The sequence below is a fragment of the Saccostrea echinata genome, unplaced genomic scaffold, assembly GCF_033153115.1.
Source record: "Saccostrea echinata isolate AGI-Se365-2 ecotype Australia unplaced genomic scaffold, CSIRO_AGI_Sech_v1 ptg000056l, whole genome shotgun sequence".
Classification (NCBI taxonomy): Eukaryota; Metazoa; Mollusca; class Bivalvia; order Ostreida; family Ostreidae; genus Saccostrea; species Saccostrea echinata.
In genome coordinates this window covers 18,633,315-18,860,000 of record NW_026889805.1, presented here as the reverse complement: position 1 = coordinate 18,860,000, position 226,686 = coordinate 18,633,315, and the positions used below count along the sequence as shown (strand labels likewise).

Below are 226,686 nucleotides of genomic sequence, written 5' to 3'. Positions count from 1 at the left end.
TATTTAAAGGTTGTTACTTTTTCGAAACAATTCATTCATTTTGTAGCCCGAATCCTCGTATGAATACATACGGCCACTGCTGCCAGTAAGAAAATCTCCAAGAGATCTAACAGGATTATCCCATCCCCACCTCCACCACCCCTGACAGGTCTTCCAGATCCATTTACACCACCAACCACCTAATCATCAAATAGGAGTGGAATACTTCCATTAGCTGCTTCGCATACATCCAATTCCCCTGTACCTGCAATGACTACCTCAACATCTTATAGTCCAGCTCTGCCACCACTCCTCATAGATAATAACCGTAATCCACTGCATTATATAACATGATGTGTTAGAATTCAAAAGATTTTTTAAAAGTTTTTAAAGTATTATAATAAGTCGCAGTAAAGGCAAATCAATACAAGCAATTTCAAAGAATTGTGGTCCCCCGCTTTCGGTGCCTTAGTGGATGGGATGCCATTATTTATGGCATATTGTAACTGTCTTGTTTGTTCATCATACAAAGACATAAATTATTAAACAGTTGTGGAAAAGATTGTAGACTCTCCAAACTACATCAAACTTCAAGGTCCTGAGGTCAAATATCAAAATACAATCCGAAAGGTCTTGTCACAAGTAATGCGCATGTGAAAAATATATAATTATATATATAAAACAGAGTACACAATCGGAAAGGTCTTGAAATAGGTTATATACATGTCAAATGTAAATGCCACATCTTCTGTCAGTCAAAAGTTATTAGCAGTGTTAAAGTTTTTGAAAATTAGGTCAAATTTGCAGGTCAAGGTCATGTATATTTGGATATGCTTGGCACAGGAAATACACGTGTCAAATATGAATGCCCTATCTTCGCTCTTTCAAAAGTTAGCAACACTGATAAAAAGTTTGAAAATTAGATCAATCTAGGTCAAACTTCAAGATCAAGGTCATGGGGTCAAAAACCATAGTATGTTTGGAAAGGTCTTGTTACAAGTGATGTATACATTTAATATGAAAGCCCTATCTTTTCGCATTCAAATTTTATGACCAATTTAAAGTAATGTTAAAATATTTGAGAACAGGGTCAAACTTCACGGTCCAATTGTCAAAAATCATAGTATATTTGGAAAGGTCATGTCACATACCTGAAATATTTCTGTGAAATATGAAAGGCTATCTCTTCCCATTCAAAAGTTATGACCAAAGTTTTTGTGACAGACAGACGAATGAGATTTAATGTCCTCTTGCTTTCGCCAAAGCGGGGGACAAAAACAGAGGTACTTTTAAAAGGTTGCTATCTCAAATTTTAAAAGGTCTTGGATCTAAAATAGTAAAAACTATTGATATTCAGTTCTTTGTAGGGGAAGGGATCACGTACTTACGTGTAGTAATAGCAATTAATACATTAGAATATCACTAGCACTGATATAAGCTGCCCCTCACTAAAGTTGAAATCTTCCATATCTTTATAGGATATAACTATATCCTTATTGTATGTGAAAACTGGAGAATTTTTTGGTAAATGAGATTGATGAACAGTCAGAGTGTATGAAGATCCGATCATGGTTTTAAACCAAAATGCTCTCATTGTATCCAATCTTTCAGTTTGCAAATAAGTTCATCATTTGAGAGAATAATCAATTTGCATACTGTGTAAAATTATTTATCATAAGTTTAGTGTAAATGTTGCATGTTTTTGTATAACAGAGTATCTGCATAGTGATTTATAATTATTGAGAAAATTATCAAGATTGATTTTTGATAATGCTATCATTATGTAGAATGTCTCTCTTTTAGAAGTTTTTTTCTTATATCTCATACAACTACATGTTTGTGCTAAATTTATTTGCTTAATACCAAAGGGCAGAGAAGAGGATTTTTAAAGAAATAAAGTATTTTTACTATTTAATTAATAGAGCCCCAACCCACCCACCAGAACACCTGACCTTGGGACTATGAATTTCGAATTTCGAAACTGTCACACTTGCTCATCATAATAACCATGCACCTAGTTTATCTGCTAAATGTATAAGGGGGGGGGGGGGATTTATTTTAATATCGCATAGTAAGTATCATACATTGAATTAAAAGTCTACTTTCATTTTCTATAAACAGCCATGAACTAGCAAAAACGTGAGTACGGTGGCCGTTTCGGTTGGCGGATCTAAGTTACAGGCAATTTTTAATGAAACTGACAACAAGCAATCGTTTAATTATTTCATAAAACGTCATCACTGAGTTATTCAATCAAAACTTGATTTAAATGATATAAAAGAATTAAGTTGTGATAACCGATTAAAAAGGAAAATGTGCAAATTATTTTCGTCATTCACCGATCTTACTATTGACGGATGCTTCTAGAACATCATATAGCATCGGACCCGATGTTAAAAAGAACCAGAAGTCTCTGATGAGACTGTAGCTCTACTGGTTGTTCTTATAAAGGAAGATAAAATTAGCACTTGGACTTCGCAACAGCAATAAATAGAATAACGATCCTTGGTTTAGTCTGTTTTTATGGCAAGATTTATTGCAATCAGAATAAAACTGTAGGAGGAGTAGCCTTTTAAAATAATTTTACAGAAATTTCGATTTAAGTAACCATGGCAACATCATTCAACAAAATCAAAAAGCAATAATGACAATTATGTATCTCGGTGTAGTCTACTTGTATGCCAAGTTATACTAAAATCAGACAAAATATGTAGGAGGAGTAGCGTTTTGAAAGTATTTCAAAAAATTTCTATTTTTAGTAACCATGGCAACACGTTCATCAAAATCCAAAACTGGTACAGAGAATTATGTATCTTAGTGTAGTCTACTTGTGTGTCAAGTTATACTAAAATCAGACCAACACTGTAGGAGGAGTAGCATTTTGAAAGTATTTCAAGGAAATTTCTATTTTTAGTTACCATTGCAACACCGTTCATCGAAATTAAAAACGGATATCTTTATGTAGTCTACTTGTGTGCCAAGTTATATTGAAATAAGATCAAAACTGTAGGAGGAGTAGCATTTTGAATGTATTTCAAGGAAATTTATATTTTTAGTAACCATGGCAACACCGTTCATCGAAATCAAAAACGGATACACAGAATTATGTATCTTAGTGTAGTCTACTTGTGTGTCAAGTTATATTGAAAAGAGATTAAAACTGTAGGAGGAGTAGCATTTTAAATGTATTTCACAGAAATTTCTATTTTTAGTAACCATGGCAACACCGTTCATTGAAATCAAAAACCAATACACAGAATTATGTATCTTACTATAGTTTACTTGTGTGCCAAGTTATAATGAAATCAGATCAAAACTGTAGGAGGAGTAGCGTTTTGAAAGTTTTTTTCAGAAATTTCTATTTTTAGTAACCATGGCAACACCGTTCATTGAAATCAAAAAATGATACATAGAATTATGTATCTTAGTGTAGTCTACTTGTGTGCCAAGTTATATTGAAATCAGATCACAACTGTAGGAGGAGTAGCGTTTTGAAAAATTGTTAACAGACGGACGGACAGACAGACGGACGGACGACGGACACCTTACTATCGCATAAGCTCTTCTGGTCTCTGACCAGTAAGAGCTAAAAACGAGGCGATTATTTACAAAAAAGCGTTTGTGTGGTCATTGAAATAAAATCATTGATGACACTATAAGTTGTGAATTTATTTATGTTAGTAGATTTTCCTACTAAATTTATCTGTAAAATTTGTATATTCCCCACTGAGAGCATCGTGGCAACGAACCCGAAGTACAGTCTGTACTCCGTAATAAACCAGAGGCACATGAAGCGTGGATGGATCAACCCCCACCCACCCCAACTAACTAATAAAATATAAGGAGTCTTTATTTTCTCGAAAACATATGCTTTCTCCGTTAAGTCTATCTGTATGTCATCATGTGCAATTGATTTGTACTTTTGCAGTTTAAGAGTTTAGGGGAATTGGCCATATACGGTCATATACGTTGTATTTTTATTATATATACCGCATATGGCCAATTTTTAAACCTTAACAAAAGTACAAACCAATTGCACAGAATGACATGCAGATAGAATTGACGGAAAAATCACATATTTTCAAGAAAAACAGAGACTCCTTATATTTTATTAGTTAGTTGGGGGTGGGAGGAGATCCATCCACGCTTCAGATGCAGGTGAATAAACTTGCTTACATGAAAAGAATAAAATAATGAATAAGGTATTGTTCAAATACAATTAAAGCTGTTAAAATTTTGTGCTTTAATCTATACATTTCAATTTCTCCTCTGAATACAGTCTTTTGTATCAAATACTTGGCCTATTCATAGGGCGTTAAAGCTAATTTTTACCCCCCCCCCTCCAAAAAAAAATCAATTTATCAGTAAAATGTGCATATTCGCTGCTTTTATCCTTGACGGAAATGAAATAAAAGCACCTGAAGTACAATATCCATAACATAGTATAACGTACAGGTTTCACAACAAACGTCAATTAATGAAATTGTTATTTTTCAAGTTTTTACAAAAGGAGGGGGGGGGGGGGGAGACGTACATCTACTTCTGCTCCAAAACTAAATGCGGGATTTTCAACAAAGTATTTCTTCCTGCTATAAGCCTGTGGGCTGTCATTAGAAACTACAATATATGTAATTGGAATTTTTCTGTCGGTAGTGGTTTAAATTCAATTCTCCGCGCTTGCGCGGGATTTCATCTAGTATTCTAGAAAAGTGCCAACCTGATCCCTAAAAAATCGATCAAAAATGCATCTTATATTATATCATGGGGATTTCAGTGAAGTATTGAAATATTTATGTCCATCCTTGAGAGACAGAACATCCAAAGGAAATTACGAACAAAATGGCACAGGAAACATAACTCTGGATATATATTTTATCTATAAGGCGTGCTCTCTTCTTGAAATCAAGATACTTTAAGTTTGTCTGTAAAAGTACAGTTACATTCTGTACATCAGCAACTCTGAGCATCACTAACAGTATCTTTATTCTCTCGAATCTATGAAGGTCAACATCTCTTTTATTAATTTTGGATAATACGATCCGGCATTACATTTAGCTTGTACCCTATTAGGTTGTAAAATCAGCAGATATCATAAAAGAGTTAACTCACCATAATAATCGTGTAACATATGCCAAGGGTTGATTCCAGGATCTGGGGATTTAGAATAATTCAACAAATCGGTAAGTGTCCTCTATTAAATACAATTAATGGAACAAAATGATTTATTACTACACAGTTTTTCTCTCTAAAATGATTTGACTATATAACAATGATCTGCAAATACATACAAATAAGACCCTTCCCTTACTGAGGGGAATCACACTTGGTCGGCCTTGTTAATTTTTGAGTTTATATAAACAGCAGCAGTTACTGTGTTAATGCCTTATTTAGGACGGACAGTGAACTGCAAACCTCTGAAGCCTTAACCTTCCCTAATCGAGGAAGAACGACAAACTGATAGGCGAACCTCCGGGAGGTCATCCTCTAAATTGCTAGTCACTTTAATGTCAGCCAAAAAAAGTATGGCCCTGTCATAGTGTGGTCAGCTAGACTGGACATTTAAACTACCAGTATAAGAAGATTTCTACAGATTCTACGCTATATACGCCCATGTTCTTTGACAAATCATCAACACAAACCACGGCCAAAATTTACGATCTTCTCCAATTCTGGCCGTAATTGAATGTGGGTCTATTTCATAGCTCAGTAAAATACTGACCAATGCGAGTAAACATAGTTAGAAATGACATATATAATGCGATCTTTCAATGCCCAATCGTAGTTTATAAGACATTTATTGTATATTGTTGAGTTCAATTGCAATAACAATTATTTTCGTTTAACATGACGTCACACATTAGAGGCGTGCTCATTTATCTCTAGATGCAGAATTTGGGCCGTGGCTTGAGACAATGTTGACAAATTAACATAAAAAAATCATAAATTAACATCAAAACACGTGAACTTAATTCACGAAGTCAGGCATATATGTATAAAATAAAATTTGCTTTCCTTACCGTATTCTGTTAGGTGCAATATAGGGATCATCAGGATATCAGTATTTCGTTTAAAAGTTTTCTGCAAATAAATACAATTTATAATCATTTGAAAAACTTTAACCTTTGCCATAAGCTGTCATACGGGGGCATCAGTGTTTCACAAACACATCTTGTTTTTCCCTACGCTTTGTAATTATATACCATTAAACTAACTGGTAATTTAAATTTGAAATTTACAGACTGATTTGTCAAATTTTTAAAAAGAGGAATAAGAGAAATAAATTATTATTTGAACATGACTTTGTAACCAAGAAAACAATCCGAGGCTCATAACTGATAGAAAAGTAGCTTGTGTCCAGAGATGAGCCTTGACCCATTTTAGATATGTTCATGGTCAAAAGGGTACAAATGTATTAAATTATTTTTCAATCACAACTCTATAATGGAAACACAGTAGACATACCTGAGACAAAATTTGCCTGTGACTCAAAGGTATATCCCAAGTCTAACATAGGGTAATTTGAACTAGATATGTTTTTAAAACAGAAAATAATCATAACTTTTATGAGGATATATACTAAATACAAAGGTTGCTTAATTATGACTAGAGGCAGTGAAACAACCCTACATGTTGGTCATTTAAGTAATGTAAGGTCACAGGAATTGAAGTTTAAATTCTTGGCCATAACATAATTATATAATTAGCAGACCTTTTTTGTATTCATATGAAGCAGAATTTGTCCAAAATCTTGTACGTGAAAAGAAGAAAACACTTGCTGTGGCCCTTGCTGTATGCCATTTCCAGAATAGAGGTCATAAGAGAAGGTCAAGGTCATAGAGTTGATAGAAGTATCTCAGAAAATACAACTTTTCATTGGAGTAGTATCTGGAGAACATACTTGGCATACAGGTGATTATGACCAAGAGGTATTAATCCTACTTAAGGGCCTAGGGTAGTCATAGTTAATTTTAAAAAAATATTGTCCATTGTGAAATTCAATAACCTCAGAGATTGTTTACTTTTGTATTTTCAGGTATAACGACAACACCCTCTCAAAAGAATCCTCAAGATAAAGAAATCTTATGTGATGAGAACCTCAATAAAGAAGATAGAAAAAGATCAATGGTTTAAGTTTTCAATGTAGAAATTAATGTCACAAATGTCTTTATTTAGTCAGGGAGTCCAGAAAACAAGTTTTGATTCTTTCAAATTCAAAGTTACTTTTTGTATAATCATGCATTACTTGTATCTGGATTAACTGACTAAGTAAGAAAAAGAGAAGATATTAAATTCGTGGTACATGTAAATGTTCAAGAAAAATTCATTTGCAAGAAGCAACAATTCTGTTTCCAAGGAAGAAGGATAAAATTAATAGATTGAGGTTTGGGTCACTCATAGATAATAGCTTGATATTAATTTCAGCGGTACAAAAAATATGTGTGTCTTCGCGTGATGTTCATATGAAACCTGGGTTCTTTTTTAACATGAATTTCGTACAAATTTCTTTTCGCATGATATTCTTGCGAATTTCAAGTGAAAATCTCATATTTTCGTGCAAATATCATGCGTGGTCCTTTTCGTCTCCTTCTCATGCGAAGAATTCGCATGATATTCGTGCGAATTTCATATGAAATTCATGCGAGCCACTTTTCCCTGTGTAAAGTACGGCAGGCTCAAAATCTGTGTTGTTCAGTTGGCATTTTGCTCCATATACCATATAAGCATGGTCTTAGACATTAGTACCCTTTATGTTACGACCCCCTGCTGTTCAGGTACAATATACTGGTTTTCCATATATCTGAGATCACGGTGTAAGAGAATCGTTGACTAGACTGATTATCTAAATAATCATAAGATGCTAGATTTTGGTTAAGAAACAAATACTAGCATTGAGAGTTTGAAAGTAAAAAAATAAATTTTTTGTCGCTTATAATTCAAATTTATCTTAATTTTCTAGTTTTTGCAATGTTTGTTTCAAAATAGAAAAAAAAATGAAATCTCATCTTGTTATATGCAAGCCTTGAAACTAAACAGAAGAAATAAATTAGATAGAAAGAAGCTGCATTTTCCAAGAGCCTCTTTAGAGCAAGTATCACGTTATATACACATTAAAAAAGATAACAATGAACAAAAGAAAATATATTCATCACATGAATTATAAATGTGCAATTATGTGCTGTTCCTTTATCAAATATTAACCAGCTTTGGTTACTTTGTTTTGAATTGTGTAACATTGGTATTTTAATGTATTTCAAATTGTTTAAGCAATTCAGAATTAAATAAACTATTTTCAAATTGCTTTTTACAGTAGCATTAATAACATTTGTCCAGAAAAAATGGGCATCTAAAACTGATTACAAAACATTTTTGTGAAGATAAGAGAAAAATTAATGTGAACATTGCAATTACTGATTTGATTTTTTTAAATGTCCTTCTGAACTATGTAAAACCCCATCCTTCCCAATCTATAACTGACGGTTTAGAATAACAGGCTAATGTACACGTTGATTATCGCTAATATGTTTTAAAAAACGTTATAATAAGTGGTATTAAGATCATTATTTCAGTGATTTGGAATATGATGCAATATGCACAATTAGGATGCCTTACATTTCATGCAGGCACTACTTAATACATACAGATCAAAACTGTTCCTCTTTCTAGAAAAATAAGCTTACTTTCAGTTGTTATCCTAATCAATTATCATCTTATTTAATCACAATTCCTTTGCCCATCTGTTGTCGAGCAACATACGTTTGAGGGTTTTATTTCTAACGAATACTTCCAGCAGAATAATCGGTACTGTATGCATTACTTGATCGACTGCAAAGAAAAACAGCCAATTTATATATCAAAGGTTCTCTTGATCGAGAATGCCATCAAATAATCGGAAACTAGTATATCTTTCGATCTCCTGACACCTTATTCCATAGAACGTTTTCTTCGTGCTTTCTTTTTTACTAACGAGGTTGATTATGTTAAAACATAAGAAAGTATAATGGCACTCTATTGCCGTCAGTCTTTCAGAGTTCGAAAAGAACCTCTTTGCTCAACTAAAGTATAATTTTCCTCAATCACTGATTAGATATATTTATTTATTTTAATGTCCCTACCTTGGGTTGAAATCAAGGAGTAAATCATAATGAAAGGAAGACTTTGGAAAAGTAAATAATATGTTTCCTTAATTAAATAGACTAGTACCAGAGACATGTCAGATCTATTCGGGTCACTATCTCCAACACTAGCTATTTTCCCTGACTTATGTTAGTGCTATATATATGGTCAGTCAAAATGGACGACCATGCCGGAAAACAGTAAGGCTAGCAAACAACCAAAACAGCTCAACTCTATTCGGGCCACTGAATCGATTGTTTAAACGTTTGTTTACACTTACTTTTCATTAGTCATCTTATCTCTTTCTTTACAAGGTTAGTTCACAAGAATGACAAAGAATTACAGCATCCCGGGTTTGTATAGATACAGAGTGTTCTAATTATAAGAGATGTCAGGTCATTCCATGTTATCATGACAAATATAGTCAAAAGTTTGATACAGTACAATAGAGTTTTCGGACCCCAAGCCCAGTTTCCCGTCAGTCGTAATCTAGACTATACAGGTTAATATAGGTTAATACTGTATATATACTGACAAAAATGTTGTTGAAATGTATTTACATGTATACGATATAATGTGAATGCTATGTATAATTTTGTTTTATTAAATATTTATTTTTGCCACTAAACTTATATGATTAGGTAGGAAAACATCTTTCAGGTAAATCTTATGTTTACTTATTTTGTTTGTTTGTTTGTATGTTGTTTAACGTCCCTCTCGAGAATTTTTCACTCATATGGAGACGCCACCACTTGCCGGTGGAGAGCTGCAAATTTTGTCCTATACTCGGCACTTACGGCCATTGAGCAGTGAGGGATCTTTTTCGTGCCAGCACCTACTGCGACACGGGACCTCGGTTTATACGGTCTCATCCGAACGACCGATCTCTACGTCCCACAGTGGGATTCGAACCCGCGACGTAATACTTATGATATAATGTACAAAATAAGTATTACGTCGCGGGTTCGAATCCTACTGTGGGACGTGGAGACCGGTCCTTCGGATGAGACCGTATAAACCGAGGTCCCATGTCGCAGTGGGTGCTGGCACGAAAAAGATCCCTCACTGCTCAATGGCCGTAAGTGCCGAGGATAGGACAAAATTTGCAGCTCTCCACCTGGCAAGTGTTGGCGTCTCCATATGAGTGAAAAATTCTCGAGAGGGACGTTAAACAACATACAAACAAAAATAAGTAAACTTAAGATTTACCTGAAAGATGTTTTCCTACCTAATTATATAAGTTTAGTGGCAAAAATAAATATTTATATAATAAACAAAATTATACATAGCATTCAAACAAACAAAACGAAAATATTTTTGCCTTGAAACACTAATGCTATTCGTACCACTGTGTATAAGTGATTTGCATTTGATAATAATAGACCGGAGAATAATAACTTTTTTTTAATGTATTGGGAAATAATAACAATTTAAATTTCAGTTTTCAGAAGCATTCGTGATACTCGTCAATAAAATTAATGTAAATTTCATGTAGCTTACAAAGGTTTTTCTTGCATAAGAAATAAAGTTTTTAATGGTCAATCGAAAAAGACAGTTGTAGCTAATCATATACCAATTACAATTTCTTTTTTACAATGCGTTTCTGGTCGCTTTGGTTCTTTTAGGTGTGTAAACAGATCAATTCAATTTTGACATTTTAAGATTTCAGTTATTTGTATTGGATGGTATTTCACTTAAGCAAAATTTGTATAACAACAGTTATAGACAGTTTCCCTTTTTATACCATTTTATTACAAGGACACGTTATTATACCAATGCTGTAGTGATCAATATAAGTTCTATGGTCGATACAATGACCTTGTCAGCAAATACAATTTATCATTGAGTCAAATGCTGACTGACGTTTTTCATACTAATTGTTAGGCCATTATTTACACACTGAATTGTCGACGGATTTTTCCGTTATTTCCCGATCATGACAAGGAGCACACGGCGGGTGTGACCGGTCGGCAGGGGATGCTCACTCCTCCATGGCACCTGATCCCACCTCTGATGTTTGGAGGTCCGTGTTTGCTCTGCTCCTATTTTGTATTGTATAATGGACTTTTGAGCTTGAATACTGTTCGTTATCTCCATATATTTCATTTTAACCACCGAACATGTATCTCTGCTGGTGGACAGTCTGTCCCCGAGGATACTTGTCGTTCGGTACCTATTCATTCATGAGTACACAGAATAACGAAATGATACTGTCAGACGCGTCGCCCAGTATAAAAAGGCGTCACTCTTTTGAGTCTATAAGGGACACAGACTCAAGGAGTTCATTCGGTGCCCCTCGGATAATCCTCAGGGATATTAAACATACATGTATGTCATATGTACAGTCTTCAGATTCCCAGTTTTGGTATAAAACCAATAGTTCATACAAACAATTGAAAGAATGTAAAGTTTCTATTAGAGATATATTCGAAGACTCCTTTTCCGATCCCATGTCTTCTATTTCAAAATTTTCTGCGAAAAACTGTAAAACCTGTGACATTTTGATAACTAACACTTCTTTCACCAGTAATCTTACTGGACAGAGCTTCTGTACCAAAACTTGGGAAAATCTGAACTGCAAATCTTCTAATGTTGTCTACGGAATAGAATGTAATCTTTGTGGACTTGTTTATGTTGGTGAAACCAAGGGATCACTCAATAAAAGAACATCAGGTCATAGATTTCAGATAAATAATGGGGGTCAGCAACTTTTATACAAACATTTTAATTTACCTGATCATTCAATTTTGTCAATGAAAGTTAGAATTCTGGAAAAGATTTACCACCACACAAACAGTCCATCACTGAGTACACCTTTCCGTAGACAACGAGAAGAATTTTGGATAAGAAAGCTAGGGACAGCCTTTCCCTATGGATGTAATGACAATGTCGATAGTGTTGGAAATCTTTCCAGTCCACAGTGTAACAATGTAAATGTGATGGGACTTTTTAACCATACACAGAGACGTAAGCGTAGTCATGGGCATCGGTCTTACAATAAACCTTTAATACACGATGTCTCTTTTAATTCATTACTACCTTACGTAAATCAACAGTTAGGGTTACATCATATTCGCACCAAACTTTACTCTGTCCCTTTGAAACTTTTAAATAGTCTTCTTGAAAAGGTCAAGGAAAGTCCATTTTTTGATTCCTCGACACCAGAATATAGGCTCGGATCTGTAGTTATGGATATTGCGAATCATAGGCTTTTTAAACCCCCGCGTTTTACTGAAGAAAATGCAGCTAAAACAATCCGTTTTTTCCTTAAACTTCAATATGCCAACAAAGGAATTGACGCGGTTAATATAAGTAATATCCTTAATCACAAAAGGGTCCAGTCTTGTATTCCACCATATTTCAAGTTAAAGACTACACCTTGTATTTCCTACAAATATACATCGACTATTGCTTCCAAACTTTTTAATTACAAGAAAACTTTACAGGGCCTGGATATCGAATATCTGAAGCATAATCCTCCATCGTGTTCATGTTCTTCTTCGCCCTATAACTATAGTCCTGCTGGACACGTTATTACTGGTGACGTTGATATAGTTAATAATGAGGATCTTAGATCACTAAATTTTAAAGGTCCTAAATTTAGGGAACCCAGATCCTTCAACTGGCGTAAGAATTTCATAAATATTATGGATTCTGTAGAGGACTACGCCAGGCGATGGGCCAGACATGAAAAAGAAGACCTTGACACTTTGTCAGAATGGATTAAATGTATCAGATGTATGTTAAAATCGCGCATTAAAAGATTGAGAGGCAATATGAAAACCATCTATCCTTCTGTTTTCAATAATCCAGAAGTGAAAAAAGAATTAGATAGATTACATGATCAGTACGTACTGGTCCCTGCTGACAAAGCAGGTAACAACATTGTCTTTGTTTGTAAGGCTCATTATATTAAATGTGTTTTAGAGGAACTTGGATTTAATTCTACAAGTGGTAATCCAACTTATACTCATAGTTCCTTTTCTAAGGAAGAAATTCTTTAAAATCATATGTCAGTTTTGAATATTTTTAATATTCCAAACAACCAAAATGAATTCGATTTACCATATTTATATTGGATTCCGAAACTTCACAAAAATCCTTACAAACAAAGATACATAGCGGGTTCCAGTAAATGTTCAACCAAGCCTCTATCTTTACTCCTCACTAAGATATTAACAGTGGTGAAGGAGAAACTTCAAGAGTACTGTGCAACAATATATTAGAGAAGTGGTGTAAATCAGATGTGGATACTTAAAAATTCCAAGGAACTTTTGGAAAATTTGAAATTACAAGATTTTACCAAAATCAACAGCTTAAAAACTTACGACTTTTCAACTTTATACACAACCATTCCCCACGATAAATTAAAGTCCAGGCTTTTTGATAACATTGACAGCTGCTTTTTCAATAAAAATGGAACTCGTAAATATACTTACCTTGTCATTGGTCATTTGCAAAATTATTTTGTTAAAAAACACTCTGATTATACACACAGGTACTCTGAAGTTGACATTAAAAAGATGCTTGAGTTTCTGATTGACAATATCTATGTGGTTTTTGGAGACCAGGTCTTCCAACAATCTATTGGAATACCTATGGGTACCAATTGCGCCCCGTTATTAGCAGACCTTTTTTTGTATTCATATGAAGCAGAATTTGTCCAAAATCTTGTACGTGAAAAGAAGAAAACACTTGTTGTGGCGTTCAACTCGACATTTAGATATATCGACGACGTATTGTCAATTAACAATGGCTATTTTCATTCTTATGTCGATACGATATATCCTGGTGAACTTGAGATAAAAGATACCACAGAGTCTGACACATCTGTTTCATATTTGGATATTTTACTTGCAAAAGACGTTAATGGTAATCTAACAACCAAGCTTTATGATAAACGTGATGACTTTAACTTTTCAATCGTCAACTTCTCTTACTTATGCAGCAATATACCTTCATCACCTGCATACGGGGTATATATCTCTCAGTTGATTCGCTACGCAAGAGCATGCTCTACGTATGTACAATTTCTAAAACGAGGTAAATTATTGACAAACAAGTTGATGAAACAAGAATATCAGCTGTCTCGTTTAAAGTGATCATTTCATAAGTTCTATGGTCGATACAATGACCTTGTCAGCAAATACAATTTATCATTGAGTCACATGCTGACTGACGTTTTTCATACTAATTGTTAGGCCATTATTTACACACTGAATTGTCGACGGATTTTTCCGTTATTTCCCGATCATGACAAGGAGCACACGGCGGGTGTGACCGGTCGGCAGGGGATGCTCACTCCTCCATGGCACCTGATCCCACCTCTGATGTTTGGAGGTCCGTGTTTGCTCTGCTCCTATTTTGTATTGTATAATGGACTTTTGAGCTTGAATACTGTTCGTTATCTCCATATATTTCATCCTAAAGCAATAGTGATAAAAATCTTTGTAATTATACAAACATTGCTCTTGTTTTACTTAAAAGCAAAGTAAACATACCTAAACTGGAAAGTGTTCAAGATCTGAAAAGTAATATTATCAAAGAGAGGAATGTTACCGTCGATGAGTAGTCGAGTAACATACTGTTTAGAACCACATCATAACGATATTGTACGGTAAACTTGTAAGTTATCTGTGGTTACGAGGGTCGTTCAATAAATAATGCAACAAACAGTATATCATAGTAAATATAGATCTATTTAATTTTATTTTTTCACAGTTGAAACGTTCAATTAAAGAGCTCCTAATCACAGAAAAGCCCATGATTTTTCCCATTGTCCTCGCAAAGAAATGCATGGTCACTACACTGAGCTGAAAACTGTTTAAAATGATCTCTGCCAAGAAGATGAAAATGAAAGCGTATGTGAAAACTGTGCTTCTTTACATAAATCGACGAAGAACTCATATTAAAGATATGATTTTTATATGTCGAAAGAGTAGTCTTTAACGCTGTATAGTTTTCAGATTGATTAAGAAATTCAAAAGTTAAAAAGGAGAGTTAAAATATAAAAGTCAAACTGGTCGATTGAAAGAAGGGACACCGAACGTTATCGATGCTACATGTATGTGCAACATGATACCGGTATCTAAAAGTGTCAGATTTACATCAAAAGACATTGCTAGAATACTAAGCATTTCATCGTCATAACATTTTATAGAATTCTGACAAAGGAAATGAATATAATAATATTTCTATCAGAAAGATGCCTTATTTTCTTAAAATTACCTAAGAGAAAAATAGCATTAAAAATGCCAAAGATCTATTACAAATATTTTGACAAAATATAAAATTTGTTAAATTTGCGTGATGGATGATTAAACATGAGTGCACTTTTTATAGCGAAAAGGAAGATCGATAATAAAATGTGGAATCAAAGAAAAACCTATCGTTCTTATTATTGTAAAGAGAAACAAGGGCTCCAAGCATGTTTTATTAGTTTTCATTTTTTTTTTCAAGAGGTCCAGTAAAACATGTACATACACCCAAAGGAAGGACCATCAATGATAACTTTTATGTTCAGATTGCACTGAGGAAAGATAAACAGCTGATTTCTTGCAAAGGAAGTCCAAATACTGCCCCAGAGTAATTTTTTTGCACCTGGCAACGCTGCTGCAAATAAGCACTTAGAAAAAAAATGAAATTCTGAAAAAAAGAAAGTTTACAGAGCTTTGCCATCCCCCATATTCGCTAGATCTCAGCCATTGTGAGATATTTTATTCCAAAAATGCATGAAAACAATCGAAGGAAGATTTACAATATTAGATATGTCATGGAAAGTGATATTCATCAGTGTCTCTGGGGCATCCTAAAAGATGGGTATGCTGAGGTTTTCTGGTCATGGGTACAAAGACTTAAGACATGTGTAAAGGATAACAGGGAATGCCTTCAGGGATTGAAAATGTTTAGAATATGTATTACGTACTTTTCTTACTTTTAGATGACCTATTGCAGTATTTATTTAACGACCCTCGTACATGTAATACCTGTCACGTGTTGCTCCAAAGAGTATATATAATCTTTTGTTATTTCGACCGATGATTTCTGTCTGCAACCATAAGACGGTGAATCGACGGAGCTTATATTGACTGCTACGCCATAGCAAAATATAACAAAATACGTTCATCAAATTGCACTTTGGATTGGTTATTATTGCAATATACATTTCAAATTAAGTACTGGAAAATTTTGTCGGCAATTTACTTGAAATAGAGTTGGTTAAATACTGTTAATGAAAAACTTAAATGATGCACGAAACAGTTGCCATACTTAAACACAAGGGGAAAACAAATTTTGTTTAATAATCAACTGTTCATGTTATCAAAAACCATATCTTTTATTCCCTTTTAAACTATCATATGGACAAAGGAAATTATTATAAACTTGCATTAAATATAACCCTATGGAGACCTTCTATTTCTGTCATTGATATTTGATGATTTCATGTTCAGAAATCTTTTCATTCTTATGTAAATAATTAAACATGCATAGCGATTAGATTTATTGCACAGAAATAATCTTCAACAAAGTTTTCAGTTTTCCGCCTCTTTGTGATGGAATGTGTACAGTGCAGCCATCTTTCTTCATTTGTCGAGTAAGATTACTTTTCTGTCAAAGTTGGTATATGGTCTTAGCATATTAAGATTGATCCAATTCTGCTTAACTATGTTTGGATTATATATGAAAAGTTAAGTTAAAAGTTATATAGTAACATAATCAGCTGGATTTATAGTACCGAGGGTAACTTCCCAACTCAAACCAATGCTGTCACGAAATGATATAACATAAACCCACTTCAAATTTTTTGCCATCCCCCTCCCCCACAAATAAAACTATCAAATTTATATCATTATGATTTTTTTCATTATTTTTTTTTTCAATTATAGTTCTGCCCTACATGAAAAACAAGAATTTTGTATCATTGCCTACTGTCTTTTTTTCTACAAAAAAATTAACATTATTTATCAAACGAAACTAAATAAACATGTTTTTTCTGGTAATACGAGGGGTGATACATATGCCCCTAAGTCACGCCACAAAAACCACGAATTAATGCCTATCCTGTTAGATACGTTCTGCTAGCAAGTCACACCTCCTCGAACTCGTTCTAGTGGCCTTGTTGATGCTTCGGTAGCTATGTGACAGTGGCGAAAGGCAAGTCTTCAGCAACTTTGAATGAATGAAACCTGTGGCTAATGGGAGGAAAACCCCAACAGAATAATCACCGCCCCTCTGGATTCAGGGGGTTGTGCTTGGGTCTTCATGAAGAGGATTAAGTAAGTAAGCGTAGCAAGTGTCGTGAACTCTCAATGCCGTGAACGAGCTGAGCTATGTTAATGTAGTCGTCTTCAATTTAACACTGCAAGATTGTAGTTTTATAACCACTATAAAAGACGTAGACCACTTCTTCGCCAGATCTAGAGGTCATTTGAATTTTATTTTAAACAGATAAATTGAAACTATACCTTGTAATTTGACAAGTATAAGAATATTAAACATGACGACACCTCTCTCGTTTTAAATTATATTACTTTATTTAAAACCTGAAAATGTATTAAAGTAAAAACAAAAACAGAAAAATTATTAGTACAATCAGATCTCAATATACAATTGTATCGTACTTGCGAACCGGGATTGAAAAAGAATTGCAAATGAATATTTAAGGACAGATGATACAAACAAACTTTAAATCAAAAATCTTGAAAATAACAACTTAATTCATGTTTTATTAAGTAAAATGATTAAGTTTAACCACCCAGATTTTAATTTTTCATTCACAGTCATGGGATTTAAAAATTATGGGATGCAAAAAGGTGGAATTTGAACACCGTAGAGAGTTTACAATTTTTAAACATTTTTTGAATTTATTATTCTAATTATATACAACCAAAAAAGGTCAAAAAATATATACCAATCCAGACATCTCTTTTTCGTTTGTATCATCTGCCATTAACAACTTTTTAAGCTTAATATACATTAAATTACATGTATTTGAAATTGCTCAAGCATGTCCATCAAAATAATTCCAAATCGAAACAATTATCAGAAAATTATCTGATTTTTATAAAGAAAAAAAGGAAAAGTTGAGCATTTACGTTAATACATAATTTTTTTTTACAAAGTGTTATCTAAAAAAAAATTCCTTATTGTGACGAAAGCAAGGGGACATTAAATCTTATTCGTATGTCAGTCTATCACAAAAATAACCTTGGTCATAACTTTTGAATGAGAAACAGAGCTTTCAAATTTAATCTTTTCGACTATGATTTTTGACCTCGTGACCTGACCTTAAAATTTCACCTGCCTTTCAATAATGTTAACATTGGTGATACCATTTGAAGAAGAGACCTTTTGAGAAGAAACGTTCATATTTTACATGTTGATAACGTGTGACAATTTTTATTTCCACGTGTGTATTACCTGTGACAAGACCTTTCGGAATGCATTACCGGTATGTTATGTAATCTCTTGATTTTGACCCTGAAGATTAATGCAAGTTTTCAGAAACTCTAATCTTGGCCGTAACTTTTTATTAATTAAAAACTTTAAATCTTATGTAGATGATTGATATATAAGACAGGGAACATAGACAAGAGAGTTACAATATGTCATAAATAAAAGCATCCCAACCTATAAGACACCGCTTTCAAGCGGGGGACCATAACTCTTCTTTTTTTTGTTTGTTTCTAATTTGGGTGGTGTTTTCTGGTACCTTAAATATTTCTGGCACTCGATCACAAAATTGTGTGAAAAGGAACGAAAGAACAAATTGTGTTTTACACCCATTTTGAAAATTGTCCACTGTTTTGAACAGAGGTGAGAGTGCTTTGAACTCCACATTCTATAGGAATAACAAATGAACTTTTTTCAAAACTAAAATGTATTATCTGTGTTAATTATTAAGTAGAATACCCAGAAACCAATATTGAACAGGATGAAAGTCAGCGGAAATAAAACCCTGGAGATTTTATCCACATGTCGTGCTCTCTTCTTAAAATCGATGTGTTTCAGAATTGGCATCATTGGTGACGGTGTCGTCTGTAGGAAAATATATTCAAAAATGTTTTATGCATTGAAAATATCTCCAATATTCTATAATTTATTATTTTGATTTAGGTTGTTAAAGGGTGTCCCAAAATACATGATACCATTTGAAATACCCGCCACAAACACATCCATTGGCTAATTTCTTTGATATATGTCTCTTAAAATGTATGATTAAGTACAATTTTTTAGCAACAAAATATTCCAAAAAAAATTCTCACACTTATGAAATTTCAATGTATTAAGGACATACGCAACATAGTTTGAACTTTATTGTCTTTTTCCCTGGAGTTGAAGAGTTCCAATACTTAAAGGAACTGTGTGCTACATTTTAATGTCTATATATACTGTTGTACACTTCTTCTAAAACAAGTTTTGATAAACAAAACATCTAGAATATATGTTTGGTAATTTTTGTATATTTTTCTTTAAATTATACAAGAATTTTCATCAATTGATATCTTTTCAAAACCCCTGGTAATGCATGCTGATTTTTTGTCTATGAACATCTGATGGCATTATAATCTTAAATTAAGAATATCTTGAAAAATTATCAGTAGGTAAGGTACGTTGCGTATGTCCTTAAGCTTGGTTTTTGATGTTTAGAAAGAATAAATCACTACGCCTACCATATGTGATACAGGGACTACTTTGGAAATGATAACAGAAGTGCAAATGAAGTTTATATAGCACACTCTCTGGCGAGAGGTTTTGCGGTTGCAAGAAGGTCATGTGCCTTTGAATACTTACGCCTCTCTTTAGGGCAATTTCACACTGTGAAGAGGTACGAATTGGCCTTGACTTCCGTCTTGAAACGACATTTATGTATGCAAATTCCAGGAGAGCCATAAACACAAATGTAAGGCAAACTGACATCCAAACATCGATGGCTTTGATGTAAGACACTCGCGGTAGCGCACTTCGTGCACCGGAACTTTGTGTTGTCATGGTGAGAACGGTGAGAACACCAAGTGACACACGTGCCGGAATAGCGTCCATATCAACCCAGAAAGACACCCATGACAGCGTTACTATCAGTATACTTGGAATGAATATTTGGGCTATGTAGTACCCAGTATTGCGCTCAAACTTAAGCTCAACAAGTAGACAGCCAAAGTCCCCAACTGCAAAAGTAAACACATTAATATCGTATTCAATTATTTATGTATTCAATTTTTTTAATCGAAATTTTGAAAACACAAAAAATTGAATTCGTCCAATTAAAAACATTGCTATTTTATTTCAATTTCGTGAAATTTGTACTTGGGTAAATCCCAGTTATACAGGTACTCCTATTACCCCTTACTATTTTAAATGCTTTTTAATGCCAACTGATAGTCTACCCGTGTTTTCAAACTTGTATGCAGGTGCCCTGTCTACGTGTGATATAAGGAAAGAAAAGGGTCTTCTCAATATCTAGAAAAGGTATTGTGTCAATATTTTTCAATAGTTGTCAAAACTTTTGAATACATGAATACTACATCCATATCGGAAAGACATGTTTACAAGGATTCTACTGTTGTGTAATCAGATTCAGAATTTTTTCTATATTTGCAAGCTTTGAGACAGAAGGAAAGAGAGAGAAAAAAAGATGGGGGATAGATTCATTGTGAATAAAATATGTTCAAATATGTTTTTTTTTTAATCAAGTATTCAAACAACACATATATACCTTCTCCGTATTCCGTCTGACATACTGTTGTTTTGATCGTATCAGGCATGTTGAACTGTGGAAGTGAGACAGGAGGAATTTGAACAGGTCTGTAGCTGACCCAGTGGTAGTCTATGTTTTCCTTCGTGTAACTATCTGAAAAAAAATTGTAGGCGACATGATGAACCTAAATGTTTAAGTCCATAGTCGAAACGGCAACCCACCCCACTCCTTCTTTTTTGAGGAAATCGGTTATGTACATTGTCTCACTTTACACATCTCAACCAATTATAAATTTTGAAATACTTACAACTTTCGATGGTAATCGGACACACTTGTCTGTCCAGAGGATAATTTTGCAAGGCCATTGCACAGGATAGTGTCATCTCTATTCTATGAGGAAAGTAATATTGTACTTAAAGTAGATGAAAGATGAGCTTATAATTTGACTAAATTCCAGTCAGTGCACCATCAAACTAATTGGCTAAATTCCTAAGAAATGTTTGCATTTATATTAACACTCAAAAGAACATGTGATATTTTCTACACCCTTCCATATTTATAAATGTAATTATTATTTTTCCGTCTTGAAAAGTTTACAATGTCAAATTAGAACTTGTATTTAAATTTCTATACGTAATACACTATTTTGAGGACTTATCCCAGGAATGTTATTTTTTTCCAAACAAATCACCAACAGGTAGTAATTTATACTGAGAAATTCTTGCCTCATACTGTAGAATACGGTTCCATTCTTGTAAATATGTAGGAGTTGGTTTGGAACCGTAACTTGGTGAATTGTTGCGCTTTTTTCTTTCGGAAAGAAAGAATCTGGGACCCAAATTTTCTCAATCATCTTTTGTGAAAGCTCCAAAGAATTGATGTTGGTATTATTGAAAACCAGACGCTTGTCTGTCCATCTCTGCCTGAATATAATATCTACTGAGAAATCCTGTGAAGAAATGCAGAGAACGTTGACAAATACTTGAAATACCGATTTTGAATTCATAAAAATAAAAGGATTGTAAAGTGATGGCCAAGCCCACTCACCATACGGAGTTCATCAAGACTGTGTATATTCTTGATAATAAGTTGGACAGATATATTTGTCGGGAAATCTACAACATTTTAGGAAACGAACTTTAATATTTTCTATATCATAAACTCAGAAATGAACATTAAAATATTATTTTGTTTTATTCCTAATTTTTATTATTATATATTTCATTATTACAAAATTTAAATTAATTTATTATTATCTGGACGAGATACAGAAAACAAATAGGTGTCTTTCGATTTTAACCACACAGAGTGTATAGAAAACACTTAAGCTTTACTGTCCAGGAATCCATTAATGTTTTTTATCTTTCGAAAACCATGCTATAGACCTTAACAGCAGCTTTTAAGACGATTGCAGTGGGATTTCATGTTGATATTGATCTTTTAATCGTGTGGTTTCGTTACGATGAAGTTATTTTGCTAAAAGCATGCAATGACATTGAGAGCGTTGGGTTTTTTTCTCTCTCTTTTTTTTAAGATATTAACTTTTGTGTTATTTAACACCTCAGTATGCTTTTTATCGTTATACAAAGAACAAAAGACATAAACGGTTATTGTCCACCTCAAAAATACTGGGTAAAAGGAGTTTATATTAGGTATCAAAATGTGCAAATACTTTTTCTGTATCGTTGTCCAGTAAGCTCTTAATCAGGTATTTATGACTAAAGAATAAATTTTGAAAGGTCAATACCTTACCATCTTCATAGTTTGGAGCAATTAGAGGATCATAGCCCGATCTATCTAGCAGATTGTGTAAAACTTCATGTCTGAAGTAGCAAAACACAACACACTATTTCATCTGATTGATATGATGAAATATTTCTAATGGCAGCAACCCTATCTCATGTGTTAAGATCAAATATTTTTTCATGACATTAAACAGGATATATTGCGTGATTATGTTACCTTGATAACTCCCCACAGCAACCATAAAACTGGAGGCATAACACTACAATTAGAATCATCTTCTAGACAGATTCTGAAAATACACAATAATAAACAGGAATCATTGAGTGTCCTAGGGAAGAGAATTATAGGTTTCATGCAGTAGAGAAGCATTGATCATTCAAAAACATTGTAGTTAGCACTCACTCTTGTGATCCATATATATATGCAACTTGGATAATTTTTTACTTGAGAAAAATGCCTGCTTTACTAGAGTATATAATACTATTTTAATTGCCTAAATATCATGATATATCTTATATGTATATATAATTACACATATTGTGATTGCTTTACTTGCATAAAAATTTCACATATTATTGACTGGATCATCGTTGAACGTTTTGAGAAATTAAGATTAAAGGCTTTTCAAGTTGAAAATTAAGACCAAAAGTCGTGAAATTTATACCCAGGTTCATTTTTCAACGACTTGATATTTTTTTTCTCGGCACTTCTGACATCAACGCGTTGAAAATTGACCCTGTTGAATACTGACCCTAACTACAGCGTTTCACCGTGTTCGATCTGGAAATTAATATACATGGTTTATATGTACATGTATTTACTAACAAATTGATCTGACAGTTTCAGAATTTTATTTTCTTCCTGAATAATGATAAGATGGAACTGAAATCAGCAAACATATAGCATCGCAAACATACTTGTAAGTTAATTGTTGTTCAGTACACGGTATATCTTATCTCATGGTCATTTATAACAAATGTTATTAAAGATGAACTACTAGAATGACCATCTAGAAAACCCCTTTATCCCCCCTCGCCCACTGTATGTGTCTGTCTATTATGATATACAGCTAACTCTATACCGGTGTCTAGGAAAGTTTTGCGTTGGTTTATTTTTTTCCAAAATTGGGACAAATTTTGATAGATAATTTTTATATGCATTGATTATACAGCTGTATATACAACAAAATTATACAGCAATAACTAGATTAAGCAGTATTTACCTGTATTTTTCTAGTACCTACATGCATAATCTGACCAATTGATTGAGAAATAAACTAGACAAACAAGTTGATGATACAAGAATATCAACAGTCTCGATAAAATCAACATTTTGCAAATCCTATGGTCGATACAATGACCGTGGTAGCAAATACAATCTATCGTTAGGTCGAATGCTTACTTACGTCTTTCATACGAATTGCTAGGTCATTATTATCACACTGAATTATCTATGGATTTTCCCGAGTATCCGATCATGACAAGGAGCACACGGCAGGTGTGAGCTTGATTACTGTTCGTTCTCTTTATATTTCATTTCTAAAACATCAGAATTCATATCAATGCATATAGCTTTGATTTATCTACACATCTCAAGGAGATGTAGTTAGCGAATTGCTAGATGATAATAGTTTTAATTCTACATCTGGAGACCCAACTTGTACTTACAGTTCACTTTCTAAATAAAAGAAAGAGAAGATACTACAGAGTTTTCACCTCTGTTTCATATTTAAATATTCACTGACTATGGACGATAAAGGCCAGTTAACAAATAAACTGTATGACAAACGAGATGACCAGCTTTTCCATCGTCAACTTTCCTTATTTAAGTGGTTATATTCCTGAATATGGTGTTTATGTCTCCCAACTTATTCGTTACTTAAGATCATGCTTTGAGTACTACCAATTTTTAAACCCAGGCAGGCTTCTCGCAAAGAATTTGACGTTACAGGGATATCAACAACCTCATTTGAAGTCAACAATTTGTAAATTCTGTGGTCTTCTTAACGAGTTATTCTCGTTCCTTTGTCGGCCGGATATATCCCACTGAACTCGAAATAAAAGACCCATAAAGTCTGACCCGCTGAGTCTGCCACACCTGTTTCATATTTGGATGTATTACTGACTATAGACGATAATGGCCAACTTACAACTAAATAAACCAGATGACTTCAACTTTTCCAAGAAATGTGAAGAAAGCGAAAAGTAATCTACTGAAAAGTCCAACAAAACAATACAAATTGTGAACCAGAGCAACATGACTTCTAAAAAATCAATATCAGAAGCGGGATTAGGTGCCATGAATGAGTAAGCATCCCATGTCGACCGGTCACACCCGCCGAGTACTCTTTTTCATGATCGGTTAATTACACGGAGAAATAGTCAATTTAGTATGAAAATAATGACCGAACAAATTTTATGAAAGATCTTAATCGGCGTTCGACAAAATGAAAGATTGTATCAAATTTGTAAACAAGGTCACTGTATCGATCATTGTTCGAAACTGTTGACTTTAAGTTCTTAAGAGCCCTCTATACACTGCACACTAGAGAGTTCTGATTTTGTGGTATTTTTATGCAGATAGAGTGATCTGCCCTTTGATCAAGAATAAAATAAATTGAAATGTACAGTTTATTACTTAATTTGTGATTAAATCAAGCATTCATAACAATTTAATAGGTCAAGAAGAACAGGTAGAATACTTCATTAGCAGTTATTTTGCCCACTTAAGTAAACAACAGTGATTTATGTTCATCAGTACTTCGTCTTCTTTGGACATTTTTCCGAAGGGGGGGGGATGCAAGGCACTCTATTTTGAAAATGTGATAGATAAGCTCAATACTTACACCTTTACACGCTTTAATTTTCTCAATGTCCAAAAAATATTTTCCTGTACTGTCCTTTTCAAGTAAAATATTCATATATCAAGGGGATGTGCAATACTCCTTGGTATATATCTTTTATTTCGAGCTCAATTGGATATATCGAATCAATGTATATGTTTTATTAATGGGTAAAGCGTCATCGATATATCTAAATGTTGAATTGAAGGCCACAGCAAGATAATTCTGCTTTTCATGTAAACATTTTAAATAAATCATGCTTCATATACGAGGGCTTATCAAAACGTTCGTGGACTGATGCGATAAAATTAATACTATGTAGTATGAATGGCCGTCGCCGTTTAGTTTCATGACGTCCGACAACGTCATTGTTTCTCAATGTCCGCTCTCTCTACCTCATACACTTATCTTGATGAGATAACCTGGAGTTAAGTAAGGACCTTAAGCCAGTCTTGTTTATATGACTTTACAATATCATGAACAGCTGCTTTCAATGCATATAATATTGTAAATGGATCTATACATAGGGAAAGATCCTCACTTGATTATGCCAGAATATTTAGCTTGTTGGAGTTCAATTTCTACCACACATGATCAACGTACGTCACTTTTCGACGTGACTAACTTTTGACACCCTGACTACAAATCTACATTAATTGTGCATCTTTCATTTCTCTGAATCTTTTTGGGCATTTAAAAACAAATACTCTCGATTCATTTTATTTTTCTGTAGCCCTTTTAAACATACTTTAAGTCTATAACAGTTTTTCCTTTAACTGAAACTGAAACTTCATAGAATGTTGGAAAAAGAAACCTCCCCCCCCCCCCTTTGACGTCATTTTCAAGCCCTTAATTGTTTGGACACCCCATATAAAGTTTACGATAAAATTTCAAAGAACTTACAGAATGGGATAAAAATTGCAAAATTTACGGAACAATTGTGTCGTACCACATGCCTGAATTAACCTGATTTTTTATGACAGATGATCATATCAAAAGAATTTTTTATCTCAGTTAAACTCAAGAAGAAAACACGTCATATTTGAGGTTGCGCCGCCTGGATATACCATTGTTTACAAAACATTAACAAATTATTAAAAAATAAAACTTATGATTTATTCTTTAGATAGAAAAGTTGATGCTAACTAAATGTGTTAGAATTCATTGATTTACCTAAAGCGGTTTTAATTTTATGGCGTTGTCCACAAACTTTTTGATAAACCCTCGTATAAACATACAAAAACAGGTCTGCTAAGAATGGGGTATAACAGTGCACATGCAAATTCCAACAGGCATGAATCTGACATTATTTCCCGTATTTGTTAAATTTTTTTTAGATTGCACCTTTACAAGTATATAAAAATATTGGTGTTGCCTGTGGCGATTATATGCTTAACGATAACTACAATGAAGAAAAATACTAATGATGGAATTTACTTTCAAAATTTGTCTGTGAGAATATAAATTGTTGATTTTTTTTTTTTTTTGTTTTAAATGAACACTCTCTGCAGGGTGGGTCAGTCATCCTGTTTTAAAATCAACCTGGAGGTAATGTGGATGGAATCTTTAGATGTTATTTTACCTCCGGTTGAATGTGAGTGTTTCTCCAATTCTATGTATTTATAAAATCATCATTATAGTTATTTTTACTGCATGTATTTATAATTGACGAATAATTTTCTATGTATTTAATATTTTTTTTTTTCAAATTTCAGTATGATCTATGTCCTCCTAAAATGTGAATTGTAAAAAGATATATGTCTGTAATATTTGCATTATTCACAATTGAAATGTTAACGATGCTTTATTTATCTATTTTTTTTTTGTTTTCAAGTATATTATGGTATGGAAATATTCAATTATTTATAATTGAAATAAATTACCAATCCAGGGAGCTCCTGGCACCCCATGTGAGGTATCTACGGAGGGCTTCTGCGTAAGTGTTGCCTCAAAAATATGTTGTATGTTATTGAAAAATAAAAATATTTAAAAATTGAAGAAAAAAAACTTCAATGATATAAACATGTATCTAGTACGATCAATAACCTAAATTATTGTCATTAACCCAATAGACATAAGTTAAAAATCTATTTTGTATTATGGATATTCATTCTTGAATTAAAAAAAAAATCATAAAGAGAGGGTTTTTTTGTAAAAATATTGGAATACAGAACAAAAGCAAATTATTATGACTTACCATGCACACGTTTACAAATTGATAAATTAGCATAAAAGGAATGCATAAAAAAAAATCGGCGTTTCTGTGATATCCTTTGAAAATATTAGAGCGCATGTCTTTATAAAGAATATCAATATCGCCATCGCAGTAAAACAATCATGCATTTTGAATATTCACATGATATATATTAAAGATATTAATTGGAGAGGGATTAAAATAAACCTCTTGACTAGTTTCCCAGTTATTCAAAAACTTCTACATGAGAAGAAGAAAACATTTTCTGTGGCATTCAGCTGGACATTCAGATATATCGACGACGTTTAATCAATTCACAATGCGTATATTGACTTGATCTATCTCAGTGAACTCGAAATAAAAGACACCACAGAGTCTGCCACGTTTGCTTCATATTTGGATGTTTTACCGAGTACAGACGACAAGGGCCAATTAACAGCTAAATTGTATGACAAACGAGATGACTTCAGCTTTTCCATCGTCAATTTTCCTTCTTTATGTAGCAATATTCCGCTATCACATGCACATGATGTTTGTCTCCCAACTTATTCGATACTCAAGAGCATGCTCTGAGTACGGTCAATTTTTAAACTGAGACAAGCTACTCATAGATAAGTTGATGTTACGGGAATTTCAAAAACCTTGTTTAAAGTCAGCATTTTGTAAATTCTGTGATCATTATAATTAACTTGCTAGCATATATAACCTTTCATTGGGTCGTACTTTGGCTGACTGTTTCATACCAGTAGTTAAGGCCTTTGTTTTTAAACTAATTTTGACTACGGAATGTTACGTCTACCTGATCATACATAGGGCTCACAGCGGGTGTGACCGTTCAACAGGGGATGCCTACTCCTAGGTATCTGATCCTAACTCTGAAATTTCCAGGGGTCCTTGCTTTTTACCCTGTTCACAGATTTGTATTGTTTGTAGATTTTTTGTTGTTGTCATCTTAACCTTTTTCATTATATTCTATTGCGCATTTATTATTGGTGTATTTGTAAATTTGTAATAAAAATATTGTTTAAACTAAACAAAATATCAGTTATAATATTAAACGGTTAACTGACCTACTCCTTTGAAGTACGTGTTGCCTTCAAACTATATGCTACAGTACATATGTACATATGCATTTATCTCGACTACAAGAATACAATTTGCTACATAGAGTTATAAGCTCATTAATGAGATTTTTTATGGAAGTTTGACCAGCATGTATACTACAGTCCTTGAGAAAGGAATGAAAGACTACATCAAGAATTAACGGCTGGAAAAAAAGGAATAATTTGCAGATGATTTAAAAAGTTGTAAAGTTGTAAAACTTTAACCTGATCTAAGTCTTGGCTGTCAGGACTGGTGTAACGAAGAATTTCGACCCGGTTTGAAAACTGATCCAGGGGTGGGGGTAACATATTTCAACGTTGATTATTGAGACTAAGGCTGTTGAATTCAGACCCTAGCCCGTTGAAAATAGAGTCGCATTGTTTAATTACATCATTTAATAGGGTCAAAATTGAACAGCATAAAAACAAATATAAATTTGAATTAATATTTTACCAGGTCCGCAGGTACCACTTGAGGAGAAGGGGGGGGGGGTTAGCTGTTTCCCTTAGTATATGGTATATGCCATCATACACTATACAATAGGAAACAAAGCTAATTTACAGTTGTCTCCTTTTTTTGTTTTGTCTATTTGTCAATGAATTTCTGATCGCCTCCCCCCAAAAAGGATGTTTCTTCATATGTAGCTGTTCACTGAAAAAATACACATTATTTTATTTCTTTTAAAACTGTGCAAAGAAAACCCTTGATATGCTATCACATTTGTACCAGTTTCACGTTATATCAGAATGCAGAAATATACATATCATAGTTGAATTTTGTTTGTAACTCTTTCTTGCTCCTCCGGGGTCACGAATTTTGTATGATAATCATACAAAATTTGTGACCCCGGAGGAGCAAGAAAGGGTTACAAACAAAATTTATGGAGAAGGATCCAAACGATAGAACAAACATGATCTTATATATAAAGAGAGCAATGCTGAATTGTATATTCATTAATAAACGCATATAATAGGGATATACATGGACTGAATAAACATATTATATATTCAAACTTGTATTTAATTAAAATTATAATTCGTCGAAATTTACTCTAAAATTGAAACTTTAACCCATCGACAATAAAATCAAGGGCTGTGCTGAGATATTATTCAAGTGGAATTCAAAGAGATTTTGATTATCTAAATTTTGTAGGGGATTTTCCAGAAAAAAAAATTGAAAAGGAAAAGTCTATGACAAGAAATGATTCAGTTCACGGTTTCAAAAACTGATTACGTGTACATTCACCATGATAGATAAACTTTATTTAAAATCAGAATGGCATTTCAAACAAAACAAAAACAACAAAATGTGTTTTAAAACACTGATGCCCCCGTATGGCAATTTATAGCGAAGGTTAAACTTTCTCAAACGCAGATCAAATATGTTGGTACCCAAAGTAAGGTCTTGTCTCGAAGAATATGCCTGTAACATATGAAAGCCCTAACAACAACCATTGAAAAGATTTGGAAATGGTTAACGTTTTTCAAAAGTAAGTCAAACATCAAGGTCAAGGTCAAAATTAATGGTGCCAAAGGAAAGGCCTTCTAACAAGAAATACACGTGTCAAACATGAGAGCCCTAGCACCAACCATCCAAAAGATATAGCCCCGGTTAAAGTTTTTCTAAAGTAGGTCAAACTTCATGGTCAAAAGGTCAAAGTTGTTGGTATCCAAAGTAAGGTATTGTCACAAGGATTACACATGTGAAATATGAAAGCCATAGTTCCAACCAATCAAAAGTTATGGGTTAAGAATTAAAGTTTTTGCGGACAAACAGACAGACAGACAGAAATACAGAGTGATGGACAGGGCAAAAACTGTATGCCCCCTAATCTTCGATTACGGGGGCATAAAAACAAAATAAGCTCTAATGAGCTTTCGACTGGTGTGATGTGTAGCTATTGATAAAACAAGTATTCATTTAATTAAATGAAAAAGATTCTATCTGTAAAAACATATACTCATCCCAAAAGATATTTTTCATTAAACACTGTGTACTAAGTATTTATTTAAGTGTCATGTGCCAAATATTACAAATAAAACAATAATAAAAGTTCAATAATTATTGCATGTACATGTAAAAGATTGGCATCCTGCAAATTAAAAAAGATATATGAGACACTAAAAAAAGTATTTATTTTATCTTTGTCCACAATTTAAAAATATTTCTAAATATGTTGACTATTATTTGATACAAGGCTTGGTTGTAATTTTGATGCCCCCATATTGAAGATTCGGGGATATATAGTTTTTGCCCTATCCGTCCGTCCATCTGTCTAGCTGTTTGTTTGTTTGTCCGCAAAAACTTTAACCTTGCCCATAACTTTTGATTGGTTAAAGCTATGGCTTTCATATTTCACATGTGTATTCCTTGTGACAAGACCTTTCTTTGGGTACCATCATATTTGACTTTGACCTTGGAGTTTGACCCAGTTTTACAACATTTTACCCAACTTTAACCTTGGTCATAACTTTTGAACAATTAGTGTTAGGGCTTTCATACTTCACATGTGTAATCCTTGTGACAAGACCTTCCTTTGAACAAATTTGACCCTTTGACCTTGATCTAGGAGTTTGACCCATATTTGGAAAACTTTAACCTTGGCCATAATTTTTGAAGTGTCGGTGCTAGGGCTTTAATTCTTCACATGTGTATTCCTTGTGACAAGACCTTCTGTGTGACCTTGGAGTTTGAACTACTTTTGGAAAACTTTAACCTTGGCCAAAACTTTTGAATGGTTGGTCCTAGAGCTTTCGTATTTCACAGGTTCATTTTTTGTTAGAAGACCTTTCCTTGGGCACCATTGATTTTGACCATGACCTTGATGTTTGACTCCCTTTTGAAAAACTTTGGGCTTTCATTTTTCACAGGTATATTCCTCGGGACCAAACCTTACTTTGGGTTCCAACATATTTGATTTGCATTTGAGAAAGTTTAACCTTCGCTATAAGTTGCCATACGGGGGCATCAGTGTTTCACAAACAAATCTTTTTTTTTAATCTTGAAAACATTGTTTGGTACAAGTATATTTCTTTCGTCATATTTCACCACTCATTTAAGCGCTGCCCATTAGTGAAAAGTGGATTATCCTACTATTTACATTTCATCATTAATACTGCACATTAAACACAACTCTTTTAATGCACTACAAAAGCTATAGATTAACAATCATTATCTGTACTGAAGAGATTATATTTACAGATACAATCAATAGCAAACACTAGGCTTCTGATAAAAAAGGCTCTTTTCAAGGCATTATGCGCTCTCATGGATTGTCAATTTGGATCGTTAGGAAACTGGAGTTTATATTTGAGATTTAGACTGAACAATAAATGCAGGAATTCTATTATAATTTACAATCTGTCAATTTTTCTCTCTATTCAGCTTTAAAAAACAATGTATTCTTTCTTTATTCTGTTACTTTCAGGAATATAAAATAGATATTTGGAGTAATTATATATAGAAAGTGAAAGTAAATAAACAAACTCAGAAATTATCATAGATTAGAGACCTGAAACAATTAAATAATCTGTGGATATACGTTCTGTACTCTACCTAAATAATGATTTATAGCATAACCAATTTTTCATTTATTTCCAAATTGGATCAACACCCCTTTAGCAATCATTGTGAACTATTTATTTAGCCATTATATCAGACTGAGATAATGCAAGGGTAAATGAACTACTAAGGAAGCAGAATTCATTAGAAAAAGAAGTGAATACGATGTCAATTGGTAATTGACAATAATAAACACGGGGCATAGCAAACACAACGTCAAGTGAACGATAATAGACGATTGATTACACGCTTACCTAAGACGATCTGGGGGAAAGGGAAAGATTCAGAGAAATAATGTTGCTTAAAAAAAACTATAAAACCCCGATATCATTAACATAGTCTATTTGAGTTCAAGACAAATCGCACATACCCCTTTATGTGTATATTTTCGAAGAAAATTCATTATCATATTTTGTTTCAATTTTACTGAGTACCTCGATTAAAAAAAAAGAGAACAAAATATTTAGTCGGTAGAGCTGACAGTTTGTTAAAAAGAAAAAGCAATGTGATAAACGGGATACCAACATACTACTTCACTAATATCAGTATATGATCTTTTGATAACATACTCTTTGATGTGGTACCGTATGCAGTATGTTTCATATGAATTTCAGCTGCATCAGCGAGAATAATCATAAGAAATTGTTTTGGCAGATTTTTTTCATGAACCCAATTTTCGTTTACCCATCGTAAAGATGTAAGTTCATACGTATGTTAATGTAATTAAGTTCTTTTTTAATGACAATTCGTCTGTTTGAGTAAGGTAAACTCTTTCAGACAACGAAGCATGTATAACTTGTGGAACTTGATGTTCAATTGCCTTTATTGAATTCAACAGAAACAAATTTTCTGCTATTGTTAAATGGGATAATCCGGGATAGATAATCAATTTGTCCTCGCCAATGGATGATATTGTGATAGATTTTATACTTTATTCTTCTGGGAGGGGGTCCAACTTTTTTTCTCACAATTTTCCCAAGCAAACTGCATATTAAATACATAGCGACGGAGCAAATTCACTATGTTGTAACAAAAAGTGGGATGGAGGGGCCAACTGGCCTTTTAGTGAACATTTCCATAATAGAAGCTTATGTTCTTTTATGAAAAGAAGGGGCAGCCCCCCACCCCTACTGCGTGTATTCAACAGAAACGATATTTTCGGCTATTGTGAAATGGCGTTACTGATATAAGACTTTGTGTCAGATAATTTGGGAAAGGTTGGAATCAGTTTGTGATTGCTAGAAAGTGGATATGATATTGTGATGGATTTCATCGTTTATTTGTCTCTCCAAATATTTAACAGACACACGATTAAAAATTCTGTAAATAATTTATTTCTGATTGAGCTGTAGACTTCAACAGGAAATAAACATATCGAGTCAATAGTTCAGTGTTTGAACACACTTGGTTTCCCACACGCGCAGAGTAACACTACATCGATACAACTATGCATGTCTCCTTCAACGTGAGAGAGCATATTTGTCTGGCACGGTTGCCTGTCCTTCTCAAATTCGTGTCTGGGCCATATATATATATATATATCTATATCTATATCTATATATATATATATATATATATATATATATATATATACCCTTCAGTATAAAGAAATTTTCGCTGAGTATATCATGTATATTAATTGTTGCCCCTGTTCTAAAGATGTGTCTTAATCTTGACTTAAGGTCATTTCTTGGAGGTCAAGGTGACTAAGCAATGCGGTAGTAGATTGGTGTCCGGATAACTACTCTGGAAGCCTTAAAGAGAATGTATTTAAACTTGGGTATCTTGTTGTGATTACCCATAATTATCATTTTGACTTAAGACCACGTTGTCGAAGTAATATTTCGAAGGTCAGTGTATAATTCGGTATGGAGGCACACATCCGCTTTTGCGAGCAAGTAAACCCCCTGGAGTTGATTGTCTGTATAATATCAACTTACCACTTCTTAGTCCTGGTGATATGATAAAGAGGGAGATCTATGGAAGGCATCTGAGACAAATTAAATATTCCGATACAAAAAGTTACCAAATATTATCAATGTTAAAATGTACATATAATACATATAGCAGGGACAGCACAAATAATTATGTATAGAAAATTCACAGTTTTATTAAGAAATCAATATATAAAATATTAAATATTAGTGTACCTTGAAATATTCATTGTACATCAAATTGAATTTTTTTCACCGTTGTTATTAAAATGCACTACTACCATCTAGTGCATGAATGCCTAATATATAATGAGGGTGTAAGACAACTCTTTTTACACACTATACCTATAGAGGTACTTACTTTTATTAGTTGTCTGCAGCAAACTATCAGCTGTTCAAACACGTCAATGTCACAAGCCATCTGCTGTCGTGCAATGTATGCCTTATAGATTGTTTTCCATAATTTGTCATTTGCACTTGTGCCCCCTCTGCTGTATTCAAGAATTACGTCCTATAATCAGTTATATCAGCCTTGTTATAAGTCAAAGTCAAAACATTATCCTGATTATGTATGAGGTGGATTCAGATGGAAATCCCAAAGGTGCCATGAATCCTACCATTTTTTTGGTCGCTTCATAAAGTATTTAGCAACAAGGCTGAATCATTCGATCTAATGATACGGTTCCTTTGAGCAATATATGATACTCGTACTTTCCTCGAAATGTACAGTTTGACGTATAATCCACGATTACCAGATATTGTAAGGGAATATCATCAAATGTTTTATAACCTTATTGGCTCACACTGGTAACACCAATAACAACCGTTGTTGGGAATTGCTTGTTTCTTGTCGCCTGAGTACGTAGAAATACAATAAACTGTCCTATACATGCATTACTTTTGTTAAATTTCGAATTATAAACGGAACTTACAGATGCAAATACTGGAATCACCTGAGCAAGGTCATCGGGTAAAGATCGAGCCGACCATTGGGGAGGAAGGTCAGATAGAGAGTGCAACACTGAAATCGCCCGAATGCTTCACAGCCATTCAACATAAGCAACGGAAAATCTATATGTAACATCTGCCTTGTAAAATAAGCATTATAAGCGCAATTAGATCATATTGCTTCAATCCACAGTGAACATATTTTTATCGTTTACTTCTAAATATTAATGATTTAGAATTATAGACGTTATTATATCTATAAACGCTTTGCTGGATGAAATACTTCGTGTACATTTTTTGCTGCTCTGATTCGTCTTTTAGAATGTAAACTTGTACTCTTAGTATATCGTGGCCTATTTCTACCATGTTATTTCGACTTCTTTTGTTAACAACTCGACTTTTTCTGTTTATGAACATTCAAATGTACAACTTGTATGCTGACCAACAAAAATCAGACTGTGTACAGGAATACGATAAAAAGATTTCACGAAATAAAATTGTGTTCAGTACTTCTAAGATGTAATGAGGAAAAACTACTAGGATAGAAATCAAACTAAAATTCAGGAATTCTTCCTCCTGCAATATTTTACATTCACTTTTAAAAGCAGCTCACATTGGTGCTGTTGTTAACTTTCTTGATATGACTGTTTACAAAGGAAAAAGATTCCCAACTTTTCGTATATTAAAACTGCTTAGAGCTTCCAGTACATGTGAACCTATACAGGCAAAGTGAGCACGAAACACAAGTTTTCAATTACCGAGATAAAGAAGAATACGTTTAGAGAAAAAATTGATGCATTCCAAATTACCGTAAAGGTCATTTCCAATAAGATGAGGACAAAATAATCCGAAATTGAAGATTTGCTTGATTCTAAACCTATGAGTAGGTCTGAGCTTCTTAGAAATAGATGAAGATGAGAAAAAAATTTAAGGTCTCACCCAACCTTATTATATTGTCACAAAATTTCATCAATGGACTGTTTCTCAGTTTAAAATTTAACTCAAAATTTGTACATACAAACTAGAAAACTGAACAGGTTGCTGTCAATCATTTCGATATATAAAATATTCAGTTTTCCCGGGTGTAAATGGGTGAAGTTTCCTTGTGAATTGGAGCTATACAGAAACAGAATTAATTTATTTATCGAAATGAAAGCAATTTCTTGAGTGTTTAAACTGTATTCTTAACGTCTGTGAAGACTCTTCTTTGATAAAACTGTGTATGTTAATGTTTCAATAGAAAAATCTTAATGAAAAAGTATAAGAAACTAGTTTCCAAAAAACGGTATTCATGGTATTAAATTACTAAATGGATTCACCATACAAGTTCTGCGATGCAAGCACACATAAAGCTCCCCTAAGATTAAGATTGTCCCAGGACAAAAAAAATTGATTATGTATCTAATATTCAGTTCAATGTTCTTTGGAGCAGCATGAAAATTAATATTTTTAAATGGTAACCCATTAATCTGAATAGAGCATAGTAAATAATGTATGTTTAAAATGAAACAATTTGTTTTTATATCGCAAAAAAAGAGATCTAAGCTGTCACTAAAAATTCAGGGCATCGTTTCAGTGTGCCAGCCTAGTTTTAAACCATAATAGTACCGTTCTCCAAAGAGAACCTATTGAGGGTTAAAACTGGATTTCATCTGATGAGCTGAAAACCAGACGATCCTTTGGATTGAATTACTATGGTTAATCATAATGTTTCTCTGTTTAAGATGTTTATTTCTGGTGATAGTCCTCTCGACTGCTATTTCCGAGAATAATTTCTGAAGATGCTTTTACTAAATAGTACCGTAACCTAATGTGGATGACAAGAACAATGTTTTTTTTCGCTTGGGTTCAATTCCCCAAAATTCCTTAGCCTTTTTTTTTTTTACCATAGGATGATTTCTGCCGGGAGAATATCTCCGCAAAATTTTTTTTCTGTCATAATTTGATACCTCCAATACTGAGTTTAAATTGTAACGGAGACCGTTACAGATGTTCCCCAAACGCACCCCCTACTCCCTTTGGGGCCTAAATGCTTCAACAAATTAAGCAAAACTTTTGTATTATAGTCTTTAACAACTCATTTTCAAAAGTAGTTTGAAGAAATAACAATGCAAATAGAGCACAGTGAGCATAAGCAAATCAGTTCTATATAAGTACACGTGCAAGCAAATGATTTCCAAAATTACCATATACACGTACAAAATCTAATAGAATGCCACAATAAAAAGCTCCAATTTAAATTTTAAAAAAACAGTAAATATAGAAAGTTACTGCAACATGAATATTAATCAGATATCAGGGCACGTGCATGCATGTCCTCATATCCATTTCTGATGATTGAATAATGTAGGAACTTGCATAATTTATATATATTCTGAATTTCATCCTTTTTTGTTAACAATTAAAAACGTTATAAATACTAACAACCTTAGCCAATCGGATTTTAATAAAAGTACTTGCGCGTATTTTCTAGATTTCTCACATATATATTCTTATAGTGCCTTATAACATATATAAATTTCAAAGAATTTTGTCAAAAATCAAGGAAGATATTGAGATTTTTGCTTAAATCTGTTAGAGAGAGGCATATGACTGTATATCCTATATGACAAAGAAATGACTGGATGTTCTGCAACAGGCAAGATATCTGGTTATCTCTCTTTGCCAATAGTTAGGACTCTAGCCCGCCACCCCAGCCCCCCTGCTGAAATAACACATCACAGACAGATGGCACACAGCAAGACAGAAAGAGGTGATTACAGTAAGGCACCAGAAAATCCTTGCAGGGACCATATAAAGGAATGGGGAAATGAAAAATTTGACCCTGATAACAACCTTACAAAAATGATACCCCCCCCCCCCCCAAACACACATACACAGGCACAGTTCAGCTTGATTTTCCAAAAGTCTTATACCTAAGTGAAATCTTACAAAATACTTAAAGCATTTTCTTTAAAAAGACAAAAGCATGAGTTCCTAGTTTATTACACCATTCATTTTACAGACTCGTCCCTAGTAATGTTCCATTGATTACATAATCATGTTCACACTTTGTACACTAAATATCCACGAACTCCCTCAAAAACAACAGTCTGCGAAAAATTACAATATTTTAAAAAGACATAAATTAATATTTAAAAATTCATCTAAAAAATACTTTTTTTTTTTTTTTACAATATTGATAGTAATGCTTAAAATCAGAGATATTCAAGTCCATCAATTAAAACTGAAATGATGTGAAAATTTACACCTCTTCTTAAACATGCTCTAAGTAAAGTAATGTATCCAAACCTTCACAGTTATTCAAACATATTAGGTGTTATAGGTACTATGAGACATCCAAATTTTAAGGCTCTAGCTAAAATTCAAAAATTACAACATCAATCACTGTTGAAGTGTATCAAGGAGTGACATACATATACACATATTCTCAAGAATAAGCATTATTTAGCCCATCAAATTGTATGTTAGTGTCTTATCTCCCCAAGAGAGTTACTTTCTAAAATAATAAATAAATGAACTATAAGCTCATAAAAACAGAAATTCATTTGGTAAATTTGCCAGGTTTGATGTAAATTCAATTTCTTTCAATATACATGTAGTTTCCATCTTAAATTTTGTACAGTCATGTACTTCACTCTGTAAGTTATCGAACAGCTCAAAACTACAGTGTATTACAATTCATGAGACTTCCCCAGATTCTCAAGCACTTTTTTAAATGATGAAGTAATTGGTACATACAACATACAGTTGTATTTAGGTGTGGTTGTATTAATGAATAATGTTAAATTCTGAGAGAGAGAGAGAGAGAGAGAGAGAGAGAGAGAGAATGGGAACATACAGAGAAAGCCAATACACAGTATAGTGTAATCCAACTACAAAGTGGCTAAAGCTCCATAAAATACATTCATCTTCTATCATTTCAACAGACTTCCAAATCATATACTTCATCTACAACAATGAAAATTAAAAATATTTCTTTACATTTTATATACCATGGAAGAGAAATATTCAAATAAAAAAAAAAAATAGATTCACAAATCACAATCAATCACTCCAAGGGTCCAAAGAAGCTAGTGCTACTGTTATTCCTGGCACTAGTGCTGAACAGTTTTCTTCTCTTTTTGACCCCTCCTTCCAGGAGGTTGGCACTGTCATTAGATTCTGCTCTTTTGGTTTTAACAGCAGATGGTACCACAAATTCATCTGAACTGCGATTTCCCTCATTGAAGCTGATTAGATCTTTTAGAGGATTCTTATGAGTGTTGTCCTTGGCACTCGTCTCTAGATTATATGTACTGTTCAGTGTAGCCTGTGGATCTCCTTCTTCATTCTACAAAACAAAATAAAACTAATTACATATTAATTTACTAATCAAAAAAAACCCCAGTATGACCATATGCCATATGGTTTGTACAAAAATCAAACTTGAGTATCATTACTCTGAAATTAAAAGAAAAAGGCAGAACATCAGCTCTACAGCAACATTTCTAAATAAAATCTTAACCATATCTCATTTCATAACCAGTATGACCATATGCCATATGGTTTGTACAAAAATCAAACTTGAGTATCATTACTCTGAAATTAAAAAAGGCAGAACATCAGCTCTACAGCAACATTTCTATTAAAATAAAATCTTAACCATATCTCAATTCATAACCTCTAAAACCCATCTTTCCTTACTACTGTATGTCACCTTAGTGTCTATTACACTTACATTTTCCTGATCAGAGGTTGTATCCCTGTTTTTACACTTGCTGACATCACACCCACATCCACTGGTACATACATTGTCCTTTTTCTTACAGGAACACATTCGACTACTGCAGTTAGTCTTACACTTACAAATCAGTGCAGACGAACTGGATTTCTGATGGCAAGAAAAAAGTTTCCAATACAAATACAAGTATTTATGCTTAATGTTTAAATATCATAGAATAAATGTCAATAATTACTTTTTTGTAATTTTTATAATATACAGTAAATGTATTATGTAAATATTTCAAAAATCGTAACATCAAATATATTATACATGCATCTATTAAGGCTATTAACCATTTATCAAGTACAGTTGACCATGGTACTACCAATATTAAGCAAAAGCTTATTAACTCTGAATTTTACTTATTTTCTTCTTAGTATAATATCCCTTTTACCTTGCTCACTTGTGAGGTCTCCATTGCTGATTTGTCATTGGTCGACTTGTCATTGATTGAAGCATTTTCTCCACCAATGGTCTTCCTGCTAGCCATTTTCCTCTTATACATTGGTGTAGCTCTCCAGTCCTCATCACTTGAGTCATCTTCCGTGAGGAAACTCTCCTCTTCTGTCTCCTCCCAATCCTCCTCAACCTCCTCCTCTTCAGACTTCTTCTTTTTCTTTATCTAAAAAGAAAGAAAACATCAAAATACATAGAAATCATTTCTTTTAACTGTCCTCTCAACAAACAATTGTTTGCGTTTTCTGAAATAGCTGTGGAGAGCTTACAGACAAAAACAGAACTGAAACAATAATGCTGAATTACTGAAATAATGTAATATCATGAATATTACTACCTTTGGTTTTGGAGTAGGTGACAGAAATGGTGATGCCTTGGGATCATCAATACTGGGCAGAAGGGCCATTCTTTTGTTCTGATACATCGCTCTGGTCATTTGCTAAATTACAAATGTCAAAAAAATTCTTTGTGAAATATACTGTAATGCAAGAGATACATGGTCTACCAGTAAATTAAAATATTAAAAACGTGAGTTCTCTACTGACCTTTTTCAGTTCCTCACACTCCTCTGATTTTTTATTTAATTCTTCCTCTAAGGAGCTCAGTCTTTCAATTTCCCCCTCCTGCAATCAAATAATGAACTCAGCATTACAAAGAGGTAAGCATTAACATCAAATGTAGCCTTCAAGGATAAGCATTTTGAGAGTATTGCATCAGTGACACTAGTCCCAGGATTTCCATTGTATATTCACACCTCCAGCACTGTAGAACATCATTCTCATTTTTCCCCCTTTACATGAAAAGGGAAGTCAAATAAAATAGCTAGACAAATCCCTGGTTTGTATTACCTGAAATTTTAGGCGTTCCTTCAGATCCTCATCTGCAGATTCAACATTAACACTTCCTTTCATCTTGTTCAACAAGAAAAGCACCTATCAAACAGCAAAATACAATTGATATATGTATATCTTTATGCTACAATAACTTTATATCTTATGCTGTTCCTCATTATATCATGTAATGTTAAATAATAGTGGCACACAATATCAATACAAAAGTTCTAACAAAATTCCGGATCTATTAATCATGTAAAGTGTGAATGCATTTAAGGGACTCGTAAGTTTGGGTAATAATTACCGAGATACTCTCTTTACATTACCTTCTCCTCTTGCTGTTTCTGTAGTGCTGTGATCTTTTTCTCGTGTTTATTTGACTGGTCAGACAGTTCCTTTTCTAACCTTTCTATCTCCTCCTTCAGGTCATTGTCATCATACTCGGAATCCTTAAGTTTCCCCTGCGTCCTTGTCAAGTCTGTTTTAGAAGACACTGCCTGTTCCATCAGCCATTTCAGAGCACATTTAGCCTCTACCATTGTGTGCAATGTGTCCCAGGATATCTTGCCCTTGATATCTACAAATATGATGTGTAAATTTAATTGGCATTCTGAGAGTGTTGCCATAGCCATAATGCCCCTACTAAAAGAACTGTTGTAAAAGCTTTCTTAATATTAATGAACATGTATTATTGAAGAAAGTTCAAGCAAAGATAACTTTTAATCTCTGCTAACAGATTACAGATCTCTGCTAAGAAAGTTCAAGCAAAGATAACTTTTAATCTCTGCTATTATGCGAGAGTCACTCTCTTTACATTTTCCAAATTCAATAGAACAAACCTTGGTCAGCATCCACAATTTTCTGTTGTAGCTCAGAAATCTGAGCATTTCTCAACACCATCTCTCCCTCCAGAACTTTCAACTCCTTGTTCATCTTATCCACTTCAAAGCTGACCTCTGTCTTGTCACCATTTTCTGCTAACCAGGCGAGTTTTTTGATTGGTGGACCATCTGTCTCATCCTCCAGCCTCTCCTTCAGCTCTTTGATTTGTTTGGCTATTTCCTTCCTGTCATTTAGTAAGCTCTCCAGATGATACTTGGCTTCTCGAATGCTGATTCTAACCTCTAATTCATGACTTAGCCAGGACTGTGCAAGAAATTCAAAAGACTCAGATTCATAAGTAACATTTTGTGTCCAAGTATATGAATTGTACATCACTGCAATACTGTAAGACAAATTTACTTCCATGGGGTCATATTTCTGTGGATTTGCATTTTCTACTTAGTCCACAGGTACAAAATTCCATGGCATTGTGTCCATCTATAAGACTGTAAAATGCAGTATGGATATCATGCCTCTAGTTAAATGTTTTATTATCTCCAACCAAATTGTTAAATGCCCTCTTAAGAAAGTTCATGGTAAGCTCACATTTTCTCAGTTTATTCATCATTCAAAAATTTTATCAATACATTTTATTGTGTGTACTTTTTTAGAAAATTATATGCACTGCCATGGCACAAGATACGCCCATCAAATATTGTTTAATTATTATAAACAGAAGAGAGTACATGGATGAAAAACATGTCAGCCTTGGTTTGAAGATTTCAATGATTTTTTTTCCAATTCCTAATGTCTGATGTGCATCTCCTATGCTGTAGTTATTCATTAGAACAAACAGTACACTATATATTTCTCAACTGGTTGTGTTACAGTTACATAAATGCCCAATCTGCAGCTTTGTTCATTGTATTTTTTTTATGAAAGATGAACAATGCCTGATAAAACATCAAAATACCGTAAGTTTTGGAAGATAGGACGATACTTTTTCCTCAGAACCGCTGGGGTCGTCCTATTTAACGAATCGACCTATCTAAGGCCCAAGTTTACGAAAAATGCCCCCAAATCAGTTAAATTTACGTCAATTTTAAAGCAAATCTGTGCCATTTTCGTATTTTTTAAAATTACTTTACCGAGAAAAAAAATAATAAACAATAAAGAATTAAATATTTATTCCATTGATTTCTTACAAAATAAGTTCCATTAAATATCCGTTGATGTACAAAAAAACTTATTTTATGATCAATAATGTCTCAAAGTATATTTACAACATGCGACTTCCATCTTCATGATCTTGTGAAGTGGAAGTCGCAATCGTTTACTAAAAATAAAACCGCAACCGTATCAAAGTTTAAAATACGGAGGAGTTTTCACAATCGCAATTGTATTTTTTTTTTTAACCATTTATTTGTAACGATTAATTGAAATAGTATACCTAAATATTTTTTCATTGTCATATGATATTTATTTAAATGTAAAATGTGTGAAATAAATTGTTGCCAGTAAATTCCTAAAATTATTTACTAAATATACCGCTAGTCATAACTATTTTGTTTTATATCCCAAGGGGTAAACCGAATTATACAAAGATTGGCTTCTAATAGAATTCTAATTGTCTGACAGATAGAGGGATATACACTGTGTACACAAAGGTGTTAACACCTGTTGGTTTAAACACCTGCGGGGCATGATTAACAAATCCACGTGCCGTTACAGGGGTATTAGTGCTATACATCACTGAACAAACAAAACTGTGAAATTTCTGATGACTGTTAAATTGCGAATGTACTCTCAATTAATTTATTTTTTACAACAATATCTCAAGCGAAATTATAGCATGTTAATATGATTAATTTCAATTGCTCACTGTTACATGTAATAGTCATTTGCGTGTTTTAGCAAATCCCTGGACAAGAACTATAAAAATGGCGGTCATCGCACTTAATATTGTACCCCGGTAAATAATGTCGGAATAAAAGAATGTGTCCACGATGTTCTAAACTGGAAATGATTATTGTTTGATTTCGGGTATTTCCCTAATTATAGCTGTTGTATACTACCGTATTTATGTGTTTGACGACAGAGTCAAACAACGACGGCGTTGAACAGGCAAGTTGGAGAAAATGCGTTATATCACAATTCAAGGAAGTTTTAACTATGTTTGTATAAAACACTTGTCTATTAAAATGCTCTACTCATAAAAATACCAGTTTATTTTCTCAATACCTTAATATCACGGGTTAAGTTAAAGACCTTTACATGTTCTGATACGTAGTATCCACGTAAGAATCTCTAGAAAGTCGATAAACAAAGCCTCGTCCTATCTTCCAAATCGTCCTATCTAAGGATTTTTTAAAAATTACGGCTGAAAATGAGCCTTTCGACCTATATACCCCATCGACATATACCCCAAAACTTACGGTACTGATAATTACATCAATTATTAGGCTATAAACTTAACTGCAACAAACTGTCATCTCCATGAGACATGGCTCTGCAATTTTTTTGCCGAGATGTAAAAATTAAATAAAAATATCATATTATACATTATCAAATTAATTTTGATAACTTTATACCACATTAGTTTTGAAAATAAAGGCTAGTCATCATCAAGAACTATTCTAATGTGACAGATGCTATTAATTGCAGTTAAGAGGCCAGATTCCTCTGCTCAATTCCCCATAGATATAGTTAACACCTGCTTGATCAGAGACACACACAGAAATGATTAAGACAGTCTTCTTACATGTTGAAACACCATGGCTTACTCCCATGGAACAAGTGGAATTTCTCTTGTTGTTGTTAGAAACAAAAGAAATATATTTTAGCATTAAATTAATAAATAAGTCATTCAAGTATCAGGGTTTTAAACTAACCTGTAATCCTTGATAGCCATGTGGGCTACTGAACCTTGCAATTCTGGGGCCCACATCAAAATTTATTCGCCCACAGTTTATCACACCTTCTACTGAATATAAAAAATACCTCCTCCCCCCCCCCATTTTTCGTTTTTTTTTTTATCATGTGCTTCATGTTTCTTTTCTATCCGTTGTAACATTATGCATGACTTATCTAAATTTGAAGTGGAACTCTTCTGTTTATGAAGATTGATATGATCATTCAATATCATATATAGAGCACATGGCATGTTTTCATTCACAAATAACAACATTACTTTTTCGTTTCTTGGGCTCATTGACCCGTCGATGCCACATTGTGCCCGACACAGTCACTTAGACACTTTATGTATAAGTACTTCTTATGGGTAATTGTATAGCACTTTACTGATTACGAAATTTTTCAAGATAAAAATACAAAACATTCGGACAAAATTGAAAAACAAATATTTATTATCGTAAATTTATCGTAAATTTTCTAATCGCCATGTGGGCAATTTGAACATAATTTTAAGTCGCCCACATGGAACATTAGTCGCAAATTGCGAGTGGCAGTTAATTTCAAACCCTGAGTATATTTATACAACCTGAACTCCCCATAAAGTATGCATATTAATCATCACATTATTAAGCAATGAAAATGTAATGCTACTAACTATAAAAATAAACTTTAAATCTGTTGAGATAAAATTTCACAGATTTTTATGACCATGAAGTTAATTAGTGTAAAAATGTCCCACATGGAAGAAAATATGTTTACAGTACACAATAATGTCTTCAAAAAAAAAAATCATAAACAGGAGGATTAAACAATGACATTTTTACATAAAAAATGTAAATGTATATACATGTACATACCCTGACTCTATTTCCTATGGAAGATGAATTGTAGGTCTCTAATTTATTTGCCCTTTCCTGTTGGATCTGCTTTTGTTTTGACAATGCCTCTTTTAACCTTCTGTTGGCTGCAGCGGCCTGAAATTTTGTTACAAGCTGGTATAAAATTCTTTTCAAGTGTTTCCTGCAATAAAACAATAATGTTCTCAAACACTGAATGCTCAAGTTTATGAATCATCCTGTTCCTCACCCTACCTCTTCACTTTTACGTTTCAGCACAGACTGTTGCCGTTCATTTTGACGCTGCAGCTTAGCAATCTCAAACTGTCTCTTCCTGTCTTTCTGCATCAGCTGAGCTACCTCCTTGTCTTTCTGTTGCTTAAACTTTCTAAAGTCATCAGATTCTTCCTTCATCCTCTTCATCAACTGCACCCGCTGATGTTTTAACCCCTGTCAAGAAAGGAAAGATTCCTAATTAATCATGAATAACGTCAGCTACTCTTAGATCTCAGCAATGAATTTTATAATTTTTATGAAATATTTTCACAATTTTATGAAATATATTTAAGCAAAGAGTCCTTTCTTTAGATATAGCCTTTCAAAGGTAGTTTTTTCTTGAATATTGCCAATTTCAGGTGTATTTTAATAACACCTGTGAAGAACATCTTATAAGTACATACATTTTTCCACATGGGATTAATGTACGCTATGTAGGCAGTCACAAATTTTCTGCTGAAATTTGTCACATCCTACTTAAAGTGGATTTAAGACAAATAATGGAAATCCAAGAAATCTACATAATTTCCTGACCACTGATTAAACAAAATTGTAGAATTATAACCCCCTGGAAAAATGCATGTTTACAGTACATTAAAAATGAAGTACATATAACCTATCTTCTTTTAAGGATTACCTTTACCTGAATTTCACCTCAAATTCTTCATCCATTTACATGTATCTCTCTGATCTCAGTCTAAGTATTTTTCTCAGATGTAAGACTACTTTGTCTGGTTTTTAAAACAATTTCTTCTTAAATCTTGATAACACTTCTACCAGTCTAGTATTTACCTGTATTTCACCCTGGAGATTGGAGACACTTTTGTCTCTCTGGTCTTTCATTTTTAACATTTTTTCCTGTTCTGTCATCTTTTTCCGTAGTTGAGAAATTTGCTGTTCCAATTCTTTTAGACGTAATCTCCTCTGCTCAGCAATTCTGACGACGTTCAAAGCAATAATTTATTTTTCTTAATTTGACAAATTGCAGCCTTTTTTTCCAAGAGCATTATTTATGATAAAACACAATTTCCTTTCCACTTAATGTGTTACATATAAAATAATAATATACAATCTTAGCCCCTCTCTTTAAACTGCATTGTCCAGGGGAGGGGCATGATTTGGACAAATCGGATATAAGATTCTTGCATAATACAAATGATAATTAAAAAAAATGGAACCCCATTTTCCTTGAGATTTTTCAAAGCTCTATTCCCAATATATTTTATGTAAACTTTGACCCCTTTCTTTCTTTCTGCTCTTGGACCATGATTAAAATAATCTTGCATCTTTTTTAATGAAACTTCAACTTAAGTTCTGTCATTTCTGGCTCAGTGGTTCTTGAGAGTAGGAATTAAGAAGACCCCAACTAATGCTCATGTTCTTAAATTTCTCCCTTTGGAAAGGGGGCATTTCCCTTACTTTGAAGAAATTGAATCCTCACATTTAAAGATGCTATGTGTCTGGTTGGTAAAAAGTCTGTTTGAAAATTACCCATTAATTATGATGAAGAAACCCAAAATTTGAAAGTTCCGATATCAAATGCCTGAATTCCGAGCATGTTTATATTTTATAATATTAATGTACCTGTTTGCATTTGCATTACTCTTAGCATCATCTAGAGCCTGTTGCATTTCTTCTTTTTGTTTTTGTGCTAAAGACAGTTGATGCTCCAGCTCTTTCATCTGGGACTGAAAAATAAATTATCACTCAGTTTTTTCAAAGTATGGTGATATTGTTATCCAGAGTAAATTTATCAAACATGTCAATATACAAATATATGGATTAAGGCAGGCTTATTTTTATGTGACTTGTACATTGTAAATGTTTTGTAAAGGAACTAATATCTATATAAAGAAATATCTTTTTTTAAAAAAAAAAATCTGTGCAAAATTGTTTTTGTGTTAATCACCAAGTTAACATTTAACACTTTATTCTCCCTCCCCCAGCTTTTCGAGACATAGTATCAATTGATTATCATCTGAAAACAATGTAACCCTTTATTTAAACAGATGTGTTTATCAAACCTACAGTACATTTACATACATGTATACATGATCTCATTTGTTTTTTTGTTTTTTTTGCATTAACTTTTACAAGACTTGGTACTGATATACATGTATTCTACACTACATATATTTTATTAACTTTCTTGTGATAACACTAAATTCAAGTCTCACTTCATGTTGTTCACGGATTGACTTCATCTGGTCATCATTTAACGTCATTTTTGTGGCCAGGGTTTCCTTTGTCTCCAATAATCTATTGAGCTCCTGAAGCTCCCTATTCATTTTCGCCTGGCGTAGAGTGAATTCTTTAGAGCGAGCTCGACTGTCTGGCGTTTCAGGAGGATTATCATTTTCATTTTCCTACAAAAAATATTCACTACTGAATTAAACTAGAAAACTGACCAGTTAGCAAGGGCCCTGCAGAGGGATAGAAATCTAAAGGTGAAGCTTAGATGAGAATTTGACTTATGTGAAAAATTTAAAAGGAAATTTAAAAATATATGAAGAATATGAGACAGCAACTGTATTCATAAAATTTGGACATATTTTCTAACAGACTGATGAGATTAGCCAACTTCCTTTGGAATTAATAATATTCTTCTACATGTATTTAATAAGGAAGTAAAAACATCATATATAATAATTCAATTAAATGTATATTCAAACCAGAATGAAGGATGCATTTCATAAAATGCCAGCCTCTGATGAATGCAAACATCACCCAGGATTGACCTTAACTTCAAAAAAGCATCACTTGCAAACAGAGTTGTTCATTAATCTTATTGTGACATATAAAGATAAGTATTCCCAGAGGATTAATTGTACTGCTGTCTCATCCTTTAATTCTAAGTTCACAACATCTTATTCTCAGTTTACAATAAGAACATATTCAGCAATGATAGAATGAGGCTATTATTACCATACCTATTATATTAATAGTTTCCTTGAATTTACACAAGGCAGCAACAAAAAACAAATATTTTTTTTACGCTACTTTTAAAAAAAAATTAATTCCCCATGAAAATTACATTTCAATAACATGTATTTTAACCATAATGAAGTATGGACATCATTAAAGCCCACCCTTCTGTGAATGCAAACATCATGCATCCATGACTGACATTATTTAACTCCAAAATACAGACTGAGGTGTTAATTAATCTTGATGTGACAGATAGAGATCAGGCTATGGATATTCTATAGCAGATGAGTTAATTAACCACAAGGGACTCATTACAGCTTTCATAGTTTACAAGAGGAACATTTTCAGAAGTTATCTCTCTTTGCCCATTCATTCTTACATAAAATTAGGAATCTACCCAACCACCCCTGCTCCAAACCAGATGATACACAGAATCAAAATTAATATCAAAATAAGTCTTACTGCCTATTCAACCAACATACCAAATTTGAACTTAATAGAACAACCATAAAGATTTTTCCTTAGTATTTCAATGTAAAACTTGGATTCCCTATTGTGGCCCCGCCCTACCCCCAGGGGTCAAGATTTGAATAGTTTAGAATTTACGCTGCCCCAGGATGCTTCTACAAAAGTCTTAGCTTTTCTGACCAAGTGGTTCTTGAGAAGAAGATTTTTTTCCTATATATTTCAATATAAACATTGGATTCCCTATTGTAGCTGCGCCCTGCCCCCAGGGGTCATGATTTTAACAATTTACAATCTACACTACCCAAAGATACTTGCGCATAAGTTTCAGCTTTTCTGGCCCAATGGTTCTTGAGAAGAAGATTTTTAAAGATTTTTTTCTATATATTTCAATGTAAAACTTGGATTCCCTATTGTGGCCCCTCCCTTCCCCCGGGGATCATGATTTTAACAATTTAGAATCTACAGTACCCCAGCATGCTTTCATAAGTTTCAGCTTTTCTGGCCAAGTGGTTCTTGAGAAAAAGATTTTTAAAGATTTTTTCTTAGTATTTCAATGTAAAACTTGGTTTTACTATTGTGGCCCCGCCCTTCCCCCGGGGGTCATGATTTTAACAATTTAGAATCTACACTACCCAAGGCTGCTTCCACATAAGTTTCAGCTTTTCTGGCAAAGTGGTTCTTGAGAAGATATCTATGTATTTCAATGTAAAACTTGGATTCCCTATTGTGGCCCAACCTATCCCCCAGGGGTTATGATTTTAACAATTTACAATCTACACTACCCCAGCATGCTTCCACATAAGTTTCAGCTTTTCTGGCCCAGTGGTTCTTGAGAAGAAGATTTTTAAAGATTTTTTCTATATATTTCAATGTAAAACTTGGATTCCCTATTGTGGCCCCGCCCTTCCCCCGGGGGTCATGATTTTAACAATTTAGAATCTACACTACCCCAGGATGCTTCCATGTAAGTTTCAGCTTTTCTGGCCCAGTGGTTCTTGAGAAGAAGATTTTTTAATGACACCACCCAATTTTTGTCTTTTCTTGATTATCTCCCCTTGTAAGGGGGTTTAACAATTTAAACTCCCCTTCACTCAAGGATGCTTTGTACCAAATTTGGTTAAAATTGGCTCAGTGGTTCTTGCGAAGAAGTTGAAAATGTGAAAAGTTTACAGACAGACGGATGGACAACAGGTGATCAGAAAAGCTCACCTGAGCTTTCAGCTCAGGTGAGCTAAACAGTTATTAGAAAAAAAAAACCCAAAAAATTTGCAGACGGAAGAATGACAGATGGACAGACAGACAGTGATTACTATAGGGCACCTGCAAATCCTTGTGGGGCCCTAATAATTTTTTACTTGTTCATCACTCAGTAAAATGCAATGACTTTTCATGCAGTTTTGAAGCTACAATGAGGCCTTAAAATCATCATTAATAAAATGTTTGAAAAAGTAAATGCAATATTTTTACATAAACATTCAACACAAATTAAATGTCTTTTAATAATGTACATATACCTCTTCCTCTTCTTCAACAATGGAAAGTGGACCCTCTTCTTGCTAAAATAAGAAAAACACAGTTAACAAAAACAGAAAAAATCCATATTTGGTTTAAAAAAAAAAACAAAAAAAAAGGAAAAATTCTGCCAAAAGAGTAGGAAATTTTTTAAAACTTTTTGTTGTTGTACATGTGCATGTGATAAAAGTTGTCAACAAATTGCAATATAAAACCAGAAATTTCTGAGAAATCCAGATGAAGTTCATGTCCGTACACAGATAAGTCATATTAATGAATCATTAATGAATCATTTGATTTTGTGCTATGTCTTGCATTGAATTAGCTTTGTAATTTTGGTGAGTGTTTCAACCTGTTTGGCCATATAAGTCTGTTGGTAAATCTAAAAGTGAAACAGGAGACATGTCTTCCAGTTCAGATTTTCATCCCCCCCCCCATGAATAACTAGTCTCCCTTGGAATTTAATTAAACAAGACATGTTTTAGAAACATATATTTGTATGTTTCTACATGTGGCAAAATTAAATAGGAGCAACTTTAATTTGGAATTGCTGTAATGATAGTGAAGAAAATGGGTTATCCTCAAAGGGCCTCATCAGGATTCTGGAAAGGGAAGTGCTTGTGAGGGTCTGGGAGGGACAACTTTCCTATGAGCCAGATTATTTTTATACATGGGTACCATTTCTGTTGGTTCTTCTACATTCTTGGTCATTTTTTTTCTCACATATTGAACAAACAAAATCTAGCTGCATTACTTTAAACTGATGAAAAATGAATTTATTTTGTTTCTAAAATATCGTTTTCTTAATTAAAAGGGGCATGATAACCCCCCTCCCACCCCTCCCCCATTATGATGGCCTTGCTTCAAGTCACAGTCAAACATAAAAACATAATAGAAAGTTTGATCTATCTCAGATCTGATATCATCTTGACCAAATAAAGTGCACTGCAACAGCACATGATACACCCATCAAATATTGTTTAATTATCATAAACAGATTAGAGTACCGGTACAAGGAAGAAAATCATGTCAATCTTGGTACAAACATTTCGATGATTTTCCATCCTAATGTTTGAAAGTGCCTTTCCTATTGTGTAGTAATTAATTAAAACAAATAATACATCATATATTTCTCAACTGGTTGTGTTAGAATTTTACATATGCCCATCTGCAGTTTTGTTCATTGTATACTTTATGAATAAGGCGATTTTTTTTTTAATTGGATTATGGATTTTTTATATTAACAAGAGGCCCAAGGGGCTTAACGGTCACCTGAGTATAATACAACAATTAAGAAGTTAAATACACTGATAGATGAAGCATTGTTGCCCTAAAGCAAGAGAAGTAGGAAGATCAGGATCAACAAAATAATTAGTCTAGTATTCAGTATCAACTCATAAATTAAGTTCTAATCTGTCCCCCACTTAACACTATCACCATGCAGACTATTAACAAACTATTAGTGCTTCTGTACTATTTTTAAACTCATATTAAGACCTCTAGTATTGACCTCTCTTATGGTCTTTGAAGAACTTTTAATAAGATAAGTTATTTTTGTCTCATTTTTATTTATCTATTACTTACAGGTCTACCTGATTAATAAAACTAAGAAAGTACTTTTTTAATTATACGATAAACATTCTTGCATAATTATCTTATTCTATTAACCTTTCAAATACGTTATTTACAGTGATTAATTATCAAAGATGAATGGAAAAGGGGAATAACTTCTCTCAGTAGAATACAAATTAATAGAGCCCTGCCCAGGACCAGAATGCTTAGACAAATGGTCCAGATGTTTAAAAATCTGGTAGAAATTACTCATATCATTTAAACTTTTACTCAGTTTGCTTCCGATATGCCCAGAAGCAGAGAAGAATTTCACAGGTACAATGCATTTTCACTACAGATTCAACAAAGCCTTACCCTAACACCAGAACCCAAGACCAAGGGTCAAGAAATTTACAAATTTGGAAGAGTTACCCTCATCATCATAACTATGGACTTCAAAGAATTAACACTTTTCCACTATATTATCAAAAGCCCCCCCCCCCCCCCTCGTTATGCCAGAACCCCTGACCCTAGGACCACAAGATTTAAAAATTCTGTATGAAGCTCCCATTTCCATCATAGCTAAGCAATTTATTTATCAGCTCAACACTAAGGAGCAGACAGGATTAATTAATGATTAATTAATAGAATTAATGCTTTTTCACTATATAATCAATAGAGCCCCCCCCCCCTCCTCAAGAACCCCAAAAACTGAGGCCATATATTTAAAAATTTTGGAAGAGGCATCCTTGTCTATCATAATCATGCACTTAGTTTGTTTAAATAATCTCCAGTAGCAGAGAAGAAGATTTTCAAAGAATCAATGCATTTTCACTATATAATCTATAGAGCCCCGCCCTAACACCAGAACCCCTGACCCTGGGGCCATGAAATTCATAATTTTTGAAAGGTCATACTTATGCATCATAACCATGCACTTAGTTTGTTTAAATAATACCCAGGAGCAGAGAAGAAGATTTTCAAAGAATTAAAGCATTTTCACTATATAATCAATAGAGCCCCACCCTAACACCAGAACCCCTGACCCAGGGGCCATGGCTTTCACAATTCTGGAAGAGGCCCACCTCCTCATCATAACTATGTACTTAGTTTATCACCTTAATGCCCAGGAGCAGAGAAGATTTTCAAAGAATTAATGCATTTTCACTATATAATCAATAGAGCCCCGTCCTAACACCAGAACCCCTGACCCTGGGGCCATGAATTTCACAATTTTGGAAAAGGCACTCTTGCTCATCATAACTATGTACTTAGTTCCTTTATTTAATACCCAGGAGCAGAGAAGAAGATTTTCAAGGAAATAATGCACTTTCACTATATGATCTATATAGCCCCACCCTGGGGCCACAACTCCTGACCCTGGGGCCATGAATTTCACAATTTTGGTAGAGGGCTCAATGCTTATTACAATGATGCCAACAGTTTGACTGCTTGATGTCCAGGAGTAAAGAAGAAGATTTTTAAAGATTGCATTATTTTTGGTGGTTTTAGCCCCACCCCTCAGGCCCCGGGGGGCAGGGACCATGAAATTCAAAATTTTTGTTCCCCTTCACCCATAGATGCTATATGCCAAATTTGGTTGAGATTGGTTGAGCGGTTCTAGAGAAAAAGTTAAAAATGTTCAAAAGTTAACGCACGACGACGGATGAAAACAGATAGCAATAGGTCACCTGAGTGACTCAGGTGACCTAAAAATTAGGTCGGTAGGTCGAAATAAAATTAAAAAAAAAACTTTCTGACATACTTTTAAAATAATCAAAAATAAAATAAGCCAATTGTTTTGTTTGATTTTCATTTAGTATTCAATGTACATATGCTTAAATTGATTCACAAACCGCCGTTAGACAAACTTTCCTGCTCAGTCATCATGGCACGTGTGACAGTGAAGTCACTCTCTACCATCGGCTCATACATTCACTGTCTGAGAGAGAAACAAATGACAACTCTCCAAGGGAGATTGCAGTGAAGTGTGTATTGCAAACCCGATCAATTTTAAAACCGAAACTACAAAAGTTAAGGTATCTTTTCGTGAATGAAACCAATTTTTGGTGTTCTTATCGATATTTTTCACAGTTTGCAGTCATCTGAATTTTTTTCTTTTGTATATCTTTTAATTTATGTCCGTCAGTAAAAAAACAAGAGGCCCATGGGCCACATAGCTCACCTGAGCACATTGGCTTGAATTTTAAACTACCTGATGATGCTTCCATGTCAATATAACAAATGGCTTTGTCGTACTTGAGAAGATTTTAAAAAAAATTTCCCATATATTCCTTTGTAAAAATTTGATCCCCCATTGTGGCTCCTCCCTACCCCCGGGGATCATGGTTTGAACAAACTTGAATCTACACTACCTGAGGATGCTTCCATATAAATATGACTCATCATGGCTTTGCTGTTCTTGAGAAGAAGATTTTTAAAGATTTTTCCTATATATTTCTATGTAAAACTTTGATCCTCCATTGTGGCCCCGCCCTACCCCCGGGGGTCATGGTTTGAACAAACTTGAATCTGCACTACCTGAGGATGCTTCCATATAAATATGACTCATCAGGGCTTTGCTGTTCTTGAGAAGAAGATTTTTAAAGATTTTTCCTATATATTTCTATGTAAAACTTTGATCCTCCATTGTGGCCCCGCCCTACCCCCGGGGGTCATGGTTTGAACAAACTTGAATCTACACTACCTGAGGATGCTTCCATATAAGTATGACTCATCAGGGCTTTGCTGTTCTTGAGAAGAAGATTTTTAAAGATTTTTCCTATATATTTCTATGTAAAACTTTGATCCTCCATTGTGGCCCCGCCCTACCCCCGGGGGTCATGGTTTGAACAAATTTGAATCTGCACTACCTGAGGATGCTTCCATATAAATATGACTCATCATGGCTTTGCTGTTCTTGAGAAGAAGATTTTTAAAGATTTTTCCTATATATTTCTATGTAAAACTTTGATCCTCCATTGTGGCCCCGCCCTACCCCTGGGGGTCATGGTTTGAACAAACTTATATCTACACTACTTGAGGATGCTTCCATATAAATATGACTCATCATGGCTTTGCTGTTCTTGAGAAGAAGATTTTTAAAGATTTTTCCTATATATTTCTATGTAAAACTTTGATCCTCCATTGTGGCCCCGCCCTACCCCCCGGGCTCATGATTTGAACAAACTTGAATCTACACTACCTAAGGATGCTTCCACATGAGTTTCATCTTTCCTGGCCCTATGGTTCTTGAGAAGAAGATTTTTAAATGATGCCATTATTTTTTCACTAATTCCTAATTATCTCCCCTTGGAAGAGGGCATGGCCCTTCATTTGAACAAACTTGAATCCCCTTTACCCAAGGATACTTTGTGGCAAGTTTGGTTGATATTGGCCCAGTGGTTCTTGAGAAGAAGTCGAAAATGTGAAAAGTTTACAGACAGACGGACAGACAGACGGACAGACAGACGGACAGACAGACGGACGCCGGACAAAATGTGATCAGAAAAGCTCACTTGAGCTTTCAGCTCAGGTGAGCTAAAAATTTGGAAAAGTGCATTTTATTTTTTTTCTACAAGTCAAAAAAATTCAGTCGGCGGATCCGTAATCCAACTAATAAAAAAACCTTTGCCTAATGAACAATGCTAGAGCCTTATAAAACATCAAAACACATACATGTATATCATTATTTTTATTCTTTGACTGTAAGACTGTCATCTTAGTGAGACATGACACTCTGCAATTTGTTGTTGGGATACAAAAATTAAAATATTATATTATACAATATCAAATTCATGTCAATATCTTTTTGCTAATAAAATTAATTTTGAAATTTTATCATGTTTATATGGCTAGCTGATTTTGAATAAGAACTACATGTATTTTAATTTGACAGATACCAACCATTGCAATTATGAGACCAGAATCCTTACCATGAATATTCTTAAAATTCAATGACAACAACATTCTTCATAACATCATGTCAAACATCTGTGTTTGTAAGCTGGGTGCTAGCTTGGATATTGTTATTAATGTTTACATTTTACCATGTGTGTTCAATCTGTTTACTCTGCACATCACTGAGCATGGACTGACAATACTGATGCGTTTGTTTTGCTTTCTTACGTTTTTATTCTGAATTTTTGGATTATAGTTTTAATATTTTTCATTAATACACCAAAAAACTTCTACTCATCTCAAGTATTAAAGATAAAATTTACTTCGAGAAAGTGAAAGGATATGTGTCACTTAAGAATTTCCAGATAAAAAAAGTTTCTATTAAACCAATTTTTTTATTATGTTTTCGTGTGAAATGCTCTAGCAAAATATAAGTTGTGATATTGTATGAAAATTTTAGATAATATTAACTTCAAATCTGTGTCCAAACCCCTTTACTTTATCTATTGAACAGTTCTTTGAAACTGAGCTAAGTGCAAAGTATGACAGACAAATGGAAGGACAGGACAGAAGAGGAACATGACAAACACTAAAAGCTTTGGTTAATATTATTCATGGCAGGGCACAGAAATATCAAATATGAAAATATTAAATAGTTTCAGATCTAACATGTCTAAACTCCAGAAAAATATGTCTACAGACAAATGGACATGGTGATTCCAATTATATTAACTTCAAATCCCCACTAAACTTTGTTTGTGGGGGTATAAAGTAAAATTCTTTTAAAATAAAAATGCAGTGTGTAAATGATATACCTCCTCTTGATGTATGCTGACTGTCAATGTTCGTATTCTCTCTATCTGTTCTTTTGCCTCTGGGTTTTGCTCTGCATTGATACTGGTACCAAGAACTTCAAGATCTATCCTGTAAAGTAACAGCTTTACATGTCAAAGAATTACTGTTGTCCAAATAAAGTCAAAAGGCTAAACTGAAGTCACATAAAAATACAAACATTTAAATAATCATTTCTTTCCTTCGACCTTGGATAAAGTGACCTCAAAATCTGTTGGTGTCTTCCTCTGCCCAACCAGTACAGTTAAAAATAATGAACACTTGCTGGTAAAATTTACTACAAAATTAGGACTTAAGAGAAAGAAGAGAGTTTGGCTTACTTTGTGTCTGACTTGAGCTTGTCTAGCTTGGTCTTTAGTTTCTCACACTTCAGCTCCAGCCTGATAGCCTTCTCACACATGTTGGTGCTTTGATCCACAGCTCTCTGCAGCTCACGAGAAAGCTTGTTGTTCTCTTCCTGGATGGAAAGGTATATACCGGTACACGTACAATATGGATGACAATAAATATTTGAATATTCGTTTGAAGATGATATTCAAACATGAATTAAAAGATTTGAATATTGATTTTTTTTTTTTTTTTTTTAGATTTTATCAAAAAGAGATAGCTATGATTAATTTCAATTCAAACAGTGCTGGAATGATTCCTATTTTATGTTACACCAATTAATTTCAATCATCTGATTTCTTACACTTCTTTCTGATCTTATAGATCTAGAAAATTTTGTTTCAAGTTGGTGTTGCAGAAGAAAAATGTTATCCCCTTGCAATCAAATCTTTGGTGATGTATTTAGAGGGTTAGTACCAGATAACTGGATACTTAGTGACGTGTACTCAGTGTTTTACAGTGTTATATCTAAGAGAGGGGTTTTCTGAGATTTTGAAGTAGGTGGTACCTGGGTAGAAGTTCCCCATCTTTAAATACAATCAGATCTAAAATCAATGACAACAAAATGAAACCCTACTTAGGCTGTCTAAAAGATGTAAAGAATGTATCTATCAAAATAAATTTCATTGATCCATAAATTACATGTATAATCGGATCAGTCTGTAATGTTGTAAGGACTCTATTTCAGAATGTGTGAATAAATTGATTATCTCAGGTCACACATGTTCCCAAGTTTGAAAATCATTGGGAAATTACTGAGTAGTTTTAACATTACTGTATGCAGGGAAATTTTCGTCCCTGCTTTATTTTCGCTCCTTTCACCCTTGTCACAAGTGGGAGAATTTAAAACGGGTCAAATTCAAGGTAATCAGCATATATTTTCTAACAAATACTGTGCCTGGGCAAATTTAAAACAGTGAAATTGTTTGAAAGTGTAAAAGGGTGAAAATAACCCTGTATACAGTAATTATAATCTTTGATACATTGTTTTGAAAATATAAACAAACTCTTCCATAGACAATTTTCTTAATTACTTAAAATTTATAATATGTTGACGGTGCGACCGTTAGGGCAAGCGCAGATACCTTTCAGTTTTAATTTAGATCGGACTCGTCAAACCGCACGTGACATTTGCTACGTCTAGACTCTGACGTCATAGACGTCGTATGTATGTTGCATTACCAAAACGAAGTCTGAACAGTGCTATTTTTAATCAAAAACTTTTAATCTACTATCTGTCTGCTATATATCCATTAAATCAAGGTGATTTTATATTTTGTTGAATTTTTGTTGCTACCGCGAGAACGTGGTTTGCGGCGAGATGCAATTCGCTAAGCATTATGGGACCACTGGTAACTGCGGAAAAAAATTCACTTGGATCAATGTGCAAAGTCCGAATTTTCTCTTCGCCCAGGCGTTGCTTTAAGAGCTCGCAGTGACGAGCGGCGCTTTGCGCCGCTCGCTGTGCTCACTATTAGGTAACTACAGTATTTATCAGTTCATTTTGGGCTAATTTTAAAATGACATTGACTAAAAATCATTACCAAAAATTCAGGTACTGTAAACGTGGTTATTTTGACGAGTTCAAAAATTGACGATTTTTTGTTTACGAAAATTGACGAGTGTTAATTTTGACGAAATATTGAATCAAGAGTTATGTGTCTTTGATTTCACAAGATTAAAACAAAAATGAATACAAAGAACTCCTAAAAAAAAAACTGGGACTCAGAGCAAGTTCGCCAGAAACTAGAGAACCAAAAACTTGATGGAAACATTGGCTTAGTTGACTTGAGAATGTCTACGATTGGGCTGCTCTATACGAAATTGGTCCTGAAAGTTCACGATGTTTTAAGCAAGGACCGCGACTTCTTTGGGAATTCATTTAAAAGCATTCTCATCAGTAGAATTTAATCTTGCTTGTAAAAACCATCTACAGTGTGTAAGATTTGATTGAGTTAATTGCTCTTTTTGTTTTCATTATACGAGACCGATTGCCTGAGGTGACAAAGTAGGTCAAACACAGCGTGATAATTACGCAGTTAGAATGTTGTGACCGTGGTTAATAATAGTATATGACATACTCAATGGTTTTTAAAACTGTGATTATATGTTTCCATAACTATTTACAAAAAAATAAACAGTAACTTTGATCTAGTTTTAATGGGGGAAGCCGAGGAAATTAAGGTCAAGATCTAGTAAATGACTATAGACCGTCTTTTCGGTGCTAGATCCATTATGACGTCATAATCAATTTAAACTTTCCTTTTCCCGTACTTCACAGCTCCAATAGAATTATGTAGAAAATAAAGTATTTTCATGGCATTCAATTTGAAATCCTGTGAAAAGTAATCCCGATACCTATATTCAATTTTACATTATTTTAAAGAAGAGGCTAAGAACATACAAATTACCGTTTTCTGAGAGACTGTAGGCAATCTGAATACATTTCCTTCGTCTGATATGGAAAAAACTCCCATATTCATGACTCGCTTTCTTAATTTTTCATTGAAAATGACTGTGTACAAGATGGTTTTTTGTCTTGTTTTCTTGCAAATTATGCCCCGATACACCTTATTTGACCGAGCTATAGTTATAAAGCATCATAAAAGGAATTTATTTCTCAAGTTTGAGAAATCTGTAGGCTCTTTTCATTTACTAGATCTTGACCTTAAGTGGTAAAGTTGTACATCGGTCAATGTCTGTTGTGACGCTATATATATTATGCGAGGTTTGACGAGTGGAAATTTTGAAGAGAAAAGAAAAATCGTCAATATAGTCAAAATTAGCACGTCAAAATTTCCACGTTTACAGTAATTGACAGTGCATTTTTTTTGTTTATTTACACTGTAAGTATTGAAAATCTTTGTTTTTTTTCATTTACTAGCAGAAAATAATATTTCTGATATATTTTTAGGTCAGCAAGTAGATTCTGTGGCAGCAATAAATTTGTGCTAGTAAATGCATTTCTCCACCGGCATTAACTTGTGTCCAAACAAGTTTCATCATAACACACACAAGTACTTAGCAAATGTTTACATAACTATCAGTCAAACTGATAATTTCTTTCAAATATTATAAAGCTTATAATACCTCCAACTGTTTGTTTTTCTCAACAATAGATTTGAGATCTTCAGATGAAGATGAGGAAGATGTTGTGTCAATACTCCTATAAAAATAAAAAAAACTCAATAAAACAACATTACAGTAAGCAATTCAAGCAAAAATGATTTAAGGCTACAGAAAGAATCACAGTTAATGTCTTTTCTTTTTTCTCTCTTTTCTTTGGGGGGGGGGGTTATTTTATGGGAATTGTTACTTCTTCTTTATTTGGAGGATGTGAATAGATGTTTTATTTATGTTTTATTCATATCACAAATAAATCAAATCTTTCCCACTTTAGTATTTAATAGAATTTATATGTAGCTCAAAACTGTCTTGGTAATGAGTAAAATCATCTGTCCTTACCATCTAGATGAGGAGAAACCCAACTATCTCCCCTTAATTAACATGATTAACCCCCATCCCAACACAAATAATTTTTAACTGGAATGGCTATATCTGTAAAAACACAAAATATTTTTTCGATTACATGTATATTTTTCATGTGAATTTAATAATTCACTGTCACTTTAAAATACATTAAGTCATTTTGGGGCAAATAATGAATTGATTTCCTTTCCTACCTCCCAGAAAACCAAAATGGTGAGTTGCCAAAAGGAAATATTTTCATTTTTTTTTAATTCAGAGCATATAATGTGAGGTTTTAAAACACTTACATTAATGATACTCCTCCACCAGTATTGACTAGTTGTACTTGGAGCTGTTGCACCTGTGAAATAAAGAGGAGATACAATTCATTTATATTTACATACAATATTTAAACACATTCTAACAAATGTTGAAAGATCCCCCCACCCATTGAATTAGGACTATCAAAGTCATTAAGGAATATGTGCATTTGTTTCAAAAACTAATAGATGTTGTCTTTCTACCAAAGATCATTTTCCAATTCCATCTACAGTTGAACTTTGGTATCTCGAACACTGATATATCAAATACCATGGATACGTTGAAGTGATTTGGAGGTCCCAACTACTTATTCTTTTAAGTTCTTTTTACCCTTGATATCTTGAATCCTCTGCTATCTCGAAATTTTATCTCAGTCCCATCGAGTTTGAGATAGCGAGGTTTGACTGTATATCAGATATATTTTGCAAATTACCATATAACTACACATAAATCTAAGATACTCACCAGCTGTTTAAGGCGATAAATTTCAGCAGCCTGGGGGTCTCTGTTAATGACAGGTTTATTCTTGATTTTCCTTGCCCGGTCAGCATACCTTAATGTATTTAAGGTCTCCTCCATGTTAGAGTCAGCAGGGCTTACACAGGCAATCATTAGTGTATAACTATTTCCTCCCAAAGAGTCTAGCAAGACAGTTATATCATAATATTTCAGATTTAAAGATATACATGTATTTTATACAGATATACATGTACTTAATACACACATAGAGTAAGATGAAAAGTGATAAGGTACATGTATGTACATGTACATTAAAAATATTGAAAAATGTTTTTGAAAAATGAATCTCTATACATCTTTGAGTAAAAACAAAAAATGTTATATTTTCACTATATTTATCACAGAGCAATTTTCATAAAAAAAATTTAATAGCTTGTATAAAACAGAAGAATTATAGTTCTTTACGTTCATCATCTTTACATATGTACACTGATTAGAAATACTATGATGCTGATATATACTAGAGGTGGGACAATATACCGACTATGTTTATTAGAGTTTTAAGATTTATCATAATATTGAGATACATGTATTATATCATATGTATTGAGATACTTATCGTATCACAAGTCCTGTGTATTGTCCCACCCCTAATATATACTTTTAATACTAATATGTATACCTTGCAGTAACCTGGTCAGTTTGCTGTCTCGGTAAGGAATGTGATTTCTGGCCTGACTCTCCTCCCCGAGAGCACTGATTACATTTCCTAGTGACAGCAATCCTTTGTTAATGTTGACACCCTCCTTAAACCTCTCCCCTACTGCCTGTGTCCTCTTGGCTCTCTCTGATCCAGCCAGATCAACTAAGTGAAACTTACACTTACAAACATCATCCCTGTAAAACAATACAGTTTTTAAAATATCACCTTCAATGTATGCATGTAAATGCAAATTTTTCATTGAGTATAAATTATCTACAAATCTAATAACAATCTAATTTTACAAATTGTATTACATGTAATGTAAATAGTGTCATCATCAAATATAATACATAATTTTGCATTGCATAAAAGATATTCAAAACAATACCAATCTTACTTACATATCTTGCTTTTTCTTCTGCTCAATTTGAATTGTGAAAATTGCATGGGAACGACTAGAATGTGTGTTCATGGCTGTTGAACCTGTTGTTCGTCCACTTGAACCACTTTGTAGACAATTCATGGTTTCTTCAAAGCTTTCCACTACCACCTCAGACAAACCTGGTAACTACCAAATAAAAATTTATTTTTCATTACATTTTGACCATTGACAGAATAACTTAAAATCCCTAGGTGTCTTGCTCTAACCAGTGTTCGACAAATGTACATACAGTGTGGTCTCGTTATTACGATGTTCATTTTGTCGCGGGAAAATATCGTAATACCGAGGGCAACGTAAAAAAGGTTCCCAATAAAATCCATTAAAACATCGTTTTGAAAGCTTGTTATTTTTGTGGAAGGTGTATTTTTGCCCTTTTGTTCCCTTCTTCTGTTCCAATGCTCAAATAAAACGCTAACAAATATATAATTTATTAACTTATTTTGAATAGATATCTTCATGATGATATTTCTTCTATTTCCTTCATTTTAAAAGAAATATGCATATTTCTTATAAAAACTTCGGCGATCTTCATTTATCTACCGCCATTTCCTTTTACTTTTGTTTCTGACTCTCTAGATAATGCGTTTGTAAAAATTTCAATAAGCCGTCTTCGTATTCAGTTTATAGTTGTTACTACATTACAACAACAATTTTTAGTCAGCTTTTCGGTGTTCAATGAGCTTAGAGCAGAAGTGAACAACTGATGAAAGAGGGCAGTGTGACTGGCATATTTATGGACGGAATTTGACAACACACAAGCTATATGTCAAAATAAATCTGATTTTTTAAATTACTGAACAGAGTTCAATTAGCAGTTCAGCAATTATTGAATTTCTGCTGACACCTGTGAGGTAGTCTAAGCCACAATCCAAGCTGTTAAAACGTAAGTGAAGTTCAAATTTGGCCCAAATTATGTTTGATACCCAAGCTGTCCATTACCGCAGTTCAGTTGCAAACGAAATTACAATACGTGTTTAACATACATGCACAAGATTAAATGTAACCTTTCATTTAATAAATTTTATTTATTAACCAAAGTATAAAAAAGATAAAATAAACCTTACAGAGATAGATAAACTAGAGACTACATTTATAGATAAACAGTTTTATTGTTTAACAATGGCTTTGACACGATGTCTGCAGTTCTGCTGACCTCGCTAGAACAGTCAAGGTATGTGCAGTCAAGCGTCACTAATCACCTAACGGGTCTGTAGATTAACACTGTCAGAGCACAGGTGTTTCAATGTTTATTTAGTGTCTCCTTAAATGTCTACCATCTATCAGCACTGAATAAACACCCAGTGAAAATTTTTTGGACAGAATTTTAACATCGTAATACCAAGTCCCGGCATTTTAGGACATCGTAATAAACAGTCCTATTTTGTATAGATTTGTTAAGAAATGGTTTTGAATTTAAAACGTAATAAGCGTTCTATCTTATAAAACCATCCCCGTAATAACGAGACCGCACTGTACCGTAAAATCTTTTCCTAAATGAAAACTTTGTAAAGTCATTTTATGATTGAAATATAAAATACCTTTATCTGTCCATTCACATCCTCCCTTATGGCTAATGGTTCACGCTTAGCAGGTGGGCACAGTAGATCATTTATATCTTCATTATGGATCTGAAAATATAAATACCAATATAGTTCATGCAATATCAATCATGCTCTCTTGTTCACCAATTCTTCCATCCAGTTAATTTAATATTTTTTTAATTTCTTAAATACATATATAAACAATTTGCACTGAATATGTTAGAAATCATACATGGTATGTTGATGAAATCCACTGATTCAAATACATATATATATATATATATATATATATATATATATATATATATATATATATATATGACTTATCAATTCAAGATATCAACTCTTGGTAACTTCTGGTGTAAAGTGCACTTTTTTTGAAAAAGATAAAAAAAAAAAAAAAAAAAAAAAAAGCCCACCTCTAGGTACGAAACTTTCACTGTAAAGTCAGAATCTGATTTGTCTGTAATGCCATTAAACAGCTCTTTTATTACTCTGGGAATAATCCCCATTTCTACTTCATCTTCATTGAGTGATGCTTCATAACATCCTCCCATAGTAAATGTCTTACCACTTCCCGTCTGTCCATAAGCTAATACAGTAGCATTATATCCTGCAAGAACAAATTTAAAAAAATTATCAGATACACCATTATAAATTCAACTGATTTTGAAAAACCACAGAGTTGGACACAGAAAAACATGTCATTTCTCCCAAAAAATTAAGAAAATATAGTTGGATATAAATATAATAAATAAACTTTCTTTTCATATTCCTCTGTATTGCAAAAATAAAATTTAGTTGATAAATAAGACCAGAAACCCAATATATCATGATTTTAACTAGGGATGACAATTGAATACAGAATTGCTAATCAGTTAACTACAAGATGTTCTGACCGATTAACCGGTTAATTGTATCAAAAATAAACACATTTTCAACTAGCCCTATTCATATACAAAGACTTAAAAGAGGATGCTAAGAGTTAGATGAAAGAATCATTCTCTTTATCTTGACCAAAAAAAGACTAATATATATTGTTTTTAATTTCAATTGACAAGATTCTTATGATAAATCTGTATACCAAATTTCATTTCAGTATGTGCAACCTCTGTGAAGAAAATGAACAGAAACTGTTGGTGGACCAACAGACAGACCGACCGATGGACAGAAGCAAAGCAGGGGCAAACTGTAATTTACACTACCTCAGGATGCTTCCATACCAATATTACTAATCATAGCTTTGTTGTTCTTAAACAGAAGAATTTTAAAGATTTATTTTCCTATGTAAAATGTAAAACTTGATCTCTAATTGTGGCCCCATTCTACTCACCCTAAAGGATGACTGCACTTTAGGACATACAATTTAGGACATGCGAAAATTGCGACAAAATAAACTTTCAAAACAATCATTTTTCTTTTAATTGCAGGAATGGTCGACATCTATAAGTATGTATTTATGAAGTACGAAGCTGTTTTCAAAGGCAGGGGGTCATCACATTTCATAAATTTCTGTATGATAATGAGGACACCCACCTTTTTACCGACTTCATACATAGTCAGTGCACGTTTATCTTTTGTTCTCCTTTCAACAGTAGTTGTATATTTGCATTAATAATGTTATGTCTAAAGGAGATTAAAAGACAAACATGAGCTCATGGTTTAAAAGAGAAAAAACTACTTCTTCTTACATTCGCTCTCTCTGTTGTAACCGAGGGCTGTGACATGTTTAATATAATAATTCACCACATGATTTCTTTTATCATGTATTTTCATACATTATTATGCTTCAAATACTTCATACTATGGTTCATTTCTATAGGCATAGTAGAAAGAAGTATTTGAAAAAGACTATTGCTGGAACTCTTCAGCGTTGGAGGTTTGAATGAATATGTCAGTGCTATGGAAAAATCAGCAACTTGATTTTGGTTGGATTAAAACCTTTAAAATGTAAGAAACAAAAGTTTGATAGTGATAGGGAGTTAAAAGGATGTCCAAAGCAAAAAGTTGAAGTGGGCAGGGAATTCATTTCAGCCCCTATTGATTGAAACAAGTGGTCGAAGTCCGGGCAACATTTCCCTAGTCACTTTGTGTGGCACTGGTCTGAGATTCGTAAGAGACGTCTGTCCAAAATTTTTAGTCTCAAAGAATCTCGCTGAAATTATGGTAGAACTGCACAGCTAGATCAAGTGACTGCAGTGCTCCTTTTAAACATACCTTTAAATATATGTTTAATAAGTGGAAATACAGATTCCTGGTATACGTATGGTTGGCTGTGTGATGGGTTGAAAACATAATCGTATGTAAAGGCTTTGTCCTTTCCAAGGATAATCTGTGGCTCATCAGGAGTAAAACCGACACAAACTTGACATCCCTCATTTGTCTCTTTTTGGATCAGTGGACGGGCACGTACAGCGACCCTTACCGGGATAACTTTTCCCTCCGACATTGTAGAAACCGCTTACCTCATCCTATAAAATATATCCCCAATCACAGCAAAATCTAGGCCTACTGCAAAAATATCAACCTATATCGATACACAGGAGTTCGCAAACTTATCAATAAAGTCAATAGAAATCACTCGATTGACCAAGCCATCAGCAGCTGATCAGCTATGTTATGAACTCCTGTGACCAACATGAATAAGAACAGCTTTTTAAATTTAAAAAAGTACAGAATTGATATCAATTACCGTTTTTTTTCACCAGCTATCCGTAAAAACAGATATAATTATTCTAAAAACTTTAAAATATTTAAAAGTTTTTGTTTTAATTCTTCGAACTTACCGCGACTCTCTGCATAAACTACCCAATGAAAAGAGGAGTTCAAAACGAGGCTCGATTTCTGAATATTTAGTTTCACGAACGCGACTTTGAAATCTGTAGTTTTTTAACATAATTATGATAATAACTTTTACAATTATCGATAATCTGACGAAAAATAAAAGTTTTGGTACCTCAGAGGTAAAATAACAATCACAATTTATATATATTTGCAGAAGGGGTCAAATTAACCAGTAACATAGTTGATATCAAAGTACTGAAAGTACTGATGGGAGTTGATTTTAATGACGGTTTCAATACAATTGACAGGCTGTAAAACGCGCGGGATGGGTGGGTGGGGTAGAGTAGGAATGCCCTTTTTTCTGAGTATAGTATTTAGCTACAGTAAATTTACCTTAGATGCATCATGCTGGTTGCACCCCCACCATTTGCAGTTATGGGGATAATTCTTTTCTTTAATCTGTTAATACATGCATTAAGTTAACTTGATCTCCATAATTTGCACAAAGATAAAAATGAATCAACACAACTTGGGAATGTTTGCAAATTCATAGCTATATTGTGGTTCTCAAGAAAATGTTTATTTTTCTTCTTATATACCGGTAGTCTTACGTAAAACTTCGATTCCCTATTGTACGTGCTCCAATCCTACTCCTGGGGCCATGATTTGAACAATATAGAATCTACCCTACCTCAGGAAGCTTTCACTTAAGGTGAAATATTCCTCTACTCCAAATTTCACCATTTTTTTTTTAAATTCCCAACATTGATTTTCATCAACATCAGCATTAGATTCAAATGGAAAATAGTTTGAAATATGCTTTGCTTACTTTTTCAGAAATGAATATTATGTCTAATCATGATATGAAGAAAAAATATGATGAATAGAAAGATCAATAATTTTTTATCTCACCATAAAATTAAAAATATGAGGTATACATGTATATGAAAAAAATATTTTATACTAGACCTATCAAATTCACATTAGAAAACATACTAGCTGAAGCATTGCTTTTTAAATCAGAATATCACATTGTATTCTGTGCTTGTAAAATAAAAATGCATCCATCAACAAGAGTTATCTTTCCATCTACAGGAGTTATTGTTTTTCAAAATATTTTTTTAGTGAAAAAAATATTAAATATTATATTTGATTATAGAAATTCTGCATCTAAAATTTCAGAAACATTTAAAAGAATTATATGTCAAGAGATAGAAATATCTCAATTTTAACAGTTTAAAGGAACTGAGTATAAATGTTTTAGGTAAACTATTATAAGTAATTAATAAAAATATTGGCAATAAAAAATAGAAATCAATATTTTAACATAGTTTTGATTTGAATGAGTTAACTATAAACTAGTCCTCATTATTAAACTCAGATAAGACAATTCATGGGATTGCTTGGGATAATATCCTCAGAAATTTATCTCTCTTATCAGAGGCATATTACACTAAAGTAACATTGTTTCTGGTCCAGTGAAAGAGATATTGAAAGATTTTTCCTATATATTTCAAAGTAAAATTTTGATCGATTTCTTATTGTGGCCCCGCTCACTTCAAGGGTCCATGATTTGAACAATTTTGAATCCAAGCTACTTCATGAGGATTTCACTTACATTTCATTGGTTTTGGTCTAGTGTGGTTCTGTAGAAGATTTTCTATATATTTTTTAATGTAAAACTATAAGCCCCTTTGGGGCCCCACCCTACCCCTTGGGGACACATGATTCGAACAACTTAGAATGTGCACTACCTCATGCTTTCAGATTAGTCCAGTGTTCTTCAAAAGAAAATATTAAAGATTTTACTTATATACAGTCAAACCTCATTATCTCATTGAACTCGATGGTACCAAGAAAAAACTTTGAGATATCTGAGGGTTCGAGATATTGAGGGTAAAATAGTTTTAAAAAGTGCTTAGGACTTCCAACTCACTTTGACATATCTAGGGTATTCGAGATATCCTTGTTCGGGATACCAAAAGTTGTACAGTACTTCAATACAAAACTTTTGATTCCCTATTGTGGCCCCACCCTACCCCAGGGGACATAATTTGTTCGATTTATCTCTTTTCTGGTATAGTGGTTAATCTTCATCAGATTTTTCCTTTATATTTCAATGTAAAATAATGATCCCCAATTATGGCCTCATACTAACCCTGGGGGTCATGATTTGAATAATTTACAATCTACATTACCTCAGGAATCTTCCACTTGTTTCATTTTTTCTGGCCCTGTGGTTCTTGAGAAGATTTTTTTAATGACCCCACACTATATTTGCCTTTTATTTACCATCTCCACTTGGAAGGAGACTTGGCCCTTCCCTTGAAGAATATTTAGAATCCCCTTTACCCAATAATGCTTTGTGCCAACTCTAGCTAAAATTGACCCTCACTTATTGAAAAGATTAGAAGTCAAAAATGTGAAAAGTTTACAGACAGACTCAGATGCCAGACAACTGGTGAATCAGAAAAGCTTGAGCTTTCAGCTCAGGTGAGCCAACAAAACAAAGGCAGTGGTATATTATCTAATCTTTTGAAGCAGAAAATAAATTACTTCTTGTTATAAAATACTTTAAATAAATTTAATACTTAATTTCTTTGTTTAATTCCCTGATACATGTATGTTGGAAATATTTCTTTTTCTTCACGAAAGTTATCAAAATGAACCATTTAAAAGCTATTAACAAAAATCGATTTGAATTTACAATTAAAAACATACGTGACTGATTTTGATCCAATGTTTCTTGAAAGCAAGAAGAAAAAGGAAAAAGTGGATTCATAATTCACATCTACATGTTTAACAACTGTGGTTGCCATACATTGTTCTATATTTCTGATGGTCATTAATAACTTTTTAACAAAAGCCTACTGCCTTTTTTTGTCATAACATGACTGTACTTTCCATGAGTTTTGCTTTGCATAAAAAGTTATCTAGGTTCATACAGAGAGATTTAATTCAATCATGGCAATTCATATAAATTATAGATATGAAATATTTGTATTGAAATACATGTATTGTCATCCAAACTCTGATGAAGACATCATTCAACTTGAGGCCATCTTTAAAAAAATGTTTTCCCTCACCTGAATGACTGGCTAAAAATGGCCCAACTTAAAACATTTTTAACCTCAAGGAAACAATTTTTTAAAAATTCATTCCACAATTTTCTTATCACAACGACAACTTTTTTAAAGTTTATACATGTAATACCTTCAATTTTAATAGATTTTGGATGTTAAAAATTTCTGGAAAGAAAATTTTCCCACCCACCTAATGATCCATTTTTTTTAATCCTGAATCGGGAGAGGGCAAATAAACACTATTTTAAAGATGGCCTAAATATATCAATTTTCCTATTCAGTACATTTTCAAGTTTTCAATCAGAAATCAACACAATGTCAAAACATTAATAATTTAATAAACATTTTCTTTTAAAAATTTAACATTCAGCAGGTTAAAACATGAACAACATCTAGCATTATAAAGCACAGAGGTTTGCATAAAATGAAATGTTTTCCTTATAGATAATATCACAGATGTTCAAGGATATTATAAGACAAGGGAAAGATGCGCCTTTAATACATGTACATATTCAACTCTCACCTGAGTATCATGCTGCAACTTTTTTTAAGAATAATTGCAACACAGTACATGTAGCTTCCATGTTTGTATCAAACTGCTTATAATTCTCTGTTTCAAATAATTGCCAATAAAAATTTTCACAATTCTCTTCCAGTGACCTTTACCTTGTCAAAGTTTACTTGAAACTGTTGTTTGACAACACACAGTGGTAAAGAGAATAATTTTTTAAGTATGAGACTTTACGGTTTCTTTATTGCACAGAAATTAAAACCCTATTCAAGTCACACACTTTCACAGAACAACTTATAAGACTGCGGAACATTAACTTGCAAAATTGGAAATATGCAGCTTACGTCATTTCCATCTGTTACAATCAAAACATTTAATGATAGACATTGGAATGGGCTGGTACAATTTGGCACGGATGTCAGAGAAAACACTGGATTGAAATTCTTGTTTGAAATTCATTTTCAATCCACCTCAGCTACGCTAGAATCATGGTGTTACTGATTGACCCAGAAGACAAATTATTTCAATTTAGGAATAGTTTGAAATTTATATAAATCAGAATTTCTGTCCAATGTTTTTAAAGAAATAAAAAGGGACAAACATTTCATTCCTGTTTGGTATGTGCATGCCTGTGTGTGTGTGTGTGTGGGGGGGGGGGGTTGTTTGATCTTGGAAATAAAAAAGAAAGTTTATTTTAGTTTTGACAACCCCTCCCTGTTTTTAACTGTCAAACATTTTTCAGTGAAAACAAAACTAAAGAAAATAGCTCTTGTCATCCTAGAAATAAATACATTTTGTCACGTGAAGGCATGATCTGACTCGACAATTTTTGACCCTCCTCCCCCTTCTACAATTAAATGGCTGTCCCCTGAAAAAATAATCTCTGTCTTCTATGACTTTTACATCCCTTACAATTACAGGCGAAAAAAACTTATATAAATTTGAATTTCAAACAACATGCATTTAGGAACTGAAATAATTATTTGTCTTCTGGATCATACACACACACTCTGCGTTTGAAAAAAAGCTCAGGTGGATTGAAAATGAATTTCAATCCAATGTTTTATCGGACGTCCATGTCGAATTGTACCCGCCCATTTCATTGTCTATCATTAAATGTTCTGACTGTAACAGGTGGAAATGACGTAAGCTGTATATTTCCAATTTTGCCAGTTAATGTTCCGTGGTCTTACACTGTGGTGCAAATACATGTATAAACATTCCAACTTACGGTAATAAATTTATTTCTTGCACATAACCTCTTTCACTTGATGACTCAAAAGCAATCTCAGTTAGGCCATTTCTCATATTAACCCATAATGAAAATATGGATATTTCATCTCAACAGACTCAAATAATTGCACAGAAAAAAATCTATATTTAGTAACAGAAGGTGCCCTTTAATTCTTGATTCTGTAACCCTTGAAGCAACTTGAGAAAGCTGCCTGTTGCCTATTGTAACCAGGTAGGCAGTTTATCAGCTTAAAGTCTAGCAGTAAAAAATTAACTAATTTGCACCACTCCTACAGCCCCAGTGGGGGGGGGGGGGGGGGGGCTTTAAAGAAGCTGAAAATGTCCAAAACATGGATGAAAGATGACAACAGATGGGAACAAATAGCAATAGGTCATTCTAGTGATTCAAATGACCTAAAAACACAAAAGATCTTTGGCTTGATTTAGATTGATATCATGAAAAGTTAAATTATAATTCTGCATGCTTTTCTGCATGATAAATCCTGGACACCTGCACCAAAAGAGGACCAGTATCAGGGTCAGACAACCACTGTTGTGCAGCCAGAGGACTGTCAAGCATCTGTAAAAATGCTGGAAAAAAAATAAAAATTTCAATTCTCTGAAAACATGTTTCTGATATTGTGATTTCTTTATTCTTACAATTTCAGAGCATAAGGTTGAGTTATTTAAATTTTATATACATCATTACTAACCATCAATGCATTTACTTTTCAAGGCATTTGTCATAAATTCAAAAATGAAACAGATAACAAAGATGTTGACAACAATTAGAGCTCATTTTTCCCTGCAAGACACAAAATCAAAATGTTGATTGTTTTCATATTTATTATCTATGTCATTGGTGAATTGTTTTAAATTGTTTTACATATTATGTAAATATTAACTAAGACTTGAGATAGCCTTATTATTTTTTGTTATTACATTTATCCCCATATTTACAACATTTAAACACTGCCAGTGCAAATTTTGAACATATATTGCTAAAGAATGAACATTCATATATCATCAAAATGTTTTAACAACATCTGTATTTATACAAGTGTAAGGGGAAAAAATGGCAAAAAGTGAGTCCATTGGTCAGTACTTGTATATTGACTGTGTATGACATATTTAATAACTTTCAAAAAAATACAGGACAGAACAATGGTTAGATTTTGAGTTTGACACAAGTTAGATAGAATGTTTTATCGTTAAAGTGATAAATGTCCTACGGACCCGGTTTAATGATAGAATGCGTTCCGTGTATTGTCTCTGTAGCAAAGAAAATACGGGAGATAACTCTAACTCAAGTGCATTTACTAATAAAATCCCGAGAGTTCCGAATGTCAACATGGTGTGTAAATTTGAAACGAGTAAAAAACATTGGTGAAAAAGTGTTGAATTCTTCCATTACATGGATTAAATTTTTAGATGAAAGGTATTCACAGTCTCAAAAAGGTTTGTTATGATTAATTTGACTGTTATTTTCAATGCAACTTCATTATGTTCTCCAAAATCGTTTTGGAGCGATTCTGCAACTTTCTGCTACATTACGGGTATATGGGAGGCATTCTAACTGTGGTGTGGGCCTGTCCCGAGACACAGTTAGATTATTCTAACTAGACACAAGTAGCATCCATACCTAATAAACACCTAGGATTGTTTAGCCCTAATTGCACTTGTGGGTTTGCCATAATGGCTTTGTAAACAGCACCATCTGTATCCAAACCTTCATCCAAGTCCTGGGGTTGTGTTTTCCTGTCACCTAATAACCACTCACACTAAAAGATATACAGAACATCAAATTCAGAATATCAAAATGAATATCTTAAACTGTAATTAAACCCACAAAATCCTTAAAAAACCGTTTTTTTTTTAATTAGTTCTTATCAGATAAAGTCTTCTGAAATCTGTTTATCCTTTCATTAACCCAAAGAAAATAAAATTACTGCATCATTTTGATTGTTTCTGCTGATACGCAGGGCATCAAAGGCATCTTTTTCATCAAATCCCATTTCAACAAGATTTTGTAGAATCTGTCAATGGAAAATAAAAATGTCTTTGAAAGCATGAGAAAAAAAATTACCGTACCTGTCAAGATGGACTGAATTAAATACATGTATGTATTCAGTACAAAAGCATTCTGATGTCTGATATTTGAATTATTTTGCACCCTTTTTTCCTTCTCATACTGAGAGTATTGTACATGAATTTTGTAAGTATCAGATCTAGAACACAACTTTTCAGCATTGGTTAATTTCTCCCAGTATACCTTGTGGTTTGGTTTGAACTCTCTCTTGCGATATTCCCTAAGTGACTGCAGTATGTTGGTGGTTTGATGTCCATTCTTTGTGACAGAAGTTTTCTCCTCTTTTCCACCAACTGCACCCTCCTCCTGTATAAGAAAATTAGTATCTCAATAATGAAGCGTTACCTTTTTTTATTTTTTTAATGCAATTGCTATCTTTCTACAATTAATAAAATGAAAGCTAATTAGTAGTAGCTGATTCCGATAAAAATAATTTGTTCCTCTTTTCTTGTACCGGTACTTCTAACAAACTGACTAAGATCTGACATGGGGTCATTTTAGATAATGCATTACGTAAAGACTGTGAATTTTCAATTTACCTTGTTAATTGAGCTTCCAGGAAGGGGTTCATCTACATCTACATCAGACTCGTGTTGGATGAGCCATTCCATTGAAGACATCACAGACATACTATAAACAAATACCCCAAAATTATTTCTTTAGTACATGTACCTGAGCTGATCCAATTCTTTTAAGGCTTCTATCAAAATTAAATCTACTGTTTATTTTATCAATAACAATTACAGAATTCCAAAAACATGTACTTACTCATTAAGAAGCAGAGCTTTCTTGGCCCTGTTTTCAGGAAATCCCATGTCACATAGCTGTTTTAATGCTGTAGCATCTATTTCCTGTTCTTGGACTGGTTCTTTCAACATTTCTGAAAAAAATTCAACATTTTGCATTCTAATGTCTAAATAGTTGTATATAAGTGAACCAAAATGTTTTATGTATCACTACAAGTAAATAGGTCAATTTTGAATTCTTTCAGGAAAGGGAAATAACATTACACGCTCAAATAATAAAAATGTCTAAGTAGGGAAAATATCATGACCAATTGCAGTAAGTTTTTTTTTTTTTTGTGGGGGAGGGGGATTCATTTATTAATACAGTATACATGTACTTAATAATGGGTATTAGAAAAACAATTTTTAATCCTGTTTTTTTTTTTTCCAGATTGTAAAAGGCAGAAATGTCAGTAAGATTCAAATAACAAAAATAACAAGATGTGTTTGTGAAACACTGATGCCCCCGTATGGCAGCTTATGGTGAAGGTTAAAGTTTCTCAAATGCAAGTCAAAATCCTGGCCAAAAGATAAAAAATGTTAGTACACAAAGAAAGGTCTTGTCTCAAGGAATATACCTGTGAAATTTGAAAGCCCTAGCTGCAACTGTTAAAAAGTTATGGCGAAGGTTAAAGTTTTTTAAAAGTAAGTAAAACGTCAAGCTCAAGGTCAAAGTTGTTGGTATCCAAAGGAAGGTCTTGTCACAATGATTACATATGTGAAGTATGAAAGCCCTAGCACCAACCATTCAAAAGTTATGGCAAAGGTTAAAGTTTTTCGAAAGTAGGTCAAACTGCTATGTCAAGGTCAAAGTGGTTGGTATCCAAAGGAAGGTGATTGCACAAGGATTACATATGTAAGGTATGAAAGCCCTAGCATCAACCATTCAAAAGTTATGGCCAAGGTTAAAGTTTTTCAAAAGTAGGTCAAACTCCTAGGTCAAGGTCAAAAGGTCAAAGTGGTTGGTATCCAAAGAAAGGTCTTGTCACAAGGATAACATATGCGAAGTATGAAAGCCCTAGCTCCAACCGTTCAAAAGTTACGGCCAAGGTTAAAGTTTTTCAAAAGTAGGTCAAACTCCTAGGTCAAGGTCAAAAGGTCAAAGTGGTTGGTATCCGAAGAAAGGTCTTGTCACAAGGATAACATATGCGAAGTATGAAAGCCCTAGCTCCAACCATTCAAAAGTTATGGCCAAGGTTAAAGTTTTTCAAAAGTAGGTCAAACTCCTAGGTCAAGGTCAAAGGGTCAAAGAGGTTGATATCCAAAGGAAGGCCTTGTCACAAAGAATACACGTATGAAGTTTGAAACCCCAAGCACCAACTGTTCAGAAGTTATGGCCAAGGTTAAAGTCTCATAAAATTTTGCAAGAGTGGGTCAAACTCCAAGGTCAAGGTCAAAAGGTCAAATTTGATGGTACCCAAAGAAAGGTCTTTTCACAAGGAATACACATGTGAAATATAAAAGTCATAGCTCCAACCAATCAAAAGTTATGGGCAAGATTAAAGTGGACAACAGACAGACAGACAAACAGATAAACAGACAAACAGATAAACAGACAAACAGACAGACAGGACAAAAACAATATACCCCCGGGATCTTTCGATCCAGGGGCATAATAAAAATGTTCATGTTACAGTAAAACTTATTTAGTATGAACACGGATATAGCAAATTTACGGATATAGTGAAGCTTTTTGGAATCCCCGGCAAATTTTCTAACAATGCCTTGTAAAACTTTACGGATATAACAAACATGGATATTATAGTGAATTTAAGGATATTACAATTGATTGTGTGTCCCCTTGAGGTTAAACCCCCCAAAATTTACATCTTTCATAACAAATTTTGAAGATCTCTATTTTAAGAATATTGAACTGACAATATTTTGTAAGTATTTATGTAAGTACAGTGTATTTATATTTGAAATTCATTTCAAAATTCATTTCATATCAAAAGTTTGAATTCAAAGGTAACCTCCGTTTTTCATACCTCCCCTAATACATTTTGTAGTCATATTGAAGAACAAAAATCTATATTGCTAATTCGCTATGTATACTTTAAGGAATTTGTTGTACCGAAATAATGAATTACGGATATAGCGAAGTAAATTCACAGGTCCCTAGTTTTACTGTACTGTAATTGATGTTAATGCCCTTGCCCAACATGTCACGGGTCTTCAGGAATTACAGTTTTGTTTTCATATTAAATTTTTGCTAGGGAGGTAGTTCAAAAGTTTCCAATTAAAGTGCACCATTTAGAAATTTCTTTTGCTTATCTTATACCTACTCTTTTGAGAGATATCTACAAAATTCACCTCCTTTTATATAAAAGAAACAAACTAACAAACCTTCAGCTTGTGTGAATATTTTGGATGCTTCTGGATTCAGACTCAAAATTTTCTGTGATGCCTCTATTAAGGAGATTAAAATTTTTCTAAGCTCTGTCTGAAACTAAAAAAAGAGATTTTTTTCTTATTTTTGAATTAAAAATGTTAAGTTCAAACAGAATAACTAATGTACTTTTAAATATCAAATAATAACACATTCAAAGCAGATTTTTTTTTTTTTTTGAGGGGATAAATTTGTCTGATTTGTGATCCACAATGATTTCATGATGACTTAATTTCATTGTTTCAATGATAACCATACAAGATATATAACCATATAATATAAAAGTTTCTTTAGGGATTTAATTTCATTGATAATTGTTATCAATGTAATAAACGAAATTTAATCCCTACCACACATTTATTTTTAACAGTATACTGTAGATTCCTAAATATATGCGAGGAATTAGTTATCACGTTATTTCACAAGAAGCACCACTCTCGAAATAATATTATTCACTTTTATTTTTATGGTACTGAAAGCCACATAAAACCTCTAGATCAACAGTACACTCAGGAATTATTATTCTTGCGATTTGACCTCTAAGGACCATTTCGAGATATACTCACGTAAAATAAGGAATCTACAGTATACACTGTATAATAAAAAACATGAGAACTTGCATACACTACACCAGTTTTACATTCTTGTACAGTGAATGTTGCTATTAGCAAGCTCTAAAGACAACTGGGCAAAGAGATAAGTTGGACAACTGAACATTGATCCAATAGAATTTTTTCTGCAGTAACCTGTGGACCTACCGTACCTTCCGTTCCAATTGCACCTCACTGCAAACTAGGTTCTCAAAGTAACAACAAAACTTCACAAATAAAATAAACTCACCTTAATTTAATGGATATTGCACATAAAGAGGAAATATTAAACATTCTTTGTTCAAAATTTGTACATTTTTAAGAGGAAGGTCTAAGTTAAAAGTGAATAATAAACAACTGTGTTATCCCCAATGGTCACACTGCCAATAATGCTAACATGCATGTATTACTTCAATAAAAAATTTCACCAAATATTTTCTAATAATCTGACAATACAGAAAATGTTTAACGATTCCTTACATCCACAGTAACTGATGATTGTTCTGGTGTTTTGACTATCTGTGACTTGGGTAATGTTGATGTCAGTTTGTTGATTATATCTTCTGTAGGAATCTTTTTAGAATCATCCTTTTGCTGCATACAAAACATAAACATAAAAATAGGTATCAAAATATTTTCTAGGGAAAAAATATTTTTCTTAAAAAAAATGTAAACACTTACATTTGATGTTCGATCTTTTGTGTCAAAGTTCATTGCTGGCAATCTTTTCTTGAGTAGTAATAGTTCATCTGAAATAGCATGTCACTATATTTCCAATTCAATTTTTAAACAGTTTTTTGCAGAAGTCCTTTATTCAGAGTGCATTAAAGTAAACAAAAAAGTAAAAATCCAGAGAAAATATATAAAAAATACTTTTCTATCAAATAATTTTTTTTTTTTTGCAAATCTAACAAAGTTTCAGTCTCTTACAGATAATATTATTGCTAGATATGATTTTACAGTCATTTTACCAGTAGCAAATCAGTTGTTATATTGTGAACTCATCCTACTTGGTCAGAGTTCCAAATCCTCTTGGTTGTTGTTTAATTTGTATTTTGATGTGTTTCATATTACCGGTACCAAAATTCCAAAAATATGAATGGCACAGGCATGCAAATGAAATTACAACAACCCCGTACTCTCCTGGTTTTGAACAAATTTTTCAGTATCAAATCTTGAGGCCTCTACTATGGCTGACCCAATGAATAGAACTGGCATATCCAAATTATTCTTAAAATATGCCTTTGAGAAAATGCTGTATGAAAAATTGTAATTTTATGATTTACTTTTACAATATGCATTATTAAAATCAAATCAACCATATCTATTTAAAGACACATTTTTAGGTGAACATCTTAGTAATTTGTCTTTGCAATATCTTCACTTTTGCCAGTTTTTCATATTTCTTGTATATTGTAAAAGGACACTTTTCAGACTTCAAAAATTCATGAATCCAAACTAGTGTCACGGTATGGGCTGAGGATATTTGCCTGGGTAGCTCAGTTGGTAGAGCAACTGATGCGGAGGTCCCGGACTCAATTCTCTGACCAACCCTACATTTTCTTCTTTCTGATTACATAATTTGTTGCTCCTGGACTTACAGGTGAAGGTCCTGCCAAGGGTAAATAGTAACTTGGGTTGTGTCTTGGTGGGTGAAGACACTTTAAAGGGTATTTATCAAAATTTTTTGATATGACAAAGTTTACATGCTATTAAAATCATATATTTAAAAATCTTTGCTAGAAAATTAATATTTTTGATGTTTCAGCGATTCAAAGTTTGAATTTCTCAATATGCATATTTTGATTGCCGATGTTACGCGCCATTGCTCTGATGTCATAGGTGTCAATCCTGGTCAAGCGAAGTACTTATTGTGTATACAAAAGGGCTCATTTGTTGTGTCTGTTAAACCTGTTAGAAAATAATTAAGTGATAATTGGATAATTGACAGCTAGTAAGGTATAATTTATGGCTTTAGGATGCATAAATGTGCACAAGAAAGGTTTTAGGAAGAATTTTTTCCCCCACATTTCCTGGACTTGGTCGAGAGATGAAACATGTGAAAGGGGGGCCTTTTTCTGCAAATGTGATGGCATTTAGCTCCATTCAGAACAATCGTTTATGCCCGATCGATCATGAATTTTTTTTCTGTCCTATAAAATATTTTAAGGAAAGATACCTTAAAAAAAAAGTAATAAATGACAAACACGCATTTTTTAATGTTGTGAACTTCGCAATGGCGTACTGCGCCATTGAAGAAGTGTCATTTCTAGTACATGATATTCACTGCTGGAACAGATAAAAGATACAGGATTCATTTATATATAATTAATTAAAATAATAATGAAGGAGAATTTAAAATTCCCATATTCATAAATGTTTACGAAGTTAAACCTTAGTAATTTGTTCTATATAGTTGAAGTCCCGAGTTGTCAACAGCTTCGTCTTCTATGACCTCTCCAATTTCGGCATATTTTCTGGTTATTTCTCTCTGCTAGACGTTCATACATATAAGACTGACCGTCAATAACCAAAGGAATATAGTCGATGTCAAAATTTCAACCGACCATCTCATGTATTCTATTTATTTAGCGTAAAAATCTATTCAATATATTTTGTTCTTACGATAAGCTTTACGAGTTCTATTGACCATTGACACCTATGACGTTTCAGTACCACATGACCCCTATCTAATTAGTGGAGAGTTTTACTTCGAGGACCCTATATTACGGGCGTTTTATCGTCTAATTACTGCCATTTTCAACATTATTTCATAATCAAACGATAATTATATGTTTCAAGAATATAATAGTGTTTCATTTTTAAGAAATTTAGATACGTGATAAAAACCCTTTAAGGAGGGAGGAATGTAATGGTTTGGGCCATGGATATTGGCTCAGTTGGTAAAGCACCTGATTAATGAAATAGGGGTCCTGGGTTTGATTCCTGGTCCAGCCATATATGTTCTCCATTCCTGTTACTCTAGGAAAACAACAAATGGTTCGTTGGGATGTCACCATTTCATACATGTATAAAAGTCAATTGTCATTAAGTTCCGTATTCAAGCTTGTTATATTTATCCCAAATATTTTAAAATTACATAGTCTGGATAGAGAACATTCTGAATTTTTTTATTTAGATGTATTTGTCTACACACTTTCATTTTCTTTGACTTGCACTTGTCATGATCTGGATCATTGTTATAAACGGTATCAGGTTCGTTCGCCCTATCTACCTGTTCGCATGAGTCCGTTCGCGCAGGGTCCGTTCGCCATTATTCTTGTTCGCCCTATATCTCGTTCGCCCTATTATATATATAGTATATAGTAAATATCAACATTCATTATTAATTTTATTCAATATTTTACGACTTGGTGTTTTTTTTTTCAAATGTTGCTACATAATTTTTTTTATTAACCGTAATCTTAATTAAATAATTCAAATTTGATATTTATGCTCTTTACATGCTTAATTGCTTTAATTATACTTAATAATGTCACTGTAATTTAGGGGATCATACAATCTGCGTTATGTTTTGAAAACAATTAAAGGACTGAGACGTTAATTTCTGTTGGTCTGCCGGGTCTTTAATAGGACAGGTATTTATTTTATAGTGTGACCACATGCATAGTTCTGTTGTCTCTCATGTGCAATTTATGTACCAATGTACATATAATTTATTTAAAAAATCCATTGCTTCATTATTCAACTTTCTGCAATATAAATAGGGCGAACGGACCCTGTGCAAACAAGTTTTAGGGCGATCGGACTCTGGGCGAACGGGAATGAGGGCGAACGGCGTCAAGGGCGAACAAGTTTTAGGGCGAACGAACATACAACCGTTATAAACTGTAGATACATTGGATAACAATCATGCCAATGTTATAAAAACACTACACATGGGAAGAACATTCATCCTTTTATTGAATTTACCTAGTAAGAATTTTTAAATCCAGAGAATCACTATTTTCTAGACCATTTGATCCAAAAATTATTCGATACTGGGCATACTGGCAAATACCCGTGACTATTACTGTTAGTAGTACAAGGACTGTATAGTAAACATTACATATATTTATACCATTATTTTGTATTCCCTCCTCAAACACCGTCTTTTCTTCTGACAAAACCTTCCCTGTACGGACTAGCAAAATTCGATGGTATAAGGATTTCTTCATACTGTCAGCAGGACTTGAAAAATGATTTAAAGATATTATCTTCAGTTCATCTATCTTCATATCCGCTTTCAATTCTGTCAAGAAATCTTGCCCACTCATACTGGTTATTCGTACTCTAAGTCCTGCTTGAGGAAATATGCTGGAATCCGACACATACATTATGAATTATGAAAAACTCCGAAACGAACAATTCCTGAGATCATTCGAACGAAAACGCAGTTTGCAATATTTTGTGTATTTTGAGCCCGATAAATAAAAGAACAGAAATATGCAGTAAAAAAGTGCCAATTTTGAAAATAAATTGCAAAAGATCTGGAGGTGGAATCTCAAATCGCCACACACAATCGATAGTTTAATGTTTGAACTTTTATTTGCATGTACTCTGGTGCATGCACTTTTCCACTAAAAGTAGGCACGGGACCTTTGAAAATTACCTGTGTTATCCTCCGAAATCCCACAATGCAATGTGATTTTCCATAAATGGGCCCAATATTCTCCGAAAACGGAGACCGCCCATACCTGATTATAAACAAGTTCAACGTATTCAACTCTGGCTGGTATGGTATAGGGCATGCTAAACCTCTTAACATATGACCGTTACAACGGGGGGGGGGGGGGGGCAGTAATGTTTACGATATACAGTATACTAAACTAAAGGAAAACATAGTTTTTTTTGGCATGCTTGTCAAGGATATTTTGCTTAATAGCCCCTCCCAAACTGAAAATGTTGAGTTGTCCCCCCACTGAACTGAAATTGATTCCGACAGGCCTGTAGGATACTATTTAATTATAAAATATCATATATCTAGAACTGATTGTATTACATAGTTATTGTACAAATGATTGTATATGATTTATGCTAATCTCGGTGGAGATTAGATTTATGCATATCCTCACATTCTAGAATATTGTATAAATATATTAACAATTTATGATTCTTATATGCTGTTTGCACCAATAAAATATTGTATATTGTGAAAAAAATGTCCTGTCACATTATGATTGTGTAATATATATGTGTATTATGTACGTTACTTAGTGAACCCAGGGCCCCAACCCTGGCACTATTATATACTTGGACATGTGATGGGGCAATAAAAAAAAAAAAAAAAAAAAAAAATATTGTATAAACAGTCGATGACGTTTGACAGCCAGAAAGCCAAAGATTTTATAGTTGGTTGATTGAAAATTTCTTCTCCTCGTGAACAGCTAAAGTGGTGTAACTTTTGAAACTTCCTGTCCAAATACGACTCGAACGATTTTGTCCAAAATGTGCATTCACATAGTAGATATAGTCATGTATAAAATATACAAAATAACGAAAATTAAACGACAGGAATTTTTTTGGGGGTGGGTGTGTTGTACATCCTTAAATACAGTGTTGCATCCGGCGCTACCCCCCCCCCCTCCTCATTTCAAATTCAAGATAAAACATGGATCCGTCTTCGAAAAGAAATAAATCATCGAATAAAGGAGTGTAAATAAAAGGATTTTGTCTGACTCTTCTTACAAACCTAGAAATATTCGATTCTCATCATTAATCATGACAACAAAAAATAGTAAAAATGCCTACTTGGCAGACTTCATACGACATTTTTGTCGTACAAAATGGGGGCTTATTGCAGTCGTCTGCATGTCAAATCTTACTATCCGGACCCCCTTCTCTGCATCTATGATCTACAATGTAGATATCACAACGATCCATTCCTCTCCATGACTGTATATTTTGTTCTTTGGTTAACAGTTTATAACATAGGTATAGCGAGAGTTATTGACTCGCTATTTTTCTTTTTTCTGAAATTCCGATTTAGATTCATATTTTTTAAATATATATATATATATATATATATATATATATATATATATATATATATATATATATATATATATATATATATATATATGTGATGTTTACATGTTTGACGTTGTATCTATCAGCACCTTGGCATACTGTATTGAAATCACACTATCGATGTCTGTATGCGAACCGAGTACATCATTCATTAGAACAAACACTGATCACAATCCAATCATTTTCTACTCTGATAAGTAAATACTGAACATTTTACTGGCAGATATCTTTCGTATTTTTAACGTAATGTTTTGCTCTCTTTACATGGGAATTTAAACTTTAAAACACCTGTATAAAGACTGTACAGTCTTTTCTTTTATGACAGATATATACTGCTTAAAATGGACCGTGGAGATGGTTTGCTTGACTAGATACAATATGGCGAACGTACAGAGATCAGATTAAAAACCGTTTTTAAATGCAGCTGTAAATAATTCGAAGCAGTGGCATAAATTTTGAAATAGGACATTTTGGGAACTAGAAATAAGGTAAGTAATTCATTTTTTCTACAAAATAAGCGAATCCAAATTCTTTTATGGTAATCCGATATTGGTTACCTATTTATATATGGTAGTGTTTGCATTTTCATGATAGTTTTTGTTCTTTTGAAATGATTCATTCGTTTCTTTCGGATGCATAAATTCTATTTTATGATTGTTGCCATACATATGATTGATATAATCGTCAATATCCAATCTCCAATGAAGAATTTCTCATCTGCGTACAAGAAAAGATACATTTCTCAACACAAAATTCATCCAAAGTTTGGGATTTAATACATGTTTATACTACTATCTTTATATATATATATATATATATATATATATATATATATATATATATATATATATATATATATATATATATATATATATATATATATATATATATAATATATATATATATATATATATATATATATATATATATATATATATATATATATAAATAACATATCACGTTATACAGTTTCGTGTTGTTTGGCAATTGTACAAAATCATAAACAAAACCAGTTGAAGTAAATTGGAGCGACCAATTAAAATCTTATCGCATATCAAAGTAACCTTAATGTGATTTCGGCCCTAGAACTGCATATCGATATTTATCAAACTAACACCATCAATGTAATTTTGACAAGTGCCTCTTAAGACGTTAAGGAATGACGTACAAAATTCATTGTAAATCATTTTATAAATTTCGAACTATAATGCATGTTTGGCTATACGCTAGAACAGTTTAAGCCTTCAATTGATGTAAAATAAACTCTTTAACATAATAGGAGCGTGTTCTCGATTTCCTCTTTTAATGAAATTCTTTCATTGCTAACGTCAATAACCTGGCGATATACCCGGGCGAAGTCCTCAAAATTAATGACTGATTGAAATATACAAGTCAGAGAGTCTCAAGAGCGTCAATATGTTCTCAAAAATAGTAGTATTTATGTTCGTTAATCAATCGAAGAGAAATTAATTTATTGCAATGTGTTTTTAAAATAAAAATTCTAATACACAAATTTTTGTCTTTATAAGTTTATTGCATCTATTGAATAAAAATTTATTTCACGAAAGCCCTTATAGATGCGTTTTTACAGAACAGTTTTTAAAAAGGCTTAAAGTGTTGCAATTTATTTTATTTAAATAACACTGTCACAGAGTATTTACCGTTTGACAAAAGGTTTTAAGCCTTTCGCGAGCAAAAATAACAAGTCAATGGTGTCAGTGTTTCTAAATAGACTGATAAAATAGAAACTACGTATTTTTATAATTTGTTGCTCAAGGAATTTATTTTAAAAATTCAAGGTTTGAAAGACATCCATATATAATGAGTTTTTTTTTTAATTTCTGACAGGATGATTCTCTAGAAACTATAGTTCATAACTGAAATATCTATTAATGCATCCATTAACTAATGCCAAGGTTCGGTTTCTTTTAAAAAACTGCGAAAAAAAGGCTGCGATTTGAAGCGAAAAAAATCACGTGCTCTTCTCGATTTGTCGGAAGACTAGCAATCTTCACGAAATAGAATGCGAATTTCTCGCGCATGTACAAATGACCAGACACTGTACATGAAATTGATATATTGAAATATTAGTATATCCCTTATAAGATACTACATTAAATTTCGGAAATATGAACTAATCTTGAAGACTTGCGTACGATTCGATAATTGTATTCCATTAACAATAAATTGAATACATGCACTTTTATTAATCATTTTCATTATAATGAAAAGGGTGTGACGTCTAAGTTCAATTCGGTCCGAGTAATTTATACCTTCGAGGGGGTAAAAGAAATTTAAAACTGTTAAGAAAATTGTAAATCTTTTTCCAGTGAACAAATTCATTAACTGTTATATACAGAATGACGCGGCAATCAAGATGGATTTTAAATTTCAAATGAAGGAAAAGTATCTTTTGATAATGCCAATCAAGCAGTTGGAATTGGGTTAGTATTAACGACAGAAGTTGCAAGGTTTTAAGGATAACATATTGCTTAATTTTTGGACGATCTCACAATCCTTCGGATATTAAAGGTTATCTCTCAATAGCCTTTAATATTGATTTTAAAAATAAACCGTATATCAATTTAATATCTTCTCTATTTTTAATGGAATCTTTCCCTGCCTTTAGGAATGTCAACTTTGGTAGAGAATCCGTTGGACAGTAATTTGTCTGGGCCTAAACCGGCAATTGACGGGTCGCTGAATGGGGGAGAAGTCATACAATTAAAAGAAGCTAAATTCAACCAAGATGGAGTCCTTCAATATAAAGATACAGTTTTAGACAAAGAAAACCTGCACTTAGTGGGATCACTCAAAAACAAGGAGAAAGACATAGTTAAACATGACATAGCAAAACGACCGAAAGACAGTACCACTAATAATGATATTGATGGAAAAACGGAAGTGACAGCATCTTCTCGGCCTGTCACTGGTGTCTCCGTGAAGCATATCGGGGACGAAAAAGCAGACAATGTACGAAATGCACAGAGCCCCTCTAAAAAGAATGGGAGACGTTCACACTCAGACTACGGCAGATCAACGAATATTACAAAACAAAATGTTTTGGCCACAGGGAAGGGCAGATTTGATCCAATCCCTATCCCTAACAGTGCAGACTACAGAAGCATGCCAAGCCCTCCTCCAAAACACATCCGAGTTCCAACCAAACTCATCCGGATAACAACGGTCACTGTATCTGCTAAGTAAGTATAGAAACTATACAAATCTCTTAAGACTTGAATACGTACATCTGGAGCATATTCATATGTATCAATATTATATGTCAAAGGAAATGTGAACAGGTATTTTTTTTAAAGAAAATGCTCGAAAACCACAAAACTCATGCAGATGTTTTACTCTTTTTCAACATTTGAAATTGCACAGAATGTACAAAACAGTCAATATCTATCTTTCCCCTAAACAAAAGTTTTACACAAAACAATAATGAACAGATTAACTTTACCCGGGAGGAAAACGTACTTTGTTTCGACAGAACATGCTTAATATAATGTATGATATTAAAGCATTGCCGTAGGAACAGGGGGGGGGGGGACGGGGGCCGTGCCCCCCACCCCCAATAATTTTGCCTATATATAGATGACTATAGAAAATTTAGCTACTTCTAGCTTGTGCCCCCCTCAATAAAAACATCTGACCTTTTTTTTTTTTTATGTTGGTTGTCAAGGAATTTTTGGTAGTTCATAGTGCCCCCAACTGAAAATGTATATATGGCTGTGCCTCCCAAACTGAAATTGCTTCCTACGGGCCTGTTTGGTAAATAGAATACATGTGTATCTTGAAAATTAATAGAAAGCTGTCAGTCCATGTCAAAAAAGTAGATCGTCGCGTAATTTACATTTGCTCAATGCCTTGGATGGAATCAACCCTGAGTGATCGGCCGAGCTGACCCCCCACCCCCCAAGAAAAATCTGCATTGTTGAAGATACATGTTCATATTATACAATATTGACCTGATGCAATTTTTTTTATAAAAGCGGAAGCAGATTTTTTTGGCCCCAAAGAGTTCAAGTTATTAGGATTTGACTGTCATTTTAAGTAAATGGTATTCCAAAAGAGTAGAGAGAGATTTTTAGAGTACACTGTATATTTTCATTTAAGACTTATGTGTTTTTTCCTGTCGCAATTTCGTCGTACGCAGGAAGCCATTGACAACTTCGATAAAATGCTTAAATTACATTGATCTCCCGATGGTGGCATCAATACTTATATACAATGACAAAGTCATAAAATTTTCACAATAGTGATTGTAACCATGTATTTCAATGAAAAATTCTCACTACGCATATATAGATTTTTTACCTGTTATAAGCTTCTGAAGAACAGGAAATTGATCTGATGTCGGCTTCATTATTGAATTATAAAAAAGAAGCAAACAAGAGGGTTTGCTCCCGTCATTAAACGTTTAACAACTGGTCATAGACGGTCGTTGAGCAATAGAAATTTTACGATCTCCCACTTGATTCTTATGATTAGATGTTCCCGCCATTACTGGGCCCTGTTAAAATCAGATGCTGGCAATATCACGGAAGGCAAGTACAATTTTTTTTTTTAAGTAATTTGTAATGAAGAGATATTTCTACAATCCAGTGAAACATAATTGTTTTTTTTTTTTTAGATTAGGAGAATATTTTCCGTTACAACTTGATATGTTTTTAGCATACATGTCCTACTTCGGTTGTAGACACAATTTACATTTGTATTTTGGTATGTCAATCAGATATTATTCCTACAACTAAAAGGAGCACTCACATACATTCACACACCTACAAGATACAACAAGGATATTACTGTTGCAGAATTAGGCTTACCGAAACATGTACATGTACATGTAGCAACAATTTCATCACAATGTTATGCACATCTTATAAATATCTTGATGCCTGCAATGAGGACGTAATGGCCAACTTTAATCATTGATTCATTAAATAAGAGGATTTTTATGAAGTTACAAAAAAGAAAATGAAAATATAATTAGTTTGATGTTCATACTTGTTCTTATGAGTCAGCAATAATAAGACCATAGACAGATAAACATAGAAAGCAAAGTTTGCATGAATTTTGAATTAATAATAAACGAATTAAAAACCTCATATCTTTATATCAATCTATCCATCTCTTCCTACAAAGACAGATTTTAATAACAGGTAAAATCCTTTTAATCTAATTTTTTGCCCATGGTTTACTTTGCAGTTTTGTGCAACAAAACATCGTTTAAACCACCTCTGAAGTTTTTGGCCTGGCTTTGTTGTTATAGTGCATAATAAACCGTATTTTTCCCATTATCAGCGACTGTCAACTCCTAAAACAATTTAGATAAACACTCTGAATGAAACCCTGCATGGATCAATACCTTTTATAATTGTATGGTAGCTTTTAAAAGTATGTGCTAAATTGAATGTTAAACACTTGAAGGTAAGAAAAACATTACTAGAAAAAAAATTAAAGGCTAGACATTAGTGATTTTTGTGAATTACCTTGAGTAATTTTAAACAATTAAAATAAAGAATCTATTGTCTGAAAGTAATATTATACGAGACACTTTCATGTTCTAATGCCCGATTGTATATAGAGGTTTATGAAGGTGACGGAGACATTTGTGCCTGGATACGATTTTTTGTAGTTTTAGATGGGTGAGTAGGTTTTGGGGTCAAACTTGACAACATATTACATTCTACATATTTTACAAACCAAAATATATGTAATGTATCATCAGTAGATGGCTTAGTCCTACAATAAACGTAACATGTTCGTGTGCAGTTAAAACGACTGATCGTTAGTTTTTGTACAAATGATACTTCATTTGTCAACAAAAGTAACTGTTTCAAGTATATTTGAAATTGCGCATACCGGTAATGTACACAAGGCTTAGGAGTTGGCTCTTCTGCGACATAGCGTCACAGTAGAATCGCCCGTCATTGTGACGTCACAATAATCAAAAAATACTTCGATGCTCAAGGTTAGTTCCTATTTTTATTTAGATATACTCAATCATGTTTGTTTAAACATACATATATAGAAGCTAAAGTAATTTCATTATTGAAAATCTTGTTGTTTTCAGGTAAGCTCGAAAATATGCATGTACTTAGTAAAATAGAAAGTACTTCAAAGTCAGATGAAAGTTAATTTGTAAAATACTATACAGTCTAATTATGTAAAACTTTCTCAATTTATTCAAATTTTCTGTCTTAAAAATATAGAAATTTCTTAGATTAAAAGATCAAGTCAAGTTTTGTTCACATAATTACATACATTTCAATTTTGTTATGGAAATTGCTCAATTTCACTGAAATTTTAAGTACATGTTAAACGGAAAACAAAATAAAATTTCAACAATGTATTTCGACCAGGTTCATTTACAAAATCAATGTAGAAATCATATATGTTTTGGGTTTATTTACATTGACTTAGACTTTGTGTGCTTCTCCTTTGTCACATGTCCTTAAAATCATCTTCCTGTGGACAACACCCCAGGACTAATTCCGAGAACCCCGCTATCCTTTACAATCAAGCATGCGACATCGAATTTTAAAAAGTTGAAATCCGATTTGCTCACTTTGACGCTGCATTAATCCCCTTGACTATTTAATAATTAAAACACACGTTTAGGTGTACCTTTAACTACAGTAAATCTCTACACAAAGTTTTCTAAAAACAAATCTCAAAATGGCGATTCAATGACGAAAGTAAAGCAACAAAACATGCACACGAACGGAACTTTTCAGGTGGTTCTTGCGAACAAATCATTTTCAGTAACTGGGATATCTTCTCTGGCGAAAAATGGCTCTAACAAATCAACCCCCAAATCAAGGTATTGTGGCAAAGCATGAATATTATGAATCCTGAGGAGGATCACACTGCTTCCTCGCGTAATGACTGCATATGATTATTTTTTGTTTATCTAGAACTTTTCTGGAATTACTACTTTGGATACTGGTGTAAGTAAGAGGAACAAAGAATCATTCTTCGTCATAAATTCGTCAGATATTCTTACTTAGAACCATGTTTACTTGCAGAACAAAACCAGCGCCACGACCACCAATGAGCAGCCTGTATTATGAAGAACCTAAGAAACCAAAGAAAGTGATTGGATGGGACGAGGCCAGCAATGCCCGACCCCCGCTGAGAATCGACATGGAGGGACCCGGGCCCTGTACTTACTCCCCACAGAATAAACCACTGTATGAAACTAACGCTCCATCCTGGTCATTTGGATCCAAAACACAACCAGATAAAGGTACCGCTCACTTTTTCCTCTGACTAGATTTTTTTTTTTTTTTGGAAAATACATACAGTGTACGTATACAACTTCATGTATAAATTTATTACATAAACGGATCCAGGAATCTGTGAAAGGAGGGGAAAGGGTTCACCACATGATTGTTTAGGCATTTTTCACAACCCACCCCAAACCCATTACAACCCTTTGTTTGTGTACGTAACATTTAAAGGAGATCTGGAGACAGTTTTAGACTTCCTATTCAGTGATATTTTTACGAACTCTTGTCTGTCACTCATGTATATTTTTTTTTGTTTCGGACCCCCTCCCCCTTTCTGGATCTGCCCTTGTAATTTTGTATTATAACGTTAAGTTGTTTCTCAACTTCACTGTACAGTCGGAGATATTCATCCTCGCAATGGGGTCCTGAGTCAAGACGTTTCCGTGTTGACTTAGGACCCCTGGCATTGCGAGGATGGAGATATACGAAATGAAAACTCACAACGTCTCATTACTGTCCAAAGCAGTTGCTTATTACATTGAAGTATGCATGTACTTGCTAAGTTATGTACATAACAAGAGATTCCTTATAAAATAGAGTGAGATGTAACATGGTCTTGAAATTGTTCTTGTGTTATAAGTCATCATGGTCTGTTTATTTTAACTTTCACTACTTCAGGTGGGGGAGGCAGAACTTCGTGGGAAAAATCCTGGTTCCAGAGTCCCCACCTCTACCAACAAAAAACAGATTTCTTCGCCGATAATGCGGTTTGTATAATTATCCACTCTTTCAACATATTAGGGTCCAGAGTTTATAATTTAAAAATACAATGATTACAATGATCACTGTAACTGTTAAGGTATAATATTTTTTTCATGGTTGTATGGTTAATATACCATTGAGAGTATCACGATACTTCACATGATAGTAAATCCGACATGAGTGATATATGCCATGATTTTGCTTAAAAGTCATATTTCAAAGGCAAGGTTTTAGTAGCCATTGACTTAAAAAAAAATTTTTGTGCATTTCAAACACCAAATATAAAAAAAGATGCATGTATTACAACTAGGCCATTCCAATTTTTTTTTTCTCTGTTTAGTGTCCACCCATCTTTCAAACACCTTCACAGAAAAAACAAACCATTATGACGTCATAATCGAATTAAACTTTCTTTTTTTCCCGTACTTTACGGCTGTAATAGAATTATGTAGAAAATAAAGTATTTTCCTGGAATTCATATTGAAATCATGTAAAAAGTAATCCCGAAGCCAATATTCAATTTAATATTATTTTAAAGAAGAGGATAAGAACATAAAAATTACCGTTTTCTGAGAGACTGTAGGCAATCTGGATACATTTAATTTGTCTGATATGGAAAAAACTCCCATATGCATGACTGGTTTTCTTAATTTTTTCAATGAAAATGACAGTTTATAATATGATTTTTCGTCTTGTTTACCTACAAATTATGCCCCGAAACACCTTATTTGACCAAGCTATGCTTATAAAGCTTCATTAAAGGAATTCATTTCTAAAATTTGAGAAATCTGTAGGCTCCTTTTATTTACTAGATCTTGACCTTAAGTACATATATATACGCAACGTAATTTGAACTATATTGTCTTTTTCCCTGGAGTTGAAGAGTTTCAATATTTATAGGAACTGAGTGCTACATTTTAATGTCTAATAATAAGATATATGCTGTTGTACACTTCTTTTAAAACAAGTTTGGATAAACGAAACATCTATAGAAAATATCTTAGTAATCTTTGTACATTTTCTTTGAATTATGCAAGAATTTTCATCAATTGATATCTGTTCAAAAGCCCCCGGTGATGCATGCTGATTTTTTTTCTACGAACATTTGATGGCACTATAACCTTAATTAAACTAAGAATACATTGTACTGAGTACATGTATCTTGAAAAATTATCAATAGGTAAGGCACGTCGCGTATGTCCTTAAAAGGATTTGATTTCATTAATCTATTTTTCTCGTAAAGAAATCTATTCCTGAGCAAAATTAAGGTACTACATGGTTAATATATATGACAAATTTTAAACAAAATAGAAAGTAATTGACAGAATTAATTCATAGGTTTCGACCAAAAGAATCAATTTCAGGACACCCGATTTTTTTCTGATCTGGGGTGTCAAAAACCAAGGCGCACGCGGACACTAAACATAGAAAAAACTTGGACTGGCCCCATTTAATCTGAAAAAAGGCTGGACGACTATCTTCTGATCCTTAATCCTAATTTTTTCAAACCAGCAAGCTATAGGTCTGCAGCTATAAATTAGTGTATCGTGTTCTAGCTGATAATGTGAACGTCATTGTAACATTAATGTTAAAATTGAATTTGATTCTGCCCAGCTTGAGGTCTTTTCTACATCGAGATTAATTACGCTTCACTGTCGTTTTCTTTTCCCTTTGATTAATAAACATCTATTTCATACAGTGGCCAACACCCAGTACCTACACACAGCGTCCCCTCCTTGGTCCTCGACAGAGAACCACCATTGAAGCCCCCTCTTTCAGTATTGGAGTAAGGAGGAAATTTGATCTTGCTAAACCTGGTATGTCAGGGTTTTTTTTTTTTTTAGCTCTACTGGTCAGAGATCAGAGGGGCCTAATGAAATAGTAAGGTGTCCGTCGTCCCTCCGTCCAGCTGCCTGTCTGTTCATCTATAAATAATTTTTCAAAACGCTACTCCTCCTACAGTTCTGATCCAATTTTAATAAAACTGTTTCACAAATATACTATACTAAGATACATAGTTTGTTTTGTCAATAGTTGATTTCGTCAAAATGTGTTGCCATGGTTACTAAAAAATAGAAATTTATGTGAAATTATTTCAAAACGCTACTCCTCCTACAGTTTTGGTCTAATTTTTGTTAGACTTGGTACACAAATACACTCTACTAAGATACATAATTCTTTTTATAGGACTTTTATTTCGACAAACGGTATTGCCATGGTTACTTTTGCTCCTACAGTTTTGGTCCAATTTCAATTAGACTTGGTACAAAATATAATTTAAACTAAGAAAATGCAAGTGCACACCAGTAGAGCCTTGGTTTCGCCAGAGACTTCTGATTTATACTACAACTACTACTACTACTGCTGCTGCTGCAGAAAATATCATTACACGAAATGAAAATATGTTGTTAATTAAAATTATTACATTTCAACGTAGTTACTATTTCAACTAGTTATTATATTGAACATTATAATCATTGATCATTCATCTGACAGAGGCATCAAAGCAGCCATCACCTGGGGACTATGAGAGAAACCAAGCGGATAAGGTGATATATAGATCCAGTCCCTCATTCTCACACCAGTTCAGACGGGAGGGTACAATCCTCTGGTCTCATAATGGTAAGTAACCCCTCAGCCCAGTTGTTTAAACAGTAGTCGATGCTATTTTAGCAACATTTGAAACAATTTTTTTGTTTGCAAAATAATGTTTAATCAAGATTATGAGCTGGCATGTAACTTGTCATTGATAGATGTGTTACTGATATATTATATCGTATTATAATCACTATTAGGATAATTAAGCTGTTTATTAAAATGAAAATACATTTTATACTCTTAAAAAGAATGCATTTCACTGGTTCCGATTTTACAGAGAAGAACCCTGGTCCAGCAGCGTACAGTCCTAGGTTAGAACAAAGCAAGTTCATGAGCCCGGCTTTTACTATTCGGAGTTTGAGGCGAGAAAAGTCACATGTCCTGGGACCTTTTTCTACCTTTTAATTTATTGTAATAATTTGTTGAACAATTTTGTACGTGCTCTGTGATCATGTGCTGGAATTATTTTCTACAATTTAACTTATTGTAATAATTTATTGAACAGTTTTTGTACGTGCACTGTGATATCAGATCCTTTTTGCTATTTTTACTTTTTATAATTTTATATATTAAAAAAGGATCCCAAGGTTTTGTTGTTTATGTATTATATTTCTATGTCCTGTTGAATTTTGCTCAAAAAGAGACAATGCAGAATTTATTTTTTCTGTAAAAATAAATAAATGAATCATTTTATTTCAGTGATTTACCGCTTGTTCTTTGTGTTTTTTTTTTTATTAAGGACAAGATAGTAATAAGCCAGTAATTATAATGAATGCAGAAAATAACAGAAAAAGACAATTTATGGCTTCTTTCCATTAAAATCAACTTTTCAAGTTACTCATTAGATGCAACGCAGATGTACTGCAGAAGTATTTGTGTATGCCACTGTGTACGTACATCTACAGTTTTGCCGTGTTCATCGATACTGCTCGGCTGTAAACCACCAGGAAAATTATATCCATAAAAAGGATTCCACCGTTGTCTATATCGATTAACCTCGAAGTATTCAATGAAATGTTGACATGGTAACTCTTTTGCTAACTATAATATACTGCAAAATGTAGACACATCAAATGTCTGACTGATTTGCTCAGATATTCGAGCGCACTTAAAATGCATAATCCATAATCTTTTCTATGTTTAAAAATCAGATGTGAACTTGGTGCATGGAAACCCAAGAAGCAATTTGTAAGATTGGCACTTGACATTGCTTCACAACAATAAAAAACAAAGTAAATAGATAAAACTTTATTGTTGAATTCTGTCTTTGTTGATTCCTACGACATATGTTTGACGGGGTGTAGAGAAAATTATATAGTCAGTATTATAGCGCCTTGGTCTTCGAATACTAAACAAATATATACTAAAAGGAAAAAGAAACACAGGTAAACTTTTGAAGTGTGTTAAAGCTTTTTGTATGAAAGTATTTTCCAGTATTGTTATCTAACATTTAAGCTCATCTTTAATCAACAAGTTACCAAAATCTCATTTGATTTTGACTGATAATTCATGAGTTATTGGAATTCATATGACGGCACCCCCAAAATTGAAAATAAAAATTCTCATTATCTCCCTTGCGCATCTCTCATAGAATCGATTCTCCTCTGCATGGAGTTCATCAGTTCATTTATCTTTTTCATAGGAATACTAATTCAATCTTCCGACAGGGCCCTTAGTTGGACGAGAATAGCTGGGGCATTCTGACCTTCAAACCCTACCGTCCAGTTAGTCTAACAGATTTTCGATTGGAGAAAGAGATCGAATTCACGGAGGCCAGTTGATTTGGTAAATGTGAATGTTTGCGAGAAAGTCTTGACAAACTCTGGCTATATTTTCCCGGGCGTGAACATGCTGAAAAATTAGGCATACGACGCAAACGCGTGCGAGTGAGAATAATACCGACGTAAAGTTGACAAGCTCACGGCCCAAAATAGAGCAGTTGCTTCTTTCTGTTTTAGGGTGAATGCAAGCCAACGATTGTGATTGCCTACTGTATTTATTGCAGTCCGGAGGACCGGGCTGATCTATACATATAAGTTTAAGTTTTGGTGTATGGGATTGAGGTGGGAGAAGTTATTCAGAATTAAGGGTTAACTATACATTAAAAAGATTATACACCAGAATGTTCTTTCCCTTTATAAATTACGAGATATACAATATATTTACTTCCATGAAGTACATCTTTAAAAATATATATGTTTTTCATATGCAATATACAAAGTTGCTTATCATTTATTACCGACAAAACAACAGGTCCTTTTTTGTTTAGAACATTAAATTTTACTTACCGCATAAAAACTTACGTTACACAGTTTGTGTTGTATATTCACTAAGTCAAACATATTTTTGGTGATAGGTGATACATGTGTTTGATTCTAATTTATATTTTTTGCAGCCAACAGTTACTTGGAGAAACGATAAAGTTTAAAACGGTATCGTTTTTGTTCGATTTTCTTCATATTACAAGTCTCGATCATTCAGAAGCATGCCTTTATCACACAAATCGAAGCGGTTTGATGATCAAGATTTTACTTCATTTATTTTCCGGGCGGCAATTGATGGCAACATCAATGTTTTCTTGTTCGGTTTTAGTGGTAATGCCGAAGCGATTAAAAGGGTGGCAGGATGAAAGGCCTCATCTTGAAATGGCGTTGTTAAGCGCAAACGTCATCGTCACGGTTGGTTGGTTGGACACCATTCCAGTTCCTAAAATCTTCCATTGTGGAAAAAAATAATTACAAAGGCCTTTTTTCTTCAATTAGGCAATTCAGTTACTTGACCGAATGGAACTCCATCAGCCGTACCATAATTGCAAGAAATTCATATTGACTGTAAATATGGAAAAAAAAATGTGTATACCTCCAGTGCATCAAGTGGTACTACAAAATGTGTTATCAAACTTGTCATCATGAATATGCACGTGTTTTTGACTTTTTACCACTTTCCCTATGTGACGTCATACATTTCAAGGTTGAATAGTTTTGAACACCGATTTTAGTACACAGTAACTAAAATATACCTCAGACCAGTTTTCATAATTTTCGGCCACGCAGTCAAAAATATTTCGCATATTATATTACCCTGCGTTTTTTTTCCCTTTAAGTATACGTACAACCCATAGTCCTCTACACAGACTACTATATACATGTACTACCCATAGTCATCTGCGTCTCTGCACACATTTGGTTTGGTACAAACGAACTCTGGTGAAAGTTTGAACAAATACAACATATACCGACTACATGCGCATATCCAGGATTTTTTTTTCGGGGGGGGGGGGGGGGGCACTCACTCGATCAAACCAAAAAATTCTACTCGGAATTTTTTTTTTTGGTCACGCAAAAAAGGAAGCAACTTGACAAAAACTTGTCCAAAACCGAAAAATCTATTGGTGGAGGATGAGGGTGTGTGTGTGTGTGGGGGGGGGGGGGTAGGACAAGTTGCTTTAAATGAAGAGGAGGAGGGGGGTCCAGACCCCCTGCTAGATCCGCACATGACCACCTCCGTTCAGCCATAAATATAAAGGAATGAGAACAAATTCATATCTAGAACAGGTGTCAATTGGCATCAATTTATTGATTTAGCGAGAGAGTTTAACTTTGCATGTATATGTGAACTGATATTTTTAGATAACTTATCATTTCTCGTAGATTTTAAGAGTTTATGCAATAAAAAATAAATGAGTAAACATACATTATTACTTTGAAGTACCACTGACTTCTACACCTAAGATACATCTCTGTTGAATGAATGGCAGCACAGAAAATTTGAGTTGTCTTTTCCTTGTACTAAGAGATAACGTCGGCAAAGGCTAAAACAGAAACATGTCTGAGAGCAAGAAAATGAAGCTCTTTACGGAAAAACCGAAATTTCCAGGAGAAGTGGACGAAGTTCATCCTGGACCGTTTATAACGATGCCCCCGCAACCCCAAAAGAAGAAACCAGGACAGCTATCGAGCAAACAAATTACACAGTTTTTTGATGAGGTAGGTCGCTTCTTACTTTTAAAGCATGTAGATGCACGCAGGGGAACTTATTTATAATTTCAGTATAATTCAGTTCACTTTGTATGATGCATTAATACTGAAAACGTGTTAATACTGGAAAATGTTTTTCCTGATGATCGTCAAGTTTGAAACAAGTTTTGTTTTCAAGGTATTGGAAATGACCCCTGGCCCGCTGTATTTTCATCAAGATCATAACTTCTGTAGATTGCCGACATTTAGGGTGTTCGTGAGATTACATTAAGTGACCTCTTTATACATTCTACAGGGTTACACGGTAGTCCAGGACTTTTTCACGCCAGAGGAGCTCCAGCCCTGTCGGGACTCTATCTCTGAAATGGTCGATAATCTGGCGGATAAACTTTTCAAGGCTGACAAGATAACAGGTGACACCGATGGTCCGCCATGAATTTCTACTCCCTCCTCTAATATATGTTTAACCTCCTCAAAATTCCCACACACATTAGCAAATAACCTGTCTCCATCCTTTGCAGCCGAAATAAAATACTAGTAAAAAGAAAGAAAGGATAAATATTTCGTACGAATTAAGGCGGATCAAGCATCTTTTTATGGGATTTAAGAAAAGTCATGTTAATTGAAAATAAAATACATGTAGGGGGGAGGGATTATCCAACTTATATCCCCATTATAAACAGTAAATGGATGGAGGTGGGGAGGGGTCATCTTCGCTAGCCAAGGGTTTCTGATACGCTACTCTTCTCATAAACCCTTGGCATACGGTGGATTGTTTTTGTCACGTGATCACGATTTATTTACAAAAATAATGTTTTTAAAGAATTATTAACAAGAAGGTATTGAGTTATGTTAATTTGTTATTTAAACATGTAAAAATGCAAATCTACATCTTCAGTATAGATTCTTAATCACATATTTTGCACGTTGCTTTAGAAATTGGATGACACCATATTGCTATTCATAGAATGGCATGTTATCTTACGGATCATTGTTTACTTGCGTTTTACATTACCGATATTAGAGAGTCAAGATATATCCCGAACGCAAATATCGTTATTTACAAAAAACAATTGCTGATTGGTCGAACGATGTCGATCAACTCCAATCACAACTTGAGAAAAAAATCCCAACTTTTTTTAACACCGTATGCCAAGGGCTTATGAGGAGAGTAGAGTACGTATCAGAAGCCCTTGGCTAGCGAAGATGGGGAGGGGTCGGATCATCTCAGTTTCATTAGGTGTCATAACATATATTTTTAGTTGATTAAAGTAGACCAGCCTGTAGTTGAGAATGCATTTAGATGTACATAGCTGATTCATAATTAAAACTTTAACAAAGGAGATACTTTTTGGGTACATACACTAACATGAGAGGAATCGACAATACTACTACTGCCAAAAAAAAGTGGGGGGGGGGGGAGCTTTAAATGAATATTTCAATAATTCATTGACAGCAAAAACACTATTTTCAGAAAAAGTGGGGTTTCAGCCCCCTTCCTTTCCTGGCACTACGGGTTTGCTTGTCATACCGATACATGTATTTATAAGGATTCAGAGATCAAATCATAAACATACTTGACACTTAGCATACTAGTATATGTTCTATAGTTTTCGGTAAGTGTATAATCGAGATGTAAAATGTCTTGCTCTAAAATTGTATATACTATAGTTTGGCCTTTTTAAAAATTGATTCTTTATTTTTTTTTTATTTTTAGAAAAGTTCTCAGAATATGGCTTGTTCCAGAGATTAACAAAACTAGAAGAAGCTTATCCGGGATCAAATATTCTTTTGTTTAAGTCTCAAAAGATGCCAAAAGTAAGATTCATTCTTTTAAAGAAAAAAGGGGAAAATCCATTCATAATTTATGGAGTTTTATTATGCATTAAGCTTAGTAAACTGAAAGCTTTCCTCCGAACAAGAGCGACAAAGCTAGGACTAAACGCGAGATTGATACTTGCTTGATTGTGATTGATACCAAACCCTTCCCTTGATCTCATGATCAGAAATTTGATTAAATCCTCGCACTGAGAGGAGAGAGATTGGAATCACGCGCATTTTGCTCTCTGGCTTTGTTGCTGCGAGTGCAATAATACACTTCATACTGTGTTGTGTTAGCGGAAATCTAAATCTCATAAATGTGAGAGGGTAAAAAATTTTCGAACTCTCACGTGAACACAAACCTTGAGCAATTACAATAAGTAATTAATGCATGACATCAACTGATTCTTTTTTTCATTCGAACATAAAAATCCTTTCTTTTTTAATAGTTTTCTTATTGATTGTAAAAGAGGAATTAGAACTTTTGTCTTGCTATAATAACATCTTTTTCTTCACGGTATAAAGTTGCAGAGAGTCCGTTCATTTCTTTTTAGTCCTTTCAAAAGTTATGGTGCAATGAAAGATTGTTAAACGTAATGGAGCAGATTCTTGGTCCGGAAGTGGCAGGACATCCTGTTTGGAACTTGCGTACAAAAACACCAAATAGTCAAGCAGTCGACATTCCTTGGCATCAAGGTGATTGAGCCATGTTTATATTCAGCTTGAAAATTGCCTAGAACTTGTTACATCTATTTTGATATCTTAAAAATAGATGCAATTATTTTCTTTTTAAAAGTAAATAATTATGTAATAAATATGTACTCCCCATAAGGGGAAAGCATTGGTTTGCTCTATGTCTCCGACTTTGTATCTGTCTGTCACAAAATCGTGTTCATACGGCCATACCTTTAGAACGCTTGGCCGGAGTTATGTCAATCTTTAGTATGTTAGTTATTCCTATATGCACTTGATGTTGCATATTTTTCTCATATAAAAAAATTACCCTCCTACTTGATAAATTTATTATTTTGTTTAGATTAAAAAAAATTGTAACGCCAATGGCTGTGGTTATTCCTGTGGGCAATCTAAAAGGTCAAGGTCATTAGAATAAGGATGAGGAAACATTCATTTTGTCAAAGTAAAAAAAAAACTTACAAAACCATTTAATGTCAATTTCAGATAGTGCTTATTTCAGCAATGAGTCTTACGATCATATGATAGCCACAGCATGGATTCCATTTCTTGATGCGACAGAGGAAAATGGCTGTATGCAGGTACCTATACATGAATTAATCTATTCACACATCTGACAACCTTGAAATGGATGAAAGATAATATAGGTGCAATCCATAACCGAATTATTCTTATTATTTTAATTTTTTGTAGGTTGCCAAAAATGGACATCGGAAGGGTAAAGACGCTACGCATCAGTGTTGTAAAGGCCCCACGTGGTACGTCATGCTAGAGGAAGAGGAGATGACGAAAACTCTGGGTAATTGTAAAGGATTACTAGTATCGCCGGAAATTCAAGATTGCGCAGGGAAGTGGACAACCAAGACATTTTTTAAAATTTATCTGCAAAATTTTAAAGACTTAAATTTTCACATTTTTCAAATTCTTCCTTTATTTACTTAACTTTTTTGACTATGTTTTCATTTGTTCAAATTCAAAGAAAGTTTGATCAGTCTCTACGAAAAAAAATATTTCTTTATGCAGATGTCGATACTGAAAAGGATATTTTGACATTACCTATCAAATATGGGGGTTTACTACTTTTTAACAACTTAACACCCCATAGAAGGTATTAATAATTTATAAATAATGTTATTTTAAATTCTGCTTGCTTTCGATTCATCGAAAGAAACCATGACAATAACTTGTTTTTAACAGCCTAATGAATTATTCCGAAGAAATTCGGTGGAGTGTTGACTTGCGTTGGCAGTCTCCGAAGCATCATTGGGGATTTTACGACATAGGAGAAGGGGTCCTTTTCCGGTCTGCCGAAAAGGAGGTCAAGGAACCGGACTGGGACAAATTCTTCTCCGTGGACAGGAAAGAAATATGGCAGAAAAAATATTTCAAACAGGTGAAAATGGTACATAAAAAGTGTCCTGTAATAAAACTTATTAATGAAAAAAAATCTTACGAAACTAATTCAATAAATATAGTAGGGTCTTCCGTTTTCCAATAGAACCCCCGTATCTTGTCTGCTATTTCCACTATTTTCCAACAATTCTAAATGACTTAAGGTCAGACGATACATTCCTCAAATATCTGTTTTGTATCTCATTGTACTATATAAAAACTAATCAAAATTTTAATTACATGTACCTTCTGATTTCTAAACTGGTTAAATTTTGATAGTGACAATAATAAATTGAAGTTATTTCCGAAAGGATTATATAGGAAACACCATTCATTTGTATCTTACACAAATGCCTGGTAATGTACCTCAATTTTTTTGTGAGGAAACATGTTAAAGTAGCAATTCTTTAATGACAAAATCGTGGGGAAAATATATATTATTGAGGAACGTATCATCTGTCCTTCATGTGATCTTTTCTGTGAACCGAAATATCGGTGTCTTTTCACAGAAGAATGACTTGGATCCTTTCGATACTACAATAACAGGTCCCTGGATTGGTCGCTGGGAAATTGTTAACCATAACAAGCATACTGATGCATTTAAGCCCGGGTAGGCGATAAAAGAACCTATTAATTACATCAAATTTTAATGTTCGTATTCACATATCTACTATATATATATCAAGCCATATATATTTACCCAAGTACTTGTATATACATAAATATCAATTTAGATAAAAAGTATCAAATCAATGAACTGTGTTTACTGTATATCCAAATGCTTCATCAAATATAAATTATTTAACAAAAGAATTCGCGTTGATCATTGATTTTATATAATTCGCGTTATTCTTGGATTACATTTTGACATTTGAAAGTGAGTGAAATGGGTTTTATTTTGTTATCTAGGCGATAAGTTATGACTAAGCTAAGGTACTCACAGTGAAAAAATTTTCTACCTATATTTTTTTATTATCAATTGTTAATAAAAAAAAAATCCTTAATAGCAACAGTTGTAATTAGCCCTAGTAGTAGTAATTAAACCTATGAAAAGCAGATTTTGAATGAACTAGTGTTGAGATCTAAAAAAAAAAATATCACATTTTCATACGAAAAACAAACAACCCGTATATTTGTTGCAAATTACATTTTTTTTTCTAGACAATCATAGACTTGTTTAAAAAGAAAAAAAAAAGTGCTTCCGACCACGACGAGACTCGAACTCGCAATCTTCCGATCCGAAGTCGGACGCCTTATCCATTAGGCCACGCGGTCTCCATTTCGGTCAGTGGTATACAAGTGTGACATTCTTTTACCTGAGATAATACACTCGTAGGCACATTCCGGATGATTTTATTAGTGCTTTGATGTTCATATAAAAATACCTTAAGATATTCATTTAACTAAATCTATGTTTTTTAACCAATAAGACCTATGAGCTTACTAAAAAAAAATTAACTCGAAGGAAAGACAACTCTAAATTATCTGTATGTCCATTTAAAACCCGCGCTTTCCTACAGCTGGGACGGAATCTGAAATAAAAGAAGAAATCTATCTTACTATCTACACTGTACTAAATATCTAAAAGAGCACTCAGAGTTGTAGTATTTTTATTGACACCATTTGGGATGGCCAGGGGAGGGAGGAGGGGTGGGTATCAAAGTTTTAGTAACAGAAAGAAGAACTGAAAATGTTCCACCCCACTTAGCCCGACACCAGAACCGGACTAAAGACTGCATGTAGTTTGGCGTCAACTGGGCACCCCTGAGATAAGACATTGAAGACATAGGTGATAATGACCAATAAGTAAATCTTTAGAGATATTTCCCTTCACATTTCTTTGCCAAACTTTGAACCCCTACTGTGAATTAAGTCAATTAACCCTCCCTATCTCCATGGGCCATGTTTTGGAGAAACTTGAAAAGTGAATAACTTGAAAGGTGAATGTCAATCCCTAGAAAACTATTAATTGCCTACCCTGACAAAACATTTCTCCTTCATAGCTCATATAATTTGGTGAGCACCGAGTAATTTAGCGACTCAATTTAATCCATTTTTTTTATTCATTAAAAGCAAGGAAAAAACCTCACATTTCTGGTAAACGGAATTAAAATTGATGTTTTCTGTATTCTTATAAAAAAAAAAGAGGGTTAAATTCTTAATGGATGCTTTTTTTGAATGTAAGCTGCTTTGTACATGTATGATGATCATCTGCAGATAATTAACATTGAACAAACAAAAACGAAAAACAACAAAATTCCACTTACTTGGGTGGAATGCATCGCAGTCTTCGTCAATACGACCATCTCCATCATTGTCTATAAATAAAAAAAATATAAGATTCTTTAGTGAGATATTATACAGGAAAAAATACAAGTTATAAACATTTAAGAGTATAACATTTTCATGAGAAAAATATTGTACATGCATTGTATAATGCAATTTAGCTAAGTCGAGTGTCTTTGCTTTTTTTGGGGTGGGGGTGGGGGTTCCCCGCTTTCATGCGCGAAAGCGCGGGGACATTAAATCTCATTCGTTTGTCTGTCTGTCTGCCCGTCACAAAAACTGTAACCTTAGTCCCATATTGTGAATGAAAGGAAGATAGGGTTTTATATTTTACATGTGTACACAAAAAACCTTTCAGACTGTATAATTATTTTTACCTTGACCTTTGAGTTTGACATACTTTTTCAAAAACCAACCGACAAATGTGGTGGTTAGAGGATCCGGAGCCACCAAACAGAAGGAATTCTCAAAGGAGAAAGGATGAATATAAAAGATTTGAACAGTGTTGTTCCATAGGAAGATCCGATGTCAAAATTTAAAACTAATTTTGTAGATCATCCCGGAGACCATAACGAAACAAACATGATTCATACTATATGATCATGCTTACATAAGAAAATTTAATGACAGTTTATATAATTTTAGTTGGTGGGAGATTACTTTGATCAATTAGAATCACCATCACCAAGGTGGCGTTCTTTTAAGTTTAGTTGAAATTGATTCTGAAGAGATGTCGGAAATGTCAAAAGTTTGGAAATAACAGACCACGACTATGACGGACAAAAACAGATAGGAACTTTCGACTCTGATGACGTTAAACTATAGTTTGAAGTTAAAACAAAAACAAACAATTAAAAAAAAAACAAATAAAAAAAAGTAAATGCCTTTTCTCAGATTTTGCTTCCAAACTCAATGTTTAGGCCATTTGCTAGATTCATTATCGCAAGTCACAAATTGAAATCAGCTTCCGTTTACTTGAAATTCCGTGGTTTGCAACCAAGCTGAGAAATCAAGTTAGATTGAAACGAAATAAAATATTCCTGGAACTATAGAATAAAACTTAAATTAAAATACAACTCAATTGAAATATAAACCCATCAAGATTCTTTAGTGATTGGCTTTTTGCCGTTAAAACAAATAAATTTAAGTTATTTCAACTCTATATTAAAAAAAATGTATGTCGGTACATCATATTTTACCTTTTCCATCTGCCCTTTCTTCGTCTATCTCGCCATCACAATCATTGTCTATTTCATCTCCGTACTGCATCTGTTTAGCACGGCAACCCTTGCAAAACAATATAAATGCAAATCGAAGAATGGATAGATGGACAAAAAAATGCTATACCTCTTTCTTGTGTTAATTTAAAACAAATTAGCAACAAAGATGTTGCAATGCGTTTAATTCCTTAAGACTGATTCAGTTTCAAAGATGGACATCAAATTCATATTTTGCTCCTCTGCGTATAAAACTGCACTACATTTTATATGATGTTATGATTGACAGCCACATAAAATTAAGTGACGAATTTTTGAAAACAAAAATATAAGAGCGAAATCTTGATTTCGGTGATACTAAGGATCTATCCAATGCAGCAATTCATTTAAAAAATCCACTTAAAATCACGTTTACATTATACATGTAGTATTCATCAATCAATTAATCAATTTCAAATTTCATTTAATTAAAGGGGACGTATTTTTGAACTTTTTAACATATAAGTAAATTTATGAAAGAATAGTGTCGTCTTTCGTGATGAAGTGGTTGTAATACACTATTGTAATACAACTGTATATATGTATGCTCATAATCATTCTTTTTGGCCAATGAAATTTATTTCATACATTGTGATATTTATTTTCTTACATTTTCATTTTATCAGTAACCTCATTTCAAATAAGGTGAGTACTTTTATATTTTGAGAAATCAATAAGAGCGCAACTCTTCAGTTTTTTTTAAACCCTTTACAACAGTGCGTACTTTTTTGTGCTAATAACGGAGGCGAAAGCGAAATGGATGAGAGGTGGTCTTAGATTTCTTTCTAACTGAAATACATGTTTTCCAAACAATATTTTCGAAGAACAATAATTTTATTTTTCTGTTGGCTTGGGTTTTTTCGTGTAGTACAGAGAGTTATGAATAGCTGAGGGGCATAACTATAGGTAATTGAAGACGTATAAGTCAAAGTTACTAAAATGCATTTGTTAGATTTTACTGTATGGAAACAGTACTACGTTTATGCAACGCCCTCTTAGAAAGAGATTAATAAAATTCTTCTTACCGTGTTGACTGGGGTGAGTAGTAAACCAATGGGGAAGGCATATGACTCAAGATTTGCTTTGCCAAAAAGAATTGCTCCGATAACAGTAGTTGGATTTGTGTGTGTGACAGAATGGGTCCCAACAGGAATCTTAACAAAGCCAGCAACTAGATTACTTCCGGGTATCGTCACATAATGTTGATTACTTGGCAAGGGCTTACCATCTAGTCGTAAGCCGTTCTTTTGGGTAGCGTCTAGTACGAACATAAAATAATTTGTATATTGTCCCTTTGAATAAGCAGGCGTGGTAAAGGTATAGTCAGCAGCGTACTGTTCTATAGGAGGTACAATCAACATGGCTGGGTCTGCCAAATCTGTTCCTCCTTTCTGAGTCAGGGAAAATTCAAACAAAGAAATTGGTTTGTCGGACGTCACATGGGAATAAAGAGCAGAACTGTATTGTTTTTTGACGTAGGTTCCCGCCTTTGGAATGACAAAATGGTCATGGAATGCTTTGCCATTGATAACGCCTGTTACATTAACATGGGTGTTGTCTTCGCTGGCAAGGAACTGGAAAAGGTCTCCCACGCTTCTCTCAGGAATAGGGACAGTAGCATAATTTTTGCCCCAAGATGATACTGGAAGCAACATCTCGACTAAATGATCACGTGAACCACCTGTGTTTCCAACCACTGCCTTTTTATTTCCACTTAGTACACCCACGGGTTTATCGGATATTATATGCGCACCACTGAGATCTGGAACAGCGTGGATTTCAAATGTACTAAATCTGTCCAATGTCACATTAATCCAATCATTTTTAAGATAAGTATGACCTTTGTATGTGACGTTGAGATGAGGCGTATTTGGTAGATGTATTGAAACATGTGTTCGGTCTTGAACCCCAATAACAGCAAAAACACAGTAAAAGTAAGATGGTATGTAGGACATAGTGTAATACTCAGTACCAAGAACATCAGTCGGCAAAGCCAAATAACCGTCGTCGGAATACACCTCTCTGTTCACTCCATAAACAACAATTTCATCGTCAGCTTGAATGAGAATGCCTTTTTTGCTAAGTTCTGTTTGGTTCAAACGATAGCTTGTATCCACTGCGACACGTTTTACGTGTCCATTTGTGATAGAAAAGGTTTCATGAAGGTGAGAATTACGTACCCCCGGAGAAGTCACAGTCACGTGTACCAGGTGGGTTTTCGCTGTTGTAATGAAAATTTCTGGCTGAATGTCCCTATTTTCTAAGATTTTGTTGTCCATGAAGGTAATAATAAATTCGGTTCCTCTGTTATCGAGAGCACCTGCAACAGCATAATAAAACAATAATTGTTCATTTTGCTACCTTTTAAAAGGTCTTGATTTGACCAATCCCTTTCCTAGACTAAGACTTCGGATAGTTAACAAAATGGGATTTTCCTAACTTGGGATTGAGGCTCAGGAGTTCATTAGAGGAAAACTAAGCATGGAGACAAAATAATTCTACAGTGCTGTGAGAAATTTTTTTTTGTCCTATATGCAAAGACATGTGCAAAATTTTTCCATTTATTGACCAAGTTTTGATAAATGCAACAGTAGCAGACATCACGATGAGAAAAGATGCAGAGTTTAGTTCTATATATCTTTTTTGTTGCAATATTTTCTGTCCTTGCAAATTGTCTATAAGGAAAGTCCTTTGATGTTTTAGAGGAAGAATTTCTACAGTATCAAATTGATTGTGATAAAGAAATCTTGGAATCAGATAGCATTGACATTGCGTGGTACTGTACATGCACTTAATTGGTAGAGTGAAATGCCATATCGCCGGGGGGGGGGGGGGGGGGTCAAGTCTCCAGTTCTTAAAAAATGATTCCAGGATTTTCACTCTAACACAGACTGTGAGAGATTATTTAACTAAAACAAATCTAGGCCTAACATGAATAACAATACTCCTGGAGGATTGGTGACCACAAAGTATGTGTAAACAGTAATTGGGGAACAAGCATTTAAGTCAAATCTATCCAGTGATTTACTCAAACAAGAGGCCCAAGGGCCTTAACTGTCATCGGAGTATAATACAACACTGTAAAGGATCCATAGAAGTATAAAGCAGAATTAACTGATAGATGAAGCTATCTTGCCCAAGAATTTCAAAATTCTAATAAAAATACCTTTGCTTATTGCAACATGCAAGACCCCAGCAATCTCCTTGGGATCGTACTCGGTTTGCCCAAGTCTTACATGGATGATAATGAATGCAAAACATACAAAAAAAAATGGACACTTGCCTAGTGTGTAAGGTATTTAATATATGCAGATATGTTTTTGTCGAATGTCTAGTGCTACAATTAAGTACACAAAGAGAAATCTCTAATGTCTGTATATTCACTAGAGGTGATGCCTCTTGGCTACACAAACAACTTAGCTGCTTGCCTTTTAGTAACACTTGGTACCAACACTTGTCTCTTGGGTATACAGACAACTTGGTAATACTTTTTACCAGAACTCGCCACTTGGCTATACAACATGGCCATTTGCCACTTGTCACAAGCTACCACACATCTCTTAGTCACCCTGGCTCTCTGTGATCACTTGGTCACTTTGATAAACTACTTAAGTATAAAACAACTTTATGCACGCTTTTACCAATTAATCCATGGTCTGCATGATTTTACCTGACAATATCTTGTCTACTGACAATCAGGATACCACGGTATACACACACACTATGTACTATTTGCTATTTTGCTACATAAATAATCTTTATGTCAATCTTTTATAATGCTTTACGGGCAAGAATCCGACTTTGGGCATACTTTGCTCAGTTAAACCAAACATTCATTTTTATTTTGTTTCTATAGTGTATATATATTTAACATTCTTTCTTGTATTATCATTCAATCAAATAACCTATTAATTAAATTATTTACAAATTTCTCTATTAATACAATTTAGCTAAGGAGGAGTAACTCTCATTTGCTTCACATATTACAATTTTGAACTCTGTTTGACGTCTAGATACCCAGGATCAGAGAGGAGATATTAATTTGTTTTATATTTATAGATTTACATTTATATTATTGCATTTAGTTTGTTTGCTTAATACTTAGGGGCAGAGGAGAAGATTTTCAAAGAATGAATGTATTATCAATATATCATTAACAGAGCCCTGCCCTAACATCAGAACCCTTGACTCAGGGGAGATGATATTCGATTTGGAAGAGGCACTCTTGCTCATCAGAACTATACATTTAGTTTGTTTGCTTAAAACCCAGGAGCAGAGGAGAAGATATTTAAATAAATAATGCATTTTCACTATATAACCAATAGTTCTCCGGCCTTACACCAGAAACAATGACCCGGGGGGGGGGGGGGGGATAAAATTCACAATTTTGGAGGAGGCATCCTTGCTCATCATAACTATGCATTTAGTTTGTTTGTTTAATACCCAGGAGGAGAGAAGATTTTCCAAAAAAAAAAATAAATAATGCACTTTTACTATGTGATCTATATAGTCCCACATTAGCAGCAGAACCCCTGACCCCGGTTTCTAATTGTTCTTTATTCCCCATGTACTTAGGTAAAAAAAAATTGTAGTATCTCAGGCCAAACATTTTAATAATACTGTTCAACTCAAGGTCCTTAGAGGTAGGGTCGGATCACAATTGGGGATCAAAGTTTCACATGAAACTACATGTATGTAAGAAAACTTTTTAAAAATCTTTTAAAAAACACATTAGAACCATTCATTTTGCAAGTTGCGTGGATTTAATTCTTTTTTTCAAATTATGGACCCCGGGTCTAAATCAAGACCATGTTAGTCATATTGATATTGAAGCATTCCAATAGCGTGTGATCTCAGAAACTCTTAGATTTAGGGTTGGAACAAAATATTGGCTCACAATTTTTTATGAGAATATAAAAATCTTTTAAAAATCTTTTGAAGAGCGGCAGACTTAAGTAATTCAGGTGAGCATTTTGACCCATGGATCTCGTGTTGGAAGCAGGTGTTATCTGTATGTGCACAATATTTTTTATTCAGTTATGTAACGACTCTTTTGAGAAACTTATTTCGATTCGAAAAAAGTTGACAACCGTTCATTGGATTTTAAACAGGTTTTCCCATCTTACATTAAGAAAAAGACTGTATGAGGAGTCAATTTTCAACGATTTCCATTGAAAGAATACTTGTTTGACTTGATTTTTTTTCTACCGAAGATCCTGGAAAATTCACGTTCAAGTTGCGACACACTTATGTGGAATACTACGTACAGGCGTGGCCATACTTAATGAGTATCGTTAACATAGTAACAGCCCCCGAGTAAATTACCTTAATGTTAGCCATTAATATTTTAAAAACAGAACTTCACATAGTAGTAAGAGCGATATGCCGAAAAACGTTTAAGAGGGGGAAATCTTCTTCAAGTTAGTTGTTTGATTTTTTTCATCGAGCGCCGACAAACAATTTTCATTAGAGCCTCATTTATTTTATATTTAAATTAATTTATGTTCATATTAAAGAGTGTCAACAAAAGTAATCCCGATTTCTTAATAATAAATCATTATATTTAGAATTACCTAATGTCAACTGAAAGAACAGGAATCCAAGGAGAGAAATAACAGTCCATGACATCTTGAAACAACGAGAGAGAGAGGAATAAACGTTTACTAGCATACTGATGTTAGCTTATCAATGGCAGGAGTGCCAACCCTGTCCTCGTTTGTTGGTAAATATCGGTCATAATTGCTTTCCAAGTTCAAATCAAGTTTTTAATGTAGGCCAAACCTTTACTTGTGAATCGAAGAATTAAAGTGAGGCGGTTTGTATAGCTCATACACTTAGTATCATTGCTGAATCACTGATGAAAGGAATATAGAAAATATGCAAATGATAGAGTCAGAAGAAAGAGAGAGAGTGAATGTGTGTGTCAAAAAAGACCGATAAGAAAAGTAAGCTATATGTTTAAAGCGTTTCACTAGATATACTGTAAACACATTTTGTCACGTGTCGTAAGTCTAAAACAACAAGCATTCTGAGAGTATTGCATTAGCAATACTAGTCCCCTACCGGCAAGTGTAATCTGGTTCCGTTCCCGTTAAGAATTGAAAATGCCATAATTCCGTCAAAAATTAATGAAGCGGGACGAAATGCAAACTTGACCTATAATTAATCAAGGTAAAGCCACATACCAAAAATCAGCTCAATATCTACAAGCGTTTAGAAGAAAATTGCGGAAAACCCTTAAAAATTGAAAAGGCCGTAATTCCGTCAAAAATCAATGAAGCGGAACGAAATGCAAACTTGATCTGTAACTCATCAAGATACACTCACATACCAAAAATCAGCTCAATATCTGCAAGCGTTTAGGAAAAAAGTGCGGAAAACCAAGTGGGACAGACTGACAGACAGACAGACGGACGGACAGACTCAGAGGAAACCTATAGTCCCCTCCGGTTTCACCGGTAGGGGACTAATAATTACTAGCGCATTCAAGTGCTATAGAAACTACATGCACGTTATTGTTTTTCTTTTTCCTAATAATAAAATGCTATATCTGGTGAAGATGGAACTCTTCATCAAATCTCCAAAACCCTTAGATAAAAAGTGGATTTTTAACTTAAACGTTTGCTCAACATTGATTATCAGCTGTTTTGTATTTGTAGCGTGTTTTAACTGTATACAAAATATATATATCATATGATATTATAATAAATATTATTGATATAAATGAAATAAAATAAGATCTTATAATTTAATAAAAATCCCAGATCCACCCGTTTATTTACTTGGTGAGCGATAGAGTTCAAAGGTTATAACGTAAGGGTTCTGAAATTTTATTGGTTGAAAGTTTGGTGGTTCTGAGTTGTTCTCAGATAGAATACTCAGAAAAGAAGATGGGTGAACAAGGCGTGCAGAATGCCTATAGCTTCAGATATTAATAAAATCATATTCAATTTGTGAATTAAGTATTTAAAATAAAGTTCTCATTATTGAAATTTATGAAATTATGATTAACAAAACTTTTCTAAGAAAAAAGATCTCGGAAAAATTATTCTTTTATTAAAAAAATAAAATGGTATTCGTGGGATTCGAACCCCTATCAATAAAAATCCGGAGTATCATATTGTTTTGAGACTAACACGCTAACCACTACGCCACGCAGCTCCTGACGAATAGTGGCATTTAAATCATGTTTGTGATATGACCCTTGACTTAATGGACTTCAAGTATTTCTCGGAAACATACGAATGCTTTGTCATAAAAGTGTACTTTTAAGGTACAGTGGGTCTTTGCTCCATGTTTTTGTAAACCAAAAAATGTATATTTTTATGCAAACTTTTAGGATCAACTTTCAAAAAAATGGAGCGAAGACCCACTCATATCGAAAAATTTTGTTAAAGGGTGAGAAAATGATCCTTATTGTCCTCTTTAGTGTGTGTATGCTATTTCGTAGGCAAATAATTTCAGTCTTTGTGAGATTTTTGTAAATTGTAGAGATTTAGCATAAAATATACTTTAATGTTAGATGAAATATCAAAGAAAATTTTTATATAATTGAGATTTTATTTTTCACTTCATGTTTGTCGCACTATAGGCACTTCGCCCGCCTTGTTCACCCATCTTCTTTGGTCAGGCTGGATGTTTATGAAATTTGAAGATATTTGACAAAGACTTTTCTTTGATACCTTTAGACCTGACAGTTTATCAATGTTCTATATCTTTATGATATTTCTATGTAGCTAATATCACTTTTTGAGAGAAATGTGAAAGTTAAAATATAAAGTAAATATAAATTTGAAAGAACTCCATCTTGATACACATTGTATGTATTTATGAGTATTTTAGTGTATATAGTACTGTAGAAATCATTTGTTACTAGATCTGTAAGACAGTGAAGCATCCAGTCAGTATTACTTTGACGTTTCATGGAATGGGCCTTGTCTCATAGACAGGTATTTTGAATATGTTACCTTTTGTATATTTTTAGTTATAATTACATACTGTTACATTAATTGAAATGTGGCTGTAAAATATTTGTGTAAAGATTATTTGCACAGTGATTTATGGATGCTAAAATATTTGAATTAAGGGAAATAACTTAACTGTAACACCTATTGCACATCTATCAGGATAAGTAATATATATTGTAGTATACATTTGTTATTTACACTATGTGATATTCATTGTTATTTTTTGATTTTATAGGGCCATTTTCTTGGTTTTACATATAGTTTGGTTATTATTACATGTCATATAAACCACCCAACAACATATGGAAAACGTATAGATTTGGAACGAAATAGGAATCGGTATCCGAACTTCTTTTACCTGCATTCGACCATTTACTTGTCATGTCATCTGTAGCTCAGGGTAATACACACAAGTTAGATGATATACATCGTCTCAAGCCACGGTTCGAGTCCGCATATAGCTCTCTCCAGAATGGGAGAGGATCGTACATTTTGGCCGTGGTTTGCGACGATGGATGATATAATGAAAAGTAAATCTTCCTCTATCAATACCTTGAATTCACATAAATCACGTTTAAATAATTAGACTAAAAACGTATGTCTTTGCATAATTTTGTTTGAAAAAACAATACAATCAGAACTGTCCTTATTTAAATTCTTTGTACAATATTTTTGCAAGTTTATAAGATATTAGATTATATATATATGAAGAATTGTTACCAAGATAAAATTGAGTCCACTCTTTAAACGGGTCTTTCCAACCAAGAGTTTTGTGATGTTAGTTTTTCAATTTTATTCAGTTTCTTTTCTCCGTCATTTAACCCTTTGATATTATTTTCATTTTCAGAATTTGGAGGGAATCCGTCCAGCTATTTTCATGTTGATACTGTTTTAGAGCTTATTTTGTATTTTTTATAGATTCAGATAAAAATTATTTGCATTTCGTTTATGACTCTGTATTTATTTCATTTTGTATAATATTGAATTTTCATAAGAATGTTAAATTATACGGCTTTTCAAATATCAAAATAAGGTGTTTGTACAAAATTAATTAAATATTTTAAGTGCATGCAAAGGGTTCTCTCAATCTTGCCCACAAGCTTTTACACTAACAGATCCACATATTTTAGCGATGCTACATGTATGTTCTGCAACTAGTTGCACGAAGAAAAAAAATATGTTGTGTATGCAAAGGCGCACTGCCCTCATTCTATATTTCTCTCTTTCCTTCTTTCTCATTTATAAATTTTAAAAATGTCACTATTAACACATTATTATGGAATCCGGATAGGGACACTTAGTTCACTTTCGCACCATCCCAATATCGATCCTTAGTCGATGTTGCGACGATAAGATGACGTAACAGCGCGATGATGATGACACCAGTGTGATGCTGCCATAGTGTCTCGCCTTATAACCATCACATAACATAGATGGCGGAATGGACCGTTAGTGAATTACGTGGCCCTCTTCGGATTCCATATCTTATGAATTTAGCCACTAAAATGTAAAAAAAAAAAATATTGTCACATTCAGAGCAATGTCAATTAATTCTTTGTTTCTTCAATCCAAGGAAGCTAATGTTTCTGTTATAAACATTACACTCAATCCATATGTGATGTAACAGGACGAGTTACTCACTGAAAAAACTATATATATATATATATATATATATATATATATATATATATATATATATATATATATATATATATATATATCACTGAAAAAAATAGAAAAAAAATTATCGTGAGCACGAGAAAGCTGTTTTACTAGTATTTTTATGCTGTTTAACCTTATTCGAACTTCATTATTAAATAAAAGGAATTATTTTGTACAATATTTACAACTTTCATTTCATTCGATACATCTATTTCAAATATCGATGTCGTTTTTCTCTTTATGTATAATAACAATGAGAAGAACTTTAGTTCTTTGAATTAATAAATAATCTTCGAGCTATGGGACTAATGAATTAATGGATGGTCCCCGACATCTAGTGTTTGATTCAGAAAAACAAAGAGCCTTAAAGTGGCATAACAGTTAAAACCTTCAACCTCTTTTTCCCATTCTGCTTTCTATAGGAAGTCTAGTTTAAATCATGACCATTTAAAACACACAAAGGATGTAGTACGGGACAGCAAAACATGTATGTACTGAAACCATACACATTGTTATTTTAAAGAATTTATATTATCATGAAAAACATGTTTTCTATGTTTGGTATAATGTTTATTTAAGAATAAGAACAACTCCTCTCATTATTAAAAGACAGGCAACAACACCATAATCTGATGAGTATAAACTGTAACAAAAATGCCATTAATTATGCAAAAGTACAAGCAAATACAAAAATAAAAAAGTCCTTCAAAACATGTCAATTTTCTATGCATTGACACGTTGGCAATGGCCGTAGAAAAGGTTTTGTCGTTCCTCCTGTACACAATCGTAACCATTCGGACATTCACAAAGGTTTGTAATGACGTAAGTTACCAGCCAAGTTTGTGGGTCTTTTACTCGCTGTATTCTTTGACACACTCCACCATCTGAACGGTTGATGTTACACTGTGGCTAAAACGCAAAATAGAATATACAAAGTAAGAGAAATTCAGTGTAATAAACTACAAGGGCAAGGTTTTCCTGTGCATAAATTATTAAATCACTTTATCATTAGTGCAGCAGCTGTAATGCATTTGAAAAAATGAATGCGTTTTAAGGCAATAGGTAAATGTTATTAAGACAGTTTTATTAGAATACATTGAACATTCCTACCATGGCACAAACAAGGTCATGGTTCAACTTCCATCCAAGATAGTAACTTTTCTGGATTTTCAAAGGTTCATCGCTAGAGCATTTACAGTTAACGGCTTTGATTTTTTCCGGAATATTTCCACCCTCCATCACCATTGCTACCTCATCATCTCCGCAGGTTCTCTCTCCTCCGATTGGATTACAGTAGTGAAGTGCAATGCCAATTCTTTTCCCTACAACAGATGTTTTTTAAGTGTATGTATTAAAACGAAGTACAATTAAATACTTTACAACATTATTTAATTTACGAAATTAAATACTGCTCGACTTAATCCCGGAAATACTCGCATCACAAAATTGTTTCCATAAATATTTATCAATTGTATGTAGTTTAACGTCCCATTCGAGAATTTTTTACTCATGCATATAGAGAGACATGGATTAAAAAAATCTGAAAAATCAAACTTGGTCCAAGTTAAACTGATTTACAGCTAGTGTTATTAGTTATACAGTCAGTTAGGGACCTAATATGGAGTCATACAGGGTGTGAAATGGAAATCCGGATTAGGCGAGGCGAAGCCGAGTCCCAATACAGATTTCCATTTCACACCCTGTATGACCCCGTATTAGGTTCCTAACTGTGTTACGAATTTTCCCGCTGAAAACCTTTTTAAACATTTTAAAAAATATGAGCATATTATCAAAATACCAAGTTTTAATCCAATAACAATCAACAATAAACATAACTAACAAGTAACAAACCATTTTTATTTACAATAACGACGCTTCGAACAGAATCGCGTGCCAGATTTTAATATTACAGGAGACGTAATACGGAAATTCAGGGCGTCATGTGACTAGCTTTTATTCAATCGGTAATCTACAAATTTGTCTGAAACGGGATAAATTTCGTTATACATTCAATAAAATCCTGAAATGTATACATGTACATTCATGCATTCAACAGGTCATGGGTTTAAGCTTCCTCTGCGAGCCTGCGACAAACCCAATTTCATAAAAATACTTAAGCAAATGTTCCCTTGCGAAGCGCTCGGCACTTTAAAGTGAAAATTTTGGGTCTTTCGGATGAGACCTTAAAAACCAAGACCCATGTCACGGCATGCGTTTGCACGAAAAACATCCCTCACTGCTCAGTGGCCCTGCGAGACAAGTCTAAATTTGAAGCCACTGACCTGTATAGATATACGAGAGTGAAATGATCTTGCAAGGGACGTTTAAATAGCAATCAATCTGTCAAATGCCTAAAATCGAATTATCTTTGAGATGGAATGTATTTTACCTTTCGATAGGATGTCTCTTGTAATGGTTTTTTCGCCACGCGTGCTCCATCCACTGGGGCATGTGTTTCCATGTGGACATGTGCATATTTCTCTGTCAGTGGAGTAAATCTCCGGAGAAGTGCGAGATTTTGAGGCATACATTTTTAAAGCCATGTCACATGGTACAGGATCGTTTGAGCAGAAAGGAAGATCCTATAAAAAAAAAAGAAGAAAAATCAAGAATAAACGCTTTTTAATAATTTATTAATTTCTAAATTTAAAATAATGTTAATTTATTAAAAATTATTATTTTTTAATAACAAATGTATAATTAAAAGAACGTGTGACAGCGATACAGAAGCTCTTTCTATTGTCATCTAGGTGGTACTTAATACAAATATACAACTCAAAACAGTCTTAAATTTATGGAATTTGCAAATATTTTTGAGATCGCCGTTAGGAAACTGTGTAACGAAATATTAAGTATGCAACGTACAATGTACTTTCCTATAGACCTGTCCCAGATTTAAGCCATAGTAGTTTTAAGATAGTCAAGTGACCACATCCGAGTTTTATGGAATCTCCGGAAAGGTAGGGGTTATAACTTTTCAACGACCACTTAATCGTGCTTGGCGCGAAATCAGGTCATAGGATTTCCGTACAGGGCCCTGGATACTTCTTCTTCCCACTCTTTTCAAGATGTGGCTTTATTATCATTATTTTTTTCGTTTTATTCCAATTTTTAAAAATTGTTATTATTAAACTATCCACTATTCATTAAAGGGGAATGGGGGGGGGGGCAGTTTACATAGAAGTTTCCGGTGTTATAACGTATCTTAGAGTACAACCAGAAAAGTTTAATTATCGCGGAGTTGTTAAAGTCAGCTGTAATATAATTCAGATTACATCAGTATAAATGGAAATTGAACTCGATTTAATTTATTTGTATATTATCCAACATCACAACAAAAATTTCGATGAGTATCCCCAATGTAATCAAAAGATTCATGAAAAGGATCATGCATGAACTGTATTGAGTAAGCCCTTGTTATGAGCAAAATAGCCAAGTAAATCTCGCTCGGTAAGCTTATTTTAAAAAAATAGTTTTAAATTTGCAAGGCGAGGCACACAGTATGCATACAATTTTAAATCTGAGAGCGGCAATTCCGACAAAGTGGTCCATCTGTCCGTACAATTTATATCAACAATGGGAAAATCCATACATCCGAAATCTCTGGATCAATAGACTTGGACGTCAGTCAAAATGTCGATCTCCAAAACAATGCCTGTTTGAAACTATAACTCAAACTATGTACATTGCAGCTCTTGGGATATTCCATTGAAATATAAAGATATAAAGATCAAGCTCAAAAGTCCATTGAAAAACTAGGGTTGGGGAAATAATACCGATATTCCGGTATATTGCGGTATGTGACAAAAATATCGTATTTCAATACGTTTTTGTAATACTGATATACCGACAAAATGCTTGGACTCATGAATTCTATCATAAAATATAAAGAAAAGTTGTCAGAAAGGTCTGCCTTCGTGCCAAACAGTATGACAACAGTTGTTGTGTGGGTGTATTTCGTTGCATAACTTCATTGCATAATTGTTGCATAATTCAATCAAAAAGATATCTTTTTATTGGTTATTTATCATAGTTATGTACATTCTGTATGTAAAAGGAAGATAATATAAAAAGAAAACACCATTTAAATTTTTTGGTGAAAATGTCGCAATACATATCACAATACAGTAAAAAATATTGCAATATATCGCATTACGAAATCTCTAGCTAATACCCAGCCCTTATTGAAACAATACAAAATTGAAGCAGAGCAAACAATGAACCTCTAGCAAGAGGCCCATGGGCCACATCGCTGACCTGAGCACATTGGCTAGGAAAAAGCACAAATCAGTTGAATATTGAAAAGTTTACATGGGGGGGGGGGGGACTTCAATTTTAAACTGCATGTATCTGAGGATGCTTCCATATCAATATGATTAACACTGCTTTTCTGTTCTTGAGAAGATTTTTTCCTACATATTCCTATGTAAAACTTGGATCCCCCATTGTGGCCCCACCCTATCCCCGGGGGTCATCATTTGAACAAACTTGAATCTACTCTACCTGAGAATGCTTCAATATCAAATGACAAAACATGGCTTTTCTGTTTTTGCGAACAAGATTTTTTCTTACATATCCCTATGAAAAACTCTGATCCCCCATCGTGGTCACACCCTACCCTTGGGGGTCATGATTTGAACAAACATGAATATACACTACCTCCGGATGCTTCCATATTAAAATAACTAATCATGGGTTTGCTGTTCCTGAGAAGATTTTTAAAAGTTTTTTTTCCTATATATTCCTATGTAAAACTTGGATCCCCATTGTGGTCCCACCCTACCCCAGAGGATCATCATTCGTACAAACTTGAATCTTCACTAACTGAGGATGCTTTAATATCAATATGACTAAACACGGCTTTTCTGTTCTTGAGAAGATTTTTTCCTACATATTCCTATGTAAAACTTGGATCCCCCATTGTGACCCCATCCTATCCCCAGGGGTCAGCATTTGAACAAACTTGAATCTACACTACCTAAGGATGCTTCCAGATCAATATGACTAAACATGGCTTTGCTTTTCTTGAGAAGAAGATTTTTAAAGTTCTTTCCTTATATTTCTATGTTAAACTTTGATCCCCTATTATGGCCACATCCTACCCCTTGGGTCATGATTTCAACAAACCAGAATCTTCACTACCTGACAATGCTTCCATATCAATATGACTAAACATGGCTTTGCTGTTCTTGAGAAGAAAATAAAGTTTCTTCCTATATATTCCTATAACTCTTTGATTCCCCCATTGTGGCCCCACCCTATCCCCAGGGGTCATCATTTGAACAAACATGAATCTACACTACCTGAGAATGCTTCGATATCAATATGACTAAACATGGCTTTTCTGTTTTTAAGAATGAGATTTTTTCCTATATATCCCTATGTAAAACTTTGATCCCCCATTGTGGCCACACCCTACCCTGGGGGGTTATGATTTGAACAAATACAAATCTACACTCCCTGAGGACGCTTCCGTATCAAAATAACTAACCATGGCTTTGCTGTTCTTGAGAAGAAGATTTTTTAAAAGTTCCCCCCCCCCTATATACTCCTAAGTAAAACTTAGTATCTCCCATTATGGTTCCACCCTACCCCAGAGGGTCATCACTTGAACAAACTTGAATCTACAATACCTGAGGACGCTTACATTTCAAATAACTTATCATGGCTTTGTTATTCTTAAGGTATGTCACTCGTCAGCTTTTTAGAAAAGTTCAGTCTGTCTGTCAGAACCTTTAATTTCAAAATTATTTATTACAATTCAAACCGTTCACGGTAGCTCAGTCGGTAGAGCGCTCGCTTCGTGATCGGGAGGTCGTGAGTTCGAATCTGCGACTGACCTAAGTCGATAAAAATGGGTAGCAACTGTTCCTTCGCCATACGCTCGGCACTTTGAAGTGAAAGTTGCGGGTCCTTCGGATGAGACCTTAAAAACCGAGGCCCCGTGTCACGCCTCACTGCTCAATGGCCCTGAGTGCCGAGTAAAGGTATTTGAAGCCATTCACCCTTATATGGTGACGTCTCTATATGAGTGAAAAATCCTCGAATGGGACGTAAAACAACATACAATCAATCAATTATTACAATTCAATTTCTGTAACATATTTAAAATGAACAATGCACATTATTCAACATTCAATTAAAAAACTGCTCACAAATTCATAAAGAAGCAAGATTTTTAAGGGACTAGTTCTTGTGGTGGAAGGATATTTAGGAGAATTCTTCAAATCTACACATTTGTTAAATTTAATCTCTTGGAACTTTAGCCCCGCATATTTTTACTTGGAGAATATTTTCCGCTATGATATACTAGGAATTTTAAATATAGGTATCAATTTATATTATTAGAACAAATTTTACACATTCATTCAACAGACATTGCCAAGAAATGAATATATATTAAAGAAGTCAAGATAAAATCTACACCGTGTTTTGCATGAAAATCGCACAGTTTGACCAATATCTTAAAATGTACATCACTGACCCCAACTTTTTCTTTCATTATTTTAAACAACACGATACTTCCAACCGATCAGCACTATTTCATAAAATGTTTGATACAAGAAAATATTTTATTGCCTATTTAGATTTTTTTTTACCTCCAATACGATACTTTTTAGTGCAAAAAGGTCACACAACAATTTATGCGCATTAATTTGCATGACTCAAAGCAAAAAAAGCAAAAGCAAAGCCATATTTGATAAATATTGTTCAATCTATTTAACATAGAATAAGACTATGATTATTTCCGTAATTACATCTGATAAAATATGATAAAGATTAAACTGATTAACCAAAGATTTACATTTTAAGTGCAAAAAGGTCAACTTAATTACACCGTAGCTCAGCAAGATGCACACTGACCCCCTATTTTCTTTGCCATTTTGAGTCATGCTATATGAGTATTTATCCAAAATATACTTCTCAAAAATCCTTAATATAACTAATTTCACGATTGACATACCTTAAGAAATTTTTTATAGTTTTTATATATATATATATTCCTATGTAAAACTTTGATCCCCCATTGTGGCCCAGCCCTACTCCCGGGGGTCATCCTTTGAACAAATTTGAATCTACACTACCAGAGAATGCTTCCATATCAATATCACTAAACAATGGTTTGCTGTTCTTGAGAAGATTTTTAAAGTTTTTACCCTATATATTTCTATGTAAAACTTAGCTTTCAGCTCAGTTGAGCTAAAAACCTTTTATCAAGGACTTTTTAAAACTTCTCCATCATTTTTCAGATTAAGACTTCATTCTAGACGTTCATGACTCCTTGTGCATGATTATGAAAATAAATGGATATTTGCACTGATAGATGGAATGTAAAAAAAAAAATCCATGTAAGCATACAATATATAATTTATGATGAATATACAAACTGTGCTCTTGGTTTTAAACATCAAATCTGATACCCCTTCAGAAGAGAGAGAACTATTAAAGGTATTTCATATTGAGAAATTAAAAAAAGAATAGACAAAGCATTTTCGCTGAGGATAACACATTTAAATTTTTATGCCCCCGTAGTTGAATATTCGGGGGCATATAGTTTTTGCCCTGTCCGTCTATCTGTCTGTTTTTTTTGTCCACAAAAGCTTTAACCTTCCCCATAACTTTTGATTGGTTAGACCTAAGGCTGTTATATTTCACATGTGTATTCCTTGTGACAAGACCATTCTTTGGGTTCCATCATATTTGACCTTTTGACCTTGGAGTTTGACCAAGTTTTCAAAATTTTACCCAACTTTTACCTTGGCCATAACTTTTGAACAGTTGGTGCCAGGGCTATGATACTTCACACGTGTAATCCTTGTTACAAAACCTTCTTTTGGATACCAACAACTTTGACCCTTTGACCTTGACCTAGGAGTTTGATCTACTTTTGAAAAACTTTAACTTTGGCCAGAAATTTTGAACGGTTAGGTTAGTGCTTTCATATTTCACCAGTGTATTTCTTTTGAGAAGGCCTTTTCTTGGGCACCATTAATTTTGACCATTTGACCTTGATGTTTGACTTACTTTTGAAAAACTTTCTTTTCCACATCTTTTCAATGGTTGCTTCTAGGGCTTTCATATTTCACAAGTATATTCCTCGAGACAGTTTAACCTTCGCTATAAGTTGCCATACGGGGGCATCAGTGTTTCACAAATACATCTTGTACTTAAATTTGTAGTGTGAGATGAAGCCTAGTTTAAGTAACAAAATTCAGTTTGACCAACAGTCAGAGGGTTATTGATGAGCGTCACTTTCTGTTGCATGGTACTCCATGTTCAAATCTTGGATTTTTTAAAAATAGTGTTGGATTAAGGACACTTGGTACAAACAATTTTTTTAAATCATGAAAATAACAACCAGTTATTTATAAGTTAAATGGATAATTAAGCCGCATAAATCTTCATGTTCGTTTCAAGTTTCTCAAGTTTGGCATAAAGGTCTACAAACTTAAACAATTTGGAAGATTACCTCTCGGATAGGCAACAAAGAGTAAATGTTGAAAATTCTACATCATCCTTTAAAACTTTTGATGCGGGAGTATCCCAGGGGTGTATGCCAGGCCCATTTTTATTCTTATTACATATCAATGATATTACTGAAGACATACATAATGACATCCGTTTATTTGCGAATGATATATCATTGTTTGCTGTAGAAGACACCTATATGATTACTTCTACATTATCTCTTACTAGTGATCTTGAAAAAATAACGAAATGGTCAAACTATTGGGCTGTACATCTTTAATAATGGGAAAAAAAATGTTAATTTCACAAGAAAAGCAAGCAAAGATTTTTTTCAGAAATTTGTTTTGAATTAAATGGAGACCTTAAATTATTGAACAATCAGTAGCCATGTACATTTAGGTCTTCGCTTTCAGTTCGATGGAGTTGGAATAATTATACTCCTGCTATTTATGAAAAAGCTTGTCAAAGAGATTAAATATTTTGAGATCATTAAAGCGTGCACTTGATAGAAACCCTCTAATAGATATATTTCGCATACATAAGACCGGTCCTAGAATACGCAGATGTATTATGGGATAATAACTGTTCTCAAGAAAATCTAGAATTGCTAGAAAAAGTCCAAGTAGAAGTGAAGTACCGTATGAGCTAAAGATTCTTTTACATGGGGGTTCGGGGTTTTTATATCAATAATTTACCATATCAACAACACGTTTAAGTACATGTCAATATGAAGATATTATGGCGTTTCATAATATATGTTATATTTTTAAATCTAGATATTTTTTACCTTCCATATTTCTAATACAAACCATATATCATTATAAACATCAAATCCTCCATTTCAATTCCACATGAAAAAGTCAAGGAAATATTTGCGTTATATTGTTAAGTTGTGACAGAAACGCTGCTGTCATTATTTGAATATTTTTCAAAATGGATATAACTTATCTACATATTGCTGAATTGTAAAGGTATTTTATCTATACAAATTACCAGAATTCATTCAGAAGTTGATGAAGGAAAATATTCCAAAAAAAAGAAGCTTTCTAAGATGCTTATCAGAATGCTTGTAACAAAGTTCATAACAGGGACGGGCAGTATGACTCAATATAATCCAGGAAGACTAAGGACTTCAAGAAACGAAAATTTTCTTTTCGAAGTGGGGACTTTAAATAACGTTGCAAATTCCATAGAAAAATGTCAGATAGATGTATTCAGAAATTGAAGCTGGAAATATCAGCATTTTTGTGTGTGTATTAAATTTTGAAATATGATATGAAGTTATAACATACAAATTCTCAATTATGCAACACTCCAAAGAAAGAGTTTGGCCCCTGCATTCACCAGAACTCAATCTTTAAGCCTTTTTCTGTAGAGGTTTCTCAAGTCTTCAATCCAAGATCCCAGCTCATAAGAACAGTACACAACAAATGAAGAGTGTCTCACCAGAAATGTGTGATAATGGTTATAAAAATTTCCAGGAGCAACTTTCTTTTTAGTTGAAATAGGTGGAGATCATTTATAACATGTAATGTGAGGCTTTAACGTTTTGAAATTTAATGTAACAAAAATGACGCAGTTTAGAAATTTTGCTTTCTTTCATTAATGGCTGAGATTTCGTCCAGTGTTTAATATTTTGGTTGATAATTTTACATAATGAATCTTATGGTTACATGCATTAAATTGATGTAAACACTTGTCTGTATCTTTTTCTTGTGTTTGTTAATTTGAAGATTCAGATTGTAACATATATTATGGAACACCCTGTTTTAATTTTCTTTTGAATTCATGCATATCATTTATCTAGTTTTAAACCTCATACTCATTTTGCTCTCTCTCTTTCTCTATTGTAATTTATATCACTAACTTCATTGTATATACACATGTATATACCATATGTACACCTTGACTTTTTCCCATAGAGAGGGTATTTTATAGGCATTGCCTGTTGCCCAACCGATTAAGATTTTTCTGAATAAATACTGTTTAAAGTTAGGTCTATAATTTCTTAGAGATTTGATATGTTTACAACCAAAATAAGTCCAAAAATATACATTATTCTATTCATGTGTCCTTAGTATCACTATACATGTGTACTTAATTCCAAGTCAAATATAGACAGCTTTTATTAAATTTCCCATGCAAACTGCGAAACTTTTTCATACACACACAGCAGTCTTTAGTATATAATTAACGCCATGCATATGTAGCATAGTCTTTGTATTGAATTTCATTTTGTTAAAAGTGACATATAGGCCCAATAGGCCGGGTGTTTAAATTTTAATATGAAATGTTGAGATGAAATAGAATATACCAGATACACATGTTGCAGTAAAAAAATTTTTAATTTTACTTATTTCCTCCACTTGTACTTTTTTTAATCCGTCGTTATTATTTTTATGAGGACTATAGTTCGTTCCGTTTATTATATAAAATTCGTCGTCATATCCCGACAGCATTTTTCAGTAGACGACTTTTAGGCACAGAATTTGCAATAGTTACTAATTTGTCATAAAAATTACAAAGTATTTGATGATTAATTCTAACTATGCAACAGAGGCCACTACGACGGACACTTTTGCCAAAACAAATATTGCCTGAATTATGCATAAAATATGTCAATTACAGCGAACCATTGAAAGTCCCTATATGACAAACTGTGCGTCCAGCAAATTATATTAGATAATTAAGCTTATTGATCCCTACTTAATGTGAGCATCTGTTCTGCGGGGTTAGATGCTATCAATGTAACTACTAGAGAGGAATTAAGTAACACATCATACATATATGTTAAATGAGGGAAAAATGACTCACAATTTAGGAAACAAGAGGCAGTAAATACTTTTTCGAAAGACCTATAATTGTCTTTTTTTCTCTTATTTTATCAATGTCAGACATCCGTATAAGGTTTACTCTTTATATGGATTATAATCAAATATTTTCTTACAATAAAGCAATAAAGTGAATTACAAATTAAGGCTATTATTATGAACTTGAATTTTAATTGAAATAATTTACGAACACTACATACTTTCTTAAAAGAAAACTACGAAAAAAAAATGAAAAGGAAACAAGGAAACAAAGACATGAAATGCATATTTAAATAAAGATAAATTAAAATCAATGCACGACTTTTTTTTAAATCGCATCACTTAGCCAAACTTATAAATGAATAAAATCAAGCTTAAAAATTACATTAATAAAAACAAACACCAAAAAGAAATACAAGTAAATATAATTAAGAATATGGTGAAATAACAAAGCAGATACTGAGCGTAAGCCTCAGAATTTTTTTTATTTACCAGTTTGTATTTTTAAAATAGTTGACTTCTTTATGCGGCAAGATATTCTTTTCGTAAAAAATCATGCAACACAAGCAAACCAAAATTAACTGTTTGTATAAGAACCTCCATGCACACTAACCTGCCAAGCATTATTCCATCCGTATGACCAGTAATTCGGGACACATTCTATGGGTGCCAAAGCTGCCAATACCAAAAATAAAGACGGCTTCATGACTGACGTGATTAGTAGAAAACACACAGAATCTTGACCACCGAAAATTTCTAGTGTTATGAAGAGCTATTCCTGTTTTTATATGGAGTGAGTGGGTGGATGTACGGTACGTCACGGAATTTAATTGCGGTCACAAATGCTTCATCGCAATACCTCCGTGACAGAGCTGATAATATATAATTAAGAAATGCAAATGATCATGAGTGTGCACTTGTTTATAGAAAAATTGTGCTCGTTTTTACTTTTGTGCACTTTTCGTGTACTCCTAATTGAGATTATGCGTGATAAATATAAAATGCTCGATCGTACGTAGATCTAAACTTCGAGGTTAAGATATGTTAATTATATTTTTAATATAATGAAGATTCTTTACATATATTGCACGAATGTTATTATATACAGATATTGTAGAGTTTTGCATTGATATCAATTACTTAATCAGTTTATTTCCATTTTATTTCAACCATTTTTATGCAGTTGTTTTTCCCTCGATTCATTAAATCACGGTACCCCTGACTTTAATTATAGTACCTATAACCCCCCTCTCCACTTTCAAACAAAATTAACAAAATCCAAACTTTGTCTTTTCTCTGTTTTTCATGGAGGAAATTGAGAATGGGCCAGGAAGTGATTTTCATGCAAATTAACATATGTCAAGATCGAATCCAAAGGTTAATAGGGGGCTAAGAAATAAGTTCGATAACCTTAAAGTGAACCCTGTTTATTGCCAATACCAGCGTTATGGCATCGTAACACTTTAAATGTAGATCCCAATATATGAAATACCACGAACCTCTTTAGATTTATATGTGTTTCATCATACAGAGTAGGTCCTATTATGCAAAAATAAAGGAAAAGAAAAAAAAAAACACACACACACACACACAGAATTACAAAATAAAATGTATTCAGTATTGGTTATAACGAGTTTTCATATTGCAATTCGTGAAAATTCTATAAACCTTTTTTTTTGTTTTACAAATCATTTTAACACTGCATATAAACATGTCTTTTAATCTTAGCCTTTGACCACGACTTTGTGAGGTACACTCCATGATGAGTCGTTCCCAACATGCCCAGCCTATCCTAATAAGTTAAAAAAACAAGTGTTGTATGTACAGGTGTGTATTTTAAAAATATTTAGACGGCATATCTACATATACGCAATTATTAGCCTACCCTTTTCTTATTCATCTCTCATTATACATGCACCAAATGCTCTATGCTTATTGATCATCAAGAAGAGTGCATCTCTCTCTCTCTCTCTATATAGATATATATATATATGTGTGTGTGTGTGTGTGTGTGTGTGTGTGTAAAGGTAAATTGACAATTTAAAAGTTCCATAAAATTAAGGTTTATTAGCGAGTTTTATAATGATAAATAGGTTTGGTTGTTTGGGGACCTCGGCCTTATAAGCAAAATTTTGTTGGTTCGTGGGGACGTAATTTTGCACCTTCGCTAGCAAAGGGTTTCTGATACGCTACTCTCCTCATAAACCCTTGGCATACGGTGCTGACAAAAGACGGGATTGTTTTCGTCACGTGATTCTTACCCGGTACGCAGATTGCGTCATCGACAGAAATAAAAAGCGTATTTAAAAAAATAATGTTTTTAAAGAATAATTAACAAGAAGGTACTGAGTTATGTTAATTTGTTATTTAAACATGTTAAAATGCAAATCTACATCTTCAGTATTGATTCTTAATCACATATTTTTCACGTAGCTTAAGATATTGGATGACACCATATAGCTATTCATAGAATGGCATGTTATCTTACGGATCGTTGTTTACTTGCGTTTTTCATCCCCGATATTAAAGAGTCCAGATATATCCCGAACGCAAATATCGTCATTTACAAAAAACAATTGCTGATTGGTCGAACGATGTCGATTAACTCCAATCACAACTTGAGAAAAAAATCCCAACTTTTTTAGCTTTCCTGAGCCGAAGGCTCAAGTGAGCTTTTCTGATCAAAATTTGTCCGTTGTCTGTCGTCGTCGTCGGCGTTGTCGTTGTAAACTTTTCACAATTTCATCTTCTCCTCCAGAACTACTGGGCCAATTTCAACCAAACTTGGCACATAGTATTCTTGGGTGAAGGGGGTTCAAGTTTGTTCATATGAAGGGCCACGCCTTCTTCCAAGGGGAGATAATCATGAATTCATGAAAAATTAATGGCATCATTTAAAAATCTTCTTCTCAAGAACCACTGTGCTTGAAAATATGAAACTTATATGGAAGCATCCTCAGGTAGTGTAGATTCAAGTTTGTTCAAATCATGACCCCCGGGGTAGGGTAGGGCCACAATGGGCGATCAAAGTTTTACATAGGATTATATAGGAAAATTCTTTAAAAATCTTCTTCTCAAGAACAGCAAAGCCATGATCATATTTATGTGGAAGCATCCTCAGATAGTGTAGATTCAAATTTGTTCAAATCATGACCCCCGGGGGTAGGGTGGGGCCACAATGGGCGATCAAAGTTTTACATAGGAATATATAGGAAAATTCTTTAAAAATCTTCTTCTCAAGAACAGCAAAGCCATGATTGGTCATATTTATATGGAAACATCCTCAGATAGTGTAGATTCAAGTTTGTTCAAATCATGACCCCCGGGGGTAGGGTGGGGCCACAATGGGCGATCCAAATTTTAAATAAGAATACATAGGAAAACTCTTTAAAAATCTTTTTCTCAAGAACAACAAAGCCATGATTGGTCATATTTACATGGAAGCATCTTCAATAGTGCAGGTTCAAGTTTGTTCCAATCATGACCCCCGGGGGTAAGGTGGAGCCACAATGGGTGATCAAAGTTCTCCATAAAATACATAGGAAAAATTTGTAAAAATCTTTTTCTCAAGAACAGCAAAGCCATGATTGGTTTTTTTTAATGGGTGCATCCTCAGGAAGTGTAGATTCAAGTTTGTTTAAATCATGACCCCCCAGGGGTAGGGTGGGGCCACAATGGGCGATCTAAGTTTTACATAGGAATACATAGGAAAAAGCAAGCCTTTTAAAATCTTCTTCTGAAGAACAGCAAAAATTAGTCATATTTAAATGCAAGCATCCTCAGGTAATGTAGAATCAAATTTTGTTCAAATCATTGACCCCCCTAGGAGAATAGAGGGGCCCATAACAGGGGATCATAGTTATACAAAGGAATACAAATGGTATATCAATAAAAATTGTCTTCCTAAGAACAGCATAGCCATTATTTGTCATATTAATTCAAAAGCATCCCTTTGAAGTATAGATTCAAGTTCAAATTAACACCCCCCCCCCCTCGAACCACTTTTATATCAAAACTTTTCAAGACTCAACTGATTTCTGCTTTTTCCTAGCCAGAGTGCTCAGGTGAGCGATGTGGCCCCTGGGCCTCTTGTTTAACACCGTATGCCAAGGGCTTATGAGGAGAGTAGCGTATCAGAAACCCTTGGCTAGCGAAGATGGTAATTTTGTGGGTAACTCGTATATACAGAAGATAGAATGAATTAATATGTTGACAAATTGTTTCCATGAGCTTTAAATAGTCTCTCAGGGATGTATAAACTAGCTGCAGCCGAAGCACGTACCTCCAGATCTAAGTGAATGCATATCGAACTTTGACTCAACCTCCCCTCTACATGTATCTTTCAATAACTTCAAAATAAATTCTCTGAAGCAAGTACTTTAGATATGAATGTTAATTTTAGTAAACTTATAAGAATCACATTTTTAAAAATATCTTAATGACTTATATATAAATTCATTAGAATCGTTCTGAATACAGGCCAGTCTCAACATAATCAATAAGATACTGAAAGACTTACAAAAAAAAGAGAGAAGATTTTTGCTATATTCTCAATATTACCCCTTCTGTATATATCGGTCTTGGAGCTTCTTGGTAAAAATTTCCACACGAGTATCGTAAAAGATAATAACAGATCTCCTAATGTTGCAAAGCATCTAAAACATCCCGCGTACTCAAGAAAAAGCAGTAATCTAATACACAAATGCATAAATCAGACAAATTATTCTTTAAGGAAGCTCTAAACACTGCACACTAAAGAGTTTTATTTATAGGGCAGTTTTATTGAGTTAGATTGATCTGCCCTTGGAAGAAAAATAGAATAAATGCGAATCTACAGTTAATGACACAATTTCTTATGAATTAAAGTATTCTTAATGTTATGTTAGACCAAGATTAAGTAATTGAATACATTATTTCCATTAATTTTCCCGATGCAAATAAACAAGTAATTTCTGTTCACAAATAGTTCATTCTTTTTGAACATTTTTTCTGCAGAAATTAGACAGGCACCCTATGTTGAAAATGAACTAGATAAACTGAATATGTGCACCTTTATATGATATATTTCTGTCAAAGTCCAAAAAGCATTTTTCATTAGTGTTTAGAGCTTCCTTATGCTGAAGACTTAAGATATAATGTTAGATATAATCGGTTGCTTCTTGTTCACTGAAGTTTTTGTAAGAGTGTGCAATGCTTATTCAAAAGTCATTTTCATAGGGCTCACAGCGGGTGTGACCGGTCAACAGTGGATGCTTACTCCTCCTCCTAGGCACCTGATCCCATCTCTGGAATTTCCAGGAGTCCGTGTTTCATGCCTTCTTCACGGAATTGTATTGTTTAAAGATTTTTGAGATCGATCACTGTTCGTTATCTTCACCTTTTCAATTTCACAAGTTTGTCAATACACGGGTTTGGGACCAAATATTTCTCATGTTACCATTACACTGCGTAATAAATAAAAGTAAGCACAGGAGATGTTGATCTACTTTGAACAAGACGAGATATGAAGAGAGACGCTGTTGCAGGCGTTGCTGGTAAAGATATTGTGTGAAGTTAACAACATATATCAAATGTAGCCTCGATTAAGCCAGATATATTCACAATCAGCGTAGAAATGCCCCCCCCCCCCTTCAGGAATTCTCGAGAGTAAGGAGTTGATCCTTACGTCGCGGGTTCGAATCCCACTGTGGGAGGTTGAGACCGGTCCTTCCGATGAAACCTTATAAACCAAGGCCCCGTGTCGCAGTAGGTGCTGCCACGAAAAAGAATTCCTCACTGCTCAATGGTCCTGAGTGCCAAGTATAGGTCAAAATTTGCAGCTCTCCACCGGTAAATGGTAGCCCTCCATATGAGTGAAAAATTCTCGAGAGGGACAGTTTGGTTCGAGGAGTCGACAAAACGCATTTTGCCCGAGAACACAGTCAATAAATGTTTTGTTATACCTTTTATTTTTTTGGACATACATGTATCTTGTGCTAGCTTCCATGATATAAATTTCCTTTACCAGCACTAAGACTCGGCCAATTCTCTTACTGTCAATGCAAATAAGATTTAGCTTATCCCGCTCACAGTGTGACGTATGCGGTCCAATATCTTATAGACAGGTCCAAGATCTCACTCTGCAGTCAAACATCGATTTTTCTAATGACCGCTCAGCAAAATATTGATTTTTTAAAGTTAAGATTTATATAGGAATCAATTTTTAAAGATGTATCAGAAATGCCTCTGCACTTGAATACAATAAAAAAAAACATCTTATCAAAGTGAACAATAAGTAAGTATAATATTGGAGAAGACTTCACACCAGCAATAACACTTTCTTTGTGATATACAGTCACGAAAAAAATATCGATTTGATATATTCAACATAGTCGATACCAAATTTTTAAAATTGTCTGTCCAAATTTACCTGCTTGGCCAATATAGAGAAGATATAGAGAAGTAAACCTTGCACTTTGCATAAATTTAAATTAAAATAACATCTGTAATCGGAAGCATCCTAGAGTTAAAATATTTTCAATTAAAAGCAACTACATCATCTCTAGAACTCCCTGGTATCCAAAATGTACTGGAAAAACTTTTTACCTTGAAATTGTTACAATTAGCAAAATGATCTACGACATAAGGTCTCCAATTTTTTACTGAAAAATTCAAATATAATGTCATAAACAGACAAATCATCGAAATCATATACTTTGCTACAACAATCTGAAACCCAGTTTCATCTTTCGAAATCCACTCGTCCAGTCATTACATGATTCCAGACCAGTTACTAAACCAGATCCATTGTCTACATGAATAGCAATCATGTGCTCTTCAATATTTCAACAAAGGCTTGAGCAACTGTGTAAAAATTAAAGGAGCAAGAGCTCAAACCAAATGGGTGCTGTAAATGACGATCGGCACTCTTAAGATCAAACTTAAACATAAAATCGTTTTTTTCTTGCAGAATTTCATGGCGCTACTTACACCCTCTAGCTTAAATCTTGTTTTTTTTTTTCTTACATGTAAAAATGTTTGAGACCCCAAATCAGTTTTTTCTTTCCATGAGAATTTAAAAAAACTGACAAAAGATTGACAATTGAAGGAACTGTAGTACACCTTACATTTTTTTTTTTAACTTATAAAGACTACTTATTCCTCTGTCTAAAAATTTTCCATGTTCAAGAGAAGATTTGTTCTGCAAACTATTTGATTCTGGAAAACAATCAAAAAAAGTCATACTATAACCATCCTGAATAGTATCAATGATATATTGTTCTGCACGCAATTGGTCTAAAACATGTCTTTTCTTATTAATCTTCCCTTCCTTTCACGCGGTTAATCTTCTAAAAAATGTTTTTTTTTTACTAATCTTCCTTTCACTATTTGTACACTTACAATTTCTTTTTCACGAGACAAAATATCTATTACCAGTTTAGGTTCTTTAGTTTCCTGTCGGGGGTCCGGTTTGGGTTGAAGTTGGCTTCCTGAGGGTTGGTTCTTCTTCTTCAGTGGACAGTTGACAGTCCATAGCTCAAAGCTGTTACTGCACAAGCACTGGTCTGATTGGATTCTGCACGGGCTTGATTGAGATCCTCCAAATTTCCCTTACATGTATGTGACAAACTGCTTGGAGTAAGGAGAAAATCTTTGCTGGAAAAAGTGTTGCTTTCGCCACAAAAAGGGTTATTATAATCCCTCTTTTCAAACGTTCTTCTTTTGGTCCTGCCTTCTGCTTGTCGAAGTCTTTGACTTTCCTTAAAACCCTCCGCAATTGTATCATCCTCATACTCTTTGGCAACATCCCAACCGTACTAACTGCGATTCTTATACTTTTTTCTGATCTTTAATACAGAAAACAGCTTTTTGATTATTTCTTTAGCATTCAAAAGTTTACCATAGTCAATATATATTTATCTATGTTTTTAAAGTCTGTTTGTAAATCTGCTAAAATATTGTACCTGTCTACCATTTTGTTTGCAGAGTTGTAATATCTTCTCATTTTTGTGGAATTTCAGAGACAAAAGCGTAATTCATCAAATTTTGATGCTTCACTATGATAGTATATCATATAAATCAGACTCTTATGTCGTATATCATAATTTATGATAAAGGATGTCAAATGTGGCAACAACGAACAGCAGCCAATTTCATAAATCCAGCGCAGCATACGTGTATGTTTAAAACTATTTTCAAATCATTTATTGACATAAATTGTATGTTCTTTAAAACATCAGCATTCTCGCATCTCATTATGCATAAAACTTTCAATTTCTCTACTTTTAATGACGTTTTTGGTAACGAGAAGTCTCTGACGAGACTGTAGCTCTACTGATCTGTAGTTGTAATAAAGGAAGAGAAAAGTAGCACTTGGACTTGAGGCTTTGCAACAGCAATAAAAAGAATGATGATCCTTGGTTTAGACTCTTTTGTGGCAAGATTTATTGCAATCAGACTAAAACTGTAGGAGGTTTAGCCTTCTGAAATAATTTTACAGATTTCCATTTTAGCAACCATAACATTATTCATAAAAAAACAATATATAGAATTATGTATCTCATTGTAGTCTACTTGCATGCCAAGTTGTATTAAACTCAGACCAAAATGTAAGAGAAGTGTTTTGAAAGTACTTCACAGAAATTTCTATTATTAGAAACCATGGGAACACCGTTCAACGAAATCAAAAACCGATAACAGGGTTCTTCATGGACCTTTAAATAAATTCCTTAGCACCACAAAAATTAAGGATTATCTCCCTCATGCATAGCTCTGATCCTTCGACGTATTGGCTCCAGTCTTTGGCACCTTTTTTCAGCTCCAACGTTTCGGCATCTGGTCCATCAAAGTTGGTACCGTATATGATTTACATTTAAAAAATTAGCGCCATAGTTCAGCCACAGTAAAATTTAAGCGCCATAGTAAGATCGACGTTGATCAGGAACATAAATGTTTAAATTTATAAATCTTAAAATGAACCTCCTAATTATGTACCGTTTTCACTTTCTAATGCTATTAATTAGGGTCCATTGTTTAGTTAGCACAATCAATCATAATCAATAATCTTCTAGACCTACAAGCCATATTTTTTCTCGCTTCCCGGTAATTGCAAGTGAAATTATTAATATAAAACCTAAACAGTAAATGGAAAACTGAAACAATGTCCCTCTAATTGCAAATATGCATGTATTAATACTTATTTGCAGCTCTACCTGCAAGCTTGCCAAGAATATTTGTCTGTCCTGAAAGTAATTCATCTATTCTTTATGCATTGTCTCTGCACGTCGTTTAGTCTATCCTCTTCCTCCTCCTTTCTGTTTTCTCGTTAATCTATGTATAATATTTTAAGAAATTGACTCGGTTAATATAAGTAATATTCTTAATACAAAAGGGTCCAGTCTTGTATTCCACCATCTTTCAAGTAAAAGACTACACCTTGCATTTCCTACAAATGTACATCGACTATTGCTTCCAAACTTTTTAATTACAAGAAAACTTTACAGGGCTTGGGTATCGAATATCTGAAACATAATCCTCCATCGTGTTCATGTTCTTCTTCGCCCTATAACTATAGTCCTGCTGGACACGTTATTACTGGTGACGTAAATATAGTTAATAATGAGGACCTTAGATCACTAATGTTAAAAGGTCCTAAATTTAGGGAACCCCGATCCTTCAACTGGCGTCGGAATTTCATAAATATTATGGATTCTGTAGAGGACTACGCCAGGCGATGGGCCAGGCATGAAATAGAAGACCTTGACACTTTGTCAAAATGGATTAAATATATCAGATGTATGTTAAAATCGCGCATTAAACGATAGAGGGACAATATGAAAACCATCTATCCTTCTGTATTCAATAATCCAGAAGTGAAAAAAGAATTAGATATATTACATGATCAGTATGTACTGGTCCCTGCTGACAAAGCAGGTAACAACATTGTCTTTGTTTGTAAGGCTCATTATATTAAATGTATTTTAGAGGAACTTGGATTTAATTCTACAAGTGGTAATCCAACTTATACTCATAGTTCCTTTTCTCAGGAAGAAATTCTTCATAATCATATGTCAGTTTTGAATATTTTTAACATTCCAAACAACCAAAATGAATTTGAATTACCATATTTATATTGGATTCCGAAACTTCATAAAAATCCTTACAAAGATACATAGCGGGTTCCAGTAAATGTTCTACCAAGCCTCTTTCTTTACTCCTCACTAAGATATTAACAGTAATGAAGGAGAAACTTCAAGAGTACTGTGCAACAATATATTCTACAAGTGGTGTAAATCAGATGTGGATACTTAAAAATTCCAAGGAACTTTGGGAAAATTTGACATCACAAGATTTTACCAAAATCAACAGCTTAAAAACTTACGACTTTTCAACTTTATACACAACCATTCCCCACGATAATTTAAAGTCCAGGCTTTTTGATATCGTTGACAGCTGCTTTTTCAATAAAAACAGAACTCGTAAATACACTTACCTTGTCATTAGTCATTTGCAAAATTATTTTGTTAAAAAACATTCTGATTGTACACACAAGTACTCTGAAGTTGACATTAAAAAGATGCTTGAGTTTCTGATTGACAATATCTATGTGGTTTTTGGAGACCAGGTCTTCCAACAATCTATTGGAATTTCCATAGGTACCAATTACACCCCGTTATTAGCAGACCTTTTTTTGTATTCATATGAAGCAGAATTTGTCCAAAATCTTGTACGTGAAAAGAAGAAAACACTTGCTGTGGCCTTCAACTCGACATTTAGATATATCGACTACGTATTGTCAATTAACAATGGCGATTTCCATTCTTATGTCGATACAATATATCCTGGTGAGCTTGAGATAAAAGATACCACAGAGTCTGACATATCCGTTTCTTATTTGGATATTTTACTTGAAAAAGACGTTAATGGTAATCTAACAACCAAGCTTTATGATAAACGTGATGATTTCAACTTTTCAATCGTCAACTTCCCTTACTTATGCAGCAATATACCTTCATCACCTGCATAAGGGGTATATATCTCTCAGTTGATTCGTTACGCAAGAGCATGCTCTACGTATGAGCAATTTCTAAAACGAGGTAAATTATTGACAGACAAGTTGATGAAACAAGAATATCAGCTGTCTCGTTTAAAGTCATCATTTCGCAAGTTCTATGGTCGATACAATGACCTTGTCAGCAAATACAATTTATCTTTGAGTCAAATGCTGACTGACGTTTTTCATACTAATTGTTTGGCCATTATTTACAAACTGAATTGTCGACGGATTTTTCCGTTATTTCCCGATCATGTCAAGGAGCACACGGCGGGTGTGACCGGTCGGCAGGGGATGCTCACTCCTCCATGGCACCTGATCCCACCTCTGATGTTTGGAGGTACGTGTTAGCTCTGCTCCTATTTTGTATTGTTTAATGGACTTTTGAGCTTGAATGCTGTTCGTTATCTCCATATATTTCATCTATCAACTGAGATGCACGTGATGTGAAATGATGTTTTCTTTTTCTTCCCCCTTAGCTCTCTCCGTGATCGGAAGGTCGTGTGTTCGTATCACGGCCGCGTAGCAACTGTTCCTTCGTCAAGCTCTCGGCACTTTGGAGTGAAAGTTGCGGGTCTTTCGGATGAGACCTTAAAAACCGAACCCCCGTGTCACGATAGGCGTAGGCACGATAAAGATCCCTCACTGCTCAATGGCCCTGTGTGCCGAGTAAAGGTTTAAATTTGAAGCCTTTCACCGGTATATGGTGACGTCTCTATATGAGTGAAAACTTCTCGAACAGGAAGTAAAACAACACACAATCGATCAATATTCCCCCTTATTTTCCTTCATTAATTTGCTTTTGATTACCGTTATTTGATCTTGATTCTTCATTATTATCAGCACTATCACTACTACTAGGACTTAGTTCTTTAGCACTGCTTTTCTGGGTTGTAGGTTTAGAGGTACGTGTTGAAATACTTTCTAGAACAAAAGTTTGATTTGTAGAACGACAGCTTCCAAATATTTCCTCTATTTCAGAGCAAATTCGTATTCCTTTTTGCTCGAAGCCCGAATCCTTGTACTTTCCGTATGACGAAAGCATTGTTTTGAATCTTCCCTGCACTTGCCGAATGTTGAAAGTTGTGTTTCTGCATTGATCACTTGGCAAATCTCCGTCCATAAAGTTTTCTTCTGCGTTGGGCTATTGAATAGTGAATATCTTTATTGCAGCCCGGAGGACCGGTCTGCTCTATACATATAGTTTTGGTGTATACGATTGAGGTGGGAGAAGTTATTCAGAATTAAAAGTTAACTATACATTAAAAAGATTATACATCAGAATGTTCTTTCCGTTTATAAATTACGTGATACACAATATATTTACTTCCATGAAGTACATTTTTAAAAATATATATGTTTTTCATATTGTAATATACAAAGTTGCTTATCATTTACTATCGGCAAAACGACAGGTCCCATTTTTTTTTTAGGAACATTACATTTTACTTATCGTATAAAAACGTACGTTACACAGTTTGTGTTTTATAAAGTCAAATATATTTTTGATGATAGATGATACATGTACCTGATTCTAATTTATATTTTATGCAGCCAACAGTTACTTGAGGAAATTATAAAATTTCAAATGGTATCGTTTTTGTTCAATTTTCATCCAATTAGAAGCTTTCCGTAAATCTTCTCGACTATAGTCTCAAACATTCATACGTATGCCTTTATCACACAAATCGAAGCGGTTTGATGAGTTCATTTATTTCCCGGGCAACAATTGATGGCAACATCAATGGTTTCTTGTATTTATTGAGTAGGAGTTTAGATCTCTCTTAAGTCCAAGAACATAAGGAAATGGTAGACTCTCCACAAGATTTTCCCTCCTCTACAAAATTAAAGAAAATTATGAACATAATTCCGTAATTCCAATAACAGACACTTGAAATGGAATGTATGGAGGAGTAGGAGTTTAGATCTCTCTGAAGTCCAAGAACATAAGGAAATGGTAGACTCTCCACAAGATTTTCCCACCTCTACAAAATTAAAGAAAATTAAGTACATAATTCCGTAATTCCAATAACAGATACTTGAAATGGAATGTATGGAGATAACGAACAGTATTCAAGCTCAAAAGTCCATTAAACTATAAAAATTTTGGATCAGAGCAAACACGGACCTCTATGCTTTAAGTGTTGTTTAAAGTTTATTTTTATAAGAATGAAGCTCAATCTTAGCTAGTACTTGTTTCCCAATTTAACGGGTTTTCAATAGACGACTTTCACATTTACAAAAGTTATTTCCCTTTGAGGGGTCAATCTGGGGTCAACCGGCGTAAGAAACTTTTCCCTCTATACCATTACCAACTTTATGGGGCAATGTCTTACAAATGAAATCTATATGAATATGTTTGTTATGTTTTTTATGTTGCCCCATACTATGACAATACAGGAACGGATCAAAATTGTCCGATAGCGTTTAAAGGTTGAAAATATTTGCAGGTAAGTTACAAAGGTTATAGAGAGACAAATGAGCATTACGCCGACAACGGGAGATAACTCTTACGAATGTGAAATTCGTCTATTATACTACATTACGTTGTCATTGTTTAGTACAAGAAATGTTATAAAAGAAATCATTCTACTTACTTGGCCTTTTTATTTCAATATTTGAAATTAAATGCAGTTCTGATCAAAGAAATTATAATTTTGTTTATCACAATAAATAACACTTTACAATGCTCATAACAGCGACACCAGATAAAAAAATCTTAAAATTTCATTGTTTTATATCACTCAGTTTTCATATTCCATAATGAACAAACTACAGATATACCCATTTTAGTAATCACTAGATTCTTCCTGTTCCATGACTAGCATTAGTATTGAGATCAATTAAGAAAACCACATTGTAAATAAATTAGGCTATGTATAAAAGCAATCATTAAAAGCTTTCGTTGCGCAGTGGTTAGAGCGTCTGCTCTAGAGTCGCCGAGTAAGTTGATCCTTACGTCGCGGGTTCGAATCCCACTGTGGGACGTGGAGACTGGTCCTTCGGATGAGACCGTAAAAACCGAGGTCCCGTGTCGCAGTAGGTGCTGGCACGAAAAAGATCCCTCACTGCTCAATGGCCGTAAGTGCCGAGTATAGGACAAAATTTGCAGCTCTCCAACGGCAAGTGGTGGCGTCTCCATATGAGTGAAAAATTCTTGAGAGGGACGTTAAACAACATACAAACAAACAAAAGCTTTAAAAAATACGGTAAAGAGAAGGGGGGTACCTTAATTTTTAATGAAGGATATTACACACACCATTATTCTGAAGGTTATTCAGAGTCATATCATTCAACTCGAAGACAACAATGTTTCAATTGTCCGTTGTAATTGAAACTGTGTTCACTTGTTGATTCTCACTGCAATTACACAATAGAAAAAAACGCTACTTAAAAGAATTATCTTAACATCATAAATATTAGAAATAAAACTCTTTTGCAACTGTCTTTTACTTATAATTTGTTTAATTTACAATAATAAAGTTCTCAAAGTTTTCACCCACCTGCTCGACGCCGCTACTATTCCCTCTTTGGCACGGGAGGCTGAGAAAGCCTTCTAAACCTACCAAACCAATCGAGCGGACAGAATGATTGATTATTCCGGAATAAGGAGGGTGCCAGTCGAGTGCGCCTTAGCAGTGAAGTAATTGAAAATGTTAAAAAAGGTCTTTTAATTCCCAAAGTAATGAGTATTTACCCATGGTATTTCTTCAAAGTTTATCATTAAAGTTAAAGTTATATAGGGAAAATAATCAATTGTCAAATATATTATTAGGAATGTAGTAAAGACGGGAGCTGTGGTCCACTTCAAATTAAATTTTCACTCATCTTAGAACTCATCTTAGAACATGTTTCACACCTCGAACTAAGGGTTTTTTTTTTTTGCTGATATCAAATAACTTGGTACACTCCAAGCCCGTGGATTTCTTTTTTCTCTCTCCAGTTTTTGTTCTTGTTTTTTTGTTGGCCACTTCAAAGAGTCTTGATTTTACTGACTTCCTGGCATACGCATACGCTTTTTCTTTCCAGCCTTGTCACGGGCTTTCAAATTCTTCCATAAGGAATTTACTGTGTTATACTATTAATTCTTGTATTTAAACCAAGCCTTGCATTAAATGCATTTTCAGTATTTTCTTATCCCTTTTTAGGTCAACTGAGGCAATCAGGTGACCTATTGCTCTGTTTTTGTCCGTCGTCGTGCGACGTGCTTCGGTCGTAAATTTTTCAACTTTTCAGCTTTTATCTCTAGAACCACTGAACCAATTTCAATCAGTTTTGACTTAAAGCATCAATGAGAGAAGTACAAAAATTTTAAGTGAATGTCATGGTCCCTACCCAATGGTGCCTAAGGGGTGGGACTAAAACGATCACAATTAGTGCTGTCTTCTAAAATCTTCTTCTTTACTCATGGACATCAGGCAGTCAAACTGTTGGCATAATTGTAATAAGCATTGAGCCTTTATCAAAAATATAAAATTCATGGCCCCACGCCCAGGGGTTCTAAAGCTAGGGTTGGGCTCTAATGATCTAATGAAAATGCATAAATTCTTTAAAAATCTTCTTTCCCCCTGTATAATTAGCAGATAAACTAAATGGATGGTTATGATGACCAAAGATGCTTGTTCAAAAATTGAGATATTCGTTGTCCCAAGGTCAGGGGTTCTGGTGTTGGGGGGGGGGGGTGATCATAAAGTGAAATTTCATTATTCTTTAAAAATCTTCTCTGCTTCTGGGTATTAAGCAAACAAACTAAGTATATCGTTACGATATGCAAGGGTGCCTCTTCCAAAACTGAATTTCATGGCCCCTGGTTCTAGGATTCTGATGGTAGGGTGGAGCTATATTTTTCTATTGATCATATAGTGAAATGCAATAATTATTTGAAAATCTTCCATGTTCCTCTTTATTTAGCATATAATCTAAATGCAAAGATACGGTGACAAGGGTGCCTCTTACAAAATGAAGAATTTCATGGCCCCTGGGTAAGGGGTTCTGGTTTTAATACAGGGCTCTATTAATTATATCTTGAAATACATAACTCTTTGAAAATCTTATTCCCTGCTCCTGGGTATTAAGGAGATAAACTTGTGCATGGTAATGATGAGTAAAGGTGTCTCTTCCAAACATGTGAATTTCAATACTCCTGGGCTCAGGGGTTCTAGTGGTGCAGCATAGACCAAATATTGAAAATGCATAAATTCTCTAAATATCTTCCTCCTCTGCCCTTTGGTCTTAGCAGATAAATTAATTGCATAATTACGATGTAAGGAAGCTTCTTAAAAATTATGAAATTCATAGCCCTTGGTCAGGGGGTTTGGTGTTAGGGTGGGGCTCCACTGAATAGATCGTGAAAATGCATTATTTCTTTGAAAAACTTCCTTTTCTGTGCCCTGGCTATTTAACAAACATACTTAGTGCATAATTATGATGAGCAAGGGTGCTTCTTCAGAAATTGTGAACTTTTAGCCCCCTGGGTCTAAGGCCTCTGCTGCTAAGATTGAATGTATTTTTGTTCGAGAATTTTTCACTCATATAGAGACATCACCATATACCAGTGAAGGGCTTCAAATTTAGACCTTTACTCGGCACTCTTTTTTCCTTTAAATAATAGAAAACCCCAACAGTTTGTGTTGTACAGAAACAAGAATTGCCGATAATCAATTTTCATACAATAATAATTTTTGTCAATTAAGATTATTATACAATTGTGTACACTTTAGGGAATTTCAAAATTTGGCTTAAATGGGAGCAAAAAAATGACTACCTGTAAGATACAGAAGTAGTTGAGAAATGAATTGCAAGAAGATAGAGCTAAAAAATACCAGATAAAGTTGATATTGATTGATTGCATTTTGTTTTAAGTCCAATTCGAGAATTTTACGCTCATTTAGAGACGTCACCATATAGCTCTGAAGGGCTTCAAATTTAGACCTATACTCGGCACTAAAGGTCATTGAGCAGTGAGCGTTCTTTATCGTGCCAACGCCTACCGTGACCTAGGTTTTTAAGGTCTCACCCGAAAGACCCTTGACTTTCATTTCTAGTGCTGGGCGCTTGACGAAGGAACCGTAACTATCTATGTTAACATCTTAGGTTTGACGTGGCGCTGCGAACGAGAATCGAACCCAGGCCTCCCGATCACGAAGCGAATGCCCACTACAGTGATCGGTCTGAAGATGATGTTAAAGGGTGCTGGAATTCCTTATTGACAAAAGTTTTGAGTTTTTGGTTTGTGTTAATTCAAAGATATTGCTTAAGTATGCATTTATTTTGTCTTTGTTGCTGTATTTCTTGAGTTTATCTATTTCCTTTCTTATACGATTGAGTTTGTATAAGAGACTTACTCTGTTCACTTTTGTGTATTCAACTTTCAATTTGTCACACACTTCATGGTGTAAGCATTTCATAAAGTTTGGACGGTTTTTATGCTTTAAGTATATTTCATAAACACCTCAGTACGTGAGAACCATGATTACGTGCAAAAAAGTGAGTGTTTACTGAATTTTTACCATGAATGCTGTGCAAAATGAAATGAAAAAAAAATGAAGACACGCACAAAACAAAGACAATAAACTAAATATACAAGATGAGGACAGTCAACTAAAAATAAAAGACAAAGACAGTGAACCAAAGAAAATAAAAACAAAAAATGAAATAAAAATATCACACAGTTTACGCTTTAAAAATTTTTGTAGTCTTTGGAGACCAGGTCTTCCAACAAACTGTTGGAATTGCGAAGGGCACTAATTGTGCTCCTTTATAAGCTGACCTGTTTTTATATTCTTATGCAGCAGAATTATTCAAAAAGTCTGCAAGAGAGGAAGAATAGATACTGCGGCCTTCTACTCGACATTCAGATATATGGACGACATTCTAGCAATTAAAAATATGTAGTAACTTTCATTCGTATAGTGGAGCGGATAGTGGGTAAAACATTTCACTTGGCGAGACAACCACCATATTTCCATGAAGTTTCCTTGACTATTACTTGAATAAGAAATATTGTTGGCCGTTCAAGTTACCGCCATTTTGAAGATGGCTGCCACTTATTTCAAAATGGCGTCTGTTTTCATGTTTTCTTGACATTTTGAATGTTTCTTGGTAATATTTTAATTTCTTGTGAAATAATAAAATGGGAATTTGGTATATGATATAATTTGAACTCTATTTCATATATACATACACCGCGCATGCGCTTAAATACAAGTTGTACTTGTTTTCAGGACGTAAATGACCTAATCTTCTGAGCAATTGCAGCTGCATTAAGCAGTGCAAGGTAATCCGGACCTGAAGCATTTGCAGTTCCCAGAACTTATTTTACACCTTCTTTTCAGTAGTTCTTGACTAATCCGAGATTCCTCTGACTCTAACCCCTGCTTTTATATTTTGACATGTGCAGGGGAGAGTCAGAGCGGAGGCCATATTGAAAAGTGGGAATTCAGCGACGCCAGCTGGTGTCGCGACTGTGCCTACCTTTTACATCTTTATACCGCGGATCTAACTTCCGAGACGCGAGCAATCAGTAAAGAAATGATTCTTCTACTACTAAATCATCACTAATACGACGTTTTGCCGTTTAAACGGCCCTATCACCGTCAAATGAAGCATCACTTTGAATTAGGTCGCCTCCTCGCCATTCGGCTTCTTTGCGCATGACGTCAGCACACAAATACACAAAATTCAAATCGGGGTCAACCGACCACGTGGTGTAAACACGATGATAGATAGCTCAGCTGAAACTGGTGATGCTGCTAAATTTGTGCTCATATGGGCATCAGATCCATTTTCGGCAGTTGCATTCCTTATCAATAAATAAATGAAACATTATTATATTGTTTTCTATGCTCTTTTACAAAACTTTCATTTATTTTTTCATTGAAATTCTGCAATGTAATGAAGACTTTCATAACAATATAATTATTGATGAAATATATGGAGATAACGAACAGTATTCAAGCTCAAAAGTTCATATACAATAAAAATAGGAGCAGAGCAAATACGGACCTCCAGACATCAGAAGTGGGATCAGGTGCCATGGAGGAGTGAGCATCCCCTGTCGACCGGTCACACCCGCCGTGTGCTCCTTGTCATGATCGGGAAATAACGGAAAAATCCGTCAACAATTCAGTGTGTAAATAATGGCCAAACAATTAGTATGAAAAACGTCAGTCAGCATTTGACTCAATGATAAATTGTATTTGCTGACAAGGTCATTGTATCGACCATAGAACTTACGAAATGATGACTTTAGACGAGACAGCTGATATTCTTGCTTCATCAACTTATTTGTCAATAATTTACCTCGTTTTAGAAATTGTACATACGTAGAGCATGCTCTTCCGTATCGAATCAACTGAGAGATATATACCCCGTATGCAGGTGATGAAGGTATATTGCTGCATAAGTAAGGGAAGTTGACGATTGAAAAGTTGAAATCATCACGTTTATCATAAAGCTTGGTTGTTAGATTACCATTAACGTCTTTTTCAAGTAAAATATCCAAATATGAAACAGATGTGTCGGACTCTGTGGTATCTTTTATCTCAAGTTCACCAGGATATATCATATCGACATAAGAATGAAAATAGCCATTCGCGGCTAGGATAATGCTGTCCGAAGAATGTCACAGTGTACCAGCCGTAGTAACTTCTCTGAACTACCTAGATATGACGTCATAATGGCATATGACGTCAAGTCACTGCATACTTGAGCTGACATGTCGGGGAAAGTGTCATAACTTTTACATTCCTTTCGCATCACATGTAGAATTTGTTACGTGATGTTTAGTTCAAATGTCTGCATTGTTGTTTTAAGGCTGTTGTGATGGTGAATATTTGCAGTATAATATCGTTATTCCTTTTTCTTGTCTAACGTGTGCGTATTCAAACAAGTACAAAAAAAGAATGTGAAACGCTCCCCCTTACACGTCCGCAGACAGAGATAGAATTTATAAATCTTGTATATATACGACTGGCACAAGTGAATAATAAAGATTAATTGAAGATATTCTGTGTTAATCTACTAGAGAAATATGTCCTCTAACTGAATTTTGATGGGGGATTGTATGTAATTTATCCCATTATATATAAATTGTGATGAAGAGTATAAAAAAAATGACCCCTTGTATGTTGGTAAGTTGAATTTCTCGTGAAATATTTTCTTAAGAATTAAAATTCAGACTTGCCCCCAGCACTTTATATATACCCAAGAATATGTTTAATTGATTTATGCAACAAGCCGTTCACAATAATTTTTTCACTTGTGCTGACGCGATTTTTGTGCAACATTTAAGGAAATTTATAAGTGTCCGTCACGTGATCAACACAGTCATGTGACATCACAAAAATGCTTTTTTATAATACCTTATTCAAATCTCTTTAAAACTTAACTGTGTATGTATACATAGATTACAAACTTAAATCAAAACAGCTCGAAATAAAATAGTATATATCTAATGCATATTAAGTCTTCGGACAGCCTTAACATAGCTGCGTTGTTAATTGACAATACGTCGCCGATATATCGAAATGTCGAGTTGAACGCCACAGCAAGTGATTTCTTCTTTTCACGTACAAGTTTTTGGACAAATTCTGCTTCATATGAATACAAAAAAGGTCTGCTAATAACGGGGCGCAATTGGCACCCATAGGAATTCCAATAGATTGTTGGAAGACCTGGTCTCCAAAAACCACATAGATATTGTCAATCAGAAACTCAAGCATCTTTTTAATGTCAACTTCAGAGTACTTGTGTGTACAATCAGAATGTTTTTTAACAAAATAATTTTGCAAATGACCAATGACAAGGTAAGTATATTTACGAGTTCCATTTTTATTGAAAAAGCAGCTGTCAATGATATCAAAAAGCCTGGACTTAAATTTATCGTGGGGAATGGTTGTGTATAAAGTTGAAAAGTCGTAAGTTTTTAAGCTGTTGATTTTGGTAAAATCTTGTGATTTCAAATTTTCCAAAAGTTCTTTGGAATTTTTAAGTATCCACATCTGATTTACACCACTTTCCGAATATATTGTTGCACAGTACTCTTGAAGTTTCTCCTTCACCACTGTTAATATCTTAGTGAGGAGTAAAGATAGAGGCTTGGTTGAACATTTACTGGAACCCGCTATGTATATTTGTTTGTAAGGATTTTTATGAAGTTTCGGAATCCAATATAAATATGGTAATTCGAATTCGAATTCATTTTGGTTGTTTGGAATATTAAAAATATTCAAAACTGACATATGATTTTGAAGAATTTCTTCCTTAGAAAGGGAACTATGAGTATAAGTTGGATTACCACTTGTAGAGTTAAATCCAAGTTCCTTTAAAATACATTTAATATAATGAGCCTTACAAACAAAGACAATGTTGTTACCTGCTTTGTCAGCAGGGACCAGTACGTACTGATCATGTAATCTATCTAATTCTATTTTCACTTCTGGATTATTGAATACAGAAGGATAGATGGTTTTCATATTGCCTCTCAATCTTTTAATGCGTGATTTTAACATACATCTGATACATTTAATCCATTCTGACAAAGTGTCAAGGTCTTCTTTTTCATGTCTGGCCCATCGCCTGGCGTAGTCCTCTACAGAATCCATAATATTTATGAAATTCTTACGCCAGTTGAAGGATCTGGGTTCCCTAAATTTAGGACCTTTTAAAATTAGTGATCTAAGATCCTCATTATTAACTATATTTTCGTCACCAGTAATAACGTGCCCAGCAGGACTATAGTTATAGGGCGAAGAAAAACATGAACACGATGGAGGATTATGTTTCAGATATTCGATATCCAGGCCCTGTAAAGTTTTCTTGTAATTTAAAAGTTTGGAAGCAATAGTCGATGTATATTTGTAGGAAATACAAGGTGTAGTCTTTTACTTGAAATATGGTGGAATACAAGACTGGACCCTTTTGTGATTAAGGATATTACTTATATTAACCGCGTCAATTCCTTTGTTGGCATATTGAAGTTTAAGAAAAAAACGGATTGTTTTAGCTGCATTTTCTTCAGTAAAACGCGGGGGTTTAAAAAGCCTATGATTGGCAATATCCATAACTACAGATTCGAGCCTATATTCTGGTGTCGAGGAATCAAAAAATGGACTTTCCTTGACCTTTTCAAGAAGACTATTTAAAAGTTTCAAAGGGACAGAGTAAAGTTTGGTGCGAATATGATTTAACCCTAACTGTTGATTTACGTAAGGTAGTAATGAATCAAAAGAGACATCGTGTATTAAAGGTTTATTGTAAGACCGATGCCCAAGACTTCGCTTACGTCTCTTTGTATGGTTAAAAAGTCCCATCACATTTACATTGTTACACTGTGGACTGGAAAGATTTCCAACACTGTCGGCATTGTCATTACATCCATAGGGAAAGGCTGTCCCTAGCATCTCCCTATGTGATATATCACATATTCTAAGTTTTGATAATAATTATAAATCTCAAAGACAAAAGAATTAAGGATCAAAATGGATGCCTTGACTGAAAATGTGATCAACAGAATCCTGTCAGATAAGCAATTTAATTTTGCAGTGAAACCAGAGCAGTTTAAAATTATTGAGTCTATTGTTAATAAAAGAGACACATTTGCTGTATAACCCACAGGCTTTAGGAAAAGTATATGCTATGTCATTCCAGCACTATTTTATGATGAAGTAAGTATTAAACCACACCCCTTTCTCTCTCTTGAATTTTTGCAAATATGTATACAATATATTAAAATCATGTACCACAAATAAGCATATCAGGTGAATTTACAATAATTTCTTATACAGATCAATCCCTGTAAAAAGCATACAAGTTTGGTGATCTCACCACTGAAAGCATTGATCAAAGATCAAGTTCAAACATTGAAGGGCCAGGACATAAAAACATATGGAATATATGAAGGACTGGATAAATCTGATGTAGATGGTATACATAAGATATTTACATACTATAAATGAAATTTACAATTTACCAGTATTGTTTGTTTGTTTGTTTGTTTTTTTTTTTTGGTGAAGTTGATACATATTTTCTTCTTAAATACAAAAATAAAAAATGGAGATGCAACAGTTTTAATAGCTTCCCCTGAGGCTATCATCTCCAAGCACTGGTTAAGGGTGTTACAGGATGTATACAAGGACAGCATTGCATTAGTTGCATATGATGAGGCTCACTGCATATCAGAATGGTATTGTATTGATCATTATGGATATATTTTACTTGCTACTACATATTGAAAAAATTGCATCATATTCAGCAAGCACACTATTATAGGGGTCTCGACTTTCGAGAAGACTACAGGAAGGTTGGGATCCTACAGAGTATCCTTGATTCTCCTGTTCTAACCCTTACTACTACCTGCAATACAGCAATGAAAGCTGACATAGAGAAGATTCTTGGAATGTCCCAAGTTAATACCATTTCATTTTTGCCAAACAGATGAATATTTTCTGTTTTCCATGGATGTTATTAAAATGGACATGAATATATATATATATATATATATATATATATATATATATATATATATATATATATATATATACATATATATGAAGTTTTAATACTTATACATTCTAGATCCAATATCTTCATTAGTATCCAAAAGTCCAGTGAAAAGTATGAAGATGAGCTACAGTGGTTGCTTACAAGTATTCGACAGGAGGGTGTAGCCATGAAGAAGACATTGCTATATGTAAATTCGATTGGAAAATGTGAAGAACTCTATATCTGGATGCATAGTTCATTGAAAGAAAAAGCATACGACAGACACCAATCTATTGACACAAGGATGGTAGAAATGTTTCATGCACACACAGATACCAAATCAAAGGAGAGAATTTTGAGTACTTTTTGTTCTGAAGGTGGTGTGATAAGAATTTTAATATGTACTGTAGCTGTGGGTATGGGTATCAACATTCCAGATATAAGTATTGTTCTTATATGGGGCTTACCCTCTTCTCTTTTACAACTTTGACAAGAGGCAGGTAGAGCTGGAAGAGATGGTAGATCGAGTATCTCTGTGTGTTATGCATATCCTAGAAGTACAGCTTTACCATGTGATTCATGAAGAAAATCAGGTAAAAGAAAATGTGACTTTGCCAGCAGGACATACATGAGAGAACTTGTAACTACTACTGAATGCTAGAGATACCATATTCTTCACACATTTTCCTTATCAGATGAAAACAAATGTGAACTTGGAAGATCTTATGAAAAAGAATAATACTTGCTGTAGTTGTCAGAATTTATGCAATTGTAAACTTTGTAAATGTTGCATATCATGTGTTGTGAAATGTAAATGCTCACACCGAAAGAAGTCATCCAATGAAATAATGTTATCTTTCATAAAATAAAATACAAGTCAATTTTGTTGCTGTTTTCATGTGGTGGGTTATGTGTGTCTGTGTGTGCTATTAATTAATTACATGTATATCCTTGAACTTAGTAATGTAATTAGTAGAATCCATAAGAAATATAGTCATATAGTCGTAATGTTTACTTACGTCAAAACTCTAAATACTGATTCTGGGATTTACAAATCCTCTTGAAGGTCACGTAAACGGGCCATATTTTTCAAATGACGCAAAAGGCGTTCTTTAAATTTCTTTGGAAATCGAACTCCATTTACAGTGGTAAAAGTTTCAAACCCCTTGAACGTCCTTCCAGTGGTTGGAGAGTCTTGATCATCCGGAGGATATCATCTTGCCTGTCGATGTTTCCATGTTTCCTGGTATGGAAGGGTTTAAAAACAACTTGTTCATTAAAAATATCCTGAATGTTTTTGCCAATACCTAGCATCTGACTGTGTCTGTTGATGGTGTTTGATGTTAGCTGACCACCAGCATCCCTGCTATTTTCCTTGTACTGCATATTTAAGTGTTCACAATGAAGATCTTTTGGGATATTTTTGCCTTCTCCACCGGTTACATTTATGGTGCGTTCCCATATGAGATGGTGTTGTAGTTGTTCTGATGCTGCACCAGCCACATTGGCAAGGAGTCTGTGCCCAAATATAAAGTACTTGGGATGGTTCTTCTCATAAAATTCAAACATGTCAAATTTCCAATGTAAAATCATTCTTGGACCATCATTTTCTTTGATTGCATCATGCCTGGCCATACTGTTTAAACCCCTCCAGACAAGTCTCTCTGAATACTCCTTTTTCAAATCTTTTAGTTTATCAGCTGTTGTTTTTTTCCCCTGCCTTTTCTTTGACGACACTCATCAGAACAAAACCAGTCATCATCAATGACATCATCTTCATCAATCCCTAAACATTCAAGATGAAACCAGGCACCTTTTTCACAGTTTCGGTTATTACAGTATATCATTGTCCCTCCAACATCAAGTTTACAGATACAGTATTGACTGCTGTCAGCTGTGTGGTCAACAGACACATTCAGAACCTCTTTCATGTTTGGACTGCAGTAGATTGTGTCAATAATTCTGCAACTGATGTCTCTAAATTTTTCTTTGTCAGTTTTGGATTCTGGAAAATTCTAGGGGATCTCATTGATGTCAGCTGTATCTGTTAATTCCACATACAACAAAAGTGTATATCCATGGTTGCAAATTCTAACAGTTCTTCTGCTTTGTCAAAACAGTCCATCATGTTTTTGGTGACATTTTTGTGGTCAAATACTTGTTTGAGGTTATACAGTGTACCTTTCTCCCTGTGACTCTCAAAGCTGAAAAGCTCATATGTGTCCTAGAAATTAAATGCATATTTAGAATAAACTGATATTTGAAATGATATGCATGTATAATAAACACAAACTTCAATATTGTGCAGATTGTGACTTGTAAATTACTTTTTTAATAACAATCTGTAAGCACGACTATTTTCTTCTGGTTACCTGTAGGTACATTAAACGGTGATGCCATTCCTGGATAGCAGGCTCATACATATCCAATCTGTCCCAACTATCTTCACCATTAATTCTTGCTCTTTGAGCTCCTTCCACCCTCTCACAGCTGAGGCCATCGCAGAAAAGTACTAAAGGAACAGGCACTTCATTCCTTTTTCTTGGCACATACTGTATGTAATTTTCTAAAATCTCAATCATTCCTGCTGTGGTGGACTCATCCTTATTCAGGATGCCTAATGGAACCTGGTTTTTTTTTAATATAAAAAAATGAAAATATGTAATATTCAAAACAAAGCAAAAACAGAGAGAAAAAAAAACTTACAGAAATGTAATTTGGAGCTCTTTCATAAGAAAAGAGATTGCTTTCTTTTCTCCTTTATTGACACAACGCGTTTAAGTATAGAATCCACTAGCAACATGACTTAAGTACCTGATGCTACGAGATGTATTTTACATACATTCAAACACTTGGGAAAGGATTGGTGTACACATAAATTCAAGTAGACAGATTTACTCACTATTTCACTTTTCATGGCAGATTCTGCAGAATATTGATGAGGACTTGACCACACAGCAGGGAGACCAGCAAAGGCAGGTACATATTTTGTGAGAATTCTGGACACCAGAATAGACAGCTCATTATGAAGCACATTTTCACCAAGCTCATTTAGCAGTATATCTGCAAGAGGAATGTTCCTGACAATCTCTGGTGAAGGCATTTCAATGGACAATCCACGACTACCAACTCGTTCTAATGTTGCGTATGTTTGAACCATATTCAACATTTTATTTTTCTTCCCACGCACATGGTGTCGAATAACAATTTTCTGATTGATATTGTCAAATGTTAAGTCATAATACAAGTTACGGTTAACATCATAGATAGGAATGTCATGTTCAGACTCGTTCAAGTCATCTGATAAACCGGAACCTGAAAGTAATATCATAAATGACACTTTTAAGAATTAAGTATAAATCAAATGAAATAAATTAGATAAGCTTTTACTTGTGTGGCCTTATGTCAGATGAATGTTATGTGTATGTTTAAATTTGCACTGACTTTGATTAGGACTATTCTCCTCTGCTGATGATGCTGAGGTTTCATTTTCACTTTCAATTTGTGATGACATACTGCTATCATTTTCATCATCTTCACTTTCCCAAAGATCCTCTAGGTCTATTAAACTGTGCATACTCTCATCAATTGCAGCTTCTTCTAAAATATTCATGTAGATGAAATTAAAAACATTACAAATATGAGAGCACATTAAATATTTACATACAGACTAAATATATCTGGCAAAATACTGAGAGATAGATGAATAAATACATACATTACATTTAAGAGCACCAATGAATACACATCAATACAAAGCTCAATTTAACTTCTGACCAAAATAGTACCTGTTGTACAATTTCAGACACTCTGTCCCTCCAGACTTTCACTTTGGAATCATAATCTGTCCTTAAATTGTCAATAAGGGACTTTGTGGCATCAATTCCATGGCATCATCCTAGATTGTTGAAACTGGTGAAAACCTATCAAGATGAATAGTTATGCATTTAACAACATTAATGAATTACGTACAAGTACTGTACATGCATACATTCACTGCGTATAACACTTTTTCAAATACATTTGTGTATGTTTGTTCAATTAAAGTACTTTTCTTTTACACCCTCCTAGCCACATCATTATGGATACCATCTGTTGCAAAATACTGCATTGTTTTGATCTTCCATATCCAATGATGCAGAGTACAGAACCAATTATTGGCATTAGAGATACAATTTTTCCCCTTTTCTTTTGGTTGATGATTTCTGGTACTGCTTTTTAGTAAGAGCTGATGTTAGAAAACTCGAAAGCACAGGACAAAGTCTTTTTTGCAGTTGTCATTATTCTGTACCAATTAAACTGCAATATTGATGAGAGGTTTCGCTTGTTTTCTTGCCCCATGAATTTTGTAAATGCAGTTATTTCTCTGCGAATGATATCGCACATAACATGAGCAGAAGATGACTTGGCTGCTTTACTTGCATTAAACAATTTCCTGAAACCACTTTGATATTTTGAATGGCCAACAAGTTGAACAGCTTTTCCAACTTTTGTATTATTGACTTGTAGTGTAATCTAAAATTGCATAATTAAATAAATATGTATATTTTAGCATACCTTTGATTATAAAAAATTTAATTAATATTCATGGATTCTATTATATGATAAATTACAACTAAGATATCATAGTTTTAATAGGTTTTGTACCTTACCTGTAGTTAACGATAATGCCTTTGGACTGCTTTTGCGGGGAGAAAAAAACACTTTCAGCTTCTTCGGTGTCCTTCGATGACAAGGAGAAATATTTACTTTACTTGAAACATAACTCCCTGGTTTCCTTATTTTCATAAATTTCTCCTCCACTTCTTCTAGTTGTGATTTCTTTATCTCTAAGGACTTCATGGTTAAACTACAATCATTGCAAATAAATTTTTCTTTGTCTGGAGTAAACTGTTCATAAATATTTGTAACTTTTTCCAAAGCTTCTGCTGCACTTAATCCTCCTCTAAACTTTGTAAAAAACCCTGTTCTTTTAAACCCCCCATTTTTCCGCTGAAAGGGTTGATTGCAGCAAACACAATTCATGTTGATCTCTCATTGCACAGCCATTTTGATCTTTTTTTTACCCTTCACAATATCCAAAAAAAAAAAAAAAAAAAAAAAAATAACAAGTAAAAAATAAAAGCAGATAGTAATTTTCACTCTCTGTGAAAAGATGATTTTTTAAGTAGAAAAATGAATGAAAGAAGTAATGTAAATGACAAATTATAAAGGATTGATAGTTAATTACTTTAATGACAACATTTACAACTACCAAAAATGGTGCTGATGCCGAATTTTGCACAAAAACGATCGCATCAGCAATTTCAGCTGAGCTATCTATCATCGTGTTTACACCATGTGGTCGGTTGACCCCGATTTGAATTTTGTGTATTTGTGTGCTGACGTCATGCGCAAAGAAATCGAATGGCGAGGAGGCGACCTAATTCAAAGTGATGCTTCATTTGACGGTGATAGGGCCGTTTAAACGGCGTAAGCATCGTATTAGTGATGATTTAGTAGTAGAAGAATCATTTCTTTACTGATTGCTCGCGACTCGGAAGTTAGATCCGCGGAATAAAGATGTAAAAGGTAGGCACAGTCGCGACACCAGCTGGTGTCGCTGAATTCCCACTTTTCAATATGGCCTCCGCTCTGACTCTCCCTTGCACATGTCAAAATATAAAAGCAGGGGTTAGAGTCAGAGGAATCTCGGATTAGTTCTTGACATGATGCCGCAATTGGTGGCATGAACTAGTGTACGAGACTGATTATGGGCAAGGTTTAAAAGATTTTCAATTTGATTCACATAAATTTCGTAATTACCTTGAACGCTTATATGTTCATTTACATAATTAATGCTTCAACCGGTATATACCAGTGATGTCTCTTAAGTATTGTTCTGATAGGACAGGGAAGTCTAGTTTGACATCTAAAGCTTCTGCATCATGCTTAACCCAGTTTTCTCTGTAATTCGAATATTTGACACATTTTTTCTATAACATGTTCATTGAGAGCATTTGTTCTGCAAGCTGTTCGTCTTGTGATTTATCAGAAACAAAGGGTGGTTTAAGGCATTTGTTAAAGCTGTGACAATTTTGACTTAGTCTCCGATGAATAATATTTGCGTATTTGTTACTACATTGGAGAGAAATTTCCAACGTTTTAATCCACTGTTAGCAGACTCTACCACCCAAAAATGTTGAGCTACTCACCTCTTCTGTTGTATGTTGTTTCATAGATTTGTTAATAAATGCTGGCATCTCACATTGATAACAGAAATCTGTAATTGTTTCAACAGTGTCGCAAAACCCATGGTCAAAAATAAATGTGTCTTCTTCATAAACCAATCAACGATTCCCTCTGTCTTGGATTTTAACATACTTGTTAAAATATGGGCATCGCTTTTTTTGTCATCTGCAAAGAATGGCCCCATAACCCTTACAATATAGCCATCAGTACAAGTGATCATCATAGATTTTATATGTGGGCGATCTTTATCTTCGTCGTTGGGTATAAGAACTACTTTTTTCAATATATATGTAGGTGCCGTTCAGTCAGAAAAGAGCTCTTTTGCAAACATGTAGTGTGATTTTCTTTTATCTCGGAATGTGAAATATGAGAAAACCCTGAAAACAAAGGTACGAATCCTGAAGAAATGCTTTTCTAGCCGAAGTAACAATGTGAGAACTTGTATTTCAGTAAAACCAAACAAAGTTGCAAGAATAGAATGAAACATGCCAGTACGTAATTTTGTAAGTAAAAAGTTGCTGATTGTAGAATACCCTTTGATTCTTTGCGACAAATGATGCACATCGCCTTAGTTTTTCAACAGAAATAACGGGAAGAGTGACGCTTGCAGTGGTAGATGGATTTTTACAAGAGGTTTTAATTACTTTCATCAACTGTGTGTACATCTGACTCTCCTTCGGTATTTACAGTACAGCTTTGTATGAGGGTCCTAACCTGAGGCTGGGATAATGGCAACGGGACTAACAACCTTAATTGACCCTACTCCCACTCTTTTCTAATCTGGAAACCTTCCTCCTGCATCTTTGGCATAAAACGCGCACATTTTGGCACGCTAGTGCACACATTTTCCCGAGGAATGAACTGCATCTCGTAACTCTACCACAACAGTAATATTTCCCAGAGATGTTCTTGAAAGGCAAACACAGCAAATTTTGCAGGCATGACTTTTTCATTACAACTGTAACAAGTAATATATATAGGTCACCAAATTTTTCTCTTATCGTTGGCTGAAAAAACATAATCGGCCGACGCAGAGTAGTCATATTAATTCCTCAGAATAGATGTCTTTAAAAGTTAAAAATTTATTAGTCGGCCAACCGTCGCCCGTTCATCGTTCGCTGAGCCGCAGTTTGATTTTCACCGTCAGCCGACATGTACAAAAACCCAATCCCTAAATGTCGACCGACCGACGACCAACTTCAATTATAATCTGCCTGCCGATGGTCAGACGATGATCGTAGGTTGGTCGAAGGACTATTCAACGACTGCTTCAATTGAAGAAATTGTCCATCGACGCTGAAAAAGTTATAACTTGGCCCGACGGACACAAAATTGGTCGGCCGACGATTAAGAGGACAAAATCGGGCAAGGCAACGTCCGATAAACTGTTGACTGTTTCCCGAAGAATCCTATTTTTGCCTCAAAAATGTCGGCCGTCGGTCCTCGAAAAACGTGTGCTTGCATTGAGGTGTAGTTCCAATTGATTGTGTTTAGTTAAAAGAATTTATGATCTGCATTCTCATAGCTGTCTTTTATATCAACAGCAAATATGCATATATGGAAGAAAATAGAAGTAAAATGCACAAGTCTGCATATAAAAAAATTAAAATGGTGTTTATACAGGGGAAAAATAAAGTAAAAGTGTGCTCAGGTGGATTCGAACCAGGACACAAAGAATACTGATGGTGAACGTCTGCGGTCTATCCATCTGAGTTATACTGACTATAAAGACATGCGGCATAAATATGAACCACGATGATAAAAATAAGTTTTCACTTTTTTTTTTTGAATTTCGACCTAGGACAGAAGTTTCCTTAAAAACCTTGTTGTATATTATTACTTACATCAAAACGTATCAAAATATCATATTTTTTAAGGGGCAAGCCTGCCCTGAAGGACTTCTAGGCCAGAATTCATGCAAAAATCTAGGCCTACTTATCGGAGAAAGTGCTGATTTTACAATTGGTTAGAGCGTTCGCTCTAGAGTCGCGGAATAAGGAGTTGATCTTTATGTTGCGGGTTCGAATCCCACTGAGGGACGTGTAGACCGGTCCTTCCGATGAGATTGTATAAACCGAGGTCCCGTGTCGCAGTAGGTGCTGGCACGAAAAAGATCCCTCACTGCTCATGATTAATGGCCCTGAGTGCCGAGTATAGGTCAACAATTTGCAGCTCTCCACCGGCAAGTGGTGGGGTCTCCATTATGACTGAAAAACTCTCGAAAGGGACGTTAAACAATAAACAAACAAACCCTCTGGTTCCTGTCACAGATTTATCTACTTCACTCCTTATTCTTGCTATCGTTGTTGCGTCATTATCCATTACTATAGTTCTTACCTGATGTCCTTTCTCTTTGATGTTATTTAGAATGTTTACAGCCATTGGTGGTTCCATGGCTTTAGAGCTGCCATTCCAGTTTTATCTGCAATCATCCAGTTTTATCTGCAAATTTCTTTGTTTACAAACCAAACATTGATCCATGACCTACAATTTTATAAAATAAAAGTTACCTCTTACCACTTTGTCGTTTTTTTTTATTTATATATTATAACGTATTAATATTTCATGCATTGCATTTACAAACAAGAGAGAGTACTGTAATCTCTGCCACTGCCGCGCTTCTACCAACCTGCATCATATGACAGGACAAGAGCATTGCTACAATATACATGTATAATTTTATTTTTTTTTTTTTTTACATTTTATCCTGGTAGATTTTCAATCATTATATAGATATTAATCATATCTTTGTATGCGCATTCAATTCGGACGTGCATAAATGATACCGGTAAGCATTCGAAAAAAAATAACATGTCTATAAATCAGTGAAAATACTTTTATTTTATTTATTTTTTTTTTTTTTTGAGAAAAGAAATATTTGCAAACCTGGACTGATCTGCTTCTTGTGCTAGCTAGGGCATTATCACAAGATTCTTTGGGTTTTTTTTAAACTGCACACCCTGCTTTCGACTCCTGCTTTTAAAAGCTTTTTGGTTGATACATGGAATGTTAAGGGTGGCAAAATTTCTTGAAATGGCTGCCTTTTCAACTCCAGCATGAACAAGAGCTGAAAATAATATAATATATAATTGTACTAAGTTTCTTGCACTCTTAAAAAATAAGGAAAAGTGCATATGCATGGGATATATACATAAAATGATTAACATATAAAAAATTTCTGATAACAAAAGCACATTTAATTAGTTCTTACCAACTTCAAGTTTAGTCTTAACATGAAAAGATCCTTGGCCATTTTTTTCATCATTCAGTCTCCGACCAGTCGCCACAGATGTTACTTTACCACATTCATATTTGATGTTAAAAAATACTCGTTAAGCCATATTTTCTCTCCTTTACAACGTTTACAATATGTAATGGCTTTTTAATGAGAATCATCAAGTAAACAACAAAAACTGCGAAGAACTGTATGTCTATCATGCGTCTGCCATGCAGAACATATTCACAGTTAACTTCAGGGGCGTCTGTTGATGAATCAGCGCAAGATTTACTTTGGCAACTGGGTCTAAAACACATGTTATACGTGCATTATCTGACTTACTATCAACTTCATTATTGTTCATATCAGTCTCCTTTTCTTCTTTTCATTGTTTTGAACCTGCCATTCTTGAATCGTTTGCAACCTTCCAATACTTTTGTGTACAATAACATTGCATGTCTTCATCTCTAAATACAAAGGAGTACCACAAGGACTACAAAAGTTTCCGTCGGTACAAATGAAAACCTGATAAAAACGGACAAGAATTTGAGGAGAGTTATCACGCTTATCAGAGAAGTTATGAACCTTACCATTCCATGCAACCTATTTTATATATATATATATATATATATATATATATATATATATATATATATATATATATATATATATATATATATATATATATATATATATATATATAATAGGTTGCATATATATATATATATATATATATATATATATATATATATATATATATATATATATATATATGTGATTGGTCAGCAAGAAATTCAACCGAGTAAGAAGCACAAAGAATGGGTTGAAAGTTGCCATTTTAAAGGAGGTGAAGTAGAAGTGCATGTTAACAAAAGATCGATTGTTATAGGCACCATCCAAAGAGGTATAGATTACATCACCCATCCACCCACCCCTAATGCTTGTACAACCTCCGGAAACATAGAATAGATTTGAGGTCCATTGGCTTGTGTTGTTGGATAATGTGTCACCTAGAAGCGGGAGCCTGTTAATCCACTGAAGATGAATTGCATGACATAGTTTGCCATTTGATGCTTGGAGGATTGCAATTGTTTCCCTTAACTCTCCGATCTGGAATTCTAACAAGCGTTCTGGACCTTCCTTTCCTGAAATTTTGGATGTCTTCTTGAATGGCCATCTCGTCGATTTTAAGCCCACTAGAATAACCTACTTGAAAAAGTCTATCATGCTGGGCCTGCATAAGCATCCACTGAAATACCTCATCATTGACTCCAGAGGATTGATAGACAGAGTTTCTGTAGAGTTTTTACTGAGTGTAAAAGCAGCTACCCAGAATGACTCGGCTTTTCATGAGATTAAGGGCTTCTTGTTTAAATTGACAATGCTAATTGAATCGCTTTAAAATCTCATATACGACTGGGAATATCATTAACCTTAAATTGTGTAGTTGGGAACTGATCATAGATCGAGCTGTCTTTAACTTAGATATGGAGTCACTCCACGAAGATAATTGACGATATCTATGGGAGAACTAGATGATTGTGTAGAAAATAGAAATAGGACATGATGTAGTGTGACTAGTGCTTCCACTAAAAGGTTCAGGCACCTAGCTGTTTTTGACTTAAATTCATACAGTAACACGGCGGGTGTGACCGGTCGGCAGGGGATGCTCACTTCTCCATGGCACCTGTCCCCACCTGATTTTCAATGTTTAATTTCCAACCTAATTGATCTATTAGTACTTAATTGCCATTGCAGGTGTGGACGTGTGCTAGAACAATAGAGGAAAAAGTGTTTGGAGTTGAACAACAATTGCTGAAATATACTTGGGATTTCAGCAATGTCAATATTGTGGAATCTATCAGTTCTTGATAATCCTTTGTAAACAAGGCGTTTTCATATGAGTGAAAAATATAACAACAAACAAATCTAAAAGTTTTTCTTTCCTGGACCAGTTTTATTTTACTTTGCTCAGCTTTTCTTTTCTGAAATGTATTTGACACCAATAAAAATAGCGCTAAACACTGTTTTCAGATAATTATATCTTTGTGAATGGACAAATACAATGCAATTAAAATTCTTGAAGGATTTCAGCTTTAAAAATCGGAATGAAGAAAGATCCCTCAATGATGCGCATTGAAGTGGTAAATTTATTTGTTTCAATAGACCGTTTGGGTCTTTCTTATCAAAAGTCAATTGTTACATAATGACACGCCCATTTCTAAAGAAACGAGAAGGCAATAATTGTCGCAATGTTTTAAGACACTCCACTTTCTGTGACAACCTACACCAGTTTTGCTGAAATGAAAAAGTTTTGGCTCTTTCTGAGACGAAGGCTCAAAGAGCGAATGATATGGTCATTTGAGTGGTGCGTCAACTTTTTGGATTACGGACCATATCTCAAGAACCCCTTTGTCAAATTTATCAGAGTAACCTTTGCCCAAGGCCTCTCATTACTATTAAAAGGGGATGTGACCCTAAACAAGGGGAGATAGTTCGAGAAATCAAAACAAAAGTACATGTTGTTAAAAATCTTATCAGGAACCACTGGGCAGATTATCAGGATATTAAAAATCGTTAAAGACATCACCCTAGGGCCACGGCAAAGGCCGTGGCCTCAAGGTCACTTCAAAGTTGACCTAAAATTATGTTTTGTTAAAAATTTGATATTTTGCCCACTATAAGGACAAGGATCATCAAATCTTGAAATATGTTGTGACTGAATTCGTGCCCTTAGCAAACCAGTGTTATCTTTGTGAATTGATATGCTATAAGTTCCATCTGGAGACAATTTTAAGTGTTCTTGGGTGTAAGATTTTGCTTGGCCTATTTGGTATACTCCAAGGGTTAATGTTCATTCGTCAATTTCAGTCAAACATGGGAAGTTGTGCACGCAAACCTGGGACATTCCACTCCACACTTCTCGTCTACTGGCTAATTTTTCCTTTTCGACCCGCTTTTGTTATTCGTTTGAAGTACGTGAGAGGACTTTCATTGTGTTTGCAAGAGCGATGTCATTGTTTTCCTCACACCAAAGGTGACCGAAAAGCATTCACAATAGCACATACTATTCTTACATAAACCACTATCCATTTGATATGGCAATTTGAAAATACGTGTTCTAATGCTTTCTATTTTTTATTCGACCATTTGCCGACTCCACGACCCATCTTACCTTGCATCGGGAGTGATATGCCTCCTCTTCGCGTTGTTTGGAACAGCTAGAAAGATAATCTGGCATCTCACTGTTGATTCCGAGAGAATCGAGAAAATCAAGGGAATCCCGAAAGCCTCTGTCAACAACTAAAAGGTCGTCTTTCTCTAACCAAGTCTGGATTTTATCTACATACTCTTTAAAATTGCAGCATCATTGTTTCGTCCAAATGCCAGTTAAGGTCCTATAACAGTAAGAATATACCCATCGATTCCAACAATCATCATATGCTTTATCAGGGGTCTGTGTTTATGTCCACTGAATGTTTGTCTTTGAAAAGAGTAATTACCACTCTTTTGGATATAAACATATGTTCAATCTAATATAAGAATAGCAACAGGTTTCCCATCTGCTAAAAGATGTTGAGCAAAGGGTCTTGGGTGCTCTGAAATAAAATCCTCTCGCGTAATCTGTTCTAATCCTAAATGCTTGGGAACAAAATGTTTCGTCAAGGCATCCCTTGCACTTCCAAAAAATTTTGAAATAACACTTTTATTCTTGATTTGAAACATGCTGCTTAGAACACTTAATGAATTTCCAGTTTTTAATTTGTCAATAATAAAGCCAAGCATGTTCTTGATGACCTGTTACTAGTGTGTAAGCGGGGTCAGGTAAGAGCAAAGCGTGTCAAATTGAGCCTTGGTAACGCCATTCAAATTGTAATAATCTATATCAGATATATAGTGCTGCTGGATCATCAAAGTTTACACTTGTTCTCTCTCTACATTTCTCCCTCAAGCTAAACAAGAAGTCTGTGAGCGAATGCTCACTAGTGATACCCCCGCTCTGATGCAAATATACACTCTCATGTTGACATCGAATTCATACAAAAATGAATCCCACTATATAGCATGCCAAAACAAAGATTGTGCTAAAATTTCAAGCATCTGCACCAAGTACTTTCTGAGAAAACTGATGGAAATTTGGTACGAACAAACGCACGGATAAACAGGAAGTTGACATCGGATTCGAACAAAAATGAACCCCACCATATGGCATGCCTAAACAAAGATTGTGCTAAAATTTGAAGCATTTGGGAGTAGTTGCTAAGAAAACTGCGACGAAAATTTGGTACGGACAGGCACACCGACAGACAGAAACACAAAGATAACACATTATACCCCTCTCACCTTCGAAGCGGTGGTATAACATGATTGAAATTTCAGTTCAAATAAAATTAGTAATATATTGATATTGGCAACAGTCTTGTCATTATATCAGCATCAATCCCATCATCTGTTAGGTGACGCTTGCAACATCCCGCTCCATCAGGGATCAACATTCCACTATCAATAAATGTTTTCAGCCTTATCTCTTTGCTGATGTTCTTCAAATTTTCTGTACCTCTGCAAAACTGACACTTATCGTGGGACAAACTGGTCCGAGGGATTGATAAGCATATTCGCTTTGGACTTGCAAGTCAGGATCTTCCATTTGTACAGAAGATGCTTCAGGTTTTGTCGTCGCCTCTGCTCTTTGTTCCCTGTAAACTCAGTGCGACATCGACTGCATACTATACAGAAATCCAAGTTTGCTTTTTGGTTCATGTTTTCAAGTTTTTGAGAAACATATCTGTGCAAGTCTGTATTTGCTATATCTTTAACTTTCCTCCTATCTTTCCTTACAATATTCTTTTGCATAAACAACATCTAATATAGAGTGATTTGTCCATTATTTAGTTTAAAAGGTATTATTTGCCCCCATTCAGGTCTGGATTGCATTCTCAGCACGGCTGAGGCAATTAAAGCCTGGACAAGGTCCCTCCCGCTCACCGACTCTCCATGGAAACCTACATGACCCTCAACAGCTCCATCAACTACTCATGTAGAGAGCGTCAGTATGTCTACAGTCATGTACGTTTCTGCAACTTCCCAGGGCTGACTATGCGGAAGATCTCCCCTGACATCTTGGTTGCTAGTCCAGAGTCGCAGTTCACAAAGGTTTTTTTCTACACCAAAGATATGTGTAGGATCCATTACCTCAATAGCCAGGTGTAGAAACATTCCTTTGTAGCTGTTTCACCCATACGGAGAGAAATATGAGCGACCTTTTGACAGGTTGGGTCAGGGACCTCCCATTCCAGAAATATCTGGGTTAATAACTATAATGAACATCCATTCTTAATAACATTGATCGTATACATGTATACATTTTATTTTTTAGTACAGAAAACTTAACCAGGAAAATCCGGTAGAATTCAAATTCACATTATACATGTAGAAAGAAAACTAGCTATTGATTACATTGGATTTAGTTTACAAGAAAAGGAATTTTAAATGACCTTTAACCCTCTCAGGACCAAAATTAAGAAAATGTGACCTAGACTTTCATGAAACAATAATATTATCTTGGGTGAAACAAAGAGTTACAATTTGCACACATGGAATGCAACTCCAGCATCGATTTTCAAAGTGTTTGTGTTCATCACAGACGAGCACACGGACATGTTTTATTCAAACCTTTTTTTTTCTCTCATGTTAGACATATGTGCACTTCCTTCTTTCTTCTGGTTCGTCATTTGGCCCTTAATCTTGAATGTGTATCGATGTCTTTCAATGTTTATAAGAACTAGTGCTAATTGTAACGGGAACCGTTACAGATGTTCCCCAAACGGCTCCCCAATCCCTTATGATGCTCCATTCCCTACAAGCTTCAATAAATTAGACAATACTTTTGTAATATAAATGGATACTTTATTTTTAAGGGTATTTCATTGGAAAACTACTCCGATATAGCCATATGGGTATTAGCCAATCAAATTTCAGCGCATGTGCTTGCACATGTTTTCTACATTTTTCACATTAATTTTCTTATAGTGTCTCAATACATACATTTGTGTTAAATATTAAAGAATTTCATTGAAAAATAAGAGAGATGTGACCCTTTAAGTATTAGCCAATCAGAAATCAGCATACGCGCATGCATGGCCTTGCATTCAATTTTGATAGTATCATATTGTATGAGCTCTGTGTGCCTATCCATGTCGTAAATTTCATGCTGTTTTGTTGAAAACAAAGGGAGTTATAGACATTTAAAGTTTCAACCAATCAGATTGCAGCACACCTGCATGCGCGTGTTTTCAAGAAATTTCCTATATAACATGTTGTAGCACCTTATAATATATACTTATATTCTAAATTTCAAAGTATTTTGTGAAAAAACAAGGAATTTATTGAGATTTTTGTATCAGCCAATCAGAGAAGAGCGCACGTGCATGCGCGTGAGTTCACGCTAATTTGACCATGTTATCTTGTCTAGACTACTAATATATCTTTATATTTTGAGTTTCAAAGCAATTCATCAAGAAATACAAAAGTTACGGCTTTATCAAGTATATCAGTCATTTCACTCATTGCACGCGCGCGCACGTGCATGCATGTGCGCGCAAAATGACCTTCGTTCCGAACACCTACACAACATGCCTATTAACCCTAAAAAGGTTTCATGTCAATCGGATGAGTGGTTCTATGAGAACACTCCCGGACAAAAAAGTACCGGAGAAGAAAGTAGAAAAAAAGAATAATAATAATAATAATAATAATAACTAGACTCTTGTTGCCATGGCAACAAAAAAGTCTTCCGTTCTTCTAAATCTGTAAGAATTTGCTTTTTTCTGTGTAAAAAACATACATATCATATTTACTGTGAAAGAAAAAATTAACTGGAAAAAAGTCCTTTCAGTACTTAAGGTACTTTGATTTTCATTATCAATCTTGTATAATACATTTGGCACCTATAGGAGATATACGTATATCATTAGCAATTTAAAAAAAAATGTTTGCAATCATTTCTAAGACAAACAAACAGACGAACGAACACCGTACTATCATAAACTTCACTGTGTGTATGTTTTGGCATAATTGTGATGGTGTTATAAAAAATATAATGAATTAATTTAGTATCACATTAAACGTAAAGTCACTGAGTTTTGTAAAGTTATAATATCAAGATTTGACAACATACCTATAAGACAAATTATTCAATTACAGTAATTCTTCAGCAATCGATTGATTGATTGATTGATTATACGTATGTTGTTTAACGTCCCTCTCCAGAATTTTTCACTCACATGGAGACGCCACCACTCGCCGGTGGAGACTGTAAATTTTTGTCCTATACTTTGGCATTTATCGCAATTGAGCAGTGGGGAATCTTTTTTATGCCAGCATCTTCTGCGACAAGGGACCTCGATTTATACGATCTCATCCAAAGGACCGGTCTCCACGTCACACAGTCGAAGTTCATAATACCGAGATATTTTATTTTTTATTTTATTCTATTTTTTTCACAAGTTTGTGGCAGCAGATTTACTTAAAGATCATACTTCAAGATCATTTCGAACTCAGGCTACTTAATTGCAGTGCATACAGCGTCAAGTGATTTTGATTGACAGGTCAACACACGTGCACTTCGTGTGATACTTTTTAAGCTGAAAAATATACAGGATGTGACCATGACTGACTATGAAATCAGAAAACATCTAATAAAGAATGGGTGTGACCGATAAAGAACTAATTTTTGGTCTGGATCGGGATTAAGAGGGAATCTCTCCTCTCTCTCTCTCTCTCTCTCAGACATGTAAATTGAACAGTTCATAATTATAAAATATGAAATTCTGTATACATGTAAATGGTAATGTTATTCACATGTTCCAGATTTTAATCTAAAACGAATATATAATTCAAATTCAAGACGGGGGGGGGGGCTTCAAAGGAATTAGATAATTTTATGAATTACAAGGAAAAGTACGGACGTCAGTTGCATGTACATGATTATATATCATTGCATAAAATTGTGTTCATTCAGATATACTTATCCCACATATCAACAGACTTGTACAATTTTTTTATCATGTTTTTTTTTTTCAAAAGAAACATATAGCGTACCATTATTTCACACACTCTTTAAGTATTTCACAAGAACCCAAGAATCGCCTTTTCACATCTTTTATAATTCCTTGGGTATATAGAGTATAGATTATGTGTCATAAATAATTTAACCTTTTATCAAATATATATGTAATAAGCAAATCTAATCTATAGATTGATTTTCTTTCTTTTCAGTGGCAGATATCAATTTATTTATAAAGGCTTTAAAACAGTACTGTATTACAATTTTCTATCGCTTAATTCCTTTTTTGAGTGTATGTAATATTTTTTAATATCGAAAGTAAAACTCGGAAATCGGGATAATTTCGCATTCAGATCATAGAGAATAATAAATCGTCTGCATTATAGAAGGCTTATAACTATCGTATTCTGAACTTAATATACGAAATAGATAAAACTGCATGCCTGTCCATCACTATAAATGTATATTCAGTGCTTGTAATATATTTACTTGAATTAGCTACCTAGCATATATATATATTAATTTTTTTTAGATATATTCATGTGTAAATTAACTAACTGTCAATACAGACTTACACTACACTGGCAACTTCAAACTTTACATGCACTGGAAGCGGTAACCAACGTCCTCTTAAATTTTGAAGAGTGAATATAGAACGTCTAAATATTTTGATATGGAGAGTGTATATGTCTCTAACGTCATCGATACTATTTCCGCCTTTATCTCGAAAGTTCTATTCTCACTTACAAGTCAGAGTTATCTTTCTTTGCCCATTGTCTACACACTAGGTAAATAGGGAAAATGAGGGTACCGAAAATCTGCAAAATGTGGAATCTGATTTCAAAACAAATTATATATTTAGTATTTGTAGAATAAACTCTGTTATACATAATAATATCTTGAAAAAATATTAAAAAACAAAAAAGTTGAAAATTGAACAAACACAAGTTCACTTCCGGTTCGGACAGGAAGTACCGGAAACACGCGAAAACAACTTCGAAACAAAGAGAATGTCATGATCTAATACCCCTGTAAATTTCACATCTTTACCTCAAACCGTTTCCGAGAAAAATTCCGGACAAAAGTCCATTTAAAAATTGGAAATTCGGCCGTAACTTCGGACCGGAAGTGAATTTTTCAAAAAACGGAATTTTATATAAACTTCATATATCAGCCTACTATCATGTGAAAAATTGTGAAAATCTATCCAACTATCTCTGAGTAATCGCGCTCACAAAATTTGGGAGGAATAATAATAATAATAATAATAATAATAACTAGACTCTTGTTGCCATGGCAACAAAAAAGTCTTCCGTTCTTCTAAATCTGTAAGAATTTGCTTTTTTCTGTGTAAAAAACATACATATCATATTTACTGTGAAAGAAAAAAATAACTGGAAAAAAGTCCTTTCATTACTTAAGGTACTTTGATTTTCATTATCAATCTTATATAATACATTTTGCACCTATAAGAGATATACGTATATCATTTGCAATTTTTAAAAAAAATTGTTTGCAATCATTTCTAAGACAAACAAACAGACGAACGAACACCGTACTATCATAAACTTCACTGTGTATATGTTTTGGCATAATTGTGATGGTGTTATAAAAAAATATAATGAATTAAGTTAGTATCACATTAAACGTAAAGTCACTGAGTTTTGTAAAGTTATAATATCAAGATTTGACAGCATACCTATAAGAGAGATTATTCAATTACAGTAATTCTTCAGCAATCGATTGATTGATTGATTATACGTATGTTGTTTAACGTCTCTCTCGAGAATTTTTCACTCACATGGAGATGCCACCACTCGCCGGTGGAGACTGCAAATTTTTGTCCTATACTTTGGCACTTATCGCAATTGAGCAGTGAGGAATCTTTTTTATACCAGCACCTTCTGCGACAAGGGACCTCGATTTATACGATCTCATCCAAAGGACCGGTCTCCACGTCCCACAATCGAAGTTCATAATACCGAGATATTTTATTTTTTATTTTATTCTATTCTTTCACAAGTTTATTGAATCAAATTTACGCAAAGATCATACTTCAAGATCATTTCGAACTCAGGCTACTTAATTGCAGTGCATACAGAGTCAAGTGATTTTGATTGACAGGTCAACACACGTGCACTTCGTGTGATACTTTTTAAGCTGAAAAATATACAGGATGTGACCATGACTGACTATGAAATCAGAAAACATCTAATAAAGAATGGGTGTGACCGATATAGAACTAATTTTTGGTCTGGATCGGGATTAAGAGGGAATCTCTCCTCTCTCTCTATCTCTCTCAGACATGTAAATTGAACATTTCATAATGACAAATCTACCATTATAGAATATGAAATTCTGTATACATGTAAATGGTAATTATATTCACATGTTCCAGATTTAAATCTAAAACGAATATATAATTCAAATGCCTAGCTGCACGAACGTCTCCAAATATTAATCAAGACGGGGGGGGGGGGGCTTCAAAGGAATTAGATAAGTTTATGTTTTATGAATTATAAGGAAAAGTACGGACGTCAGTTGCATGTACATGATTATATATCATTGCATTAAATTGTGTTCATTCAGATATACTTATCCCACATATCAACAGACCTGTACAATTTTTTATCATGTTTTTTTTTTCAAAAGAAACATATAGTGTACCATTATTTCACACACTCTTTAACTCTTTGAGTATTTCACAAGAATCCAAGAATCGCCTTTTCACATCTTTTACAATTCCTTGGGTATATAGAGTATAGATCATGTGTCATAAATAATTTAACCTTTTATCAATTATACATGTAATAACCAAATCTAATCTATAGATTGATTTTCTTTCTTTTCAGTGGCAGATATCAATTTATTTATAAAGGCTTTAAAACAGTACTGTATTACAATTTTCTATCGCTTAATTCCTTTTTTTGAGTGTATGTAATATTTTTTAATATCGAAAGTAAAACTCGGAAATCGGGATAATTTCGCATTCAAATCATAGAGAATAATAAATCGTCTGCATTATAGAAGGCTTATAACTATCGTATTCTGAACTTAATATACGAAATAGATAAAACTGCATGCCTGTCCATCACTATAAATGTATATTCAGTGCTTATATAATATATTTACTTGAATTAGCTACCTAGCACATATATTAATTTTTTTAGATATATTCATGTGTAAATCAATTAACTGTCAATACAGACTTACACTACACTGGCAACTTCAAACTTTACATGCACTGGAAGCGGTAACCAACGTACTCTTAAATTTTGAAGAGTGAATATAGAACGTCTAAATATTTTGATATGGAGAGTGTATATGTCTCTGACGTCATCGATACTATTTCCGCCTTTATCTCGAAAGTTCTATTCTCACTTACAAGTAAGAGTTATCTTTCTTTGCCCATTGTCTACACACTAGGTAAATAGGGAAAATGAGGGTACCGAAAATCTGCAAAATGTGGAATCTGATTTCAAAACAAATTATATATTTAGTATTTGTAGAATAACCTCTGTTATACATAATAATATCTTGAAAAAATATTAAAAAACAAAAAAGTTGAAAATTGACCAAACACAAGTTCACTTCCGTGAAACCATGGGGCCAAAACAGTCTTATCGAAATCTCTTCTTTCTCTGTGTGAACGAGACACTATAAATATTTGTCAGTTATAATCCGCATAACTGTCCATTTCTTCGTAGCATCTTTGGACGTCTTCAGATAAAACGTAAGTTCAACCTACTTTATGATCGGTATAATTTTTTCAAACAGGTTTACAAAACCCTTCATATTGGTGTCGCATAATTTTGTGTAGTTTTCACTTATCACTTGACATTTGTAGAAGATTGGCTTTGCAGAAATGAATAAAAATCTGTCTAATTAACAAGCCATCGTCTTTTTAAAAATAGAAATTAATGTTTAGTTTTGTTTGTTTGTTGTTTAATGTCCCTCTAGAGAATTTCTCACTCATATGGAGAAGCCACCACTTGCCGGTGGAGAGCTGCAAATTCTGACCTATACTCGGCACTTAGGGCCATTGAGCAGCGAGGGAACTTTTTCGTGCCAGCACTTACAGCGACACTGGACCTCGGTTTATATGGTTTCATCCGAAGGAACGGTCTCAACGTCCCACCGTGGGATTCGAACCCGCAATTAATGTTCAGAATATAATATAAATTTGAATTCTTTTTGGATTAGAATAAATTTTTTTTTTTTAGTTCATGAAATAGTGGTTCTGGCTGAATAAAAATACAGGCCGACATTGAGGTTTTGTCAGACCCCCTCGTCCCATTAGCAAGTATATTGCTGTCGCCACCCCTCCCCAAAGTTTACATAAAAATGCCTTTTCTGATTCGCCTTTGCTCCGTTTCATTGAAATGGAGGAAAGGAAGCGATGTCCCTCCTCAGCCGTAATCAGCCCGTATCCTTTCCTCTCCACTTGGTGCTTTTGAATTCCAGCAGTGAGGTAGTTTTCCAAATGTATATGAACGTGACAGCGTCATTGTATGTTGTCTATTACAGACTGAATGACTCGATAGAAAGTGTTTGATTTTTCACCTAATAAATGTGAAAATGCAAATCATATTAATATTTAAAAAACCTTTTTGAATAATAAGTTTGTATCCTTTTCTTTTAATTTTTTTATTTGGTATTCCTAAGTTTTATTTCAGTTCCGTTATTTTTATTCAAAAGAATACTGTTATTTGACGTTATGTTTTGTAGGTCGCTTCATTATGACGTAACCTAGCTAGCTTAGAATGCATGAGAAATGAGAAAATACGGTTGGAATCATATTTTAAAGAAGAAACAAAAGAACCCTTCACTCGATTCAAAATGTGTTCATAAGTACTGAAATAAACATTTCCATTTAAACATACTTACATTCGGGTGAATAAAGAACAATCATTATTTAGAAAAACAATACCTCCCTCCCTCAACCTTGGTCTAAAAAGTATAGTAAATGAATGTATTTTTAAGGAAACGATTTAATTGAATTCACATTAAATAATTAGATTGTTAGAGTGGTTGAAAATAAATTTCTAAACATACATGTACAATGTATACATCATACAACAGAATGACACTGTACATTCCTTGAAATTCATTTTTCTCTTTTTATGTTATTATACCCGCACTTTTTCTCAAACTCCTCTTACATTTTACACAGTAGCCTAATCATCTTTTGGGAGATGCTTGGTGGTGTCATGTAGATGTGCAGTAAGGTTTCGGAATTTTTATTTTCATCCCGGGGGTCAAATGGGAGTACATTTAAAAAAAAATTAACATGTTCCTAGAACTTCCCTTACATTTCATTCATTAGCCTTAAATCATGATCATTTGGAAGATGATTGATTCTGTCCTGTGGATGTGTAAAATGGTTTTAAAATTTGCATTTCCATGTGGATGCCAAATAGGGACAGAAAAAAATGGCCCCTCCCTAACCCATGGGGTCATGATTTGTACAAACTTGAATCTACACTTCTTGAGAATGTTTCCATATTAATCATGCTTTTGTTGTTCTTGAAAAGAAGAATTTTGAAGACTTTTCCCCCCTTTTATTCCTATATAAAACTTTGATCCTTTATTGTGGCCTGACCTTATCCTCGGAGGTCATGATTTGAAAACTAGAATTATGCCCCGCCGAATGTATATTACTAATGCAACATGAAAATTTGTATGAGTGTATGAAGTTTGATGAGAATATCTTTTGAAACTAAAATCTAAAAAAAAATCGGATATAGATGATAAATTCTCACCAAATTATGTATAAGTGTATGCTTACATAAAAATACTTAGATTGTTTCTTTAAAACTAAGCAAAATACATATTAAAGAGACGGGAGGTCAAGGTCACAGGAAAGTGCAAGGTGAGAAGTTTTTGATGCAGTTGAATAGCTCTCACTAATACATATCAGCATATGAAGTTTGATAAATATATCTTGAATAGTTCATTCAAAACTGAGCCTTAACACTTATTTAAGAAAAGAGAGGTCAAGGTCAAAAGAAAGGTTGAGGTCAAAATGTTGACGCAGTTGAAAAGCTTACATCAGTATGTATTTACTATTAGCATATGAAGTTTGATAAAAATATCATAAATGGTTTATTTAAAACGTAGATAAACATTAAGTTAGAAAAGTGAGGTCAAAGGAAAAGTCAAGGTCAAAAAAGTTGATACAATTGCTAGCTCTCAGCAGTATGTATCAGCATATGAAGTTTGATAAATATATCTTGAATAGTTCATTCAAAACTGATCTAGACACTAATTTAAGAAAAGTGAGGTCAAGGTCAAAGGAAAGGTCAAGGTCAAAAAGGTTGATGCAGTTGAAAAGCTTACATCAGTATCTATCAGCATATGAAGTTTGATTGAAGTCAGACATGAAAAAACAATATATGCCTCGGCCATATTCATGGCAGGGCATAAAAAACTTGAATCTACACTATATATGAGGATGTTTCCATATCAAAATGACTAACAAGCAAATTCAAAGGTCCCCTGCTTTCCATGCCCTAGTGGATGGGATGCCATTATTTATGACATATTGTTTCAAATATGCACGTCCTATTATATGTCATTCAAAAGTAATCACCAAAGTTAATTTTTTTGAAACTTAGGTAAAACATCAAGGTCAAGGGGTAAACAATCATAGCATGCTCGGAAACTTATTGTTACAGGTAATGTACATGTCAAATATGAAAGTCCTATCTCTTCTCAATCAAAAGTTATAAGTAAATATAACATTTTTGAAAATTAGGTTAAACTTTAAAGTCAATGTCACAGAGTCAAAAGTTATGATATATTTAGAAAGGTCTTGTCACAGGTAATATACATGTATAATATGAATGCCCTATCTTTTCTCTTTCAAAATGATCAACTTAAAATAATGTTAAATTTTTTGAAAAGTAGGTCAAACTTCAAGGTCATGGGTTCAAAAATCATAGTATGTTTAGAAAGTTCTTGTAGGTTACATGTGAAATATGAAAGCCCTATCTCTTATTATTCAAAAGTTATGACTAAGGTTAAATTTATTAACAGACGGACAGCTAGACAAACGGACAGACTGACAGACAAATGAGATTTAATGTCCCCTAGGTCCCTTTCGCGAAAACGGATGACAATAATGCCCTTACTGTTCTTAAGAAGAAGTTTTATGATGGAAAAAATCCCCTGCATTTTTCTATGTAAATCTTTGGATCCCCATATGTGGCCCCACCCTACCCCAGTGGGTCATAATTTGAACAAATTTGAATCTACATTAAGTCTATGTAAAGAAAGTTTCAACTTTTTGGGCCCAGTCAGTGGTTCTTGATAAGACTTTTTTAAATGATACCACCAAATTTTTACTAATTCTTGATTATCCCCCCTTGAAAGAGGGTGTGACTCTTCAATTGAACAAACTTGAATCCCCTTTACCCGAAGGTGCTTTGTGGCAAGGTTGGTTGAAATTGGCCCAGTGGTTGTGAAGTTGTGAAGAAGACAAAAATGTGAAAAGTTTACAGACGGACAGATGGATGACAGACAAAATGTGATCAGAAAACCAGAAAAACTCAAGTGAGCTAAAAACTTATGACTACAAGTACTTGGAAAGAGTTACAGTATTTGAAAAGCATGCAGTTTTTTTTCATGCATTGTTTTCAGAAGCTGAAAAATGTATGACTTGTATCCATGTTGAAAAAACTGCACATTTCAGAAAACAGTATGATTAAAAATAGTTAATCAAGGTGCTTTGAGTAGCAAAATAAGCTAAACTGGTAGAGCTAATTCAACCACAGAGCTTAGTCAATTTTAAGATGCACAACTTTTTCAACTCTTAATCATTCTTAAAATATTTATATCATTCATTTCTGATTCATGGGAGAACTAGAGATATGACCAGAAGTATATCCGTTGACTAATAAACATGTACATGTATATTGTGTTTTTTAAGTCATTAATGTTTGTTGTTAAATGTCCCTCTCGGGAATTTTTCACTCATATGGAGACACCTGTCACTACTTAAAAAAAATGAAGACGTACAAGTCGGATTTGAGGTAACATTCATTTTAGGAGTTTTCAACAATTAAGACATAAAGAGATAACTTCTTCCCCTCGCCCCTTCCCCTTCCCAGACCCCTGTTTGTTCATGTTACTAATACTTTGTTTTGACATAAAAAAAAAATGTGAATATATACAGATAGTTTAATGGTCCATCTCTTTGAATGATTTTCATTCCTAATTCTAGGAGGTTACATGGGTTGACCCAAATTCAAGAATGAAATGTCAAGCAATCTTATCATTGATGCAATTTTATTTAATTTGATGTAGTGATATTGTGAACATTTCCAGTTCATTAAGAGAGTGGGGATGACTTCCAGGGGTTCATACCCTTAAACCATTAGATGTACATAACATAATAACACAAGAAACAAAATTATGTATAGTCAAATGGAAAAGTTTTCTACTATTGTGGAGTCACCTGATCATTTGTCATTTCAGGGACAGGGAGCGGCTTGGGAGATTGGACCCCCCCCCCTGGAATTTACAGAGTTATTTAAATAGGACTATATACTGATTTACAGAAGCAAATAAAAATGACTTTGGACGCCCTCCCCCCTTTAAAAACATGGACTCCAACATCATTGTTTTTATTTTGTTTGTTTGTTTTTTTTTTTTTTTTTGTTTTTTTTTTTTTTTGGAAAAAAATTCCTGGATCTGTAACTGAATGTACTGTCGACAACGGGAGATAACTCTTCAGAATGTGAAATTCGTCTATTGTGGCATCCGATGATCTTTGATCCTTTTTAAACTTTAACCTAACCATTTGCATTTCGGTTATTTTACCTCAATCTATACTTAAACTTGTACTTGCCGACTGTCATAGGTCCTGTCAACTTCATGAAATATAATCCAATTAAAACACAAAACGAATTAATTTCTACTGATATACATCTAATGATGTTTACACCACACTGCACCATGTGCACTGTAAAAATGATAATGGTAAAACTAGTACTAGTAGGGTGACGCAAGCCCAATGTGATGTAGAAATTTTCAAAAAGGTGTTCACATACATGTATAGTACAAGAACAAATTTTTAATTTACATAACAAACGATGTTTTAATATAACTTTGCCATCTACGCCCATTTCCAAAAACAGGCAATTTCTGTGTGTGTGTTGGGGGAGGGGGGGGGGGGGTTGTGACAATTGATTAGGTATGGCTTTTCAAGGAGGTTTTTGCCTAATCAAATACTAATAAAAAAGTCTGCACATTTTGATAAATTCATCAAAAACACTTTGTACTAAAATAACATTATTTGTTGTTGAGAAAATAAATTTAAAAAGTTCCAATTATGGGCCAAAAATTTATATCCCCCTTTCATCAAAACCTACTTTACATCATTAATTAATATCTGTTATTTTAGACTGGTAATGAATTAAATAAAGGAAATACCTAATAGAGGCTTATGGGTCACATGGTCACCTGAGCATTTTATGCTCGAATTTTTTTTTTCTTTATTAATTAATTGCAAATAAACAATGACATACATAACATATAAACAGTATATAATATGACAATTTTGATTAAAGATTACAGTTGAAGAAAGAAATACATGTATTTTAATGATTTAAACAGAGATAAATAACAATTAATAACTTCTACAAACTTTTTAAAACAATTTTTGAATTTGTACATTATCATAAGACAATTCTGAAATATATTGATATGTATTTAATGCAGATTTAACAAAATTATTCAAAGAATCTCTGGTACAATGTGAATTCGTAAGTCTACACTTCATCTTGTATTTGAAAATTTTCAGTGCAATGAAAGAAAGTAATATATTCATGCCCATAACAAAATCTGAGTTTTCATAAAAGCCTATTACAACATGTTTCCAACTAATATTAAACCCGACAATTAAACTTAACTTAATCCATATATAACTTGAGTCGTTACAGTTATATAAAAGATGCATAATATTTTCTATTTCTCCACAATTAGCACAAAATTTTTGTATATTAGGATTCCATTTGCTCACACTCAAATTATTGTTTAATAAATTATGCAATAACTTAAAGTTGAATTCTGCTGTGTGTTTATCAGACATTCTTGAAATTTTCATACAGTAGATAAGCCCATAAATATTTGGGAATATTAAACAATTCACTCCAATAATTTTCTGTTAGTGGTCTTAAGAATTTTTTCTCAATGAATATGATATAGAAAACAGATGATTTTACATTACTTATAAGAACATACCTATTTCCTTTTAAGATTATATACATGTTATTTCTTATATTGATATATGGCGCCTTTTCGCATATATATATCTTTGAAAGTTTGTTAAATATTGTCTTCAGGATAAAATATTCACATAAGATATTGTTTTTGTATAAAACCTTATCACAGAAGTGTCTTATATCATAGAATGAGCCATTTACATCATACAAGTCTTTTGTGTACAGAATTCCCGCTTTAATCCAATTTTCAAAATAAATTGGTTTATTTTTATACGTGAAGAGTTTATTTTTCCATATTGGCAAAGATAAAAACTCGTCAGTGGATAAATTTGTTAAATCTTTTGTACTTTTACATGCATTGAATGCACATATTGATTCTTTGTAGAATTTAGGGAGATATTTTATTTCTTTATAGTCATCTGCATGTGTTAGATTAGTTTTTAAAATGTATTCTAGTGATAATGCCTCTTTATGAAATAAATGATTTAAAAAAGATGCAAGACTAGATTTTATATTTAGTAATCTTGAAATCCAACTGAAGATGCTTTGGATGCCTGAAATTTAGATTCAACATCAATAATGTCAATTCCGCCTTCTTTTTCCTTTCCTGTAAGTGTGTTTCTTTTTATACGGTCTTTACTATTCCAAACAAAGTTAAAAATTAATCTACTTATTTGTTTAATAATTTTTTCAGGTGGATTAGGCAGAATAGTTGCATTATATTGTAGTTTTGAAATACATAATGTGTTATTATTTCTTTTTTCCCAAAAATTGTCAACTTTCTCTTTTCCCATGACTCTAATGTTTATGCTCGAATTGACGAATACATGTACTGTGTGAATTATAGAATTATTTTGACTTTTTCCTTGGTAAGCCCAATATGAAGGATTGTGCATTTAGAGGCAAACACCATAGTGCGGGTATTACTGTCTCATGACAGCATCTAGTGATGATTTTGTTATGATAAATTTTAGATTTTAATTAAATAAATTATCCATTAATGTATAATTTATGAGAGGGAAAATTATGAAGAATTGTGGTAGCTAAGTTTTTCTTTTTTCCCGTTAAAAAGTTAACTTTGAATTATATTACATATTATTGCCTGACGCCACGTGCGTCAGGCAGTATAAGGATTAATATTGGCTAGGTCCGAAACTAAGAGATCATACTCAGAGAGCTAGATTTTGTGCAAGCTGATTTACATCGGAATTTTTTACGTGCATTTTAAAAGAAACAGTTTTCAGAAAAAAGAATCATATTACTGATGCAAAATATTGCAATGTTTACTTCCTTTACTCTTTTTGCATGTAACAGATTATTCCATGTGATTCACCGTTTGAACATGTCCGTGTAACCTTTTTTCTGCATTTCTATACTACTGGATCAGTCCATTTATCTTCTACGAAAGGGGTGACTCAATCATTTCGCGCCAAATGTCACTCGTAAGCTTTCCTTGGATTGTTCTATTGAATGAATGGGTGCGCTAACTTCCATGGAAAATAAAGTTTGTCCTTTTAACCTTCTAATTCTTACGTTTTAGAAATTCTATCTACAAATTTTATCTCATTCTTTTAAACAAGATATCGTATATATTAGTATATGTGGATATGCAACAAAAAGAAATGATTTTTCTAATTTGTTTCCCGATCCCGCGGTTGGTTTATTCCATAGATTCTAAATGGACTAGTCCAACAATAAACAACGCAGTTCAACAAGTTCCAGACGATAGAAGTCAAATCAACAGTGATCAAAGGTAAGATGAAAGTCAAAAGAGGTAATATTCACCAAGGTTATCCTTACTTCTTTGGTAAGTTTGCTGGACGACAATGTACTGCTATAGCTTATGTTCCTATCATTTTCTTTTTAAATTTGAACAGCGGTTCTTGGGATTCCCAGCATATCGATAACGTAGTTCAGATGGGACATGAATTGTTCATCAATGTTTCTTCTGCATTTAACCAGTATCATAACCCTAGGAATTTGCTTCACAGTGAAGTAAATGGGCAATTTATTAGTCGAGTATTCCAACAAGGTAGCACAGATCACTTAAATTTTGAACTGAATAGGTATTACGGAGTAGTTGGCGAAAATGCAAACAGAGAGGCAGGTTCAGTGGATCTGTTTTCTGCGTTACACGATTCTCTATCTGCATCCGTTGGAATTTTGTTGACACTTGGTGAACAAACTGTGTCAATATTTCATTCAGTAAACAATGCTTCAGAAATTTATCTCTTTGACTCCCATGCTCGATCATTTGATGGCCTGCCGGATAATGATGGAACTGCCTTTTTAATGGAGTTTCAAAACTTGAATGTTTTGATTATTTGATTCGAGTATACAATGGGCAAAACTTTGATATATCAGTCCTCCTCATGGAGAATAATATCAACAGTAGTGCATTTCATGATAACAGGAACTTGACCTCATTAAAAACTGATGTACATGCATCTTTACAAAATGTTGTGTCATCCAATAATTCACAAAATGTTCATGTTTGCAAATCAGATTCCACATGGAATTCACAACTTGTATATTCCAAAAGCAACATCATACCAACATTCACAATCACTCATGATACCATGCAAAAATTCATGAATGTTTTTAATCCAGACAGATGTACAGATGCATGTCCAGGTGACACTGGCAATAATATAACACCATTAAAAAATAGTTCTGTTGGCCAATCAAATTTCTCTTCAGATACTTCCCATCAATTATTTCAAATTAAATATGGTCATTCAAATTGTAATGTTGGTTACAGTTCTGATAACATATCTTGTCCTTAAAAAATAAAGGAAAACAATTACTCTCGGAATGCATTAAAAGGCAACATGGCTACTTAAAAGCAAAGAAAGCACGTTGATCATTCATATTGTTTAAATGATGGTAAAGACCTGAAGAAAACAAATAAACGCAACAAGAGCAATAACATTTCCAAAAAAACGTGTCACACACAATGCATCAATAACATACTCAGCTAGTTCATTAAGATCTTCAGCATATCAAAACTATATAGAATCTATTCCAAATTATTCTTGCAAAAGTTGTCAAAGATTAATGTATAGGGATCAACTACTCTTAGCAAATAAAGATAATCCCTCCTTAGGTATATTGGCTAATGATTTAGTATGCATGATTTGCAGATCATCAATAGCTAAAAGTAAAGTGCCAACATTATCAGCTTATGGTAACAATATGAGCCCAGGTGAAATACCACAAGAATTGAAAAACTTAAATCTTTTGGAAAAACGCCTCATATCACATGTAAGTAATTTCTTCACTTTGATCCTACTACCTGGATATCCTGTTGGTCAGTTTGGAGAGAAAGGATATGTTATTCATTTCCCAGTCAATACAAGTAAAATAACAAATCAAATCCAGTCCTTGTCTGACAGCAATAGCAAATTAGCTTTAGTTTCTTGTTCATGTCAAGGTCATTTCTCTTTTCCAAGATTATTTAGTATTCCAAAGGTCTGCAGAGCTCTGCAGTGGCTGAAAGTTAATAATCCTTTGTATTATGATACTTTTGTTCCACAATATAATGTTCAAAATGAAGCCACATCTGAGGAAGATCATGATGATTTCGAAGCTATTGAAATGTCTGCAGTATGTTCAAACTATTCTAATACTCCCAACATTATTGACATGAATGCACAACAACCCATAGACTTGCAAGCTTTAGAGAAATTTGAGGAAAAAACTTTTCCGTGGTTGTTTCCATATGGTACAAATGGCTTTAATGCTCAACGAGTAAGAAAGTTAACTTTAGGTCAATATTATAAATTCAGATTTCTCAACTGTGATTCTCGATGGAGAAAAAATATCACATATTTAATTAATTCAGTAAATATATTTGAAAAAAACTATCTTTCACAGCTTATATCAGTGTATACACGTGTTAGAAAACAAGAGTTACCAAACAGTCAACCCTTAAGAGCTAGTGATGTGATTAATGGAACAAATCCTGATTTACATGAAAATTCTTATATGTTTATGAAGCAAATCAGGGGAACAGTAGCTTATTGGAAACAAGTGTTGTTTAATTTGCTGGCTATGATTAAAAATTTGGGGCCCCCTACTTTGTTTATGACTCTGTCATGCAATGACTATCACTGGGAAGAATTAGCCATGACATTGCAAGGAACATCTAATAACATAAATATAAATGCATTGCCCTTTGATGTTCAAAAAGATCCCTTATTCACAGCAAAGCATTTTGAGAGGCGTTGGAGGGGTTTGCTCAAATATGTTATAAATGGGCCTAATAAACCCCTTGGTACTGTTGTTGACTTTTTCGCACGAGTTGAATTTCAAGCAAGAGGTAGTCCTCATATGCACGTATTTTTATGGATACAAAATGCCCCAAATTTAAAAAGTAATTCTACTGAACAGCTTACTACATACATTGATTCTGTCATATCTACTCAAATTCCTGAGCAAAATGAAAACCCAGAATTGCACAAGCTTGTGACAATGCTGCAAATTCATAATCATAGAAAATACTGTATGAGAGGAAAATCATGCAGGTTTAATTTCCCTTTTCCTGTTTGTAATAAAACAAAAATTATTGTACCTATTGATTCAGTAGCAACTTATAAAAAATTTTATGAAACAAAACGTTCTCAGTGTGATTCAATGGTAAATTCATATAATGCTGAAGTTTTGTTAAATTGGCGTGCTAATATGGATATACAATTAATAGGTGGAGCTTATGGAGTAGCTTACTATGTGTGCAGCTATATATGTAAAGCAGAACCAGAAACTTTAAAAACAGCCATTTCTAATGTTATAAGAGAAATATCAGAAATGCCATCTACTACTACAACTAGGTCTAGGATGTTCAAGCTTGGTATGTGCATTTTAAAACATCGTGTATTATCTGCACAAGAAGCTGCTTATAGGATAAGTAGTTTACAATTGATATGGTCCTCTAGACAAACAATAACACTTTTTGCCTTTCCCCCTCATAAGCAATATAAGAAACTAAAACCATTCCAAGAAAGACAAGCATTACCGGAAAATAGTACTGATATTTTTGAAAACAATAAAGTAGATTACTATTATATAAGACCACGTGCACTTTCAAATGTCTGTCTGTTCAGGTTTTATCAGTCTTACAAAGTTGTCAAGAAAACTGAAAGTACTTCAGGGCATATTAATATGTGCTGTTTAAATTCCTCTTATATTGTTAAAGAGAGACAAAAAAAGCTGTCATTAGACCAATTACAGCTCCTAAAAATAGCCCAGATTATTTCTATAGCATTCTAATGCTTTATCTGCCTCATAGAACTCCAAATGACATTGGTGACCCCAATGAAAATATCATGGATGTATTCTCTCAAAAACTTTTCCTGCTTGATAGGTTAGCACTGGAATCTTGTGATGCTGTTCCTACTATTGAAGATGCAGTAAGAATGTTGCAACTCTCAACAATAAATTTTACAGTTCCTATCAATGATGCTCATGTTAATGACTCGGAAACAAATATAATTCTTGACACTTTTCAAGGCAGTAGTGATTTTTCAACTTTGAACAATGAAAGCACAAGTTTAAACAATGAAAATGCCAGTTACCCAAAACTCTCTGACACTGAAGTAAATTGCATGATAAATGAAAATGTAATCAATCAATTTATTGACAATGAATGGCATAATCTCACTGTAACACACACATCAACTTCTTTACAAAGTAGAATACAGCTTTTAACAAGAGACCAACAAATTGTTATGAATTTCATTCAAAAGGCTTTCAAAGAGAGAAAAACTCCATTTCACATATTTATCACTGGAGGAGCAGGGGTAGGATAAAGTTATTTGTTAGAAATACTAGTTGACAGGTTGAGGTCTTGTACAGCTCCATATTCTGGTGTAGACCCAGTACTTGTTTGTGCACCAACAGGAGTCTCTGCTTTTAATATCAAAGGCAATACAATCCATTCTCTCTTCAGATTACCAGTTGCACATTCTGGTCAACATTTGCAATATCAGGAACTGTCTTCAAAAGTATTACCAAAATTGAGAAATACTTTCAGACACATTCACACAATTTTGATAGATGAGATTAGTATAGTTAGTGATTATACACTGGACTATATTCATAAAAGGTTAACCGTTTGAAACAAAATGAGCATCTCTTTGGAGGAATGAATATTGTTGCTGTAGGAGATTTTTTCCAACTTCGTCCTGTACGTGGCAGATATGCTTTTCAAAATGAACAAATATGGTCTTTTTTTCAAGCCCATTTCCTGATTCAAAACATGCGCCAAATTGAAGATGCAAGATTTGCTGAATTGTTAAATCGTGCTCGAATTGGTTATCTTTCTCTGACATTGAATTATTAAAAACAAGAATTATTTGTGAAACAGACAAAAGTATTCACAACAGACTCCAGTTACTTCATATTTTCCCCACAGTCAAACAAGTTAAACAACACAATGAATTTGTTCAGTCTACATTAACTGACACCTGTTTCTGTATCAAGGCTACACATTTTTTTTCTAATAATGATCTCAATCCTGAGGAATCTGTATCAGATAGTTTTATACCCATAGATGACAGGGATGCAGGTGGACTTCTTAATAATTTGTATCAGTTGGAACAAGAGTTATGCTTTTACGCAGTCTTAATGTTGAAGCAGGCTTAGTTAACGGTGCTCTAGGATATGTGACAAAAGTAAATGATTCCTCTGCAATTTACAATGTTTATGTGAAGTTTGATCAAGTGAACTTGCTTATATCATGCTACACAAGTAATGATTCCATTCCTATTCCATTGTATAAACAAGAATTCTTATTTAATGGAAGATTACTCATTAGGGAGACTTTCCCATTAACACCTTGTTGGGCTTCTACAATACATAAAGTCCAAGGACTTTCTTTGAATGAAGCCATTATTTACATAGGACCAGAAATCTTCGAAAAGGGACAGGCATATGTAGCATTAAGCCGTTTAAAAACTTTAAGTGGGCTCCATTTATTATCATTTTGTGCATCAAAAATTCAAGCTGATCCGAGAGTAATAAGTGAATATTTGAGACTGCAATACCTAGCATCACACTGCATTCCTCTATCATTAAATATGCACTGTATTATAATCATTCTTTTGTGTCTGAAATTGCTGTTTTAAAAGAACTCTTACATTAAAATGAAAAGTGCATAAATTTACCTTGAAATTATAAGCAAATATCTCAAACTTCATTAAATGAACTTCAAATTATAGTATTCTGATCATTTTATTTCCATTCTAAAATCAAGACTTTCAAATGTCTTCTGATATGTTATTATATGATTACATTGTATATATAATAGCTCTCAATTTGTAATTCTCCTGATCTCCAGCTCACAACATTGATTGCTTAATGATAAAATATTAATGCCCTTATTCCATTCCCTTTTCCTTGAGACCAATATAAACTCTGGAGCACTATGAATATAAATACATATTTTGTATGGTGAGTTTTTTAAAATCAATTTCTTTTGACTAATGTCATCATGTGAGCATTAATTATTCTGACAACAGATTATATTTTATATGTTTATTAGGTATATCACATCAAACTTCATTGAAAACATCTTTTCAAATGTGTTTAAAGTCATCAGCATTTCAATGTTCATATTTAAAAGACATGTTCACAAGATTCAAAAATAAATTCAGCTGTGCAATATCTCCTAATATTTTCCTCTCTTTCAGATGCCTTCATCACTGTCGGATTGTTTCACAAAAGAAAGTGGAAATCTAATTACAGAGTTTGTAACTGTTAAGGTTATTGATGTTCTTCCATTAATAAATTACAAGAAACAAAGTGGAGAAACTGGTAAAATGTTCACTGCCGCAATCTGCGATGCCACCTATGCCTGCATAGCCAAAGTTTATGACTCCGAAAAAGTCACCACCATACTACCAAATCAAGTTCTCATACTGGAAACTTTTTTATCAGAGACGGGTAAATACTTTCAAGTTTATTTTTAATCTGGTAAATTCTCAAACAACCATCAGTGTACATGTATGTTACTTAAAATGTTATGTATGTTAATTACATAACATTTTATATAAATTTCATTATTTATTTGTACTTAATATATTCAGATACAACTTTAATTAATTCACATAATAATTTAAAATTTTCAGTGAAATTTCAATCACAAACAGAACACATGTATACTGAACAGGTGTTCCACTGAAAGTTCCAGATGATATCATGGATAAAGCATCATCTTTGTTGACTGGTACAAAACACACAGATAAGTCTCCAACTTCCATAGTAGATGCAGCAATTAGTCCAAACAAGACAATATTGTCTGTGAAAGGAATTGTCTACAAGGTTACCACTCACCTTTGCATCTTGCAACAATATAACTTATTACGTGTAGTTAATAATAATGTCAACATACAACATTTCTGACAAATTCTATAACTAGTGTATTTCCATTTTGACTTAAATTTTCATTTCTTCTCAAAATTCATTAGTAATTTACAGCAATATTGATCAGAATAATTAATCAAAGTCAACATTACATATCTTAATAATTTTCAACTTTAAAACAAAAACCTAAGCATGGACATTCACTTAATTTAAATTTTTTTTTCAGACCAATGATCTAGAGAAAAAAAACCATCAGGTCAACCGGGGAAGAAGTTGCATTTAGGAGATTAAAGATTAAAGATGAAACCTCAAAAATCTGTGTAGTCTTATGGCGCAAACTGGCTGAGGAACCATTCACTACAAATGAAGTGGTCCAATTCAACAACTTCCAAGTCTCAGATACCTTTGGAACTGATGGAAAATCAGTCCCTTCATTAACAAACAAACTGTCTAGCTCTAGTATACAGGTAATAAAGTTTAAAGAAAACTGTTTGCCACAGATTGATAATTATACAGTATACACTGCTGTTTACTTAATATTATGATAAATTTATTTTCAGCGCCTGCCTTCTGACAGTATTAATACTGACATTACCGAGTTTGATGATGATGTCATTCCATCCTCACCAAAAGGACTATTGCTTGGAATAGCTGACTTAAAGATGTACAAGTATGTTTTCCCTCTTTTTTAAATGCATAATTTTCTTTGTCAAACATAATATCTAGCAAATAATTTCTGTATACATTTCATTAAGGAATAATTTTAACCTGAATTAATTATTTGATTTTTATATACATTCAAACTTTTATTCATGTTCTGTATAAATGTAGATGTTGCATCAATGAGAGATGTTACAAAAGGAAGTTAAGAGAAAACAGATGTTCATCATGTGGCCTATCCTACACAGAGGCTAGTTCTGGCAATGGTTTTGTTGGAAAACTTTTGTTGAAGACTGACAGTGAAGTGAACACTTTTACTATTTTTACACAGCAGGTAGAACAGCTTTGCAAACTTTTGGACTGCAACATAAAGAGTACCTCACTGGAATCTGACATTGCCAAAAAACTTCCTGTTAATATCAAATTCCAAAAAATGGAGCAAAAAATCACAAAAATTTTAGTTTAAACATCTGTTGACATTCACAGGTTTTAATACTGAACTCTGCACAACTGTCTCATAATTTCACAGAATTGGTAATACCTTCAATAGGAAACCTCTCCAACTGCTAAATGGGACTTTCCCTGATTTGTTCTTGTTTGTTTTCATGCCATTTCAATATTTCTAAAGTATGTACAATATAAATTACAATAGAATAGCATGCACTAAGCTAACATTTACAAACATAATTGTACATCTTATATATATAATTTGAGAAAGTGAGCTATGTCACTTCTTCATGTAGAAGTTACAACCCTGTTTGTACAATTTTTACAAATTCACATTTTCATGTTTCATTAATAATGAACCCTAGGTGGGCAATCCATGTCCAGTGGACATATTTTATATTTTGTAGATAACATAATGTATATCAGAGGTGTATCTCATAACTTTGTATACATTCATAACCATGATTAGTATACAAGAATCTGAGAATATCATGTATTTCTTTTAAATGTTTTTTTTTCAATTAAAATATAGATTATAAATCATGCTGTGACATGCACTAAGGTATTATTTAATTTACAAAATGACATTTCTTATTTAGTGATGACTTTTGAAAAAGGCAATTGTAACTAAATAATTATTTTTGTGTACATCCATTTTATTCATTCTGATGTATGGTCTTCTTTTTCACTGTACAAGACATTTGTAGATTACTTCCCTTTCTCACAACTTGATATACATCCCTAACTAGTTGTATAACATTTGTTATAGGTCATAACTTTTCAAAAACATTTTGCCATATCTCATAGTTTTACACAGTTTATAATATTGCAGTATTAAAAGTGCTTGTCATATTTTCAACTGTCTTTTGCCATTTCTGGACCATGGTGTATTTCAAATTAATTTCTGTAATCTTTACACAACCAACAGCTTCACAATTTCTTTTATTCACTTCATTTCAATTTGAATATCATTTAACATTATTCAATATCATGTAATTAAAATGTTATCCACATGCATGAGCATTTGTATCTCTGTTTCAGATGCACACAATAAATATGTTAAATAAATTTTGTTCACTTTCCATTTTTCTGATGTGTTTCTAATGAACCAGTGCAAAATAACGGGTTTTTTTTTCACAAAGGGCTTAATATTGAATTTACCTATTTCATTCTAAATATCAGTTAGTGCCCCCCCCCTTCTTTTTTTTTTTTTTTTTTTTTTTTTTAAAAACATCAATGAACACATATTACTGCTGTCTACTTCAGTGGAAAAAATACACTCCAACAAAATGTGTATTTAATTTATCTCCACCTTTTAAAATGTTTACAATTCATGATTTGATAACAGCTTTAATAATACGTGTACAGTGAAGATTTCAATTTAGATCCAAGGGCAGATCACTCTACCTGCAGAAAAACACCACAGAATAACAACTTTTAGTATGCAGTGTAGAGATTCTTCTTATACAAGTTAAATAAAATCAAGGATTTCATTTGCACAAGGTTCTCAAAATATAAAGTAAGGGCATATTTTGAACCCCTAAAAGTATTGCTCAAAAGGTTTATCACTTCTCATACTTACTATATAATATTCATTCAATAGATATTGATTGCTTTAGTCAGGCAAGCTTTTTGAAAAGCTATTACTTGTCATTATTAATGTCATTAAGTAAGAAATGTGAAAAGAATATGTACTGCTAAACTGGAAATAGTGGGGTTTTTTGTTTTTTGTTTTTTTGGAAGGGGGGGGGGGCTAAATTTAATTCTAAATGCTAGTCATGCAGTAAAATTATGTTTATATTACCTGGTATTGAAATTTAGTAAATGAACCTACCTCCAGGGTCATATATTGCTATCAAGTATTCTTTAAAGGAGTTGTGAAATTCTCCGCCTCCTGTCGAAACTTTTGTTTTAGGGCCACATAACACAGCAGTTAGTGAAATAATGCTCGATAAAACAAGCGATTTGGAACGATTTGTTGATTTCTCAAAAAGTTCAAGCCACTCGCAAAATCCATTGTCCAAAACAGAATCGAAAGGTATTTTGATATATAAAGACTTCTTGTATAAATTCAAAACATCATTTTCATCAAACGTTGTTTGCGTAGCCGTGATGAAGAGTGGCTTATAAGAGTTTAACGTTTAGTTGTTGGTTACGTTTAAAAAAATGACTTTGGTGAGTAACGCATGTATTATGTTGGCGCCATAGAGTTATCTTTTAACGGAACAACTTTCACTGTCATTATTCAAAAATGTCTTCGAGCAATGCGGCGCCTAAATTATTTGAATTCTATTTCGATTGCATCTGAAAGACTGTTGAATTATTTGCGAAGTATGAAACTAATAGAAAACAGTAGAAAACGTAAAGAGAGTTTAAAGGAAATGAAATTATCAAAACCCTCCAGCAAAAATGATAATTAAAAGAACAATGGAGATGCGATTCATGCTTGAGGGTGGAATCCATTTGGCTGATTTCTATATTTGAGGTAAATTTGGAGACGATATTCCATTCTTTAATTACTCATTATGATGAATCTACATTGTTATTGAAATTATCATGCTGTATATTTATTCCTTTGGCGGTTTTGAAATTTTTAAATACTTTTTCTATTTCAGAGATAAAAAAAAATGTCTTTAAGGAAGAAGCTGGAAATTTTGTTTTTCTTTTGAATTGATATGCAAAAATATGAAGTATAAAAAATCACGGATATCAGCCATGGAGCTGTTATTGAATGGTAAAAATATTTGAGAGGATTGTCTAAGGATTTTTTAAAGGGATCCTATTATGCTTGGAAATGGTGAAGGAAGTAATGTCGAAATAGACAAGAGTTTGCTTGGGAAAAGAGAAAGTATTAAAATAATCGTGGAACAGGAAAACAGGTAAATCACAACACACACTTTACTTATACAGTGGTACTATGAATAAATTTTTCCCCATGTTGATTTTTAAAGAAGGTGCATTTTATGTATCATTAAAATAATTTTAAAATTATTTTAATATACACTTACATATATCCCCTATTTTAATTATCATAATATTTCTCTCATGTAGCATTCCTCAATCCAATCTAATTTAAATCACAACTTAGATCCGCGCTTTATACTCTGCGATATACGAGGGTGGATCTTTTAATGTGATTTATTGTCTTAAATCCAATTTCGATTTCTATTAATTTTTCATTCTGTTTTATATAGTGGAATGTACTTCCTAAATAGGACCTGTATGTATATGTAATTATGAATGGAAATATTCTATATGATTATACCGTATTATAAAAGTGAATATTTAACGCTGTGTAATTATAGAAGTGATTTTAATTTTATAATAGGACACATTGGTATTTGAGATGAAAGAAAAGGGAACTAGAAGAGTTGCATTCCGAGTAGTGGGAAAAAAAGAAACAAGGAAACATTAATCCCAGTCATTACAACATCTGTTGAGAGCGGATGCACAATCTATTCAGATTGTTAAAAAAGCATACAATAGTTTGAACGATGAGGGGTTTGATCACTGCATTGTAAATCACAATAAGAATTTTAAAGCTCCGGATGGAACATGTACCAATGAAATAGAAGGAGTGTGGAGTTTGGTGAAGCTGAGAATAAAATCAATGAAGGGAATTTTGCATGAAAAAATTGAGTCTATCTTGGATGAGTTTACTTATCGTCATAGGTTTGGATTGTCAAATGGAGATGTGTACAACAAACTGTTATGTACATTTATTACTTGAATATTTAAAATATGATTGAAAAAATGCAATCTGATTAATACCATATCCTATAATCCGCTCAGGTAGATCGCTATGATCTCAGTCTAGCGATCTTCCTGAGCGCTTTATATGATATGGTTTTAATCGGATTTGAAAAAAAATGATACCTGTAGATAATATTACTAATACATTGTACAGTACAGTATTGTAATACTAAAAGCAACGATTATTTAGTGGGGCATTTTGGTGTTGAGACGTTATTTGAATTATAGAAAATCTGTCCACTGTTTACCTATCAACCTGTCAACCTAATACGTATGAAATAATTGGTGTTGTTATTCTTGATGTATTCACAAGTTTTATTTGATGTTTTATTTCTTCAATACTAAATTATTTTAATTAAAATGTTTAAAAATATTCACTATAAAGCAATATGCATTTATTGTTTGTACAAATACGTATATTAGAATATAATCGATATAATTATGAATATTTATGATCTTTCATACAAAAATATTATAATAACGAAACCGATTTAACGCAGATTGTGTGGATTTTCGTCTTATTTTGTACTTGACCCGAAAAAGATTTTATGTCCCTTCGCTTCCGCAAAAGCGGTTTATGTTTGTTTGTTTGTATGTTGTTTAACGTCCTCTCGAGAATTTTTCATTCATATGGAGACGCCACCACTTGCCGGTGGAGAGCTGCAAATTTTGTCCTATACTCGGCACTTACGGCCATTGAGCAGTGGGGGATCTTTTTCGTGCCAGCACCTACTGCGACACGGGACCACGGTTTAAACGGTCTCATCCGTAGAACCGGTCTCCACGTCCCACCGTGGGATTCGAACCCGCGACGTAAGGATCAACTTCTTACTTCGCAACTCTAGAGCAGACGCTCTAACCACTGCGCCACGCGGGCGACCGCAAAAGCGGTGGAAAAAGTAGCACAAAAAAAATCTCACATTTATTTTCAACAGAATCTCGAAAACGCGATTAACGTTGTAAAAACAGGACGGCTGCAACGTAGGAAAGCAGCAGCGGAATTCAAGGCTCAACAAACAATTCATGACTAGAGAATCAGGAAAATAGGAGCAGGTGCTTAGCCTGAACCCCCCCCCCCCCCCCGAGTTATAAAAATCTGAAACAGAGGCGAAACTTGTCAAAACGGCTATGAATGCAGCAGAAAAGAGTTTGGGGATAATCAAGGATCTGTTCAATTTTGAAATAGAGTAGCTTATCCAAAGAATAAAGCTCAATACATCATTTAAATATGTGATTCCTCGTAATAGTGCATGTGGTGGGGAGGGCTTAAACGTTTTCCTGAAATAACAATCAGGAAACCATATAATCTTTCAACAGTCAGATCAGGTATGACGAATCTTGTTGTATCAAAATAATTTAATGATTTGGGGTGTAATTTGCCATATTTGGACCCAAGCCTTTTGCCATCTGGAACTGTGATGAATATTTTGATGATTTAAGGTGTTATTTGTCAGATTTGGATCTCAAGAATAAGCCTTTTGCAAGCAGGAACTGGGAAAAGGATTCCAGTTTGATCACTCTCCAAAAACATTTCTGTTCAAGAAAAGGAGCAAGAAGCTTATCGTCCGAATTTCAAATTCTTTAAAAAGCATCATCTCACTGACCTGTGTAAGAACAGATGAACAAAAATGTCTCGAGCTCCCTTAGTTATCATCATTGGGAAAACTAGACAAAGTAGAATCTTATCGCACATCAAATCCTCGTCAAGGTATCGTGTGGAGTTATCAAATGAAAGCACCTTGAGCGACATACTTGTAAACCAATGGTTTCGGGAAGTGTTCCTGAAACACTGTGGCGATCATCTTCTCCAGTTGATAATTCTAAACTCCTACAGTAGCTATAAGGAGTGGATTCTACAAGAAACGTCTTGCACTTCCCTTCATACCAAAGGCTGGTTAAACCTACATGTCAAAATGGTGTTTAGGCTCCTGTCAAAAGTATACAACAACACTTGTACAGAATATTCCTCTGACAGTCCCTCCCATCTGATCACCAAGGAGACCCCGCCACTTACTTTTGCCTCAGCGTGGAATGCTGCTGTCACCCCTCAGAACATTAAGGCGGGATTCTAAGCATGAAGAATTCATCCTATGGGCGTGTCTCCTTTACCTGTAAAAGCATTCCTTGCAAGAACACCCTGAGGCCAGCCTTAGCTTTCGTCTACATCTCTACAAGTTCCTGAACTCACTTCCTTAAACATTGCACCTGTATCCGATTTTGAAGTGGCTGTTGCTTTAACACCTGTGGTTTCTCCATCTTAAAGTCGGCGACTTTCAAATCTATGAAGGCATGGGTTTCGTTTCAGCAGATCCATTCTTAAGCAATAATCTTCAAATACCGTTCACGGTAGCTCAGTCGGTAGAGCGCTCGTTTCGTGATCGGGAGGTCGTGAATTCGAATCACGGCCTCGACTGCCCTAAGTCCATAAAAAAAATGGGCAGCAACTGTTCCTTCGCCATGCGCTCGGCACTTTGAAGTGAAAGTTGCGGGTCCTGATGAGACCTTAAAAACCGAGGCCCCGTGTCACGGCAGACGTTGGCACGATAAAGATCCCTCACTGCTCACTGGCCCCGAGTGCTGAGTAAAGGTCAAAATTTGAAGCCCTTCATCGGTATATGGTGACGTCTCTATATGAGTGAAAAATTCTCGAATGGGACGTAAAACAACATACAATCAATCAATCATATCCTCCTCCAAATAAAACTTCGACCTGCAACTGCACTTCAAACTCGACTGTGTCAACTGATAATTTTGGAAGGAATTAAATGATGACAGGGGAAACGTTGTTCGTGATACTTCGGAGAAATTTTTTTTCTTGCCAACTACTATAAGTAGCTATTCAGCTTACCGAGTTCAGACATAACTGGGTTACATTAAATATCATTAACATATGTTATATCTTTCTTCACGGACCAAAAGCTTCTTGCAATTTTGTAATTCGGTTTATTTTTCAATACTATTTTTAATCACGGTGCCTGGAATTGTTTTGTCTTCCTAAACTTAAGACATCCTTTCAAAATATTGTATTGGATTACCAAATAAATGAGAGTTACTTTTCTTTTGTCACAAACAACGTCATTCGAACACTTGACAAGCATTTATATTTTTAAAGCATAAATTATTAATTTTCAGATGTTATTTAAGCGTACAATTAATATTTCTTCAACACTTCACTATAACTTTAACTCTGAAGTGGCTTAAACTTTGAAGGAGATACGCCCCTTTGTAGCATGGAAAGACATACTGATCTCGCGCCGAAAACAATACAACCTTTTCAAACAACCGTCTCAACGAGTCAGAAGCAGTTGTATCGGGACAGACACGGACACTACTCGGTATATAATGGCACTGTTATTACACACTATGGTGCACAAATGTTGCAGTGGTTAATTAAAATAGATGTCGTAAGTATAATTATTGATATAATTACTTAATTGTTTGATACAAATGCAACTTTGCTTTAAATGTTCAACCATGGACCTTGGAGATCAAATTCATACCAAGGATTGTAAAAAAAAAAAAAAAAAAAAAAAACACAACTTCAATACCTATTTATCAAAAAGGATTGATTGCATGATTGCATGTTGTTTTACGTCCGGTTCGAAATTTTGCACTTTTATAGAGACGTCACCATATACCGAGGAAGGGCTTCAAATTCAGACCTCTTCTCGCGATCGGCACTCAGACCATTGAGCAGTGAGGGTTCTTAATCTTGCCAATGCCTACCGTGACACGGGGCCTCGGTTTTTAAGGTCTCACCTGAAGGACACGCAATTTTCACCTCAAAGTGCCGAGCGCTTGGCAAAGGAACAGTTGCAACCTATTTTTTATCGACTTGGGTCAGTCGCGGCCGTTATTCGAACATACGACCTTCCGATCACGGAACGAGAGCTTTTCTCATGTATAAGATTTTGAAAAAAATTCTGCTTCAAATGAATACAAAAATAGATCTGCTAATAATTGATCGCAATGGGAATGTACCATGGGAATTACAGCGAATTTCTGGAAGACCTGGTCTCCAAAAAACAACATAAACATTGTCAATCAGAAACTCAAGCATCTTTTTAATAACACTTTCAGAGTACCTGTGTGTACAATCAGAATGTTTTTAACAAAATTATTTTGCAAATGACCAATGACAAGGTAAGTAAATTTACGAGTTCCATATATATTGGAAGAGCAACTGTCAATGATGTCAACAAGCCTGGACTTTATTCATCGCGGGGAATGGTTGTATATTGAGTTGAAAAGTCGTTAGATTTATGTTATTGATTTTGGTAAAATTTTGTGATTTCAAATTTTCCAAAAGTTCCTTGGAATTTCTTTTAAGTATCGACTTCTGATTTACACCACTTCTCGAATATATTGTTGCACAGTACTCCTAAAGTTTCGCCTACACTTATGTTAATATTTTAGTAAGGAGTAAAGAAAGAGGCTTGGTAGAACATTTACTGGATATATCTTTGCTTGTAAGGATTTCTATGAGGTTTCGGAATCCAATATAATATGGTTATTCAAATTCATTTTGGTAGTTAGGAATATTAAAAATATTCAAAACAGTTGTATGGTTTTGAAGAATTTCCTCCTTAAAAAGGAAGCTATGGGTATTAGTTGGATAAAGACTTGTAGAATTAAAACCCAGTTCCTCTAAAATACAATTAAAATAATGAGCCTTACAAACAAAGACAATGTTGTTACCTGCTTTGTCAGCTGGGGCCATTTCATATTGATCGTGTAGTCCAATTCTTTTTTCACTTCTGAATTATTGAACACAGAAGATTAATTGGTTTTCATATTGCCCCTCAATCGCTTAATGCGAGACTTAAACATACATCTGATACATTTAATCCATTCTGACAGTGTCAAAGTCTCTTTCATGTCTGGTTCATCGCCTGGCGTAATCTTCCGCAGAATTCATCGTATTTATGAAATTATGACGCCAGTTGAAAGATCAGGGTTCTCTAAATTTTTGCCCTTTTAAAATTAGTGAATTACGGTCCTCATTATTAACTATATTTACGTCACCCATCATAACTTGTCCAGCAGGACTATAGAAATAGGGTGAAGAACTTGAACACGATGGAGGATTATGTTTCAGATGCTCAAAATTCAGGCTCTGTAAAGTTTTCTTGTAATTAAAATGTTTGGAGGCAATAGTCGATATATTTTTGTAGGAAATACAGGGTGTAGTCTTCAATTTGAAATATGTGGAATACAAGACCGGACCCTTTTGGGATTAAGAATATTACCTATATTAACTGCGTTAATTCCTTTGTTAGCATCTTGAAGTTTAAGAAAACAAACAGGTAGTTTCAGCTGTATTTTCTTCGGTAAAACTTTAAAAAGCCTATGATTTGCAATATCCATAACCACAGATCCGAGCCTGTATTCTGGTGTCCAGGAATCCAAATACTTTCCTTAACTATTGAAAACTTTCAAAGGGACAGAGTAAAGTTTGGTGCGAATGTGATGAAGGCCTGATTGTTTATTTACATAAGGTAGTAGTAAATCAAAGGAGACATCGTATTATAGGTTTATTGTAAGACCGATATCCATGACTACGCTTACGTCTCTTAGTACTGTTAAAAAGTCCCATCACATTCACATTGCTACACTGTGGCCTTGAAAGATTCCCAACACTATAGACATTGTCATTGCTACCATATAGAAAGGCTGTGCCCAGTATTCTTCTCGTTTTATACGGAACGGAAAGGTGTACTCACTGATGGGCTATTAGTATGATGGAAAATATTTTCTAGAATTCTAACTTAAGAAATAATCGACTCTGGGACTGGGACAGAGAGAAAATGTTTCCGATTAAAGGAAGAGTTTGATTTAAAATATGGAACTAGACAATCCACAAAACCTTCAAAATCCTAAAATAAAAATAAAATGCTGCAAAAAAGGAAACATGCTCCAAAAATACTGGAACAGCTAGATGCTAAAGAAAAAGAATTTAACGAGAAAATTGAGAAATTCCATCCTGAAAAACTGCAAAAAATGGAAGGGTTTCTTGATTGAGAAAAGTATTGAAAAAAAGTAAAAATGATGAATCTTACATATGCAGACAAGTCTTATTTTATATCTTCAATGATTTTAAAGGCCTGTGGGTTTGATTTTTTTTTTTTTTTTTTTTTTTTTTTTTTTTTTTTACATCATATCATCCACGTAGGTTGTTGGGATCTTTTTTCCTCACTTTTATTACTATAACTTTTTCTACAATTGTTATTTTTTATCGTTTTTTATTTCATTATACAAAAAGATGTATGTTTTTTGTTCCAATTAAATGTTTGATATAAAAATATTTGAAAAACAAACTGTTTTATTCTATAGTGTTTTGAGACACTAAATAGTTATAGCATATGTGACTGCAGTGTATCTTTGCTGCAATGCCAAAATTAAACTGTTGGGTGTAATTTTGTAATAAAATCACTGTGCCATTTTTTTTTTCAATTTCAAATTTACTTTTAAATACTAGTATTAATTTATGAAATTATTTAAGGCAAAGCACCAATTTGGGGGGGGGGGGGGGGCTATCCAAGATTTTGTGTGTGTGTGTGTGTGTTAAATAATTAATATTTTGATCTCAAAATCAATAGGGGTCTTTTAAGGACATAAAATATTTCACATAAAATTTCATTACAAAAGCTGATTTCAGTGGATTTCCTTATTACCTAGCTGGAAAGTTTCTTCAATAATAGGCAAAACTCTTAGGGCCAAAATAATGGAAACGGAATTTCCTGGTAATATGCACATCTACACTGTGTACTAAATATCTGCAAAGTTTGACCAAATTCTGTGCAGCGGTTTAAGAGTAGTTGCACTGACAACTGTTCATCTCTATATTCAAGATATGGCCAAAAATTTAAGTTGAAAAGTGCCAAAATTGCCAGAAAAATAATGGAATCGGAATTTCCTGGTAATATGCACATTTACACATTGTGTCCTAAATATCTGCAAAGTTTGACGAAATTCTGTGCAGCGGTTTAAGAGGAGTTGCGCTGACAAACTGTTTATCTCTATATTCAAGATATGGCTAAAATCTAATTTGAAAAGTGCCGAAATTCACAGAAAAAAATAAAGGAATCGGAATTTCCTGGTAATATTTACATCTACACATTGTGTCCTAAATATCTGCAAAGTTTGACGAAATTCTGTGCAGCGGTTTAAGAGGAGTTGCGCTGACAAAAAAAAAAAAAAAAAAAAAACAGGACTGACTGACAGTCTAACGGACGGTATGGGTCAAAAACATTAAACCCCCCGCAACTTGTTGCGTGGGGTATAATAAAATGCACATTGACCCCCAATTTTCTTTGCGATTTTGAGTCCTACTATTTGAGTAGTTATCTAAAATATACTTTACAACAAATCTTTGATATAACTTATATTACGAGTGACATACCTTAACAACACCGAAGCCCCTTATGACATCTTTTGGCGAAGTTTCAAGTTTCTCAAATGCAAGTTAACATCCAAGGTCAAGGGATGAAAAATATTCTTACCGAAAGAAAGGACTTGTCTCAATAATTATACCTGTGAAACATCAAAGCCGAAGCACCAACCATTCAAAAGGTATGGCCAAGGTTATGTTTTTCAAAAGTAGGCTAAGGTCAAAATTGTTGGTATCAAAACAAAAGTCTTTTCACTAGGAATACATCTGTGAAATATGAAGGCCCTAGTTCTAAGTATTTAAAAGTTAAGGTCAAGGTGAAAGTTCTTTTAAAAAGTCGGTCAAACTCAAGGGTCAAAATCAAAAATACTTATATCATTAGAAAGGTCTTGTCACATTAAATACACATGTGAAGTATGAAAGTCACATCACGAACTGTTCGAAAGTTATGACCAATGTTTAAGTTTGAACATTTTTTGCAAAAGTGGGTCAAACTCCAAGGTCAAATATGTTGTTACCCAAACGAAGGCCTTGTCACAAGGAATACACATGTGAAAAACGAAAGCCATAGCTCCAACCAATTCAAAGTTATGGGAAAGGTTAAAGTTTTTGCGGACAAACAAACACAGACGAATTTTGATTACGGGGCATAAAAATATTTGTAAGAATTGTTGCTTTAACACCTGCTACACTAATATGAGTAGCCTGAGATAAATTATATACCGTTTTGAAATGGCTAGGTAGTGCATCATGGACTTTTATTGTGATTTGAACACTCCTGCTACTCGAAATGGATTTGTTATGTATTTTTCTGTGTTAATGAGTTAAAAGGCAGCACTTTGGTCGTCTTGAATGTCAACGCACATTAGGAAAGGTTGTCAAAGTGTAATATAAGAGGAAGTATTATTTCAAGAACAAAGCAACTCATATCTTTTAAAAGTTATCTTTCTCGGCAGATGACATCCTGATTTAATATATGTGACTTTATATTGATTTTGTCCTAAGTTTTTTCTTTTTGTTCCTGTTGGACAATCTTAATTGCACTAGTTGGATCTTTTATCTACACAGCATGAAAACGCATTGATTTTTTTTAAACAGTGTCCTTGTAGACTAATCATTAGCACTTATGACGCCTCTTTCATGTTCACCAAGTCAAAATTTAAGCTCGTTATTTTTCTTGCTCACTGCAACTTCAGTTCAATTAACGAATGCATCTGTTTTCCATAAAATATTCTGTGAAGAACCGAAGTTACCTGTATTACTACCGTTTTAAACATTGGTATCTCCAGTTTCATTTTTTATCGGAGATATTTGAAATTTATTCTCAAATAAGCTGAAATCAACAATAAATATAAGCCCTCTTTAAAATTCAAACATTAAAAAAAAAACAAAACAAAACTTATAAAGTGCTAATCGTAACGTAGACCATTACAGATGTTCCCCAAACGGCTCCTTCTTCCCTTTTTTAGTGTTCATTAAATTAGCGAAGTCTTTTCTACTACAGACCAACACACATATTTTTAAAATAAAATTCTCCAATCAGACGTGCTCGAATACATTTTTTTCTGCGTACAGTATCATCCAAATCAATTTGCTTCATAGAAGAGACGTTTGCTTGATAATGTGTTATCCATCCTTAAGTTAACCGACAGGGCAGAACTTTTTCAAGGAAGAAGAATGTTGTTGGTAGCCAGAAGACAGAACAATCAGAATGTTCCTTTCGTGACATATTTTGAGTAACTTGGTTATGTTAATTCAAACTTATAAGTAATAGCTCAGTCTTGAAATTGTTTAGATGAAATATGGATATACAGAACAGTATTCAAACAAGTTCATTAAACAATACAAATCAGGAGCAGAGCAAACACGGACCTCCAAAAATATCAGAGGTGGGATCAGGTGCCATGGAGTAGTGAGCATCCCCTGCCCACCTGTCAAAACCGCCGTGTGCTTCTTGTTCTGACCGGGAAATAACGGAAAATCCCGTCGACAATTCAGTGTGTAAATAATGGCCCAAGAATAAGTATGAAAAATGTCAACATATGACTTAATGATAGATTGTATTTGATGACAAGGTCATTATATCTATCATAGAACTTACAAAATGATGACTTTTAAACGAGGCTGTTGATATATTTGCTTCGTTAACTTGTTAGTCGAAAAACTAACCTCGTTTTAGTAATTGTTCATACGTAATGCATGCTCTTGTGTATCGAATCAACAGAGATATAAATCCCATATGCAGGTAATACGGGTATATTGCTGCATTAGTAATGTAGGGGAAAAGATCGTTCACATAGGTCACTTGTACTTGAGGAGTCATACATGAACAAAAATACTTTTAATGTTTCCATAATTGTAAAAATATCAGGTATAATACACATGTATCATTATATAATATCCTTTCTTTTTTTTCAATATAAAGGGGTTTTGTGTCTGCACTTAAACAGAAAACACACACACACAAACACACAAATCTGGGAACTCATATTCTTCAACTTTTATTTCAAGTGTTAACGGGATTCAGATTTCCTACTTTGTAAGTGTACAAGTAAATCTATACTTATAAATTAAAAAAAAAATTGCAAATAAACTCCGAAACGGGTGCACCAGAGTTCTTACTTACTCCTCTAAGAATACACTAGATACAAGATGATGTCCGTAAACTATATTTAGATTTCACTCGCATAGTAAGTATCGTACATTAAATTAAAAGTCTACTTTCATTTTCTGTAAACAGCCATCAAATAGCAAGAACGTGAGTACGGTGGCGTTTCCGGTTGGCGGATTTAAGTTACTAACAATTTTTAATGAAACTGACAACAAGCAATCGTTTATTTATTTCATAAAATGTCATCACCGAATTATTCAATCAAAACTTGATTTAAATGATATAAAAGAAATAAGTTGTGATAACCGATTAAAAAGGGAAATGTGCAAATTATTTTCGTCCTTCACCGATCTTAATATTGACGAAAGCTTCTAGAACATCATACAACATCGAGCCCGATGTTAAAAAGAAAAACGAGGCGACTATAGTGATTTGAACATAAATACAAGCTTTTGTGGGAATTGTCACTGAAATAATGGTAAATCATTGATAAGGGTGAATTCAAAAAAATGACCAAACGCATATTTATCGACCCACACTAAAAATACAGGCAATGAAAATAGATTTCTATGTCTCAGCATATGTCTTTAGGTAGTGTCTAAACACCTGCCAAATATCTCGTTGATATCTCAATTAACAAAAAAGTTATGCCAAAAAATGATGCAAAAATTGTCAGGAGTGCAACACCTTTTTGTGACATTTTGAAATTTCAATATTTTTTGGAGATCTGTGAAATAAATAATGCTTTATGTTGAAAATAAAGACTTTCCTGGTAATATTCAAAGTATTGAGCTTTAAATGTGGACTCTAGTAACTTTTGTTTAATCAAGTTGTGGTCATAGCTGATGTCATGTCAGGAGTGCAACAGAAAAAATGTAGTGTTGCCAAAAAAACATCAATTGTAAAATTCTAAAAGAAAATTAAGACAAAAAAGAATTTTTGAAGTGTAAAACAATAATTGATATACATTTTAAAACTTAAAAATTTTATATAAATCACAAGCAGCATTAATGAGAGTCAAATATATGTGCATACCCAATAATGTCAGGAGTGCAACATTTGATGTTTTGCTCCCAAGCATGAAAAAACTATTATGATTAAATGATTTTCTGATTTTTATTTTGGAAAATAAAGACACAAACAACATTTATCAATTACAGGATCTGGCTGTGCTTCAGATCTATATTTCTAAGGTCAGGAGTGCAACACATTTTTTTAAGATTCAAATTGTGTGACGAAAACACTTCTATTCATGCTTAGAAGTATTCATTAATTAATAATAATCTTTTTGTATAATTTAATACTAAATTATTGACAGTTTCATTATTAAAATCCTTCCTTTTTCAATTTTATCAATTCAGATGTGTTTTTATCTTTTTTGTGATTTTTTAATGAACGTTAAAAATAAACACACTAAAAAATTGTCATAAAATTCAAGTAATTCCTCCTCAACTTCACTGAAACAACAGAACAAGTTCTTATGTAATTTTCACTTCACAATTCTACTTTAAAGGCCCCAATGCTTTTGGTCAGGAGTGCAACAAATATGTTAGAATTATAAATCATCCAATAAGAATAAAAATAATGAAAAAATGATGAGTAGAATTTTTCTAGTGGGTTACTGTGTTTGTCCTCTACAGGAAAATATGCTATAAAATATATTTTATCTTTTAAATATACATTTAAGCTAGTTTTTTAGCATGAATAAGGAATTATTCCTGATAAAATGCAAATTTTAAATACTTTCATCTGTTTTAATACTGAAGTATTGGGCTATAAATATTGCATAATTTCATTACCACTTGATGTTGCCAACACTTTATGAATTTTTTGGTTCTTGGTTTTAATTTTAAATTTTACTGCAGTCAGGAGTGCAACAAAACTGCTTTATAATTACCAATGCTTTTTAACTATCTTTACTGAAAAATAAGTGAAAAAAAAATGTTTGATACTATTTGATGTTCAAAGCACTATGTCTTTATGTGCTTTAATCAATACATTTCAGTCTTTTTTCTGAATACAGTCTTTTGTATCAAATAACTCGGCCAATTCATAGGGCGTTAAAAGCCAAATTTTACACAGGTACTTGGGTCTTGGTTTATAAATATGTATGTACCTTATTAATATCTAAATAAAAAAGTAAAGTACATATTTAACATATCAATAAGGTACATACATATTTATAAACCAAGGCCCAAGTACCTGTGAATTTTTACACCCCCCCCCCTCCCCAAACAAAATCAATTTATGAGTAAAATGTGCATATTCGCTGCTGTATCCTTGACGGAATTAAAATAAAAGCATCTGAAGTACAATAGCCATAACGTAGTAACAGGTTTCACAATAGACGTCAATTAATAAAATTATTTTTCAAGTTTTTACAAAAGGGGGTGCGGTGGGAGTGGAGACGTATATAGATCTACTTCTTGCGGGATTTTGAACAAAGTATTCTTTCTGCTATAAGCCTGTAGGCTGTCAGTAGAAATTATGTATATTTTCTGTCGGTAGTGGTATAAATTCAATTCCCCGCGCTTTGCGCGGGATTTCATCTAGTTCTTGTAATTTGTATGCGAATTTAATTTTTATTGGAATTTATTGACGATGACAGCATTTCAAATTTGATTGCAAGTATGTTTGCATGGATGGAGCATCAAGCAACAGATCATTCTTACATGTGTAATCATTTTATATGCTGAAAAACACTTCTTTATTTAACATTCTTTAGAAAATTTATTCAATGAGGTAGTCTTACTCTGGATCCTTAATACTATTTTAAACAATACACGACAGTTTAAAAGTGGAATAAAAAAGGTTGTAATCAAGTCCTAACTTTTATCCGGTAAGGAAATACACTGGGATATGTGAATGAATGCTTTCAGACGGGATCAAACAAATGCCATTCAAATATTGCACAAATAATTGACAAATGAGAATGTTTGCAAGCCAAGTCATTAAAATGCGAAATAAAATGGCAGAAGACGCTTTAAGATGAAGAAATGTTTAATCATATATAATCATACAGAAGTAGAAAACTTGAAGACAACGAACAGTGATCGATCTCCAAAGAATCTACCAACAATACAAATCTGTAAACAGGGCATAAAACACGGATCCCCGGAAATTCCAGGAGTGGGATAAGGTGCCTACGGGAAGTATGCCTCCCCTGTTGACACGTTATACCCGCCGTGAGTCCTTCCTATTGATCAGGTAAAACATTGAATAAAAACAAAGGTCCCAATTGGTATGGAACAACCCCCCCCCCCCCCGAAAAAAAAGAAAAAAAACCCAGCCCAATGATAGGTTATATTTGCTAACAAATTCTTTAGAACAACCGTAGAATTTACGAAATGCATACTTTAAACGAGTTTGTTGAAATCACTTTAACGTCAAATTAACTGTTAATGGCCTGCCTCGGATTATAAATTGATCGAGCTCGGAGCATGCTTTTCAGTATCGGATAGGTCGGGATACTGAATAAGTTGGGAGACGAAAACACGATATCAGGTGATACCGAAATATTTCAACAGAAATATGCAATGTTGATTATTGAAAAAAATTGAAGACTAGTTTGTCAAAAATCTAGTCGTATGTTTGTCCTTCCCGTTTTTAGTCAGTAAAACATCCAAATATGAACGTTTGGAAAACTCTATGGTGTCTTATTTCAAATTCACTGAGATGTATCAAGTCGACATATGAACGGAAGTAACTACTGTTAATTGATAAAACGTGGACGATATATCTGAATGTTGAGTTAAGGTTTTGTCAAAGGTCAACATGTCCAAAAATTTATTTTTACAATAGCTCCAAAACTATTTGGTTTATAACGTTAAAACTTTTACAGTTTATAAATATATCATTGATTAACAGTTAGAAAGTATCACTTGATTACAAATACTTAAAAAGATATTTATCGAGAAAATTCTTTGAAAAAAATGCATATATTTTTTAAAAAATACACCTAATTAATTCCGTACTTTTAGTGAAATCCATCATTGCAGAAACAATATATGTTTATCAATGAAGGGCAAGTTGGACTTCGATAGCCTCTGGAATGTTGTTTTACCTGTTTATTTTGTCCAAATGTTAAGATTTGAAACCGAAAGTACATTGCAAATGGCGGATTTTATAGGGGTCTTGTCTTTATACATGTCATGCTTTCAACAACAGCCTTTCAGAGACCAGTCACGTCCAACTTGCCCTTCATTGATAAACATATATTATTTCTGCAATGATGGTTTGCACTTAAAGTACAGAATGAAGCAGGTGCATTTTTTTTTTAAATATGCATTTTTTTTGAATTTTTTTTCTCAAAAAATATATTTTTTTAAATATTTGTTTTCAAGTGATACTTTCTATCTGTTAACCAATGATATATTTATAAACTGTAAAAGTTTTGACTTCATACCTCACATAGTTTTGGAGCTATTGTGAAAATAAATTTTTGGACATGTTGACCTTTGACAAAACCTTAAAGGATACAACGAGTGTTTTTTTTCTCATGTAGAAGTTTTTGAATAAATTATGCTTCATAGGAAAACGGGTCTGCTAATAAATGAACACAATTAAGTGTCCATCGGAATTCCAAGTTTGTTATGGAAGACATGGTCTCCGAAGAATACATAAATATTGTCTATGGTGAAACTCCAGCATCTTGTGGAAGACATGGTCTCCGAAGACTACATAAATATTGTCTATGGTGAAACTCCAGCATCTTTTTAATATCATTTCTATTTTCAGAGTATTGGAATGATTTTTAACAAAGTAATTTGATGACAAATCACAAAATGCAAAAACGTAGAGTTCAATTTTTATTCAAGTACTAGTAGTTGTCCATAATATCAAAATACCTAGTTTTTTTATTCATGAGGAATGGGTGTATAAAGTTTAGAAAAATCGTTCATTTTTATTTTATTGACTAAAACCCGTGTCACACCGGGACTGCGTCCTCACGGCGATCGCACGGCATCCATAAAAAATGCAAAACGCCGAGGTGAGCGCAGTAGAGTCTCCTACAGCGCCGTGACAACGCGGTGAGATCTCCACTGAACGCGGTAGGGTCGCGTAGGGTCTCCTTGAACGCCAGGGGACGGCGCGCACTTTGGGCATGCACAAAGTACGCGCCGTGTGATCGCTGTCTGATAAGAACGCAGTAGAAACGTAGTATGATCGCCGTAGCAGCTCGGTGAGATCTCCAACAACGCAGTGGGAGCTCCGTACGCACGCCGTGAAGACGCACATGATCGCAGCATGAACGCAGAGATAGTAGACTGCGCTTCCACGGAGACCTCGCGGAGTCCTTGGAGATGTCACGGCGTTTCTATCACGCTTTTACGGCGCTTCTAATGAGATTAATTGTCTTGTGATTTTTTTGACTGCGATTACACAGCGACAACAAGGAGTTATCACTGCGATCATTGTTCTCCCTTGGCGTTTCTACCGCGTACGTTGGCGATCACAATGCGCTTTCACGGCGTTGTTAGAGCGTTGTCAGCCAGCTCACAAAACAAGAGCAATGGCCTCATATTTGATGAGCAATAATTCTAACGTATTTGTTGCACTCCTGGCCAGGAGCATGGGAGTAGAATTGGGAAGTAAAAACTACACCAGAACCTGTTCTGTTGTTTCAGTGGAGTTGCGATGGAATTACTTAAATTATATAACAACTTTTCAGTGTCTTTATTTTTTACATTCATAATAAAATCAAAGAAAAAAACACATCTGAATTGATATAATTTAAAAAAGAAGGGATCTAATTATAAAACTAACAGTAATTTAGTACTAAATTATTCAAATATATCATTTTTGAAGTCTTTTCGTTATGTGACTGGAATCGTTAAAAAAAAATGTGTTACACTCCTTCTGAATATATATATATATCCATAGTGAAGGACGCATTGTGGACGTATTGTGAACGCAGCAAGCGCAGTGAGAACGCCGTGAACGCGAGGTGACAACTCCTACACGCCGTAAAAGCTCCACGGAAGCGCAGTCAATCGCGAAGAGACCTTCGTTAGGAACGCAGTAGCACGCCGCGAGAACGCCGTAGAAACGCGTGGGTCGCCGTAGGGACGCCGTGACATCTTCATATTGTAAAAATTTTACAGAAATTTGTGCGATTTCCCTGCGATTTTAACATTTTTACAACGCCGTAATGACTCCGTGTGGACGCAGCTTGGTGTGACATTAAGGTAGAGACGGATAGCAATCACGTGATAGATAGAATCCGCATATTAGCACGTGCTGTTTTTCCGGATTCCGCAACGCCGCCAAATAATAATCTTCATTTACACATTATTGTCTATGCTGCAAGATGGCCGACGAAGCAGTCGAGAAAATTTCCTCGTTTAAAAGACAAAGTTTCCATACATATTTAATCTTGACGGTCCTCGAAATTGAAGCACCCTAATAAGAATCGAAATGAAAATGAGACTGAAACCGACCATGAACATAATTTTGGTGAAACTACTCCTTGTCGACTGCAGCACCACGTGGGTGCCTGTATCTGTGTCTGATGTGGTTTTGAATATAGACATTAACTGATTAAAGGCCATGATCCTGCAGATGTTAATTGGTATGATGGAAGAAGTAAAAATTTTGCAGAACAAATGTTTTGTTTACAGTGTCCGTTTCAGATACATCAGGTGAATATTACGACTATGGTGCATGTTTGTTTAACAGTTGGTGATTTTAAATTTTCTAAAGGTTCTTTTAATTTTTTGAGAATCACATCCGATTTACATTTCTTGTAGAATATGCTGTAGCACAGTACATCTAAATTTTCTTCTTTACAGTAGTAAAAATGTTTGTAATGAATAAGGAAAGTGGCTTAGTAGGGCATTTGCTGGACCCGGTAATGTAGCTTTTCGTAATTTTTTTTAAATTGAGTTTAGGAGTGAAAGGAAAAGACCTTGATGGGGCGATGGAATGGCCGAGGAATACCTCAAAAAAGGTTTCTATTTTGTAGGTCACCTGAGTTTACTCAGGTGACCTGTTGCTATCCGTTTTCGTCCGTCGGCGTGCGTCGGGCGATAACTTTGAACATTTTCAGCTTCTTCTCTGAAACCACTCAACCAATTTCAACCAATATTAGCATATATAATCTATGGGTGAGGGGGGGGGGGACAAAATTTGCGAATTTCATGGTTCCTGCCCCCCCCCCCACCGGGGGACCTGAGGGGTGGGGCCAAAACCACTAAAATTAATACAATCTTTAAAAATCGTCTTTCCTCCTGGACATGAAGCAGTCAAGCTGTTGGCATGATTGTAATAAGCATCGAGTCCTCTACCAAAATCGTGAAATTCATGGCCCCAGGGTGAGGGGTTCTGGTGCTAGTGCGGGGCTCTAATGATTATATAGTGAAAATGCATTAATTCTGTAAAAATCTTCTCATCTGCTCCTGGGTATTAAGAAATTGAACTAAGTACATAGTTATGGTGATGAGGGGAGCCTCTTTAAAAATTTTGAGTTTCATGGCCTCTTGATCAGGGATTCTGGTGTTAGGGCGGGACTCTAATGATAATATAGTGAAAATGCATTAATTCTTTGAAAATCTTCTCCTCTGGTCCTGGGTATTAAGCCGATGAACTAAATCCATAGCTATGAGGCGGAGGGGGGCCTCTTCTAAAATTGTGAATTTCATGGCCTCTGGGTTAGGGGTTCTGGTGTTAGGGCGGGGCTCTATGGTAATATAGTGAAAATGAAATAATTCTTTGAAAATCTTTTCCTCTGCTCCTGGGTATTAAGCTGATGTATGAAGTAGATAGTTATAATAAAAAGGGTGCCTATTCTAAAATTATGAGTTTCATGGCCCTTTGGTCAGGGGTTCTGGTGTTAGGGCGGGACTCTATTGATCATATAGTGAAAATGCACAAATTCTTTAAAGATCTTCTTCTCTCCCACTGTATATAAAGAAGATAAACTAGGTGCATGGTTATGATGATAAAGGATGCCTCTTCCAAAATTGTGAAATTTGTGACCCCGGGGTGGGGGGTTCTGCCGGAGGGGGCCTCTATTGATTATATAGTGAAAGTGCATTATTTCTTTGAAAATCTTCTGTGCTGCTAGGTATTTAGCAGATAAACCAAGTATATAGTTATGATGAGCAAGGTCACCTCTTCCAAAATTGTGAATATCTTGGCCCCTGGATCAGGGGTTCTGGTGTTAGGGTGGTGCTCTATTGATCATATAGCGAAAATGCATAAATTCTTTAAATATCTTATTCTCTCCCCCTGTATATAAAGCAGATAAACTAAGTGAATGGTTATGATGATCAAGAGTGCCTCTTCCAAAATTGTGAAATTTGTGGCTCCAGGGTGAGGGGTTCTGCGGGGGAGGGGAGTTCTATAGATTATATAATGAAAGTGCATAATTTCTTTAAAAATCAACTTCTGTGCTCCTAGGTATTAAGCAGATAAACCAAATATATAGTTATGATGATCAAGGGTGCTTCTTCCAAAATTGTGAAATTTGTGGCCCCAGGGTGAAGGGTTCTGCGAGGGGAGGGGGCTCTATTGATTATATAGTGAAAGTGCATTATTTCTTTAAAAATCTTCTCTTCTCCTAGGTATTTAGCACATTAGCACATAAACGAAGTATATAGTTATGATGAGCAAGGGCAACTCTTTCAACATTATGTATATCTTGGTCTCTGGGTCAACGGTTCTGGTGTTAGGGCGGGGCTCTATTGAATATATAGTGAAATGGCATTAATTCTTTGAAAGTCTTCTTTGCTCCTGGGTATATAGCAGATAAACTAGGTGCATTGTTATGATGATTTAGGATGCCTTTTCCAAAATTGTGAAATTTGTGGCCCCAGGGGTTCATGTTGGGGGAGGGGGGTCTTTTGAATATGTAATAGAAATGCATTATTTCTTTGAAAATCGTCTTCTTTGCCCATTGTTATTAAGGAAACATATTAAGTACATAGTTATGATGAGCAAGAGTGCCTCTTCCAAAATTGTGAATATCTTGGACCCTGGGTCAGATGCATTGGTATTAGGGTGGGGCGATATTGAATCTATATTGAAAATTGATTATTTCCTTGAAAATCTTCTCTGCTCCTGGACATGTAGGAGGCAAATAGAGTATATAAAATTGTAATAAGCAGGGATGTTTTTACCAAATTTTGAAATTCTGTACCCTTTGGTCAATTTATTTATTTCTACTGAAAAACGTTATTCCCCTTTGCTATTCACCTATAATAGTTAATCACTGTAAATAATATAACTTAAAAGGTCAATTGAATAACAGAATTATACAAGAAATTTTATAATATTTAATACAAAAGTACTTTCATAGTTTTTAATGGTCGGATAAACTTTTAAATAATAGATAGATGAAAATGGGACAAAATTATGAAATCTTTGTACAATAAATAATATTTAAAGATTGAGAGAGGCCAATGCAGGGGGGGGGGGGTGGATTGTGTTAACTAAAAGTGCTCTTGAACTATTATTCTGTTTAGTCCGCACGAGGATAGTGACGAATGGGGAAAGTACAGGCAAATAAATAGATCAACTTGAAGATTTGTTATTGAGAACTAAATTAATATGTTGCTGATCCCTGATCATCCTATTTCTATTGCTTTTGGGCAACAAAGCTTTATTTATCAGCTTATTTTGTATAATCTATGGATCATTATATTATACTCAGGTGACCGTTAAGGCCCTTGGGCCTCTTGTTCGTGATAATGTAAGAGTACTCAACACTAAGAGCAGTACGAGAAGTGCAGAAAACGTGTTTTTGTAACTGAAGAAACAATTTATGCAGTGACCGGTCGGCAGGGGATGCTCACTCCTCCATGGCACTTGATCCCACCTCTGATGTTTGGAGGTCCGTGTTTGCTCTGCTCCTACTTTGTATTGTATAATGGACTTTTGAGCTTGAATACTGTTCGTTATCTCCATATATTTCATCCATCAAATGGAGAAAAAAATCTTTAACGTCAAGAAAGGGTCTAGAGGAAATCCAATCATGCTTTTTAGGATTTGAAAAACTTGCAAAAACATTATGTCACTATAATGATGGGATTGTCACCTGCTATGATAAATTCCGATCAAATACAAAACCAAATATACCAGCATCGTTGGAAGTTAAATGGTGCAAACACAAAGCCTACTATACTACAGTACAGCAGAAATATAAACTGTGTAGTTTTAGGAGAAAGGGTAACACCTAAGAAATGGTACTCTCAGAATTGTTCTGTTCTTGTGGAGAAGCTTTCAAAAATTGTTCCCATTTATTCCTATGTAAACCTTTGATTGCTTATTCTGGCTCCGCCCTACCGCTGGGGACCATGGTTTAAAAAAAACTTGACTCTACACATGTAATAGAGCTTTCACATAAAGAACTCAGAACGCTAACTCTCGAATCCCGCCTACATCTTATTTAAACCCATTTAATTAAATAAAATAGCAATTTGACCATTAAAACTTGTTTGAATGCAAAAAAGAGTTCATTAGAAATTGATTGATAATTTTAAAAACAGTGTCAAAAAGTTCATTGCTCTTATTTACAAGTCTTTTCAGGGGGGGGGGGGTGTTGATTTGAAATTTTTTTTATTGAAATCAGGCTTTTTAACATCACCAGATTTTCAAATACTCATGAAAATGGATAAATGACCCTTAAATTTTTCCGTAGGTGTAACTTATGTAAAATTCAACACATATGATTAAAAAAGTGACTTTTTTTATTTGTAATATCATTTGAAATTTGTAAAAGAATGACCACTTTTGCTGTTTTCTGTCTGTAAACATATTGCCCCCCCCCCCCCCGTGAAACAACAAAAGCTTTGGTATAAATTTGTGAAGTAAAAATTAAGAATATCTGCGAAAAGGAATTCTTGTTTCACGGGGGGGGGGATGTTTTAAAAGTATTTTCCGTTGATTTCTAGAGTGTAAAACACAAGTTTTACCAAAATTATGGAGTTATCTCTCTTTGTTTCCCGGAATAAATTATGTTTTATGAAAATTCACATAAATATCTACATAAATATAAAATATCAATATCAGATATGTCAACTTTTAAAAATTGATTTCGGGCAGTTCTTTCATCTTTTCTGTACCAGTGATTATTGTGAAAAAGATTTATAAAGTATTCAATGTACAACGACCATACTTTGAAACTTGACACAGAGTTAAAACAAATCAGGTCCAAAAATTCTTCAGGCTCTCGGAAAAATTCATAGTCTGCAAGTCCTGCTATGGCATCGAAAATAACCCCAACCCTGCTTTCGAGGAGAGGGTAAACATGGGCTTTTTTTTAACACCCTTTCTACTACGCACTTAAGAGCAAAATTTCCTATTATTATCAATTTTATAATTTTTGCAGACACTCTCCGTACCATCTATGCCTTAAAATAACCCATTCCAACCCATATGCATCCCCAAGAATTTAAAAAAAAACACCCTTTTTTAAACTGAAGAGGAGGGGCAGGCTGGCCAATTCTACCCTAGATGACTTGCTTCTCAAAGCAGTGCAATCATTTTATCCAAATGATGTCATCTTTCATTGGATGGTAAGTACATGTTTAACTCCCATTTTTAGTCCCCCGCATGGCGCAGTGGTTAGAGCGTTCGCTCTAGAGTTGCGGAGTAAGGAGTCGATCCTTACGTCGGGGGTTCGAATCCCATTGTGGGACGTGGAGACCGGTTCCATGTCGCAGTAGGTGCTGGCACGTAAACGATCCCTCACTGCACTTAGGGCCACGTAAACGATCCCTCACTGCTCATTAGCCCTAAGTGCCGAGTATAGATCAAAATTTGCAGCTCTCCACCGCCATATGAGTGAAAAATTCTCGAGAGGGACGTTAAACAATAAACAAACAAACAAAAGTCCCATTTTTAAAGGAAATACTAGACATTGAAACTTCAAAAAGACCTTTATTACATAAGCAGTCTACTGTTCTTAAAAGATTCCAATCCAAGTTATTGAATTGTTATATGTATTACAATGTTTTCAGAGCAAACCAGGTTCTAGACGCCTTATCTTTATCAGAAAGAAAGATGCCACAGTGAGGGAAAGATCTAATGCTGTGGAAACAGCAGAAAACGAATCAGCTTCAAGTACCTCAGTGGTGGATGATGTAACTACAACTGAAAATGTGGTTCCAGTCGACTGTGACACACCATTTGACTCTGAATCAACAAATGTGATCGATAATGAAATGTATTTGATTTGATCATGCCCCATCTAGGAATTGTGATGAAGACTGATGAAGAATTTGATGAATCAGATAATGAACAATCACTTTATGAAAACACTTGTATGATGAGCAAATATAGAGATGGAATTGGAAACAGAATTTGAACTATAATGAATACGTATATTAATTGAAATGAAACGGTGTATGAAATGAATTTCATTTAACAGTGTCAAAAATCCATTGGTTTATGTTTGTCTAGTATAATTTTCTTCGGGCTAGTAAAATTCTTGGCTTCCCTAGCCTTACTGGCTATATAGTGGCTTCAAAAAGTTTTCGTGAAGACTGCTAAGAGCTGTGTAATAGAACAATAAAATGTTAGAAATATACCTGTGATTTTGTACTCCATTTGAAATTTTAAATAACATGATAGGTGAGGAATGGGTTCTATGTCAGCTACAACAATTAATACAGAATCAAAATTCATATTGTACAATTTTTTGACACTCATTAATTGCACACATTACGTCATTCACTGAAACTACACAAATGCAAGTATGTGCTCCATCCCCTTTTTCAATTTTTTAAAAAAATCAATCTTACTTCTCTGAAATATTTTTTTCCCATCATATTTGTCATCAATTTGCATAATTTGTCCTAAATTATCCAAAAAGTGCCAATAAATTGAGTAACGCGAGTTCTGACCGATTGGTCACAATCTACCAATTATTTTATACATTCTTTTATAATGTAAAATCACACCGGCTCAACTTAACCGAAACTTTACAGAGTTAGAACAATTCAAGTCCAAGTCCAAAATTCTTCAGGCTCTCCGGAAAATTCATAGTCTGCAAGTCCTGCTATGGCATCGCAAATAACCCCTGCCCTGCTTATTAGTCCCCTACCGGTGAAACCGGAGGGGACTATAGGTTTCCTCTGAGTCTGTCCGTCCGTCTGTCTGTCTGTCCCTCTGTCTGTCTGTCAGTCTGTCCCACTTGGTTTTCCGCACTTTTTTCCTAAACGGTTGCAGATATTGAGCTGATTTTTGGTATGTCAGTGTATCTTGATGAGTTACAGATCAAGTTTGCATTTCGTTCCGCTTCATTGATTTTTGGCGGAATTACGGCCTTTTCAATCTTTACGGGTTTTCCGCAATTTTCTTCTAAACGCTTGTAGATATTGAGCTGATTTTTGGTATGTGGCTTTACCATGATTAGTTACAGATCAAGTTTACATTTCGTTCCGCTTCATTGATTTTTGAAGGAATTACGACTTTTTCAATTTTTCCGCAATTTTTTCCTAAACATTTGCAGATATTGAGCTGATTTTTGGTATGTGACTTTACCTTGATGATTTATAGACCAAGTTTGCATTTCGTTCCGCTTCACTGATTTTTGACGGATTTATGGCATTTTTAATTTTTAACGGGAACCAGATAACACTTGCCGGTAGGGGACTAGTATTGCTAATGCAATACTCTCAGAATGCTTGTTTGAAAAAGTCTGACAGTCGTCATACCAAAAAAGGTTTCACCAGCAGTCTTTTAATCCAAGTGCTTCACACAAAGTTCTCAAGAACCTGAAAGTCAGATCACATATAGAAAGATATTTCACATACTGTGTAAAACAAGCCGAAGGATGTGCTGATAAGCTTTCAGATGACTTACAGAAAAATTGTTCCTCTCTTGTATTGTAAGAACAATGAAAATTAAGCAAAAAATTCTGAAATGACACCCTAATTGTTTCAAGTTGATTTTCATTTGTTGGCCTATTTTGCATGACTATGTGATATAATAATTACTAAATAAACAAGCATTCTGAGAGTATTGCATTAGCAATACTAGTCCCCTACCGGCAAGTGTAATCTGGTTCCCGCTAAAAATTAAAAATGCCATAATTCCGTCAAAAATGAATGAAGCGGAACAAAATGCAAACTTGATCTTTAGCTCATCAAGGTTAAGTGACATACCGTAAATCAGCTCAATAGATGCAAGCGCTTAGAAAAAAATTGCGGAAAACCCTGAAAAATTTAAAGGGTCGTAATTCCGTCAAAAATCATTGAAGGGGAACGAAATGCAAACTTGATCTGTGACTCATCAAGATACACTTACATACCAAAAATCAGCTCAATATCTGCAAGCGTTAAGAAAAAAAGTGCGGAAAACCAAGTGGGACAGACAGACAGACGGACAGACAGACGGACGGACAGACTCAGAGGAAACCTATAGTCCCCTCCGGTTTCACCGGTAGGGGACTAAAAAGGTGAAAATGAATCAAGTGGTTCATGGTGTAAGAGTGATGTAAGATAGATGGAAAATGATGGCTACAGATAAAAGAACCTGCCTTACGGGAAGCCTCTCTCTAATATGCCATTGCGATCAGCTTTAGAGGAACTTTTCCGAAAGTATGCAGCAAATGAATGAACGAAAACTTCAAGCAAGGCACCTAAGCGATTGTAAGTATAATATGAATTACGAAATTACCAAATCTTTATTAATATTACATAATTGTTGAAAATGTCAACATAACAGGTTTTATGGAGGTTCCAAGTTTGCAGGATAGAGTGTCTGCAACAGTTTGCCAAAAGAATGAGGGGTATAATTATATAGCTAAGGTACACCAGTGTTTAGAGTTACCATATTTCCGTTTTTGATAGGTTTCGACTGTTCACACCATTATCTGAAATTATGTTGCGTTTCAATAAACGTATATTAATTTTAGGTTATTGTATGTTGAATTACATTAATTTTGTTTATTTTCATGCCAACACCATTTTTTTCAGGATCTTATTTATACATGTATTATAATAAGGGATTATTTGTGCATAAATAATGAGAACATTTTTGTCACATTATTTTTTTATATTGGTGATGCATTTTTTAAAATAAACCTTCTTATTAAAGAAGCATTACCAAGTGTCAAAGCTAGATCACCCTAATGTAAAGTACACTTTTTGCATCACGTATCTGAGTTAAGAGAATTACTAGTATGTAGAAATTGTAGTACTGTATTATGTTCAGACTATTTTTTTATTATTAGTATGTAGAAATTGTAGTATTATGTTCAGACTTTTTTTTTTATATCTCTTCAAACAGATTAAGAAGCTAGCTATGTCTCCAGGAATGTATACCATAAAACGCTCACAGCTTCTTTCATATAAACTAAAAAAAAGCGTTTGCTGCAAGCACAGAGATGCACCAAGCGGAGGCGTCTGCAACTCAAGATTAAAAGATCAGCGGAAGATGGTTCAAAGTCTTTACTTGAAGGTATATTATTAACAAAATAATTTCTCATCCGTTTTAGGGGTTAGCATTCTGCATTTTTAAGTTACCCTTCCGTAATTTAATGTATTTTTTATTTCACAGCCGACACATACAATGTACAACAGCAATATAGGGCTTGATAACAATCCTGATCTTGAAGATAAAACCATTGACCATCCAGATCCTTTTTCAACCTCTAAATCCTACTTGTTTTTTGATTTGGAGACTACAGGGTTTGGTTAGTATTCAATAAAATTATTTATTACTTTTGAATGACATATGATTAGACTTTCTGATTTGACAAGTACATTACCTGTGTCAAAATGTTTCCGAATGTTCTATGATATTTGATCCCGTGACCTTGACCTATTTTTCAAACAGCTAACTTTTGAAGGAGCGAAGATAGAGCATTCATATTTGACACATGCATTACCTGTGACAAGCATTTCCAAATGTACTATGATTTTTAATCCAATGACCTTGACATCGAAAATTGACCTACTTTTCAAACATTTAAAGATTGCTTATAACTTTTGATTGAGAGAAGATATGGCATTTAGATATGACATGTGCATTACCTGTTTCAAGACCTCTCCGATTGTATACTTTGGTTTTTGATATTCTTTTCACATGTGCATTACTTGTGACAAGACCTTTCGGATTTTATTATATTTAACCCCATGGCCTTGATCTTGAAGTTTGATGTAGATTTGAGAAGCTATAATCTTTGCCATAACTTTTATTAATTCAATAATTTATGTCTTTTTTGTATAATGCACAGACAAGACAGGACACACAAACAAAACAGCTACAATATGCCATAAATAATGGCATCTCATCCACTAAGACACCGAAAGCGGGGGACCACAAGTGTTTGAATTTGCTTGTTATCCTGATTTATGATTAATCTAAGAATTTCTGTGAAACATTTATAACCTGTTATCATTTGTAACATATGATGCCTATGCATGTTATAAATTTTCACCTACTTCCATGACATGGGGTGTTTTGTGTATTTGACATCCTAACCTGCTAAAATAAGTAATTACCTATGCTTATTTTGTGTTTAATTTATGCTTCATACATCAATATTGTTAAATCAAGAAAAAATTTATGATAAACAGGCTAATTTTATTAATTTGGAGCAAAATATATATTTATTGAGGGAAATGCATCTTTTATTTTTTATTCACTTGTGACTTTATATGTTCAATATTTTTCTTTTTTTTCATATTTTATATACTTTTTATGTAAATTTCTTTTAAGATGAATGTATCTGTGAAGTCTAGTTGAAATATGTAACGTCATCAGTAATTATTTTCCAATTGTATGAAATGCATGCTGACTTGGATAGAGTTGGGGTATGGTTTTTGACGACTCGGGGTCCATGTGTATATGGTGTAAAATTAAAGATGACCTCTGGAAGTTTTTTGTGTTATTTGTCTTCTTTACACATTGATGGTTATGAATCACTTGAGAAAATATACCGTTATCCTCTCCCATTCTGGCCGTGGTTGAATGAGAAGAAAGTATTTCGTAGCTCATTAAAATATTGACCAATGCGAGTAAAGCATAGTCGGATAATGAACTTTGACGCGACCTTTCAATACCCAATCGCAGTATACGAAACATTTCTTGTATACTGTTGATGTCAGTTGTTGATTTCAATTACGATGGAAACAAATATTGTCATTGGCTGAACATGACGTCACAATATAGAGGCGTAAATATTCAAGATTACGACACTTTTTTTGATCAAGCAGCCACGGGTAGGAGAGAGCAATTTGCGGACTCCGGACCGTGGTTTGAGACGATGAGGGATAGATGGTTTTCATATTGCCCCTCAATCGCTTCACCATCAATCCAATACATTTAATTCATTCTGATAAAGTGTCAAGGTCTTCTTTTTCATATGTAGCCCATCGTCTGGCGTAATCTTCTACTGAATTCATAGTATATATGAAATTAAGATCGGGGTTTTCTAAATTTTGGCCCTCTTAAATTATTAATGTGATCTAAGGTTCTCATTATTAACTCTATTTACGTCACCAGTAATGACGTGTCCAGCAGGACTATAGTTGTAGGACGAAGAACATAACTCGTTGGAGGGTTATGTTTCAGACGAGAAAGCCATCGTAATTCTGTAAGTCGTAGAGGTATGATGAAATAATGAGAAAGAATAATAGAGAAGAAGGTTTTCGTGAAGACTAAATCAGTAGTTTCCATTTACCAGTTTCGGAAAGACTTCAAAATTGGATTTAACATGCGAATTCTGTTTTGTTATAGCGGACGACTTAAGTACATCGACTTGCAGGATTGAATATCGAGTTAGTGGAACTTTACTTAAACATTTCATAAATAATTGGAGTTAAATTTTAATTTAAAAAAGTTCAAGATCACTGCACTACCAACATGCACTCTGTTGATGAAGTTTGAGCCAGACTTTGGTCAAGAGGGGGAGAATATACGTTTTGGACAAAGATATACATGTACACATTGCAGGACCATAATTAATTAATTAGTGCTGGAATTAGACTTATTGATTAATTACTGCAGTACTTAAGAAGTATTTATTGCATTGAAAAAATTATTGGCAAATTTGCCAGTGTTGTTGAATTGAACGAGTGTAACATGTAAGATTGAACCGAGAGATAGCCTTCACAGTTCTTTCATACTTTGTGCCAAAAAAATCAGTGACGGAATAAATTCGATATATCTGGAGTTTTACAAAATTATTCAGTATGAACGTGGTCCCACATATAAATTGAAGGAAACATTTGCTTGATTGACAGTATAATTAACAGCAGGAATCTGGTCCAATCGAGCTACAGAAAAGATAAGATATTTACAATTAAGAATCTAATTTATATGTTAATTTCACTTCGAATAAAGAAAAAACTAAATATGCTGTCGCAAAAAATATAGTTCCAAAGTAATTTTAATCAATGCAAATATTCTATAGATGTGAATATTATTCTGTTTTGAGGAGACTGGGATTTCTGATTTTAGAAATGTATAATATTTTATATTTTCCGAAACTTCATAAAAATCCTTAAAAATAAAGATACATAGCGGGTTTCAGTAAATGTTCTCAAGCTTCTTTCTTTACTCCTCACTAAAATATTAACAGCTGTGAAGGAAAAACTTCTGGAGCAACAATATATTCAAGAAGTGGTGCAAATCGGATGTGGATACTTAAAAATTCCAAGAATCTTTTGGAAAATTTGAAATCACAAAATTTTCACCAAAATCAATAGAATAAAAACGTAGACTTTTTAACTCTATATACAACCATTCCCCACGATAAATTAATGTCTAGGCTTTTTCACATCATTGACAGCTGCTTTTTCAATAAAAATGGAAATTTACTTGTCTTTTCATTGGTCATTTGCAAAATTATTTTGTTAAAAATATTCTGATTGTACACACAAGTACTCTGAAGTTGATATTAAACCTTGTTTGTTAATAACTTACTTCGTTTTAAAAATTGTTCATACATAGAGCTTAATCTTGAGTATCGAATCAACTGAGAGATTACACCCCATACGGGGTATAATGTAAGAATTTTAATCAAAATGATTTCATATTTAATACATCCTATTAATGAGATAGTAATTGAAATGACAGAGATTTGAATGAAGGCTGTTTAATTTACTTTGAGTTTTTGTAATAGATTTGTTTATTATATGCTCATTAAAATTCTTCATTATTAGTAGTGCTTTCTTATCCTTCATATTGTAATGAGGAAAGAGGGACTGGTCCTGGAATCAAACCACAAACCCCTGCATTACTATTTTATTGATCAAATATCCACTGTTTCTGTAGCCCAACTTGCTTTAATATTACATGTATGAGGGTAGTATTCTTGGATTTCAAAATTTCCTTTAATGTGTTATATGCCATTAAGTCCAGTTCTATATACTTATTGTGCTATTCTAATGGTAAAAAAAATCAGTTTTAAAGAATGAATAGAGGATTACTTTTAACCTATTGTATCACTCAAACACTACCAACTAGGAAAAGTTTTTAAATTTTCTAGAACAAGTATATACGCATTCATTCATGAAATTGTTTTTGAAGTAAGCATCTTCATCTAAAGTTTGATTATTTGCATCTGTGGTAATAAATGTATTCAGTTTGTTTTCTTAATGGAACCTGGTTCAATGCCCACAAAATCATGTGAATAAACATTTAAAATAGTGAGCAAATATTTATCCTGGTCTCAAAAGTAACAGTCACCTGATCCCAGTTCTTGAATTTCCAGGGGTCCGTGTTTATGCCCTGTTCACAGATTTGTATTGTTTGTAGTTTTTATGAGATCGATCACTGTTCGTTATCTTCGCCCTTTTTCACAGGACTGTTGGATGAGGCTATTAATATCCTTTACTGACTAGTATAATGACTAATTGAAGACTCATTGACTAAAAGAAACTGTTTTCAAATAGAACATTAAACAGGAGACGACAGATATTTTAAGAAATGGGAGCAGTAGTAATAGTCACTTCAATAATATTTAATTGAAACGCGTAAAATCATAAAATGCAATATACATGTGGACATGTCACACCACTTCAAAATAAGTCTCTCCTAATTCTTGCTAATCCATGTATAAAGTTCAGTTATATTCACCCGTGAAAAAACATCAACATTCGTGAATTTACAAACGACTCATATTCCCGTCCAGGTATATTGTCAAAGACATGTTCACGTTGTGAAACCATTGTGGAAATAACGTTTGTTTTAGATATCTCGGGTCTTCTCTTCCCAGACTTCATATCACACTTATATAATGTTTTCTTTTATTTCGTCCTCGATATGGGTTGTTAGAGCAGCCTTCCAACACTTTGATATATGGCATTTGCACCTTTTTGTCACTGTTTGCACTATTATTTCAACTAGATATTGTTTCCCACACCGCCTTGTAGTCTAACTGAACAGTTCCACTTATACTCGTATATTTTATGCCATTTTTGTGACAACCATGCAATAGAATATGCCATGTATCGAAATAAACATAACTGATACTTTGTATGATTTCCTGATCTTGACAATAACATCTGAAACTTTGCCGTGTTCAGGACTCGATATCCACCCCCCTCCCACCCCCCATTTTGTATGCATTGTTAATTTCACAAAGCAGCAGAACACACTTCATAAAAAATGCATGATAAATGGCAACATGATACACCTTTGTATCATCTTGTTCAAACTAAACAAAATGGCCAATCCATGTTTTTTTTTTCTGAAGATGTTTCTTTATTCCCACAAAGGTAATATTTCTTCTCACAGGAAAAAAAACTTTTTTTCCTGTTTGCTAAACATTTCATTAATGTGGATGCTCTGCATGTCCAGGCTCCGGATTCATGAAACTGTCTTAAATTTAAGTCAGAATTTTGACTTAAATTTAAAATTTAGACTAAGCTAAGATCACTTACTTAACTGGATCACAAAATGATCTTGGCAAAATCTTAGCTAAGATTTCATTTAGCTTAAACCTTATTTGTCATAGTAAGGATGAAGTCATTAGTGTGAAGGTAAAAAAGCCATTGAAGTAGTCTTGTTATAAAAAAAGAAGACACACTGTGTAGTCTGTGCCACGTTTAAAAAGATTCTACCACACCACTGTGCACAAAATTTCGAGGAACTCTTCATTGCGTGAAGGTAGGAAATTTTATCGTCTTAGCTTACTATTTATGCCCCCCTTCCAGGAGAGAAATATTGTTTTTGTCTTTTGTTTGTATGTTGTTTAACGTTCCTCTCGAGAATTTTTCACTCATATGGAGACGCCACCATTTGCTGGTGGAGAGCTGCAAATTTTGTCCTATACTCGGCACTTACGGCCATTGAGCAGTGAGGGATCTTTTTCGTGCCAGCACCTACTGCGACACGGGACCTCGGTTTATACGATCTCATCCGAAGGACCGGTCTCCACGTCCCACAGTGGGATTCGAACCCGCGACGTAAGGATCAACTTCTTACGCCGCGACTCTAGAGCAGACGCTCTAACCACTGTATTGTTTTTGTCGATTTTCTTCTTCATCCAAATTTTGTCCAGGCCGTAACTTAAATACCCTTTGACATTATGACTTCAAACTTGGAACATAAATAGATGACATTGAGAAGAAGTGTACGCCACCAAATTTTTGACCTTGACTTATTTGTAAGGTCAACCTTTTATATCAAAGTAGATTCCAGGCCATTACTTGAGATCCCTTTGATATTAGGAGTTCAAACTAGTAACATAGATAGAGGACATTGATACAAGATGCACTGCATCAAAATTTTGACCTCGATCCCCTTTCTTCCTTCAAGGTCAAATAGAAAAAAAAAAACACGACTTGGCCATAACTTGAGAACCCTTTGACATTAAGACTTCAAACTTGGAACATACAGGTGTCATGGAGGAGGGGTGCATACTATCAAAATTTTTGACCTTGATATAATTGTTATAAGGTCAAGGTCAGTCTTTTACATCAAAATAGACTCCAGGCCATAACTTGAGTACTCTTTGATATTAGGGCTTCAAACTTGTAAAATAGAAAGAAGACTGATACAAGGTGCAACGCACCAAAATTTTTACCTTGACCCCTTTCTTCCTTCAAGGTCAAATGGAGAAAAAAACTTGATTAGACCATATTTTAAGATTGAAATATGTGGAGATAACGACAGTATTCGAGCTCAAATGTCCATTAAACATTACAAAATAAGAGCAGAGCAAACACGGACCTCTAAGACATCAGAGGTAATGAAACATTGAATTTGCTGACAAGGTCATTGTATCAACCATAGCACTTACGAAATGATAACTAAACTTTGTGAATCCTTTGTTATAAAGATTTCAAACTTGGAACATGCAGAGGTGGTATGAAAGAGGGATGCACGCCACCAAAATTTTTGACCTTGATTCAATTTATAAGGTCACGGTCAATCTTTAAAATCAAAAGAGTCCAAACCTAAACCTGAGAACCTTTTGTTATTAGGATTTCAAACTTGGAACATAGTAAGAAAACATTAATACAAGATGCACTGCACCAAAATTTTGATCTTGTCCCCTCTCTTCATGACTAGACCATAATTTGAGAACTCTTTGACAGTAAGTCTCCAAACTTGTAACATGGAGAGATGGTATAGAGAAAGGGTGAATGTCAACAATTTTTTCACCTTGATCTTATAATAAAGTCAAAATCAATCTTTAACATGAAAATATAGTCCAGGTCATAACTTGAGATCTTTCTGACAATAGGATTCTATTTTACCAGAAGATGAGGCCAAGTTGTGGGATGTTGGAGTGTTTGGAAAGAAAAATGCAGAACAACTTCAGAAAACGATTTTCTTTTACGCATGTAAAAATTAGGGCTATTTTTTCTGGATTTTCACAATATATTTGCTATATTTATCAAATATGATGATAGAATTCATGGTAGTTTATTTAATATATAATTTAGGACCAGCACAAAACAGTTCACGGCACAGAATAACTTTGTATGCAAGCTGCATGGAAAAATAGGAATCCAAACTTAAGGACACACGAGACCTTCCTCAATTACAGATAAATTTCCACAAAACTTCATGCTTTATCTATAGATAGTTTTCAGTAGGCCTAAATTAGCAAGAGTTATTTCCCGTTGGCCGCCATATTGGAGGTTAACATGCTCATATTCCTTCATTATTCAACCAACTTTAACTTTTTATACTGGCCATTGTGGGGTAGGAAGCATTGTTTTTCAGAAAAATATACATTTGTTAAAGCCTCCTCAATTTCATAATTTTTATTCTACAAAGATTTTCCTCCAAATATTTCTGCTACACCCTCTTATATTTGGTAACATAAAGAGTAGAAATTACCAGGTTGACCACCAAGATGGCGGCCAAGGGAAATAACTCGGAGAGAAAATATGTCATATGGAAACTATCTATTTGCATATAAACCTGTTTATGCCCAAAAATTTGGGGTATATCACCAGGCTATTTATAGAGTTAGAATAAATTGGATTATCCTTATTATAGCATGCAAAAAAGCTATTGAATGCTATAAACAAAGTCGTAGTATATATTTTCCATTGAAACTATATACCCAGATGGGAAAGTATGATATAAAATGAAATTTAATTTTTGAAAGCCATGTTTCCAGGCTATTGAAAAAATTTTCTATAGAAAATGTTATTTTTCTCATTGTAACTGATCGAGTTATCTCTCTTTCATAAGAAATAAATGAGATACAAATGCAGTGGAATAGAATTTGTATTTACATCATGGATAATTTTTCAGATCAGAAACATGTAGTCATTATATTCATATAACAACATTTTTCTAAACGTCTATAAAAGATCAACAGAACATCACCAACTGTGCAAGTGTATTACTCACAATATTGAGCAAGTGGTCATTTACAATTCATAAAATACTGATGTAAGGACTTGATAATTTTACAATTTGATGTTACTCTGACCTTACCCATGTTTTTTTTTCTGACAAGATAAACTTTATGCCATTCACAGGATCTCTCTGGTGAGCAATACAAAGATGGTCATAATGAAGAATAGAAGCTGCAATTTTGTTAGCTGTAAATTTGGATAAAATATTTTCATCTACAAGATGTTTCAATGAAGAAGTATTTCTACTCATTACAATTGCATAATTGTCATTTTCAATAACAAACTCAACACTGAAGCTGTGTTTCTTCATCATCCCTCTGGATATCTCAAGATGAAGCACAAGTCGTTGTAGAGCTTGGGAATCTGCTAGGGCATCATGGGCATCATAATGTGCTGTACATACATCTTTCAAAAGGTCCACTTGTTTGTAAGATTTTCTGTTGGGAACTGCTTCTCTGAATAGAGGTAATGTGTCTGTGAATCCAATAATAAAGTTACTGGCACGTAGTCATACCTGATGCATTGCACGGACAATAACACTGGAGTCAAATTTTGCATTGTGAGCAACTAGCACTATGTTTGAAATTTTTTTCAACCATGCAACAAATGTTTTCATAGCATCCTTGGTATTCTTACATGGCACCTGCATTCCATTCTTGAACATCAAATTCTCCTTCACAGCAATACCCGACACAGCAGTGACAGAGGGTGAAATGGATTGAGTCGATGGAAGAACATACTGTGAAAATGATTCTTCAGAAACACACGCACCAATCTGGGTGACTTCACAATCTTTACCTAAATCATAAGGAAAAGGAATTACACATCAATATGTCACAAACAAAAAACATACACTTTTACATTACAAATTTATTACTCAGGAAAAAATGAAACAGTTGCATAATTATTCTAAAAATAATGCTTCAGGGCATGCATACTTCTGTGTCAATATATGAACACTTACCAAGACCTGTAGTTTCCAAATCAAAATAAACAAATGTGCACTGGTCATGAGCAATAAGAGTAGACTGGGGTTTTCTAAGGAGGGGTGGTATCTCTGTAATGCTTTCCCTGTCTTCTTCTTTGTTGTTTAGATCAATGCATGTTTTGTATGTAGTTCCCTCCCTAATCTCTGATGACTCTTGTGACTTGTGGGAATCTGTTTTCTTCATTGCCCTGTTTTTCTTGTAAGCTGCTGTATCTTCTCTTTCCTTGTCTCGTTTCCTTTTCAAGTCCGTTTTCTCTGCACTGGAACTAGTAACTTGTCCAGAGAAAGAAGCAACTTCTCATTTACCTGAAAAGAAAGAGGATATGATATCTTCATTACATTGAAATACATGTGTTTACTGTATTGTCTAGTAGATATAGTATTGTTATAATTGTGTGCAGTAATGAAATATACAAATTACTATACTATATACCTGTATTACATATTGATGTCCTATATTTTTCTGT

The 226,686-nt window shown here is 33.9% G+C and overlaps 6 protein-coding genes, 1 long non-coding RNA gene and 1 other non-coding gene across 11 annotated transcripts; 3 read left to right on the top strand and 5 right to left on the bottom strand.

Moving 5' to 3' along the window:
* Window positions 1-18,854: 18,854 nt before the first annotated feature.
* On the bottom strand, window positions 18,855-34,982 carry LOC133173005 (glycine receptor subunit alpha-2-like). Its single transcript, XM_061307882.1, has 9 exons — window positions 34,534-34,982; window positions 22,754-22,826; window positions 22,544-22,614; window positions 21,839-21,906; window positions 21,517-21,740; window positions 21,099-21,181; window positions 20,810-20,944; window positions 19,888-20,261; window positions 18,855-19,131 (listed from the first exon to the last, which is right to left on the bottom strand). The coding sequence occupies exons 2-9, from the start codon at window positions 22,810-22,812 to the stop codon at window positions 18,967-18,969; spliced, it is 1,179 nt and encodes a 392-aa protein (XP_061163866.1). The 5' UTR covers window positions 22,813-22,826; window positions 34,534-34,982; the 3' UTR covers window positions 18,855-18,966.
* Window positions 34,983-38,073: 3,091 nt separating this feature from the next.
* Window positions 38,074-67,356, bottom strand: LOC133173817 (chromosome-associated kinesin KIF4-like). Its single transcript, XM_061308865.1, has 25 exons — window positions 67,340-67,356; window positions 66,771-67,024; window positions 64,973-65,166; window positions 64,551-64,640; window positions 62,972-63,138; window positions 62,550-62,764; window positions 61,874-62,049; window positions 61,396-61,448; window positions 60,710-60,785; window positions 57,553-57,689; window positions 57,196-57,304; window positions 50,932-50,973; window positions 48,199-48,387; window positions 47,606-47,709; window positions 46,814-46,958; window positions 46,001-46,195; window positions 45,767-45,883; window positions 42,014-42,320; window positions 41,501-41,751; window positions 41,190-41,273; window positions 40,887-40,964; window positions 40,679-40,780; window positions 40,280-40,507; window positions 39,841-39,993; window positions 38,074-39,453 (listed from the first exon to the last, which is right to left on the bottom strand). Exons 2-25 carry the CDS (start codon window positions 67,000-67,002, stop codon window positions 39,172-39,174), a joined length of 3,726 nt encoding a protein of 1,241 aa, XP_061164849.1. The 5' UTR covers window positions 67,003-67,024; window positions 67,340-67,356; the 3' UTR covers window positions 38,074-39,171.
* Window positions 67,357-70,741: 3,385 nt separating this feature from the next.
* On the bottom strand, window positions 70,742-82,406 carry LOC133172951 (ubiquitin-associated domain-containing protein 1-like). 3 transcript variants are annotated; one of them, XM_061307812.1, is made up of 10 exons: window positions 82,099-82,404; window positions 78,693-78,766; window positions 78,498-78,605; window positions 77,385-77,487; window positions 75,022-75,133; window positions 74,793-74,883; window positions 74,437-74,559; window positions 74,114-74,200; window positions 73,807-73,945; window positions 70,742-72,755 (listed from the first exon to the last, which is right to left on the bottom strand). In XM_061307812.1, the coding sequence occupies exons 1-10, from the start codon at window positions 82,352-82,354 to the stop codon at window positions 72,634-72,636; spliced, it is 1,215 nt and encodes a 404-aa protein (XP_061163796.1). In that variant the 5' UTR covers window positions 82,355-82,404; the 3' UTR covers window positions 70,742-72,633. The 3 variants fall into 3 exon arrangements, with proteins under 3 accessions (XP_061163796.1, XP_061163795.1, XP_061163794.1); XM_061307811.1 differs by having other exon boundaries at window positions 78,498-78,611; window positions 78,699-78,766; XM_061307810.1 differs by having other exon boundaries at window positions 78,498-78,766; window positions 82,099-82,406.
* A 1,982-nt stretch (window positions 82,407-84,388) lies between these two features.
* LOC133172952 (ciliary microtubule associated protein 1A-like) lies at window positions 84,389-95,338 on the top strand. Its single transcript, XM_061307813.1, has 7 exons — window positions 84,389-84,535; window positions 86,677-87,250; window positions 91,082-91,302; window positions 91,964-92,052; window positions 93,747-93,864; window positions 94,544-94,669; window positions 94,923-95,338. The coding sequence occupies exons 2-7, from the start codon at window positions 86,679-86,681 to the stop codon at window positions 95,048-95,050; spliced, it is 1,254 nt and encodes a 417-aa protein (XP_061163797.1). The 5' UTR covers window positions 84,389-84,535; window positions 86,677-86,678; the 3' UTR covers window positions 95,051-95,338.
* Window positions 95,339-98,469: 3,131 nt separating this feature from the next.
* On the top strand, window positions 98,470-103,262 carry LOC133173143 (ectoine dioxygenase-like). Its single transcript, XM_061308082.1, has 9 exons — window positions 98,470-98,631; window positions 98,918-99,035; window positions 100,340-100,440; window positions 100,998-101,139; window positions 101,623-101,717; window positions 101,830-101,935; window positions 102,160-102,244; window positions 102,334-102,529; window positions 103,038-103,262. The coding sequence occupies exons 1-9, from the start codon at window positions 98,470-98,472 to the stop codon at window positions 103,140-103,142; spliced, it is 1,110 nt and encodes a 369-aa protein (XP_061164066.1). The 3' UTR covers window positions 103,143-103,262.
* A 468-nt stretch (window positions 103,263-103,730) lies between these two features.
* On the bottom strand, window positions 103,731-103,803 carry Trnar-ucg (transfer RNA arginine (anticodon UCG)). Its single transcript has one exon. It is a non-coding gene; the product is annotated as a tRNA-Arg (tRNA).
* Window positions 103,804-104,025: 222 nt separating this feature from the next.
* LOC133173935 (IgGFc-binding protein-like) lies at window positions 104,026-127,850 on the bottom strand. Its single transcript, XM_061309000.1, has 8 exons — window positions 127,592-127,850; window positions 118,089-118,281; window positions 116,810-117,021; window positions 116,449-116,608; window positions 107,096-108,390; window positions 106,014-106,101; window positions 104,796-104,846; window positions 104,026-104,060 (listed from the first exon to the last, which is right to left on the bottom strand). The coding sequence occupies exons 1-8, from the start codon at window positions 127,682-127,684 to the stop codon at window positions 104,026-104,028; spliced, it is 2,127 nt and encodes a 708-aa protein (XP_061164984.1). The 5' UTR covers window positions 127,685-127,850.
* On the top strand, window positions 111,644-114,962 carry LOC133173306 (uncharacterized). 2 transcript variants are annotated; one of them, XR_009719020.1, is made up of 4 exons: window positions 111,644-111,792; window positions 113,947-114,019; window positions 114,273-114,437; window positions 114,885-114,962. It is a non-coding gene; the product is annotated as an uncharacterized LOC133173306 (long non-coding RNA). The 2 variants fall into 2 exon arrangements; XR_009719019.1 differs by having other exon boundaries at window positions 114,273-114,928.
* Window positions 127,851-226,686: the final 98,836 nt, after the last annotated feature.

What these genes read in the sequence shown, in the direction of transcription:
- LOC133172952 (XM_061307813.1), top strand. Translation starts at nt 86,679, where the DNA reads ATGTCAACTTTGGTAGAGAATCCGTTGGACAGTAATTTGTCTGGGCCT. An exon ending in CAAAACACAACCAGATAAAG is followed by an intron (nt 91,303 to 91,963) that starts GTACCGCTCACT and finishes TCACTACTTCAG; the next exon opens with GTGGGGGAGGCAGAACTTCG. An exon ending in AATCCTCTGGTCTCATAATG is followed by an intron (nt 94,670 to 94,922) that starts GTAAGTAACCCC and finishes CCGATTTTACAG; the next exon opens with AGAAGAACCCTGGTCCAGCA.
- LOC133173935 (XM_061309000.1), bottom strand. Translation starts at nt 127,684, where the DNA reads ATGAAGCCGTCTTTATTTTTGGTATTGGCAGCTTTGGCACCCATAGAA. An exon ending in AAGAGACATCCTATCGAAAG is followed by an intron (nt 117,022 to 118,088) that starts GTAAAATACATT and finishes CATCTGTTGTAG; the next exon opens with GGAAAAGAATTGGCATTGCA. An exon ending in AGAAAGGGCAGATGGAAAAG is followed by an intron (nt 104,847 to 106,013) that starts GTAAAATATGAT and finishes TTTTATTTATAG; the next exon opens with ACAATGATGGAGATGGTCGT.
- LOC133173005 (XM_061307882.1), bottom strand. Translation starts at nt 22,812, where the DNA reads ATGATTCTAATTGTAGTGTTATGCCTCCAGTTTTATGGTTGCTGTGGG. An exon ending in TGCTGTGGGGAGTTATCAAG is followed by an intron (nt 22,615 to 22,753) that starts GTAACATAATCA and finishes TTGCTACTTCAG; the next exon opens with ACATGAAGTTTTACACAATC. An exon ending in TCAGACGGAATACGGAGAAG is followed by an intron (nt 20,262 to 20,809) that starts GTATATATGTGT and finishes TTACTTTTGCAG; the next exon opens with TTGGGGACTTTGGCTGTCTA.
- LOC133173143 (XM_061308082.1), top strand. Translation starts at nt 98,470, where the DNA reads ATGTCTGAGAGCAAGAAAATGAAGCTCTTTACGGAAAAACCGAAATTT. An exon ending in CAAGGCTGACAAGATAACAG is followed by an intron (nt 99,036 to 100,339) that starts GTGACACCGATG and finishes TTTTATTTTTAG; the next exon opens with AAAAGTTCTCAGAATATGGC. An exon ending in AGGAAAATGGCTGTATGCAG is followed by an intron (nt 101,718 to 101,829) that starts GTACCTATACAT and finishes AATTTTTTGTAG; the next exon opens with GTTGCCAAAAATGGACATCG.
- LOC133172951 (XM_061307810.1), bottom strand. Translation starts at nt 82,354, where the DNA reads ATGTATGTGTCGGATTCCAGCATATTTCCTCAAGCAGGACTTAGAGTA. An exon ending in GGAGGGAATACAAAATAATG is followed by an intron (nt 78,767 to 82,098) that starts GTATAAATATAT and finishes ATGCTATTTCAG; the next exon opens with ATGAACTATTACTACTCAAG. An exon ending in AATCATCAGTTACTGTGGAT is followed by an intron (nt 77,488 to 78,497) that starts GTAAGGAATCGT and finishes CTCTTTTTTTAG; the next exon opens with TTTCAGACAGAGCTTAGAAA.
- LOC133173817 (XM_061308865.1), bottom strand. Translation starts at nt 67,002, where the DNA reads ATGTCGGAGGGAAAAGTTATCCCGGTAAGGGTCGCTGTACGTGCCCGT. An exon ending in TTGTTGAAGAAGAGGAAGAG is followed by an intron (nt 48,388 to 50,931) that starts GTATATGTACAT and finishes TATTTTTTGTAG; the next exon opens with GAAAATGAAAATGATAATCC. An exon ending in CAACCTCTGATCAGGAAAAT is followed by an intron (nt 39,454 to 39,840) that starts GTAAGTGTAATA and finishes TTTGTTTTGTAG; the next exon opens with AATGAAGAAGGAGATCCACA.